This window comes from Gavia stellata, chromosome 5 (assembly GCF_030936135.1).
Source record: "Gavia stellata isolate bGavSte3 chromosome 5, bGavSte3.hap2, whole genome shotgun sequence".
Taxonomy (NCBI): Eukaryota; Metazoa; Chordata; class Aves; order Gaviiformes; family Gaviidae; genus Gavia; species Gavia stellata.
In genome coordinates, this window is record NC_082598.1 from 27,400,857 (window position 1) to 27,643,679 (window position 242,823).

General features: G+C 38.7%; 2 protein-coding genes across 2 annotated transcripts; one reads left to right on the forward strand and one right to left on the reverse strand.

The window, feature by feature from the left end:
• The first annotated feature begins 52,994 nt into the window (after nt 1–52,994).
• On the forward strand, nt 52,995–54,694 carry SHISA3 (shisa family member 3). Its single transcript, XM_059818198.1, has 2 exons — nt 52,995–53,280; nt 54,243–54,694. The coding sequence occupies exons 1-2, from the start codon at nt 52,995–52,997 to the stop codon at nt 54,692–54,694; spliced, it is 738 nt and encodes a 245-aa protein (XP_059674181.1).
• A 9,393-nt stretch (nt 54,695–64,087) lies between these two features.
• Nucleotides 64,088–173,573, reverse strand: ATP8A1 (ATPase phospholipid transporting 8A1). The gene is made up of 36 exons (XM_059817919.1): nt 173,480–173,573; nt 171,428–171,542; nt 169,446–169,545; nt 166,763–166,861; nt 162,431–162,476; nt 158,158–158,198; nt 157,177–157,250; nt 152,553–152,622; nt 151,806–151,933; nt 147,534–147,645; nt 146,479–146,644; nt 143,839–143,966; nt 142,072–142,149; nt 139,465–139,553; nt 134,751–134,823; nt 132,266–132,371; nt 130,819–130,901; nt 130,590–130,639; nt 124,499–124,568; nt 123,357–123,441; nt 120,610–120,749; nt 118,612–118,750; nt 117,273–117,337; nt 112,005–112,177; nt 104,305–104,488; nt 104,098–104,208; nt 97,043–97,117; nt 96,792–96,914; nt 94,231–94,309; nt 90,177–90,238; nt 85,085–85,141; nt 84,490–84,597; nt 71,369–71,457; nt 70,872–70,964; nt 64,641–64,732; nt 64,088–64,293 (listed from the first exon to the last, which is right to left on the reverse strand). Exons 1-36 carry the CDS (start codon nt 173,571–173,573, stop codon nt 64,196–64,198), a joined length of 3,495 nt encoding a protein of 1,164 aa, XP_059673902.1. The 3' UTR covers nt 64,088–64,195.
• Between the last annotated feature and the right edge of the window lie 69,250 nt (nt 173,574–242,823).

Genomic DNA, 242,823 nt, shown 5'->3' on the forward strand with positions numbered 1-242,823 from the left:
GGGAGGTCTGCAGAGATCAGGAAGTAAAGCCATGGTATCATTATGCTTGGAAAATTATTTTATGTTTTTATAGTATGCCTTTACATTTTCATAATTTTTAAAGCTTCTGAGGACATACTTTTTCTCTTAAGTTACTGAAGCCTAAATACTTGAATAAGGCTAGCTTTGTAAGAAGGAGGTTGTAAAAAGCAGCATCAATTCAACTTAAAAAAAATGTTCTCAAGCTAATTCTCTGTAACACTGCTCTATAAGACTTACAGTATATAGAGAATAAACAACAGGGCAGTGACACCCAAGAGCATTGAGAGCACCACTCTGAAATGACCTGTGTAACTTTGTGCCAGTGCCAGTCAAGACTAGTGCCGACATCTAGTACTCAGATGTGTGTGCCACAATCTGTGCGCTACAGACTAATGTATTCCATATTTCAATATGCATGCATATGTAATAGGCTATATAATATTCCATACAAAAATTGCATTAAGAAAATGTTAAAGTTGCCTAATTCGGCATTTAAAAGTCAGGAAATAAAATTAAGGTTGTACATGCAACATTAACTCTGTTCCCTAGTGCATTTGCCTATGATACAGTCTAATTACATGATCAAATATTATTTCTCAGATTATACAGTATAATACCTACATTTTTTTCATCTTGCAAAGTGTGAGGTGAATTAGGCAGGACCTGGCTAGATTTCTATAAACCTCCATATGAAAAGACTCCAAATAAACGTGGACTTGTCAGTTTGGAGAAGGGATAACTGAAAGGGGTTATAACAAGGGGTTATAAAACCATGAGTGGTGTGGAAAAGGTGAATAAAGAATGATGATTCACTATTCCTTCCACTGTAAAAGCTGGGGGACATTCACTCAAGCAAGTTTAAAACAAGCTTATTTTACATGCCACACACATGAACTCACCACCATAGACTGTTGAGGAAGTCCAAAGTATAATGCATCCAAAAGACATGAGAGAAATGTGTAGAGGATAGAGCCATTGCTGACTATTACATCTGAGTTCCAGGTACAATGCCCACGCCAAGAAGTCACTAAATTTTTGGTGGCTAGGAGTTGGGAGGATCTACCTGGGAAGGGCTTATTTAATTTTTCTTTTATTCTTTCCCCAAACAACCGCTGCTAACCATGGTTTCAAAAGAGTAGCAGTTACCAGTGTTTCCATGCAAAGTAATGGTGATGATGATGACTACGACGATGACAGTTATACCCTGTATTTGGGATCCCTGCCACAAGGAAAGGAGAGGTGAGTGTGACCCCTTGGTCTTGGGACATCACATCACATCACATCACATCACATCACATCACATCACATCACATCACATCACATCACATCACCACAGATGTGGCCCCTGTTTACCAGCTGAGAACCCCATCCTCTGAACCACTCCTTACTGGAGACGTTTCTATGCACATAAATGACCCAGTGATACCAACCTAAAAACTTTGCAGGACTGTCCATGTAAGACTTCATTCCCGCTCACTGCTCCACGCTCAAGCAGGATCTTACCTTAGATCTGTAGACCTGAGTGTTTTAAGCACTAAGTGGAGGACAACTGGATCCTTCTTCAAATTTCCTTGCAGTTTGAGGCACATGTACCCGTGGCTTCTCTCCCTGACTCAGGTGCCAGAGGTGCTGGCTATGAGATTGTTGCAATCCACTGCTGGCTGGCACGGGATGCCCTCGGTGGGCCAGCTGGTGATGGTGAGCATCTCTGGGAGCTCTGGACCAAAGGTGCCCAAAGGGACATAGGAGGTGACACACTCTCCAGGTACAGGGTCTGTTCCCACATAGAGTGGGAAACTTAAGTGGGGCTGTTTTCCTATGACATGGGAGTGTATGTCAGAAAAAAAGCAGGTGGAGATGACAGCCATGTGATAGACCATATTCACAATAAATTCCATTTACCTTGTGTACATTATCTGCCTGCTTCACCTGCACTGTGACTGCTAATTCATTTCTATCAAGAGCCTTTTTCTTATGCTAATGAAGTTCTTTAAACAATTGTTGCTAAAAACTCACTGAGTTGCTAAAGAAATGGTCCTTTCTTTTCCCAAAATGCAGAACAGTCCTTCCTTCACTCCCTGACAGGCCTGAAATGACAGTGTTGTTCCACTGGCAGTTTTAAGGTCTGTTTTTTCACTCTTCATTTGGTTTAGAAGTCAGTATTTTACGTAGTTAAAGATCAAGAAATATCAGTTTGGGGAATTGCATTTTGAGGAAGTCTTGACAGATAGCAATGTATTATGCATAATTAACAACAAATAATCTTCAATTAGAAGATTATGCATATACAAAGGTTATTTTGGGGAAATTAATGATATTTTAGAAAATATGTAAGTGATGATTTTTACTCCCTCTAAAGTCTGAGTTTCTTCATGCCTTTGCAGACAGAGCAATATAAAAACAGTGTCCATTTTCATTTTAAAAGACTGAATTCTTAATTTTGTATTCTGTAAAATGTCTGTAGCCATCTGTAATGCTGATCTGTCTGCACCATCTGAAGATTACATCTGGGTGAGGTACCAAATAAAAAAGCCAATCTATCTTTATCGAGGGAGGAGTTAATTTCTGTATGTGGGGAAAAACAATGATGCTTACATCTGCCATGCTACGGTGGCTCATACAATAGGGTTTTCAAGCAGGGAGGGGAAAAGTAAATGTGAGAGGAATTACAATCTTGTGGTAAGGACACAAACTTAAAGTACTGACTATATGCAGCTGTCCCATTACTTACCTGTATGGTAAAAAAGGGGTTGTTAGTAATTTGGGCGTTTTCATTCCCTTTTGTTCTGCCATTTAGGTGGGGTATAAAATACAAGTGTTGTAGAAACACTTTGCACTGGAGCAAATCACTGCACAACACCCCCAGCACTGGGGAATGTAATTTTGCATGCACATCTTTAATGTGGAGATAATAAACAACCCTTTTGTCTCTCTGTTTTATTTTTCAACAATATTTCTTTTCTTTCCCAAATTGGAGACTAACTATTCCAGTAGTGGACAGACAAGAGGCTACCAATCTTTTTATCTCTGTGAGAGACCAAGCTACCAGCAGCTACTGTTCCTGGAGAGATTGGCAGCTTTGGTCTGCTCACAGTCCAGCCACAGGGACCTGTATGAGTTCTCTATGGACAGTTCCCATCTTGTACGGCAGAATTTCCTTTCAAAATAAGGACCCTGGAGTTGTTCAACACTCATCTCTGACCCATCTCAGACCTGTGGAGGACAGCTGCCCTGGCAGGTGGACATGGTTGGAAGCAGCTCTGTCTCTGAAGACATGCCTCCAGCGCCTGTCCCCTGCTCTGTGCCATTACAGTTGTACCTGGCCATGTGCAGGACTTGGCACCTGCCGTGCAGGTGACAACATCGCTGGAACACAGCACAAAGACATTTGGGCTAGAATAGTTATTGCAATGGTGATGTCCATGGGTGGAGCCGGTATAAAGGCAGCTTCAGAAGGAACCCTTCATAGCTGTGTGACTTCCCAGCACACTTTGAAAAGTCTACAAGCCTGAACCAGCAGTATGATGGGACAAAGCAGTTTCTTTTGGAGTTGCTGGTGAAAGACAGGGTACAGCCAATATGATCAAACCTTGGCCATGCCCAGACACAGATAGAGGAGCACTGGACCTGTGTTTTGAACCTTCTTCTTATTGAACTTGCAGCTTTTTGGGATGGCAAATGCACTTTTAGGTCAGCTAGACCTAAGAAAATAAAAAGTTTCACGTCCAGCATGGACAGGTTTCACATACGGCTGTCTGCATTTGAGGCAGCTGGTGCTCTTTGCAGGTGGAATCGTGCTTTGCACTGGCCCTGCATGAGCACCATTTGTACAATTTATGTTGCTGTGCTATAAATTCAGTCCTAACTTGGTACTAGTTAAATTCCCTACTTAGACCAAGCCAATCCTCATTCCAGAACATAAAGCAAAAAGTTGAACCTACACATATTTACATTCCTCTTCTTCCACCTCTTCCTTTTCTTCTTACATTTACTCTCCTGTTTGTTTTTCTTTTGTTTTGTGATACTTCATTTACTGGTTCACCCCTCCAAGCAAACAGTCTACGGTAGCAAAATTCATGGGGGAAGTCAGCATCCAAGATTTTGGACTCTGACTACCATCCTGTAACAAATCACACTGGCCACTTTAAGATTGATCTCAGCTCTCTGTCTGGTCCCACCACCAGAGGTTTTTGTGCTTGTAGCCTGTTACAGGCAGAATAAGGAAAGAACATAGTCCTGCGATGTAGCTGTGCTGTTTACAGTCTGAACCTGCAAGTTGGTTTGGCCACAAAACCCTAGAAAAAGAAGCAATGTTCAAATGCCTGAGACCTCATAGTCTTGCACCTGCAGCAGAAAGCAACCAGAGGCTGCTTCTTTTGAGTATCAGGGAAAAAAAAAGACTTTTAAAGAGGCAGGAACTTATGGATTCATTTGTTCAGACTGATAGAAGCCATTAAATGTTTGCAAAGCAGTTTGTAACATTACACTTAATGGGAACAAATTAGCTGAAAGATACGATTGCAGGAGTGGTAACAGCAGGATTCTGTATGAGCTTCGAGTTTACAGAGTGTTTTTTCTGCTCCTCCATAAAGGAAAGAGCGCTTAATATGCAACTTCTGTGGTATTGTAGGCGAATAAAAGATGACATAATTCTTTGCCCTTAAAATTTACTTAAGTTAGATGGTGCACAGACACAGATGAGATGTAACTCTAAACTATTGCATTCTTCAGAGCTGGCACAGTTCTTGCAGACTAGGACTTTTTTAATCAACGGGATGAACGTGGTTATAATAAATTAGCAGAAGTTACATGGCCCAAATTTTGTGTTAAATGGGTCAAATGTTAGTACTGGCTATGAGAAAATAAAAAGAAGCTATGGAAAGAGTATTAATAAGACATTCACAGAAAGAAACAGATGAAGCTCTATCCAGACTTCGATGGCAGCAGTAGGGTTGTGGGACAGCTGTCAAAACTGATACTCAGTAAAGCATAAAGATTTCACGTGAGAGAACAAACATCTCAAACCCTAAGTGTTCTGATGGGGATACCATCAGAACATGCACTGATATCCAGCCACACATTGTAATGCAAATGAAATGGCTCTGATGCCTAGTCCTTCAATGTTGCATTTCTAAATTTGCTGTATTGAATAGACTCCTGCTATTCCTAGTGCCGGACCTCAACCCTATTACAACAAAGAAACTGCAGAGGATGTATCATTTCAAAACCACTATGCAATCTTGTGTAGTCAATGTACGTTGTGGGCTTATATAGCGCTCAGCTCTTCCAAAAAGTAAGGTTTAGAGGTTTGCCCAAGACCGCATAACAAAGCTGGCAGAGCAGAATATGATTTAGGATCAGCCACCTACCATATGGCACTTACTTCTCCATCCTATGTTGCTTCTTGATCATGCTAAGTTAGTCACAGCTCTAGCAACAGAAATAGGAGGAGTTGTTTATTATCCTCAGCATAGTAATGATACCTCAGGCCACAGTGACAAGTAATTGAAACAACAGGGGTCTTAGAGATACTTAAAAGCAGAGATCTTAAAATATACAGAAACCAGTGTAGACAAATGGAATGTGTAACTAATAAATTGCCAGCTATCTGCAGTATAATATTACAGCCCAAATTCAGTCATTCCAGAGACTTCCACAGTGTCGCTTGCTACTCTTCAGAGTGTAAATCTCCATCAAGCAGAGGCTAAAATAACAGCAATAATAATAATAATTAGTTATTCACACATACATTTGCCTAAAGGGATTTCCACTTGTAAATGCCAGGCAGGTGAAGAGCAAATTTAACACCAAGGTGTGACAACAATCACATCCAATCAAGGACCTAGTGCTATGCAGTACTGAATATCTATGGCCTAAAGCTGATGAGGAGTTAATCAAGTAAATAGCTATCTTTATAAATATTTTTGACTTGTTGTATTGTGTTGTGCTGGCCTCAAAATATGTTATGTCATACTGGCTACAGATTTAGAGATTAAAAACAAAACAAAGCGATTTCTCCACAGTTGAATTTGCCCTAAACAGATGTCATGGAGCCCTTTATTATAAGCTCTCAGGAAGGAAGGATACAATCTTCAAAGTAAGTCTTATGCCATCAGACCTACTGATGTGTATTTCTCTGTGTTCTTTATTAAATGAGATTGCATTTGATATTTTTCATTTGCCTTTATGATCTATTATAACACTTTACCTACCCATCAGTCGGTATTTTCTGCATCATTTTATCCAGTGCTTTCGCTTTTAAGATGGTCCTAGAATTTATAGTACTATTCCATGTACTGTATGCATTTTGGGCATATATTTTATGCAGCGGAGATATATTATACTTAACAGAAAGTTTTGCAAAACCATAGTCTCACATTGTAATGAGATACAGAGAGATTAAGGCTATTTTAGTACTTTGGCTACTGGATGGCAGATGAAGGGCAATATGATTAAATGCAAGATAAAACTGTGAGCTGAGTGATAAAATCAGACAAGTACATGAAAGATTCTCTGTCAGAGGTTTTTCTTATTTGTCATGTAAATATTGCCTGAATGCACTATTACTGAAACTAAAGTTTGTAATTTTGCAGCTAGTAATTCTCCATTAGAGGTACTGTTTCATTTATCACTATGGGATTGTCTTTGGAAGACTAGGAGATAAGATGAAGTCGTATAACAGTAGTGTCCCTTAACCCGTGCTAACCTGACTGTACTGTTTATTTCTAGTGGTGTGCGCCATTTGCCAGGGGTGCGATCTAGCAAGGAACCACAACTGCTACCAGTGTGGCTCTGCAATGTACAAAATCAGTAGCTGGCTCCAACAAAGTGCTCAAAGGAAAAAAACGAAAATCAGATTGCCAGGCTCTCTGGATCTTCAGTGTGGAGAGATATGTACATCTGGTGGGTGGTTAATGTGCAGAGCAGAGAAGCACCAAGAGTTAGCCAGTAGGGTTATGCTGAGCAGCAGGATCTACTCAAACATTCCTGTGGATTGTTTCTGCCATTAAAGTGTGGAAAAGTGGAGAAGAAATGGGTGTGACACTCCAGCTGACCTCTTTCAGGACCCAAGGTGGTATCTGCTTTGGAGAGGTCCCAGCTCGCTCAGCCCTGGCTTGGGAATCCCGGTACTGCACTGGGGCGTCTGGTAGGCTTGGGTTCCCCCAGCTTCACCCCACTGCCCCCGAGTTGCTGGGGAAATTACCATGATTTTGAGGGTGTCAGTATGTAAAGAATGGTGATGTTAACAGTAGGTGTTCTCTCTCTCGTAACACAGCATTTGCACCAGGAAAAATAGGAGTCCCATTGCCAGCAATATTCCAGCTCCATTTTTGCATCATGCTACAGAAATCCCGTCTGATCAGGTTTTTGGGATGTGCTTGGAGCACCTGAGCCTCAGACCACCAGTGCACACTAGTTCTAGCAAGGGATGAGGTTTGCAGAGGTTTGCAGAGGTTGCCAGTGCCTCTCGCTGAAAGGCTGTGGCGGCTGCCTGCCACCAGCGCGGCATTGGAGGAGGACAGTGCTCACCACAAACTGCTTAAGCAAATTGTAGGCTCTGTGTAAGCTGCAAAAATTACTGGCCGAAGGTTTCAAACAATGAATACATTTGTTCTCAAGCTGTTTATGAATAGGGAAAAAAACCCCACAAAAACCAGTGATGGGTTGAATATGCTTTGTTTGCCTGGCATTAATGGATAGCTGAAGGAGCTGGGTTGCATGACTCATTCAACTGAGCTGCAGAGATAATCAAAGGGGGTGAGAAATAATTCCAAAGGATCCATTCTGCATTCTTCAAACATCCCAAACTCCCAGTGAATTCAGTACAGAAGAATTAAGATGAGGTTTCCATGCTTGCAGGTCTCCCGTCTCCCTGGTACAGCAGAACTGAGACTAAACCATCTCCCAGAGCTCATATGGGAGATGCGCAATTGCCCCTTTCTGTATGACATTTGTGACATGCATTTCTAGCCCCTGGGTTGGATCTAAGCAGTCTGCATGTGACCTGCTGCCTGTCCCCTGCCACACTGTCCACAAGGCCCTCCCTGTCACCTGGGGATGGAGACCAGCTACACAGCCCCGGGTGTCTTGGTAACAAGCTATCTGGCTGCTCTTGCTGAAGTTCTGGGGTCCCTCATGGATATGTGACACCCAGGAGTAAAATGGAATTATCACCATTAAAAATCTGATCTTTTCATGTCTGTAATTTGTTCCTGTGTTTGTGTGTTATTGCACTGCATTAAGCTCCCTCTAAAAATAAAAAGCTACAATTCATAATCAGAGAGAGAGAGAGAATAATGCTGGGAATCCCAGATTACTGAAAAGAACAGGAAAAAAAACAACACAAAATCGCTTTCTGAGATGATTAAAGGCACTTCAAAATTTTATAGGGAACAGCCTGCAAAATTGCTACAGAAAATGGAGATAAGGCAGAAAAGGAGTTGGTTATCAGAGGGAGAAGTTTGGGATCTTTTTTGAAAAAAGTTGCCATGTGAAAATATCCTCTCTGGTCCCCCCAAAAAAGGTGCCAAGAGCAGATATAACCAAGGAACATATAGATGATCAGTGTCCCATGCTTCATTCAATCAGGCAATCAAGATAATTAGAAAGTATGGGAAAGATTGATTAATGGCCAAGACAGACATTGAGTTGACCTTTTCTTTATTACTACAGCAGTACATTTAAATAGTCTCCACTTAGTAGGGTTTAAAATAGAAAAGCGAGCTGTTATAGATATAGTAAATGTGTAACTAAGAATGCATGATCTAACACCCCTATTCTGTAACTTGCTTCCCACCTTTCATCTCCACACCATCTCATCTGAATATGAATTAGTTTAATTTCTTGAATCCATGCTCCAGCACCAGTACTAGTTACTGTCTTAGGGACATGAATTTATTTAACAATAGTAAAATAAATATAGTTTTAAATGTTTTAAAATCGAAAATACGAAGACCTAGGGGTCAGCGTTACTTTGTGAATTAGCATCAGTCGTGTTATTCAGGGGAGTAGGGCCAGGGGAATTGAAACAGACTCCTCACACTGGGAGCCCCAGGCTTAGTGATGAATGAGGGAACTTTTCCAGGGCTTCTTGGTGGTACCTGCTGATAGGAGAGGCTGGCATGACGGCAGTTGGGTTACCTGGGCTGCTCCTTTTTCATGTCAGAGATTTTGGCTCAGTGAAGCACAGCTGGGGCCAATGGAGCTGCCACAGCACCAGTGCCAGCAGCGACAGTGGCAGAGCAGAGAGAGCAGACAGAAATCTCAGGGGGGAAGAAATTTTGCTGAGGCATCTTTAGCGGCATTAGCCAGTCTCCTGGGTGTGAAGGGATAGCTACCAAGCAGACTAGAGGGCAGGAACCGTCTGCGGTGGGGACTGGATGAGTGCATGGCAGGAAGGAGACACCATGCAGGAAAGGCTTGCAAGGACTTGTGGTACTTGTATAAAGAGATCCTGAGTTAAAACGCATGGCTGGCAATGCTCACCTGAGAGGGGCTGGAAATATAACACAGTTCACAAGTTGTAGAGGCCAGCTGGCTTCTATTCCTGGGCGGATGGTGTGGAGCTGGCTACCTAAGCAGCAGACTTCGGGGCATAGCAGCACTGCCCTGATCACACAGGGAAGCTGGGACTCAGGTGTGTCCAGGGAATATCCCCCTTCGGAGAAGAGTTTAATCTACCTTTTAATACAAAACATCCCTCACTCCAGTGAGAAATGCAGTGAGCTGAGCTCCATAAGGTGACCCCAATAGCAAATTTAAATGGGAAGCATAGGTAAGTACAGACACCTCTCAGCAGCAAAGACTGGGAATGAATGATGCTGGATTTTGCCCGGAGGCAACCTAGGGCAGCAGTTTTGTCAGATCTCACACAAAGATAGTACACTGTGTACCCTACCATCAACAAGGGCTGGATGGCAAGCAGCGCAGGTCTGAGCACGCTGCAGAGGGCTCAGTTTCCCACTGAGGTCCAGTGATACCTGCTAAAGAGTCACAGCATTTTCTCAGCCGTTGAACTGAAGAACGGTGTGTAATGCTCAAGGCTGTTTGCTGAACAGTGCTCTTCCTCACAGGCAGGTCTGCAGGGAAAGGAGAAGGAAGTTAATTAGTAAAACTGGAAGGCATTTGGAAAAAAAAGTATGTGTTTGGAAAAAAATCCACACCAGCCTCTGTGGTATAATGCAGGTGAAATCAATGGATTTCTGCAGAGAGTGTTTTTGCAGAAGTTTACAAAATCTGCAGGCAAATTATGACATTAAGCAATGTTTATAACTACAGAATGATGCTTGAAGCAAAAAATGTTACGTGTTGTTCATTTGCAATAGTCCATTGCCCCCACACCCAACTGGGGTGCTAACCTTTTAATTTTGTAGAGTTGAGAGCCATCGACATAGGGTATGAAAAGTTTTCTTCTGTGAGGTATCTCTATTAAGCAGAAACAATCTTGATCACCAGCATTGGATCAGACATTCAGCTCATATAAATCACAGAACTCCTTTGGTGTCAATAAAACCACCTTGATTTACAGTAGCAGGAGATCTGAGCGGCGTATCACTTTGAAAAATTGAGGTGTACGTTTATTCATTGTTTCAAAGGTAGAGGCTTGATCTGCTCTGCTGGGACACAGCCTTGCTGTGTCAGGCAGCTCTGCTGAGGTCTCTGCAGGCTCAGGAGGACCAGGGCTTGCTTACAGCATGTGCTTTGCAGGATCAGCTCCTCATTGAATAGGAGCGAGTCCAGCACTTGCGGAGGAATGCCTCTTTACCCTAGCCCATCAAAAACGCACTTGCAATGGCAATTAATTGGTTCTGGGATACCCTCCAATGCAAATGTCCAGATCCAAAGCCCTCTATTTTTCTGGCTTCAAAGGGCACCAGCTTAGTCTCAAGGGTGTCAGTTTTGAGACTGGTGCTGGTACTTTATATGCATCTAGGTCACATTTCATCTGTGACCAAACACGCGAGCTGTGATCCTGTGCTGATCTCAAAACAGGTGTAGGGCCACGTGGAGCCTTTTTTAGCCCCACTGTTCCACTTGCTGCAGCGTGGGTATGAGAGTGGAGTGGGGCTACGGGAGTGCATGGAGGTACTGATGCATTTGCTGGACTGGACCCAGGCTTCATAGTCTTTTTCCTATAGCACTGGTAGGTAGGTGAGACTGCAGAGCTGGTCTTATTGAGAATGTTGCTCTAATTCAAATAAATATGTTAAAAAAAGACTAATAAGGAAACATGTACCTCATAATATGGAAATGTAGCTGCTTTTTAAACAAGAGGGCAAAACCCAAGTATTTTGGAGACTGCAGAAGGTGTCATTGGGTTAGAGCAGGGTTTGGTTTGGTGTTTATGCTGCATTAAATGCCATAGAACTTGTGGTTCAATGTGGTGAGATGCAGAGTACTTCTGTCTAGTGCTGAGCATTTTCCACTCTCATTGACTTCGCTGGAGGAAACTGAGGAAGCTCCATACCTTGGAAGATGACTGCAAGCTCTGATATTTGACTCATATTAATAAAATACTTTCCCTTGTTGGGATATGCATTTCCCCTCCCCCTAAGTTTCAAATAATACTACTCCTTAAAGTAGGAACAAACATTTTACTTATGGCTAGAATGCATTTATTGGTAATTTTCACATAAATCAACTTATATGAAAATGTATTCATAATCCAAGCCTTCTCTATAGTGATAAAATGTTTCTGCTTCTGTGGTAGAAAATAGCTTATTATGCAAACAGCATTGCTAGTGTTACATTATGCATGGGAGTCACCTGGAGAACATCACACAAGCTTCAACCAAAAGGAAAAAAAAGAGGGGAGAAAATCGGGTGTTCCATTTACTGCACCACTTGCCTATTATAATTAGCTGTAAAGGAGCTGATATCTGTACTTTGAAATGTATTTCATATATGCCTTGGTAACACTATACAAGTAAGAAAAGCAGAACAGAATGGAAGAATATGAAACTCACCAAGGAATGGCCTTGCAAAATGTCACCCCAATTAAAAAGCGAAAGCCTGTTGCCATTTTAAAACTGGTTAGTTGTATTTACTTTGAGAATACCTTGGTTATATTTATATACTACTTGATTTAATTCAGGATGCTGCAAGTTCCCACTGGACTGTCATTATTATGAATGACATTGCTGAGAAGTTTGATTAAATAAGATCTGTTCAGGCTAAAAAGCGTATTGCCTCAGATTTTTTTAAAATATTAATGAAAAAAAAGAATTAGTCCCAGCCCAACCATCCAAGGCCCAATGTCTCATGTGGCCTTTTTTGTTGAGGGATAAGAGGGTGGTTTTAAAGAAAAGTGGAAGGATCACTGCAATAAGGGTAAGTCCTCTGGAGACAGTGAATTCTTATAGTTGTTCTTGTGGCACATCATCTGGGCAGTTCTGGAGAGACATCACATATCAGAGCAGCTCTTGCCCAGAGTGGGTTTACAGTCGGGGTTGTTCAAGACGAGATCTCTGTGATTTTGTAGTCTGAGGACTGGTATTCAAGTAATTCTGAGTCCTTCACAAACGACTCATTTTCAGGAATGTATATAACTCCCTGCACCAGCCCTATTTTGGCCACTGTCTTTATGCCTACAATATTGTTACATCTCTTAAACCTTCACTGGAGGAATTCTTTTGGCTGCAGTCTTCTTGCAGGGGCCAGATGTTTCCATCGTCTTCTCTATATCAGCTTGTAAACAGTGAGCTCTTGACTTCTCTGATATTCTTGGCTGCGTCTGTAACCTAACTAACTGAATAACTAGCATTTCCCTGAATCACTTGGTTCTGAAAACATTTGGCTAAACTGGCGCAACCTCTTTCATGATTTATTCATTCAATCAGTGTTTGTGGCAAAGGCAGGACAAACATAAGCAGGGCTTCACCACCCTTCACAATCTTTTAGTCTTGCCAGTCAGCCAAAAGACCAAGTTAGCCCAGAGAAAAACAAGATGACACCGAAGTGAGGAAGGGAGGTGCTGTGAACCAAAACCGGTGCCTGGTGTTGCTGCTCTATGGCTTACTGTCAGCCGACGTGCATCGCTCAGCGAGGGCATGGGGCTTCGCAGCGCCCTGCCGCCTGCAGCAGGTCTGCTGTTAGCATCTACCAGATCGCCCAGTCTTAGGCAGCCTGAAACCTTGTGCAAACCTCTTCATCAATCAGCAGTTTGCAATGGTGGTGTTCCCCAGACAGTCCCTGGGGCTTGGACTGGGTCTGGCCAGGATGGACTATAACTACAACTTCCTGTTTTTTCTAGCCCAGCCCAAATTTGCTCTGTCTTTTCATGTCCCTGCCAGATATACCTGTAAGCTCACCTGATCTGAGGGAGCCGAAAGAGTTATATGGTGCACGATATTGTGATCTCCCAAAACCCTGAGCAGTGAGGGGGCTGGTCTGAGCTCACCGATCACTAGGTGTTTGCTGGCGCAGGAAAGCACGCTCTGACCTTGTAGGAGGAGGGCTGGTAATGCCTCACTGCGACCGGCTCTGCTGGGCTCCGCGGTTTAGAAAGTCAATTGTGCCTCAGGAGGTCTCACATCAGCATCACAGCTGTCTTGCTTAAGCAAGAAGCTCCGTGGGGTTCAAGCTGCAGGGAACTCTACCTTTCGGCACGAGCCAGCTCAAACCAGCTGTTATGCAGCTGTGGTATCTGCTGCTGCTGAGGTAAACTTGGGTACTGAATGAAGCAGGTGTCTTATGCTTTTTGGCTCTGTATGGCTACTGAATGACACAAGACAGCAGGAGGAGAAGCAGCTAAGCAAGTATCCTGAGAAAAAGGCTGGAAGTTGAACATTACAAGTTCAAACTCTCTGAAAATGTGCCAGACAATTGGAGATGGTTTAAATCTCACTTCACCACCCACAAGATAGGGATGCTGGCAAACAAGACGATAATCAGAAGGCAATTTTGTTTCTGGCAACACTTTGATCTGAGGCATCTCATGTGCTTAATGGTTTTAATGTAACTCTCTTTTGGAGACATCACTGGGAAGTGATGAAAAACATCACAGAAGAAAAACATGTTGCTAGCATTGTGTGCATATACTATATATAAAAAATACATAGTATATGTACACAAGCATATGTGTATATATACCTATCTATATCTACATCTAGAAATCCAAGACTCAAAAAAGAGAAAATAGTCTGTGACTCATTTAAGGCCAACAAGCCAATCCTGGGGTCCAAAGTCTTAGTAAGAGGCAAGATCATGACGAGAGTCTGGGGCAAAATACTCACAGGAGAGACTGAGAAGTCAAAATTAATCTGTGGCAAAGAAAATAACATTTCTGAAAGGTGGCAACTGAAGCTGCGTTTTTTCTTATGGAGGCTGCATGAGGTGACACTGTGGCTGGTAAGGGCAATCCAGAATATTAGATGAAAAGAGTGTCAGAAAGTCATGGCCAACAAAAATAGCATATACAGATGCACTGAAAACCAATGTAAGCAAAGATAATGCCTGATATTAGGGAAGATATGCAAAATTGAAATGGATTATGTTACTTTGCAAGAGTGCATATGCCAGCCGAGTGTGCACAGCATGGACAAAGAAGATGACAACAGCATCACTAGCTCAGAGCAATCCCTTCTTTGAACAATGGACACTGCTGCAGAAGACAAGTGGAATATTAGCTTGAAATCAAATGGAACATTTATGACTTTTAAGTTGGACACAGGTAGACAAGCCGGTGTGGGGCCAGAAACACAGATATCATGGAGATAATGGCCACAGACAGTAGGAAATGAGTTGGAAATGTGTTGGAGATGTTGGGGCTTACAGTGGGAAGCTTATCTCTACCAAGGGAGTGTGTGAACTAAATGTATAAGCAAATAATAAATTAAGAAAAAAAGATTTGCAGATGTGCCAAAGGTGGGGGGATCTATTTTTGACTTAAAAACACGTAATAAAAAAGTACAGTTATTAAAGTGAAAAAAATCTAAAGACTAAATCTATTTGATAAGAATTTGAGGGTATCTTCCAGAGGGTAGGCAAGGAGGCAAAAAATCACAGACTAAATCTGAATAAACCTATTTATCCCCCATCTAATGTCTCCAAGACAGGGTTTTCTCTCATCCTAAACCAGAAGGCAAAAGCGCAGCTAATGAAGTCATTGCTATTGAATCACAGAGTAAGTGAAGCATCCCTCCAAGAGTGGATACAATGTCTGGGCATTGCAGGGGAAAAGAGAACCTGTGGTTACTTATTGATATATTAGATAAGGATGTGAAAGCTAAAGTCTGCTTCTCAGAGAGTGACATCTTTGGAAACACAGATATTGCTGAAGATACTCTGTGTGTGATGTGCCACTGCTGTCCGGGAAACTCCCTTAGTGAAAAAGTGTTTGCTCACCCCGCACCGTGTGTTCTTGAGGAGCAGCTGAGGAGCTGCTGACTCCACTAGACCATTATATGTGCCCATAGAGCCAAGTTATGTTCCTGGGGAGAGTTCAGCAACACCGTCCCCATCCTGCACCCAGTTTTTCCCTTGTCTTGGTTGAGAAATTTGTCTCCACTTTCACAGTTGTTTTGTCCTATCTCTACCTTGTTTATGATCCTACCTATGTTACAGTACTGATGAGGTGATTTGTTTTTCCCCTTTCTGGCGATTATTTAATGAATTACTTAATGAAAAGATACTTAATGAGAGCATACTTTGAAGATCTCCTACTGTTCAAGCCTTGGGAGACTGTGAGTGCTCCTGGTTCATTCTGGGGTCTGGGTTACAGACCTCCCCCAACTCCATAGTGCACTTTGCTTCTTTGTCTCAGGACAGAGGGCTGTGTGGCTCTCCAAATGTTATAGAGAAGTCTTATCTCAGCAGGTAATTCCTCTTTTGCTTTCATGAGTTCACCCCTGTAGATGGCTGGTGGGCTGGACTAGCTCACAGTGATAAACCTGCAGAAAAGTGATTGAGGAATATTAATTGAACACTCATTCTGTCCCCAAATCAGCACCACAAGTGCCCTGCCTGCACAGACCTGTGTGAAAATAGGAGCAAGTCTTAGCACATGTGCAGATCACAGTAATGAACACACAGTTACAGGATGCTGAAGATCCTGCTGCTCCCGGAGTGCAGCATAAGAGAGATGAGTCTTTTCTGGTACACAAATGGCGATGACCATCCTGCCTGTGTGCTGCCTAACTGGTTTTGCTTCTGCATGGAAATGTGTCATGTGTTCATATTGCAACAACCCCTCAAACTTTGTCTTCACCTTCTCAGAAAGTTTTATCTCATACCCTAAAAAATTATGTCTTTTAACATTCATTGTAGTCAGCTGAGTTTAACTAGAAATAAACAAAAATAGGTTTGAGGCATACCAGAGATGCAGACAGAGTTTAGTGGAATGACCTTTCTTCTTCCCAAAGTTGGGACATCATCAGTAATTTCTTGTTCCTTGAGAGAGGCAGTAGCTGGGCTGGAAAAGGTAGAGTGGCTGCATCCCTGCACCCTTCGATGAGATGCTACAGGTTGTGGCTGCCCCACTGCAGGCCTTCAGGTCTGGCATGAAGACCAGTGGGATCACGTTTCTCTCGATACAAGCTAATTTTCCTGCTCTTTATTAGCATGCAAATGCCAAGAGAGAATGTGTTTAAAGACTTGTGTAATTTTCCCATTTTGCTAGGAAAAAGGATGGGTGTGAAAAGGAAGGGTCCAGCACTGATGTGACATATGGTGAGGAAAAAATCCAATTGCCAGGCAGCAAGAGGTGGCCTCAAGGACTGGAAGCTTCCTATGAGAGCCTCCCAGGGGAGCTAACTGAGATTTTAGGATGGTGGCCAGGAGTCAGAGAAGAGCAGGAATTACTGTGCAGGGGTGGAGGAAGGTGAAAAAAAGCCTGTGGGACCATGAGACGAGGTGTTCTTTCAGGCTGCTAGACAAGAGAGAACAGTGCTGCTTCAGACACAAGGCTGGGCTGATAGGGTAATAGCTTGCTATAGTCAAACTGCAGAGTGGGATTATTGTGGCTTTGGATAAGAGCCATTAACTATTGTTAAGGTGATTGATCACTTTTATCATTTTGTTATGGAAGGAGTTTCACAATCAGAGCTAATCATGGGGCATTACCGTGTCCCTGTCTGCTTAAATGCTGAAATCCAGAGATAGATTGTGAGATGATTACAAAAATTGCAAGACTGTCATTTCCATATTGAACATGGACTGGGCAAAAATCATAACAACGCATGTATTGCTGAGACACCCCATGTCAGGGAAAACACTTGTGAAGTTTGCTTTCAGCCTCTGGAGAAGGAAACAAACAAGTTTGTGCGCTGTTCTGTTTAGCTTTTCCAGCACACAAAGTTTCTACAGTTTTAAGACTGTGCTGCTGTGCATCTCCTATGGTATATGTATGTCTGGGTTCTCTGGTACTGACTCCTGCCACTGCTCACAAGATTTGCTGAGGTTTCATCAGGGAAAGCTCAGAGAGAGGTTTCCCTGCAATTGTGTTTAAAGCAAGGAGTAATGAAAGCGCACCTCACATGCAGAGGAATGGAGAGGCAGATCTCAACTCAGTGTTGCATGGCCAAAGAGATGTATTCAGGTCTCTCCAGAGCAGTGAGATGCTTTCCAAGAACACAGACTTCCACCTTACTCTCTCGCATAGTGTTGGTAAGGCCTTTTATGAAGCTTCCATCTGAGAAGCAGAAGACTCAAGCTCATGGCCTTATTCTATTTGATGGGAAAAGAAAAATTCATATTAATTAAAAATTATGCAGGTTCTGAGAAAACCAGCTGGATCAAATCACTTAACTTCTATGTGATCTGGTCAGAGATCTGGTCGGAAATGGAAGAACTAGTCCATGAGACACACTCTCCAGTAGCACATGAGTGATCCTATATTAAGATTTGAGATGATGAGAACATATCACATAAATTCACATCTATGCCTTGATGTTCTCACTAGTGATGAATGAGAGCAAAGAGAACATCCGTTAGCCATACACTCAGCATCAGGAAAGTGGCTTCAAGGAAGCAGCTCTTTTGTGCTTTTTCAAGGCTCATTTTCTCTCCTTGGGCACACCATGAAGAACAACCTACAAAAATAATGAATATCCACCATAAACAATGTAATGTTCAGCTCCTGTTGGAAGGTGCATGTTCAGCTTGACCTTGCAGAAAATGTGCATATAACAGTATACACAGTAGAAATAAGAGGCAAGAGACTGCATCAGGACTGGACAGAATGGAAAAATACCAACGATGCTGGCCCGGCAAGTCAAACTTGGATTGAATTGTGCAAATAATAAATGGTACAATAAGAATTCTGCAATTATTTAGCACATTATTGTGCACAATATTAATAACGTGCCAGACCAGCAGTACATGTGTTCACTAGTGCAATCTCTTGAAATGTTGTTTCTCTGCAATGACTGATTATTACAGGCAAAAAGAGGTATCTCCTACTACAGCTAGCCTGCGTCAGAGATGTCATGCAAAGAAACCTTTCCTTGTCCCTATCTTGCTCGTTTAAAGTCTTTTACCTCAGGCATCCTCACATCTTTCCTGGTATTTTTACACTTTTGACTAGGAATATGAACTCTTCTGGCCCTAAAGCTCAATATTGGCAGAATCTGATTTTGTGTATAACAGGCCCAGTTCTGCTTTGAAATTATCACCTTCATAATCTATGAATGGGAACATCAGTAAAGACATTAAGCTTTGTGCGGTGTTCCTGGATCAGTGGGTTTCAGCACAAGTCCATGTACATGAAGTGCCTGAATGGCATTTATGTGGGTGTTCTTTGTTCTCCTTTGACATGGATGACCACTGACCATAATTTAACCCATCAATTCATCAGTCATAACCGATTCAGCTGTCACCAATGCAAAAAATGTCCTGTTCATAGGTATTATACCAATTGGTAGAATGATACATAAATAAGATGAATTTGGAGATGTTTTCTATGACTAAAGATACCTGCCTTGGGAGGAGATGATTTTGCAGGAAATGGAGGAGAGTCAGTGTCCAGATGTGTGCCCAGATTTCATACTGCTTTCTGAACAGAGGGGAGGACCAACTCTAAAGTCTTTGAAGGGGCATGCTAGCTAGATTAGATTTGTACTGATAGCTTTTGTTTCCGTTCCTTTCTCTCTTGCTTAGTTTAATATGCATGGCTATATATGGAGAAAATGTGCCTGTGCTGGCATAGCAAAGATAACCTTGAAGAGTATAAATGAATGTATGTATTGATGGAGCAATTTGTGTTTTTATTGATTTCTTGCTGTGTCTCGCTGAATTCCTAGTATGTAGAATAGGCTGTAACTATTTTGTTATGAAGAATGCTACAGAATATATTTTCCCACACCAATTCTTAAGGGACATGGACAATTTATACATATGAAAGAAAGCATACGGTATATATTGATTATTATTATTTGTTACTGTAAGTAGGATTTAGGGCTCCAGCTAGAGATACAAGACTTGAGATCAAAAAAGGGGGACATATTTTCTGTATAGGAAGGCAGAGCTGCCAAGATGAAATACCAAGATTTTAAGCCTAGAATATGTAACTTTTGCCAACGTGGAGAAAGTTGAAGGTGAAAGGGTGACACGGTGACGTGTTCCTGAGTTCCTGACATGTGGGAGATGTTGTTGTAGAGCAATGATTAATGCTGTCAAAATGCAAATGGGTGGCTAGAAAAGGAAAGGCTGCGCTGGCTCTCCTCTGTGCTGGGGGACTGGCTTGTGCTGTAGGTGTTTTTCCAAGCAGGTGAAGTGGGGCAAGGTGTCACGGCATGCAGGGCACTGGGCTGAGATGAAGATGTCAGCCAGGTCCAGAGGCAGGTACCACCCCAGGCCCTGATCCTGCACGTGCTTCTGGACCTGAGATCCTTTGGTTTCTTTGAGACCAGTTATCTTCTACATGCACACAGGGGTCTATAAATTAGGAATCTAGATTGAATTGGTGATACAGTGATTAGTAGCATTAAACTGAAGACCATGGATGTCTGTATGGGTAGATCGGTTGGATTTTCTTCTGTTCATCTGTGTTTTGCAATCCCTCCTCCTATCACACCCTCCACCTGCTCTGAGTAGAGAAATAAAGCAGAGAAATGCATTGAGTACTCGTTCCTGTGCAGCCTTGCTGGGCTTTGAGAGCGGGCACTGCAGACCCCCCAAGTGCTGTTTGAGGCAGCTCTATCCCAAATTTGAACCAAGCCTCCATTCAGCTCAAGGAGTGAAAACTGCACCTTTCTTGTCTGGTTGCTCGTGAACAAGGAGATGAGCAGTGTGCCCATCCTGGTGCACAGAAATTAGTGACATCAGAGACACCACGCTGGGAAGAAGGCACCTTCATTTGGCCCAGTGTTTGCTTTCTGAAAGTGCCCAGAAGCGGATGCCTAGGAAAGCACATAAATAACAGCGCACACATAGCATGACACTTCCCTTCAGATACTGAAGGAGTTTCTAAGCTAGAGGCTGCCTCTGAGCCCATGTTTAATAGGTGCCGATGGCACCATCCTCCATGAATTTGTCTAATCTCTTCTGAGCTCATTTAGGCTTTTGGCCTTTATAGCATCCTCCGGTATTAAACATCACAATTTAATTATACTGTGTGAGAAGAAGCAGTTCCTTTGATTCCTGTGTAGATCTGGGCCTCTTAATTGTAAATGAGCATACATGGAAATTAATAAGGCTTTTAAAATGGAGAAGGGAAGTCATGAAGCTGGTCACATAGATCTGGTGTGTGAGGCTGAACACCGAAATGTGGGAGTGGGCAATGCCAAAGGCCTGAGCAACTCAATGTTGGGACTGACAAAATGGAATAGTAGTACTTTACCAGACCTTGCAAGATTTACAGGCTTCCAAGAAACAGAGAGAATAATTATGTGAAAACATGAAAATGTCAGAACAATGATTAATTGCGTGATGTACCTTATCAATGGTGGGTCATCATGCAGGTAGCTGTGCATGATGAATGCCTGTAAATGAAGATTGTTTTAGCATATTTCCTTTCCATTCATCTCCTTATCAAAACTTGAACTGCACAGTCTTGAAAATTTGTGTATACCATGGATTTTTACCATTGTATGTTGGTAGAATATGTTCCTCTTTATTCTCAGCCCTTTGTTATCATTTCTTTCTATATACTACATTCTCAAGAGAAATACAGGGCCTTATTTTTGAAAAGTGGCAATCTAAACCTAGGCCAGCTTTTAATTCATGCATTAATAGAGAACTATGCAGATTTAACAACAATGACTTTAAACTGTGCAGTTTCTATGCACAGGCGAGCTGTGGGGCTTCAGATATATCAAGGCACCCTGAAGGCTGTGGGCAAACCCGGTGATCCTTATTGCAACCTGGTGAGCAAAGTGTGTCGGCACATCCTCGCAGGAGAGCAGCGACTCTGACGGCCTCCCCTGAGCAAGCGCCCTGGGGACTCCGAGCTGGCACTTCTCTTGCCAGCTTGCTTGATCTTTAACATCTTTTTGTTGTCTAAGCAACCTGTTAGTGTCTAAAGACTGCTGATTTCCTTCTCCCCCTTCCTCCTGGCTTTGTGGCATGCAGGGGTGACGTCAGTCTCGCAGAATGAGGGTTTCCACTTGGTGATGGGTGCTGGGGAGGACCCCGGGGCTGGCTACCCGCACTCTGCCTCTGACCACGCCATGGAGCCCACCTCTACTTTGAGCACTTCAGAAAGACAGATTTTTCTTCACAGCAGTCCTGTGGAAACAAACTGGAGAGCGGCGAATGGGCCCACAGCTTATTTGATTTCACAGAAGAGCCTCATTTTTGGTATTCTGTTTTGGGAAAGAGCTTGTGGCTCTCGACCCAAGGGACAGGCAGGGCACCTGCCTGGTATACCACCAAAATGGGCTTCCTGAGGGCTGGTCTAAATGCTTCCTTGTCTCCATCCACATTGCCTCAGCTGGAACAGAGTCTTTGGAGCCCTGCTGCATCCATTCACGTCTTGGACTTGGCTGGGCTGCTGACCTCAGCTGAGCTGGGGTCCAAAGACGTCTTCCTTAAGGTATCTCTATGTGGAGTGCAGGAGCCAACCTACCTTGGGGCCAGCTCCATCCTGAAGCTCTGAAACCTGGTATCCCATGGTCAAGCCATCTTTTGACAAAATGTTGCCTTAAGTCCCAATCTGCTGACCTTCAAGACACCATTTCTTCATTAACACTGCTACTGAAGGGAGAAGAGAGGCGATACTAGGGAGCTAGGGACAACAAATTCCCACAGAGCTGACTATAGGGCTCTTGTCTTTAGTGAGAGCTGTGCACAGGTTCCTGTTTCTGTGGGAAGTTCCAGTGGAATTTTGTTTCTGTGGAAGACACAGAACCTCAAAATTTCCTGGGGAGCAAGATAGCCAAATGTTTTGTTTGGCATTAATTAGATTTACAATTTTATTTTTAATTGAAAATTTCTCTACTAAATAACTTGAGGATAGAATCAAATTATTCTAGACCAAATATGCTGCAACAGATGTTATAACTTTTTGAAAATGTTTTATTAACTGAAACGAAATGTTATTGAAAATCTTCCTGTGAGACATTTTAGTATTGAGTTACGGAATTTTTCTAATTGAAACATTTTCTGACAGAAGATTTTAAACACACTGTATATTTGTTTTGCATGTACTTTTAGTGGTTTTAATGCATTTTTATAATTTCAAAGCAAATGAAAAAAGAATAATAAAGGCAAAAGAAACTTTCTCTGGAATTGAGAACGTTTAGTAACAATGGACAGTGCAAACCCATGAAGTATTTTTAAAATGGCCTGTACGCTCCTACTGTTTCACACTGAAGAGTGATTGCTTTTGTAAACTACCAGCCTTATTTTACACAACGCTCAGATGTTACAGTGCTCTCATTAATTTATGCTGACAATATTGTAAAAAAACCCTCCCGAAGTGCACGGGAGGGGGAAACTTCCTGGGGAAGTTTCATATCTCATGGATCATTTGTACCATTTGCTTCTAACCATAGAAGAGAGTTTCCTGTTTTCATACATCTCTCTTTGGAAAGAGGAGAGTGGTTTGGTGACAAAGGAGCACTCAAAATACATCAATGTTGCCAAGGCAGAAATATAAAGCAGTAATTTGAGGATCTTGAGGGCACTGTGCAGACTATTAAACTAATGGAACAGCTGTTGCTGACGGAGGGGCAAGGTTTTCAGGGCTTTGGGAAACTCTTGCAATTATTTGCTAGGTTTAGTAGTACTGTTGCAGATGTTGGCAATTCAGACACTAACTGTTCAGCAACTAAATGTAGTGAATATTTTTTGCAAAAACAACTGAATATTAGGGGAGGATGTATTATCCAACAGGATGATGCCAAAAGCCATTTAAAGATCACTCAAAAAATGATGCCATATCCTTTCAGGCTGCCAGGTCCTCCATTCCGAGCTATTGGCTGGTACTTCCATCTCAAAGTCTTTCCTGCTGCTAAAAACATGCACCCATTTCTCAAAAAGGTGGAGCAGAGATCATTGTTTCTCTTTGGGTGTTTCATAGCCCCTAGAGCATGAAAAGCAGTCAGAGTATCTACTTGATCTTCAGCAATGGTCCGTGGTTGGAGTGACAACACGAGAAGTAGGAGGTCTGGGACAAAAGCCCCGTTCAGCTTAAATCCTCAGCTCCAGTATAGCAAGATTGACCTAACTGTGAGGCTGTCAGGTACAAACTTCTCTGCCTCTGACCGCGATTATAAAAAAACCACTATCAATTGCTCTGAGGGCCTGATTCTGATTGTTTAGGTATTCTCAGAGCCTAGTGGACAGGAGATCTTTGGGATGTAGGGAGAAAAGTGACTAGTTTCTGGTTGTTGGTTGTTCTTACAGAGGAGGTCGATGTGTGCTGAACTGGAGGGTTCATCAGAGCTTCCCCAGGAGTTGCATTTCACTAGGGTCGCTGGATACTGAGTGGGGTTTCTTTGGATTTTAGCAGACTTCTGGTATTTAAGACCATGTTTGGTCATAATAGCAAATTTGGAGTGGCTTGGGAAAAACAAGACCTCGAAGTATTCTCTTTTTGATCATCAGCTTTTCAAGGCAAGTGTTAAATTGAATAAAGAAACGTGAAGGATTTGTGGCTGTTGAGTTTCTAATGCTTGCCATAATCTCTCAGAGAGATTGGTCAATCTTTTCTCTATCCTGAACAGAACCTAGATCCTGTGCTTCTACCTGACAGTGAAAACACGGTACCTGCTACTGCGACTTGTTTTAAAGGTTTTGTGATTTGGGCACAGACAACCACAACAACAGAAAATGCACAAAATTTTCACTTATTTCTACATAGGTCTCTAAAGAAACTTCCTTCTGTTATGAAATACAATTTTTTCAGTACCTCCTGGATAACTGCTGGGTCAGAATCCCATCAGTCTGGATCTTGTACAACTCCACAGAATAAACAGCAGTTTTTGATTCCAGACTGAGAATGAAGCTCCTGAAGCAAAAGTCTGATTTTCACTGTAAATACCTAGTATCTCCCCTATTGAATTTACCAGAAATTTCTGGAATCATAGGGTTGGACTTTCTTTTTTTTTTTTTTCCCATTTTTTTTAATGATAACAGAGAACTTTTGTAACAAAAATGCATACATCCAAAGCCAGTGCACAAATGGGTGTAGATAACACAGAAACTTAAGAACTGAAGGGCTGTATTTATATTGATTCTGGTTTTTTTTGCTAATAATTATATGGTAACAAAATGCTAAACTAATAGTACCAAATCCAAAAGAAAGAGAAAAAAGTCAATACTTATTATATTCAGACTCAGAATGGTCATATAGATATGACCACTTTTTGACACATTTGCCAATATTTCCTTACCCCCTCCTGTTAGCAGCTGTCTGGCAAAACCCGATCAGTGGACACAAAGGGACAAATCTATCCAGAGTATAACTTCAGAGGAAAGGCTCGAGGGACATGTTCAGTCCAGTATGGAGATCAGGGAATGCAGGCTGATTGACATCTCTCCAATGCTACAAGATTGTATTTAAAGATGGAGAAATTACATTTAGCACATATTGTTTCCCCCAGAAACGTATACACAACAGCACGCACTGTATTTTCTGGAATCTTATTGCCTTTAAAAGATAAGCTGCTTGGGTATGTTTTTTATTCTTCTGATTTATTTGTGGAGTTATAGGTTGAGAGGGCATTCCTCTTGGTGGGGGAAACATTTAGTTTTGTTTGGGTCTGTTCTAAGAAGTAGCCTTTCTTATTTATAATGATAAGGATGGAGTCTGTAACTGTTCAATTAACCTAAAGTAAAATGTGAAAGCTGGTGTCATTACAAAGACCAGAAAGATCTCTTCAGGCTGCACCTTGCCTTGAGAAACTCTTTAGAAATGCCAGTAGATCTGTTGGTGACACTGTTAACATCAAAGCTAGAAGAAATCCTCCTACTTGGTATCAGATATGCTTGTTTATAAGTGAACTTCCCAAGGCTTTCGAACTTAATTAATACGTATAAAATTGGCTCCCTGGAAAGCCAATGAGCCAGAGCAGGAGCCACCTTGTTGCTCTGTGCTTGCCCAGTGGCTTGTCCAGAGAGGTCCAGGTTATGACCAAGGCACTGAAGAGCTATGGCAATGAAGAACATTGCCCTGTTCCTTGCTCAAACCTGTGCTTTGCTCTCCTTTTTAAAAATTAGCTCCTCCAAATAACAGCTATGGGCTTGAAGGGACTGACATGCTGAAGCTTGCCAAATGTAAGATAGAATTGCTAAGACAGGAAAGGTTGCGAAGGGTGAGAGTATGTGTCTTCATGCCTTTTAAAAGCAAACTCTGAGTGAACTGAATCTAGGATGTGAAGCCAGATGGTTGCTCTTCTGAGGTGTGGTGATGTTTTGAGACCCTGCTTTACCCAGGATACTGTCATGTGTCCTACACTTCAGAGTGACAAAGAAATGGGAAGGTCACAGGAGGCCAGAGTACCACAGCCTTCCTTTTCATGCACAGTTTTTCTGAAGAGGTATGTGGTAGATAGCGCTACTGATAATGTAACCGGATGTCCAAAATTTATCTGCACCAAGGCAATCTGTGTTGTATTATGTCTCTGAGAACTGAGAATGTCACAGGAAAATGCCCTTGGCAAGCAGAATGCAGGTTTCTTTTAATCTTACTTCTAAGTTAAATGCTGCTGGATTATGTCTGGATTATATTAGCACTCACCTTTGGAGATGATGCTTGAACTCTAAATATTTATCAGATCCATACTAGGTTACTGTCACTGTCTTTCTTGCAGTCATGATTCAAACGTGGACATTTATTGCAGCAAGAAGAGTTACAAACATTGACTTTCTTCTTCTCGCAAAATTACCTGGAGGTCACACGCTGCTATCTGGAAATAGTTCACACTCTTCCTAAAGGCTTTAGGGCCTTCCTTGGGTGGCTTTATGACCCTTGGGGCGGCTCTAGGTCGTTCTGCTCTATCCCTCTGTGCCCAGCTGCTGGCTCTTGTCAGGTCTTACCAGTGTGATGAGCGATCCAGTTACGTGGCGGGTAAGTCTTAAGTACTGAATTGGCTGCTCAGGCTCCGGGTGAGTGAATAAATGAGCATCTGCCAGGGGATGCTCATCCAGGGGGTGTGGTGGAACACCCCCAAAGTGCGATGACGAGCGTGCTTAGACCGGATTTAGAACACTAGATTTCCCACAGCGTCACCTCGCTACAGTTGCCTGTGTGGCGGGAGAGCCGCTGTACGGAACGGGTACCGTTTTTGGCAGCACCCCTAGAGGGCACTCTCAGACTCCCTTCGGAAGCGGCCCGGCTCGGCCGCGCTGCCGGGCCCGCGCCCCTGCGCGGGGGGCGCACCCCTGCGCGGGGGGCGCCCCTCTCCTCTCCGCCTCCCCCGGCAACACATCTGCTGCACCTGTCTTTAGACACTGATTTTAACAGCTCGTGCACGTGCAAGTTACCTGAGGACAGCCCATGCTTGCTGATGAAAGCTACTAACGCAAGCATCAGACTTCCCAGAAAAAAGCAGTAAGGTGTATAGGAAAGGGGTTTTTTTCCATTAAGGGCCATTGTTTTGACTAGTACACAAAGCTCTTGAAACAGCTGGAGGATTACTACTGCAATGACCGTACACAGGGAAACGCGGCTCACGTCTATGTCCATAAGGTCTTCATTTCAAGGAGTAATCAACACCAAAGGAAGAAGAAGAGGTGGTCAGCGTCTCAGGTGGGATGCCCATGGTGGGACTCAGGACGGATTTGATGTGCTTCCTCCCGCTCTCCTCTGCGCTTAAACTACAACTAGTTAAAAAGACTCTCACGTGCTTTGAATAGTTTTGAGCATTGCTGAGAATGCAGACGCTGAGTGCTCTCACCTTTACTTCAAATCAAAGGAGCTGGGGGTGAAATAAAGTCTCAAAGAAGGCAGTACTTCCTGAAATCTTATGAAAAGCACAATTTCCTGAATTAATATGTCGAATGAGATAACTTAGATTTCAGACAGGATTTTTTTTTTTAATGGTTCCCTACAGCAGCTAATTTTGGACGATGGAGATACTGGTAGGGTATGCTATACTTTCCAATGCCAGTACTTTTTCATTGCATCAGTACCGTCGGGGCAGATCGCACTGAAAAGTTGTCCTGTCTTTCAGCCAACAGTGTATGGCATTTGCCTCAATTAAATATGGATGCTCCTGTCCTAATGGTGAATTCAATGTCTGCCGAAGTACTACTCTGACTGTCTGAAAATAAAAGAATATCAAGAAAAAGTCAGTGGCTTTAATTTATTCAGACTAAAAACAATGCGGTAAACACCTGTAAATGTATGGGATGCGTCAATGTTTTCCTGAATCTGCCAGTTACGTTTTTTCAGGACACAACTCGTATTTGTTTGCAGGCACTGGCAGGGGGGACAGCATGCTCTGATGAGCTGCAGGCACAGGCTGCTTCAGCAGATTCCAGGGATTTGCTCTCCCTGTTTATTCCAAAAATAAGTGCATCTCCTCCTAATAAATGTTGTATGCAAATATGGCTCAGTCATTTCTACATGAGATTCTAATTCATTCATTTAAAGATGTTCATTCTGTAGTGTATGCACATTTGCATATGTAATTCAGCAAAGGCAGGAGCAATCTTTTATTCTCATCACTTCTGACATTTTAATCAATGATTTATGTCTTATTCTTACATTTATTAGCCCTCCCTCAGAATGCTAAGGCAGATTATTATGCATTGATATTTCTATACATATATAAAGCTCATTAAGACTCTTTGACAGAAGGATGGTCAAAGTGCAGGAACAGGGGGCAGGCATTTGAGGGCTTATGCTTTACCTTCTCTACAGGCTGGTTGTGCTCATTTGATAAACAACTTCCCCGTGTCACCGTCCTTCCATCTGTACAATAGAGATAGCATTGCCCGAACTCAGAGGTGCAACTAATTGGAGTTTTTAAAGCTTTTTGAGCTCCCTGGCTGGAAGCTGCTATATAAATATTCTTCTGGTCACAAAGAAAATTAATGAGGTACAGTCCTATGTGACAGAGATATCCGTTATTTCTAGTTTTTGTCTGCGTTTAAAGGTGGCTGCAGAAATGGCATCCTCTTCTTCTAGAGACTGCCCCTTGTAGGTATTCACAGTCACATACTCACTGACTTTTTGACAAAACGCAGCTTTTGCTGCTATTTCCCTCTTCTGACTTTGTTGGCTTTCCAGATCTGAGAGACTAAACTGGATTTTATTACCTCCTAGGCACCATCAACAGAATAATTTATCTAGTCTCAATGCCGGTCAGTCACTCCTCTGTGAATCCTTGGAGGGCAGCTGAGTTACAAGGATGATTGGGAAAGGCCGATTGTAAGACAGAGAATTACAGAGGAGTAATTTTAAAGCCTGATTTAACCTACAAGACCTTTATGGCTGGGATGAATGTGTGAATAGAAAGAAATCAGCTGGGATCTCGGATCCCATTCTGAGTCTGAACCAGGTCTCCGTATTTAGAAGAGTTATTTGTGATGAGAGAATCAATAAGGGATTTTTCAAACGTATGATTTCAACTTAAAGAGTGGAAATATGGCCCTGCAAGTCTCTCAGAGTTAGAGCTTTGCCCACGTGATTTTTGGACATATATTTGTGTTCTTATATGCAATAAAGGCAGCCCTGCACCCTGCAGGAATCCGGTTCCAATTTCCAGAAGTATAAATCCATTGATGGTACCTGTCAAAAGAAAAATCCCAAGCATGTTTACTCTTAGAAAAGGGAACTATAAACTTACACTTTGTGCATGGGTAAATGCCATACCATATTCTTGGAGAACACAGGCATATGTGAGAAACCTGTTCTTTATTCACTACAGCCACTGCATGCAGCTGAAGTTCACGGTGTGCCTGTAAAAATAAAATTTCTGGAGGACATCTGAAGTCTCAGTTCAAACTGTTTTCAACAGAGTAGTTTATGAATTGGCGTGCTGCACACTCCAGTCTGCATCCTATGTTCGAGTAAATCCACATGACTGCAGCTAATGACAAGTTGGCCCAAAATAAGGATGACAGCCACAAGAGAGCTAGGATTACAACTAGATATTTTCATTATAAGAAAGTCCCATCTGACATCTAATTCTACTCAGGTGTTGTCATGAGTCCTACAACTGTCAAATATAGCCAGATAATTTTGATGCCATGCTGTCAAGCCCAGGATAATGGGGATAAACAGGATAAACAACTTGCATCATGGGTTTCTTTTTAAGAACAACAAGTAACTATAGTAATACTTAGAAAAATAATAGTTTTTTACATTCATCTAATGCTAAAGATCCTAAAGAGAGATGTGTGCACATCCCTCTGTTCTTGGATGTGTAGCTTAAAAACGTTCCAGTCACTACTAGTGAGGAAATGTATTAATTCTAGGGAGGTGCTCAGGAGTCAAAGAAAAGTGGGGAAAAGAGGCACTGTAGGATTTTACCAATCTTGCTTCTTCTAAAATCATGAGTCAGACTCTCCTCTTCTGTCCTTAGCAAACTATTGTAAGAGTAGCCTAGTTCCACAACTCCAAGGATAGTCAATTACCTTAAAAAAAAAAAAAGAAAGATTTTTCTAAAAACCACATGATTCCAGGGGCTGGAGCTCTAAGAAAGTCACTGTCCATCCTCCTCCTCCTTCTCCTCCTCCTCCTCCTCTTTCTCCTGACAGGTGGGAAAAAAAGCTCCAGTGTTTCATACTCTGAGGAAACAGTTTGTTCTCAGCATTGCTAAAACATTTCCTATTCCATGTTATAAGGGCATTCCAAACTTATTTTATTTTATTTTATTTTATTTTATTTTATTTTATTTTATTTTATTTTATTTTATTTTATTTTATTTTATTTTATTTTTTATGTTGTTATTTTATTTTATTTTATTTTATTTTATTTTATTTTATTTTATATACCAAATGTGAAAAAAGACAACAGGGATTGAAGTTCTTCTTTCTTCTGGTTTACGTTGTTACTTCCCCCCCCCCCCCCCCCCCCGCCCCCCCCCCGACTAGATCTCAGCACCACACAGAGCTGGCAGAATTAAGTGAAGGTAAGAGACTCAATTTTAACTGGAATGGTTTATTATTTATTGATCCTTACCGCACACCATCCTCCCACCTTCCACTTTCTGAGGAGCAGTAGCAAACTGACTCACTGAGGAATTATCCAAAGAAAAGAAACTGTCCAACATGACCCTCTTCAAAGGAAAGCTGGAAAGCAGCTACTGCCTGTCAGGTAACACACACTGTCTGAGACAAACCCTGAATTTAACCCTCCTTGTCTCAAGGGCTGCCAGGACAAGGCACCCAGAGCCCTCTCTGTGTCTTCTGCTGCCTCACCAGGTCCTGCGGGAGGGTCTCTGTGGCACAGACAGTGTCCCCTCCTGGCAACTTCACCTTCTGCACCATCCACTGGTCCTGGATACTCTCTGGATACGGGCTGCCTCCAGACACAGGGTCTCTGCTACATCTCTGATTTCAGGTCTGGAAGGTCTGGGCAGGGGAGCATGGAGCTGACCCAGGCAGTCCCACGGCCGGGGCAGCCACGTCCCTCCTCACCCTCCACTCCTCAGCCAGCAAATACATCACTGCCTCTTTCTAACTAGCAAATGCTCTAGGAACCTAGACAGCAAATGCTGTCAGGGGAACCTTCCCCAGCACTTCTCAGGGTTTCCTCAATCTGTAATTAAACAAACAGCACTGCAAATCTGCATTAATAGTTAACATGGCAAATATATACCTAAAGGAAAAAGGTGCTGGAGGGATGGATATAGTCTGAAGAGAATATACCAAAGGATTTATAGGACTGTTAAACACAGAAAACAGAATAAAAGAGAAACACAACAGTACACAAGGATCACCACTGAATGGGTTTCTTGGGAAGCCCAAATATTCTTTTTACTTGCTCTAGAAATAGCACTTTTTTCATGTGCTATAAAGAGACATTTGCGCTCTCTCTGCTACAGGGAGACAGTCCCAGAGCTGGATCCCCACAGAGGAGAAGGCATAGGCAGTGTAGTGCTGTCACGAGCAGTTAACATTGCTGTTATCTTTCTTTCATAGTGCCTGCCACCATGTGGACACCTTCAAAGAGGTGCTCCAGGACAGAGGCAAGACTGCACCAAGATGAGCAATGTTAGTGCAGTGAGAACAGTGTGGGATGTGAACCCCCCTGTGGGGTGGTCCCACTCACCTCCACCATCCCATGGGAGGCTGAAGACCCCATCACAGAGCCTCTTGGTTTGGGGAGGGCCTTCTGAGAAAAAGACCTAATTAGTGCTGGAGAACCTAGGAGTCTAAGGGATGAATGGGGCCAGACCTGAGCGTGGACAGTGAGGTAGTGTGTGGACCATCACTGAATGCTCGGTTCTTACACTGCAGGTCCTTCTCTCAGCTGGGAATTTGGCTACAAATATAATGTCATTCATAGCACACTTTGGGGTCTGTCCTCTGGTGCCAGAAAGGTCCTGCAGGGCAAACGCTGAACTTCCCTTCAGTGGGAAAACAGCAAAAGGAAAGAGATTTGGACTATGAAAAGTGCAAAGCGATTTCTGCTTCTGTATCAGATGCCAACAAAATGGACACATTTTCAGTGAGGTACCCATGTTTTGAGTTTTTAATTGCATGATATATGGTGTCACTGAAAAGTCAACTCGGAGCAGCAGGTTCTGTGATGCTGCTCCCTCGGCTGTTCTTACTGCGCAGAGCAGGTCGCCTGGCACACGAACCTCTCCAGCCATTTGAACATTTCATGAAAAGCTGCACTTCTGGAAGGTTTGATACATTTGCCAGTATCCGCACAGGCCCTAGCGATTTATTTTTTGGTAGTAAGTACTACTCACTCATTGAACTTCAGAGTTTTCCAGTGTGGTTTTAAAAGCAATTTGGCCAGAGGTAAGAGCTGTAGGTCCCACGGGCTGTAGCCAGCATTTGTTTCACATAAATCATAGATTGCTTTAGGTTACATTTTCTTTGGAATGGAAAGCTAATTTGTTTAGCTGTGTTGGTCTGAGGGCATCAGATTGGACTATATTGTCACTGGTAACAAAAACAAGCTCACAGACTGCTCAGGACATCAGTAAAGGTAATTGGTCAAATGGCTTCATCCAGCCATAACTCTAAAGGTAGACGTCTGATAAGTTAGTCAAAGCTTCACCTTTCATGAGCTATCAGTTCATACATCACCCTTGACATGAAAAGGGCCTCATTCCCACAGCTTTAGCAGCAGAAGGGTTTTTCTAATCCTTAAAAATAGCATCTGTGCACAAGATAGTCTTGGAAATTTTATACCAGCAATTAATATCTTACTAAATCAGACCTTAAGGATCTCCTGGGATATTTGAGTTTATTTTGTAATTGTACTACTCATTCACTGAAGTAACACCTTTCAAATCAAACCTTAATATTAAATCAAGCAAAAGAAGCAATTATGCTTCCAGCTTCTAACAGCAAGATGAAGTAAGTTTAATTATTCAGTAAAATTATTTGTGGACAAGTGACTTCTTGGTAGAAGAAGTCATCATTATGTCTCATACTAACAGAACAATTTTTTAAAATTAAAAGTTTCTTTGCTAATTTATTAACTATATGGCCTCTCTTCTTAAAATTTTACTGCTGCACTTCACAGCACTGTAAAATAATTATGAGGAGCAAGACAGTGGTCTCATTCATGAATGACGTGAGGATGTTCCCTCTGTTCCTAGAGCAGGCATTACCAAAACCCCGCTGGTGACCACTGCTGGTGGTCTCCCAATCCTGGAGTCCCAAAGCTTTCCTCCTTTGCTTTAACATGGAAGTAACCCTGTCAAAAGAGCTATCTCTAACAGGTAATACTGGATATGGATCCAGATATCTTGTTTCTCTCCTTACACTGACTTTGTTGAAGAATTAAAATTCCTCAGGAAGAGTAAAGACATCTCTGCCCCCAAACTTTAGTTATCTTCATGAATGAAAAGGTTGTGCCGCCATGTTACAACACATTTACCTCGTGACATGGTCATTTTTTTGCTATTGTCAGGCTTTAATAGGTCTGGCTGGATTGATTTTGATGGAATTAATGAGTGCAGAGAATCAAAGATGTTAACACAACCCTGGCTTTGTACAGCATTAAATAGTAAAACAATGTACAAGGTTTCAGATGCGGGAACTTCAGCCTCCTTATTCTGATGATCTTTTAATGTTATAAGGAAGGAAACATTAAGTAAAGCATTTGAGATGCGACTCATTAAACTTTTTATTCTAATGCCATTCCTTATAAATGTTTTCTCCAAATTAAAAGAAATAAGTAAATTCTACTGTTTCACATTTTCTTTGCATCCCGTCTTCAACAGGAAGGAGGAGAAAAGAGAGTAGAGAAGAGAGAGAAAAAAACCTCAAGCATTAAGAAGCTGTTTTGTGTGCTGCCACTGGGATATCTTATTTTTCTCTTGATGGACAAACAAGTAAGCTATGCACTGGGAAGGAGAGACAGTAGGGAAAAGCATGACTAGTACTGGCTCCAACGTGCAAGCTGGGGAAAAGCAGGTGCAGTAACTGCTCCTGGCAGCTACTCCAACTCTATCATCGTTGCAGGGCCATATGCCTGCACCACATCTTTACCACATTTTTCCCTGCAAGACTGGCTAGTGGTTGCTGGGTTTGGGGTTTTTTGCACATGTATACTTTTAGCATTTGAAATGTCCCATCCCAAAGCTTGATTAGCATTTTGCTAATTTTGTAGCTACTACCTGCTATTACTAGAAGATATAAAGAACAACTGTTCCCTATCCGCTTTTTCTGTGCTATTCACAAATTGACTATATCCTCCCTATGCTGTTTCTGTCCCATGCTAGATAGCCTTAGTCTGTTCTTACTCCTTGTAACAGATATACTCCGTTTGCCCCCTCTTGGCATCATGCTCTTTTCTTTTCCAGTTGTCCTGTTGTCTTTCTGAGCCTCTCATCACCACTTCTAGCACGTAACGTTCTCTAGCTATTTAGATGTGTGTACTACATAGTTTACAATGAAACTAATTTGTTTGTATCATTTATTAGAAATTCTGTCTCCTTATACATATTCCAGTATACAAAGGATGCTACTTCTGCAGTATCTAATACCCAAATCTCCTGACGATAATCAGAAACGGACAAATCACCAATCACATCCCAAATAGATCTCAGCATGCAAGCCTTGATTATATAGAGCTTAATAGAGATGGATTCATAGGAAATCAGGCTGTTTCTTCTTGAAAGTCTAGAATGTAAAGTTTAATTCCAGCCACTACACAAGAATATGTGCAGACAGGAGACGTAAGGCTTTGCTGTGCTCTTCATTCAAACTTGGGTACAAGCCACTGAAAAACTGAACAAAATATTATGCTGTTAGCCCTTCCCATTAATGGCTTGTCTCACTTTTCTACCTGTTTTCACATTACAACAACTCATTCCAATACATGATCAGAAAAAGAAAATGGAGGCATTATGATATCGGGGAATTGCTCATCTGAGTTTAATAGCTCTATTTTTATAATTATTGATTGAAAATGACTCTCTCTGGGGGCTGTTGAAATACGTTTTCATGATACATTTTGCACCTAAAATGCCAATACTTACTGCTCAATAATCCTGCCTTTAGTTTGCCTAGTCCTTCATCTGCTAAAAAAAGGGTCCTTTGTGTAATACTCCTTTGTGCAGCGCACAAATACACCTCGGTGTAGCAAACATTTGTAGTAGGGCTGTCTCATAGTGTCGCTGAGATGAGGCAGGTTAGAGGAAACACTAACTTTAAGTGAATGACAAATGATCCAAGGGGACGCACGATTACCAACCACCTGATAATCGCCGCATGATAAAATCATTGTGGTTTGATTGCATGTCAAGGCTGTATGATGCTGCTTGTGCTGTGGCACATCCTGAAAGGTGCCAAGAATGATCGGATATGGAGATCTGTGAGAAAAATATTTGTTGAATTAACGGATAGTTTCTATCTCTTGGACCCAAGCTGTAGTGTTGCGTACAAAATGCAATGGTAATCCTTTGCTTGAGCCAGGTGAGCTGGGAACTGCCATCTCCTCATCATATGGTGTTTCTTGGAAGCCAGGTTCTGCCTAGCTTTAGTGTGAGAATGGGGGACCAAGCGTCCCTTCGCCCACCCAAGGCCGTGAGCCACTCCCCACTGCCTTCCTCCACATCAGCAGCCTCCAAGTGGGGAATAAACATTCCAGCTGAAGTATTAAGTGGGACTACAGATCTGACAGAGAGAGGGATTGTCCTGCAGATGCAGGTGCTGGTGCGACTGCAGGAGAGCGAAGAGCAGGGAACCGGGAGGAAGCGCCATTCCCAGGATCAGGCTGCAGCCAGGCTGGCAAGGAAGAAGCAGCCTCTGGCAGGGACGGCGATTTGCACTGCCTCCTAGGTAGGGAGCAGAGGGAACAAGGCTGTCCAACTGCTAGCGTGCAAATATAGGTCCATCAAGATGATGTTTCCTGGGACTGCTGTTTTTTCCTTTTTGCTTCACAGAATATTGACAGGTGTCTTTCCCAGGACTTTTACGTGCACCAGGAAGTGCTGAAGCCTGTCATGGTTTCAGAGCTGAATCCTATGGAGGTGCAGAACTGGTGAGTCTTGAAAGGCATGTTGCTTTTTAAGATTGTCAGGTGTATTTTAATTGTGCAGTCAGCAGAAGTTTCAGTACATAGCTGTGGGTTTTTTTCACATGTGCCCCAAAAAGTTTTGCTCCAAAAGCATATTGATTAAAAATTTTAATAGGGATTGTAACAGCCAAGCTACATGAAAATGCTCAGCCTTTAAGTACTGTCCCCAGCATTAATAAAATTAGTAGGAATACACTCTGCATTTGTGTAACGATTATCCCCCGGTTTCTGTTTCGTTCCTCTAGATCATCTTGCTTGCTTCAAGTACCCTGTCTCCATGATTTATTGCTAGATCTGCTTTGTCACCATCTGCTCTGCTGTTGCTCAAGAAAGAACAAATCCCCAGAAAACATTACTGTCCAGACTAAGCACCATATAAGCATCCTTTGCACATTCATCCAAACATTGACTAATGGCAAGCTAAGCTATAATCACAAATTCCCTCCTTTCCTGTTCGCTACAGTTCAAATTCATATCAAAAACTTGGTGGAATTCAGCTAGCCTCCTTGGGGATATAGGTTACCATCTGTCTGGTTTCCAGTGGTACATTTAAAAAACATTTGTCCCATTTTCATAAAACATCCTGCTGCACAGCAACCACTTTAATATCTAATTACACAGCATTATGTATCACATATGTCACAACCAGAATAATTTGACCTAAGTTTCTCTTATCTAGTCTAGTCTGTTTTGCTATTTTAAATTAAGTTATCCAAACACCTACAAATCCAAAAGTATGCCTCTAGCTAATGTAATTAAAAAAATAAAGTAAGTAAATATTGAACTGCCTGAGGAATATTTTGGATTTAATTTGGTAGCTTATATAAGATTTTCATTTCAAAAGCAAGCTAGATTTTAAACTAAAGGTTAATGTACATAACATTGCATAAAAAAAAAAATAATCCAAGTTAGTAAAAGCAGGCAAGAGAATAGCAAGAGATACCAGTTTTTACGCTGCCACATAAAAACATACAAATGCCAAAACCAGAACAAAATAAATTAGTCTTCCCTACTCCTCAAATCTTCCCGGCTGTCCCCAGAGGCCTGTGCAGAGGACAGGCAGTCATTCTGTGGTCAGTCAGGGGAGAGCATCTTCCCAAGCCACATCTGCTGGGGGGGCTTGACTAGGAGCCTGCTCAAGGCTGCAGGAAGCTTCCCGTTGACTCCACCAAGCCGTGGTGTCCCTCCTCCCTGGCCAACCCACATGTCGTCACTAACCGCACCTCTGAGCACCTTTACAATGCAGTTAACAATGACCAGGGCACAGATGCTCTGGAGGCACTGTGATTTCAAGCGCACATGAAACCGCTTGGTACCAAAATCCCTCGGGGCGGTGGCATTCCCATCCTAGACCAGTAGCTCGCCTTGCACTACTTTGCCCAGCTGTGCTGTATTTCTGCTCTGCTCATGCAAGGATGATGCTCCAGCAGTGGAGGGGTAATCCCTAAAGCCACGTTGCATTTCATCCCTGCTTCCCCTTCCCCTGGCCAAGATCTTTCTTCTTCCCCCCAGCAAAGTGTTGAAGCAGCGCAGGGTTGCCATGAATGTGGGCTTAAGGGGGTAATGGTCTGTAGGTCCTTGGTGGCTTGTTGAGGGTGGGAAATAGGGAAAGGAGTCCGCCTTGTCTTGGAGACTCCCCGTTCCTCTGGGAGAGCTCCCAACCCAAGAATGGGATGAGAGTGCCTCAGGAGCTGGGGCTCAATGAGAGGAGAAAGAGCACCAGATGTAGGAAAACAAAAAAGTCCTTCCCTCTTCTACCCAGAAACTCAAGTAGACCCCTTGGCTAAAAGTGTTGTTATCCAGCACTAAGTTGTGTCATGATACTTTTTTCTGCTCTCAGGTCCTGGAAGATTGAAATAGTATTTCCCATTGCTACCCCAAGGAGAACAGTTGCAGCAGACCACTCTTGAGACAACAAACAGATGATGGATAGTAGCAATTATTTTTTGAGCACACATTTTTTTCTGTCTGTATCTAGCCAGAAAGCAGCTATCTTGTTCACAGCTATTTGTCTAAGAGAAGCTATAAATTTAACTAAAGTTCATGGGGAACATACACTTTTGAGGGTCGTAGGATACTTCCCCATAATCACATTAGTTCTGTCTGCACTGAATCTGAGGCAAATTACTCAGAAGTCTCCCTCAATTTCTGAGTCTTGCAGACAGGTATGAGATGGTTAGTCCAAAGAACAATGTTAATGGTGGAGTCTGTAGTGTAGGATTCTTCCCCAAAACTCAGAACCACCTTAGAAGAACATGCACCATCAAGAAGCTCATCCTGAAAGCAGCCAAGCTTGATCATCCAACGTGTCTCCGCTGAATTGCCTCCGTGTTCTTCCACGTGAGGAAGACTCGGCTGCTTTGCAAAGAAAAGGTCCGTTCCGAGGAAGCCATATTGTTGGAGTGAGGGACAGATGGGGTGGCTGAATATATAGGGGTACCTTGAGAGACTAACTCTGTCATTTCTAGAGCACAAATGACCTTTACATAAGGTGTATGACTGAGCAAAGGAGGCTCGCGTCCCCTGGTCACACGCTCACAGTTTGGTTGCACATTAGCAAGCATCACTTGTCCGGTAGCAATGTCCTGAGCGCACTGCGGACACTCGGCCAGGCTCCCTGGAGCTCAGAGGGAGAGGCAGGAGTGTCAGCAGCCCAGGGCTGGAGGCGCATCTGTGGCTGGAGCTGCCCATCTTTTGCAAATGATTATTATTTTCATTATGTTATTAGTATTACACTGAATTCACAGTAGTAAATGCCAGATTTTATCAGACAGAGAATGATGTCATTTAAGAAATGGACATTGAATTCTCAGGAAGAATTGCAGCAAAAAAAGTCAAGTTTGTAAATCACTTAGATTTTAGAGAACTTGTTCTAGGCTACAGATATCCCAGTAGGACAGAAAAAGCTCTTTGTAGGAAAAACTGCACAGACACCATATAACATTTCATTATACTGCTAAGCTAGTCAATGAGATTTAGAAAATATTCAGGCATTGATATCAAAGCCTATTTGCTAACTACTCCCAATGGTAATATTACAGTAGTGGATGCAGCTAGCTGGGAGAAAAATAATCTGATACCCATTAAAATTTATCTGCTGTTTCAGGACAGCTTATCTGACCAAGTTTAGTATGACTCTGAAGTTATCTCAGAGGAGACCTCCTGAGCTTTATGATATTCAAACCAACATCTGAATGAGTAAAAAAGAACGCAAGCAAGTATCATAACTTATGAGACATTTCATTATAAGTCTATCAGTGGACATCTTACCTCTTCAACTAGCCAACAAACAAAAAAATAAATACAGAAGGAAAGCGATCTGTACATTTCCCTTGGTGTAACTTTGCACTTTTTGCTGAGTGACAGAATTTATAACTTTATGCCCAGAACTTCATTTACGCATCCACTTTTTGGGCACATTTGCTCACGCAACAACTGTGCTTGCCAGAGCAATCATGCTTGCAGCCAAGGTACAAAATAATCCTCCATTCATGATTTGTTTATGCACAGAGGTCTAAGCACTCCAATAAAGGTGGGATTTAACAGTTCATCCCACTTCTCATCATGGAATTAATCAGGACAACTGATGGTAAGGCAGGCTTCCCATTTAATAAGCAGATAATAGTCATGGGTTTTGCATACATAAAGAGACAGTATATGACGTCCCTGACCTGTACAGCAGGGCAGAAGTCAAAGGTTTGTATAAACTTATTAGAGATGAGAGTGGAACAAAACAAATATATTATTTGTACGATTAAGTTGCCTCGTGAATGACAGTGGTCACAAGAGGCCATTGGAACAAAGAAGTCTTGACTCTAGCACTGTAAGGAAGCCGCTACTCTGGGCACCTACACATTTTCCATAGGGATTCCTGTGTCACCAGTTCACCGCTGCTCATGTGCCATTAACTCACCAGTGGGATGCGCAAGTTTGATCACATGAATGCTATTCTATTTAACTGAATTAGGGTGCAAATAAGTCTCAGGATGTCTGCGAATCCTTTTTGTGTCTGTGCTGAGTCTCCACATGGCTGTACAAGGAGCTGAGCAGACGTGTTCACTCCTCGCACTTCCAATGGTTTTAAGTGCAGTGCTTTTTTGGGCCAGCTGATAACCAGATTACCTGTTATGCTATTTCTTTAGAGACAGATACGAAGAAATCTTCACAAAAAACCTGAACATATCTAATCTTTCATCCCAAAGTGATGGGAATACTCTACAGTATTCTTTGCATAAACCTGAAGTATGCACTATGACAGGATGTTAATTCCATTTTATGACTGCTAGTAAGTGGAAGACAGAGAATACACATATATGCATCTCAGAACATAAATTAATAAAATTCATGAGTGTTTTAAGAATCTCAGATGACTGAAATAAAAAAAATACAAAGTGTTTTTTATGATTTTCAAGACTGATAATTGTTTTAGGGTCTCAGTCTCAATGCAACTTCTCCAAATGAATAAAAAGCCCTGGCTGGTGCAATGAACTTGAGACTATGAAAAGTGTCTTCAATTTCAAACACGGCTTCTGTTAACCAGAAGTTACCCAAATTCTGTTTTAGGAAACAACTGATAAAATCTGCTGTTTGGTTAGTTAGTAACAGGGTATTAGAGTGAGCCTGCAAAAAAAAAAAAAAGCATCTTTGATTACAAGTTGGTACGACAAAATGAGCTGTATTAGTAAAAATAAACCTGAGCATTTCTATTTTTACTGTGCTAAAGACTGTGATTTCCCAAAGCACGTTTGCAATTCCTAAAGAATATTTGATGGGGGGTGTGGGAACAAGCCATCATGAAATCTGCAGCTGAGAATGCCTGATGACTGGGTAATGATGGGAGAACTACCAGGGTTTCATGTAAAGATCCTGTCTGAACTCTTAGGGATAAAGACCTTGCAATTTGCTAGCAGAGAGTTTTGCAGAATACTTTCCTTGTACTTAAATTGAACTCTTAAGTGCTTGTATAATAGAGTAATAATGATTAACCATACAGCATGTGAGCTGCAGAACAAAAGTTTAGGCTAAGAAAAAGACAAATAGGTGACTGCAGAGAAGTACAATAATTCATAATTTGAAAATTGTACTAAAGAGTGAAGCAGCTTCTGAGCAAATAAAAAGCTTCTCACAGAAATGTAAGATTCACTCTTAACTAGGTTAATCTACGTGGTGTTCAGCTGTTTCACTCCTTGGTACTCTAAAGAGTAGGATTTGTAATAGGTCTATTAATCAAAGTGATGGAAGAATAAAATCTTCACACTCAGCCAGGAAGGCATCAAGTCAATATCAAAATCATAACATTTTAAGTTAAAGTCGTCTATCTGGGCTTTGGAAATGTTTAGACTACGCAACCAAAAGTTAGAAACCAAACATTTGAACTAAGCTGATAACAAGTGATCATTAATTAAGACTGAAGTCAACAATCTGGCACTGAAGAAATTTCTAGGACACTGAGCCAAAAGTCTAAAATAAGATGTCCAAAGTAAGTTCATAATAATTAATCATAAATTTGAGATGAGATAAGCTCGTTGGAGGAAGCCAAACATGGATATTACAGGGGACTACAGCCAGTCTGTACGATAAATATTAACTTCTTTTCTGAGAGAGAGGCTACTGGGGACTCAGGATTCAGCTAATTTAGGACTGTTTCTTATAATTGGATAAACAGTTATTTAGGGCTGAGGCTACTAACTATTATTGATGTTCTCAAAGATTTATATTGAGATGCCAGCTAACTACCAAACCCAGCTGTTGAACGCAGCTGTGCTAGGCTGTGTCCCAGCACATATTGGTGCCAGCCGTTGCTCCACCTACCTCTTAGTCTAAAACCCAACAGTTTATTAGTACAGGACCTGAACAAACAGCCTCAGTAATAAAGTAATAACTACAGTGGGATGTGCTCAGTTCATAGCCATCCAGCAGCAAAGACCTCAGCAGCCAGGTTATGAGCAGAGTATGCTCTGCTGAGCACTGGGGATTTTCAAGGGACAGCCCACGGGCTGCTGGTGGTCTGCAAGGCACACAGAAGCGGACGGTAAAAGCAGAAACTGCACGTATCACTAGTTCTTCCTCTGTGCCTGCTTTTGCCCTATGCAATGGTTCCCAGTTTCTTTTAACCATCTAGTGTCCCTCAAAAGCTTGTTGAAGAGGATGGTTGTGCCTAGGTTAGAGGACATAGGTGGGGAGCTGAAGGAGAAGCTCTGCAGTGATGGATTTTCTCTTGAGTTTTTTCACTTGCAAGAAGCAACCCTGGTGAGAAGGTAAAAGGTTGCCCATGTGCTATACGTTATGTGTGTGGTACGCTGGGCACCCTCCTGCTTCTCTTCCCCAGGACCATGTGATGTGTCCTTATGGAGCTGCTGGCTGTGCCTGAAGTGGATGCTCGCAGCCTGTCATGGTTTAACCCCGGCTGGCAGCTAAGCACTGCACAGCCGCTCGCTCACTCACCCCCGGTGGGATGGGGCAGAGACTCGGAAGGGCGAAAGTGAGAAAAATCGTGGGTTGAGATAAAGACAGTTTAATAGGTAAAGCAAAAGCCATGCACACAAACAAAGCAAAACAAGGAATTCATTCACTACTTCCCATGGGCAGGCAGGTGTTCAGCCATCTCCAGGAAAGCAGGGCTCTGTCACGCGTAACAGTTACTTGGGAAGACAAATGCCCTAACTCCAAACGTTCCCCCTTCCTTCTTCCCCCAGCTTTTATCGCTGATCATGACATCATGTGGTATGGAATATCCCTTTGGTCAGCAGCAGTCAGCTGTGTCCCCTCCAACTTCTTGTGCACCCCCAGCCCACTCGCTGGTGGGACGGTGTGAGAAGAGAAGTCCTTGACTCTGTGTAAGTACTGCTCAGCAGTAACTAAGACGTCCCTGTGTGATCAACACTGCTTTCAGCACAAATCCAAAACATAGCCCCGTACTAGCTACCATAAAGAAAACTAACTGTATCCCAACCAAAACCAGCACACGTCCTCGTTGTATGGACGATTTGGACTTGAGGGTGGTCCAAGACTGCCCTCCTGCAGCCAGCGCAGACCATCCGAACTTGGCTCCTGGAAAACGCAAGCAGTGGGCAGTAGCAGCTGCTGGCAGGGAGGCGAGGTGAGGCGAGAGACACCTGATGAGAGCCAGAGACACGGCAGGAGCAGGGACGGAGAGACCACTGGTGTCTGAAATAACCACTTCCACCCGCAGTTGGGACGCGACGCGGTACTCTCGTGACACACCGCGCAAACTGGGCTGCTGTGATGCCTGCAGCCTGCTGTCCCTGCGGAAGCTCTCCCACCAGAAATGGGATGCGCGCTCCTGCCGCCCTCCTGGCATGGTTTCACTTGGCCATTCTCAAATATGTCCTTAATACTCTAAACATTGTTCAGAGAAATAATTACTCTCCAAACTCTGCGTTCGCTCTCACTCCGCACACAACAGTCATGCACGTTCTGTATCACAATGGCCCTTCTGCAACGCATGCCCTGCACCAACAGAAACTGCTGCCAGAAAAGGAGAATCTGTGACATTTTTTGGTAATGAATACCCCCTCTCACGTCTCCCAGCGATAAACAGCTCCTGCAATATCCCTGGCCTGCACCGTAGATGGCGGTGTGCAGTTACTTTCCTTGGCATATTTACCTATTAGCTGGTTCCTTGACATTTGCTAGAAAACTACTTCACTCAGTAAACAGCAAAAATGATAACATCTGAGACTATATTTAAACACTATTAATTTCATATCTGAAATAGGAGTATTTGTTAAGTAAGTGTTTGCTGTAAACTTTAGTGTATCATAAAGCCAGTTGTTTTTATAGGTCAGATCCCAGAAGAAATCTAAGCAAAGAGACTAAAATGTAGATAAGCAAAAGAAAATTTCCTCGGGCTGTTGTATATAAGAATAGTAAGTAATACTTAGAAGTAAAGTTATTAATGCCCCAAACACATCACTACATTCAGTCTATGCGAACGCTACATCAAATTCAAATGCTAAATATTTTAAGTCAACATTACTGCTCTCCAAAATAATGTGTTCACCAAAACATTTTATGAATCTACATACAGTTCTTTAAAAATAGTTTCTTTAAAAAAGTCCTCTTTAGATTTCCTGTGCTGCAGAACGTAGCCTGTACTGGTTCTGCATTCAAAGACATCTTCCTACTCAATTTTTTCCTTGAGTAACAATCAGAGTTCATAACTGCATTGTACCTACATGGTGATAATGCTCTAAACTGCAAAGGGTGCAATGGGCTTGTGTTTTATTTGGTTTCTTGAAGGAGAGGCAGTAGTATAAGATAGGGGACTTCTATCCCTCCCGAGTCCTCTCAGTCCTGCGCTTATGAGCATTGCCATGAAAGCTTTGGGGGCTGAGGCTGGTTTGCAGGAGGTCAGCTAACCATGCGGAGATTAGCGGACAGCAGCAGCCCAGGTTTCGCTTGGGGTTGGGCGTCAGAACCTACAGTCTGTTGGTGTCACTGAAGTATAGTTGATGCCAGCCAGGAGGGTTTGAGCTGGCTTTTGTTCCTTAAAGCTGGGCTTCAGGACAGCCATCCAATGACTAGCAACTAAGCATATAGGAAGAGATACAGTTCTTTTTCCTTCTCTCAAGGGTTTTATCTCCCAAGCAGGAAAATTGGCGTGGAGACTAAGATGGAAAAGGACAGAGTGTGCATGGGACTGTCTGGCTCGAGCAGAAGTGAGCTCCTGAAGCTGACTCAGGAGCCCCTAACAAGCCCCTAGGTCCAATGCTGCTGTGCAAGGCTTTTGCTCTCCACTCCAGCAGAGCCATAAGTGGAAGGGATATTGGGTGAGAGGGCTATAAATCACACTAGTGGCTGCCTGCTAAAAGTTCTCCAGTGAAAATCTTCCCTCGGATGATTAACCACTGCAAACCAACCCAATCCCTCTCGAGCTGAGGTGCTGAATGCCAGCAGCTTGTTTTAGCGACACTGAGTTACCACTGAACGCACGGTTATTGCACTTGCACACAAAGATGGAGGTGCAAGTGGTCCAGAGCCCTCAAGGAGCAGACACAACATTTGAAAGCCACCACCTGCTGAGCAGCAGTGAGAGAAGAGCTGCTCACAGACATTGTGCCAGGGGACACTGCAAGGCAGCCCACCTCGCAGGCACCCTCCAGCTGGGAAAAGGCAGCCGTTCACATGAAGGAAGGTGCTGTGGGGGGCGAACACTGGAGTATGTCATGCCATCTCTCTGACTAAGGCAAGGGAGATGTACCAGCTAATGGAAGAGGTTGCTCCAGGGAGAACTGTGACAAAGACCATGCCAGGCACTATTGAATTGGGTTTGTGATGATGGCAAGGCCCAGTTTATAACTTACTAGCTTGTTTGAGGATGACAGATCTCATGAGAGAGCCAAACACAGAGCAGCCAAGTTTGGAAGAACTGTGACGAGACCTGAGTGAATCAGGTGAGTGGGCAACACAAAGGCAAATGAAATGCTGTGCCTGCAAATACAGGGTAACACCATTTAGAGAGGCACATTCAGACTTCAATTTAGACACTTTACAGGACTTTCAGATCACTGTATTATTTCAGAAAAAGGACAGCTCAGTGAAGACATCTGCTCAATGTTCAGCTGCCATCAAAAAAATTACCAGCAAAATATTTTGGAAAGAGTATTAGTGTGCCTGCTCTATGACTTGAGTTAAAGCCAGTCCCCAATTATTACTGATCCAAAGTTTAAAACTATTATATATTGGGCCACCAGATAAGACCTATTTCCTGCACATAAATCTTGTTTGGGTAAATTTCAGGACTGCGCACTTCAGACCAGAATCCCCAAATATTTACTCTGTGCGCAGAGATCAGCCATACGGCTTGTGCCTAACAGCTTGCTCACTGCATGGGAAAGGTGGAGGTGGTGCTGCTGCAGGGCTTTTTACCTCCCCTGAAGCAGTTATTGATGGCCAGAGAGATGAGTTTGGACTAGGTGAACGGCAGGACTCATCTGGTTTGGGATCTAGAGATGCAGCATATCAGGAGCAACAAGCAGTTGGGCACAACTTGCAGCAATTCTGCAGCTACTCCAAGTGGCACCAGGCTGACGCAGCCCCTGACTTGCCCTAGGCTGGGGGGAGCTGAGGTAAAGCTCTTCCTTCGATCCTACCCATTTGCAGCCAGAACAAAGAATGTGGGTCTCAGCCTTTAAGCTCACCTAATCTTTCATTCACCAACTGGGTTATCATCAATATAATGTCAATTTATGTCACCAAATGCTAATTTTTTCAGACCTGCAATGTTTTATGTACTTTGGGAAATCTGCTCTACATAGGAGATGTTAAAAGGCTGTGCCAGACAGGACAAATACAATGAATGAACAAAACATAACTACCTTTTATGAACATGCAATGATATAAATGCAAAACTGAATGGGTGGTCCTCAGCTGGGTGAAATGTAGCCTGAGGAAGCAGGTGTGGAGGACCTGAGCCAGAGGAACTGAGGGAATGCTCCCACATTTGAAGATGCAGGATTTGACCCTGTTTTTTAGCATTGGCCAGCAGCTATTTAATGCTCAGAATAAATTGGTAACAGCAGAAATATAGGCATTTTAAAAATTACTGTTTGTACTATTAAAATATTTAATAAAATTATCTAATTGGTTGCTGACTAAAGTGTCAGGGAACAGTTTAGTTTACCAGGTTTAATGCTACAAAGGAATTATTCTTATAGATCCAGAGGATCCATTGCTGATGAGTTATTTGTGTAGAACTTCAATGTGTTAAAAACAATACACTAGTGCTAGACATTAATACATCCTACAGAACTAGTTCTCCCATAGTTCTGTAAAGGACAGATGTTACTTAAGGCTTATGGCACTCTATAAGCAGTCCATCTGGAGACTTTTTTAAACATTAATTGCCAGCTATTCGCATGCTTTATTTTCATAATAATAAAAAAAAGAAACTGCATACTTTTAAACTTAGGCACATGTTTATTAGGCAGTCTGTTAATTAAGGATTGAAACAGTGCCCTCATATTCAGCTCTATTTATTCTGAAAAATAAAATTGCATTGGTATGTATTCACTTTTTCTTTTTGAATGTTCAAATGTTCTTTTTCTCGGTGTGAGTGAAAAAAACCAGTTGTCTTCATTCCCTGGTAAGCACATGTTCTTTCTACATTCAAATGTCATGTTCTCTCACATCCTTTCACTTTTTTTTTGTCATTAATTCGGTTGCAAGGAAAAAGAAGTGCACACTCCGTTGCAGAGCAAAGCAGGTCTGACTGATGCTATCTCTCTCCTTTGACCTTTCTGTAGCACTATTCATTAATATGACTATACCACTAAGTCTCCTGTTCGGGCGATTGGGGAATTGCATGGCAATAGCATACTGAGCTTTCCACCTCCAGCTGGTAAGCTTGGTACTGCTTTAGAATGGTTACAGTTATGAAGATTGTTAGAAAATGTAGTTATTTACTAGCAATAACTTATTCTTTCTCTGCAAGTTGCAGAGAAGGAGCTATGTGCCAAATTACAACTGAGTAACATTTTTCAGGTGAAACAGTGGTCAAAATATGGCCATTTTCCAATATTTTTTTGGTTGTCAAGACATTTCCCCATGTTCAGTGCTTTGAAAATAGCTGTTAGAAATACAACAAAACAGCCACTTTTATACTTTATTTTTGACTTTTTCTTTAAGGCTTTTATTGGCCTTCGCTGTACTAGTGGTTGGTGTAATTACGTACTGGGTTTTCTTCAGAATTGAGAATTGTTGCTTGGAGAATTTGTTTCTGAATTCAACAGCACAGGAACTTCTGGTTTAAAAGCAAATTAAAGACCTCTTCACAAAACCTTGCTTGGTAGCCATAAGACAGGCTATTTTTAGCTGCAGCTGGAGTGAAGGAAGGGTAATTGCACATCCCGTAAGATCACCAATTCCTATCTCTTGTAGACATCTGTCCTTGTTCTTCTACTCCTGTATGCACGCTTGGATGCTGAAACAAAGAGCAGAGAGTTGTGGTTGTATAGAAGAGATAACATTCAGTGCACATAAGTTGCTATACGTAAGCAAATCTCTTCCTCTTCCATTACACGGTCTCTATAGAGCTCAAGTGTAAGACAAAAGTGATCTCCTACAGGATAGATGGGGCGTGGCTGGGATGATAAATCCCTTGGACAGGATGGATGTATTGCTGGCTTGAAAATAGCTTCTGCTCTTGATGCCTTAGAAAAAGAATAATGATTTCTGAAGTCTGAACCTAACTCCTCCACCTACCAGTGCTACAGATTTCAGATAAGGGAACATTACTGTGATACGCCTGTATACGTATCAAGACACCACTAACCTAACATCCTACGTCTTGATTGAGCCATGAGGCATTTATAGCGTGACCAATCACCTCACTTACTTTGACAGTCATTAGGCTGAGATAGCCTGACTTCTACATTTTCCTCCAAAAGCTGTAACTGGCTTTCTTAACGGGTTAGTTGTGGGCAAGTGTAAGGGGTGCTGCTTTTAATAGCTGGCCCGCATAAGCGTACCCCTCAAGAATTGCTGAGAGACTTCAGAAAACATGGTGGTATTCCTGACTGGGGTGAAAAACAATGCAGTGCTGGTCAAATCCCAGAAATATTTATTCAGAAATAAATCTTAAAATGTTGACCATCAGAGCCTGCAGCTCCCAACCCAAAGCGGTTCAGAATGATCCCCTCTCCCAGATACGAAAGGATGCTGAAGAAGAAGCAAAGCAAAAGGAAGAAGAAGAAAAGCAGCACATTCCCCCCTGATTCAACCAACAAAAACACACTTTGTGGGTTTCACAGGTCTCTCTTAATTTGCTGATGTCGGCAACGGGACGGGGCTCTGCAGCGGCAGGAGGAGCGGAGACACGGCGGGAGCCTCCCCGAGGCACGGGGCTGAGGCTGAGGCACACCCCGGCGCTCCTGCCAGCCGTCCTGGGCTGGGAAACGCGTGTGGCCTGGCAGGTGACAGGGATGCGTGTGGCTTGGCAGGTGACAGGGATGCGTGTGGCTTGGCAGGTGGCTCTCCCAGCAAGGCAGTTGCAGGAAGGGCTTTCTCAACAACCAGCCAAGAGTAAGGATATCGTTTTAGGGAGCAGCATACAGGGTTTTATTCCACACAGTCCTTCGTGCTTAATGATGCAACTCACACAGCTAAAGGGTTTGCAATGTAGATGGCAATTTTTAAAAAATTTTTATTTTTAAAGGGAAATCTGCTTGCACCAGGCTGTTGTAGAAGCTGGTAACTCAAATCAGCCTTTATGTTCTTTGAAATTCAAGACAACATTTAATGAAGAGCCAGGGTGAAATGACCAATCCTGATGGTTACATTAAGCAAGACATGAGCTGAACCTATCTATCATTACCCTAGTCAAGATAGAAGTGTGACTTATTTAGGAGTGTTTGGGAGATCCAGAGTCTGCTCGGACTCTAGTAGCCAAGCCAAAGTCCCAGGGCTTTACTAACATCAGTAGTGCCCGCCTGAAATGGTAATACTATGAGCTCTCAGGCTAGAGCTTCATGGGTTACTGACTTGTTTTATACTCTAAAGGAACCCCAAAAGTATCACAGTGAAAACAGGAAAAAAAAAAAAAAAGCCCAAACCCAGAAGAGTGAGTGTAGTAAAATTATTAGTAGGAACTAGGAATTTGTTTAATGAGATTTTAATATCTGTTTTTACAATCAATCAATTTGGCAGAACTGAGGTAATCACTGCATGCATGGATGCAATGATTTCAGAAGTCATTTAAGACAAATTGTTTGATCTTGCACTGAAGCAGATGAGGAATACTATAATGTGCTCTCCCCATAGGTTTGCTGTGGGGACAGTAAGAAAAGCCTAGAAAATAACAATACCTTAAACCAAAATAAAGTTATCTTCTCTGACTGTTATATGACTGATCTCACCTTCATTAGTTTTAATACCAAGCTTTATAAACAACAGCAATCAATCAGAGCAATAGCTGTATGAGCTTTTAAAAACAGTGTTTTTCATTCAAAATTAATGATGACACATCACTGGGAAGCTGGAAGGCTTCAGCTAAGAATAAATAATAAGCAAAGTCAGCATGGGTGCTTTGCAGGAACGTTACCCAAGAAAAAAACAGTCTAAAAGTGAGGTACTCAGAGCCATCTGATGTCCTCAAACTGCGGATGAAGGATGCTCACCGACAGTCTACATAACATTTTTTCCTGTATTCTTAATTGTTTGTGGGTTTAGTTTAAAGTAAATGGCATAAATAGATGCAAATGAATCTGCTAGCATCTCAAATTCTTTAAGGATGTGGTCGAACAGATGCAACCTTTACAAAAGGGGAGCAGGGCAAAGGTTTTTGTCGCTCTGGGTCAGAACAACCCAGTTCATCTCCACTAGAGTCACATCACATTCTGTAAACCGCATCAGAATTTCAGAGAAAGCAAAAAACAAGCCCAAAGAAGTCAGCTGAGACCTCAGCTGTTCATAGGAAAACTGCCCATATATCTTCAAACTTTCAAGGTTAGCTGTGTCTGCAAGAGCAGTACTGAAATCTGCCTCCGATTTTTATTTGGCACAAGTGAGATAAATCCACTTGAGTGAGTGAAATGCCATTTATCCACACAAAAATAAACCAACCACATACGCACTTTCAAGCAAATACTTAAGCCCTTACAGGATTTTTCTTGCAGGATGGGCCAATTTGGGCATCACATAAAGAGAAGGGTAATTGTGCCCGTTTGACGGAGACCCTGCAGAGCTGCCGTCAGATTGCCCAAGAGGGGAGCAGAGAGTAGCCTCTGCCTAAATGGGGACACAAAGATAAACTTTTTATTAACAATCCAAGCACTAGAGATGCAACACAGGAGCAGTAAACCCAGGTCAAAATAAACCCAGGTCAAAATCTTGCTGATGCCTGTGGATTGGCAGCCCCCCGTCCCAGTTTCACCCCAGAAGAATATCTCTGCAGTTCTTGCAGTAGCTTAATATCTAAAATATATGTACCAGAATGATTTTTTTCAGACCTCCTTTTTTTTTGGAAGCTGGTGATTTAATTAGAAAAATCAACATTCTTATGAACTGTGACACATTTACGTAGCAGTTACTACCAAATGTGGCTTTCCTGCAAATCTGACAGGACAGACCTGTTGTCTCTCTGTCCTCTGCACCTGAGGACAGCTAAACATACCATGCAAACCTTACCGAGCTCCTGCTCCAAGCCTCATCCTGGTCAACAAATAGATTCCTTTTGACCTTCCTGGAAGCTGGATTAGGCCTTTAAAAGCCATACATTTTAAAACATTCCATGGAGGCTATGTTTGCTCTAAACCCACAGTGAAGTAAATGCAAAACTGTATTAATATTTAACATTGGCCTATAAAAACTAGGAACTCAGTCAGGACAGCTGGTACAAGTTTAATTCACATCATCATTTCAAAATGAAAATGCAGAAGAGGACAGAGTATCACATCTTCACGTTTGAAATTGATTTTCTTTTCTTTAATACCCAATTTTGTTATTTCTATACCTACGCCTGTTAAATAGCCATGCAAAATATTTTGCATTTATACAATTTTTTGATTTGCTTTTCCTATCTGGTAGTACTGGTTATACTTAAAGAAATCAAAACAGAAAAAGAAAAGGGTCAGAGGGGAAAACAAAAGAGAATAGACTAGTTAAAAGAAAAACAAACACAAATACTGTGCTTGTGGACTGTATTTAGGGGTTGGCCAGAAGTCTAAGGTCTTGATAGATGGTTCTCGGTGCAGTTTTATTGCTGGTACACAGCACACTTTGTTCCTTTTGTTTCACTAAACCTGCCAGCTTTGGAAATTAGTGACACAGGCATTCAAAATCTTTGACAAGTGGTCAGACTCCGATATACATATTCATACCCCAGCGGTAAATGATGGCAGGAAGTTTCAGACGCAGCAAAACCGAATTCTTCAGTTCAGCCCAACTTTAATATAACGCTAGTTTCGTAAGCACTTTTGCTGTTAAAGCAGGAGTGCCTCTTAGACAGCACACAGGGGAGATATCATTTAGAGAAACGTTTTTTTGCTTGAACCAGAACTCCAAATCTGCTCAGTTCATTTAAAGTATTTTTTTTCCTCTAGAATAAATGAATAAGCAGTTCCTTTTGTGGTTTTCCTCATGCTTGGTGACTTGCTATTATTCTTCCAGCAGAAAAAGGATCAGACGCTCATATGAACAGATGTGTCCCTCCTCCTCAGCCCCACACTCGCCCTCTCCCCTTGGAAAATAAAGGTGACGGGCCTGGTGTTTGACTAAGAGAGGCTATAAATCTTCTGGGGATATACTGCGATGTCTTTGCACGTAAAAAGTACCGAGGAAAGGAAACAGGCTAAAGAGCAAAGAGTCCTCGTAATAAATCATACGCCGTGCTTGTTTTTTTAACCCTTAGAGGCGCAGGGCTGCTTTAATAAACTGCCAACGCAATAAACCCTCCTGCTTTGGGCGCCAGGCTAGCGGGAAGGCAAGGGGCGTATCGAGGCGTGCCGGGCTGGACGATGGCCGCGTTTCAGCGCCGCCGGTCTTGCACAGAGGCTGAACACCCGGGCTGCCGGAGGCAGGAGGCCCCGGGAGGCTGAAGCCCCCGGACAGCAAGCGCTGGTCTGCCCGCAGAGCCCGCTCCCTCCAGGCTCGGCCCCGTCCGACCGACAGGGACGGAGCGGGCCCGGCCCAGCCGCGGGGGACGGGGGCGGCAGCGACGTGCGGGACGGAGGGAGGGTGAAGCTCCGGAGGCAGCGGAGCGCGGGCAGCGGCGGGGGACGGGGGGCGGCAGGTGAGCGCGGGCGCGGCGGGGGCGGCCCCGCGGGGGCGCGGCTGCGGGGGGCCGGGGGGAGCTGCCCCCCACCCCCGGACGCGGCGCAGGAGGCCCCGCACCGCACGCGGGGCCGCCCCCTGCCTGCCCCGGCGGGGCGGGCGGGCAGCGGGGCGGCGGCGGCGGCGGCGGCGCGGCGGGGCGATGGCGGGGCGGCGGCGGGCGCTGCTGCTGCGCTGCCTCCTGCTGGGGCTGCTGGGCGGCGGCGGCGGGGGCCAGCCCGGCGGCGGCGAGTACTGCCACGGCTGGGTGGACGGGCAGGGCGGCTACCACGAGGGCTTCCAGTGCCCCGAGGGCTTCGACACGGCGGCCGCCACCATCTGCTGCGGCTCCTGCGCGCTGCGCTACTGCTGCGCCGCCGCCGAGGCCCGCCTGGAGCAGGGCGGCTGCACCAACGACCGGGAGCCCCCGGACCCGGGAGTCACCGCCCGTGAGTGCCCGGCCCGCGGGTCCCGGGGCGGGCGGGAGCCGGCCCCCGCGGAGCATCCCCCGGCCGGAGCCCGGCGGCCGCCCCCGCGGCGGCTGCGGGGCTCCCCGGCCCGGCCCGGCGCGGCTCGGCCCGGCCCGGCCCGGCCCAGCGGGTGGGCAGGAGGCGGGCGCGGCTCCAGGTGCGCACAGGGAGGCGGCGCCGGGTGTGCGGGGCCGCGGGCGGCGGGTTACGGCTGCGGGAGCGGCCCCCGCGCCGGGAGGCAGAGCGGGCGCCCGGGGATGCGCTTGGTGTCGTGACTTCACGGCTGGAAGGGGCCCCAGCAGCCGGATTCCTCCAGGTTGGAAGGCGCATTCGTGTCTTAAGTTTGCATCGGCAAACTTAACTGTGTCTGTTTAACTTACTTTGTTTTTCCCGGAGGTGAAACTGGGCTCCGGTGCTCTGCAGACACAACCCCACCGTCCAAGGGGCCGTCAGGTTTTCAAACAAAAGAAATCCGGCCGCGCGCACGGAGACTAGTTTCCCGTCACACATTTTGCGCCTATTTTCCACCTTATGAGTGAAAGCGACTTAACAGCATCTGCAGCGTTGGAGCCGCACCTGCAGATTCAAGCGGTTACATTGGACAGCCCTGACAGTTTTGGGGGGTGAGGGAGGGGGAGAGGAGTGTGATTCTTGAGCAAAACCTAGCGAGAACCAGCAAACGGGACACGGTGTAGACAGCTTTTACCATTGGTAACTATTAAAACAGTCAACAGAAATTTTGACTGGTACGCAACAGCGTTTAACTTGAATTTTGTTCTAATGATAATAGTCAGAAGCTCTGTCGTCTGAGCAGCTCAGTGTATTAGTGGGACTGAAACGCTGTGGGGCTTCATAAACTCTAGGGAGTTTATTGCTGCGCAGCAGACCTGTTACTTCAGTAGGCTAACGTGCACGGCTTTTCCTGTTCTTTCTTCTCCCAGAACCAATCTACGTTCCATTCCTCATTGTTGGATCAATATTTATTGCCTTCATTATCGTGGGCTCTCTGGTAGCCGTTTATTGTTGCACATGTTTAAGACCTAAACAACCGTCGCAGCCAATACGATTTTCTCTGCGGAGCTATCAGACCGAGACTCTTCCCATGATCCTGGCCTCGACAAGCTTCAGGACGCCATCGAGGCAGTCCAGTACCGCGACAAGTTCCAGTTCGACCGGCGGCTCAGTTCGCAGGTTCTCCTTTCCCTGGGCAGAACCAGGGTGCCTTGTGGCATCGTCACCTCCACCGTACCCATCTGGCTGCTTCCAGACGGCCCATGCAGTCCACCTGACCCAGCCGTCGGGATTTCTGGTGTCACCGCCATACTTTGGGTATCCTCTCCAGCCAGAGCCTGCCCTGGCTGGGAAGAGCTGCTCGGATTTTAGTCAGAGCTGAAAGGAGTTGTCAAGAAATAACGCAGCCTTCGGAAGCGCAGGCACTGCTGCCGCGGGGTGTCACACTGACATGCTCTGGGGCTGCGGAAGTCAGAGCCGTTCCCGTGGGTGAGTTGCCCTTGAAAAGTGCAAGGTCTCGTTTGGTATCTCATTTCCCAAACTTGGATTGCGCTATAAATGCATCGTAAAATATTCCAAACTTACCTGCCTTTAAAAACTGACTGCTCTGATTGTTCAGTCTAATCTGTGCAGAACGTGTTCAGAGACAAGTAGAAAAACCGTTTTGGGATAAAGTTACTCATTTCATGGCATTATAAATGACATTTTAATCCTAAATGCTATTAACTTACTTAACAAAAGGTGGCTGTGTTCCACTTGTCATAATCAGACTAGTTCTATAAAGCAGCAATAAGCCTGAGAAGTAAGAGAGGAACTAAACTAAAGAGAAGCATTTGCAGATCCTGAAAACAGCTGACTGCTTCCCACTTCCATGAGCAATGAAAATAAGAGGAAGTATTTTACTATAGATATAAAAATGCGTGGGTTTTTTAAAATACCCATCATATACATGAACTTACATTGCATATTTGTATTAGTAAACTTTAACTATGATAGATAAAACTAGTACTAATTAGGCTAGTTGAAAACGTGCCAATCCCAAGCAGCCAAATAATTATCTATGAGAAAAGCAGAATGTATTCAGCAGTATCCCTAACAACTTCTCCGCATAAAATTCTAAAAATGGCGTTATATTAAAGCATTTTTCAGAAGGAAGTATTTATTGTTGCCTTTTTGCTCAGCAACATGTGTAAGTTGAAAAAACTGATCATAAAGTTCTATTTGTAAAATTAGCCATGTATAAAATGTAAAGACAAGCTTGTAATTTAAAATGTATTTACAGCATTGACGACACTAATTATTTAGTAGTCACATAAAAAAAATTATCAATAAACTGTGTGGTTGAAATGTTGTGTCATCTCTGTGTCTCAGTACAGATAGTGTTTGATGAGCAAGTTTTCATCCTGACGGTGTACTATACTGTATTTTTTCCTGTTAAAGATAGTTAATTTTGCTTTTATAAATGATTTACATCTTTAACTGCACCTGTTGTGCAGATTTGATACAATATAAAATTCTGACTATACAGCAAACTCGTAGATTAATTAATGTCTTTTATATATAACTGTGGTAAAAGTGTGGTAAAAACTACACTGATTAGTTGGGTATTTTAATTTAAAACATCCTGCCCTAGGAATAAATTTTGTTTGCCCTTCTACATTCCTTCACCCAAGTAAACCAACAAACCAAATGGAAGAAGAAAAAAAAGCATCGAAACCAAACACATACAGCAAGCAAATGGAAAAGCCACAAGAAAGAAATGCAGTTATTAAAGGGCTTCTCTGCGTTCTTATTTTTGTGAACAAAGTCATTCTGTGTGTCAGAATCTACAACATCAGAGTCTGAATTGTCCTATTTTATCAGCCCCAAACTCCCTGTGTATAGGATCTCTTGAAGTACGTTATAGCTGATCTATTTTACAACTACTAGCGTATCGGTGCGTGTTAAAATTACAGCACTTCTATTCTGAATTAGAGTATACTTCTCTGTATTTTAGGAAAGCTTCATTGGTTCTTCCTCAAGAGTTGAATACATTTTTTTTCTTAGCAAATATATAGCAATCAGTATCTTAGCATTTATGGAAAAAAAATTTTGAAATAGCCCTTTTAATATGTTTTTTATTGCATAATTAACATTACAATCCAACAGATACTACTGCTGGAAATGCAGTTTCTAAGCAGAAAAACAACTGAAGTTGTATACAATGATGTTTTAAGTAATAGGCTTTTGTTTGAATGCTGTAATTGTTAATTACAAACTAAAATCACAATACACAGTAGTGTATATGTTTTATAAAAATCTAAAAAGTAGATTTCAAGTACTTGGGGAATTAATTGAAAGGCAAGTGTTTTGGCTTGCAATTTTTTTTAGAAAAAAATTTCAAGGAAGGGGGCGGATAAATTTTTGCCCACCTGTGTTGGTGTTTCATAGGACTCTCTTCACTGCACATTTTGAATGGGTAAGAAATACGGGACTGTTCACCAAGTAACTTTTTGGAAAAATCATTTAATATTGTAACAGCTATCAGCTCTGTTGTTTGGAACCATCCTGCAAGATCTGCTGATCATCCCTGTGTACAGCAGAAACAGATAGTAAAACAATTAAACTATTTTTTACAAATGTATCATAAGTCTTCAATTGGTGGAAATCTTTTTTCTCTAGTAAACTAAGGCAACACAGATCTTTCTGGAAGCAGAAACTCGATCAAGTCTAGTTAAGAAGGTGCAACTTCATGTTCATTTAAAGAGTGATTAGTCATCAGAGCCACTGACACAGGTGTTGGGTGGCTGAAATTCAATGTTTTCCTCAAAGATAGGCTGTACACCGAGAAGCCATGAGTTGGACTCAGTTATTGCCTATTAACATTTGGCGGTGTACACTGAACATGCCAGGCTGCTTCACCATAATGGTCTCAGTGGGCCCTACAATCAGATTTATTCATGTTTCAACACAGGGACGGATTATTGCTACGCTTGCGTACAGGCTTACAGACTTTAACGATTACTCAGCCTAAGTAGAGGCTGCGCAGCCTGCCACGTAGCATGAAACTCAGCCTAGCAGGGAAGACCCCCTGAGCGACTTCCTTTCCTCCCCTGATGCTGCATAATGGGCTTGACCTCATAAAATGCTTGAAGAACTTGACACACAGGAATAATTTCATTGAATCAGGCTTATAGAAGTCTGTAAGTTTATAGAGTGCAAACACTTCACAGATTGGTGGCCAGAGTGCAACAAACCCTGCAGACGGGGGTCTAAGGCTGGGAAAGACCACGTGCAGGTAAAATAGCTGTACTGGGTTACCTGTGAAGCAGGTGCGGTGGAGATTACGCACCATCTGCAAATAGACAAAGATGAATGTGTAAGTTAAGAAGAAGCTCCAAATTATTGTTCATGTAGCTACAGTGGCAGTGACCTGTAGAGCTGAAGGGAGAGGAAGGGAGGTGGGCAGAATACAAGCCCACGGACCGAAATGCTTGTTGCCTGTGCCAGTAGTTTCCAACTCAGATGGATTCAGGGTGCAGGTGAGAATACTGAATTTCCTTCCTGACGAAAAGGACCTACTGGCGCTAGATGCTCCTATGGTTTATAGAAAATAGTGATTTTTCTAAAATGTTTAGACAGAACACAAATGGCATTCTGATACACAGTTTTTGATGACTACTGAAAGTTTGAAGGGCTAGATGTACACTTGAACTAAAAGAAATGGCTTGCTATCAGAAGTAACGTTTACACAGTACTTGCTTTACTGCCATGCTTATTTTTTAACACAGCAGGTTTAACTGTTTCTTTTGTAATACTGGAGTTCATTCATACTCATTTTACTAGAGTGACACCAATCTAAAATAAATAAAAATGAAACAAAAATCATGGTAAATTGATTATTGTGATTCACACACATTATGCACAAAATGCTTTGATTGCTATTAACTGGCAATGGCATGTCTGAAACCCAAGTCTTCTGTGGGCAAAGAATAATAGTGCCATGAATCAGATCAGCCATTTGCTTTGTATTTCTACATTTTGGGTTTCTTAAGGGTGTATCTCCAAAATGCATCAAAACTCTTCAGTGCTAAGAAAAACATTACATGTTCTTGCAAGAATGTCTGAAGGATTTTATTTGAAACTAGGTAAGCGGTACGGTATACGGCTCTGTAAACTCATGGATTATTTGTAATGCAAATCCCACTGGACTTGAAAAAAAAAGTGACAATTTCAAAATTAGTTTGTCACTACTGTTTGGTTACAGCTTGATAGTAACATTAAGGATATAGAGTCAATTTTGGGCGCTCTTTCTCTGTGTATTGCGATGTGCTCTGTGGACTTGAGAATCTGAACACAGCTTCTGCTTTTGAGGGGGCTGCTGCTCCACGATACTCATGTAAACAGTTTTTCATTCACAATTACACTGAGGCTGTAATACCGTGCTATGCTGTCTTCATCAGCAAAGGCAGAAGAAGAAATGCCTTTCTGTTCTTTTTATTCTCTCCCATCGACAACGTGTGCAAACTCAGGGGGCTGTGGTGTAAATCAGGTTAGTGAAATGATTTAGTTTAAAAATAACATTTGCCACAAGAAAGGAAGGAAAGGATTTGAAAGGAAGCCTGGATCATTATAAACTGGATTATAACCTGAATAATTTCAATGGCCTCATGACTGCCAGCGTAATAGAGGCGGTGACATACCATGAGGTGGAATCTCCTTAAACCAGCTCTACCATTAAAGACTGGGTATCATGAAACTAACAGCGTGAAAGACGCATCTATTATCGAACCTGCCTTGACGGAATACAGAATCTACAAAATAAATTCATTGTGTAGTGTGTATATAAAGAATCAGTCACCTATCTACAACCAAACTCAGTTTAGGTTTGGATATATTGATTTTTATTCAGTGGGTAGACCCTGTTAGGGGAAAGAAATAGCCGTTACTGTCATAGCCAAAGGATAAAGTATTTATCACTGCTGTCTGAAAAAGGAGGTGATGTTTCCTTATTCCCACTCTTATTCTTGTACTGCATACTTCTCTTTCAAAATACAGTATCTCCACTAGAGTATGTTAGGGCTCTGCTGCAAATCACTAAATTGCAGACTCCTGCCCTCCCTTTTTTCCCTTTGTTTTGAGTTTTGTTGGTTTTTTTTATTAAATATTTTTCTGGACTTCACATGAGAACTGAAAAACACATCTTGAAATAGGTCTTTAAAAAAAACTTAAAACCATTGTCTTCTTTTTCAGTTTACCTTAATAACGTAAGAATTCTTTGGTATTTGTGAAATGCTATTTCTGATATGTCACATTTTAAAGAATTAAAAAAAAGAGTGATGAGATATATGTTTTCCTTTGAAAGTAATCCCAAGCACTTGCAACCAATCAATTCAACAAACCTTCTTCATTTAATGGCAAAGTTTATTCATTTTTTAACAATTAAAAGACAAAACATTTAAAATTTGCAGTTCAAAACATGCACATTCACCAAATGCCAAATGACATGTAACACTGCATGGAACTGAATGTGTTACCAGAAGAGAAGAACTATTTAAAAAACACAGTGCATTTAACATCCAGTTAAAACTAAACCTGAGAAACTACCATAAACACTGAGTCAAAAAGTCTTCATTCATGCAGCTTCATAACTTCCACGACAGTTTCAGCAGTAATGGCTTAGTGGAGCTGTAAAACCTCACTTTACCTTGAATGCAAATTTTGCTATTACAGACTGACCGCTTTCTGCAGCGGTTCATACATATCAAACATTGAAAATCTTAATGAAAAATTACGTTGAAGTAGAAAACCAATATTAATGCATTTATGGCTTCTATTCTACAATAAAGAAACACCATAAAATATGATTTTTAAAAAAAACTTGTTCTGGTCACAGCTTTGCAAATACAAATCACTCTCTATACGGAAATGCTTTCATTTAAGTTAAAGTATCAGCCCGCCAAAGTGCCGAACTTTGTACATCATTGCTCAGATAAGTATTCCTTATACTCACAAACAGTCCAGTTGAAGCCTATGTGAGTAACGGTTTGCACAAGCAGGAACCAGGTTTGGAATGCTAAAATATTCCTTTGTTTAATAAAGATCTGTTGGTTAATAGCGAGGAAACTGGGGGAGCGAGGGCAGAGGGGGGGAAGGAGAAACTCATTTGTTGAGTTTTGTTACCAGTGAAAACATCCAGTACCAAGAAAGTTGAACTGACAAACTCAGTTGCTTACATAGTGCTAGCTTCTCAATATATTATGAGCAGACTTTTAACGAAGGCATTAAAGAACAGGGAGCAGCAACCACCATGCATTGCCTCAGAACACTTAGAAATATTGCCTCATGCAGACAGAATGATAAATTCATCAGACCTACAAGTGCTTTTACACAATACATAAGAAAAAAGGGAAACAACTTCTCTCCTTAAATTTAACACGTATTCCAAATTATTCATCATTCAAGATGGGTTTAAATGTAACGTAAGAAGTCTTAAAGACACTTAATGCGCATCTTTATAACACAGTGAATTTTACAGATGCATGTGGACATATAGGAATTTTCAGTTATCTCTTAGTGTTTCAAAATATTTTATTTATCATTTTATACAAATAGAATGATGACTAAGTATAAATCTGTTGAAACTGCTTTGCAAAAATAAGCCTAAAATTAGGAAATGGCAAGAAAAAATTCCAAATACAAATTATCAATAGATTTGTTAAAATTTGTATCCTGTTACTTACTCTTTTGAATCTTTTTTTATATATATATGTATATATTTAAAAATAATCAAGCAACAGTATTTATATAAGATATCCGATTTTCTAAGTTCAACTTTTTGATGGAAATTTTTAATACTAACTTGTAATTGTTGTGCAGTGCGCATGAATCAGATGTCAAAGTCCATGTGAATTCTGTATTTAATACAAATTTGAATTTTCAAACAATAAGAACTGAGGCATTGTTACGAGCATTTTTTCCTAAACTGTTTTTTTCTTTAAATAAACATCTGCACAATCCCCTTATTTTAACAAAGACATGATGTACTAGCAGGATAGTAATAGATTATATTACTGTGTACTCAACATGAAAATAAAGTGCATATTGTATACTTGAACTGATTTAAAAATGGGCACGCATAGCTAAAATGAACTTATATTTTAAAATGGAATTGTATGAGCAATCAAAAAACATAGTTAGAATTGCCACATTGTCTTTTTTACTATTTCCAAGAAGCGGTATCTTCCAACCACTAAATACCAGACAATAAATAACATATAGTGTGTAGAAAAAGTATAGAGAGGAGAAAAACCCATCAGAAGTAATAAAAATGAAAAATGCACTTTGTGAAATACTACTTCAAATTCTGTAAAGATGTAAGGATGAAACGCTGTGATAAGACTATCTTAAAAACCTTAAATTACAGTCTAAATTTAGGATGTTAGATCTGTTTCAGTGGCATTCTTCCTTAAGCTAGTTAAACTGGGAATATACTGTCTGTTAATTTCCACAAACTGTATTACAATGGTGAGACAGAATTTTATTTCATAGGAAGCATAAGAGATCATGTAATTTTGCATTCTAAATACTTTACAATGCATTCTAGTCCTCACATCCTGTTTGCAAAATCAGCAATTAAACCATTTTGAACAGAAAAATCCCAGTAATAATAATAATAATAAATTTACCCATAAAGAGAATATGTATGGATTGAGTTGTTTGTATCAGTTAAGTACACTGAAAGATAATAAAGGAGCAACAGTGCCATGGTTAATTTCAGAAATGTTTTGAAGTTGGTCATTGTCCCTTGGATGACAGAAAATAGGGATCCCCATTTCAGGAAAGGGGCATGCCCCCAAATTTTTTCTTGCCTTAGGTCAAGTGATTTGGCCCTCCCATATTGATCCATCTATTTATCTATGCTTGAAATGTCTTTTCTGAAGGCAGTTCGTGTCTGCATGACTGACTGGCAGTACTGTTTCTAGTGGGATACGTTCCCTTTGTCCCTGCATCTTCTGTTTTCTGTTTAAAGATCACTCCGGGAAAGTGAGAGGAAGACATTGCATAACATGCATGTGAAATGCAGACTGCCTTCCCATTGATACTCTTTCCTAAATATGTACTTTCATATAGTGCCTTTTGTTGGGCTTTCCATGTGTAAGTTTCTCTTAGAATGGAGCATAAGAAACTTGGATAGTGCGATGAAGTTTTATGTTAAGTGTTTAGTTAGGCGAAAGGCAGGGAGGTAAAGTCACCTTTCCTAAGTATGTGACTAATGAAGGAGGGCAGAGAAAAGATGGGATTGGATGACTTGTTATTTTTAAGTTGGAAGTGGATGATTTGGAGAGCAAAGAGGAAACACTTAATTTAACAGATTGTTGGGGATGTCATTGTTCTGCTTTTTCATCTAGCTGACCTCCATTCAAAACAAAAAAAAGATCATTTCTACGCAATGCACAGAAATGTAATTAAAAATAAACCTAACTACCACTACAGAAAAATGTATTTTAAATGTAATTATAGAGGCTTTTAAACTCAGAATTAAACATGGACTAAAAAAGATTTAACTAAATTCTGAAGTTAAAGTAGCTTTTCTTAGTTTGAAACGTGATGGTTGTTGGGTGGTAAGCTGAGAAATCCCAAGTATATCTACTTAAAAAAGTTATCACAATGTTCTCATTTAACACCTCCCTCTTTTTTTTTTTTTTAAACTTTGAACCAGGTGTGTATCTTTAACTGCAGTCACTTCCTCTCCATTTTTAATTAAAGGTGAGAGTATATAGGTATTCTGCATGGCCAGTAAGTTGTAAAGAGGCTGCTACAATGTATTTCACACCTTTATAGGAAGTGGCTTTAGTGCAAATAAAACAGTACATACCACAGACTAGCAAAGGGCATGCTTTGCTCTCTATTTCAATGTATGCCTTTCAAATAATTTTAGTATAAAAATGTTGAAAATTTAATTAATTTTAAAAAATAAGTTAAAACAAACTTTCTTTTGAACCTACAGTATAAGCAGATACAACTAAGCATCGCAAAAAATAATGAAAGTTTGATAAAAGGAAGTAAGGCAGGGCAATTCTTAAAAAATTGAACAAAATAACATATGTACTCTATTTTACAAGGTGGCAGCCATTTTCAACATATGCAATACTAAATGAAAATAAGGGAAAAGCTTGTATAAGGCCAAAGGTGCAAAGACTTGCAATTTTGAAAGCAAATGCCGTAAAGGCCACTCAAATTAGACCTGCTGTACTGTAAATCTTTCTCCTCAAGTGCGGAGACTTAAGCATGCAGTTCTGAGATTAGGACTGGAGTTAAATTCCTTTCAAATTATTTCTAACAACAGAAAACGTTTATGGAACTTCTTTGGCAAACCTTTTTAGGTTAGTTTGACACAAACATCTATAAACATCTTGACTCAAAATCTTTCGCAAAGAAGGTGAATTAACACCATTAAGATGCTATTTTTTTCAGCACTTGTTGAAATCAAAGGCTTGTTATCAACTGTATTTAAATATATTAACACTTAAAAACCTTCACAGATGCTAATGGTCTGTCAATGTAAAATACGTTTAGTGATCTGACCATTGCCTTCCAAGTATACGACCAGTATTGATTCAACTTCATTGTAAAATAAGCAAGCTGGCAAGATACAAGGTAAATTCCAATCTGTTTACAAAGGCTAAGCAAATACTTGTCAAAAAATTTAGAGATGGTGTGTTACAGTATAGTTGCACAGTGCTTATGTCTACTGAATACACAAATCCAAACTTCGTGGAACAAGACCATCATAGATCTTTCAATCTCTGATGACTGGGCCATGGTCGCAGCTCCCAGCAAAGATCTAGTAGTCTGTATCACAAAAATAACTACTAAGGCCTAAATATTGAGCAGTGTTCCTTCACCATTCCTCAGGCCTTTGTTTTGTGGTATCGTAAGCTCTTATTACTTCAGACTGGGAAACTATTCCATTTTCATCTTGAGAGAAGGCATAGCCATCTGCAGATATAAACCAAAACAGAACCAATTAAGTTTTGATCAGATTTTTTTGTTAAAACTTTAATAAAAACAACTTAACAAAGGTCAATAGAGGGGAATAAACCTCCTTTCAGCAACTAGTAGGTAGAAAACCCATGCCATTCCTTACCTAATTTTGCAATTATAAAATAGCAGAAAGAACTTTGTGCAGTATCTTAGGAGTGAAGAGAAACCTACCAACAGGCAAAAACCATGGGCTACTGGGTTTAAGATACTTCATCTTTACTACAAAGAAATGCACGGAAAGGCAGAATTTTACTTCTATATTATTAATGGATATTCATTTTTATTTGTCGGTGAACACTTACGAAGCAAGTTTTGCTGCAGAGAGTCAGAGCGATACAAGTTCACATGGTTCTTCTTAAAAACGTTCTTCAGTAGTTGGGCTCTTTCAGTCAAGCTGGAAAGAAAGTGGACACATGTGAAAAATACTCACAGTATCCCTTTATCTTTGAGTCTGTTAAATGGGAATTAATTATTAAATGAAAAGTCTCCATTCTCCTTTTTCTTTTTTAATTGTGCCTGAACTAATTATTAAGAAGATGATTAAAAGCGTGTGCATGGACAGATTACAAAGTCCAGATCCCTGGTAATGTTTTCACTCGTCACACAGTACAGGCAAAACATCTGTTTGAAGCACTGTTGTGCACTGACAATACAAATAAATGAATAATACTGTGAACATTTGAGCGTGATTTCTTTAGAAACATGTGGTGTAAAGAGAAGGCACTGGCTTCCTTGACATAGTGTGGCCTGATTAGTGCCAGGCTGAATTACAGTCTTTCTTTTGCTTACATAAGAAAGTGCTCTTAGCCTCCACTGACACAGTACCCCAAAGGCATGGAAAAACAAGATGGAGGGAAAGTCACATTCGTGGCCATCAGCTGTGTGTACAGCAACATATGGCTTCCATGAAAAGTGTTCTAGCAAGGTGTGTTCCCCATGAAACGCTAGAAGGTGTTTTTCTGGAGATCATACCCAAATAATAGATTACTATTACTACTAGAGGCTGGTCACTTCAGACCATCTCCTTCCTTCTCAGCAGTACTGAGTCTGTTGGGCTATAAGTTTATTGTGCTTTAATGCGATCCAAGCGCCTCTCCATTTCAGCCCAACTAGAAAACAGGAGGAGTATTAAACACTTTTTAAACTGAGACTCAAGCATCAACTGAATGCTGCAAACTGTAGTGAATGGAGTAGTGAAGGTATCAGGTTTCCTTACCATGCATCTTTCTTACAGTTAAAGTTCTCTCAAACAGGATCCTTCATTACTAAGTAAGTAACAGACAGACTAGCCATAGCACAGAAAGCTTTTGAATCTGAAAATTTTGATAATATATTAAAGATGCGCAAGGGACTATATTAAAAAAGCTCACACAAAACCTTCAATTTCTTCCTCTAAATTTGATACTCACTGTGAATTAGAGCTTGTGTTTCAGAGAAATACCAACTTATCATTTCAACATTTGCAATGCTGAAAAATCCAGCCCCTCTCCATGGGAACTGGTGTAAAAATTAGTTCACTTAAAACCAAAAAAGTATCTTATGTTTATTCTGAGTATATAGTGATTTGATTTTGTTACAGTTTTGCTAGATTATCAAAGTTTTCTCTTGTGTAAGGATGTAGTAAGTGTAACAGATTTCACATACCTACATTACTGAGTTTTGATCAGTCAAATTCCTTTTTAATATTATTGTCAATTAGCTTGACAGACTTACCTTCCCAGGCTACCTACCAGACTAAGTGATGCAAGGAATGGAACTAGATTAGAATTTAAACCATTAACTTAGAAATGCTCATTCTTTCTTCAGTGAAATACTTATACTTTTTATATAAGAAGTTGAACCATTTTCTTAAACTGGAGAGACTAATGGTCTATCTCCCCTTTCTGCTTCCCTCCAGTCTGGTGGTTAAAGCATATACCAGCAGGTGAGAGCTTGGCTCTTCTAAGCTGGAAGAGGGAAATATACCCATTATTCCCACACCCATAGAGGAATGCTAAGTGCAAAATCTACAGGATAAGAGGATAGGCAGGGGAAACTGCTTCTGTGGCCATGTTTTGAATGGGAAGATGGAATGAGACTTCCTTGTAGAAAAGGAATTGGGTACCAATTCCAGGAAAGCAGCTGGCATCTGCTGACTGAACCAAGAATGGAGAGGTTGGAGTACTGAGGCACACCTTACTCTCAGTGTTTTCATAAGCTAGTTCTTTGTGGATTTTTTTTGTTCGTTTGTTTGGAGTTTGTTTTTTTTTTTTTAAATAGTTTTTTTTTGTTCTAATTGCTCCTCTAGGCTATGTAGGAGCCTTGTTTTTTAGTTCAGAGCTACAAACTGTTAACGTGACAAGATTAATTAAAAATTAGGGACTGAGGTTTAAACCACAAGGATATGCAGAGTGAATAAATAAATATTTTCATGTAAGATGGAAGATCAAAGAGGTAAAAGACCATGTGAATACTTAGATACAGTTATCAGCTGTATCTCCTTTGCAGTACATCTGAGAAACCGTTCTTAATGTGAGTTGAAGTCAGCAAATTTCTATGAAATTTTTGTTTTTGACAGGTGTGATTTTCTAATAAAAAACTACTTTATTAAAAACATAGCTGGCCTATTCTAGCATTTTTGGTACCATCATTCTTAGCTTGCGTTCCAGAATGAAATGTTCAGATTGCTTAAATGTTAAGCACTGAAAATACTGCCTTAAGTTTTACAAAAACATGAAGTATGCACATTTCTTAGTTCATGTATAATTAAGTTTCCACCGCACAGATCTGATTGCTGATACAGACAACACAAATAAAGTAGGAAATACATTTGGAAAATGAAAAGTGCTTCCAGCTATTCAGGTATTAAATTCTGTTCTATTTCTATACTTGAAGAAATACTGCAGGCTCTTTATTATGAATCACCCCGTTGCCATTCAAAAGCATATTTAAAAATGTACCTTCAGATACATTCAGAAATGTAAACATTCAGATACTGTCTGATTCCAGCATTTAGCCAATAGTAGAATCCTGACCTGTTATCTGTGGAAATTGAGCTTCTTATTTTGAGTTGTAGTATTTTTAAGATGGAAATGGACAGAGTGGAAACGTTCCTGAGTTATCTATTTCCCAGTTACTTCTTAATCAAACAGTGATTTATATCTTCTTAGATTATTTTGGCATTTCATGAGAACAAATCCCTCCTTCTGCTACAACATAAAAAGGTACTTCCAGAGGTATGCACACTAGAAAAATATTATTTGATGCTGAAGAATACACAGTAAGTTTGTGAAAAACAGCTATTTGTTCTAGCGTGAAAAGCACTACAACTCAAGAATAAAAAAGTCTCATGTACATATTTAAAACAGATGTAGAGGACATTCCTTACCAATTTAACTACTTACTCTGCACTGGTAACTAGTTAATCCAGGCTTCTGCAACTTAGGAGATGACACCAAGCTGTATGGTGAGGTCAACACACTGGAGGGAAGGGATGCCATCTAGAGGGACCTTGACAGGCTTGAGACGTGGGCCCGTGCGAACCTTATGAAGTTCAACAAGGCCAAGTGCAAGGTCCTGCACGTGGATCGGGGCAATCGCAAGCACAAATACAGGCTGGGCAGAGAATGGACTGAGAGCAGCCCTGAGGAGAAGGACTTAGGGGTGTTGGTTGATGAGAAGCTCAACAGGAGCCAGCAGTGCACGCTTGCAACCCAGAAAGCCAACCGTATCCTGGGCTGCATCAAAAGAAGTGCGACCAGCAGGTCGAGGGAGGTGATTCTCCCCCTCTACTTCGCTCTCGTGAGACCCCACCTGGACTACTGTGTTCAGCTCTGGGGCCCCCAACATAAGAAGGACATGGACCTGTTGGAGTGAGTGCAGAGGAGAGCCATGAAGATGATCAGAGGGCTGGAGCACCTTTCCTACGAAGACAGGCTGAGAGAGTTGGGCTTGTTCAGCCTGGAGAAGAGAAGGCTCCGGGGAGACCTTCTAGCAGCCTTCCAGTACCTGGAGGGGGCCTACAAGAAAGCTGGAGAGGGACTTTTTACAAGGGCATGTAGTGATAGGACAAGGGGTAATGGCTTTAAGCTGAGAGAGGGTAAATTTAGATTAGGTATAAGGAAGAAATCCTTCACCATGAGGGTGGTGAGGCTCTGGAACAGGTTGCCCAGAGAAGCTGTGGATGCCCCATCCCTGGAAGTGTTCAAGGCCAGGTTGGACGGGGCTTTGAGCAACCTGGTCTACTGGAAGGTGTCCCTGCTCATGGCAGGGGGGGGTTGGAACTAGATGGTCTTTAGGTCCCTTCCAACCCAAACCATTCTATGATTCTATGATAAAATGGTCACAATAGTTCAGTCAAATTTCTGAAGATGCAAGTAAGTCAGTTCATCAGACTGTTCCTTTAACAAAGAATACTTTCTCCATAAAGGGTGACATTTTGGCTCTATTGCCTGAATTAAGATATAATTTTAAAAAATCACGGAGGGAATAAATCCTTAAGAGATATTAAGATGTCTAACATCAATTTGCATGTTAAATGGATGCTTGTATACTTCAAAGAATGCAGGTCTAAAAATAACTTTGTGGACAAGGAATGGATCTAAGACAGACATTCTGGCAGGTAACTAAACAACCTTCATGAAGCCCTCCTAACTACTTAACTGTGAGATAAAATGATCATTATAAAACTAGTGGTGAAAACACCAAGTTCCTCTTACCTAAGAAGGGATTTGGAAGACATTCAAGATGAAGGAAGAACATACTGTCTAGACAACTGAAGTAAAAGTAGCTGAATTTGGGAACACAAGAGAAGTCTTGGGAATGCAAGTATGGAACACTAAAAAGGTACATTAACTTACGTTCTTCTACATCCACAAGATGTTCCCCTTTTAGCACTGTCTAGTACTAATGTCTGCTTTCTTTTCTGTAATTCATTCTTTCACAACTTCTGCTCTTTGCAAAAGAGCATACAGCATAGATTGCTTCTGGCCCAAAGCTCAGCACATTGATATACGGTTGGTTAATTTGGAGGAAGATCTTGCCCTGAAGCTGCCTAAATGAGCACTGCCACTGGAGAGAGGCATCCGTAACAATCAATTTGTACTTCCAGTATGAAGCTGCTGCCACAAAGACAGCATATAGAGCCTGATGGGAGACACTATACAGGTATGTGCTCCTAAACAGGTATGTGCTCCTATGTAGCCCACCACACTAGACTACATGTTCCACAGGCGGTGGGATGAGCTTCCAGGCCTCACAGTACCTCCCCTGGTATTTACCTATGGTACCAGGGAAGATGAACTCCGCTAGAGACAAAACGTTCTTGTGAAAACAATTTCTAGGAAAAGAAAGGAAAAGTAGGAGCAAACACTCCCGTAAGCTGGATATTCCACCCATTAGAAATGGTGGTCATCACCTTGGTATCCAATGTAATTTGGTCTCAACCTGGCAAATACTAGTAAGCTGCTTCCCACAGAACTGGAGGAGGGATACAGTAAAATTGAAGGAAAAAGGGAACTTAAGCACCTTTATGAACAAAAGGTGCTTCCTGAAAATTGAACCTACAATAAAAGAAGTGGCTGTTTGTGTTTTCTCTTGTCTCTTTCTATGCATACCTTGGTATGAAAAAAACCTTCTTGGCTATGCCCTTTGCCATGAAGATACTAAAAAACCAGCAGTCCAAAGGAAAGAAAGAACAGGAAAAATCAAGTATCAACAGTTTAGGCTTTTTTTAGACTTCACAAAAGTTATGAAAATGAAGACAAGGAAAGAAAGCTCTAGCTCAGCCAAATGGCACTGATGAATTGGAAGGGGGCGGGGGGAGAGGGGAGGCTTTGTAAGCCTCAGCAAGCACTTGCTACAAGTTCAGCTAGGGTTAAAAAATTCTTAAGTATTTTAGTGAGTGCACACCTTTATGCTGAATTTACACATAGAAATTGTTCAGTTGTTCAGTTTTACCTTCTCCCTTTTCAAATTACCTGCCTGACCCATGAAGGAGCATGTAACAAGGGAATTCTTGTGGAGTCTTAAGTTTAACCCATATGAGGTAAGAAATAATTTTGTCAAATCTGTTTGCTCTGTACTGGCATTAGATACAAAGCCAGCTTGCTCTATTCGATTTCAGCAAATCCTGGACAGATTTTGCTGTTTTCCCCTATGCTACCAAGCAGGCTTTAAAATTTTTTTTAATTTTTTTTATGGTGCTTAGGCCCAATTTATAACTATACTAGTGAATGATGCAGGTTTAAACTCACTTTGTATTAATTATTAACACAGTCAGAAGTGACAGAATTAACATTGTACCTCAAGTTTGTTCTATACATGATAACTAGAAACCTAACAGTCAGCTATGAAGAAACACATCAGTTAAGGCCTTTGGTAAAACCTACACCTAAGCATATGAAAAAACATAGGGGCTCAGTAGACCTGAAACCTCTTTACAGGTGCCTTTTGTTTCTATGGATTTTGAAAAATAACCTTTTGTCTTTGATACATGAATAAGGCTGAAAATAGTTAGCTTTTAAAAGACAACGATCTACAGATTTTTATAGTACCTCTTGCCATGCACAACTGCCCCAGGATCCTCAGACTTTGCTTCCAACTCCTGAACTTCATCTACCAGTGTCTTAAAAGTAGCTCTCTTTACTCTGTAAGTAATACAAAATACTGCCAGATTTACTCTTCTTGAAAGTAAAAGAACAGGTTGTTTTAACACTTAAATAAATATTCAATTTACAAATCCATTTTCCCAGATGACTTAAAATTAAGCTTTACAAGAAGAAATATTATAAAGCAAGTCTAAATAATACATTTTATCAGCTGTTCTTGCAAATTAGAAAAACAAATATTTATAAAAAAGACATTAAAATTATTGAAAGATTTAAAATACTAATAACACTTATAATCAAGTTTGTCAAAACCAAACAAGATGAAAAATAATTTTATATAATCACCAGAGCTGATCTTCATTTGCTTTTCTTATATTAGTAATTAGGACATACATTTAAAAGTCAGTCCTTTCTCCTGTAAACCTTGGCATTTCTGTACTCACACTTTGTATACTACATCAAAAAGTAAAGCTGTCATAGGAATACATAGAAGTCCCATCCAAAACACTCCAGAGCTGAACATCATAGCTGCCTGGAGGGGAAAAAAGCACAAAATGTGATGATATTATGACAAGAACTAGGGAAAAAACCTTAGAAATATCAATTACTTGGTTAAGGGTATCAAAAGCAAATTTAAATGAACTATTCTAGACTCTCTAATGTGAAATAAAACTTTAACTCCTTTCTAAAATCCTGGATCACTATAGAAATCCAGTAGATAGTAAGTACTAATTCATGTTAAGAAGCTGGTAGAAAGATTGCACTGCTTAGCTCTTTGAGAGCGGGGGAATCTACCCCTCCACAACCCTGCTCTACACCACTGTGCCGATTGTAGACATTTCCATAAAATCAGATTTATCGAAAATCCACCCCAGCCCGGCCCCTGCACAATCTTTGTCAATATCTTATGAGCACAATTTCTTATTTGCAATCAACCCTAACAGGATATAAAGCTTCCTGACCCTTGATATGGATATTGGACACTGTTATAATCATTTTGCAATGTAACTCGGGTCAAAGTTATGTCCAACAGAACACACTGTACCACAGTTCCCACACTGCCACAGACTCCTGTTCAACAAACTGCTTAAAAATGAGAACTAAGAAAACAACTAATTACATAATTATGGAAGCATGCAACATATTGTTAAATGAAGATCTAACACATTAACACACGGTGAAATATTTGCAAACAAGATCATTGCTTTTAGCTGTGTGTTTGCTTTTTTGTACACTGCTTTGTACTAATACATAGGAATTTCTTCTGTTCATAACTTAACCCTGTCTGTAAACATACTAAAACTAAAACATACTAAAAACCCAAAACAAACACCATAATGTATGGACATTAAAGGAAAAAAACCACCTTCAATCTATCCTTGTAATTCATGCCCAAATATCTACATCAATAATATTATGGATGCAAGGAGTATGATGAATACTTAATGAAGCATATTACAGAAAGATTGTTTTGCAGTCAGTATTAAAAATACCTTTGTAATGTAATTAGATTGCACAGAGATTGAAAGTAACATTGCTACACCATACCCTTTCAAATCCTTTCCTTCATTACTTGGAGACTAATTCCTTTCAAAGGTTAAACCTCAGTACATAACTAAAATAAACAAGCTGAAATTTTACTAATATTAATTAGCAGACAAATGCAGGTAGCTTGCAGTAGCTAAAGTCTAATTTCTGAATGCGTATACATGAACATTTTAGAATTACACTTAATACATTCATGTTTAAAAACAAAAGTGAATTATTTTCAGAAAAGAAATTTCATTCTCACGTAGGTAAAAAGTTCTGTTTACCTTGGTTTTGTATCAAAATTCCTACTGACACTGATTCTTTGGAAACCATTGGAATGCATTTGAACTGAAAATTTGGTAGTCTTTCCACAGCTATCTTAAAAGGACATAGATACTGCCCTGAGATTTCAGTAATTATTTCTGCCAACAGCTGTCAGCAAAGGTGTAAACACTGAGCAGTGACACGTTCAAAATAAAGCAATTCACATTTTCAGTGGAGGAAAAAAAAAGGAAAATTTTGTATCAGGAAGTGGAGAAAATGTATTATTAGCACAGTCACTTTATAAGCAAAACGTGACTTTTGACATACTTGGTGGAATACTCATTTCCTAAAACAGCAGCTAATAGGAAATGTCTATCACAACTACATTTTGCAAGACTTTTTACAATTAAGTAGCAATCAGAGACACAAAGTTTCCTAAAAAACAAGAAAAAGCATAAAAAATACAACCTGAAGTAATTACAACTCTTAACTTCCTATTGTTAACAACATTTTTTAATTTATAAGAACATAGCAAAGAGCTGTCCTTGCGTGAGCTGCCCTGTATTAAATGTTTGCTGGTGAAACAGCAAAAGTGATAATGTAGGTCTTAGGATGTTAATTCTGACCATTGTAATGCTAACTATGAATGAAGGAACAACTGGCGCCTACTATTCAGCCCATCCAGCCTTTGGCTTTACAAATGAACAACATGAATTGAGGAAAAAAAAGTTTTTCTGCGTCATATTTGAAAGCCTGTCAGATTTTTTTTCTTTTACAGAGTTAATCCAAACCTAAAAGATTTAAAGCCGACATTCGCATTAAAGACAGAGGGCCTCTTTGTATTTTTTGGACGAAGAGGGGAAAAAATAAAATCCCACAGAGGTATTTCCTTCCTTTCTGTACAAGAAAGCTCCCCTCTCACTCTGTAGAAAACATTTTTGTCTCTAACTTTTCACATCTCTCTACACATAGGCAGGTCATCTGGGAAATGGCAAACCAATCCTTTTCAGACAATGGCACTAACAGGAGCAGCCTGTTCTGGGGACGGACTCTGGCTGCCTCTGTTCGTGGTTTACAAATTGTTCCTAATGTGAGAGATTTGTGGTCTATGCCAAGTTTTCCCCCTTTAGGCCTTGTGAAACCAAATGGAATCTGCCACAAAAGTGGCTCCCAGGGGAATTCAGAAGTAATCCAAAATGAGAGCTGGGAAGCCTAGTTTATTGTAGGACTTACAAATCCTGCAGGGAGGATAAATAATTTGTCGTCTGTGAAGCTCATGCTCAATATTTGGACTTTCTAAAGTGAATTAACATTGCTTACTAAGTGCATTGTACAGACTTGTTATATAAGTGCTTATTTTTTAAAAAAGAAAAAAATGCTGAGAATTGCTCCCTTTCATGGCTTAGTGGCAGATTAGAAATCCTGGCTGCAAAGTATTTTTAATGCACCGATGAAGATGTACTGTTAGGAAATGACATGCCAAAATGAACAGAGAATATTCCCTTTTTCTTCACTATGAAGATGTTCTATGTTCTGCCGAAACAGCTAGCTCAGGTTTTAAAAAGCCTTCTAGAAGTGAAGAAAGAAAGATGAAAATAACAGTGAAATTCTTGCTGCAGGAAAGCTTGTGAAAACCATTTTCAGCTTATCTATTTCAGGCATCATCTAGGTATGTGTCCTCTCCTTATAAACTACAGAACTACTAAAGTAATACCTCCTCAACACTATCAAACCAGTTTCTCCTCTCAAAAACCTACAGAGACAACTTCATTGGTTTTAGTTATCTGCATGTGTTTGCCTTCATACATGCCAAAGCACTTACTGTTGTAATATTAAAACAGATCTGCATTTACTCCCAGTGCAGTGAAGTTCCAAGAAGTGAGTTCTTGTAATGCCTCTCATTTTTCTTTGCTATTTAGAGTTTAAAAAACATCTCATAGTTCCTGTTAATTAAGAACTAAATAGGAACTCTGCTTATTAGGTATATTAAAAAGGGAGTCCCTCCATTTTCTCCAAATAAAAAACAACGCCTTACTGGTATATAACAAATAATAAGAGGTACTGAAACAGAGGGAGTACCAGGCAGTCAGGAAGCAGATAAACTGTGGATATCTGCAGGCAGAATCTATAAATTCTTACTGGAGCAAATCTCCTATGAGACGAGAAAAATGAGTAGGGTTAGACGAAGGAACATCCTTTTACTTTTTCCGTAGCTCCTCTCATTTTCTTCAGCTAAGGATACTACTAGTCCATTGAAAGATCACCGATTTCCTTGCTGCAGGCGGGTATGAAAGATGGACTGTATCCCAGAGGGATGATTAAGATTATGGTCTTAATTATATAAACACAGATAATATAATGTTATAAATAACAAATACATACATACAAAAGCTCAAACACAGACATGCACTATAAATCCTAAAGCTTCAAGAAGTACCTCTGTGGTGACACAGAGCAATACAGAGAGTTAGGAGACTTAGGTTTCTCTTCTACGGATGTGTCCTTAGTACAGTCCCTTGTTTCAGTGAATATTTAAAGTATCCATTGGAACACACATCTTGCCTTTTCCTAGAGAGTACCTTAATCACTCAGGCTGAGCAAAAGCCAGCACGTTGTCTCTTCTGATCCAGTAAATATTTGACTATTCCATACAAAGTTGGAAGTTCAATCACCCCTTCAACAGAAAACATTACCCTGGAAGTTGCAAAGCACAGAGAAACTTAAATCTGGCTTTTGGGTAACGTTCATCTGGGGTGAATGTTCTAGTATTTAACTGTTGGATAAACGGCTATTTTAAAAAATATAGGTGATAAAGGCTTAACTGTGCGAGGTAGTTCAGGTTTGTGAATCATCAGATTAGCACTCATCTCTAACCACAGTAAGGCATTCGAGCCCAGAAAGGGATGAAATGCAAGACTACACCTTATTACATGTTCTTGTGACTAGCTTAGAGCGGTTGCTCATTTTTACATTATGAATTAAGTTCACAGGCATTTAATTCCTTCCTTGCACTTTATGAAAACCTAGGTTGCCTCAATACGTATTTCACATTTGGAAAAAAAAACAACAAACAAACCAGCAGTAAATCCTGGTGCCAGGAATAGCTCTTATGAAGAGAAATTATCAGTTGCTATCTCTGTTGACTTTAGACAGAAACAGTGATGGAAGTGTTTTCAAAGATAAAAAGCAGGAAAAGAAAAAAGGCTTCACAATCAGTATTAATACCTGGAGATTTCCTCAAAAAGCTGGAGAGCAGAATGACACACAAACAAAAAAGCTTCCCCAAGAATTAGGAAAAGAAGGTTCTGTTAGCAAAGGTTTGGCTAACAAGGTTGCACTACAGTTTGAACTAACAGACCTGAAAACTAACCTCTAGAAAATTAAAGAGAATTAGCCACCTGGATGTGAAATTAGACATGCTAGAAAATGCTGGTAAGGCGAGATTTATCACACTACTTTTAATCGTGCTTGTAATCAGAGAACATTAGTTACTCTGCAAGAAAAAGCTAGACTGTCCTCTTGCCTCGGAGTAAAAGATTCACAGGGAAACCTATCTGAGTTGATTCAAAGATGACATAAGAAATAGTATCTGGCAAAGGAGATGTAAAAGCACGATAAGCAGATGAGTTCTGGTGGTTCTAGAGAGTTTGTTACCAGGATAGGGGCTGCCTGCACTGCAATAGGTGTAACAGGAAGGAGTACAGGAAACACTGAGTTTTACTAGGATTTGTAAGAAACTGAAGTCATTCCTCACTACTGTGCGTCAGGAGAGAAAGCTACTATGGAGAAAAATGGCAGCTGAGTATCATTAATCTTTTAAGTGTTGTATGCATAACTGCAACAGCAACGTATACTGAATTTGATTCATAACATGTTAAACAGAAAAAACCTATAACTTTTGTTTATAAAGGAGATTGGCAATAATATGCCGAGGGAAAGAATTCAGCTAAATGCTGATAGTGGGAAAAGACTAACCAATAAACAGGAAGAATGTAAGAAGGGTAAAACTACCAAGACAGACCATCATAAGCAGAAAAGGTAAATTTGGTAGTTCAAATATCAGCTCTGCTGTTCCTGTTTGTACCTGTGCGAAGAACAAGAACGGGAATGTAACTAGTGAATATGGAATAGGATCTTTGAAGTCTCTCTGGGAATAGCAGACTCTGGCTAACAAGTATTAGTACTAGACTAAGTACAATTAAACCGTGAAGGTCTGAGGACTCAAAATGGAAACTACCTAATGGGAATTAAATGGGAAAAGAAAAACCCTTATGAAAATATTTTTGATTCCTGAAGATGAAAAGCAAACTTTATATTTGAAGAACTGAATAAGCTAATAAGCTAAAATATGTTAGTATCAGAATGGTAATTAATTTTTGGCTCTCAGGTGAGGGTAGATAACTGAAATGGATGTGTGTTATGTGGATGTGGATGAATTCTGATTCACTTTAAAAAAATCTTCAATAAATCACCGAGTTCCTTTATGAAGTAATAATATTCTCCACAAATGTACACTGAAACATTTCTCTAAACAAGAGGTTCCCATAGGTATAGAGGGGAAGACAGATACAGATCACTGATTATTGTTTTGTAAAGACTTACAGGTCCCAGCCAAGCTGGAAAAAAACTTAGAGGGGGATGAAAATGTCCTAAAAATGTGGGAAAATGCCCATAGGGGCCTTTTGCTGAGAACAGGCTTGAAAAAGTTTTGGATTATGAAGGAAGACCCTAGCTTTTATTGTTTAATTATTTCCATGTTCTTGAAAACTCTATTTCAAACATGCTCTGTAAATAAGCAATAGTCCCTCACTGAAAATTTACTACACCAATTACTCCCCCCAAAACGAAGACCCAGAATTTTGGCTAATATTTCAATCTAGATTGGTAATAAGGAGTGAGGCAGAAAAAAAAAACCGTACTGGTTAACACAACATAACTACCCCAGATATTAGCCACTGAAGAATGGCCATTTTCCACAAGTATTGTGACAACGAAGTGAGAACCAAGCAACTTCAGTATTTGTTTACTACATAGGGCTCAAGGCAATTTTTAGAAATACAGATTGTCAACTGAGTTATCTGACAGGTTCCCTTAAAAGCATGGCACAGTACTTCTCTTGTTTCATTGAAGAACTTAAAGACAATCATTACTTTTCAAATTTTAGGGCCATTATTTATAAATCCCCCTGCTAATATTGAGGAAAAGTACCATAGCAATTTTCTTAAATATACAACCATTTAGGTTTATTTATTATGCTGTATTCTGCAAAAGTTATTTTAATAACACTCATCTGTTTTTAAAAATGCAAAAGACAAGTATCCATTAATAGCATCTTTTACAGCTGGCGGGACAACACAGCAGGGCATAAGGGGAGGAACAACCCCATGCACTGATATATGCTGGGGGCCACCCAGCTGGGAAGCAGCTTTGCAGAAAAGGACTTGGGGGTCCTGGTGAACAACAGATTGAACATGAGCCAGCAATGTGCCCTTGCAGTAAAGAAGGTGAATGGTATCTTCAGGTTCATTAGACAAAGTATTGCCAGCAGAGGTCAAGGGAAGTCCCCTCTGCTCAACACTGATGAGGTCAGACCACCTAGAGAGTTGTCCAGTTCTGGGCTCCCCAGTACAAGAGACATGGACATACTGGAGAGAGTCCAGATGATGAAGGGACTGGAGCATCTCTCATACAAGAGGAAAGGCTGAGAGAGTTGGGACCATCTAGCCTAGAGAAGAGAAGGCTCAGGGGGGATCTTATCCATGGAGATAGGTTCCTGAAGGGAGGGTGTAAAGACGACAAAGCTAGGCTATTTCCAGTGGTGCTCTGAGACAGGACAAGAGGCAAGGAGCACAAACTGAGACACAGGAGGCTCCATCTGAACATCAGGACATTATTGTAAGGGTGATGGAACACTGGCACAGGTTGTCCATAGAGGTTGTGGAGTCTCCATCCCCGGTGATATTCAAAAGCCAACTGGACATGGTCCTGGGCAAATTGCTCTAGATGTCGGGGGGGTTGGACCAGATGACCTGCAGACGTCCATTCCAACCTCAACCATTCTATGATTGTATACTAGCCCGAATACTGGCTTTGCTCTCTATTAGACTAAAATTCCCCCTTTCAGACCAGATATTAGACAAACATCTCCCCAGAGAAGACCTGTTCATTAGAGATTTAATTATTTTTTAAAATGTAGCTGTCCAGATAAGTGGTTGTTTTTTTTTTTTTTTTTTTTTGTTTTGTGTTTTTTGTTTTGTTTTTAAATAAAAATCAGTAAGGGGATTAAAGGATGTCTACCTAACATTTTAACAAGCACAATTCCACACAAGCATGTTATGTGGAATAATACAAAGGCAAGCAATATTTAAGAAACTAATACTGTTAATATAGTATATTCTAACACATCTTTCCTACATGGTGCAGCTAAATCATCCAACAGGAATATTATTGTTTTTCACAAAGATTCTGCAAACCTCAATCAAATGATCTAAAATTCTGTAAAATACATGCTTGTTCCTTAACTTCAATTTCCATCAGAAGTTTTATAGATCCCCTGGGTCAGACAGAGCAGAAACAGATGGTGCTCTAGAGAACTTTACAGTGCATTATCTACAGTACCGCAATAAATTAAGAAGTTCTGCAGATACTGAACTTTTGCTTTTAATCTCAATGTCACACCTCTTATTTCAGTAAGTGTTATAATTTTAAGCTAACTTATTAATGAGGTAGGTGCATAAAAAAGGCCTAATAACTCAGAGCACACAACAGTAACAAACCCAAAAGTCAGGAGTTGTACTCGTATGAAATATACACATAAAAGTATCAACTTCAGTTATATCAATGTAATAGAGAAAGAGATCCATGCAGTTGATTTACTCAGGTCCGCAATGAAAACGTTCTTCCAGTTGGTAGTGGCACCTTTTCGAAATTAAATGGAGCTTGTTTCATGTGATGGGTCAAAACAGCTGTCCTGTGGTATGACCCACTTCTCCATAACAGTGCTAAATCTAACCACAAAATGTATACAAAGAAGTTTTGTGGTTTTTTTTTCTTTTTCCCTTTCTTGTGCATCTATGCTTAAAAGCACAATCTTTACAGGTAAATTATTAAGAAAATTACCTGTAAAGCTGGTTGTTCAGATGCTTCCACACAAGCCAGTACTGACAGACAACAAATGCGTAAAACATTACTGCAGATAAACACTGTACTGTAATAAAGGCTATGTTGAGACTGCAAAGTTGTTATAAAATCACTGAAAACTTTTGAAATGTTTTTGATATTTCTCTCTCATATACTGTGCATCAAGTTCCCTCCAACAGAAATCATGTTTTGCTACTACTACTAAAATCCTCCTGGTAGAAAAGTTATTTTATCACTTTGCTATAAGCAGATAAAACTTGAATTCCTAGTATTTTAGAATCTGTGTCTAAGACTAGAAGAATATAGTCCCTAATCCTTAGAACAAACCCAAGAAGAGAGATTTTTGAATGAATGAGTCTAAAGTACAAACAAAAATAATATGAAGGTAAAGAATATCTTCAGCTTAATTAATGATAAAACATGTAAGTCTTGTTTCAAACTAAAGACTCATAACTTAAAGCCGATCTGCTACAGTACCTGAACTAGCCATGGATACTATATAATTAACTACTTAGGCTATCACCCCTTTTTTATCACATATCCTTCTTCAATTGTACAGCCTGTTTTTCCATTCTCTTCTGCTTCATAAATCCCATTGCTTCTGTCACGTTTTTTCTTCATTTTTCCTTCTAGGCTGTGTCTGCAGAAAGACCATGGTGAACTGACAGTTTTTATCTGAACATCATCAATCAGGGAAAATAAATGAAGTTTTCTTCAGTAGGGACTTTTTTTCTTTTTTTTTAAACTGGAATAGAAACTTTTAATGTTGACAAAACGTAACTGGTTTCCTCTTTGAATGTTGATTCTAAGGTTTTGCCAGAATTTTACTAAAGAAACATGTTTCAGCTACTATCACCCAGACACCTGTTATCAATCCCTAACAGATAGCAGCTATATAACTACCAGTTATTGATATTAGGAGAACACTTATGCCAGGATATCTCTGCTCATGTGAGCCAGAAGCCACCTTTTAACCATTCTGGTGCACTACATATTTGGCAACCTAGTTACCACTATTTATAGGACTTAAGAGTCCTGTAACATGGAGAGCCATCTAGTTCCCACACTGTGAGGAACAGTACTGTCCAGTTGGGATGAGCTGGTCCACTGTGGGAATAGCGATCTTGAAAGACCAGAAAACAAAGGTCTTGATGTCAGAACTGCTTCAGTGTTCTAGATCAACAGGGCATTTTGGAGCAAAGGGGTCCTTGTTTGGCTTTTTTGGGAGAACTTAGAGCAAAAGAGAGAAAGAAAAATACACTTGATTATAGTATTAGGAACATGTCAACGAAGCGGGGTTAGTGGCCTAGACAATGAACGAAACTGCTGGTACTCTGTCACAAAAATCATCATTTTTCATTTCAATATATTTTCTTTTAGAGCACAGCATTCTACAATCTTTCCTTCTGTATTACTAACACACAGCAACACATATGTAAAAACCAATTTTAATTATCTTCTCTACAATTGGAATGACACACAAAATAATCTAAACAAAATCAGTGCAAAAAGTAGGAATAACTTGCAAAAATATGTGACATACTTGTTTCTTTGTTCAGTAAGTTCTTGAGTGATGCTTTGATACTAAAAGATGAACAGAAAATGACAATTCTTATGATTTAACTTTGGGCTGCTAGCTTCAGTGCTCCAACATAAGAGTGTTTTTGCAGCATAAACAGACTCTTTTCTTCTATTACAACCCTATTTTTTTCTTGAGGCATTATTGCCTTGTAGTATTCTCCATTTAAACACATTTATGAGAGCTGTATAGGTATTTTATAGAAATAGATGAAAAATCTGAGTTTCAAAATATTTAGATGAAACCCTTCCTCTGCATCCAATGAATGAGTTTTCCATCAGATCCATATACTACTTCTCTCCTCTTCAAGAGCATTAGTATTTTATTTTGTTGGAATAGAAGCAGCAATAAGCAGCAAAAATCTTACTATTTTCATGACATTAATATGAAGAAGTTAGACTGAACCCTTATTATAGTGTTTCAGTAGGTTCTCTTCTTTCTAAAAGAAGCCATGAAAAAGATGTTTGTAGAAGACGGATAACATCATCTAGTTGGGACTGAATGGTTGGATGAATATTGTATCACGAATACTGACTGGGAAGACTATAAACCTACTAAGGTAGAACTCTTGTTACCAGCTATAAGGAGCTGAAAGAGAATACATTTAAACTTTATAACAATTATAGTTGGTAAAATCCTCTTATAAGTCTACAGTTGAGCAAAAAAGGGACATTTTTAATGAACATGTTTGGAAAAAAAAAAACCACCCTGAAAATCCCCTTCAGCATAATTTATCAGATCAGGCCAAGGCAAAAGAGACAAAAAGCTACAGAAGTAGAGGTCAGCTTTTGACTTGTTCATTTAATTTCTGCCAAATGTACTTGGATGAAGTCTTCAAGTCTGACTTGCACATTTGAAGAAATTAGACAAGCAGTATTTGCACAGGCAAGCAGAGATGTCCATAGGGATTTTTTTCTATCATACCACAATCTTTTCCACAGTTAAATTTGTGAATCTTTAGTTATGGAAGTCCTGGACTTCCTTCAGAGAAACCCAGTGAATTCTGCCCTCCCAGAGGAGGGCAGTAGATGGTCAGTAAGGGGGCTTCCAGCCGCAATATTCATCAGCAGGACTTTTAGGCACGCAGGGTACAGCTCAAAAAGCCAGACTAGAGCTTTTAAAATCAGCTATTATGGTCTACAAGATGTCTAGGAGACTTTATTCTGATGTTACAGACTTCTAACTACATTCTTAGAAAGAAAACAAATCTAAAACCAACCTCACCCAACAACACCCCCCAAAACAACTGCATGCATGTACACACATCTAAAGCTACTATATACATGCATAAGCAAACACAGTCACAAAGTAAGACTATCCATTTCAAGTACAGATACAGTTTTATCACAACCAATGAGTTTGGGTTCATAAGTCAGACTGCTTAGGGTTTGAATTCAACATGACACCAAAGAGTATTTCTGTTGACAGCTACGTCTCTTTACGAACAACTGTTTTTACAAGTTTGTAGGAATTACATTCCCTTCAAAAACACCTTCTGCTCACAATAACTTCAGAGACTGAACATGTACCAAGTAAAATATTCAGTTATTTCATCAGTGAAGTAGCCACCTTCATGGCATAACAGTATTACATACCCTGCTGCTCCCACTGTGCTTATCACTATAAAAGTTCTTCTGTCTTAAAGAACTATGCAGAGTTTAAAAAAAAAAAAAACAAACTCTAAACCCAACAAATTCCAAAAACATTTTATTTCTTCTATAAAATAGAGTGTATATGAAGAAAAATGCTGAAGTGTGATAGCTTCAATTATTTTAATCTAGAATAATGTATATAATTAGTTTTGAGTAATGGAGGCAACATGGTAATGTACAAAATCTACATATATACATGGGTAAGAGGTTATAATAGAGAGGAAAAACAGCAAGAAATTGTGTAATTTCAAATTATTTTTTTTTTTAGGTGTCCAAGTACTTAACTTAATTCCTTGTGCTTTCCATTGAAATTTAGTAGTTACATAAATGCCTATACACTATTTTTCCCATAACTGCTTATGTAGGAGGTGAGATTTGTGGGTCTGAATTACCTCCAAGTGAGGGAGAGATATGCACCTAAATTTCCCACATCCTGCATGAATTTTTAAATTGCTGAATTTTATCACAGTGGTGGAGTTAAAGGCACTCACTCTTTTACTGGTGTAAGGCTTGATATAGCTGATATGCTTTGAGAACCATTAGAAGAATCTCTTTCTGAAACAAGCAGATAGTCTCAGTTTCTGATTCCCACTGAGACTGCAGACTGAACTTCTCAGCTCAGGAGGTACTGGCCATGCCCAGAAGCAGATGTTAGTGTCTGGTAAATTAATACTGAACTTCAGATGTTTCTGCAACTGAATGGTTTTGAGAATTTGGGACTGAAGTCCCAATTAGATCAGCACAGGCAGCAATTGAGCATCTTCTATGGATTCAGTCCTATTTGCAATATTCAGATCAGGTTTCCACAAACGGGATAATAAATGAAAGAAACAGAAACCATAATTACTGTCAAAAGGTTAAAGATACAGTACAATAATGCATTCCAAGCAGCACATTAATAGAAATGGAAATGTGTGCATGACAAGCAGCTGCTCATGCAATGTTATGGCACCTCAATTTTTTTTGAGGCATTTCAGTTTCAAATACTTTGCAAATTTGTAAAATTGAAGATGAAAAACCAGCCTTAACCAATGCACTATTTGTGCTACCTCATTTTAAAAAACCTCCATCCAAATAAGCACTGTAATTCTGAGTTCTGAATTTGGTAAGACTTCTCTTCAGAAAATTAAAACTTACTAAAGGACTACAAAGCAGCTTACCTGTCTATTCTTCCTCACTAGACCATATAATCACAGCCTGTTAGTTGAGCTCCATTTTCTCAAGAGTAAAAATGAATTCTATTTTAAATAAATATGGCTACTGTATTGAAGGTATAAAAGAAGCAACCCTCTTACGCACCTCTAGTTAGCAGAAGGATCCAATAGAGATTAGGCCTGTACTAAAGACTGAAACAACATTCTTTGCACACATTTAGATATTAGTTAAAATATACTTTTACCTCTCCTGACATATCAGGTGCCATAGGAATGACTGGCCACAAAGAAGAGTAGATTCCAAAAAACACTACCCAAAGTGCTATGCTGCCCCAGATAGCTATATGGCTGAACTGTTAAAACAAACAAAAAAGAAAACACAACAATCATCACAGATGTATTATGACATAAAAAAGATCTTTGCTACTTAGTATTTACAATGCAATTCTGATATATTGGATGACATTTCCATGCCTTGTATTAATTTAACTCTGCTACTTCAGCTAGCTATTTCTTAAAGCAAAATGATACTTTCAGCAGCAATATTATTACATTTTAAGCCAATTTAAGTTCAACAACAATCAGTTCAGAGTAATTTGATTTTTCTCATTTAAGGATTACTTTAAGCCTTATTCCAATGTTCTCCTTTTCAATATTAAGCATTATTTTTTGTATGTGGATATTCTGTCTTTCCACATAGTAACCACAGTTTAGTTTGATACTGTGAGGAGGGCTGACAAACCGTAGGGGCGTAATATAACAAAGAAAAGAAAATAACACAATTATTCATCCATCATATTTTATAGAACATTTGAGAATATGGTAAAGACATTTGCTTACCAAAGTCCAATATGAGGTCTCTAATCCAGCCTTCAAACACACAGTTAGAACCACAAACTTAAAAAAGAGAGAGAAAGAGAAAGAGAGAGAAAGGATTCTTATTTAGTATGGGAATCTTACTTAACATACAGAATTGATCAGTTTGGTTAAATTCTCAGGAGAACACAGAAAAGTTTAATGATTTTCATACTTCATGTTTACTTGCACAAATGAAATAAGGAAAAGGATAATAAATATTTTAATTTTTTCTTAATAATATTATTCTTAATAATATTATTTCCTTAATAATATTCAACAAAAAGTACTGTGTGTGTCAATGCAACTAGGTGTGTAATAGGATCCAAACCAAAGTTTGTAAAGCAAAAGGCAATCATTTCTATGGACCTGCAGAAGCTATGGAAGAGCCCTTCTGCTTTAATAGAACCTACTCCAAAAAATGTAGGGCTCTCAGCAGCACCAAAGTGAAATTCTTTTACACCACAGCTAGCTGTATTTTTCCTCTTTTTTGTAAGTGTATGCGTTTAGATCTGAAGTTTAAGTGCCCATTTGAAATGACCACAGTAAAAAGCCACGAGAAGATTTAAAGACACACCCCAATAATGAGCTAATAATAGAGTACTAAGAATTATTAGCTTCCATTAATAATATCCACTCATTTGATTTGGAAAACTCTTCTTTTGTATTAGAAATCTTAAACATTTCCCTTGCCTCCTAGAACTCTGCAAGTTTGGCTCTTCCTGAGTTGTTAGCTTCTTCATCGATGGTATTTTGGTTACACAGAAAGGTTTGTGAAAAGTGTAGCCCACTTCAGTAGAGATGGCAGACCCCCTAGTTATGGAAAGGATGACTACCACTTTCTACACAAAGACAGATTTAGAAGATCTAGATGCTGGGCTGAAAACTTGCAATTGTTCAAACTTACATTAGTCTAAATCTAAAAAAAATTAAAAAAAATTGTTCACTTCATTCGTACTTCGTTAGTAGAAAAGTCACGTTCGCCAAATGCTGAAAAGCCAAAGATTTAAATGTTGGCAGCCTAAGACCTATGTTCTGCATACAAGTAACATGTTGAATGAGTCTGTTACGCTATTTTCAGTCTTCTCTCTCATCTTTACTCTTTTCTTATCTTTACTCTTTTTATGGAGCAGTCTCCGAAAACATCGTGTTATTGTCCTGTACGGCATGCTCCATTTTAGTTTAGAGATGAGCAGCAGAAAGATTATAATCCCACAGCAAGGACTAGTTGATTCAGGAAAATTGTTTATCTCCTTCCTTTGAAATTCACACAAACAAGTTTTCTGTTTAGCAAAGAAATACTTATTACATTTTGTAACTCACGTGTGAACATGTATCACAAGTTTTGCTTTATGTGCAATCTGAAGAACATGAGGCTGAAAAACTGAGTCACAAAGACTAAGCTCCAACTGTAACAGCTATAGTTTAAACTCTAGTCTGTTGGCCAGGTTGGCAGCAATGATGTAAGTGAGTTTGTCTGTGGCTGAACTTCATGGAGCCTCAGAAACTCAGAAGAAAATTTACTTCAATCAGAAGCTGAAAATAACTGGTTAAATTTATCTGACAAGTCTTTCACTATGTCTGGTGCACAGAAGGATACAAACCCTGCCAGAAAGCTTTCACCCCTAGCTATAAGTTTATGCTTTTAATTCTGGAATCTCGTATTTCAACTACTGCTGCATTATTAAGGAAAAAAAAAAATATCACAGCACCACAATTCCATTATCTAAAACATGTGTGAAATCTAATTAGAAGAAAAATAAGGACCATTATGAGTGTTATAATTTACTTAGTCTATCCAGTTCTGGTGCTATATTAGGATGAGTGAAAAAAATTAATTATGGGAAAAAAACCCCCTTCTTATCTGGCACACTTGCTTGCTACTTTTGAGTCAGCTGTAAGAAAAGAAAACATCCTTCTTTAGGATCAGATCAAGAATTCTCATTGCATAGACAAAATGTATACAGAAAACAAACACTTCAGGGCTCTAAAAGGAGATATAGACTGTGTGAATATATACCCTCCTTGCATCTTAACCGATTCCCCTAATAAAGTTACCAACTTCGCACAGCAGCTTACTGAAGAATTTGGGTTTTATTGCTCCCTCCTCCCCTTGATCCAAACTGACAACAGCTCACTGAATTCTACACGGGAAACAAGAAATCAAACTGGTATTCTGTATAAAGTACTGAGCTTCTTTAAAAAGACCTCTTGAGAATGGTCATACAAATATTGTCATGGCACTCTCCTCCTACTTGAAATTTATGTTTGAAGAAATAATTCCAGGACATTATATGAATCAGTGCATATTCCTGACTTTCTTGGTGGACCCAAAAAAATATATTAATTTCTGAATCCCTTTGCTACTGATTTTTGCATGTGATGAATGTAGACTTCCTAAAAACAGATTAAAAGCAGTGGGAAGAATGAGAAGTACCTTAGCCTTATGATTTTGATATTTCAAGACAATGACTGACAACAGTCAGTGCACACACACTTTGCACGCACAGGTTTTTTTTTTAAATCTTCAAAAAACCCTATCTGTCCCCCCAGTTTTGAATGTCTCTCAAAACTTCATGTGTGCTCCAGACCTCCTTGAATTCCTGTGCAAGAGCAGGAACACATCAATTGCAACCCCCATCCCTCCCCAGATTTTCAATCTGAAGTGAAGGGAAGTAGAGAATCTGGAAAACAAATGAAAAAGCAGGTTGTCTGGACTTAAAATGGTGAAATAATGTTTTCTTGGGAAACTCTTGGCCATTCTGCAGGTTAGCAGCAAGCAATTAGCCTCTCAAGATGATGAAGCTTCAGCTCTCCTAGTTGAAAACCAGTTGCAGAGGGTGACAGAACAATTGCCCTGTGACCTCTGTTTTATCATTTGTGGATACAACTTCACAAACAGTAATAAGTAGCTCCAGGTTACTGTACTGAAAGTATCAGAAATCAACTAGTTTCTCAAGGTGGTGGAAAATGTTTCTGCAAATCTGAACAAGCAGGCTGTGATGTTTATGAGTCAGCTGATGTCACAGATGATACTCAAATGTTCTGCAGTACCAGAAGATTTCAAGACCTGTACATCAGCTGATGAGTGACAATCTAAACGACAGCACTTTTTGAACACTCAGTCCCACAGGACCTAGTGTAATCCAGTAAACTCTTAGTACAGCATTTGTAAGTTGTTTTCTCCTGGTGCCAAGCTTGGCTTTTGGAAGGAAACGCAGAGCAGAACAACTGGGTAGGATGAAGTTCTGAGATCGCTTCAGGAAAGAACTTCAGCTGTGATTGCAGCAGTATGTTGAATAATTGGGTTTAACAAGTTTACAGTGCTAACTCACTCTGCAAAATGATAGCCAGTATGAAGGATACTTTTAGAGCAGTCAAGGAAAAGGAAATGCTATCAGAAAACTTGGCTTAGGTGCTAGGATAGGTGGAGTTATGTAACTCATGTATACATACATACAATTCACAAACTTCAGCTGAACAGAGCAAGGTTGCAACTTCTAAGTACAGTAAACAATGAAACATTTGTAGATGAGGAGAGGTTCTCTGCACCGAGTTTTCACCCTAAGAAGAACCTGTTTCACTTAGAACAACAGGTGGTTCTGGTAGATACTCTTACGAAGTATTTATCGATATTGGGGAAAGCAGTGACATTCAGATAAATGACTGACTACTAAACACTGCTTGGTGTTATGAGATCGTAATACAAATAGACCTGCATCAGTTGAACTACGTCTGTCAGGATTGAGCTATGACAATGACTGTGACCTTACATCTTAATTTTATTAAGACTTGCGCAGAAAACACTTACCCAGGATATTCCATCCATCCCTAATGGAGATCAGTTCATCATATGATAGATTGCATGATCATATGCGACTACTGCAGACAAAACATGCTGTGCTTGCCTTTTAGAACAGGGAAAGGGAAGTGTAGAGCAAATAAACTTTTAACAGAATGTGTGAACAAACAATTTTTCAATGAGCCTGGAAGAACCGTTTTAAAAGTTCGTGTACGGACTGGCAGAAAAACATTTTATTTTAACTGCCACAGCAGTAGGAAATACACAGAATAGGCTGTGGTTACTTGGCCTTTTAATCTTTCTGGTTAGCTGACCAGAAAACACTATTCAGAATGTTCTCTCATACATAGGAGATGTTGACAGTAGCTACATTTTCAAAGGACTACAATGTATTCTAGAATACTTTCCTTTTATTTCAGTTATTTCCCTAAGGAAATCGATTTTTATGTGAATTTGTATTTGTATTACAGCCCTCTTATTTTGATGAAAGAATTAATTTCTTTTTTGTATCTGCCAACAACAGGAAGTTGAAAAATTAAACTCTTAACATAGAATAACAGAGGACAGTAAGCACAAGTTTAATTTTGCTTGTAAGAGAGATCTTGGAAAACCCTCATCTACTGGGTAACATTGATACCTAGCAAGTGAAAACCAGGTATTTAGCTTCATTAATTTATTCTAGGAGATAAAAGATTAAAAGAAAAAAAAACCAATAATGACTAATATCTATGAGAGTAACAGAAGGTTACTGTTAGGTGTGGGTCAGGTGTAATTCTGGCAGTTTGGTTGTCTCCAAAGAGGCATCCCACAAACCTTGGTTCCATGTGGCTCCATGCCTCTTTCAGGGCCCCATGATAAATTAAGAGAGGGAGAACCCAATTGTATCTTCACAAGTCCACAAACCAGTTCCATATCCAATAACCTGGGATTTCTCCAATGCAGAAACTTACCTTAAATTAATAAGCATGCTAATTAGGGAATTACAATTCACATTATTTAAAAAATAGACAGTTTCCAGTAAAGGACAGATTGTCTTCTGCATCTTTATTAAACTACTTTGTTTTAAAAACTGGGATTAGAATGCAAAATGCACTTCAAAGCTTCTCAAAGAGTCATTCAAGTGCCATTTCTTATTCTTAAGGCACTACAATGAATCAAGTCTTCTATGTAGAGAATTATAAATAATAACAAAACCACATCTCTAAGAGTTAAAGATAGAGCCAATACACATAGCCAGCTGACGACAGAACACCAGATAGTTATAGCAAGACTTACAGTGTATACAGTGTTCCCCAGGAGCAGGTAATCTGAAGTTTTACCATTACCAAATACAGTACCTGGAGAAGGAAACAGTGATAAAAATAAAAACATTTAAACATTTAAATATCCATAATAGCACTATATATATATAATATTAAAAATCTTATTTTTAGTACAAAAGAGATGTTAGCACAAAAGAGACGTTAGCACTTCCTACAGGGTACTAACAGCAGATTTCACCTTGAACTGTATTGAACATTAGAGATCTATGAACTTTACAATTTTTACTCCTTTAATACTTTCAGTGACTTCAAGAATTATGCTAGAAACAGGAGCTTTCTGTAACATCATATACCAATATGACTAATATGTATTCAATAATAATTCAATTAGAGTGACTTTTAAGAGATACAGTATCTTACCTTCAGAAAAGTATGAAATATAATAGCTATAGTGTACATTGATTGTAACATATAAGTAAACAGAAAACTTGACAGAGTCAGATTTTCACTGATTCTGATTCTGGATATTTCTGGTAAAAAACTTATCTTTGCTCTTATCCATATTTCTGAGATTCAGTTTAAGTAAAAATACAAAATATACTGCATTTTAATTCTTGAGATGCTTGTTATTCATAACATTTTCAAAATTTACCCAACTCAAATCAGTGGATTCATATAAATACATATCCCTTTTGCATATATGGATACACACACAGCATTTATGCAAGGAGTCAGTGCCCTGAAGAGATGTGTTTGCATAAAAATCACATCTACTGTGGTTCTTAAGTTCAGAATTCTGAAGCAGTGCATTTATGCTTATTTGATAGAACTTATTTTACGACTATTGCTAGAGCACGGGCTTTTCTGATCCCAGTTCTGTGAAAGTTCTTGGCAGACATGGGACAACACATAACTGAACTATCAAAAAGGAATTCCTCATTCTCAATCAGAAGTGTTGAGCTTGCTAAATTTTTACGTGTTCAGTTTAGAAATGCTTTTAGCAGTCGAGATTGTTCATATACTGCAACTAAACCAGAACACTTACTCTGCTGTAGAGGTTCTAATCACTGGGATATTGCTTTTTATTGCCATCATATAGATACCAAAATATTGTGCATGTAATAAGGAAGGATAAAAGTACAAGACAAAAAAAAACAAACCAAAAAAACCCCCACTAATGTTGAGAGAGCATAAGGAAGGATGTTTTTAAAAAGCTGTGTTGGGGGAAAGAGAAAAATAAAGGTGTTTGGTTGTGGGGGTTTTTTTGGGGTGGGAGTGGGGGTGGGTTTACAACTCCTCTGATTGGGCTGGTCAGAGGAAGGCAACAAGCTGATAAAAATGGTCTGTAGTTGAAAAGACTTATTTTTCCACTATCCTCAGCTAGCATACAGTATATTAAATGCTGCTAATTAAGTATGTTTTCATGTTTGTGTTGGGTGTTTTTCCAGCCTTCATATCTATCACCTTTACACATGCTTGAAATGAAATTCATTTTGGTCGTGGATGAAGAGTGCTCCTTTCTAAAAGCTTTTCAGGATCTGTGAGGCCAGTTTATCACAGAAAAAAAAAAATCTATTTATTGATATTCTGGAAGAGAAACCAGGTGAAAGTTCACACAAAAAATTAGAATAAAAAAGCTTGCAAATAGTCCTCCTTAACCTAGCCCTCTCCCATTCCAAGATGAGGAGCTCACAATGGCTGCCTACTTAGCTCTAGGTTGCATTCCTGGCACCTCCCCGATTTAACTTTCTCCCTGGACAGACTAGCACACCACAAAGGACTACAAGAGCTCTGGAAGCCTGAAAACAAAGCTGAGACCATGGCTCATTTTAAAGGTTATACAAAAGAGGGAGCAGCTGGGGGATTTACTTGTACATATAAGTTTGGCTTCTGTCATTTATTGTTATGTTGACGAAGTTGCATCAGAAGAAGCTTCTCTGAAGATTTATGTCCTTGTCACTTTTCATATCGACATGACAGTACATGGAGTGCAAAGACTCTAGTTTTGTGTACTGGACAATGGTTAGATGCCATGGAGCAAATTCTGACAAACAATTCTTATGAATCCGTACCTATTCTCTGATCACATATTCCTCGGTAGACTCTACTATAATGCCCGCAGTTTGAAATTTTCCACTTACAGACAAGAAAGAGGTGGACAAGTGAGACTAAGGAGTAACAGGAGAAAATGCTCAAAGGAAAGGATGACTGTGAGCTCTGAGAGATTTTCGTGATCTTCAAGATTTGATTTTCAGCATTCTAATAAATACCTGCTCAAACATACACTCCATTGTTTAACAATATATACCTAGCAGTAAAGAGCATGAGGATAAAACAGAGGAACAGGCAGGCAGCTAAGTCTGTTCCCATCAGTCAGAGTGTTGGGACTCAGCACTCTAACGCACAAAGTTGAGCTATCCCCTATTCTTCCCATTCCTCTCCTTTCATGTCTCAGGATCCTCCTGTGCCTCTTTGCTAAGAGCAGGTAGAAGCTGAGACCTTTTCTCAGAAATTCCTCTCTCTGGTGGATCTCCCTGGCATACATCAGCTCCTCCCTAGAAAACTAATAGCATTATTTCCCTTTCCTCTTTGCACACACAGCCATCAGAGATTTAATTAACAGCAGCTCCCGTCCTCTGCTCATTTCCCCTTCACATAGAACTCTGTGTACCAGCCGGACCCACGGCAGGTACTGATTACACCACCCACCACCATGTACACAATCCCCAGGTCCCATTTCTGCTCCCCTTGCTCACCTGGCCTTTCTCTAAGAATGAAAGAGGAAGACAAAGGCAATTTGTTCAGACTTACAGAGGCCACTTGCCAGCAGGTCAGTTCTAGCCCAGGGGCTGTGAGCCGAAAAGGCCTGCACCCCAGTGCTCTCACAAGTGCTCATGCAAGTATCTCAGCTTTGCCATTCACACATGAACTCTATTCTGCTTCACCACATATACTCATTAAACATTTCTCCATCATGTAATGTATAAATCTCTCACACGGACTGGCTATAGCTTTGAACGGGGATTTTGGTTTGGATACGAGGTTGTCGTTTTAAAGTATGCATTGACATTTTGGGACCTCTTTCCTCCTGGGCTGTCTAAACCTCTCCAATGCAAACCGCTGCCACTAAACTCGCATCCAGTGGCCTTTCAGAGGAAACAGGCTCTGCTACCTACTTCCCTTTACCCATCAGAAGTCATTGAGTATAAGATACTCTGCAAGAAGTTCTCCCCTTGACCTTTTCGGGCACAAGCAGCTGTGACTGTCTCACTATCTAGACTCCACAGTTCCAAAGTGACCAGAGAGAATATTTCTGTCCCTTGTGCCAGGGCAGACTGGCTGGCTACATCAGGGACACCGAGAAGACTACTAATTTTACAGAAAAGCTACAGGGTACACACCTTCTCTCCCCGCCCCCCCCCCCAATGTGGAAGCCAAACAAAACCCCACCCCTATGAGAGCTCCCATACACACAAGCATTCCCACAAACTGGAAGCAGTGCTTTCAAGTTTCCTCTGATTAATACAACTTTACTCCTAACTGTCCTGCTTCCTTCTGCAACTCGGGTGCATATACAACACTTGAACTAGAACAGTGACATGGCTGAGCTGTCCAAGATGTCCCAGTTTCCTCTGGCACAAGCCTATTCATATAGATGTAAACTAATGGGTTAGTATCCCCTTGAAGCAACAGGACAGAAAGTATACACATCAGCAATAAAAGCTTATAAAACATAACACACAATGCAAGGGACAGTAGTGATTTAGGATCTTGTAGGTATTTACCATGGTAGCATATTATATGAAAGAACAGCATAATTAAATGACAATCTCTTTTCTCCATCTTGTTTCAGTTTACTTAAAATCTATTTATATAGTTTTATGTATATGTACATAATAGTACTCCTACTTTTAAACAGATTTTAAATGAAACATTTTAAATGCACTGCATCTGCTCTAGTTCTAGAAATGGTATCTTGAAATTTAATCACACAAAACTGTTAGTATTTATAAAGCTTTCCTTTCACACCTTTCAACGTTTATATTTTTATTTTTCATAATACTTACCATGCTGGAGGGCTTTTAGTGGAAACCAAAACAGAATGAATGAGTGGAAGAGGCCATTTAAACAATGAACCCAGAAAACCTAAGGGAAAACAGAAAATCCATGAGAACCATTTGCAATAAACTAGCTCTGTGAACCCTGACCTTTCTTTTTATCTGTGTGTTAGATTCACAAAATGTGTTTCTGTCAGGCCACCACTGTGAAGTAATATAAATGACAGGCACTTTCTGCCTCTTAGCTCTTCATGGGTCATTTGTTTATTTTTATGTTTTGAAAAAAGTGTGTATTATCTCCTCCTTTTAATTTCAAATCAGAAGGGAAATTAAAATGTATACATATGGGAATTTCATCAGCAAAGTTAAACCAAACCAGACAACTGGAACAAGTGCTACATTCTAAGTAAGGAATTAAAAAGGATGCTAGCTTTTATAATTTACATTTTGTAAATTTGGATAGTAGAATAATCAAAACCTGAGTTTTACATATACCTACCTACATATTGCTGCATGCAAAGGAATTAAAAAAGCACAAATAAAAATATCTTCCTTAGATTTCGCCCCACGTGCTCCATTCTTGAAGTGCATAGCTTCATCATATTAAACTTCCTTTAATGTATTTGCTAAGTAATTCTAATTTTAGTTTCAAACTTATTTTCATTTGTAAAATATGCCTTCTGAAAAGAACTGTATTAAGTTTAAGGATAAACAACCTATTGATGCTTTCCATAATATATTGTATACAAACACAGAAAGACACAATCAAAAATATGTAACCCATTTCCTGCAGGATAGGAATCATGTTTTTTCATTAACAACGCTTTTGACAATCATAGCCTTTATTGTAACTAACTGATGTGTATTATGAGTGTTAAGGTGTTCAAACAATTGAAATTAAGTTGCCTGCCTCACAACATTTTCCACAATGTCTCAAAGTCTTTTGTTAGATTATACAACTACTCTAGGTTGTATGATCCAATTTACACTCCAATACTTTGCACATTTGAACTTGTGCTACTCATTAACCTCTGTCTCTCCTTCTTGCTATGTCATTACCAGAAGTTTTTATTTGACAGAAAGCACAGGTGGGTGCAAGAAAAATTAGTTCTACTTTTCCATTTTCCTGACCAATTCCTATTGTCACATGCTAATCCTTTAACCTCTGTAATGACCTTATAACCTTTGATCCCTTTTACCATAACAAACATCTGCATCAACATTCAAGGCAGTAACGTTTCCAAATCTTTAACACCAACTATTCAACTTATATAGATGGGAATTTTGTAGCTGGGAAGTATGTAGACGTTTACTCGTAGCAAGTCTTGTATAAGAACAGCCTCAGCATTTCCAATGAAGGCAACAATACATCTGTGCAATAATGAAAATATTATAGACTTATTTAAAAACAGAAAAGTCCAACAATTTTAACTCATGAGTTACATTATTTATTAGAACTATCACAACACAAAACTGTCTGTATTAATGGACCATGAAAAGTCTGATATTTGTAAAGCATTCACAGTGACACAAGAAACTATTTTCCCTAATTTCCTTACAACTTTCAGGTTTGTTTTTGTGGCTGAAGGGATAAAGTGAGGAAGAAGGAGAAAAATCTCATGCTTCAGTGAACAAATAATTCTATATAGATAGGGGTACTCCATTTTTACAACACAAGGGGCACAGATATGAGAGCTAAGTATGCTCTATCAGATCCGCACATCTACTACAGACCATCACATGTAGGCATTGTTAATTCAATGACAGATTGAAAATGTCCCCAAGTTCAACATACAATGACATTACTTGAAATATCCTAATTATATTTAGAAAAATAAAATTTAAAAAAAAAAATCAGAAGGAACTTTTACAAACATCAAGGCATTCACGAAATTGCAGATTCAGGAAAAAGTTTCATTTAGTTTTTTTTGAAAGATTACTTATGGACAAGTCTGTAAAAATTGTGTATATTTTACGTATTAGAGAATCCTACATTCTTTTACTACTTCTTGTGCTAGTCTCTCCAAGATGAATTTCCCACCAAAAGCAGCCTCAGATTCCTTTTGATCAACTCTGACACATTCTTAACTGTCTCCAAGTATTTTTTCCCAAAACTTAAAATTAAACTATAGAAATCACAACTCCAAATTGACAAAAAATAGTACCAAGTCCCTCCCTCTACAAATCTAATGACAGTTCTTATTGTCCTCTGCAACACTTCTCCACAGGCTTCAGTAATCCTTTTCCATATGACAGTACAAATACATACAGCCCAGCAGAGAGGTCTAATCACTTCTGCCTCTAGAAGACAGCTTTATTACCAGCAGAGAGAAAAAAAAATTAAAAAAAAAAAAAATCAGGGCTGAAAAAATGAAATGCTTGCTGTCCGTTTCTGTACTTGCTAAAAATGGATGAATATGATTTGCACCATTCACAGACAAGTAGACAACTGGAAATAGTAATAAAAATCCCCTCCATTTTTAATTATGAGTAGCACAGAACAAAAAGGATAACTATACTGAATTCCTATTAATTTTTGCTTTAATTATATTTGATTTTTTTTAATCTACCTTAGTATTGAAGTCCAGTGCATTTTGGGAAGTCTTGTATAACTCGGGATATTTCAGCATGTTTTCTTTTCGGCAGGATCTCTCAAATATTCCAAGAGTTAGTGGAGGCATCGCTGTAAACATCTAGTAGATGGATTAAAAAAACCATATTGCAAAACTTTATAGAGGTGAGAGCTTGCTTAATGATTGCTTACTAAAGAAACTTTCATGATTATGGTTGAAAATAACTGAAAACACACAAATCATCTTACCACATTGTAAAGACCTATACACCATCTTTCAAACAGAATTTGTCCAGAAAAGCCATTGACAAATGCAAACCAGATCTGAAAAAGAGGACAACCGTATATTACTCAAATGTCTTGCAAGGTATGATAAATAAATTTTTCATCAGCTTCACAAAAAGGGGCATCCCTAGAACACATTTATAACATACTTGAAAATGTTCTCTTTTAAACCTATATGAAAAATAGTAATAAAACCAACTTGTGTTTAAGAACAGATAATGGGCAATCTAGTCAAATATGTGAGCAATTCCGTCTAAATATGAAACACTTCAAGAAGGTAGCTATTTTCAGAAGAAATGTCATGTTCTTTAAGTATTTAAGAGTGATTCAAGCTCATTGCATTTATATTGTACTTAATTCTTAATGAAATAAAAATTCTGAGAAATACGGGGGGGCGCAAACATACAGATGAGAAGCAGTCATTTTCTTATCATCATTACCAAATCTCCTAATAGAATTCATACAGTAAGCTGCAGTTTGAAACTGAAAACTGTACCAATATTCCTTACTCATGCATGAAACTCATGAGAGGATGTAGCTTTACCAGAGCACTAAATTAAGTACAACTACTTAGTTAACAAGCACTAACTCAGCTACAGAGTACTTTAGAGAGGCAATGGGATATCTCTTTCATTGCATAAGTTTTATCATGTTTTGCTAAAAGGCTAAAAAAAAAATTAAATTTGATTTGAAAGGCATAACACATTTTCTTATGTTTTTCAGTATAGCATGCAGCATGACTGCTTTCTTCTATTTCTTCATGCTTGTATTAGTTCAATGACGAAGTGGAGAAGCAGCATGTCTGATGAATCTTTATTAATAAAGTTACACTGAAACTATATTGCCTACAACAAACATAAGCTGTAAAGTGACAGAAGTTAGGATCATCTAAACAACATTCTACTCAATTTAAGACTCATGTTTTTCAAATGAATTTTTAGATGCTGCTTTGCGGACACTTTCCTGAAGTTCACATTTCATTTGACTTCATTATGGAAGCATGAATTGCTACAATCAATATGTAAGTTTATCAGTATGTACCGAGGCTGGTCTCCAGGTGACCAGATTCTATGACCAAACTCAGACTTTTTTATCATATGGTGGAATGTTTGAACATGTTTGTGAATACTTTGAAACGGAAAAAACCCTGAAATTAGCACTATTAACACTAAAAATGGGAGGTAAAATCCAGCCAAAACTGCTATTTGTTCAACCAATAAATGAAAAGTAAATAGATTTTTTTGGTGGCCAATTATTGGAACAAGATCACATACCAAGTCTTGAATGTTAGAGGCTGCAATATAGAGATACAGAATAGACTGAATTTTCTGAAGTCTTATAAAGCTATTTTTCTTTACTTTGGTTGATTTAACAGTAACAAACACTATTTTCTAACCTTTCACTCTATTAACTGAAAAAACAATGGAATAACTTTATGTCAGTTGAATCAGATTTTTATAAGCTCTTGTGTATTTTGATTTTTGACTTTTGAAATAGGAGTTATGATTTAACTGTGATGAATTTAGCAGACATTTGTTAGCAACAGTTTCTCATTAGTTGAGTATGAGGGAGAGAGATGAATGCATAATCAGGTGTTCATTACTGAACAATTAATTATGCACTCAATATCAGCACAGTTTTTTGGATGCTTTACAACTAAGCTAAACCTCATCACCACTGTTGGATACAAGTTGTGCTCCTCAAATGCCTTCTCTCTTTTCAACCTTCTCATTATACATGGTTTCTACATTATTTTACTCCCAATCTAGGAAGATGGCTAGGAAGACAGCTCTTGAGAGAGGAGAGTGAAGGACAGATATTATTATGTGATTTACCCCTCATTTTTTTTCTTGTTTGTATCAAATACTGGAATAAATTTTAGAATTCTCAATTTCAAAAGGTTAGGATGGTGGAAAAGGACAGTTTTAGTAGAGATTATCTGACTTGGTAGCTGGGCATAAATATGTGTACATCTCATTGCTGGTCATTTCAGACAGTTTAACAGAAGTACTGCTCTCTAGGGATAAAATAAAACAGACCACAAGTAGACATATACTTGACCCTTCATAACCAAGGAGTATATGGAAAGAACACTAACTTTCTGTTGTGATTTAACTAGCAGTCGAAATGTTATAAAACTCTGATTTAAAAAGAACGGCCTAGATACACATACTGGATCTATTCCACATATTGACTACTCTTAAAGGTAAGTGATGTTAAGCAACACTTGAAAATGTTTTGGAGTGACTGTTTTAAAGAAATGCAAGTATTTAAGACAAAATTTTAATTTACAATGAAACAGCACATATGAAGTCGCTATCAACCCTCTCAGAAATGTTATGCATCATTTTATTCCTTAAAGACCCTGTTGCTTTCAGTTTTATTTTGTACAGAATTTAAGTTAAAATTTTCAAGCTATTTAAACTGAAAACAGTTTTACTGTAGAATTATAAAGAAAACTTTTATGGCATAGTATTAACTTCCTGAAATCTTAGCATTTACTTTCTTCCAAAGAAAGCATACAAGTTATAGGCATTTTAGTTCAGTTTAGTGTAATAAGGAACTGGAACATATTTTGGTCAGAGCTCTAGACACAAGCCAAGAAGAAATGAAACCTGTTAGCACCCCTGGGTTCTAAAGTTCTTCCTGTATCTATCAAAAATATGGCTGGGAAGAGAAACCTTTTAATGTGGCTAAAAACAATGCCCTCTGTAGTAGAAGCACTACTATTTAGTGGAATACCAGGTATCCTACTTTAAGAGACAGAGCATCTTTATTATTTAAGTAGAAACATGGATTTTCTACTGTTTACAAGATAGTATTTGAATGTTCAAATTAAAGAACACCTATGGCTCAAAAATAATTAGCAGATCTAGAGGGGAAAAAAAAAAAGCAGGAAGGATAAATACAGCTCTCATCTCAAACTGTAAGAGGGGAAGAAAACAAGCCACCTACTTACCCTAACTTGGACCCTAGAAAATGACACTCGTCATACATGAAAAAACTACTATGGAGTTATTAATTATTATGGAGTTATTAATACACATTATTAATAGTGACAGTGACAAACACTTGCTTCACAGTGGGGAATTTATTCATGGACAAGTGTTTTACATCCTAATTATGATGGACAATGAAGGCAGCTGTATGTGCAAAGTAAGTTTTTAAGGCATGTTGTACATGATGATAATTTAGGAGCGGACTCAGCCACTTTTTGGGGGTAGGTCCTACTCTAACAGCTCAAATTACTAATTCAGCACCCCTATACAGAAGGACAGGTGTATAGTAGTTTAGACTACGTAAGTGAGGGGGGAAGTGAAAATTCAGACCATTTTATAGTTTAACTGCTACATAATTTCCATTGAAAATGAAAGACTTAGGTTCACAGCTCACCTAAAATGAGATGGGCTTCAATGCAGATCCTTGTATTTCTAAGTTTTCAAACCATATAATGCAAAAAAGCGGGCATGAGCACAATCACTTTCTGCTGTCTGTGTTTTAAACTGAACTCGGTGCAGTTTGCATACATTAAGTAAGCCATGGCATATTGAACAACAGCACCCAAACTCTACAACTAGTGTGAGTATACTCTGAAAACATGCTCATGTTTGGGGTTAAGGATGATATGGGTCTCACATCAGATCATCTGATGTGTCAGGCAAAGGAAATCAGGAACAAAATCGTAAACTTCAGTTATGGGTACAAGCAGCAAAAAGCGTATAACTCAGCAGTGGGACGAAAAAGGCTTGGGGAGAAAAAAATTACAAAAAAATTATGAAATAGATAACCATCATCCAAGAACCAACCATCCATCAACAAGAAAGAGGCCATTACAGCTCTAATTACTTAGTATAATTGAATTGTTTATGTGGTATCACTTAAATTGTTACAAATGGCCATGTTTAAGGATCTGTGCCTGAACTTTCAATGTGAACTCCACGTGTCTGTTTCTTCCGTTCATATCCTGGTCTTTGACTCTTTGGTTTGAATTTTCCCCTACATGAAACATGAATGAAACATATGCATATTTTTTTTAAATTGTAAACAATTTTTATTTAACATAAACCAGTTATTTTACGTTATTACTAGCTAGCAGAACAAAAAGTAGGAATAGGAAAATTTTGTTACTCCGATGTTGAAGGGAGATTTGCGTAACTTCACAAAATGAGTAGTTCAACAAAAGAGTATACACAGTAATGGTAATTATAAAAATAAAACCAATCCACAAAGGAGTTCTCAATCGCTGGATCAATCTCAATCCCAACCATCATGACAAGGTAACGACAGCCCCCTCAAAATAAGTATGAGACTGCATAGGGTTATCCTATGTGAATGTGAGGCTTGTTACAGGCTTAATAATGCTCATTAGCAGTCTATTAGAAATTCAAAGTTTTCACTTGCAATTTAGAATGATACATCAGAATATGACCTCTAAAGTTACTGGGACTAGTCCCATAAAAAATATGAGGTCCATGTTTAAATATCTATTGCATCAAGACAGAGTACAAAAAGTTATTACAAACCACTTCTAGTTTCTTATGAATAGATTTTTAAATGTCGATAAACACTAATCAGTGTGCAGGAGTATTACTATAAACCTTTACCATTTTCTGAACCGAGAAACCAATGGCACTTATTTTGTATCACCCCACAAATGCCTACAAAAAAGGCTGTATTTTAGATTAAACGTAATCTATTACATTACTTGATTAGTACTGAGCAAACATTTAAAAATGTAATATGCATCTATTAAGTAAAGGCAGGTATTTTTAGTTATTGTCAGCTAATAAAAGGAAACTTGTTTAAAGCAACTTCCAGACACGCCTTTCATAGTATTATTTTCTAAACTCCAAGACAGAGGAGGTGTGGCCACAAAAGCTTCACAGACATTTTCCTGAAATATATTCTGCATATTAAGCAGCAGCTTACAAATACTCATTGAGCTCTCTGCTCCCACGCCTGATCCGTACAAAAAACTGAAAAGAGAGATTCAAGACTGGCAGTTGTCCTTTCTAGAGACATTCAATGATTAATTTCTGCCCATTCACTCACAGTATTGACATGAGCTATTAACATCTGTGAAAGTTTTCTGAGCTGACAAACGTTGGGTATACAGGAATTCAAGAAGTCATCTTGTCTTCCTGAGAAGGTGTATATGGTAAAATGCTTGTATGCATATATATAAAGGGTCGGTCATAACCCATACAAAAATGATCTCTTTGCCCTTCTATCTGCACAAGAGGCAGAGACTACCTCTTCTAGTCTTTTGTATTTTTAGACTGTGATCTCTGTATCTTGCATTTAACTTTCTTTCACAAAGAATACAAATGGTGGGATATTTATATCTGATTTAAGTTAAAAATTTACAGTGTGTTTGCAGGTGACTGCCAGAAAATTAAGAAAAATAAGGTAGTATATTCTAAAGCCCAACTTTGTATGCTTTCTATAAACACAAACAGTACAAATATAACATATTTATATTTCTATGAATACATTAATACTGTTTTTCAAATACTTTAAGAGCTACTGCTAATCAGTACTTCTGGAAGTGTGATCATTTAATCAGATATTCACCTTTTGAAATGCAAGATCTAAAGTCTGCCATCACTTCTAAAGCAAAAAAGGATCTTTAATGGATTTGCTTTTTCTACGGCTTCCTACTTTATGTTTTTCTAAACAGGTTACAAACTTCCTACTACTTAGTTTGAAATCTATTTACATTAATAACACAATAAAAAGGAAAAAAGGAAAACTTAGAAAATGTAAAAAATACGCTAAGAAAAATGCACACTTTCTGGCTACAACACTTGCACATAAAAAGATGTTTAAAGTATTTTCAAATATTGCAACAGTGTAAGATCACATACATAAATATCAAAATCAGAAATATTAACCTGATGTTTACATCAGGTCTCACAGAAATAAGGCATTTTCTTTCAGTAAAAACCAGACACATACTGCACAATTTTAAGATATTAATTTCAAAATACATTAAAAAAAACTAAGAAAGTTTTAAGAATAACTGTTAACCTCATTAATGTAAAAATATAGAAGACTGACCTATAAAACTTATTTTGTGATCAAGCTTTGTGAAAAATTAAATTTTTTCCCCCACATTTTTAACCCAAAGTATCAGTGTGAATATAAAGTTTGAATCAGTTATAAACATAATTACTTGATACATATTTGCTTATAAGAAAGCAAGCAGCTGTTGAAAGAAAAAGAGGACCAGTAAATGAAGGGGGGGGAGGGGGGGGGCGGGGAGAAAAAGAATTAAAAATCCATTCAAAATTTTAAGGTTGCCACGTGGTCATGAAGGTCATGAAAACTATAGCTATACATGCTGTATTAGCCATACCTACCAATAAACATACATTTATTACAACACAGTCCTCTCATAATACTGTATTTTTCCCAAGACTCCAGTCTCCTTAAAATCCCAGGTGTGAAAACTAGGTCAGTTACTTTCAGGAAAGTATTCCTGTTCATGAACTAGAGCCTAAGGAGGCATGGTTACGCCATCAACAAGGGAAAGGTATGCAATAGTGTAACTAAATGTGTATGTAAAAACCTGTACTGTTCTGAACAGCAACAGCCCTGCAGTTCAACAGTGACCTGAAAATGGGCTTCAGATTGCGAACTGGACAGTTACTGACACCAGCTCAAAGAACTTAAGCATGTACATAACTTGGTAAATTTAAGGCTACTTGTAACTGCATTCCTTAAATGCTGTAATGATGTTATAGATACAGAATTTTAATAAGATAACAGTATTATGCAACACAAACATTCAGCACTAATATTTAGTACGTATTTCTAAGACAAGCGGGTCTTTTAAAGTAAAAAAAAAAAAAAAAATCACTCTAATATTAACCAGTTTATTAAAAAGCAAGACTCAGTACTAGTAAGTGCTTATTGACAGTTTAAAAGCTTCTTTAAAATCATATATAATAATCAAAAGCTCAAAATAATATAGGTTTTACTTTCAAGATGTAACATTTACTGTACTGTAAAATTACCTCGATAATATAAAGGACTATATTCTTGTAGAAACAATACAAGATGCATTTAGCTACTCTGTTATAATTCCAGGCTCCATGAACCAACAACAAGTTCTTCAAATACTTGAACTGCAAAAAATGAACACACAATCAGAACATGCATACACCAATATTAATCTGATATTAAATGACTTTATTGTAGTATTTTACACTGTAACAACTTACCTGAGCAATTGAGTAGTCTGAAGAATTAGCAGCCTGCAGACCTTCATTCCCACTAATACCAACACCAACATGTGCTGTTTGTATCATACTAACATCATTTGCTCCATCACCAATTGCTAGAGTTACTACCTTAACTTGTTTTTTAACCATTTCTACAACTTCAGATTTTTGAAGTGGTGATACCCTAAGGGGTAACAGAAAGAAAAAGGTTTAATACAGGACTTTCAAATTAATGTACTTCTAAAACATACTTTATATTCTGTGAAAAGGTAATAAAACCAGGCCAGCTAACATCCTGGTCAGCGACATGGTCTTGTTGTTGCCCTTTAGGCTATAAGCTAAAGGCACATTCCCAGCAAAATTCATAGAAACCTTGGATTTGTTGAAGCAAGATGTTAATAGAACTGGAGACACATAGGTCAAACAGCAATGGGCCCCTAAAAGAGAGTAATGGAAGAAACCCCAAACACTGTCAGTGCCAGTATTAGCTTACAACAATTGTGGATTTTGGCATATCTTGTTGTTATGCTTTTTATTTTCCTCTCTGTTTAAATATGTATTTTATAAACAAACAACAAGATATTTAAGACACAGATGTCAAAGCAAACAGGAACAAACAAACAAAGTGGACTGCCACTATGTTAACATAGACCCTACTGCTAAATCAGAGGAAGCGACTTTGAACATTGACGCTTGATCCTCCACTTTATTTAACTGCTGGTAACTTCTCCCTTGTTCTTTTCAGGACTGCTCCAATTATGTCATTAAGAAAATGCCTGTCCACAATTGAAGGGACAAATTATTGCAGGGATGACTCAAAAGCTCTATTGATGAAACAATATCAGTTTTGGCTCCATCTACCATTGTGTGTGTCACACAATGGAGCTTCCATTTCATGTTGTATAAGTTCTACTCTGTATGCTGAAATTCAATCCTTGTAGTATTTGAGACTTCATAACTGAAAATAATATACAGAAATTATGTGCTAGGACTGGTGTGTTTCACAGGGTGGGGAAGGGAAGGAGCAAACCCTAAGCAGTGTGGCAATCCACTCTTGTGCTTCCTGGCACTGGAGTCAAGGATCAAATCTTGCCCCTCATTGTTTCATGGTACAAACAGAAACAAGAAGAAATGCAAAAAGCTCTGTGCGTCTGTCTCCTCCCCCCCTCCGCCCCCGTTCACGTTCACTGCTTCCTACAAAGAGAGCAATTCTGGTACCAAATCATGACTCCTGCTGGGGAGCTGAGGATGTGCAGCTGGTGAAGAACTGTCCTTTCCTCATCTATCTTCCCAGCTTTCCAGACGAACTCATTCTAGATGCCTCCATGCAAAAACTAGACATGGGTAAGAAGCAGAACTTGCCGCTGGATATATACTGAAAACTGGGGAAAAGCGTGTATTTATAATAATTTTCTACAAGTCTTCTATATACACGCTCATGGCAGTAACCCCTCTGGTACCATAAGCTTCTGGAACTTTGTGATTTGGGCTGTGAAAGATTCCCCCTGCAGTGACAAAATTTCAGGCTAAGGATTATATAGGGATGTTCATAACCTGACTTAACTCTTCCAGGTCAAAAAATAAAATAAACCCACAGAAATATACAAGAAATTAAGACTACAATTTTTGGGGAACAAATTTGCAAAGGAAAAGCACAAAAGAACAATTACTTCTAAATAATGTTCCTTCCTGAACATGCTTTGTATATAGCTGCTCACTGGGATACTGCCAAGTAACATGCCCTGTGTAGTTCATGAGTACAGTTCTCACCTGAACCAAGACAGCTGTCCGGCACTCACAAGCTCAGTAACAAGAAACATTACCACCAGACACCAAAAATTCATCTGTATTATGGCATCTGTGCAGTCCTACAGTTCCTCACAAAAGATCCTGCAAGCCGAAGGTCCCAAAGGCACCATTCTCATAAGTATGAGAATACTGGAAGGCCTCATGATACTTGAGAAAATTATACTGTTATGTTATTAATGAGATTCCCAATGGGCAAGTCCTTTTTAGTTTGAAGAATTATATAGCTCAAAGAATTTTATCAAGTCTGGTAAGTGAATGTGGCAAAAAAAAATACTGTTCCATTTATATTGATTGATTTTTAAGGATCACAAAACCAGTGCTACAGAGGGCAATAATAAAAACGAGCCACCTAAAAGAAACAAAATCTTTCCAGCTATATACATTAGTCAAATTATTTTTCAGTACATGGCATAATAAAATGTTCCTGTCTGTCCTCTGATCTCTGGCATTACAGCCAAGGCTGAATGATTTGCCTGTTTGACACTGGACAGACTAACATTACAGTTAAAATGCATTGCTCTCTATATGGTCCAAACTTTGGATCTGTAATACAATTTGAGAGGAAAAGTTTTCTTTTCCAACTGGTTGTATAATTTTCCTCACCACACTTCTTCCTGTCCCCCTCCAAAAAAACAGAAAGAGAACAAATCCCCCATCTCTTTCCAAATAAAGAAGAAAGAGGTATTAAGTTGTCTACATCCAACACTAAGTTTTTACAGTTAAAGAACACTGAAGTACCAATTACATTCTTTCTATCAAGCACACAGACACTAATGGCAATGCTTGGCCATCACTTTTTCTAGCTATCTGTAAACTCTACCATAGCTACCAAAACCACAACCAACAAGCAATTACATGATTGCTGAAGCTAACGGCTATGCCAGCTACCTTCCATTCTGCCTGAATAAGAATGCAATTAGAAAACAACTTTTAAAAAAAAACAACCCAAGACCAAACAAACAGAGAGATAGCATAACAAAATCCAATGTTAACATGACAGACAAGCTATAAACTTAAAAAAAGGAAACCAAAGTTCTTCTTAGAATTGACAGCTGAGGCTAGTGAGTGATTTCAAGGTGTTCATTGAAAAAGTAAATACAGCAGGGTAGTGAAAAAGTTCAGAAAACCCCCAAATCTCTGACATTACACTGCTGATATTATCCATTATCCATTTCCTTTATTAAAAAATCCAAGTTACAAAGATTTGAGAAAACCTAACTGATCAGGGCAAAAGTAGAAACAGTCTTTGAGAAATTTTGATGAATGTGTCCTTTAGAAATGTAAATTTCACCAAACCAACATTAATTTCCTATGACAGGGAAGCCCTTTCCCACTAAAATAAAGGCTATTTAAGTTTTTAGCCATCTAAGGTTGATCATGATCTGAAACATAGCTTAAAACTGTAGGAGAAAACCAAGGTTTTCTAGACATGCTTTTTATGTCCCGAAACACACATTTATTCATATAATATCCATGAAGAATTAAGTTTTGTCTAAACCAGTAAATTACAGTAACAATCACAATTCTTACTAGTTAAAACTTTTACAACATTTCTGAAACTCAGACTACTTAAAAGCTGAAACAGGATCCCAAACTATTCCTGGTGGAGGTAGTCAACTTACCAAGCATATTAGAGAGAACTGTTTTAAAACATAAAATTTTAAACACAAATGATTTTAAAAAAAATAATAATTGAGAGATCATGATCTGTCTTCCTGCGTATATTTTATACCCAGATACGCAACTTCTATAAATTCATTAATATTACATTTGAAGCATATTTGTTATATTATTTGTTTCAACTACAATCCCCCCTGTCTTCTGTAGAATGAGATCTTATGTATGCATCATAATCACACAACTTCACTGTACACCATACTTTCAGTGGTATCAGTTTATGACTTCAGACCGTATCACCAAGGTACTCTTTTTACTATGGAACAGACTGATACTCGATTAAATTTCAGTGTCACAGAAAAATATGAAGGAATAGTATAAGGTCCACAGGTCCATCGCTCATTTGGAAAAGAAAAAAGAAAGTATTTTCCATTTTTCTCTAGCAAGTGTAAGTATTTTTCATTCCTACCCTATAAAGTTATAGGAAGAAAAAAAAAGTTTCAACAACTAGATTAAACTTCAACATTAGATAGATCAGAGTTCCCAGCATAATGGTACACTAATGGTAGTTGTCTCTCTTTCCTAGACCATCGTGCTTAACACGAAGACAGTGTGGTGAAGGGAAACTGGGTACGTGTTATCTATGCTTGTCTTTGCTCGTGTACTCTAACTACCACTGGGTTCCAGTAACATCCTTGTAGCTCTTCTGGTTCTCCTCTGTCCAGAGGATACCTTCTCATGGTTCACCTTTGGGTGATGCTCCATCAGGTGAAAAAAAAAACCCACCCAATCCTCCTCCGTGCCAATTAAGTAAAATTTCTTAAGCTTTAAGTGCAATAAATCAGAAAAAAAGGTTGCATAAAATTTAATTGTGTGATATTTCAAAAGCAAAAAATAAAGGAGTGAAAAATAGCTACCTTCAAGCCAAAGGCTGTATTATCAAATTACTTAATTCAGCAGCCTGTGCAACACATGCTATCAGACTTCTGAAAAAAGGTACTTGGGATGAGTACAGCCTTGTGGTGAACTTGGGATGAAAGCTGGGCAAGAGCCCTTGAGAAAAATTCTATGGTCCAAGTATATCAAAAAGCATTTCTATGATCTTTTGTTACATGTTTTATTTGAACTCTGCTAATGAGTATTGTATCAAGACTTGCTACAGCCAGCTTCTATAGAAGATTCCTGACCTGAGAACTTCTTTTTTGTCTTTTTAACTTTCCAGAAACAGTGGCTTATTTCCCTTTCAGACAATGTTATAGGGGCAATTGGAAGATGGCACTTACTCTCATTGCCTGGTGCATCAAGTTCACGGTGAAACCAATAAAAAAATAATCTTTTGTTCATTTCGTTCACTCTTAGCTCTATGTTTTTACTCAGAATAATCCATTTAACATTCTTCTTGCACACATTACTCTGAAGCCAATATAGAGTTGGAATTCAGTTTGTCAAAGTCTTTAAGCCAAACATCTGCTTGGAATTAATAACATACACAGATTTTTTGAAATGAAATGTCTACTGAATATTTGTCAGCTTCATCTGTGTTATGGCTAGTCTTAGGAAGAATCCACTGGTAACAAACGCTTCTGAACAAGTGAATACAGTCTGAAAACTTCAAAGAAAGAGATGCAATTTGTACTTTTAAAACGAAGGAGTGCTTAAAATGTTTACTGCCTTTATATGGATGAAGAAAAAGCCTACATTTCATTTAGTCAGGACTATACATATTTAAGTGATTTACCTTAATTAAAAATCACCATTTTTGAACTTTATTTTCAAGCTCACAAACAAGGAAATGAAGTTTGTGTTACTAAAGATGGAGCACTAACAGAAATAAATATTTTGACAGAATTTTGACTTTTGAGAAACATGTGATATTAAAAAAACATACTAAACCAGTGAGTGTTACAAGCAAATATTTTAGTTTTAAACCTGTAGCCAATTTTTAAACAACCACAAAATATGTCAGAGCATGTACCTAGACATGTATTGAAACCAGCTGACCTAAGTATATTATGGAAATGTAGAAATGTTAGAGAGAATGCTACTAGAACAGAAACTTTCATTTTGCACTTCTGTTTCATCACAAAAATGCTACCACTAAAAGACAGCTATACATACAGAATGTCCTTCAATGGTTCTACAGTTGAACAGAAACTGCAATACTGTCTCTTCAAATGGCATGAAATGTATTTTCAAATCAATGAAAGAGAAGAAAAAGAAACATAATTTTGAAAGAGCAGTTCTACATGCATCTCCTGCTTGTTACTATACTGAGCAAAACTGGAACTAGTAGAACAAGCACAAAGCTCCAACTTGCCTGTCAGAAAGACTACTGCCATTACAAAATGTTTATACACAATGTAAGCTGTGTATCAGTGCAAGATCTCGGTTTAAAAGACAGTAGACCTTAGTCTGAAATTCAGAGTTTCATGCTGGAGCATGGCTACAAAGCTAAACTATTAAAAAAAAAAAACCAACTCACTTGGTGGCATTAACATATCACTTGACAGAAAGGATGGAAAGACTACAAACCAGGTGTTTATTTGGATAATATAACCTCATTTACTTTTCCCTATCCTTTTGCAAGGCAGAAAAATAGCTCCGTTTTGAACACTGATTTTTCAGATGAATCTGCTTTATCTTAATGGACCATAATTAAACTCTCTACCTGAACACAAAAACCTTCCATTTATTTATCTTATTAATCTCAAACAGATAATCTATTAAGGTGTATTTACAACAGTTTTCATATTTGTACACACCATGTTTCTACCTTCAGGTAGACAACAGGATAGGCAATAATGAGGTAGTAGGCAGTAAGCTTATACAATTTATTGAAAGAAGATTTTGATTTGGTAAGAAGTGACGCTGAACTCTAAGAATTATTTTGTTCCTGTACAAAATCCAGGCTGACCTCCTTTTTCATAGAATCTTTTTCTAAAGCAATTATTTTCAGACATAGCATCCTACCTAAATGTGGAATTAGACGTAACTTGAATACACAGACAATCCTAGAAATTTCAGTACTACATTAATTGTGAGAACTTGAATTTGGGACAGCATTGTATATTAAGAAACCGCAAGCTATAGGGACTCTAGAAGAGCTTCAATACCTTGTTTCTGAGTTAGCTTTTCCTGTTTTAATATAGGAAACAGCTTTTTCCACGCTACTACAAATGTCAGAACAGCGACAAATACTCTGAGAACATTAACTGGCTATCCTTGTAATAGCTGCCTCCCACACTGATGAAAGTAACAGTGATTTCCACAGTTCTGGAATGTTTGACTGCATTTCTAATACAGATATCCTACCTGTGTTGCCAATGGTCTTGTAAAGAAAAGTCCTTGCTTCTGCTTTTTGACAGATTAAAGGACTTGGTTTAGGCCAAGTGATTAAACATTGACAGGAGCAGTTCTTGTTTATCTAGCTACCAAGCACCCAAATTCCCTTTTTCTTCCATCATTCAAATGCAGAAAAGGTGATGTACTGCTTAGGAGATGTTTGTAGTTTTAATGCCATAAAAATGGAATAAGGCCCCAAAACACATAACCTATCACTTATACAGTCCTATGTATTCCTTCCTTAACATAAATCTGGAAATATTAAAAGGTAAGCCAAACCACTTTCATATTGTGTATATTTAAAGAAAGCAGCTATTTAATTTTCTTTGATCTGAAAAAAAAGTTCACTTGTTATGGTAAGCTTACAGCTCTAATAACTGACATTTACAGGACAGGATGAAAGGTCTGATTGTAAAAGAACCCCAAAACAATCAGAAATAATAATAATTAAAAAAGGTGTTTCCATCAGCTTCAGGAAATAACAATCACCCAGAGCAGTACCCTTAACATTTTTGTGCACTCCTTACGCATTGTAGTCCACGGCTTACAGAAAAAAAAAAATCTTGCCTTCAGAGAAGCTCTACAGAAGAATCCAGATGGGCTAAAACCCGCAGTTAACTGTAGTATCAATTTAAGGTTAAGGTCTGTGTCTCAATCTTGCTGAGACTACCATTTTCGGATTACAAATTATTTTTATGGGTATATGCAATCTGAATGAGTTTGACAGGTACACTCTGTTGCAGACTGCTCTACAGAAATACTTTGCTTGAATGACTGTATTTTATAACTTCAGCTACTGAAGTTTTGGGGTTTTTTTGTGTATTTCATGGTTGGACAACATGGATATGAGTATTTTCTCTGAAATAAAAGAAGTTTCTTGATTTTTACATGTCAGTAAAAACACTGTAGAGAAAGAATAATGTAAATCTTACCTGCAACAAATAACAGCTTTACATGACAAAGCCAAATCCAGGAAATATTGTCTCACTCCAAATGTCAAAGCATACTTCAGAGATTTACCATCAATGATGAGAGCAAAATCATTTTCCTTTCTTAAAGCATCACCAAGAGTACTGCAATGATGGCTAAGTGTCTCTCTTGTTCCCTGTTGCACAAAAATATTGTGTCCATTATTTTTAATTCTTACTATTCTTGAGTCCAAATCTTTTTTTCAGTGTGATCAGAAACACTGGCATTTCCTTTTTTGAATAAGTTATCTTTTGATTATGCTATCAAATAGACAGTATAAAATGAAAATAGTATTTGCAACAGCTGTACTGTGAGAAACCACAGTAGAAATGGTGTGTAGGATTGCTCTTGCACTCTGACAAAAAAAAGTGTGTAAGTTATGGTGGAACTTTTAATGCTCTTTGAATGAAAAGAATAGTTGCATAAAAGTTTACTAAAAGATATTATTAAATAAGTTTTCTGTATACCTATACAAAAGAAAATTCACATTTACATAGATACCAGAAGAAACAATTTCTGTTCACTATTATATAAAATGGTCCTAAATGTTTAGGAAAAAAGTAAAAGAAACATCAGAGATAACTCATAAGTACATGCATTATAACTGATAATTTTAACTATCATATTAAATTTATATTTGAAGGTAAGACTGCATCAACTACATGTTATATAAGGGATCATATTTTGTATTTTTCAGTTGCTAAGGTCAGTTTGAATCACATCTACACAAGTCACTATTCCGTGATCCAGTACTGAGAACTTCATCTGTATTTATGCAGCAGGACTTCATAGCCTGCTTTGGGGAGGTCACTAATATCTAGTTAATTACAGTACAGCTCTACCAAGAGAGCCATGAAGAAGAAAATTGCTTGTTGCATTTCTTTCTGTTTGAATGGCCTTCATAGAGCTGCAACATACTCTTCTTCTATTGTTTCCTTCTTCACAGCTCAGAAGTAAGAAGCATTTTAGAGAAGAAAGGAACATGAAACAAAATTTCTGCTTATAAAGTATTGAATTTGGAAACCAGTAACATCCTATGACAACAATGTTCCTATATTTTTCTACAAGTTTAACAACCAAATAATTGTGCTACTTCAGTGATGTCAGGCATACATAAATAAAATTCGGTGTAAGCACCTAAAAATAAAATACCGAGAAGTAATTACAAATCTCAAACCCTCTGAAATTAAATTAAAGATATTGCTTTGCCTTTACCACCCAACTTACTCCCCCTCAGTTCCACACACTGTTGTCCATGGTTTTTGCCTACTTTGCTTCCACGGGCCTTCTAAAGATTATTGGTTTATCTAAAAGGAGATTAGTCTGTTAGGGAATTCTGCACTTCAGGTTTCCTGGCTCTCCCTGCAAAGAAACTGCAAGGGAAATGAGGTGCCACTGTTTAAAATCACACATTAGAAAGTCTTTAAAATGACAGTAACTATTATAACTATTTTCCAGAGTGTCTTCTCCAATTAAGAAATATTGCAACATAAAGAAAGTATAAATTTTTCTCATCTCCATGGACTATTTAGCTTCTGACTAAATTTAAGCAATACAAGAGCCTGAAACTTCATATTCTTCTCATCTGTTGTTTCTTCTCATACATGCAGTATAAACTCTTCTGTTTAAATTGACCTTAATTTTTTATCACAGACAGACATGCCACCAGGTAGCTCCAGGCACGCTACATATTAAAACAAAAACCCCTAAGACAATACAAAACATCCCAACTGTAAAACTGTCATATTTAAAATTCCTTTGTGGTCTTACATGTAGTTCTATGCTGAAATACAATGCCTTAAATTAAAAGCAGTATCGGAACATCCCTTATTCACTTCTACACCATTTTGATTAAGTATTTCTCAGTGAAATTGAATGGTAATCAAACTATTTTCTATTATTATTAATTAAGCTATTATTAATTAAAAGAATAAATCTATGTTCTTTATGATTTCTGTCTATGATTAACAGTACTACACTGAAATTTAGCAGTCCATTAAGTTAGCATGAAGGCAAAATAAAATCCAGTATTCTTTTATACAACTGTAAGAACTTACTAAGAAAAACACATTTCGTTTGTGAAGCTAAGCAGATGTTCATAGGAATGGAGCCTCAAAACAAATAATGTTGCAAAGAATAGAGATACATAAATGCTTCCTGGAAGTCTTTCCAGTTCTATCCCAGTCAATGCTAATTGGGGAGTTGGAGTGGGGTTTGGGGTATTTTTCTTTTAATTCCATAAATAAGGGTATTGGTTTATACAAAAGAGGATCTCTTATTTCAGCATATTTTTTGTAAACTCAGTTTACAGAGCTGGGATACAGTCTAAACAAGTATTTTTTTTTACTCTAACTTCCTCTGTCTTCCATGCTAAGGTCATAATAGTGACCAAATTGAGGTGGTATTTGTTTTGTTAAATCTGTTTTACATGTCTTAGGGACAGGGGACTCTGTCTGTTCGAAAAGGATTAGAGTTGAGCTAGCTCCTTTTTAGAAGCAGCCACTGGTATGCAACAGATATTGTATTATTATTGCAACAGCAAGGGCAAGAAGCATCCACTTACTGCCACTCTTTCCAGTACTGCGAAGAGCATGCAGACCAAGAAAAGCCAACCTTCCTAACTCCTATGAACATACCAACAGCTTTATATAGCCAAGAAGCTATACCCATAACCTTGCAGAGCCAAAGAGGAGAGGACTGCCACAGAGCAGCTCTTCCCCAAGATCCCAAATACACAGCTCCCACTATACTGGGATTTTTTTCTTCAAGGTTTCATGGCTGCTCAGTTCCTCCTGTGCTGAGGGAACTGGGTTGTCCAGCAGCCCTCATGGGACCTCAGTTCCCCTGCAAGCTAAGGGACAGAGTCCTAGTACAAGAGGTGGAGCTATGCTGCTCAAAAGCCAAAGTTTCAGCCATATTCCTTAGCAGACAATATTCCAACCAAGTATTACAGCCTCTTGCCAGCTGTTGTTGGTATGCAGAAAAGAAAGGAATTGCATCCACCCTTGCAGCTGCACTGACTCAATGTTCTGCAATCACAGCAGTCCAACCCTCCCTCCATTTCCTGAGACCCGTTCTGCTCCTCCATCAGAATTTTCAAGGCCAATTTTGACTCAACCAGTTGCACTAGAAATGGACACTGACATCTGATTCCAAGCACATCAGCCAAGCAAAAGTTAGGACACAAGGTATACATCAATCAATCAATCAGTGAAACGTGCACCATCAAACGAGGCAGAAAAATTCTAGTGGAGTTTCTTGTTAAAATATTGGCACTAAGCTAGTTTATTACTATTTTTTGAACTGCATCTTGCCCTCAAACTATGCAATCACTACATTTATCTGCTCCCTAAAAAACATGATTATGTTATCACCACAGACAGATTTACAAGCGACCAGTTTGCATATGGAATTTCAGCTGCCATATGATTTATCTGCATCCCCACATACTCTGAACGTACTTTGTGCATGTAGGGAAAGGATATCTCAATCTCTACACAATCTAGACACTTCAGTTTGAAATAGGGAGTACAGTACAGCTATCATATCAGATACTTTTTATTCTTAAACTATATTTACATACATTTATTTTTAAAATATATGGCTTAATATATATTTATTCAACTTTTTAATCATCACAGTAGAAGTGGTTAATGTGCAATGCTTGTTTACTGATTTTTTAATTGGACTCCTTTTAGTAGTTAAATAAAACTACCTCACTTTATTTCATTACATATAAAGAAGTATACAAAGCAGTCAATCTTTTGCACTTCAAATCTATTAAGTATTGCAGTAGTTCTGAAATCCGGCAGTCTGTGTGAATAACCTAAATATAGGACAGAAGTTCTCACTTGTGTTCATTAATTTTCACTCAGAGTTTGGTCGAGGAGTGAAAAATTCAAAAGCAAAGTTAAGTGCTTGAACCAAAAACCTTCCCTGTTTTTTCAACAAAAAACTAATCGCAGTCTTTCTAAAGCTATCCAATGAACTAAACTAAGAAAAGAAAATTGCCTCTCTTCATTAATATCATAGGCTACTTGTGTCAAAAGTTGCTTACTATATCAACAGACTCTGGTTCCAGACATTAAATCAACAGCTTCTGCCTGTTCTGTGTTTGGGATTTTATTTTCAATTTTATCAGCAAAAATATGTTGCTTAAAACAATGTATAACTGAAATACATTCATCATGATTAAATTCATACTAATGTTGAAAACGTGTTACTCTAAATGGGTCAAAACATTTTTAAAAGTACCTATTTTAAAAAAAGTAGTAAGTATTTTAATTCATTTATAGCCTACTCTTACATGCTACCACTGAATCCTTCAGTTAAGGCACTCCTCCCCCCCTGCCCCTTGCTGATTCTCATACTTTCTTTTCATTTTCCTCTCCTTTAGTCCTATCTTGAGCAACCTGATCACAATACAGAGTAAGGTAAACTTCATTTCAGGGTTTTCTCCCAAAGCCTTCTGGACGGTGAGTTTTCCTACTGAGAAAATTCTTCCACTTCTAAGTTCATTTAAGGCTCCCTTAGAGGGTGGTAACAGGATTTTTTCCTCCCCCCTCATGAGATATAGTTCACTTAGTATTGCATTCCTACCTTATCTAAAGAATCTCTTCTCTACAAAGCACTGTATACTTGCAAGTTCATAGTTTTAACCCTTACTTGTACTTCCACATCGGATTAAAAATTTCAGCTGTTTAACCACACAATAACAATTACTTTTTGGCAGATACTAAGTATTCTGTAAGAAACAGCATTAGAAAGGAATTTAGGATTAGTTTGTTTGGGCAATGCTAGGTGCTACTAGAAGCATGTGAAGCCCCTGGCTTTGAGCCTGCATGGACAGAGTAATTTCACTACATGGAATTTGTTTGCTCATCATTCTGAAGTCCATTTGTGTAGTAGCTACACTGTAGTTTTGGGAGCTGTAGACTAGGTTTCTAGTTATTCAGTAATACTTTGTCACAAAGATCCTACAGTCTTCCAAGCATGCAATACTAAAATTAACTGAGAAGATTACAAAAACAAATGAAAAAGCAATGCCCCCAAGACAAACAAACAGAAACAAAAAACCCCCACCAAACAGTGCTTTTAGCAGAGTTTTCTGTGTCTGTCCAGATAAATGGATGTTCCAAATTATTTTTCAGGCCATCTCCACCATGACGTCTGGATATTTTAAGCACTAAAATAACGTTTCATTAACTGGAAATTTTGCAGGTTTTACTTACATCAAGAGAGCCTTCGTTTATAACAATTAGTCCCATGTTCTTTCTCAAAAGTTTACAGGAGTGACCTGTTAAAAACATTTTTGTTTTCAAAAATTTGTTCCACAAAATCCATTGTAATATAACAAAGCATTTTTTTCCTGAAAAATAACTACAGACAGAATTAAAAATAAGACTCCCCCAGCTGCAATCAATGGTAAAAAAAATTATATTGCATTCTACAAAAATTAGACATACAGGTACAAAGACAGAACAGTCAGAATTTTCCTTGCTGCAACTTGTGACTGTTGTGCCTTATTTACAGAGGTGCTCAGCAGAAGGACAAGAAATATCTTTACAGGGAGTTACAGAAAACAGCAAACAGATCTCCCCTAGCCTTGCAAATTTTTGGAATGCAACTTGTATATATGCAAGTTTTGTATGAAATGCATGTTCCCATTCTTTTCTTTTATTCTTTGATGCTTTAAACAGAATGTATGGTGTGTACTAATGATGCAGGCTGCCTAGACAAATATATATCACCATTCTCAAAGAAGTGAAAATACTGGTATTACATGTATTGCCTCAAACCTGAAGGTACTAATGAAAATAACCTTAGATCAACTGTATCATGTGCAAACAAAAAGTTCTTTAAGATTAAAAATAATAATAGTATTAAAAAGGATTCATGTGACCAAAATAATGCTTTACTTGGGGCACATATCTGGGCTACTCCAGAAGTGCTGATATGCTCACATGCAAAGAATACTGAATCTTAAATGCAGGTTTCATGTATTACTATTTAAAAATACAGATTTCTTGCTGTTGAAATTAGTTAATTCATGATTCTTTTTTTTCCTCCTTCATAATAAAAGGAAAGAATAAAAGGAAACCTCTGATTGATGGTAAAGTTTATAGTACTTTAATGCACAATCTATGTTGCTTTGCTTTAGTTAATATTATGGTCCCTACCAGCTTTCTTCGAAAGAAGGGAAAATACAGAAGGGAAACTAAGAATACTAACATTTTCTTAGTATTATTCCCTCTCACTATCAAAACCCAAACAATGTATTCTTTTTAATTGATTTTAGATGCTACAAAAAAGCACAAATGCCTATTTTTTCCCTCCCCTCTATGATAACAGGAATTTTTCTTGCTGTTACTGTTTTAACAGGGGAAGAATCCACCATTCCTCATTCTCCCCCTATCAGTGACTGAAAAATGAGTTAACATTTAAATTCTGAAATGTCATATAATAGTATTATTTTTTATAGTATTTCCGTTCTGAAAGCAATTTTAGTCTAGCAACTTCTATCATTTCAAAATCTGTAACAAAGCCATCAAATGAATGCAAATATATTACCTATGTTAATGGCAGTCTCTTGTTTGTCCCCAGTAAGTATCCAGATTTTTATGTCTGCTTTCATGAGTGTCTCTATGGTTTCAGGCACTTTGTCTTGTAGTTTATCTTCAATTGCTGTTGCTCCAAGCAGCTGAAGATTCTGTGAACATAAAATATTCAGTACATGCAGTTTTTTCAGTTTAAATTCAGTTTTAATCTTTCTGTTTCCTTTGTTTAACTTTCCACATTTACGACAAAATTAATGCTCTCTAAATTCATTAATCAGATTTAGTATCAACTAATAAAGATCTTCCAGTTCATTCCTATGAGCTTTAAGTTAGATATCTATGTGGCTTGACAAACAATGCAGTGTGACCACTAAAACCAATTATTTACAAGCTCAGTAGCTTCTTCAGCAACAGCTACCTTTTCCTGAGGGGCACCTCTCTGATTTGAAGACTTAAGGAGTGCTATTATTATATCTTCTCTCACTTTTAATGATTTCTCTTCACCTTGTAAGGAAACCCAACTGTCAGTTCATCTTAATCTTAAAACCATAATCTTGAACATATTTGGTTTTAACTTCCCATGCAGCAAATCAATACTTTTTTGTGAATACAGCCATTTTTATACTTCATATTTCTGTACCTTTAAAACTAGCTAAAACCCTGTTAACACCACCATTATAAACCTAATAGTGTGCAATCCTGGTTGCAGCATGGCCTGCATACCACATGCTGAGAAAGTAATTGTGCAGCTAATACAAAAATTGTAATGGTAGCAGGGTTGCCATGGTGTTAACAAAGTTACATAGTTTTAAGACTGTCTTGTGCATGTCTGGATGATCATCTATGTAAACTGAAGTCTCACAAGTAACTGAAGCTATCTACCCTCACTCTTCTTTTTCATGAATTAAACACTGCAGGTTTTTGAGGCTCTGAATTTTAAGCAGTTTCATCAATGTCATCTCTCTTATCCTTTCCAAGGAAAAAAAACAAAACCAAAAACTCCCCAAAAGTCAAAAATCAGCACTTCAAGCAATATTGGTCTCATGAACTCCTTTTGCTTATACATTTAAGAGCCACGGGAGCCTTTTTTATTGAGGCAGTGAAGTCTAACCACATGCTTGGCTACTCCAGCATCACCATTGCTAGAAACTCAAGGGAAGTGATTACAGCTCTGCTCTTTGTGAAGCTGCATCTGGGTATTACCTCCCTTTCTGGTCTTCAGTACAAGAGAAGTTGACAGAGTGGAGCAAGTCCAGCGGAGGGACACAAAAATAGCCTGGGGCTTGGAGCACACTGTATTAAGAGTAGCTGAGGAAGCAAGATGAGTTTAACATGGGAAAAAAATAAGGCTAAAGGAAGGATTCCACGGCTGCCTTCTGCTAACTGAAGAGGGCTTGCAGAGAAGCCATCTTCCGCTAAGAGGTGCACAGTGGAAGGGCAAGAGGCAACGGTCACATTCTGCAGCAATAGAAATTTTCATTCAGAAAGAGGGGTGAAAAAAAGTAATAGTTTGAGTACTAAAAAAAAATTGCCTACTGCAGCTGGGAAAACTCCCTCCTTGCAGATACTCAAAACTTCAAAGTGCTGGGCAAGCAAAATTAGCCCTGCTTTGAGCAGGGATTTGTGTCTAGATGACCTCCAGAAGTCCCTTCCGACCTTATGTACTCTATGGTTCTAAGATCATTATACAATGAAGCAGATCTTGTTTTCCTGTTATTACGCTTTTTTACAGAATAGAGCAACCCTGAAAAAAGCTTTCCAGTAGTTCAACTCGAAAATCAGTGCTTTCTGGCAAGGCAGATACTTGCTGCAAAAACTTTGTCAAATTAATTTTTTTATTAAACTGCAAGGACTACATGACACAGCTGTCAGTATATTGCTAGATTTTTTTTCTGTCTAAGCATTATTCCTCAATAATGATTCAGTTGGTATAGAAAGCAAGGACATTAATTAGAAAACCACTCTCTTTGCCTCCCCGCCCCCCCCCCCCCCACCAGAAAGCTACACATACTTTTTCAATTAGTTCATAGCTCTCCTCAAGTTTGAGTGCTCTGTTCTGTATAGCTGTAGAAGCACGGTGGTAGACATCTAACCACTCTTGATAATCACTTTCTGAAATCTCAGCCACAGCAAAACACAGGGTTCTTAAGCCTAAAGAGAAAGCAGATAGTAACTATGATTCAGTATTTGTTAGTCCCCTCCTTGATATGCCTGCAATGAGTAACTACTAAACACTGAATTTATTCTGTATTTTATGTATGCTTATGCCGATTTTCAACCTACTGCTGCATGTCTTGAAGAACATTTTTTAATATATATAAAGTAAAAATGATAGCAATTTAATCAACGGAGTAACTCTTTCAAGGTAGCTGAATGTAATACAGGTGATGTACTTCAGGGGAAGAAAAAAAGGAATTTTACACAAGATTTGACTTATCTTAAACTGTAAACAAAACATGAGGCAATCCCAAAATTACACTTGCTGAACAAGTATATACATTAGATTTTTAGGAACATTAAAACTATAAGATTGAATGATATTTCTGAACAAAAATTTTATGAACTTATATGTTGGTATGCTGGAAACCCATAAAGTTAAAGTGTATCAGCATGTTACAACTACCCTCTTCTTCACCCCTCCTCAATATCCTTAGGAAATTCTCAGCTGAAGTTTGAAATTTACCGCTCAGATTTAATTTTCTCCTCTCACAGATTCTTTCAGCTTTCCAAATTCTTAAAATACAACTTTTGTGTACAGGCAACATTTGGAGATTTTACTTAACAATCTTTGAGCTTAAAAATCTTAACAGATTTTTTTCTTCAGTAGAAACCTGAATTGAGCACTGCAGTGAGAATTTGAGACTGCAAGATTACAAGAAACATCTACTTTTTGACAACACACATTTATATTCCATTTAAGTAGTGAGGTGTGAATGTTCTAACAGTTCATTTTCATATATTAAGAGATTCTTAGATTTCTAGAGCATGAAATTGGCATAACTCTTCACATACTGAGAAGAGCATTGCTCTAGCCAAATGATGCCTTATGAAGCCACAATTTGCAAACAGGTAGATTTAGGAGGGGGACAGGCAGGACCAATGTAGTTAGTGCCTTTGGCCTCTCCTCTAGGAGCACCATAACGAGGGACAGCTAAATGCCATCTTTATTTGTTCACAGGTTTCTGTTGTTTACAGCTCATCACCAGCAGCAATTTTGAAATGATCAAGAGGCTGGGCATGAAATAATACATGTGTGTCTTACATCTAAGACAGTAATTTAATACCTTCAGGATGAAAAGCAAGCGTAATCCTAGTATCTTAGTAATCAGCATTAGGAACACAGCCTCTCACCATCTAGACCTAAGGAACTAACTTAAGGCTAACAAATCAACTGGTTTGTTCCCCCCCCCCCCCCCCCCCACCCCTTGTAATAAGGATCTGCTAGCATGGTCCAAAGACATAAATATGAGGTGAGGGGGAAGAAAGCAATTTATGACTGACTAATAGTAATACTATTTCCACAACTATTTCCACAACTCTTTCAGCGTATTTTATGCAGATGACAGAATGAATAAATCAGGAATATCGGCAAATAAGTTGTTCAAGGCATTTGCTTTTTCTTTTTAAAATCAGAGCCTAATTATTTCTTCTATTTTAATTTAAAAAAAAAAAGATAGATTTGTGGAAAACAAAATATCATTAAGTCTGCTTCTTAACAGACTGGAACAACACCACAGGAAAGTTATACACTTTCTCTATTTATCCAAGCAGGCATTAACACTCAAGCTTAATAAATGCTTAAATATAAATGCCAGCCATGCTAACCACTTCATTTTTGAACAACACACCAAGAGCATGCAGCAAATGCCAAGGACATACTGTACTGCCACATGAAAGGATACACATGAGAAACTTTGCAACGTCATCAGCTGCAATTTAAATCTGATGCAAAAATAAATAAAAGTTTCTTTAATCGATTCCAGAGAGAGACGTACTTAATTTTTTTTTTAAAAGATTGACTTTTATGCTTTTGAAAGGTTAGCAATTCACTCTTCTGAACAGTAAATCTTTTCATCTGTTAAAAAAAGGGTACAAAAAGTACTTGAACAAACTTCTTAACTCTAATACGTATGTACAGTGGTTTTAAAGACGGGTGGAATTTTTCACTTTTCATGTTGATTAATTCGGTCCAACCTGACCGCTAAGGAAAAAAGTTACGTCAGTTGTACCACTGATACAGTGAGATCAGTAATTAAGAATTGGATTGAAATTTTTGTATCAGTTCACACAGGATAGCAGATATTGATCTACTTTAACCTTTTCTGTAACCAAATATACAGCCTTATATAATATAAGCCTCTATAATCCTTTACTATCTTCACTTTGACTACTTATTGCTATGTGCCATCCCTACAGCATTCATTGTGTGTGGGACATGGAAGTGATCATGGGAAATGAGATCTTCACAGAAACAAACAATGTGCAATGTGTTTGCTCTCTGGAAAAATATACTTTGTTTAAAAGACTCCACTGTGTACTGCGTGGGGTTTTTGGGCTGTTTTGTTTTGTTTTGGTTAAGTGTGAACTTATTACTGAAACTTCTCAGAAAGAGGAAGATCTTTTTTGGGAAGCATTACTAAAACATAATTTTCAAACTTAACGCGAGTAAAACATTACAGCAACATAAAATTGCAAAACTAAAAAGTTGAGCAGTAATTGAATTTTATATCTAGTTTCATATTGAATAGTATCACTCACCTTCTGTAGCAAACTGCTCTAGATGTTTTAAGGTGATTTCTTTGTATTTTGAACTTTCAGCAAGACGGTCATAAATTACCGTATCCTACAAAAAAATAAAATGAACTCAGAACAATTTAATAGAAAAATAAGTTTTTGTGTAGACAATACAAATCATGTAGGAAAATGGCAGAAAAATATGCAGCACTGTATTAATGTATTTCAGCATCAAAATGGATAGAAGTAATTTCATTTCAGAGGAAGGAAAAAAGGACATTCCAAATCCTCAGATTCTCTTAATATACAAGTTCTGCTATGATGCAGTTTTTCTCTCCTACATTTTTTGCTGTTATTTCCCTTCGTTTTGAGAAGCGCTGTATGGTCCTTTGGCTTGCCACTTGAATTCTTTTGATCTCCTAAAATTCTGTCTTCCTCTTTAATATTAAGCCCAGAAGGTAAAAATAGTGTCTCGTAACTGCCATTCTCAGGTTTTTGTAGCCAGCTTGATATACAGAATATTAACAACAGCTTCTTCCCTCCACTTGAGAAGATACAGAATGGACATTTATATTCAATCAACTTTGTTTTTTTTTAAACCATTCAGGACCTGGATTTGCATCCCCCTCCCCCCTCAAACTTGATTTAAGATACAGAACAAGATCTCATGAGCAACTCTGCCATTCTCAGATACATTATGAATAAGATATCTTCCCATAGATCCTGTTTTCAGGAAAATTTACTTCTGGCATAACATCAATGGTACGTTAAAATTCCCATTTAGTTACTTATGCTAGATTACTATTTCTACCTAGTGGTTCATGCTCAGCTACTCCAGCAAGTAACTAATAGATTAAACCATACATTCATCCATTTTCTTGGAGTACAGAAGGAAGCAATTAATAGGAAGCATAAAGGTATTAGTCCAGTACAAAGAATAGGATGAACAGGTCTGTCATACCTTCATAGGCAGTTAGTAAAAAAAGACGTTAACTAGTTCATCATAATAAACAACTTTATAGTAAAATGATGTGAATTTAAAAAGGCATCAACACTCCTTTCTGCACATTTTCAATGTTTTGACTGCAGTTATAACAACCTTTTGCTTTCATATGTGTATTGGTAGCACGTGTTCTTTGATACAGTGAAAACAGAATAAAACTCACAGCTCCTTTGCAGTAGAGTCTTAACTTTCCCGATGGCGTGCGAACTATCACTGACATTCTCTTCCTAGTGCTGAAACAGAAATAAATGCCCTATATAAGGTAGTTCGTAAATATAAATATTTACCAACATTTTAACTAAGAGTATCAATATATATCTTACATAAGACAAAGGAAAAGAAGTAAGGGTTACCTATTCTGAATTATCTTCTGGATGGAAAAAACAGTTTTACTGTCTAATAATTAGAGTGAATGCTGTTTTTCTGTGCATACTTCTGTAGGCCTTTTTCCCATAGAAGAAATTTGAGAATCTTCACCTTCATCTGAATACTGTCTACTGATCACAAAAAAGCATCTTAAAGCACAAAGCACTTGTGACCAACGGACCTTTTCAGCTTTTTCTTTCCTCCCAGCCAAACAGAGTGTCTCACACAGTGTACTGTGCTGCAATCCTATTACTGTCATCCCAGAGTATCATTAATCACACAAAGTTTTAAGTATGCTAAGAATTAGAAAGGGGCTCACCTCATTTTAACTGCTCTCTGGTTCTCAGTCATTAATGAGATCTAAGTACTTTTTTTTTTTGTCCTCATGACTGAGGTAGGAATTGGAGGAAAGCACGGAGAAGACTGTCACCCCCTGCTTTCTGTCTTCCCTTTGTGGTCCTCCAACAAGCATACTTTAGATTCAAGATCATGGCCAGTCAAACATGTATTTATACCATAAGTCTTTCAAACTTCAACTTTTAAAATAAACCCACAGAAAGTATTCAGGGAACAAAACACATTTCTCATACAACAGTTCACAGCAAAATACACAAAACAGATGGAAGTAAATGGCCCTTTTACAATTCCGGTTCCTGTTGGAACTGGATCCCATTTCTATATCAAATAGCATTATTAGATGAATGGTTCCTGAAGTTCAGACTGCTCCTATAAGTGGAATGTATGGAGATAGGTGGAGGAAAGAACTTTAATAATTACTGGTGGAGTAACTGATTGAATAGTATCTTCAAGAAAATATTTTCGTATTCCACCTGTGCATGCACTTTGCTTGAAGCACAGACATCTGAACAGCAATATTAAATTACATTTCTACCGTGAATATTGCACAAGAGAGCAAAAAAAGGCATTAACTACTGCAACTCTTTCTCCATTTCACCTCTAATCCAAAAAACCTCAGATAACAGAACTCCAAAAATGCTCAGACAGTGTCCAGTTGGGGATCTGCTTAGACAATAGTGGAGAAATTCAGATCATCCAAAACGCACTTAAGCTGCCTAAAATAAAAGTAAGTCTCAGATCCACTTGGATCCCTGGAAAGATTATCTAGCCTACTGCTACTTAAATTCATTACACTTGCCTGAAAGTTCAGTTAAGGAATGGTGGAGGAATTACAGTAATTTAGGGTTTGTATAAACAATAATTTTGTTTATACAAAAGTATAGTAGTAAAGTAAAAACTCAGTAGTTTTGTACTTGTCTTGCAATACCAGAAGATTGCAATCCTCAAGTTCTGCATACAGCTGCCTATCAATCTACTGAAAACCGTATCAGAGAATAACCAATGTTTTCCTGTGGCATTCTGAAACTTCAGCTATGAAGACAGATAATGAATCTTGACTGACACGCATTTTCTTAGTAAAACTGCAATAAAGCTAATGAGCAGGACTTACTGTCAAGGACTAACTTTTTATGAGCCTTTTCATTGCAATGACAGTTCTATTTCCTTTTCCTGGTGAAATACGGAAAACCACAGAATTGCACTACTACAAATAACTGTCAGTGTAAGACCATTTTTTTTGTTTTGTTTTCTTCACCATAGAAGTCCTGTGAGCAGCAAAAAAGGTGACCCGGTTATAAGGGGAAAAATACCAAATAGAAGATGTCTGCTCAAATACTGACAGAGAAAATGCCTGCCAGCCTGGGAACTGTTAGCCTAGGAACCAGAAACATCCTTGAGAAGTGTAGCTGGCATCTCTGAAGTATAGCTGGGTACCTAGGAACCATTAATAAGTGCAAAACAAGGAACTGTAACTGCAACTTATTGTCTGGAAAGATGAAAAAGTCTGAGAAAGTAGGAATCAACAACTGCTGTTAGTTGTTCTAGCTGAAAGAACAGGAAAAAGAGTCTGGACAAATAAAAGATGTTCTGAGAGAAAAGACAACACCATCATCTACTGGCTGTCCCAGGTGAAAAACAGCATCTATTGACTGCTCCAGGTGGTGGTATCCTACCTCCCTTATGTCTCTGCCGTATAAAAATGGAGCCTCTCTCTCTGTGAACTCCCCCTGCATGAATTTTTTCTGAGATCTCCTAGACAAGTTATTGGACCATCACCAGGAACACCTGGCTGACTCCAGACTCTCTTCGAAGTGAGACTTTGTCCGTTCTCCACTTTGAGGCCCCACTCCTGGGAGCGGTTTGGTGAGCACTGTACCCGTATTAGTTTGAATTACATATATATGTGTGTGTGTGTGTGTGCACGCACATATAGGTAACCGATTCTACATGTATTTCTTCACTAGTGATAATTTAGTAGCAACTTGTAATATATGGAAAGATATACTTGTTGCTACTATCAATAGGTGCTACTATTAAAATATAAATGTACTTTCTTTATTACACATGAGTATACTTGCTTTACTAATAGTAATTTGTAGTAATCTGTAATAAATAAATTTAGAAAATAAAGCCCCTGTGTCCTTGTGTGTTATGGAATCCTGCAACCGCACTGTTGTGATCTGTATACACCTGCAGGCTGGGTAACCCTTTGGGTCATGACAAGGAGGCAGAATAGCTAGTAATTCCCATGGAGTCGCCATGGGATTACAGATGGACAGAACCATCTTAAGGGGACAGAAACACCTCCCTCAGTCACAAGATTTGCCAATTCCAGAATCTGGGAATGCAGAAGGAGCTCTTGATGGGCCCCCTGTTACTTTAAAATCCACCTCAGGTTTAAGATGAAAATTTCTTCAGAGTGTAAGCACACTACCATACAAAACAAACACCACTACAGAGGTTTTGGTACCTCCTCTGTCAGCCACTCATTCTTTTTTTACATTTATAAGTATCAGTCTTTAGTCACAAAACAGTATCAGTATATTCTGGACCTCTTTGAATGAGGGAGAGGAGATAAAGTCTCAAATGCTCTAGAAGGAGGCCTTCTGTCTGCCTAGTAAAACAGTCAAGGCAACGTGGATTATTCATAAAACTGGTCTGACAGGGGACTAGCCAAGCTATTGCTGTATTTCAGGTAAATACATCAGCAATCAACAATGTTTAGTTTTTAGACAAGAAACTTTAGTCTGTAACTAGCGCAGATTGTTTCTGCTAGTCTGGAGATATGCCCCAGGGATGCAGATGAAAATCAGTCATTAGATCAATAGATGGTACATACTCCAGATACTGAGATATTACTACTACAGCTATACTCAATACTTGCCAGTGAAATTAATTCTGGTGCTAAAAATTCAATTCATTCCTCTTACAAAACAAGCAGATACAAGTCAAAACCTCATTCAGTAGCACTGCTGGTATATGACATGTTGATGCAAAGACTGATGTGCCATTTGTGCACTGATAGTGGACACTGCTTATGCTTACTGAAACAAGGAATCACATGCTCAAAATCATGCACATCTTTGCAACTGGCCCAGGTGAAAAGACAGTGCACGTACTCAGCACAGGGGTGACAGTAAGCGTAAGACATTCTTTGCTTCTGGATCCTTAACTGACATAGTGCTGTGCTTGCCCCTGCACCCTAGATACATACCCTGGGAGTTGGTTTTGGGTCCTAAGAGACAGCTGTGGTTTTCCTATTTGTTACAGTTCCAGGTGACAGAATACAAGAATGAGGACAACACCGCACAATTCCTTCCCTGACAGTACGGGGAGCCCTGAACAGCAGGTGTCTGAACAACTCTTCACTTCCTTGAGCTTAAGGTACCACAGCAGTTGCAGCATCTGGGCAGAGTATCTACTGGAGGCAACCTAAACTCAGCACAAGTTATCAAGACACTATTTGCTCCACAGATATTAGCACTACATTTTAGGAATAATTGTCAGCTGGTTAAGGGTTTCAGTATGCTCACCTGCAAGTTAGACTGAGAGCTACTTCCTTGCTATGAACAAAGTATAATTAGCATATTGTACAAGTCTACTACTTGTCTTTTCACAGGCACAGCTATGATCATTGTAAAAAGAGAATACCATAAAAGACAACTCTACCAAGCATTCCTACAGGTTTTACTTCTGTAACATACTTCTCCGAAAGACTATCCTATCAAATGTTGACACTTGCACTCTACTTGCAGAAGAGTCTTACCTGGCTTGTATTGGAAGGTGGCAAGGAATTAGTTTACATATTTTCCTGGGAAAAATTTAGAACACCTGGAAACTCTTAACTCAATAGTTTAATCGTTACAGATTACTGCTCTGAAGGTTCATGCTCCTACCCATAACAGATGGTGTTATGTTTTGGAGCCAAAATTTCTCTTGCTGTGGAACAAGGGTGACCTCTAGTGCTTCCAACAAGTCAGTTCCAAGCAAAGCTATGTATTACAGAATAACAAGAACAGCTATGAAAACTGAATGCTTAATAAAGTTGGGTGATTGGTATCCACCAAAAAACCCCTTAATCCTCCAAAGGTTAAGATTTAAAAGCAATTCTTCTTTCTCCATAGACTATCACTGTTCAAATTACAATTTTAGACTGACATAGAAGTTTAAAAATATCTATGTAATCAAGACAAAAATCAAAACCACGAACAAAGTAGAAATCCTTCACTGCTACTCCATGAATGCAGTATAAACTTTCACAGATGTCAAACTAACAACAATGCACTTTGTGCTACATACTTGCTAACTTTCCAGAACAGAAAGTGGAAGAAGTGCCTACAGAAAAATGAAACCATGGCATAAACATGAAAAGATCCAAGTATGTCCTCTACAATACATTAAAAACAACATTAATTGCAAGCAGCCATTAAAAGACATTCAAAACTAAAAATAATGTCACAAAGTAATTTTTATTTTTCACTGTGGTGATCTTTGTGCTTCACATGAATATTGCTATTATTATAACTACAGGCAACTATTTCTCTCATTTCACCCAACCTATACATCTTCAGCCCATCTTTCCAGTATTGCCTTGGATTCTTGTTTTTTGAACTTTTTGCTTCTTTAGCTAAGCTCAAGGGAAACATAATAGGACAGGAAGGAAAACAATGATCACTTTCTGCAGGCACAATTACAAGTAACCATCCTAACAAAAAAAGAGCTTCCTCTACATACGAATCTCTTCCCCATCCTGTGCCAAAGTAAGCAATCGGCCTACACCAATACTTAGAACACAGAGTTATAACACAGACTGCATACATGGATACAATTTAAGCAGATATGCATAACAAGTGAAACTGCATCCAGATTTCTTACGGGTACCTTTATAATTTCAACAGCTTTGACAGAAAATTTTTACTGAAAGCAAAGTATGCTATAAACTCAGTTTCCAACTAACTGGCCCATGCTCTAGTGATGCTGCTCAGAAGGGAACAGGTTTCGGTCTAAACTGTTTAAACAAGTCATAAGCAAGTATAGTTAAGGTCAAACGCAAAATTTCATTCTATCAGTCAAGGCAAAGACAAGTTACCTATAACACTTATTTGAAATTTCCTCGTGCCCCCAAATATAATTTTTTTAATAAAGCACATGGTGCTAGGGCTTTCAGAAACATATTTAAAAGTTCAAATACTTTCCTATGCTGTCTTTTCACATAATTTTTTAAAGTTTTGAGATCAAGGTTTTTTTTGAATCTTTGTGCAAAAGCAAAAGTGAAAAATATTAGTCCAAAAGGAGACAATGGAAAAAATATGTCTCAGAAAATGTTTTACGATAAAACTAGGAGTGTGATCTTAATCATGTGCGCTGCTTTGCCTATAGTATGATGAGAGATAAAAGCAGTAGAGATAAAAGCCACACAATCTGCACACTTTGCCTGTACAAACATAAAAAATGCAAACATTTTTATCCATAAGAAAAATTAATAAAAGTATTTTCACAAAAAGACGCTAAGAGCACAATATGCTGTTTACCTTGTAAATTCCAGGACATTTAGCAGTTCATATCTCTCTTCCTGTCCCAGCTGAAGAATTAAAAAAAAAAAAAAAAAGCTGAAAATTAATGCAAAAAACCTCAAGGAAAAGAGACAAAAGGAAACAAACAACATCTCATTAGATACCTACCACAATGCAGTTATTCAGAAATTATTTACTATGGCAATAGTAAACACAGCAAATTATAATGTTACCCCAATGTACTTACCGACTCTATGATTACTGAGTCAGGTGTCCTTCCAGTGAATACAAAACGAAGATGCCTGGCTGCTCTGACCAACGCTCCTTCATCTGCCACAAGTCAATTAGTTAGTTTACAGCTGTACCAGAAAACTGTTAGTATACCCCATGATTTACTGGACACAGTCCAAGCTTTTCTACTTTTGACTTCCTTTTTCCTTTATAGATTTTTAAGATCAGATGTGCTGCTGGAAAGAACTCTTTGTTTCTCCTGTTAAAACTGTGATGACATGAGTTTACAATTCAGAGAAAATAAGCCCCCAAAGAAACACGCCTCTCAGCTCAGTAGCAAGAGCATCCTCTTCAAAGTTTTAAGCTGTAAACTAATGAATTATATGTTCCAGTGGACACAACGACACCACTTCATCAAGAGACAAGATTTCCTGACTTCCTTCTCTTCGTAAGCCTACTTTCAGGTGGTTAGAAGTTTGAATGTTGACTACACATTGCTTAGAGAACAAACCTCCTAATAAGTAGCCAAGTGCCTTAACTCAGTAGAGTACTGGACAAGGCACTTCGTTTTTTGTGCGAGTTCTGTTTTAGAAGAGAGTGATAAGTCATTCCTGTAAATAATCGATAACTTCAATGCCTACATTCCGGAAACATTTCAAGCAGCGACCCAGACTCCCACAGGCATCAGTTCTCTCCAAACCGCTCAAGATGTCAAGAGCTGAATTTGCTCACCATGCCCAATAAAACACTGCCATGGCTCAGTTAGCGTTATTTATGGCCCTACATCTGCCCTTGTTTTCCAACTGATGAAGGACAGAATTTCCAGAGAGAGGACCACCTAGAAGCTGGGGCAGACAGGGAAGAGGAAGGCTGGAGACTCTCTGCGCTTCATGTAATTTCTCCCATCAAAGCTTGTCATAATACATTAGCTCAGCAGAGCTGAATGTATTTTCAAAATTTTGCCTTGCTTCATCATTTTGCATTATAGTCTTTTCTCACTCTGTAGTAAAGCTTACCACAACGTTTATCCTGGTAGAAACATTTCTTGTTCATTTTTGATTACAAACAGAGTCTTGTTCTAAATCAGTACCATGGTTACCAAGTACAGAATAGGTTCACAAACAAGCACATCAATTTCTCTCCTGATATCTATTTGCATTTGAGCAGTTCCTTCACACTTCCACAGCAATCTGACAAAACCTAAAGAATGCTGTATGGTTAATCACCCTTTGCCCTTACATAACCCACAGGACATCCATATGCATTTTCTAAAGCAAATCAGAAAATCTAAATTCTTTTTTGACAAGACTGATTTTAGCTAACACCAATTCTTTTTCTGAGGGATATGTTTTCTTTTTTAATTTCAGAAGATATCTCAAAAAACCAATAAACTTAGAATAAGATTTGCTTGTTGAGTTGATAGAATACTTTACCATACGTTCACTCAATTATTTGATTCTCACCTGGAGATGCTGCTTGATATATAATTTTATCACCTTCTCTTTCTGGAACTGCTGTATGACACACTGCCATCATTGTCAAAAATTCACATATTATAGGTGCAGTTGGCTAAAAAAAAAAATGTCAAGAAAGTGATTAATCATTTAAGCAGTAACTAACTGAAATATAATAATAGCCATGTACAAATAATAGTAAAGAAAAAGTTAATGAAAGATTTTTCCTCTCTTTAAATTATCAACAACTAAACAAAACAGACATTATCTGTACACTAATTTCAGCATGTGGAATAACTTCTTGCTGCTGTACTTCAGTACAGACTATATAGATAGAATTTAGTGGCATTTGCTTTCATAACAATCAAAAGTAGATAACCAGAAACATAGAATAATTCAAATTAGTATTTTATAGGAAGGTAACTCTGAATAGGATGAGAGGAAACAGCCTCAAGTTGTGCCAGGGGAGGTTTAGATTGGATATTAGGAAAAAATTCTTCACCGAAAGGGTTGTCAGGCATTGGAACAGGCTGCCCAGGGAAGTGGTTGAGTGACCATACCTGGAGGTGTTTAAAAGACGTGTGGATGAGGCGCTAAGGGACATGGTTTAGTGGGACTTGGCAGTGTTAGGTTAATGGCTGGACTCAGTGATCTTAAAGGTCTTTTCCAACCTAAATGATTCTATGATTCTATGAATGCTGTATTGAAAGAATTTTAAAGTAAAATTATTTTATTTTTATTATTCACTGAAGTCTCTTTGGATGTTGTCTTTTTTACTAAAAATATTCCTTTTTACATTACTTTTGTCTAATACTATATTTGACAACACGTTTTAAGAACCTTCAGAAACCCAAAAATCATGTGGAAAATGCTGCAAGGTCAGGAAGACAGCTTTTAAAGGAAGCTACTTAGATGAATGTGTCAAGCACTTCAGGGTCTACAAAGCTTTTCAGCTTTTTCTTTCGCATTTAGAATGATTTAGCCAAGAGAGGGGAAAAGAGTATATATAAGCAAAATAGTTGATTGTTTTTGACTAATACAGCTAAAATTTGCAAAATGAATGAACTGACTCCTGAATGGTTGATCAAAAGAAACCCCAGCATTCCCCCTAAATAAGGTCAAAGGAGCTGCCACCTCAACTGAGGTTTTTTTGTAGCATATTTACAGTATTTCAGACAAAGAATGTCAACAATCGAGACAACATTACAATTATTCTATAAAACACAATAATCTCTGAAAACCTAACTTAATTCCATAGTGCAGAAACTCTAATGGGAGCAGGTTCCTGTCCTCTTCCACTGAGGGCCCTGAGGTCCTCTAAGATGTATTCAAAAGGCTGGATTACGGATTCTTTTCCAAAGCACTTCAGAACACATTTAACTTACAGTGGTGAAACCTCTCTTTGAATTTGTGCCTGAATTTTTACTTTAAAATGTATACAAGTGCATTTTTGTAGCTTTTATAGATATACACACATATATATACACACATGCACACACAAACACTTAATACTCTAGATCTACCAGAAAACTTCCAAGATTCAAATCACCTGCGCACCAAGGATTCTCTAGACAACAGCAGAAACAGGATGATGGCCCCTCCAAGTCTACATTACTAGCACTGACTCTGGCCTGTGTGGGTAAGTACAGGAGTCCCCTCTGCTTTAAATATGTTTGAGAGTTGCACTTGGGTGTTTAGCATTTAAGACTGCTCCATTTGTATGGACAAAATGCTTCACTGTCTGCCAGTTATCCTGAAATTATCCTCCCAGGAAGACAAAATTTAAGGAAATAAGAGTAATTTATTTACACTCTTCAAACATAGAAAAAATCATTACACTATGTAAGGTAGGTGTTCTTGGTTATGACTAGGCAAAAACATCTCTTGTACAAATGACAAACAGAAAACGGTAATGATGGTACTGTTTCTTAGTCAAATCATGAACTTAGCTATTAACTTTCTGTGAAATACATTGTCTCTTTGGGGCAAATACCAGCCTCTAGAATGCCTGTTTCATTTCATCACCTGAACTGATGATCTAACCTCATGGAAGCATGTACACAAAACCAACATATATGGTTAATTCCTGACTCTTATCTAAGCCTGGGCACAGAAATACTAAGTCATGTCAGGATAGGAAGTTAACTTGACTGATACTGAAAGCTTTCATGGATGTCATGACTTCATATGGACAGCATGCCTAACATTAAAACAGACATAGAATGAAGAAGGTAAGACTTATATTTCAGGGTCATAACATCTGAATCACACCATCAAAAAAAAAAGCCTCTCCAGAAGTTAACACTAGATGTTATTTCCAGGTGGATTTAATTAACAGGTATCAACAACAAACAATTAGAAAAGTATCCATGAGGGCATGCTGATTTTGTGCAAATACGTAATTTATTTTCCTTCAAAGGACATAACCTTTTGACTTACTGAAAGCAATGGTTTGATTTCACAAAACAATGGTAATTGTTTCTATATAACTTACATGATTGCTTTGAAGATTCTCCAGTAATGATGAGTCACTAAATGCTTTTTCTTCTCCATTTTGTAAACCCTGCCTAGAAATAATTACGTACAAAAGAGAGCATCATTAGCATAGTCTTAACAATTCATATACAAATCATCCACAGTTTCAGTCTGTAGCTGTTACAATAAAGTCTGCAATCATATATTTTGAGAAAAAGAAGTGAAAAGGTACTTGTTTTGCATCTCCAAATTTTATCTAACTTTAATAAACCCTGATTCATGTAACTACATTCAAATCCAGGGAAGTTTTTCTGCTGACTTCAGGTAACGCAGAATGAAATAAAAATAAATCTACAATGTAAGACTGTGGCTTCTTGTCTTCTGATCTCCATAGAATGAGATGACTAGAGGGACTCAGAACAAGATATGCCTGAAGAGATCACATTTCTTTGGGAAATTAGCAGCTTTGCAATAGGTTTGCAAATGTTTGCAGAAAAGAAAGCCCAGTATCTGAAAGGGGTAGGCAAACTGAGTTCAGACATCAGGGAAGTCTGCATGGAGAGGGTTTATTTTCTATTACTCATGACCAAAAAGAAACCTAGTAAACTGATGTATAAAGATGACACAGCAACAATGGTGAAGTAGGAAGGGACTGAAGAGATGCAAGGTGGAGATGGTTCTGGAGAAATAAAGTCATACACTAACATGTCTCAAATTGCGTAAGTCTTCTGGCTGAAGCTGAGAGTTCAAAAAAGTAGATACTTCTAGGAAGACTTGTTACTGCAGCTGACTGTTGAGTATTAAGACAACGTAATTGAGTTTGAATCTCAGTAAAACAAATCAGTGCTGAAAAGCAAACTCCATTGGAGAAAAGTATTTTTTCTTTTACTTTGGATTTTGCCTTAGATCACATAATCTTAGAAGAGAGTGAACACATTTGGTGATTTAAGTTGAAGGATAAGCCACATACTTCACAATGGCAGTATAAAGATACTTTATGAAAACCAAAAGCAAGCTGTTCTAGTCCTGCACTGTCATGAAGGAACATAAAATGGCAGTACCTCCTCTATAAAACCACCCAAGGACTACTTTTTCTAAAACCCTGTTATGAAAGTGAGAAATTCAAAGCAGCCTCATTCACCAAGACTTTTTTTTTAAAAAAAATGCAAAGCACATGTATCTTGAAGTGCCAAATGTTAACAACTTCAGATACATTAAATTTATTTAAAGTCTAATGCTTAAGCCTTGTTTGCTTAAAGCTTCCTGACAGAAAGACTTCAAGATATTTTCCAGATTCTCAATGCTAAAAAAAGAGAAAATATTTGCAGGTATATGTTGTGTCAAACTGGAAAACAATTCTTTCTAATAAAAAAATAAAATAAATAAATAAATAAAATTAAAAGATTTGGAATTCAGTACATTAGTCATTTTAGGACTTGAAATGTTACTGTCATAAACAGATTCTATTGATTACAATAGGCTTACAAACAAAAAAATTCTTAAGTATCTTATTTCATAATTATTTACAAGATGTTAATCACTTATAAAAGGAAAGTACTGCTTTGTTTTTTTTTTTTTAAACTACTGTTCAGGCATCAGTTTATCCATTTCAGGTGTGCTTATAAAGATTTTGATGTGTATTAATCAAAACCAGTCTTATTTCATAAATATCTTATAAGGAAGCATGCTTAATTTCAGGTAAGCATTGCATTATTTTAATGAAACCACTCACTTGTGCACAGTTAGGCACACTTGCACATCTTTGTAAGAAACATCTTGCTGCTACATGAAATTATGATACTCAGTTCAGGTAAGATTTTGGGGTGTGCACGTGTGCCACTTTTTATGTGTATGTGGGGGGAATTTTTCTTTTTTAATCTAAAGAAATAATTATTAATTCTAATCTAGCAAAGCAAGTTTTTTTCCTTCAAACTTTTTTAACATAAGGAGACAAGATATTACAGTTTTGTGTGACATACCTTGCTGTGATTTTCAATAAATATAATAGTGGTAACTTAAAGACTGTAAATGAAATTTTCCCCCTATCTATCTGAGCTTATTGTGAACACTATTACAAATATTTAGTTTAAGAAAGAATGATGAAGAAGTACAAGGCATCACGCAGACGGCAGCAGAAAAGAAGCCAGGACTTAGACTTTCCTGAGGTCCCTCTTAAGGGATGAATGTTGGCCCCAAGTGTATTTGGTTGCTTTAATCTCAGTTTCAGTTAATAATTAGATAGTACTAATATTCTAAAACTGTCTGTAGGAAGTAAAATATTAATAACAAGGTATTACATATTTTTCACTCTCAAATATGGACTTTTTTCCAAATGTATTAGAGATTATTACTAACCTATTACTAAGTAACAGTAGAAAACTGTTATCAAAGTTGTGATAAGACCAACTACCTCAATGAGTGACAAAACTTTCCCTCCAATAAGGAATTCTGAATTGTACAGGACTGTTAGTAGAATAACTGTACTATACCTCAGTGACTCTACTAGCAATTCTACCCAGAGTACACAACCTAATGCCATAGAATTCTGATGGCATAAATTTGTGTAAGACACTGTCAGTCTGCATCAATTTGAAGCTAAAATAACTTTTGAGTAAAATACCTCACATTTAGCTGTTTCTAAAAATCTCGCTCACTGGTTTTCAACTTGAATCTTCAAACACCACATGCTACATGATTTTTAAAGCTTACCAATCATCTGATGGAACACTATAATCCTCAGGCTCAGGGCAATGGCTGCACAAGAAGTAAGGGAAGAACAGAAACAGGGAGAGGAAAAACAATCACAAAGGCTAAAAAATTTGATCGTGTATAAAAAAAGAAGTTAGTCAATGAAATGAAATTACAAAAAAATGTTTTAAAGGTATTTCAATAGAGTATTTTGCTAGTCCCTAGATAACAATAAAATATTGCAAAAAGACAATGTTTCTCTTCAGACTTCATAACCTATAAATTAACCTTTTCTGTTTTCAATTGAAAGCTTGTCTACTTACTAACTTATACCAGCAGATAAAAAGGCATGTGTCCTCTTTACAAATCTTGCTTTATATTTCAGTATATATACCTTGTTACAGTCTCTCATTAAACGAATAGTAGTTTTTAAATTATCTGAAGCCATGCTAATGCAGCTTGTCTGGCTGAGTTCACAAAATGCTGATGAACAAAGCTAGCCATAGCACATGAAGGACTCTGCCCTGCGATGACACAAGCTTAAATATGTCACAATTTATAACACACTTAGAAAGAAGAGGCATGGGAGATGGAACAGTCACTTTTACCCTTTTCTATATTCCCAACTTCTTACTTGTGTCAATACAGAAAGACAGTGTGACTCTGTTCTCCGAGTAGCTATGAGAGATGCTGTAATGGCTATTCACTGTAAAGAGAAGCTCTGCTTCCTAAACAATGATGCTAATCAGAAAACTGGTCTATGTCTTTCCAAAATGGGGTGGGTGGGAGCTAGAAAGTATAGCAACAAAAAACAGATAATTTTTTCTAAAAAAAAAAATAGATTCTCACCTAGGTTTCATAAAGGAAAAATTTTAGAATTTGTGCTATACCAACTTCAGATGAAGATATATAATGAACCGAATATCAAATATGGATTTTAAGTGCCATTACGATTAATGTAGTTTTTATCTTAATAACCTGCTATACAAAGAATTTGAAAATAGCTCGGAGCAGTTTCTCTGAAGGCATAAAATTAGCTCATGTGGTTGAAACTGGGCCCAATATATATACATACACACACACATTTATATACGTATTTGAAATATCAGGGTTAGAACTGTATTTTATTACAACTTATTAAAAAAAAAAAATCATCAGTATGGTTAATGCATTAAGGATCTAAGTTTTTTCAGAACAGAAAGCCTAGATCAGATGCCTGAAAATTAGGATTTTCAAAGGGATGCAAATGATAAAGCCACAAAAGCCAAATCATCACCTTTAGGACAAGCCCAACACTTAATTTCATAACCTCTGACTGGTCTCTGCCCAGTTCTAGAGGTGTCTAATTATCTGCTACTGAGTGCTCTGAGACCAGCCCAGGTCCAGCACCTCACATACTGGTAAGCCGCACTGGTATTTACAATGTAGGTGCTTCTGCTCTATTTATTGCTCAAATGAATTTTTTTTTCAAACAGTCTTAGAAGTTTGAGGCTTTTACAAATTCTGTTGAAGAAGTTGGCTGCAACTGCTGACAAAGAAATAGTAAAATGCTTTGTTTGCATTTATTGGAGAGATTTCTTAATATCAACATTGGTATTTGGAGTTATACCACTATAACGGTATTCATAAAAGCCACTTGGATGGTGGCTACAGTACTGTAGTACATGCTACAGTACTGTAATTCAAATTCTTGTTCATCCTGCATATTAGTGCAAGATCACGTGCCTACGTAAAATATGAAGCATCGACAACGATACAAGTTTTTGCAAGTATGAGGGAAGACTTTTTTTTAGTAACAACATTAAACCGACTGAGAGAGAAAAAAACATGCATATTGAAGTTGTGTTACAGCAGTAAGCCTTTGATATCTAAACTTTATTTTTGTTCCTCTTTGCAAAAAGAGATGTCATGACTGAAGTGATGCTAGTTGTATATATTGTCAAGCATAAGTTTATTTTAACTGTAGTATTAATGCATGGATACATATGCACAGGCAGGGGAAAAGAAAGGCACATAGATCAAGAGAAGTATATAAAAATGCCTACCCATAAGCAACTCCTGCTACAGTACACTTCTTAAATTGCATGACATTGCATGTCAAGGTACCCGTTTTGTCAGAAAATATGTATTTGACCTAAATGAATGATAAAATTCATTATACATTAACAATCAGCAGTTATTTACATATCTAGTACAAGTCATGACTATCAACACACTAAATATTCTTACCAGTTCCGCAATCTTCATAGTTTATAGAAAAAAACCCCACAACAAAACCCAGTACATAAACATTGCCGATGCACAGTCTTGATACCCATTTCTAAACATGGCAATCAACTGAGATGTCAGGAAGCTTAAGCTTGCTTCAGTGCATGGTGGTATACAGAACTATTCCTCACTCTACACATTGTTGAAATGCAAGAAACTGGTGAAGACCAATGGCTTTGCTAGTAAAGTATTTCATTTCTGACAGAAAGCAATATGGTAAAAGAAAAGTATCTATATGCATTTCTAAAGCTCTCTTTTTGACACAGAAGTATCTTCTTAAAGCCAAAACATTAGTAACAACCCAACGGTTCACAAAAGCCAATTTGCAGGAATAGAAGAAATACGTTCCTTTTTACTTACTCCAGGTCTCCTATTTCCCTAACATCATAAACCCGCCCTCTCCGGAAACTACTAGTTAAAGTATTTTAAAAATTGAAGCTGAAATACATGTATCTGTGATATTTTTAAATTTAGTTCAAACCTAATCTTAAGAAAAAAGTTAATATATGAAGAAATGGTCTGTGATGAAACAAAGGCTCTATCAGTCAAAGGTAAACTTAAATTTTAATTCATTAAAATTTATTTCTCATTTAAAAAAAAAGTCACAGTACTCTTAATTAGGAATTAACTGCATTACAGATGGAGCTAATAAAGCTATATATTAGTAAAATTTACTCAGCATCTCCTATTTAAAGATTCTGTTTCTGAGGGATTATGACTTAGTCAAATCAGTAGTTAGAAGAAATTTTCCATGCCAGGCTTATTCCTCAAACTGTATTTTTTTTGTGGGCAGAATGGGAAAGCAGGAATTGCAGCTAAGAAATCGCAACCTTTTTTTCCAACACCAAAGTTTTGTCTTTCTTAAAACTTGAAGATCTCTTGGGGGAAATCTTCTCTTCATTATGTGCAGCCCTCACACTTCAGAGAAGACACTTGCTCTTTTTGTTAGCAGAGAGTCCTTTAGTCTCCCTACAAAAATCTTCCCAAATTCAGAATCTGTCAAAAAAGTGAAAGTGGAGATCCCAACGACTCTGGCTAGATCTTGGTGGTGAAGGAGACTTTGATGAGAAACATAAGAAATGAAGACAAGAACTGTCAAAGTCAAAAAGAGGGAATGCATCTGGGAATGTGAATAGCAAGCTAACTGCAGAGAGAGAAAAAACACAGATAGATTGTGAAAAATGAGACAGAAGTAAAGCTAAGATTCAACAGAGTCTCTTCCCCACTAGAGGATACTGTACTCGCCTTTAAGGCCAGGAAGAGAACCCAATCTTCTTCTATCTGCACATACTTCTTAAACCCAGTAGGCAAAGGCCCTGTCCTCCTCTATGTAGACCAATGTTAGAACAAGTTAACCTGCAACTACTCTTTTCCCAAAAGGCAGATCTCTTAAGTATTAGTGACTAAGACTTGTTTGGTACGTGGCTAAAATTATGGTATTATCTATTGTTCTTGGAAAGCTAAACCCACCTTTTACATTCCCATGCAATAAACTAAAGAATTGGTTATGAAAACTTCTAGGTTACGAAACGTAAGGATATGTGTACTTGTGCATATAATATAGTTCAATTAAATGAGCACATAATATTTCTTCCACAGAATCAGTTTACCATCACCAGTCAGTGTAACAGAAAGCATAATGTTTACCATGTTTTTAAAGCAAGACTGCGAATACTGCCTGAATAGTGCTTCTGGAAGCATGCCCTGTGACCCAGGCACACTTTGTAGAAAGTCATGCTTCCATAAAATAAAGAACATACAATGAGCGATCTCTTGTGAAAAGCCTAACTGATTTTGTAGTATTAAAAGAGAACTCTAAAGCAAAATGAAGAATTAAGCCCAAATTTCCAGGGCTAAATTCAGCTGTGAGCCCCCATTCCATTCAGTGCTTCCAATCTTCAGTGTCAAAAAGAGACGGAATGTATACAACTATGATTCAGTCCTAGAGCATACCCACCATGTCTTCTGAGCAAGTCAGAGCATGCGGGGTGGTGGGGGGGGGGAAGACAGACATACTAAAGATGCACAGTCATAGTGTATATACAGATACTAAATTTTTATGCTGCAGACAGCCTTAATGCTCAGAATTCCTCTGATTTTGTAACTTTAATGATACCCTTCAACCTTCTGTGATTACCACATACACATTGATACCTAAAGCAGTGTTCATTTAATACTGGCTTCAAAAATGTAACTCCCACATACTGCACAGTGTTTTTAAAAATATCTGACAAAATGAAGAAAACAGAAATAAGCAAAAAAATACTAAGGCAAGACTATAAGTTTTTTGAAGTAAATCCTCCATTATTTTAATAATTTAGATTGTAAAAGCACATGAATAATTTCACACACAGAGTTAGAAACAGAAATTTTTTTTTTGCTACCTGTCCAAGTTCTTCATTGAGATTGGAAGTACGAGCCATTGCAGCAGTGTCTGTAGGTTCATAGTGCATGTCTATGTCCTACAGATAAAAAAAAAAAGTATTGAAAATTAGTCTTCCATAAATTATTACAAAAAATCTAGTACATAAATAGAAAAAGGTAAGTGTAGAAGAGCAGACTGAACATGAATACAAGTTATCTGCTCATGATTATTTCAACATGGGAAGCCATAGACACAATCAGATCACTTCCAGGAGTCCCCAGAAGAAATTAGATTTCCTCTTTAAAACAAAAATCTATATGATTCTTTGAGATTGTACTCTGACTATTTCCAGTGATCTGTATTATTGAAAAACTGTTGTACCCATGCATCTAAAATAGATTTAGCAACAAGCAGAAATACTACATTGTAACACTTAGAGAGAAGTCAGTCTTACTGATTTATATTGTATGCATAACCAGTCATTTCTAAATAGCAAGATAAATATACCTTGAGATAAAAACATGAAGATAAATTTAAGAGTACACCATAAATGCAGGGTACATTATAAGTGGTGGGCTGCTTTTTTTTTTACTTGTTAAAAAAAATAAAAATCAGAGGGTTTTTTTGAATATAGTAAAAGATTAAAACATTTGTGAAGTATGATAATGTAGCGCAACAGATTGCAGATGACAAACTTCTCTATACCAAGATGATATGCACACACACAAAGATAATGTTTAAGATAATAAATGTCTAGAGTCCCAGATTAAAATAAATTAAAAGACAACTTATCCCTCATGACGCGAAATGGGGGGGGAACAGAAGCTAAAACAGTCTTTCAGATCTGTTGCATAAACAATTGCCAAGCTACACATTCAAAATGGGTGAGCCTTTCTTGGATATTTATTTTAGAATACAGAACATAAGGGAAGAATTTGATTGCATTCTCTTACTTGTCAACAATTTGTTCTATAGCACAAAAGAAATGAAGAAATCATAACCAGCTGACTGCTCACAAAAAGATTCAACTTTTAAAATAAAGCATATACTTCACCGGCTACTCCACATACACTTTTATCTGTACCTGCACGACATCATATCTCGCACACACAAATCTATTTCACACATTGATCAAGGAATCAGATTAAAGAGTAATGGTATGATTAATTTACATTTGGAAGAAATGGAAAAATTGAAGGCATCCTATTAAAAGCACTTACATGGCTTTAAGAATACCTCACCCCCAACCCCAAACAGAGTAAACCCTTCTTTTCCCCCATTAATTCATTAAGAAAAAAAATTAAAGGATGCCAAAATGATCTTTATATATTTTGTAAGAGATAACACTAACAGACACTAGCTTTGTAAAAAAAACCAAAACCCCATTAATCTATGGTGGTGGTGGTAAAACCAGCAAAATACCAAAAAACCCCAAACATTGTCTATGCTTAGGAAGAAGAAATGAAACTGAACAAAACTCCACTGGACTGCAAAACACTTTCTTCTGATCATTCTGGATGAAACTGATACCTGAATATTAATAATGAGAAAGTACAAAGCACATAAAAACATGTTCCAAAAAGCAATTTGGTGCAGATATGAAAGCACTAAATAAAACGTTTATTATTACCTTCTCAGAGTCCAGTAATAATAAATAAACAGCAAACTTAAGTATATACATTAAGAAAAAGTCTGAAAAAATGTATACATAGACAATTAATCAATCATTTCACTTGTAAACCACTTGATTTTAGAAGTTAATGGATATTGTAAAAATAATATTTACCCAATTTATGAAATATGCCTGGATAAATTTAACAACTTCAAGCGTAACCAACAAACTGATTGGAATAAGATTATTGAAGAGAATGATAAAAGTCAAGAAATTCAATCCAAAGTTGCTTGCTCCACCATCTGCCAAAAAACCAAAGCAAATAAAAAACCATTTAAGACCATACATAAAAGTAGGTATACACAGTGTATTCAGAGTATTGCATTAACTGCTGATTTTTAAAATGTTCTGTGTCTAAGAAGAAACTTGAGAATTAATTACAATATAACTTGCTTATAAATACAACCTTCATAAGAGTTAAGGATCTTTATTATAAAGTGGAGTTAAAACTTAGAGATCTTTGCCATCTTCTCCAATTTCTGAAAAGAAAACTTACCAGCCATTCCCACATTTGCTACATTTTAAGATCATAATCTGGGAATATCTATGTATAGCAACCGAATTCTAAACTCTAAATTTTAAAGGTTTATATTTTTCAAGGGGGAAATGTGTAGTGGAATGAATTTTTTCTCTATCCACCCTCACACCTTCCTATTCCCCCACTCCACCCCAGCAAAATACTATAAAAAAAGGTAAATTCACACCAAGTGAAAAGAACAGATGAAATCAGAGAGTTTAATGAAAGTTCTAAAAGAACTGGAAATGTGAATGTTAACATATATAACAAGCAGTTTTATACTACTTTTTCGATTTCAAGTTTTAGATAACTCTTGTAGTAGCACCTCAGAGAGGATGCGAATGGGAAATAGCAGTCTGCTCTCCAGTACAGCAAAAGAGTAAAAAATGTAGCCTGCCTATCTTTATTCAAAGATTTCTCAAAGAAAACCAGCCTCAGACAGGTTTCCACCACCTACAGAATGTGGATCTGGTTGTTACTCTAAGATTCAAGACAGCAGGTTTTGGATACTTTCTTTAATACCAGTTCCAGCATCAAACAAAGTACAAGTCTAAAAGACCAGAGAGCTAACTTTCACTGTAACATTGATGTTCTCAATAATGACTACTGAGATTAAATGCAGTTTGATACCTATTGCTACCTGTAAATAAAATAATATTCAGATATTTATTGTTAACATTACCACTTTTTTTATCATCCACAGGCAACATATTGTTCTAACTAAATACTAACAGCTTTCAGAAAGATGGGGCACTGCTGGGAATCTGTTTCACTACCACATAGAAATTAAATAACTATGGGGAAAGGGGACTAAATTGCTTCTTACATATTAAAAGTACCTGGTACAAGAACAACTACGAGCTGAATGCAGCCTTAAAGGGCATACCTTACAAAAACCAACACAATTTCATTTAATCATGGGGCATATATCAGAAAATAAACTGACAAGGATAATCACTTGAAGAACACACGAAATATCAGTGGCCGCTATTTCATGTTTCTTTTCTCAGGAACAAACCCAAAAGCTTCTGACCTGCTTCACTACTGTGCTAACCACCATGTTCTGAAAACTTTAACATTTCCCAGAAAAGAAAAAAAAAATGCACTGAAAAGAAGAATCAGATTAAAAACAACAAATGATGAAGCACAGCCAATGCCATCCTTTTATATTACTAGAAATTGTCAATATTCCATTAATGATTTCACTTTTTTCCACCTCATGATAGAAATACAAAAGTTAAAGTTTCTTCCTTTTTTTTAAAAAAAAAAAGTTTCTTCCTCAGCATCAAAAAGAAGCGAAGCAAGGTTCTCAATAAACAAAAGTTCATCATAAATGCAGACAACCGTTTTGTTCAACAGAAACTTTAGGAGAGTGCCTTCAAATCAGAATAGTAAGATTTCTCTTCTAAAACTCACCAAACCACCCCATAATCCCTACTTTGATGACTACACTCAGCAGCTTTGTGTTTCAGAAGCAGAAACCCTTGTTCTGGTTCTACTGTCTAAGTAAAGAAGGCTCTAGGGCCACCATAAGAAATTCTGAAAACATGAATAATTGACCACAAAGTATATTTACGAAAACTTCCTTTAAATCTAGTTCCCTCATTGAGGGTCAAATTATGTCAATATGTTGCATGCTGCCGTGAAGGCCCGCATAACATCACGTTGCCTTGCATCCACCATGAGTACAGCTACCCAGTATAATGTTTTATTATACTTTTGTGATGATTTGTGCCTGTTTTATCTTCTTTAGGAACAGTCTGCGAAGATCTGATGTTGGCAGCCAATAATTAGTTAGATCACTATATAGTAAAACTTATAAAGACACAGCATCATTTCCTGGGATGAGGGAGTTTAAAAATTCAGAAAAGACACTGCAGCTTTAAATGTAATCCATCGGTAATAGCTGAAAATGGCTTTAATCTGATGTCTAGGAAGCTGACTGTTTATGCCAGTGGAATGCTGATACAGACCTTGCTGAGCTGCAGAGATGTAGAGGCTGAAAGGTGTAGTGGCAAACAACAAAGTTCCCCTTCCTGAATTTAGCAAGAGCCCAGATGGCACAGTAAGGTAAATTTTATACTTGCTGTGATATACGTACCCTAACGACTTTAGGCAACAACCAGTAAAGACAGACTGATAAAAACGTCACTGTGTAAAGGATGGTAATCATCCTCCTTTCCAAACATGAAAGACAACTGAACACTAAAATATTAATACATTATTTTACATCTTACAATTTAGATCAAGATACCAGTCTCTTCCAGTATGCCTTCGATTCCATATAGCTGAACCAACAGAGCAGATCAAAGACATGGCAATAAGGATGCAGAACAGAATCAAGATCTGAATATTTGTAATTCGTTCCACATTAGACATTTTAAGAGGTGGACTTGTTGAATTCTGCAAAAGACAAAAAGCAACAGTGGCTATTAAATATTAGAAGAGGTACACACAGTTCTTGCTTTTCAAATTACATGTTACTGCATCCTTTTCCAAATATTCTCCCAAATACATGATCATCATAAATGGCATAACTGTTTCACTCAAAAGAAAAAAAAAGCAGCAGCTTATAAATCCATGAATTAGAGCTTTAGATTTGTGTCACAAGCAGTTTAAACAATCACACAGAACACTCGTAACAGCAACAGCTACCAGTAAACATTAAAAACGAATGTGCATACACCTTTATCAGTGCTATAGAAGACAATTGCTAATGCAAACTCTTTCAAATAACTGTTTTGTAAATCAGAAAAGCAATAAATAGAGACACATGCATGACCAATCTGAAAGCATTCTTTTTTCTCAACAAATGCATCTCAATTTGATACTTCAAACAGCACTCAGAAAAGTAATTTCATAGTCTGAAAATGGTTATCTTCCCTCCTCATTATACAAATAAAGTTTCACTTTGTTTTCTGACAAGAATGCTTACCTTTGTACTTGAAAGAAAGCTCCACAAGAGGACAGTTTTAGGAGCAGTCAAAAATAAAAAAAGATGAACAGGCAAACTATAATGATCCAACTTGCTAATAAAATAGTTTTCAAAACACAAGTTACAAAATAGAATCAACGAATATGCTTACTAGTGGAAAAACTACTCTGCGGCTAAGTGACTAACAAGCAATTGCTTTATTTTTATTGGTTTTACTTCATAAGAAAGATGCTCTATTATTGATATTTTAACTACTATATTGAATCTAGACATGTTTTCTGAAAGGATTTTCTGTGCTGAGTAATGGCATAATAAGGTAACAAAACATATCATTTAGAGAAAATCCAAGTGACAAACCTGCATAAGTTTTGTGTCATGTCCCGTATAGACAACTATCCCATGAACCCACTGAGTATTTCTCAACTGAGCTCCTCGTAGAAGAATCTGATCAGATCCCAGTGGAACAGTACTAGAAGGAAGGAGTTTTATATTTCAGCATTAAAACAATCAATATCAATGAATAAACATAACCAGCAGTTGTTAAAACTGATTTCTCAAAATTTAGATTATTATTGCAAATACACTAGAAACATAATTTTCGTAGTTAAGTTTTTGGGAGCCTTAACAGAGAGAAAACTTGACAGTTAAAAGCAAGTCCAAAAATTTACATTTGCAAAAATATTATTTACCACTTGATTTCGACTATGGACTCTAAAAGACATGGTACTATTAAGAAAGCATACTGAAACTAACAAGAGCTAATTTTCCTGTGTTTTATGATTACAAAGCTTTTTTCTAAGCGTATGTGGAAACTCAACTGCTCTTACAAAACTGATTTTCCAAAGCAATTTTCAAATGAAATAATTTTCTGAACTTTCAACTTAATCCACTCTTCCAATGATATAAATACCCTTTACGAACGTGATTAACTACTTAAAATTCACAACAATATTTCCTGCACCTTCTTTAAATTGCAAAACCAGGTAAATTTACTTGTGTTATTCTTTTAGAACTGCACTGAGTAAATGAGCAACGAAACCTCAAAAGACATTGGAAACATTTAACTGTCTTAAATATCACCCCACTACAACTTAGTCCACTTACTTTCTAGGAAACCAGCACAGAGCATACCAACTGTTTAAGGAATCATTCTCCCCACCAACTAAGTATGTTTCAGCAACTGAAATGTTGAATGATACTGCCATAGAAAATAATTTCCAGGTGCAGGCACTTCATCAAAAGAAGGAATCGGAAAATAAAACTGAAATATAAAACATACTGATATTTACTTGCTTTCTAAATATGAACTGTGCTGCTCTTGTATTTGAGATGTGTTCATAGCATGGCAAAATTAAGAGAATGTTCTTTCAAGTATGAAAGGAACTGCTGGGGTTTAAATTACACAAGAATGATTAAGAGAGACTCCTGTTGCCATCAAAAATTGCTTCTGCACTTATATTTATGTTTTTGCTTTCCTTGATAAGAATCATTCTAAGACTTTTTGGACCATTCATCAGCACAATATGTAGACATTTCAATTAAGGAATGGATTACATGTAATTCCAAGAATTATTACATATTTTTAGTCTATTAACAATAACATGAACGTCACAGAAGATGAAAGAAAAATAACTTTCTCTGGTTATATGCAAGTCCCCCAGAGATAAATTGGAAACCTTTTCAACTATGGACCTTCTCTGGAATGCCAAAAGACTTTCTGTCACTTCTACTAATACAAGAGAGTCTAGGAAGGCAGAAGTCAAAACCTTCCACTCTTAATTCTTGTACTCCTTGAAGAGTTGGGTGAGTTCTAAGACTCTTCCTGCCACCTCCTGATCTTCCTCTTTATTTTCCCTTCTTAAAAACTGTGAAGAATATGCAGTAAAGTCCCTTCTATTGCAGGATCCATTGATTCTTTTTTCCATCAGGACACTGGGTCTCAAATGGATACCCTCCTCCAATTTGGGACAGGAATTTATCCTCAAGGGTCTGTTATTGCAAAGACAATCAGAAGAGAATTGGGATTGTAGACAGTGGGAGTTGTCTCCAGCAGAACTGGTGCACAGATCAAGGAGATGAAAACAGACAACAAAACAACCAGGGGCACAGAAAACCCAGATCTGCCAGGTGTCATGCTACTGATCCACACCATTGTGATTTTACCCCACTCTCTAACGAGGTGATGGTGTGATGACTTGACAAAGCTCTCAAGTCTCTATTTCCCAGCCTCAGCCTTCTCAAAACTGCTCCAACTCATCTGATTCTTCTTGTGTGCTACATAACTAATGACTCCTCAGCAACATATTTGGGTTGTATTCAGTAATGGATGTTCTCAATGGGGAAATACCCTTTCAGCGTACTTTCCTGTCAGGGCTGTCAAGGGTGTATTAAGAGCTAGTAACTTCTAAGACATATTCAAAAGCTTACATACCAAAATGTTTTTCTTAACATGCATACTTCACTTTTACCCAAAATTTTGTTACGAATGTCTTCAGGAAAACATTTACTTTAGGTCTGGGTAACCAATATCTGCCTTTGTTTTTAACTTGCTCACCTTTTTTCTCTGAGCCATTGTCTAGTCATAATTTCAAATTTATCCAGCCTAAAGAACTTTTCTCCTTTCTAGCTAATTGTCTTCATTGACTAAAACCAACTGACATGCTTCTGTATATCCATGAGCATAACAAAGAGCTGCACACTTTGGAGATAAGAGTTAACTCACTCAAAAGCTGAGGATACCACGAAAACTTTTTTTGCCTCTTTTAGTCCACAGATTCAGCTAAAAGGCAAAGTAACTGTAGTGGAGTGCTTCCTCCTTGAATACTGAGTATCCAAAAGAAAAAAAGAAAAAGAGAACCTTTGTATTTTTTAGTTGCTCTCCCATGAAGGGAAAAAAAAGAGAAGACTGAAAAGGTCAACCAGATACAACATGTATGGCACTCCAATGAGTTGTCTAAAGGGAAGAAGAAAGAGGAGGGAGATACATTTTCAGTATCCTTTATTGCTTTTGCAAAAATGTTAAGATGGTAGTGGATAAAGTGGAAATCACAACTGCTGGATCTACACAATCTGGTAGGAAGGTCTTAAAGATCTGGATAAATAAATACCAGTTAGATGAATCTGTGCTACCTCTAATATGGGCAGAAAGAATCACAGAATCACAGAATCACTAAGGTTGGAAAAGACCTGTAAGATCATCAAGTCCAACCTTAAAAAAAAACCAAAAACCCACAAAAAACAAACCACAACACACCAAAAACCAACCCACCCAACACCACACAGCACCATGCCCATCAAGCCACAGAAGAAAACTCATCCCTGATTTTTCAGGTTGGAAATAACGTCAAGATCCAAAAATAGTTACTTACCTGCAATTCTTTTTCACTGAAGGTAAAGATTATATTAGAACCACACTTTTGGAACTATCCTACTGCACAGGAACTACATTCAAAATATTCTAAAACTGAATTTCTCAAATGACAAATTGCTTGACCAGCAGATGGCATGCTTCTACACATTCTTGAGGCAATAGCCATCAACATATTCAATGTTTCTTTTTCAAACCAAATTTTAAAATTAAATAATTAGATTAAGAAGAAAAGTATGTTTTTCCCTCTAGCCAGGGAGGAAGGATGAATGTGTGGATCTATTATAACTATTACCTTCAGAGAAGAATTACAGGTAAATGTTTTTATCTTCTTAATGACAAGTACAGTGGAATTATAATAGATCCACACTCTTGCCACTGAAAACTCCCGGAATACATCTGTAAGAAATCAGTAAATAAAAAAATGGAATATTAAAAAAAAAAGGTATTTAGTAATTAGTTAGTACTATATGTATCACTCTAAAACCGCAAACATGAATAATATTGTATATGGAGAAATAAATGCCTACCAAATAAAAAAGAAATCCTGTAAATCTTTGGGAATGAAGGACTCAACAATTCTGGATCTAGTAATGAATTTTATACTCCTAATGCATCACATTTGGTTCGAACCCACAGAAAACTCAAAATATCAGTATTTGGTAAGCACTTAAAATGCTTAAGAATTTTTGATGCAGTTTTACAAGCATGTATATTGTAATTGCACTGAGGCTGTCTATTTTTACAGAAACATACTTTCAGTAAGCTAAGGTATTAAATGTCTTTCAGTTACCAAATTAGAAGAATTTGAAGTATATAGTGATGGACTGAGTTGCACTCCAGACTTAAACAAAAGAAAACAACAATAAAAAACAGACAAGAAACTACTTCTATCCAGCTTCTATAATAGAAACTTAACAGGCAAGGAATGAGATACCGAAGCAGTGAGTTACTAGGTACATATTCCAGAACTACTAGAATTTGATTAGCACTCCCTTTATTATTACCACTATTATTAATAGCTATTGCGTTATGAAAGTCAACTAGTATAAAAACTCAGGTTGTAAACATAAGAAGTATGATTCTACCCCTCAAGTTTTTTTAAAGTCTAATAAAGAATACATCAGAAAAGATTTTTACCTCTCTAGTCTTAACAGAATAAAGACTTTACTATTCATATTTCAACTTGAGTAGTTCAACAACACATAGCTATCTACTGTTAGATTGAATCTACTGAGATGATCTTCCTCAGATTTACATACCCATGCCCATCCAGTCTGATGTTTCCAACAAAGTCATAGAGATGTCGGTTTGGGCTCTCACATTCAATTCTGCCTGAAAGTCTCATCAAGCTTTCTATGTCCTTTATGTCTGATGTTAGTGGCAAACCCTGTAAACAAAATTAGTTTGTCATGACATTAAAAATCACTTTCCAATATATAAATCTATGTATTATAAATCTGATAGGGATACTGGTTTTCTGGTTTTGCACTATGGGAACAAAATGGGACTGCTACAATTTGCTGTCACACTGCTGGATGCTATAGACAGTGAAAAAGTCACCTTGGTATCTTAAAACATCATGATGAAGACAGGGTCAAAGCCAATCACTGAGTGTGCTGTCTCTATGCAGGGACATTCAAAACCTGCTATTCCCTACCTGCCCCTCAAGGACAATAATGGCACTATCAGCTTCTTTCTGCAGGGCTTCTCCCTTATCTATCCTCTAAACCCGAAACCAATACCCAAACGACAAAATCTTTCCACGTATTTTCCCAAAAAAACCCCCTAAAACAAAGTGCAAGGCATGGCTTAGGAGTAACCATTAATTCCTTCCGCTTAATTAATTGAACAAAACCTTTTAAGATGTCAATAACCTGCAGCTTTTTCTTCAAACCATTAAAATTTCACAGTCTTCTAAAATGGTCATTAATGTCACAAAATACGTTTTTATAAGCAGGAATAGATTAAAAGAATACTAGCAATATTCTCAAAAACGAAATTCCTACCTGTCGAATTTTTAAGTTTGTCTCACCATCTAAGTTAGATGTTTCGATGTAGCACATAGCTTGCGGTTCGCTATTAAGAAAAAAAAAAATCCTTAATTTTAAATTATAATGTCAAAATCCATGAACTGTCTGTAACCTTTTAATAGCAGTTTATGCAATCTGTTTTTTTCTTATCAAATCTTCAGAACTAGAAAAATTTACAGCCAAATCTGTAAAACCAACAGTACTTTACATTTTCAGAAAAGTTTGCCATAACCTACCTTCTGAGATGAAACACTGCTACAAATGCTGTACATAGTAAGTTTTCTATGTTTTCACATGAGATTAAGATCAGACACAAATGTAGTGCATTTGTAGTGCCTACTACCATAAGCAGCAGTAGTTTAGACATGAAAGTTTTCTTGTAAAGGGTTCTCATAAAAAAAGTCTACATTATGGATAACATAATACAGTTTTTGAAATATATCTGTCCTCTATGCAATTTAAAAAGCTTTTTTATAAATAAAGTTTTAAGTTTACGCAGAACACTACTACTTGAATAGTGCATTTATTTGACATATATTGATAAAAGGCTTATTGCATTTAATTTTTTCAATACAATATTTTGATGTGTAACACAGCAGTATTTTGTAAAATACTTTTTAAGTTTTAAAACATATTACAAACATTATAGAAGTGCTAACTAGGAAAACAGAGATACAGAAGGACAAAATTATTCTTCTGCAAGTAGACAGTAAACAAGAAGAGGTCTAACAGGTCAGGATTTCTGAATTACTCCAGTCAGCTCCCATTTTCTGGACATGAGGACAGAACACCTAATACTTATATCTGCAATAGAGAGAAGTTTTGATCCTGTAAAGGACCAGAGCAGTCACAAAAATCCCTTACAACTTCAAAGAATAAATGTTTACTCTCCATGCCACCTTAAACCTTCTTTTACTTCCTTCTAGCATGAAATTAAAGCATCAAGTGGTTTTTAAAATTTGCTTTGTTAATACAACAGTGGCAACTGATAAGTAACTTAGTTTTCAAATGCTTGCAGGATAAAGTTCTGCAGGTTATTCTAACATTTTTGTTAAGCAAAAGCACTAAAATGTGATAAATAATTATCATTAATTCCTTTCAGGCTAGCATTTTCTTCTTGGCAAACTTTTCTAGAAATGTAAATGACTTCTGTTTAGTTTGTTTGGATGGAATCACCTGTATAAAACATTATTACAATTCTAGCATTTTTATTAGTTAATAGTAAAAACCAAATAATATTTTTGTGAAGCACTTCTAAAACAGACTAAGGCAGCGAAGATGTTTCAAGTGAGACGCATGCTTAATTGTAATTACTGTAGCAGATAGCAGTGACCTCCAAAGTAAATAAGTTACAGTTAGATCAAGGCAGGCCCATTGATTTGTTAGGGAAAAACAAAGTGCGATAACAGTGCAAACTATAGACTAAAGCTGGCGTGTCTAAGAAACATGCATTTTGTCACAATACACAAGAACAGCGCTGCTTTTGCCGTTGCATGCAGCAGAGATTGTGCAACATCCAAATTTGTGCAGAGGGTCCTCTACCAGTCCTACCAACATTACACTATATTCTTTGCTGAAAATAGTGGGTTGGTATAAACATGTGTATTCTTCTTAATCTGCTCTAAGGAATTAAACATATATTTATCCTGGTGTTTTACTGTGTGTTTATTCAATGACAACTTGTCTGATAAAATTTCATGGGGATAATGTAAAAACAAAGAGGACTGAAACAAATTTTAATTTCTTGGAGTGTTATTGAGTATTTACACTTTATGTACTTTTATCAACCAAACCCTTTGTAATTTTATACATGTGTGGGTTTTGTCAAAGAAAGGTGAACAGCAAAGCAAAGATTATCAACACGGCAGTTTTCTTCATATTTGGTATATGAGGACCCACGTACACATATCCTGTGCAACTAGTTTATTCTAACCTTGATGACAGACTGATGAGATCAGCTGGGAGATGTTCCCCATTGGTCACTTTCACTACTTCCCCTACTGCCACCTATACATCCCAGTTTGAAAATGATTAGAACAGAAAAATAAGTGACAGGGGGAAAAAAAAAAACCAAACCCAAACAAATGGACAAAGACAAAAAGACAGAGTTTGAAATTATTATCCAAACAATACATGTTAATTAGAATGTCTGATGACAATTTTTTCAAAATCTATTTTAATCAGGTCAGAAAGAAAAGAGGTAAAACATTTTCATTTTTATGCAAGTGGATTGTTTTACTGTAAGGCACCAATTTTAAGCTGCAGAACACATTGATATTGTACAGTAAAAATAAAAAGCTGTTATCCTTATTTCTCAGCTAACAAAGTTTCTAGCTACTCCATACATTAAAAAAAAACCACAACAAAAGATTTTCCACCAACTATTCTGTAAATTCAGGTGACAAGAACCTTTCTATGTAGACATGATGAAAAAGATTTTGTGTTTTGTTTCAGCTTTGCAAATTTCAACTTACACTGAACTAGCAAGAACCAAATGGAATTAAATTTCAGAGATTTGTGTCCTTCCACTGTAAGAGATTATAGTTTCCTAAAATAATTAAGATCACCTTATTCTCCAGGAACTGCTATTGCTGGTAAAAAGAACCAAATATTATTAGTTTGAATTAAAACCAGGCCCACAGGCTCACATTGCTATTGAAACCTAAAATGTAATTGGGCATCAATAAACATCTGGAAAGCAAACTGATGAGACTGTCTTCCTGGAGAATTCATGGTCACATGGAGATGAGAGGTGGAGAAGGAGAGCACATGCGGTATGCAGGCAGAATTAGAGGTAATATAGTAGCACAGGGTTCTCTCCTGAAAGGAGGGCTGCAACAGGACCCTAGTAATATAACTAAGAAGGAAGTTTTAGCTGGAAGAAATGCCTGAACTGGGCCCAGAAAAGCAATCACGATTCAAGGAGTCCCCTTTGCAAACTGGATCCTAGAAGAAAATGTGACAGGAAAATTCAAGGTGAGTAATGGTCGTAGTTGGGACAGTGTGTTCTAACAAGGGCAGTAAAGTGAGGTTAAACAAAGAAGTAACAGTCCTGACGAGTCCAGTAGCAGCTGGCATTATTTCAATTTATCAGCATGTGATGTAGGATTCCTTTAGGGGGGATAAGGCTCAGAAAGAAGGCTTTGCAGGCAGTTGGTATTTTTCTGTGTGTAAATTACAACTGGAGAACACTGCGACACAAGTGTCCTCCAAATCCAAAAGGGCAAAACAATGAAGGCAAAGACTCAAATTTAGGACCTTACTCAGGAAAATTATAAAGAAGCTGCTCTGAGAAGATGTAATCTGTTTTGCCTGCAAACCACTAGGTTTAGCATGACAGAAGCTATTACCAGGCCAATAGAACAAATGTTTTTGCTGCATGGTGTATCGCCTATAAAGATCTTGGTGGAGAAGCACCAATAAATTTTATAAATGCTTCTCCAAGTGCAGAAGTAAAAGGTTTATAGAGGATACTCAATACAAAAACATCTGCAGTTATGACAAATGTACTAAAGACAGACTGTGGGGAAAATTCACGGTATTATCTGGCAACCACTTTATACCTGATAATAATTTAATAGAAGTGTTTTAGAAACAGCCACGCTTGATTGTGAGATATAATTGAAGATGGAATAAACAATGTACTAGTCTACATCACAGTCTGTCACAGAAATGCGTAAGTTCCTAACCTTATTAATTGTATGTATGAGTGGATTCATGAACTTCAGTGCAATCATAGAGGGTTTATACCTAATCCATAATGATACACATTACAATAATGCTTCTGCTTGTGCCAGAAAAAAATATGGAAATTACATTGTAAATGTACAGTAATAAATCAAAATACAGCTGATCATATTTAAACAATCTTAAAGAAGTTCTTAGAATATGTTGTCCATTGACCTGATCAAATAGATGTTGAAAAATGTGCATCTTCCACATAAGATGTGGATTTCTTAAATAAAACTGTCCAAGGAAATTATGATAAACAACCTCTGATTGTCCAGGTAAAAAGAGTCACCGCATTACATGCTATAAATTAGTTCTTGCTTTCAGTGCTGAAATTATTTATAATATATATATTAGAGAATAAAGTGAATGTTCAGCTCAAAGACAGTGCTACTTTGATGGTTCACATCTCATGTCCATTTTTTTTTTTCCCCGATTCAATTATCAAACTGGTGACTATGTCCATTAAAAAACATTTATGTTCCCTGTAATATATCAATTTGAATTTATTTGTAGGATGCAATTTGTTAGGTACATAGCTAAAAGCCAACCTGGTTAAATATGGCATTTGAGGTCAAATTTTTAGACAGAGAATCAGCGGTTTTTGTATTATATCCAACAACAAAATAACACACCGAGTTTTTCTTAGGGGTAAATTGAACGCCAGTGAAATTTTAAAACTGTAATTGTCACAGTTTAAAGAAACACTGCCTGGAATGATAGAAGCCCGAATGAACAAAAGACTACACTTCAGAACAGGAGCATTTTTGTTTATTCCTTATTTCCTTGGACCAATCACAAATAAATAAATAAATAAATGCAGGGTAGAGAAACCAGCCTCTACACTATAAGCATCAGTGGGCATCTCTACCTTGATGAGAGCAGTACAGTGTCAGCAGGTATATACTCTTTGCCTTTTATTATAACTATATCTCCAACATCTACCTGAAAGAAAACTGGGAATTGGTTAATGGTCTCAAACAAAGTATGTTATCCCTTTGTTTTAAGCACAGTAAATATCTACCTGCTGAATTTGCTAGAAAGACTGTTAGAAACTCACACACTTAGAGAAGCCTGGTATTAGGTACTCAAAGGTCACTGGAATTCTTTGGAAATATATTCTTTAATAGGCCTAACTCTGACCTCCTCTATGCAGTTCTTTACTTGCATTGTTACTGTAAAATATTTTATTGGAAGACTGAATTTAAGTTAAAGAAGAAATTAATCTCCCCTAAGATCACGGTTCTGTTGTATCATGCTATATACCTTATCCTTGCCTCTCCAAAGGTATAAACCAATTTCATCTGAACCTTGTCTCCAAATTACTGTGGGTCAAATTTTGTTCATGCTTTCAGGTATGGAAACCAATAAAACTAAGGGACTAGATAGACAGCATAACATTTAGTCCTTGAAAATTACCTCTAACAGTCCCTTCCTAACTACTGAGTAACAGTCTTTAAAGTTCTCATGGTTAAGCCAAAGAAGTTCAGCAAATACACAAATTAACTAGTTTCCAGAAAGAAGTTTCTGCCTTAACACACCAAATAATACTAAGAAACTGTATAATTTTGCCATATGCAAATACTCCCAAGTCAATCATATTATTCAAGGTTTTTTTTACTGAACTTAAAGCCCACCTTTTAATGGCAGTTTTGGTGACTCTTGCCATCGAAACTAACTTGACGTAAAAGTACATTTTAAGGGACAAGTATTAACAAACAAAAAATAAAATACAAAAAATTATACATTTCCCACCATATCAGTTAATTCTTATCAATGACAATTATTTGGAGAAAAAAAGCAAATACTAAAACTGCATTATGGTATAAAAGTCACCAACACAAACACAGACCTTTTCCCAGTGGACAATCTCCCATGCACCATTTCGTAGTACTGAAAAAAAAGAAAAAACAAACAGAATTTTCCAGTAGTACAATCTAACTGCAGTATACAGGTATGTGTTAGATTACTTATGAAAAGCCGTACAGACACAGCTCATTTACACAATATTTTACAGCATGCCTTGTTTCTATAAATTCAGGTCAAGCATTTCAATTATACAGCACATATGCTGTATAACAGTTTTTGTATGATAGAATCTTATCACAAAGGTTCAGTCAATCAGAATGTTTTACAGGGTTTGAGAATCAATTAAATCTGATATATATTGTACGATAATGTGGTGTTTTCTAAAATAAATTAGAAATTTAAATAAAAAGTTTCAAAGTAAAAAAGCTATGAAATTATTGGGGGGATGATATCAATTCAAGAATTTTTTTCTCATTGCAAATATTGATGAGGTTCATACAAAAATATCATAAAAAGTCACCAGCAGGCTTCTTAGGCTTCAGCTGTTCTTACTTTTATTGGAATGTCAGAGAACTTTAGGATCACTGCAGTCATTTCCTCCATAAATATATTGGAAATCCCCACAATCAACCCATGCCATTTAGCATAAGATTTAGTATAGATTTTCCCTGGCAATAGCAATTAATATTGCAAGCACGCTCCGCTACTCTAGTTTTAAGTATTGCTACTGTGACACAAAAAACATGCCTTGTTTGCCAGTTAATTGCCAAGATTGTGTTTTCAGAGAATAATAAAGGTGACTTTTTTTTATTAGCACCAGTTACAAAGCCATTGAAGTTTGCTGTGCAAAAAGAAAATGAAATGACAAGAAAACATATTGCGATGTATATGGCACTCAGATAGCTCCATGAGATTGTTCTCTTTCACTGTGCCTCCCAGCTTTCAAACTGTCAGGATGTTTATCTAAGTACCTGATCAGGACCCAATTCTTATGCAAGCATATGTTGATTTCAAAAAAAGTGGATCAAAATCTGGGAATACATATGGCCTTTACATCTAAGTCTTCCTTGAGGTTCTGTCCAGACTGACCCCTCTTCTTGTATATCTCAATGATTTCTGCGAGTCATTATCTAACCTGCTTAATAATTCTTTAGGAAGAGATAAATTCTCTTACCCTTCCTTCCCCCAGTTTTACTAGTGCTGATGTGCTCAGGGAAATGATAAATGGAGCAGTCTCCCTTTCAGACAGTAAGCAAGGTATTTTAACGACTGTCTCACCAATCAGTTGATCATTCTGACAATCTATTTTGACAAACCATTTCCCTTCACAGGGAAAACTACAGATCCAGAATGAGGACTGGTTGTAATACTGTCCTAAGGAACTCAAGGCATCTGATAATTGTGCCACCAACTACCTACTTCCATCCCCTTGAGTCAGCAATACCGTTTGCAGGGGCATGGTATCAACCAGATGAAGGAACTGATGAGGATTAAAAATAATACCTTGCAGCAATCCAGATGACTGAATTTCACAAATAGCTATAGTAGAATAACTGCCAGTGGAGTTCTGCAGGTCTGAAGTGTAAATAAGTTGCCAGAGGTGGTTGGGGGCTTCTTAAGAAGTGCTGGCTGCAGAAGCACTTGCACTGCTGAAATACATCCTAAGGCTGTTTCATATGTAGCCAAGCTGATCTAACATAGCATTACCACTGCAAAGGGAAGGTCCTGTTCTGCTCTCACCCCATGCAAAGGTGTGTGCCCTCACCACTTAATGCATGCTGCCTCTCGTGTTTGGTGGACCCTTTGATTAACCAGTTTAACACACTAAATGGAAGGAACCTGTCAGCTTTTCTTTCTGGATTTGTTTCTTGCTGGTTTAGCTGGTTAAAATCAGCTCACAAATGGCTGAGTCAGACTCGTGAAAACATGCTGAGACGCCTGAAATCTCGAGTACTCTAGCCCTAGCTTAATCCAATAAGCTTTTAAGCACAAATAACATACACTGACATTCAATTAAATCCATTTTCTTAAGAGAACAAAAAAAGAAGTGGTGTTGCTATGCACCTTTTACACAATGGTTACAGAACTTGGGCCATAAAGTCTTCTGCAGCCTGGCTTTCACATTTGTATCTCCTGTTTTTCAGCTGTCTCTAACAACTAACTTCCAAGAGCATGCTCCATCTGCCCTACAGAAGACTACTTCACCACACTGCAGAAATGCACATTTCATCATGTCAGAGTGTCTGATGGTGTCCTGCTGTATAAGTATGCAGCCTGAGGCATATCCCTAATGCAGCCTAATAAATCAAAATCCTGTGGAAAAGGTTTTTTATAGTAATGGGAATTTAGAAAGTTAATTACTTAAGGTTAACTGAGATACAGATGGTCTTTAAGGAACAGACAGATGAAGGGAAACCCATATACAGAATCTACACATGCCCATGTCATTTCATTAACAATTTTGTATGTTTAAAAGACAACCAAAGGTGGAGCTGGATTTATAATGTACTATGCACATCACTACTTTTCAGGGTTACAGACTGCTGAATTACAAGAAAACAAAGTAAGAGAGTACCATACTGATTAACTTTTTAATTATTGCTTTGACAATAGACTATATTTGACAATACATTGAAATATTGCTTTGACAGTACACTAGGGTCGATGTTGTACTTATGAGAATCCTGCATTAGCTTAAGAACCTTGTTTCTCAGTGCTAGCAATATTTTATATATCCTCATTACATTTTCAACTTCCAAGATGCTCTTTTGCATGCATAGAACATTCAGGAATTTTAGGAACAGTCATCAAAGAGCCTAATGAGAAGTAACCAAGGACGAGAGGCAGGAAAGACAGTAAAACAAGTCTTTTACTCATTTAAAACTTTGTACATGCTGGACAAAAAGGCACTTCAAGATTCACGGCCACCTAAAACTGTTGGTTGCAATCTCAAAAGCTATGGATGCTTGATGAAAGAATTTTGGATGTCTACATTTAAGCTTTCCTTTGGTTTTTGGTGGTTGTTTTTTTTTTTGGGGTGGTTTTTTTTTTTTTTTTTTTTTGTTTTTTTTTTTTTTTTTTTTTTAACAGATAAGAGGTTATCTGTTTCTCCAGGCCTGTTCTCTGGAGATTTCTATTCACAGTGCTTTCAGTCAATAGATTTGTCTCCCTGTCCTAATCTCTCCATACCTCCTATTGAGCTACATGATCAGTAGTTTCATAAATTATCTTCCCCTGTCCATTCCCCGTAAATATTACAGTAAAATTTAAGATTTATGTACAATTTAGGTAGGCTTTAAAATCTACATTTTTAAATTAGAGAGATTTCCAGTGGTTAGCAGTGCTAAAAAATTCTGATTACCTTTAGTCAATGACTATATCCCTCCCTAAAAAACTTAAGGTTATATTTGTTATTTATTTAAAAAAGATTCCATATAAAATTCTCCTCTTTGTGGTATTTTTCATACCTTCTGCAATCAAATTCACATGACACTCATTCCTCCTCCTGTTTATAAAACCAGGACCAGCCCTATCAAGAGAGGCCTACCTCAGAACAGGTAACATGAAAAGTTAAAGAGCAGCAAAGCAGGATCTTAAACTTGGACTTCCTACCCGACAAGTGTGTTTAGGACACATAAGCTAACATCTCCCTCACTTTCTGAGCTAAAAGAATCCTCTGATTTAATACTTCTTCTTTTCTTTATTAAGATCTTAGACAAAGAAAAAAAAAAGAAAATCACATTCCAAAGTTTTGGTTTGGGTACACTGGCTAAATACCTCATTATCTCTAAATAAACCATTACATTGATTTCCTATTAAAAAAAACCAAAACAAAATCAAAGGACTCCATTCATCTTTATCCACAGTTTTGAAGCAGCATAGAAAGATAGTTCCATTTTATGACTTTTCCTCCCAATTACAAATTTGCAATTCCAAAATTGAATTATTCAAGATTTGCTGGTTAAAAAAAATTATGATTTGTATACTTAGAAATGCATAGAATTTTCATCAAAATCTAGGCTCACTAAATATAGTGGTGATTATGATCTTTTAACAGCTACAGCATCACCTGTGTTAAATGAGTAAATGTTAAAGTTTCTTAGGAACCTCATAAACTAAGTCTAGAACATATTCCATTTTGTGGGGCTAACGTGACTGCAAATTGTCATTTCAGCTGGTTAGATTTCAAATATTGAAGTAACCTGCATAAGCAATTTCCCACCTGTCAGCAGTTCAGATTACATTACTACCATCTGCAAAAAATTCAAGAAATCATCTCCCAAACCACAATTAATATGCTTTAAAAGTCTTCCTACCTTGAGTTTGTTTCTTGTTCACCGCATTATCAGCTTTATGCCTTTTCTAAATTAAAAATGCATAGTGGTTAAAGACTTCTGTTGACATGATAAAGCTTTCAAACTTAAGATTAAAAACCCACATGTATTACCCCCTCCCACTCATCAATTCAATAAACCGATTTTAAAAACCTTTTAAGCAGGACTACGGATTACTTGCATAGTTATGTTCATCAGGAAAGTCACACCCAGTTCCAGGCTAATTGTCCTGTACTAAAATTTCCTCTCGTGTGGGCAATCGCTATCTAAACAAGTTCCTTATATAAGGAAGTGGTGTATTTGTGTACCATAACTTTGTCCTTTCCTGGAACTGGGAGATGATTCTACCAGAGCAAAAAACATGGAACCATTCTTCATACAAGTGTCTCATACAGATCTGAAGTCAAGCAACGACTGTGTAAACATATGACTTCACTTCCACATAAGTCCCTGCAGACTTCAGCAACAGTAACAAAGACAAACAGATAAACAAAAAAATCAACAAACCCCCCCCACAAGCCATGACGTCCCTCAGTTTTAATACAGCTGTGAGAAACCTTTTGACAGAAATCTTTTGATGCAGCTACTAACCACCAGCATTTTCAAGGCATAATCAAACTCATCTTAGCTACGAAAAGCTTAGGAGACTACTAGTTTAAACACAGTATTTAAGAGTAATGAACTCAGTTCTTCCTGAGCAGGAACGTGATTTGGAAAATTAATTTAAATAGAATTAACTGTTTTAGGTAAGCTTTTTGAATAGACCTACAGAATTCATGCCTTTGAAATACAAAGAAAATCAGAAGCAATCCTATATATTGAAAGAAAAGTAAGTCAAGCTACTGAAGAGACTTATTTCTAATAAAATGCTGGTATGACTCTGAGCTAGCAGCTCTTAAAAGGCCACCTTATCACTTTGCAAAGACTAAGTTGTTATTTTTTACAAGATTTTCACAGATTATCGGCAGATTCTCCTTTCAAAAAGATGGCTGATTTTACAGATAAATAACCTTTGATCAATGGAAAGGCATAACGTGACCAAAGCAGGTGTTTATTTGCCCACAGGGAGAGTCGCCTCCAGCTTGAAAAGTAACAGTTTAATGTCAGTTGCTTTCTGAGCTATGATGGGTGAAAATCATTGGGAACAGCTGATAATCTAGCACTGTATGTCACAAATTTTGCTAGCACTTCTGAAGCATATATGGAAAACACATGCTGTTCAGCTGTTCACGAATAACGTCTTCTGCTAACATCTCCTTCTTAGGATTTCACTCCAGAAAAGGAAGCATTTGGTTCTTGAGCTAAAAGTATTATTTTGATAAGTATATTTATTGATATCCATATATAAGGTTCTTGTCCAAAAGCTAATTAATCTTGCTCTAATATTAGATGAAGAAAACCATTCCTGGAGATCTTAGCTATCTTACTGTGTAAAGAAACTAAGACATAATGAAAATTAAAGGTTAAAGGAAAACACACTGAGTATTTTACTATGCAGCAAGTGGTCAGCTTTCCCAGGAAAAAAGTACAGATGTCAGAGTCAGCCAAATATTCCTGCACAATGTAACCAGCAGGCAACATTAAATATCATACCTGTTTGACTACAAAAAAAAAGCAAATTGTTTTATTTGGACTACTGTCTGTGAAACTCAGCTATGTAAATGGAAAATTCAGGACACTACCATCATATATATATACACACACACACACAGAGCCTTTAAATTAGCACCTAAATTCTCCCAATCAGCTCCTTCATCATCAGTTTCAACTAAGTACAGCGGGAATTAACTATATGCTGAGACAACGTAAACTTAACAGAAAGAAAAACAGTATTTGAATTGCCTTTAGGTATCTCTGTAGAATTTGGTAATGAGAACCTTATTGTTTTAGCTGATATATGCAAAAAACACTAAACCTGTTCCCTGTCTTCCCCACCCATGCCAAATTGTACACATCAAGTTGCAAAGAGCAAATGGTAGAAACAAATGCCATAAAAGTGAGTGGATGAGATAATTTTAAAAAGGACACTTTGTACAGTAGCAGCAGCCTCAGTTTTATATTTGCCTAGACACTGACAGATGGTGTAAGTCTGTAAGCATTAACAGCAGAATGGTTAAAAATATCTGAAAGAACATGAACTGATTTTATGGCTTTTTTAAAAGGGATTTTGTTTATGTAAAGAGAAGGCAACAAAGACATTTAAGAAGAAGCTGACTATTGGGCAGCAAATACTAGAAACGCTAAATATAACAAAAATGTTTAATGGAAACATCATTGTGTCTCGTAGGACCACTCAACTCTGTGGCCCAGGAGCTTCACAGAACGCAGGGGTACAATATATCTTGCCTACCATCCATTCACAGAGGTAACTGAGGAGAAGATTGAGTTGACTGTATCAGCAGGAAAGGCAGCATGTGACCAGCCACCCTCCATTTCTCAGCTTCTTTGCAGCTCACCACTCTTCCTCTTGATCATGTTTCTGTAATTCTGCTCAAACACAATAAAGCTGATGCTCCCAGGAAGCCTACTATTTGTGTGCAGGGAAAGACTATACTACCTGCAGCCCTTTGCAAAAAATCAAGAGAACAGCCCACAATATAAAAGAACCGAAACACTACTCCTCTAGTGAACAAGGCACTCTGCCATGTTATGATGTATCTAACTTCTTGTCCTCCACGTAACATATCTGCAGAACTAAAACAGAACAAGAGCAGATGAAGAAATTCTTAGCATCTAGAGTCATTTGGCACATCATCTAGACTAATTCCTCTAGATACAAAAGACACCAACTAAAAGACTCAACCATGTTGCGTGAATTAGAGAGACAGGTTCTGCCATACGCTTTCAACGAAGAACAGGCAGGAAGGTAGTCAGAAAACCCCAACATCTTTTGTATGAAGTGAAACAGAGCCTGAAATTTCTTTCCCTAGCCACAAAACAGAAGAAGTCAGAATGGACACTTCCAAGTCATAACAATATCCCAGCTCTTTTAAAGTTTTCATTCAATGCAAGAAGAAAGCAAAACAACCACTATCACAAACACCGACTGGAGACAGCCCAGGAAAGCTTGGCATAGGTGGGGGCACCTGCCTAACAAGGACAAGCATTCCATGTGTGCTCCTGGCCACCTGGTGTCAGGAGATCACACTTAGCACCAAGACATGAAAGACTAACAGTAAATTGCACTGGGCTGGAGCAAAGGGAAAAAACTGAAAAAGGCCTATTCCCCTTGCTGTCTACAAAACTGCGCGAAGTCCCAACAGTGAAACCAAGGACTCTATGCACGTGACTTTAGAAATAAAGAGATACATCAGATGCATGGACCTGGATTTGACAACTGGGGAAAATCCATTTTAAAACTTCAGAAATGGCACATTAGTGACCTGTAGTCATTCATCTAAAATGTATTAAACCAAAGAGATTACTATTCTAAACATACTAAAATAGTCACATTATAATTCCAGTAGCAAGTTAAAAGACACTTTTTAGAAAGGTCCAGGAATTATTTGGTCGTGAAACAAAAATGAATTCAGTTTCAGGTATGGAGGACAAGTGAAGATGCTTGAGACTGTGCAGCCTCCTAGATCCTCAACTCTGTGTTCCTGAGGGCTTATCTATTTTTTTTAAAGGCACCTCAAATAAAGATGTAAAAATACAGAGGATCCTGGGAAGATTTTTTTTAAACCCACCTTCTTCATTGTGACTAAAGCCAGATGTTCTCGCAATTTTGCTAGAAAATGTTAGTCCAGTATCTCATTCACAGATTAAACTTAAATCCATCTCACAAGTATAATTAGCGAGAGTAAAGGACTCTGCTCCTGCTCATGCAGGAAGAAAAAAAGAATGTTTTTCTAACCAAATAAATATTTAAAGGTTACTTGTTTTTAAAATATATTCCACCTGAGATGAATTCAGTAGCTTCCAATCTTCTTTTAGCAGAGCCCTTTTTTGAGAAAATTGGCAATATTCTGGACTTGACCGGGTTCTGTGGAGTCTTTGGTTCCAGTTCATACTTTAAAATATGCTTGTACTTCATTAATGAGAACTGTTTGACTAGAAACAATCTGACTGTTGTATTTATTACATAGATTGTTTTACCATGTTATTTTCACTTGGATATATAGTAAACACACTTTCAAAATCATAATACCATATTCTAAAGATTTAATCTTCCGAAGTAAGTAGCTTTAGAAGATTTCAAAAGCATCCAGAAGGCAAGAATGAGTCAATGCAGAATTATATTACAAAAATTTTGTTGAATAATCTATGAAAAATTTGAAAGCTATTTACAAAATACTGCTATTAAATACTTACAATATCCTCTATTATCTCCTTCACTGCAGCTACAGCCAAAATAAATAAGAGAGGGACCAGTGTTGTGTAACGGCCTGTTGGTGATACATCTGGTATTTGCTATTAAAAAGAGAGAAAAAAAATTATTTGCATTGCTGTTTGAAAACATATTTTTAATACAAGAAGCAGTACTTTCTGTGCAAATACAGACAAGGCAACTGGATTCACTTTTTAGACGTGGTGTTGATTATTTCCAAGAGAGGGTTATTGTCTTCAATTCAAAAGAAGCTGATGCAATACAACAACATTTGCATTTTAAATAGCATAGAATTCAGTGGAGTTACTTTCAGAGGTTTTAGTGTCTGCAGAATATTCACCTTTCTTTTCTGTGTTTCAAATTAAATTAAAATACATATTTATAAAATACAATTAATTTTTTTCAGTTTAGTTTTTTGTTAGAGTGGACACATGTCCAAAGTATTTTTACTTCCTTACAGTTTTAATCTCTAAGAGATATTTTGTATCATACCAGTTATTAATGGACAAATTTCAAATAGCTGCTTTCCGCCAGACTATTGTGAGAAACCCATTTTTACTAAGAAGGTATGGGCACAGATGGTGCAAGAGAATGTGTATGTAAAGTAAATGCTGAGAGGATGCAGCTACTTATTGACATACTTGGATGGTTATCCGTAATTATCTTTATATTGACTACAGTTCTTAATGGCAACATTGATAGGTGAGAGGATTGCTGCCTTAATAGACTTACAATAGGCAATGCAGCCCATATGACTACAATGAGATCTTTGCAAGAAAAGAGTATGCAGCAAGTGGTGCCTCAATGTGGTTAGAAGACATCCTCAATTTATCATAAAACGTTTTGAAAAACAGCCATGTGATTTATGAATTATACACATTTCTCTTTGCTACCACCACATTGCACTTCTGAAAGAAAACAGGATGTTGTATGTATGTATGCTATGTTTCTTGGAGTAAGACCAATATAGATCTATTTTCCAGGTTACTCTAGACCACATTTTCCAAGCAATTAAAAGAAAACCAGGCAGAAAAAGTTACTATTGGGTAACGTGCCTATGTGTTGGCTACAATGGAAAGGGATCTATCACTTCTTCAGCTATTCCTGCTCTACCATTCCTCCCTACATGCATGTGCAAACTTTCCCATTCCAATTACACTTTATTTTCCAGGCAAAACATAAAAGCAAAAGGGGCACCAGCCCACACCCTGGTTCCATTACCCCATATTTCTTACTCCTGGCACTCTGGTCTCACTGACAGCCTCATAGGAAATGGTGGGCTTGTAAATCCTAACATTCCACTTCCTAACATTCCACTTCCTTCCTAGCATTCCACACACCTACCTGCCAGCTTCTCTCCCAGTCATGCCAAGCCTCAAACAGCTGCTGAAAACCCATGTGCTGCATCTGCTAGCTTGAGGCACACAGTGGTACCCAAGAAACGCTGCTGGACCACTGGATTAGCCCGACATGCCAGATGGGATCAAAAGGCTGTTTATTTAGAAGCCACATGTTTGCAGGCAGACAACCTAATGAAACCCTGAACTTGAGATTTTTTTTCCCCTAGAAAACAGTGTAAGCTACCTGTGCAGATGTATGCTAAGAAACTGCTCCAAGCCCTTACAGTAGAAGCAAAGAACCCTGAGTAAGTACAGGGGAATCAACTTTCACTTGCTGAAACATCTGAAGTGAGGGAGGAAAAAGTACACATGGTGGTATATGTGCTATTATTTTAGTAATTTTTGTTTGGTATGTCAATTCCTAACGCTATCTCCACAACAAACAAATCAACACATTCTAAAACATTCTAGAACACTAGAAATTATGCAGAAAATGTGTTTTTATCAAATATGATTAAGAATCCAGAACTAGACAATGGCAATTATCACTGCACCTGCCCACAGTTCAATTTTCATTCATAGTCAGCTACTGCATAGTACACAAAACCCCACAATCTGTTCTATCAACTTGAATTACTGAAAAATTAAAATATTCTGATATATCTGCAAAATGTTATGTACTTCTCAGTAAACTGGGTCAGGGATAGCCCTTTACAAACATACTAAATGAAGTTACAGTGGTGGTATAGAAAAGACTATGTGCTTTCTTCCTAATGAGCATGCAGTTAACCAGCTGGGATATGGGAAATAGCTGCTATAGTACTGGACTCCACTGCTCTTTTTCTTCATTAAGGCTCAACTTCAATCCTTATAAGCTTCACTTTAAGAATAAATAATCACTTCTCTTCAGCTGCAATACCTGCCCCTCAAAACAGACTACAGGATTAAAGCTCCTAAAGTTCAGGTTTTCAAGCAGTACCCTCCATTACGAGAAATGCCAACCACAGGTAACATATTTCTGTGTATGCCAGATATTTTTAAATGGGATTTTCCTGTCACAACAGTCTTTTTCACCTGACAGTATTTCAGTGATACTTAACCTGTTTTACAGAAAAATCTTTGTGAGCATTGTGTTATCTCCAAGGAGTAAAAAACCCACAAACCCAAACATTTATTAAAGGTACATCTACACAATACAGCTATTCTGAGAGGCTAACTAGCTCAGAAAGAACAGTACGCCAACCTCAGTATCTCGGCAAAACACTGTCTACAGTGTAAATGCTCTCTCAACAAGTTCCAAACATTTGCATCTTATTGTTGATCTTACCTGAAGTAATGCAATAAAAAGAAAAAATGCATTAGCAGCTCTTCTGAACTGGGAATAAAGGAACCTTGGCAGGAATGTGATTATGTTGTACTTTGCAGTGCTGAAAGAGAGAGACAAAAACATGCCCTATTATTACAGTACAAAAAATTCTTCAAATGAATTCCTTCCTTCTCAGTTACGCAAGCTTTCAAATAAAACAGAACCTTTTGTGATTCCTGTGCTAGCAAACAGATTTGTTTGGGCTAAAAGAGAAACTGAAACACTTCTACAGAGGTAGTCCTGCAGATGTCCATCAACTGTCTAACCCAGAGAAATGCCCGCTGCCGACAGAACTTCCATGTTGAGGCAAGAAGTTCCCTTGTCACCTCTGCCTGCTCTGTGGGAAGCAGTCCAGCCCTGCTGCCACTCAGTTACCGGCAACGAGGAGAGGGGAAGAAAAAAAAGAAAAAAAAAAAGAAAGAGAGAAGGTAGCAGGCAGTCAGGAGGCTGCGCCACCACTGAGGGAGCAGGTAGGGCAGGCACCAGGGCTGCAGCTCCTGGACCCAGAGGATTACCCTACCCCACAACCCCAAGTTACACTGGGCAGGTAACGCTGCCCAATGGCTCCAGTTCAGACAAAATTCTTGGGGAAAGAGGTATAACAAGCATAACGAGGAGGGTACTAAATCATGACTGAGGAGCTGCGGAGCTTCTGCGCTGGGTGTGAGTTTGCTCAGTTCAACGGAACAAACCTAACAACAGGATCAAATGAATTGAAATGGTGCATTTAAGAAATAATTAAAATAATAAAAATCTATTAAAAGATAAACCCCTATACTCTTCATTGAACGGAAAGTTCACTTTTTTTATTTTGAACTGATAAACCTTGGATATTAAGTGTAGTTTTTCTAGGCTGGAAGAACAGAATACATCTCATCCCAGTGCAATAACCTCTGCTAAGCCATCATCACAACATGTTTGAGCTCCCAGCTCTCTGTCAGCCTTACATTTGTTTAGGAACAGACTGCTATCATCTAAGGTCCTGAAACAGTAACAGTGAGAATAATCATGCCAAAAACTTACAAGCAAAAGACTTGTAAAAGTATTTCAACCCCTTTTTAAGTTAGTAAAGTAAGTTAGTAAGTTTAGTTGACTTTGCGTAAAAGTCAATTTAAAGGGAGAATGAATGTATCCTGCAAAACAGCTCAACGCTGTCAAGAACAAAGCACAAGACAGAAAAGACAATTTGCTTATACAAACAAAAAGCATTATGAAGTTTCTCAAGTCCATGCAAAAACCTCACCACAATCTCTATAACCTCAATCTCTATAAAATTTCTGCATATCATCAAAGGTACCTTCAGAAAACACACCAACTTGGGACAGGGATATCTTTGCCATTCATTTCCTTTGAAATTTAACAACAGAACTGAGGATGTTATCAGATCTAAACATACTTTACTTACAAGTATTACGTGTATTATTTAAAATTCAACAAAACCAAACAAAAACCCACAACATAAACCATCAGCAGAGTCCTAAAGCCTGAACTTGAAATTCAAAACTAGTTTCGTAAGCAACCACAGCATCTTTGTAGCTGGCTGACTGAAAAAGACAAGAGTTTCCAAAGCACAAACAATGCCACGCTCAAGTGAAGTACATCTGCATTGGCATCCAGCCACCAGAAATACATTCAAAGATGAACTGAACTGAAAGCTCAAGAGCAAATCCATACACTAGGGACATGCTGATAGTGCAGCTGTAAAGCATCCGTATCTTCCCCACCCTGTTCTTAAAAATTCCAAAGGTCAGGTTTGTAATTGAAACACCTCTGCTGCCCTCCTTCCTCATTTCACTTCATTCCCCTCTCCAGAGTCTGAGACTGTAACTAGCAGTCAGAGGAAATGGCAGAAGTGGAACAAGCAGCATCTTTTCTTCATTTTTGCTATGCAACATGCAATGTCCTGAAATTAAATTTGTATTAACAAAAACACTAGTTAATACCTGACATGATTATTGCAGAATTTGGTTAGCTGGGGCTGATTGATGAATATAGTTCTCAGCTCCTCTTGATCAGCTAGAGAAGTTTTCTCTGAAACATCATCTGTCTTCTCATAGCCTGTAAAAACACAGCATGATTTTCCATATAAATCGATTTATATATATACATACACAAGATTCAAGGCACTTCATGACAAAAAAAAGACATCTATTGTGAATGTGAACTCAATGCATTTGCATTTCTCACAAGTAATGATCATTTAAAAAACAAAAAAGTATATAGTCAAGATGCTTTGTAAAGCTATGCTAATTAGTAACTGTAAGATCTACTGAATTAATGAGTACACTTAAACAACTGTGCTGCTTCATGGCAATATGAAATGAACTATTGTCTGTTTGAACTCAGAAGTGAGCATATTAAAAAAAAGGAAAAAAAAAGAAAAAACCCAAACCCCCCAAAAGGTCAATCTCATCCATCTCTCCCAGCTGAGTGATCTTGAGTTAAAAATCTGCAAAATTGCAGAAATTACTTCCAGTAGTGAGGTAAATAAATATTTAAAAAGGAAGACACCAAGAGAAATATATTAATGCTAACATAGGAAAATGGCAAGAAGTTCAAGAATATACCTGTAATACCAGTAATTCTAGGCAACGTGTAATGAAAAATATAGTTATCTGATAGATAAGCATTAAAACCTCAGAAGATCTCTATATTGTATACAGATCATTCAACAGTTTCGAGTTTTGCATGTAAAATCTAACATCCGTCATTGCTGAATTTAAAGGAAAATCAAATATTTAAAGGGACATTTACTATAAACTGTATACAATTCATTACATACTACTTAATCTATTTTCCTGCACCACATCTGCCCAATATACGCATAAAACACTTTCCCCTTTGTGCTTCTTGTAAACTAGTGTTACACACACACACCCTGTAGGAGTGTAACAATTTAGAGTTTGCAAAAGAAAACATAAACAGGTAAATTTCTTATAAAAACTTTGTAAAAAATTTAACGATTAACCTCAATGGTAGAAAAACAGTTCACCAAGAGGATGTCTGAACAATGACGTTAAATACAAAAAGCATGTGTCTAGTATAGCTATCTTAAATCAAAATTACTAATTCTATTTATTTGCACAAATCACATGTTCTGAGAAATATTCATAGGAAATTAATTGTCACAATTAAAACTAAGCAAACACAGAAAACTACTTTAAGCTACCCTACAGTGAGATCAATGATATTCTTCCAGTCCTCAGGAACAAGAAGCACCCTCCCCAGACCATCAAGACCTTGCAAAGATAACGGAGAGTGGCTAACAGTGAGACCGGCCAGCTCCTTCTGCACTCATGAATGCATCTGATCAGATCCCATGGACTTGTGTATTCCCAGTTTGTTTAAGTGTTCCTTAACCTGGTCCTCCTCCAATGAGGTAAGTCTCTCTTGCTTCAGACTTTCCAATTGGTATCAGGAACCTGTTGTTCCTGAAGGCTGATCTTATCAGTAGAGACCAAAGTGGAGAAGGCACTATGTACTGCATCCTTTTCTGTGTCCTTTGCCTCCAGGTTCCCTGCCCCATTCAGCAGGCAGGCCCACATTTCTCATAGTCATCTTCTTCCTGCTGTTACATCTGAAGGAGAACAAGAAGGGCTTCTACAAGTCCCTCACCAGATTAAACCCCAGGTGGGCTTTGGCTTTGCTAGCTAACCCCATCCCTCTGCACTCCCCTCCAGCAACCTCCCCCTGCTTTCACCTCTTGCATCTTCCCTTTTTACACTTGAGTTTTCTCAAGGGCTCCTTGCTAATTCATGCAGTCCTACTGCCACCTTTGCTTGGTTTCTTGCTCATTGTGATGGACCAGTCTTGAGCTGGAAGGACGTGATTCTTGGAAGCCAAGGCCAGTAAGCATTTGTTGGTTAATGGTATACCATTCCTTCACCTGCTACAAGTTTTCTGCATGACACTAGCCAGATTATTTCCAGAGAAGTGACATCAGTATACTCTTCATTTTGTGAGTGCTTAACTTGAAATGCCATCATTAGACTTACTGACATTCCCAGCACCTGCCTCCACTAGTCCGTGAAAGCTGAGCTTTGTGTATATTCTTCTATGAACTATGAGGAATCTTGTACCAACCTGCATCATGACTTTCATCTGTAAAAGGGGATACCAATGTATTCTTCTCTCTCAAGACTTTTTGCTAATGTTTTGTCAACTACTCAGCCATTACACTGATGACCAACAAGCCTAAGCAATCTATTCAGGCTGGAGCTTGTAAAGTAAACACGCGTATGGCATAAATCAATCACCAAAAAGATTTAAAATTATAACAATAATCTCTGTGTGTATAGCTGCTTGTTAAATAAGCACTGTTCATTCTGTATTCCAAATGAGAAAGATACGTAGAAAAAAACTATGTTAGAATGCAACTTAATACATCAGGAAGTCCAGGGTAATTAAGGCTGTACACGAAAGCTTATTTCTAGCATGTTCTGTAAATCCTTACAAACAGGTTATGCAAAATCCAAGTCATCCTCCAGCCCACTGGCCCACTACTTAGCCTCTTACCTATTATATCCAGAACATATATTTCGGACACTACCTTGCAAGGTCAAGTCTCTACACATTGTGCAAAGACCCAGCAGAAACTTGTAATTTCATGCCATTTGCCATTCAGAATTTACAGATTCCATTACTACACAGTAAATCCCCACTACTACATTCACCCACTGCAATGTCTCCATTTCTTTCATTCCAACTCCCCCAATGAAAGGCACACCTCCAACACCCTTCTATTCAAACTTCAGTATGTATCTCAAGAAGACCCTTCCGAGGAGGGGCAGCCAGCCTAACAGACTAGGCCCACCTGAACAAGCGTCCACACAATACTCCTCAACTTAAGGAACCACACGGGTGCACGTGGCAGACTAAGCATGCCATTTCCTACTCTTGTCATTACCTCTCCTTGGAGTGACAACCATCATACAACTGGCTACGCATGACTTCCAGCACACAACTCCGTAAACATATATCCCTATAACACAACTGGATATAGGTACATCTTTAAGAAGACTAGGTTTTCAGTCAAGCTGCAGGTGCACATCCAATCACATGTTTATACCTGACTGAGCTCAAATCCATCACATGGCGAGCACACCTTCATTCCAGGTATAGGATGTTTACTTTCCAGTTGCTCGATGAAGGAGCAAACATGAAATACGGCTCCTGTGAGAGCACTTGGGTGGAAAAGTTGGAAACTATTGTACCAGAAGTACCACTCTGGCCTAACTAAGTTAAGGAAATAAGGAAGGAGTTTGCGCATTTGTGGAATGTACTACTTTAATTTTAAAGCATGCATAGCCTTGAATAGTGACAGTGATGGAGTTAAAGCAAATGTTAGCATGCATTAAACACTATATATTACCTGTTTGTTAAAAAGACTGCCAAACTATAGACATTTATTTTCATATATCAGTATTATGGCATTTATTTGTTCTCCTTTAATCAAAATGACAGCAAAAAGGTGCTGAGGAGCTTCATAAACATTCACCGCCCCACTTCCTACTACCTTGAATTCACTTTTTTCAATTTTCACTTAAAAAGCAATCTTAGGAGTTAAGTTCTGACCCTCACACATAGCCCTCTATAGTCTGCAGTTTCAGTAAAACCAGCTCTCCTGCCCTAGGTGCATTATACTACCCTGAAAGCTTTAAAGGTTACACGTCCCATCACCTCCCTGCCTAAACTTTAGAATACATTCACTAGAGTACACAGACTAGACTGATACACAAAGCTCAGTATCAAGGAGATACAATTTTTCTTCCCTGTTTGTGTGTTTGCCTAGATGCATATACACGTAGACAAAAATATCTAAAAGCTTATGCATTACTGAAGTTATTAGATTGTCTAAAGTGGTAGATATGCTTAATTTCAATGACTAAAATGTTTTCCAAGCAACAAGAGACACAAAATGCTCTTTGAAATGCTCTGCTTTCATATAAGATTATCAGAAAGAGTGTAAAAAAACCCAACCAGACATGAAATTTTAATTCAGCATTTGATACAGAGCTTCTACATCCTACGCTTCACACGATATCATTTCTTTAAATGTCCATATACCACCCTTTGCAACACTACTACATCTTGCTTGCATTACCTACCCAAGAACTTCAGTCAAGAGTCAGCACACCTGAGTTTCAGCTCCTCTGCAGCTATGCATCTATCCTGGTTAGCTAACAGATGCCTAATGCCTGGTCAGAAATCGGACACATTCTTCTTGCCAGGTAGCTGCCGATTTTCAGAACTGCACGAGGTCAAAGAGAACTCTCTGCTGCACAACTGCAAGGCAAGCCAAAGCTCAGGCACCGTTTCTGGGCTCTCAGCATGCCTAATGTCTCCAGGGACACTATACCACCCTGGCCTCAATGCGGCACAGGCCTGCCCTGCAACAGTTTTATTTTGTTTTTAAAGTCAATATATTATCCTTTGTAAGTGAAATTTTCCACTAATCTGTCAGATACAGGACTGTATGTTCATAGGTACCATGTTGAGTGTGACTGGGAGTTTTCCCACATGATGCATTCACTAGAATTGCAATTAAAAATTGTCTATTGCATTCCCAGGGTTTGTTTGTATTCTGCATCTTCAGAAAACTACGATAAAGCATTTCCAATTTCTGCCATATCTCGCCCACACTCATCTAGCATAAACAGATTAAATCATCAAAAGCTTTATTTAATTACAGTCATTTTTTCAAATATGACCTGCACAGAAATCTTCACTAAATTTTATTTACATAAGGAGAGTGAAGAATTTTACAACAACTGGTTGGTACTCAAATGGCCCAAAATAATGCCAGGAACTAAAATTAAACTTCCTTGCAACTTCCTTGCTTTTCAACAAGGAAGGATGTTAAAATCATGGTAGTTCATACATTCATTTGAAATGCCTACCAATCCAGAGTTATGAGGACAGAAAAAAAAAGGCTGCAGATTTGTCCCATCATTACAATCCCAGATGCAATCTGGTACCTTACAGGAAATCACGTCTAAGACATGTATCATTTCAATTATTCACTTTCAAATATGAAGTAGGACATCTACCAAACTACAATTACAAACCCGAGCCTAACCACATTACGTCACCCCCCAATTTTTAAGAGCTACCTTTCTATGAAATTTTAAAAAAACAAACTATAAGCTAGAGCTTAACTGCTGACTAACCTCAAATTTCAGTGCAGCGGGTCTACATAAAAGCTCACCACTTTGCAAAAAAACTACTAAGTGCTGTATTTCTTCCTCCAGAAGTAAGGATCCATTGGCATCAAAACAATTTGTAGGAACTCAGCCTATTAATCAAATAAGCAGAGGCTGGCCTGTCATGAAAATATTGTCTATAAGTAACTGCAAGAACAAAAACCCATACTTAAGAATGGAAAAGAAATTTCACCAGATCATCTCTTGGTGCAAATAGCTACATTTGAAAAGGATGCATTTAACACACAGCAGGAATTAAAGAGAGTTCGTTGCTCTTCTGTAATCCATTAGAAGGTTCTGAGACAACAGAAGAGCACTGACCCAAACATTCAGAAAGTTGGCAAGAAAAAAAAAAATATAAACCTGAAGTACAGAATCCAGACAGGAAGAATAAAAAAACCACAACATATGCACAGACAATAGCAAAGCATCAGCTGTCACAAAATTCTGATTATGAAAAATCAGTGTGAAGAATAAAAGTAAGAACTTAAGATGAAGCAATCATTCTAACCTCTTTTTTTTAAAAAAAGTGTAGTTATTGCTGTGTTATAGGTATTAAACTGATACTCATCTAACTCGCTTCTTGTTTGTTCATCGCACTAAGCTATCAGAAAAGCGTTGTTCCAGGGCTTAAAATTAAAAGTAGCATCGCTCTTTTTGGCCTAAAGGGCACAACAATTTAAGGTCACAGCAAATTCTGAGTACCTCTTAGTAATGATTTTGAAGTCTTGTATTTAGCAAGAGTAAAACATCAATTACACATTTCAGACAGGAACTGTGATGCTGTACTAGTAAGACCTGCCACTGAGAAAGAAGAAAGAATATATTCCAAGACTTTTCTTCCTCTGCTGTGGCTTGCAAAAACTACTGATATTTAACCAGAGTTGAGCTGATATTTAACCACAGTTGAATTATGAAACAGATTGTATGACCTACGTTCTTACATGCCCCCACTGACAGAAAAGCATCTGACTTGAAAAAAGTTTTAAGTCAGCACTTTAAAAAGAATAATAGGAAATGCCAACAGGTCATACTACTCTGACAATTTATTATGCAGAAATAGCAAGTTTCAAAACTAATTTCCTCTTAATATTCAGAATCACACTTTCTGATAATATATTTTATTATTTTATGTCACTACAGGGCCAATACGTGCTTCAGTGTCAAAGGAATGTAACTATTACCCTAATCAAAAAGTTCATTAGCAAAGCTATTGTATAAACTAGAATGACTGTACATAATATTTTGTTCTGCCCTCTGAAAGTTATTTGCTAGTGGAACACAGAATCTGGAAATTATTGACGGATAAGCACAAAACACCACACATTTCATTCAAAGTCACTCAATAAATAATTGAGGTTTTGGTTCAGGATTTGCTTCACTCTGTTCAAAATTAAGAATGGAGGTAAATTATATGCAAGAGCGGGAAAAGGCAAGAAGAAATTAGAAAGAGAATTGCTGTGAATTCTGAAAATATGGAGACCGGGTAGTTACGTCCTAGGTTACAAGCTGTACCTGAAAAAAAAATTCATAGCAAAATGTGTATTTCGCATAGAATACATGTTTTCAGTTTTGCCAGCAAAAATAACATGTTCAACAACCAGAAAGCCCAAATAAATAAATAACCAATGAAACAAACGAACAATAAAGCTCCCAAACAACTAATTTGAGCTTTCTCCAACAAGAGAACCCACTGAAGACCATATTTTGCTTCCAAGAATAAATTTGGAAGAAGCAACTCTGTTCCAACACACAATATTTGAAGGGACTCTTCCTAAACCAGTTTTGATAATAAAAGTTTCTAAATTAGTAAAACAACAATAAATTCTAAAGAGTAAACATTGTCCAAATATTTTCCATATATCCAAATTTTCCTTTAGGTAGGGTAGTTTAACAGTTTCAGCTTTCACTCCTTAAACCAGTCTCATTTTCATCACAAGAAACGGACAAAGGTAATTACAGATAGATTGTAAACACGGAAAGAAAGGGAAACCCTCACTGAAATCACCAGAAGGATTTTAATTCACTTCCCTTAATCATCAAAAGTTTATTTTTTATTCTCAAAGTACAGCATTCAAAAGCTTTGAGAGCTGGTGCTGTAGCCAAGAAACTCTGACATGATTAAGTCTGCTAGCTCATATTCCCAAAGAACGCAGCACAGTTCGAAGAGGGTATCATTATGAAAAAGAAGGTGCCTTCAGAGTTATTTGTCGTAATGTTGTGATAGACCTTTGATGACAGAACAGGCACTGGGAACCTGACCCATCAGTCTGCCCTTCTGAGGGGGAAGAGCACAGAAGGGAATGGCAATGACCTGCTTGAACCTGCTGGTACAGCTGAGATGGCCAAGCCTGCACTAGAACTAGACCAAGTTTCTTCCCCGTTTCGAAGCACTGGGATCTCAACATAGCCTGCAAAACAGACTTGGCAGAATAAAAACCAGGCACAAGTGACTATAATGAGCACTACATCTGGTACAATGCTATATAGTCCTGTCGTCCATGAATAGAAACACCTAAGGATATATCAGGCATTACAAAAACAGATGGTCTGCTGAAGACAATCTGATGACTACTTCAGAATTCCAAAACACTTTCCCTCTTCATATGAAAGTCATCTCATCTTGCACAAGTTCAGCTTCACCTAGTTTTCATACAGGCATTTACCTCCACTAATATGAAGAGCTAGTTACTACCTACTGTTGTTGGTAGACAGCACCATGGCACCTCAAATTTCTACCCTTTCTCGACAACCTAATATAGTTCATGGAACTCCACCAACACACAGAGGAAAAGCATTAATGCTTCAGTCTTCAGAGAACCCTAATAAGAACTGCCAACCACAATTCCACTCTCCCAGTCTCTCAAAAGAAATAAAATGCTTTGAGTGATTCAATTTCATATTATTTAATAGATGCATATATTAACTGTGGAGCTATATATAGCTAAAATAACTATAGTTAATTACTGTATCTAATAAAGCACTACTTGAAGATTCCCCGTGTGTTTTGCAACTGCAGAATATGTGACATCGATGCTATTTCCACAGCAGCAAATGTCTGAAGCCCAGGTACAATTCTGAATTAAGGTTACTGGTGGTGAAAACGCATGTAGTGATTTCCTAAATTCATTTAGGAGGGCCAGATCTTCCATGCCTTGAGTGATACTTTATTAATACACATACCACTTTAGAACTGCAGCATTTCCTAGGCTTATGGTGAGCTGCAGGTGTTCTTTGCAACAGAGATAACAGGCACAAAAATCTATTAAAAAAAAAAAGGTTATCTTTCATCAGCCATGAAGACCACAAGAACATGCAGAGGTTTGGAAGAATGCGACAAAAATAGTAGTTCCTTTATAACCAAACTCTTTTCTCTATGCAGGTAACATTGTCTTACAGACGTTAAAGCACCTACAATTTTTATTTTGTAATGATTTATAGACTGTAGTGTCAATTCTTCCATGCAACTGTCAACCAATTCTTAGGAATGATACATGTGTGCATCGTTCTGACAGTTCTGACTTAGTTTATTTCATCTAAGCACAACAGTTGATTTTCTCTAATAACAGTATTACTATCTCTTCATGTCAGAGAGAGCTTAGTTCTGAGATGATGTCAAGACGGTCCAGCCTGATAAGGTAGCTCATGATCCATGGAAAAGGTCTCTGAAGCAGAAATTAGTTGCTGCAGTGACAGGAGAGAAAAATGAGGTTTCAACCCCAAAGACACAATACAAAGATTCTAGAATAAGGGAAGTAATATTAAGCTTGTCTATCAGATCCCCACAAGTCTTAGGCTACTTTAAGGAACCATCAATGCCATAACAGCACTTGTGGAAACTGCTGTTTGTTATTACAGTATTACCAGAGACTTCCAAAGAACACACAGGGACCCTGCCAATAACAAGAATTTCCTACTCTGCACTGTAGGTGAGACTTTGGTGGAGGTCTCTGAAGGCAGCCTTATCATCACTCTGCACAGTGCTTATCTAAGAGCCTCCTGTGATGGCCAGAACTAGGGTTTTACAGTTTCTTTATGTCACTGTCAAATGCTAGAACTCTGGAGTTCTCTTTTTTAGCAAATAGTAACGTTTACTTACAAAGAACTGTTTAGAAATGCCAGCCACAGAGTCCAAACATATGGACTAACTAGACTTGGAAGCCATTTATCTCAAAAAGAAAAAAGGAAGTAAGAGACTCATTGACATGGGTTTCATTGTGAATGAACCAAGTATAAATAAACTGAACTGAATATAATGAACTATTAATCTAAGAGTAAGAAAACAGTAACAGTTTTAAAATTATTTTCTTTGACTAATACTACACATAGTATAGTATGAGTCAATAACTCCACTGCTATGATGAAAAACTTAAGTAAGTTTCTTAAAAGAAGTTTCATACCTACTTTCAGTCCTAAAGAAAGTATTTTTGAGAAGCGTCTTAAACCCTGTATTCAACTGTTTTACAGTCATCCAACCTTGAACACCAGTCGAATAAGCTAGACTTTTTTTTTTTCCTTTTACTGCATCTGCACATCTTAGATAGACATTTACCTTTAGGGAACACTACACTTGTTCATTTAATAACCGTTAAGATTCCTGTAATTAGATCATTCTAAAGACACCATCAATTTTCCCAATTTATTTGTGCTAAGCTTGCAGTGAAAACCAGCTGTCTGGAAAAGAGTGACTGGAAAAGAACTGAAATTAAGCACCGAAAATTTGGACATTTAACTAGTACCATTATATGCACCTACTAATCACTGTGGTTATAGCAGCATGGCTGCTCTGGTTGTAAACGCATTTCAAAAGTGCGTTGGAAGGATGTACCGTCTTCCTTTCTTCTCAGAAAGATGCATTCTTCTATTTCTTGGCCAGCTAACGTTTCCTAGGTAGAGGCAGAGCCAGACCTCCTATAAACCTCCTTTTGGGGGAGGAAGGCATGTAACATGGGAGAAACAGAAAAGAACATCAAGAGAGCAGCCTACTTCCAATCTATCTTTTTCCATGCTCTTCCTAGCACAAAAAAAAAAAAAAAAAGAAAGAAAATCCTTTGTTCGAAAGAAGGAAGAAAGATAGAGGGAGAAAGTTTCTATTTCCCTATATAGCCAAACAAAGCCAAAAAATAATCAACCTAATGTAATGGTTTAAGTGTGAAAACTTTCGGACAAAGGGCTAAAACCTGCATACCTGTCTCAGGAAGTATGCGTCATTACCGTGACATTGCTATCATTACCTACAGCAACTGACAATTGTAAGCTGTCCCAATACACTGATGCTTTGCTATCAGTGATTTCAAATCTTACTTTTGCGTGCAATGAATATTATATTAAGATAACTTCACCGCAGAGATTCTTTCTACAAGGCAGTTCTTGCCACATTGTTCTCTGAAGGCTAAGCAATCCTAAACCTTAGTTAGGCACAAAACATCAGCACGGTCTGCAGTTTTTAGGCACGTTCTCTGTATCGGAAACGTTTATTTCTGATGATCAGTGTACACTCGCGTACTACGTATGAAAGGTGTGCCGACTTATTCCTAGGACGAATATCCCAGGACAAATACCCTAGGCCATGAGCCACCGCTGCCTCCCCCCCCGCCGCTCGGGGCCGGCGGGCCGTGCAGCCAGGCACACCGGGGAAAAGAAAACAACCGCTCGCCCTGAAACGCGCAAACCGCTGCCGGGGGCTCACCGCCGCCCGCAGACAATGGGTACCCGTAAATACGAGACCGCCCGGAGAACGCCGCCACCACCAGCAACGCTCACGCCCCAGCGCTGGGGTCGACGCCCGGCCGCGGCAAGCGCCCGCCGCCGCAGCCGGGGCGATGCGGGGGGCCCCGACCCGCGCTCAGGTGCGGGGCGCGGGGAGAAGGGGCGATGCGAAGACCTCCTCCGGGGTCGGGAGGCGGGCGGCGGGCACGGCGCACCGGAGGCCGCGGTGAGGGGCGGCGCGGCGGGCGGCGTTGGAGCAGCCGGCGCGACACCGGCTCCCGCCGACTCGCCTACCCGCCGCCCCCTCCCGGCCAGGCGGCGCAGACCCCGCCGCGGCTCTGCGCCGGGAGGGTCGCGGAGCGCCGGCCGGGCTGCCCCGTCCCTGCCTGCGGCCGGGGAGAGGCGGGTGCCGGGCGGCACTTACCCTCTGCGCGGGAGCGGATCTCGGACACCGTTTTCTGCACCGCCGGCATCGCCGCTGGGCGGGGGGCGGTGGCGCGGCCGCCTCTGCCCGCGCGCCCTGCACCTGCCGCACGCCGGAGCGCGCCCCGCGCCGCAGCGAGGCCGAGGGCGGCGGGTCACGGCGGCAGCGGCGGCGGGTCCTCTGGCAGCCCGAGGCGGCAGGCTCGCGCCCCGGCTGCGCCTCCCTCCGCTCGCGCCGCCGCTCCTAACTGACAGCCGGGGCGCCAGCGCTCCGCGCTCGCCTGCCCCCTCCGGAACCTACCAACTCCGCCTCCCCCCCCCTCCGCCTCCTCGTCCCGCGGCGCCCCGCCGCCATCTCCTGCTTCAGCGGGCTCAGGCTTGCTGGGTCGCTGCGCCTAACCGGGTACCGGCACTACGGGCGGTTTCGGTCCCGCTTCTGGAGGGAGCGAACGGTTTCCGATGTGCACCCCCCCCCCCCCGTGACGCGAGGGGAATGGAACGCGCCGAGCCCTGGGTCGCTGCCCGGCACTAGGGGCGAGTGGGGGAGGCCCGGGGAAGGCCGGCCGGTGTCTTCGTTCCTGGCAGCCGCAGCGGTCGGGGGCCCGTGTCCGGGGCGGCGGAGCTCAGCCTCGGTGGGGCGGGAAGCGGTGAGGGGCCGGGCGGGGCGAGGTGGGCTGTTGAGGGCGGCGACCCTCGGGCGGCGCACGCTTGTCGGGGCGGCGCGGCCGGTGCAGCCCGGCGGCCTGGGTAGAGGAGGTCAGGGGGGCGGAGGGCAGCGGGCAGCAGGCCGGGCGGGGGAGGCTGCGGAGGGGACTCCTTCCGTCCCGTGGTCGCTTAGGCGGCTTAGCGAGGTGTAAGTGAAGCGAAGGGCGCGGTGGGGGGCGGGGGGCGTTCATCTGGAGAGGGAATTTGAAACGTTGCTCTAAAGCCCCCGTTCAGGCAGAGGGAGTCTCGGTGCCGCTGTGTTTGGCTGGCAGCTTTCAGACTCTAGTCAAGCTTTTTATTTTTAATCTCTCGTAAGTGAGAGTGCCGCAGTTTGACAGCCCTGAGTCAATGTGAATCCAAGTTCTCCTGTGTGGGCTGGTGGAAAGGAGGTCCCAGCTGCAGATGCCTCAGCCTGAAGCAGCAGCGGCAATTTCACTTCTAGACTGTTAACGTGATGCTCTGGTGACTGCAACAGGCTGAGAAATGTGTCTCTGGCCTGTTGTCCCTATGTCTCAGTAAAAACAGGATGGAAAAGAAAACAGGAAAGGTGATAGGATTTGAAGCTGTAGGTCGTCTTGGCATAATTATGTTTTGCATCCATTTCAGTCAGGCATAAAGCATACTGACTGCCTAGAGGATGATGGAAGTTATGAAATAGAATAAAGCTATTATTGTCCCACAAACCTTGAGAGGATTTGAGGCTGGTATGTCCGCTAAAGGCCAGCATTGTGTCCTCCAGAAAGTACATAAAGCAATCAGATTACAGATGCGGGATTGCTGCTGATTTCTTTACAGAACATACATACATGCTAGGAGAATATAAGATATATATAGTCTTTCTTAACAGCAACAGAGTCAGTCTTCTGTTTGATAAAATTGTATAAATTCAATCTGTGTAAATTGGTCAAGCAGCACTTCATGGAGAAAAGTGAATCAAGAATTTTTCTTAAATGCCGAGCTCAGATACCAGGAAAGAGGAATACTTTGCTTCACAGAAGGCTGCATTGGGAGATAAATGCAGCTTTTTTTTCCAAGCCATGGGCCAGAAAACCTGCTGGAGACTCCTCTTCAAAAGAGAAAGCTGTTCTGCATCATCCTATGCAGCAATGTGTGGGGGTTGTTTGCGGTTTTGTTTTTGTTGTTGGGGGTTTTTTTCCTGAACCAGAAACAAAGATTGTAGAAAGATCTCTATTCATGCTTTTTTACTGGAGAAACAAAATGCCTGGAGAGAACATGTACCATTCATCCAGTTTTAAGAAATGCTCAGTGTAGGTCATAGTCAGCCATGGGCAGAGGCTTGGCTGATGCAAGGTACTTTCTGTAACAAACAGCTTTAAGTTTTCTCTTGAGATTCCATTGAAGCCTGACTGAAGCAATCATTTAGGACACTCAAGATATATATAACCCTCCCAGCATAAATAGGGCCCTTTCGTGAAAAAGGATCTTTCGTGTGGGTTTTTTTGCAATTCACAGCAGCTACATTATTGTTAAAAGGCTGCAACCAGACTGTGAAATTCACTGTAAATTTATATACATGCCAGTCAACATGCATTTTCTCCCAAATCACTGCAATGCTGGTGACAAATAGGATTGTCACTTAAATCCACTATTAAATCCCATTTTATGTCTAAACTTCTGGCTGTGAGATCCCTGGCAAGTGTCACTTATTACTGATAGCTTTGGGCAACTGGAAATTTACCCACTTGAGTACAGAAGATACTAAAACAATGCTGCCAAATGCTCAGTCACATTTGTGAATAGCTATTTTACAAACAAGGCCACTATCCACATCGCAAAATAGCACAGCAACAAAATCAGTCACATCACAAAATAGCACAGCAACAGAATTAGTAGCTTTATTCTTGGTATACTTTTGGGTACTCTGAGTTATTGTCAATGGTTAATATCCCCTTTTTTTTTAAAAAAAAGCCTTTTTAAAATTTATAGTATGAATAATATTTGAAAAAAAGAAATAAAGTTCTATTAAATCTTACCATCACTTAAGAAATTTTCCAGTTTTTATTCTACAAAGCCTCAATGCTCAGCTAAACACATTTAACCATTTAGTTACACATTTAACCATTTAGTTACACAACAGACAGTTCATCCAGATGTCGACCAAGTGTAGGAAGCTCAACCACTGTATTTCGTAACAGTCCCCATCCACTTGCAATATTACTGCTGGAGAAGGCCAGTAGCCTCTATCCTTTCTCCTTTTCCCCACAAGATCTGTTGGCAGAACCAACTGGCCCTTGTATTTCTTTCTTTCCTTTGGAAAACAAGTATGTGAGCTCCATCCCTTCACCTCTTCGATGGTAAATATAGCCTGTGTCACTCAAGCAGTTTCCATCTCCACACACCACCATTCTTGTTTGGATAGAAACAGGTCAGAAGAGGCTTCTGCAGCTTTTTAAGCTGAGAGTATGCTCAGTTTACACACTTGAGAGCATGCTCTATATTTAAGGAATCCAATATTTGTTTCTGGATCATTACTTGTTTGGAATGTGCATGACAAAGATACAAAATGGAAGCAAGCCAGTCAGCTTTCCACTGAAGGTGTAAATTAAACAGTATGCCAATATTATACTTCAAAGATTAGATGACACGCTAGATTGAGCTTCCTCTTTGACTTCAATGTGTATTTTGAAATACGTTGAAGCTCTGGTGGAACCAATAGCAGTTTATTAGCATTAATTTATTAGCAGACACTACCTTTTGGCACAAAAGAGGACAGAAACCTCATTTTTTAAATATATGCAGAAAAATTGCATATCCACAGAGATGAACAAGTTATTTCAGATGGAGAAAAAGCCTCGCAATGACAGCTGAAATGCTGAGCTACTAAAAGAAAATTGTGAAAAGCCTTGATTACAAGTCTATTTGTATGTCAAAAATATCACATATACTACTTCATAGTTTTATGGATTAGCCTGAGCTATGATGAGGCAGTCTTATCTCACTAGTTCATCTCTAATGGCCTTCGGTGGTATAGACTACCAAACCCAACTGAAATCTGTTCTTGCAAATGATATAAACACTTACTTTATGAGAACTTTAAAGACAGAAGTTTCCATTATTTATGCTATACCAATCCTCCACTGTAGCAGCCCCCCCAGAGTAAGAAATATTCTCTTTAAAATGAATGCATGTATAAACAGGGAAAATGAGGTCTGCAGGCTTGAAGTTTTCACAAAGTTGACGTATATAAAAATTTAATCTAGTTTTTTTCTGTAATGCTGTTAATGTGTATGAAGTGGTGCAATTTTCGTTTGTGATATACTGTCAGAAGACAGGTGGCCAGGTTTCATACAATAGTGGAAGGGAAAACTAATACTGTAACTGCTGCGTCTTTTCCAGAGTTGTCTGGAAAGGATTTCTGGCATATGTCTTTTTCTGCTTCGTAAGATATTGCGGCAACTGGAGGCTGTGCAATTAATCTCAAGCTCTTATAATATTTTAACCAATACCTTCTTAGTTAAATATATAAAATACTCCCATAGCATGGGAAGTTTCTAATGAAATCTTATAAATAGCTACATCTGAAATTTAAAAAGGTACAGGGAAGCAACCATTTTAACTCAGATGAGCCTATAATTTGCCTATCAGCTAGGAGACAGTGTATGGTATTGCTGAAGACTAAACCAGTGCTGTCCTCAAAGGAGAAAAAGCACATTCTTGCTTTCTTTACCTTCTTTGATCCTCTGAAAGGATAACACTTGGAAGCTTTGTGTACTGATTTTCAAATCCATTGTGCATATGTCTAAGCATGAGCTTCTGCTATCTATTCTATAAGCAGATTGGATAAAGTGATTTGAAATTCTACCTGAAGCCACTAAAATGGTGACAAGATGTTTTATTTATGAAATTATATGTTAACTCATTGTTATTTTCTAACCTTCAGAATCTCTCATGTTAGGTTTGTTTAATCTTCTCAGATAAATATATCTCCAAAGCAAGTTTATTTAACTTATTTGACTTTTCTTTGCTGATATTTCAAGTACTCCCAGTGAAATTCCTGACAGTTCTCTATGTGGTTTAATAGAAACCAACAAATCTTTTGTTTGCCCAAACGTGACATCAAATACATCAACTAGCCTACACTCTGTAAGCCAGCAAAGTCTATCCAATGTTAACATGTACTTAGCAATATCTCGCTGCAAGATATGAAGAATTATTTGTCTTCTACTTGGTGTTGTTTTGTTTATGTAATGATGCTTTGTCCTTAACTGTTCTGTACCCCATCCAACTGAATTAAAAATAGATCACCTGTGGAAACAGGCTGTGAAGTTTTCATTATAGAATGTGTTTGATCTGTACAAGCCAGTGTAAATTTATGTTATATGTATCCTTTATGATTATGAAAGACAAAACTTCTCTTTCCCTGAGGAAAGACATGTTAATAAAAGAAAACTCAAACCCCTGAAGTGGATATTTAGACATATAGAACATACCACAAAACACATCAGATAATTCAACCTCTGGGCTGATTTATAGAAAGCCGTGAAGGCATTCCTGTTAGTTTCCCACTCAGCTGCTGTAGCAATGCCTGCAGTTCTGAGTGCATAAACAAAGCAGAGGAAAGCAAAAAAACCCAGACAAACAGAAGCAAAGCAGATCCAGACTGTAACAAATAGAAGCCACATCTGTATATCCTTCTGTTTGTAGACTCAGCTCTATACCTGTGCCTAAATGTCCTTTATGCAAATTTCCTGTATATGCTATTAGATTCACATTCAGAGCATTGGAGGAAAAAGAATTAGGGATACATCATTCCATAGCATATACCCAAATTCACATTTGCTTGCAATGGAAATCTGCAAGGACAAGTTCTCTGGTGTGCATCCTGTAACACCCTGTGGCAGCATCAAATGGCCCACATCAGACATGCTAGTTCCTGAAATGACATGATCTCACATGCCAAAAGGAGCTGTGGTAGCTGGAAGCAGCCAACCTACAGATGACCACAGTGGTGCAATGCAGTTATGGTCAGTTCTTAGCCTGTTCTGTAGCTTGGCCTTGGAAAGACAGTACAGATACTAAGTGTGCCATCAGGAACATTCCTTCTGGTCAACAAAAATGAATGTATCAGTACTTCCAGTACTTCTTCAAATCCACCTTATTATCCTTTTCTGAGAAGAGGCTGGGCATTATGGGCATCGTATCTTTTTTTTTTTTTTTTTAATGTGGAGGGAGGGGAAGATATTCTTTATCCTTTCCAAAGTAGGCTTTTCCATAACTCGATTCGCACGTAATAATGATGGAATGGTTATAGACAGAGAGAGCCTATGTGAGAAGAGATCCTTGGGGACCTCTGCTGTCTTGATTGTGCTATACACTTCTATAGGAGTTGTCACACATGACTTCCAGATTCTCAACTTTGGAAGCTTTCTTTTATCTTTTGAACTGATTTTAGGATAACTTTATGACTTAGCAAGAGATGCATGTTTGGGCATTGCATATTTATTTGTACTATTACCTTTACAGGACTGTGAAAAAGTGAGATACCTATATTCTCCTCCTGAGCCTGCCCAAGAGACCTGTTGTATGGCCTTGGAAAAGCACTTGCTGGCTGCTTTAATTCAATTTCTCTGCAATTTGAGCTGTTTGCAGGAAAGTTTCTTACTTCATATTCATTTGAGTTGTGCCAGCACCACTACGGTGGGGTCCTGGCCTCAGTAATAGCGCTAACAACAGTGCTCAGCCTTTGACAGGAGGTGTTCAATACCACGCAAGGCTGGGCTGAAATTACCATCATCTTGGGCTTCCATGGTCTTAAGTAGTGGATATAGGTCCACAGTACAGACAGTTTCTTATAGGATTGCCAGTACCTAGCTGCTATACCCACAGGACCTTGTATGCTACAACAGGGTAAACAGGAAGAGCAGTCACACAAAAGCGGACAGCTAAAGGAGAACATGAAAGTTCAGGTCTGCATGTGGCTCTCTTGATAGTCACTCACAGCTGTAGAAAACAGGAGGAGGAAGAACATCATGCCTGAAATAAAAACTGCCAGAAAACAAGGCAAAGATTTGAACTCTTGCCAGACTACTTGGCATTCATAGTGGGTTCAAGGCTATCGTAGCGTTCTGCAGGCATCCCTTGATGTTTGTAAAGCTGCGGCAAACACTCAAGCACCCATTGCTTAGCAGGCAGAAACCGAAACAGTCGTGCTGGTCGTTTCAGTATAGTATTGTGGCAAGCAGATTTATCACACAAGGAACGTGGCACAGGAGCAAGCGTTGTTGGCACATAAAGAAAATAAACCAGGAAGAGCGTGGCCAGCCAGATGGCCTCTTTGTGGCTAATCACATGCTTATGCAAATACTAGATTAAAACCAGAGAAGAGAAAAAAAATGCAGATGTTTGTATTAGATTGGTTTCTTCCACAAGGGCAAACCATGTGAAAAAATGCTAAAAGGGTAATGACAAGTGGCATACACAGGTCTTAACTATACAGCATGACCATTTAATCCTGCTGTTCAGTGACTACTTTCACTTTAAGAAACTGGTGCAAATTTAAGTTATATGGCTTTACATTGATAGCAATAGTATAATTCACTGATGCTTTCCTCTGTTCTATGCTGGCTTTAACACTTTCAATTCTAAAGATGTTATGACATGTTAAACATGGAATAACTGGATGGTGAACGAAGCCCATGAAGTTTAAATTTAAAACAGTTGCAGATACTTTTCCGATAACATTGTTAAAATACTCATATCCAATTAGATACATGTTTGTGGGAGAACAGGGAGGGAGGGTAGGGAGAATCTCTGTCAAAATAAATGCTTTCAGTTTTCCAGGCAGGCAGTTACAAAAGCCACTTACAAGAGATTTGAATATCTATCAATATAGATACCACCACGGGCTATGGTAGCAGCAATAGTCAAATGTTGGTAAAGAGAAAGAAATCATAAACCAAAAATGAATCATCTGTCTGAAACCTACCCAAAGCAGAATAGATTCTGTTAAACAAAGCGATATAGCACATGAGTCCACTCCGTGTTTTGAAGAGAGCGAGCAACGAGCAAGTGCCACTCTCTGTGTAGAGGTAGGGCGGTACAGCGGGCACTGCCTGCTGTCCTGCAGCTAGCAGATTTGAGCTTGGAAACAGAGTTCCCTGCCTTCTTGTCTCTCCCTGATTTCACTGCACTGCACCCAAATATCGGAAGGCCTTATAAGAGAGAGAAAATAGTATGTGGTGGGGGACTCCAATGCTAAATATTAACTAATCATTTAGTTGAGAAACTGCAGAGCCTTTACAGAGAAGTAGGTGATCTACCTGATTGTCAGAGGAATGCTTTATGACATTGCTCAGAAGAAATTGAAAATCAAGTCAACTGAAACTGTGTGAGTCTTGACTCTGATCATCTGAGCTTGCAGATTCTCAGCATGGTCAGCATTTGACAGCCAAATCTCTGCAGGTTACACAGTTTGCCAGGACTACAGGAAGAGAGCAGGATTCCCTTCTGTAATAGCTCTTCCCAGTGTCTTCCCCAGGAGAGGCCATTACTAGATTAACATTCAACCAATTAAAAAAAGTAAACTTCCTGTGCTTTTCAATGTCACTTCTGGAGACAACTGTGTGCCAAGGAGGATGGAGTGTGATTGCAGCATTGAGGACTGGAGTCAGGAAATAGTTGTGGGTAGGGAAGATAGGAGTAAGGGAACGTTGTGCAAATCAAAGGAAGAGAGGTCTGGCCTGGGAGCTAAAACAGTGGAAAAGGTGTCTTTAGCTATCAAAGTACACCTCTTTTAGGACATCAAGAAGCTCATGCTTTCTGCAGACTGATGGACAAATGTCTGGTGTTTGACACAGTGGTGGGCGCTTGTCCAAGTCCTTGGTTGAAAGTCTCAGCTCTTAGGCTGTTTGGGTAATAAACAAATGTCTGAGAACTCTGGCAACAGGTAAGATTTGAAACTCGTGAATATCGGGATACTCATGGAGTTTATTGCACACTTCAGCAAGTGATTCCAGGAGGATGCCAGTCCATCTGTAAAAGGATAACTTTGACGATAAAGACATCAGATGGTTTAGGTTTAAATCTGAGAGTTTTAATGAAAAATGTAAATAACCTGCATGATGGATTTTTTTATCTTTGGTTCTAGAATGCCTTGAAAAATGCAGGAAGTTTCACTCTAAAGGTTACAGAGCCAGTTTGTCACAAGTTAGAAGTCACAGCATTCGGACTGCCTGTTGAACCTTACAGGCTTTAATGCATGCATCAAGCACTGCCCAGTTTAGACTTTGATCACAAACCACTTTTCCTGAGTTCCCAAAGAAGTTTTCTTTTCATACTGCTTTTGTGAAAACTTTCTTTTGACATCTTCCACATCCTTCAGTGAATGAAAAGCTCAGAAAGAAATCCTGGACATGCTGAACATGACAGTCCTTTTTGCTATAGACCTTAGGAGTGCAAGGATCCTGCCCAGATTTTTTTCAGTAGTTTTAAACCCATCATGTTACTATCTAGTCAGTAAAACAAACCATAAACATGCTTCTGACTAAAAACCACAGTGCCAAATACTGTTATGCTATAAATCAGTATAATTCCGCAATGATCTGACCTATTGCATTATCCATTTTCTTTCTGTTCTCTCTAGAGCAAGGTAGCATGGGACAATTAAAGAAAGGTGAAGGGCAGAAGGGCATTCTCACATAATCTTTAAAAGAATGTTATTACTAAATGAAGAATTATGTATGGCCTATGTTGGATGTACATGACATGGTATTTTACTTTCTAATACAGTAAAGTCTGTCTTCAGCATTCATTTAGCTCTGCAGTATCACAGTGAAGAGCTATAAGACTACCTAGATAGAAAGGCAGCCATAACACATTTAGAAAAGAAGATTCTGATGTATTTTGTTTTAAGAGCTTTTGAACAGCCAATATAAGGAACTAAACCATCCGACTTTCAGTTTAACAGTACCCATTTGTTCACACACACTGGATCTAGCATGTACCTAGTTGCCCAGAGGTAATATTTACTTATTTATTTATTTTTATAGAACAACATTATTTTCACCTGTCTATCTCTTTGATAGACTGATCTGTTGTGTTGATGTGCTTCTAAGCATTTACAATGCGTATTCTCTTTTACGTAGGTGATAAATACAGACAAATCTGTGGAATGAGGTCATTATTGCTCATGTACTCAAAACCTTGCAACACTGGGCCCTTATGAAATAGTCTAACCATGTGCATTTGTGAAATAGTTTTCTTAAAGAGTGTACTCAGCTAATGCTTTGCATGACCTTTAAACAAAATAATGTCCTTGTGGTGGGTTCATTGCAAAATGAAAACATGCAGTGTGGTAGGAGTCTCTGAAAAGCTTTGAGAGGTTCTAATATAGATCGAGTGAGTGTAACATGACAGATGCCTATTCCTCTGTGTTAGGGAGGTGAGAATTCATGTTTTATTTTTTTGAGGTGTTTGACACGCCAAAAAAGTATCTGTCAGTCTGGGTAATCAACAGTATAACAAATGATTTAGCTCATTCTCCTCTCCTCCCTTTTTATTTATGTATCTTCACACTATAACAATTATGTACTGTTCTATTTCTGTTTTTCAGAAACATAACTTTTTACATGATTAGTCTGTTAAATCTCTGTATGCATGTCCTCTACTACTTTGTTTATACCTTAGTAGGCCAGATTCATTCCAGATATAGTCAGATAAAGGCAATGGAATGAAATCAAATGAAATGAGCATTACTGGCAAGTGGAGTGTTAGAAAGGTGTGCAAGGAGCCAGGTATGTAACTTCCATTAGTCCAAAGTAATGCCAGCTATCTGACTGGATGACTTGACAGAAACAAGATAATCACAGCTTTTACTTACTGAGCACTTAGGACAAGTGGCTGTACTGCATATACCTATCCCCAGCTGTAGCAGGTTATCTGCTCTAAATCTGTATTTAGCTGAGTGTGTCAGTTTAACATATGAGGGTAAAGATGGGCTTAATGTTTCTGTACAGATGGCATCACTCAAGGGTGGAAGCTTAGCAGAGTTCTTGGCATTGAAGCTGAAAATGCCAAGCATTATCTGTGTCTATGCTTATGATAATTCTTTCCCAGAACTCAGAAATTGTAGCTTTTGTAATAGTGTTGGGAATAAGTAAGATGCTTTCTGATCCCCTGCAGACATCCAGCTAAACTCCTGACCAAATTTCTGGTATCACATGGGACCTATTTTCTTCTGTAGTATGAATGTGTAGTTTTTCAGCAGGACCTCTAAAAGTTCTCATGGACATTAATGGTCCTCAGTGGGTCTGCACAGGCTTTTTACCATGAGCAGGGAAGTGGTTTCTTTTTAATCATTAGCAAGGAAATGTTTCTTTTTCTTTTTGTTTTGTTTTGTTTTTTACTATGAGCAAGGAAGTGGTTTTTTTTTTTTTACCATGAGCTAGCATATGTTGGGTTTTTACCATGAGGTAGGAAGCGAATCTTTTTTGACAGAAGCAGTTACAAACTTCTGCAAGTAGAATTTCCTCATCTTCTGCAGTGTTTTTCCATATAAGTTCTGAAAAGGTCACAAAGCTTGTGAAGTGCATATTGTGTGTGTTATGCCTTCAGGATATGCTCTGCATCAAAATTTCATTGATATTTCCCCATCATCTGTATTGAGTGGCTTCTGTGTTGTAGAGATCACTATGACTATAGCCACAATATGCCAGTGCAACATCTCTGAGTCAGAGCCTAATGGCATTACAAGGTCTGCAACAGCTGCTGCAGAGATATATCTGTGACTCATGTGAAATCCTACTATGAATAAAGCACTAATCCAGCATCATAGCCTATTCTGCTGGCCAAAGAAAAATGCTAAATATAAATAAATCTGTAACAGAATGCAAATATAGTGGAAGGTTGGTAAGATTTCAGAGAAGTCAAGAAGCTCTATTATGTCAGAAAAGGAAAACTGAAGGGGAAATGACAAAAGCATTTTCTCTAAGTGTTCCATTTCCATTTCTCTTTTAGGTCTCTAGAGATACCAGCATCTATTTAGACACCCTGAGACTAATCTAATGTTTATTTGAAAGAAAAGGATCATAAAATGTATAGTACCAAGTGAAATCACTTGCTATTACATCAGATGTTTGGAAATCAAAGCAGAGGATTATTCAGATTTTGAAATACAGAGCAGTATTCACCGTGAGTGAAGTTTAACTAGTTCATCTAATGTCAGCTGTAAAAGCTCCATCGGCTTCGGCAAGGCCAGTTTTCATTTTGTATCTCTTACCAAGCTGATTTGATGCATGCTAGGATATAAAATTCAGCTTCCTCTAAGCCAAAAAGTATTGCTTTATACATTCTTTTAATTCTCAAACATTGGCCTGCTGAAAAGGAGGCTATTCTTACTCAGTACAAGTACAAGAAGTACTTGGTGTGAACTTAGGTCCGGAGAGATCACTTTGACTGTCACTTTTCCCTGCAGTGCTCTGGGACAAACTGAATTCAGTGTTACTGAATGTAGAGATCAGAATTAGTAGAACTGAATGCGGTTTGTGCAGTGTCTCAACTTTAATAAACTTAGTTGTGGCTGTAAAACCCACTGAGATAGTAATCTATTTATATTTCAGCACTACCAGGCGCAGCTGCAGTGTGCTTAGGACCCAGAGAACTGAGTGCTCTTAAACCGAATGGAACTCTATACAGAGCTGACTTAAGGGTAAAGTATAGTTTACCAAAGATAAATATGAGAAAAACAGGGAAAAGAAAAGATTTTTTGCTAAACTGGATGCTTTTCTGGGAAAGAGGAGGGAGAAAAGTAAAGGCGCTTCACCCTCCGTTACAGAAGAGCAGCATGCGTCCCACTAACAGCGTCCCCTTTTATTTACTTGTTTTCTTCACTAAGCTAGAAAGCAGACATGAATTTAGCTCCAGATAATGCCTCTCATTTCCTGCAGTGATTTCCACAATTGTCTCTTTACCAGTAAAATGTAGCTGATAATAGCTTTTGGTAACATTTATAAAATTCTTAGTTTAGAAGAAATTAATAGTGTTGCTCACTTTTCATTCTTCTCTAGTAAACGGGCAAATATAGAAAACTATCTAAAACAAGTTTTAAAAATAACAACCTATAAAATTATGTATTACTTTACAGTCATACTAAGCATTTCCTGTATATTTATGGAGAACCGTTTTAGTTGTGGAGATGAGTTTACATTGAATCCTTACTGAACGTAGTGATCAAACACGAATGGCAACAGGCTCGTAAATCAAAGCAGTGACTCAGCATTCAGAGCATGATCTTTGCCTTACTTTCATTTCCCAAAGAAAATATGGCGATGAAAAGAAACCAATTCCTTTCTCCCATAGAGGAAGAGCAGAGAGGAACAGAAACCTGCTCAGGTTCTGGTGGGCTCCCTCCCCGCTCTCAGTTCTCTCCGTGAGTGTGGCCAGGAGCTTTGCTCCCAGCACTTCTGCTGTTACTGCCTTCCTCTTCCTAATGGGAAGGGCACGTTGGCACCTGGAAAGAAAACTGTAGCCTCTGCTGCAATTGCCATGTTCGAGTGTCCAATGTATTCAGGCAGTATGATCACAGGCCACCCATGGAAAGCAAAGATAGATGCAGGCCCAGTCTAAAGGGGAAGCTGAAGAGTTGTGCAAATGCACGGTGTGGTACAAGTGTATCAACTGTATCGGTCAGGGCAAAGCTCCACTGCTTCAAGATATGTTTGCTTGCACAAGGCTGAGACAGAAGCTGTGAAAGCTGGATCCCTTTTTTTGATGCATGAAGAGTCAAAGCAAACACATACACTAATTGGATTCTTGTCGGTTGCACAGGAACATTATCTTTACTTGGCTTTGTGATTAAATCATGCTGGGGATGGGGATGTTGTCATTGAAAAAGGACCTGCTATAAATTGCATTTGGCAGGTAATAAAATTCATATTACCAGTTTAGGTCCCTGCCTTTACACACAGAGTTGAGAGTAAAAGAAGTGGCTGTGAGCCTATCCTTAACAATCTCTGACCCAAACAACAACTTTAGCATGCTTTTTTCTGTAAAATGAGAGTTTGATTTTAGTTCTGTGCATGAAAAACCTCTGCTTCTGTGGAAGACAAATGGCCAGTTCTAATGCTGCACCATTTTTGAAAATAATATAAACTGAAACAGAAAAAGAAAAAAAATCTTAGCTAGCAACAATCATCTTATTATATATGTTCCATACATAATGATGGAACAGAAGGAAAAAAAAGCAATCATGAGTGATCATTTATGAAACAAAAGTAGGACATTCATTCATAGCGTAAAGGGGAGTACTGGGAACCCCATGAGATGCTGGAAATCACTTTTACAAGAGTTAGTATAGGAAGCTCATTCATTCCCCATTCTGCAACACTTATGAATTATTCAGTTAATCCTGTCTGGGGAGATAAATGTTGCACCCTATAGGAGCTCATGCTATGGTATTTATTAATTTAGTTCAGTGTTTGACAGGCTTCAAGTTTGCTTTTCCAGAATGCCGAATATTATTGTTTTAGTTCCTGTATTTTGCTTCTTATCACTGAGTTTACAAGAACCACCCCCATCTGTGTTTCTACTTGACAAGTTTTCTGAAATGAAGCAATTAAAAAATTGTTTGATGTTTTAAAAGCTATTGTAGATATCCTGTCTCAGATATTAACAGTATCTATCAGCCACCAAATAAACACAGCTTATCTGGACTCTTTTCATGTCTTGCAACACTTTCATTGGGTTTTAAATTTTATTTTTGACCCAGGTCTTATGTCGACAGTGATGTAAAGTTCAAATTGGTAAGTGTTTATGAACTGATAAAAATCAATACATTTGATGAACAGTCTGGCAAAGTACTGAACGAATCCTCATTATCCATTTGGGTGAAAAAAGTTTGTTTGATTTTAAAGTGCTTGCTGGAGTACCATGCAGTGCCTTATGGCACAGGCTACTGCTAGTTTGTGCTTTGTCTCAGGGCTGCAGTCCTGAAGGCTCTGTAGGCTTCACATGCATTTGGTGGTCTTTTTAAAACAGTCCATGTATTTTATAGAGGACCTATTTCTGTTCTTATTTTACCATGAAATACTTAGTATATTGGTCCAAACCCACTGTTTATATGGTTAAAGTGAAGACGTCACTGCTCTGGTGAGTGCCTTTCTTACTAAAATTGTGCAGTAGGAGCAAAAGGGGTGCATATTACACCGTGAAATGGGACATGCCCTTTACCTGATTCAGTTTTTACTTTCGCAGTCCTTTAACCCCGCAGCAGACAGCTGAGTGGCCAATGAGCAACTTGACCATGTTGGGAGCTCCTCTGTTTCACCGCAGCATTGCAATCCCGCTGCCCGTGTGCAGTCAGAGCAGGCTGAGCAAACACATTTGTCAGCTGCATGCTAGGATCAAGAGCTAGCACACTGACAAAAAGCCCGGTGGTTCTCCTAAGCACTTGCTTTCCAGGAAAAAAGCTGGCCTTTTCTCCCTGCTAGAAACAGCTCTCATTCTCAGTGTGTGCTTAATCTGTCAACGTCCTCTTGTAAAAAGATGTGAGGATTGCTTGACCTGACACAAACCCTGTCTCTGCGACAGCAAGGTGAGTTGGATGAAAGAGTCCCTGTCAAAAATATTTATCTGATGGCATCGCAATGTGAATTCACCTGCTTATTCTGAAAATATATGGAAGAGCATGTATATCAGGACAGTGCTTGATAATTCTGCCACAGATTTAATGATATAAGAGTATTCAGTATCTAACTGACAATCCACCTGAAAATAAATTAAAATAAGTGCTAAAATAGGATATATGCAAGAATCAGTTGTAGTGATCAAAGATGACTATTGTATTAACAGAAGATTAACACTGTTTCTCCACAGTCCTTTTGCTTGGGGTACCTGCACGGGCACTTTAGCTGCCATCCCCAATGCAGGCTTCGCATACACCAAACCGGTCCCTGCCCTGCCAGGACTCCCCAGCCCTATTTCCAGATTCATATCTTCCTGAAAGCTTTTTCTGTCTCCGTATGAGAAAAAGGGCAAAGTCTGAATCCTCAAAATAGGGTACACAATGGCTTTTGTGTTTATGCGTGTGTGCATGCCAGTGTGGGGACACACACCAGATATATGCCCAGATTTCTTTCTGAAAACAAAGAAGGAAATAATTTCAGGTGATTTTGGGTGCCCAGGTCCCACGTATGTTAATCATTAGAGGCAAAAGACAAAAAGAAATGTAGCTTCAAATAAAGTACTCTTTATCAGAGATATATTTTGTAAGAATTATAAAGTAACCATTCTTGGAACTGTATATACAGCTGTGATGCTATAATTATATGTTATTCTCTGGAAATTCTTATTTCTGCGGAGCAGAGGAAGGGAATGATGGATGCTTTAATACAGCGATAGTTTTTCCTCTCGTGTTTACGAGTAGGCCTTGAGTTCTCCTCCTGGGCTTTACATCATTATAATTCCACTTGACCTGAATCTTCCTTGCATACTTTGATTTTATGACAGCTTTAAGTTTATTTCGCAGTGGAGTTATTTTCATCCTAATTACTTATTTTGTCTGTGTTTGTTATTTTCACAAAGTGAGACAGAGACTAGAAAGAAAAAAATAAAGTAACCTTAAAAGTCCTAATATTTGCCTAATGTTTTATATTGTTTAGCCTAGCAACTCCTCACTGTAAAATATGCTGGTCATCAGTGTTGGACCTGGCTGGAAAACGTCTGAGTTACCAGTTAGGTGACACATTAACAAAACTACTTTGAGAATGCAAGAGTGAAGACTACATAGGATTGGGTTTCACTAACCTTATAATTTAGGAAATTTGGGTCAAACTTTATTTTCCATAGCGGGACTGAAATATTCAGAGGTTTTCCCCGCTTGATTATTTTTTCCCCACCAAAGCGCTAGCATTGTGCTGAATATATGTTTTTTACAGAAATGCATTGATTCAATTACCTTTCTTTCTCTTTCCCTCTCATCCCCTGTATTAAACATTTTTAACAAGATGCTAATCATGTATTTTCTAACCTTGCCACATTTTCATTTATCTGCGTTTTCTCTTTTTATCTGCTGTTGTTTGGTGGTTAAGTTTAATTAAGTCACCTTATGCAATACTTCTCAAATTATTTCTGCTAGCAGGGATAATAATTCATCCAGATAAGCTTTCTTTTGTAAATTAGAAGATAGTAAAGACATTTACTTCTCACTTAATGATAAAAGATACATTGGTTTCCTCCTTTGTCACTCCAGGCCATGTGTTCCAACACAATGAGAGCTCCTATCTTCTTTTTTTAAGAAAATTTCACCCCTTCACGTCTGAATGTCCTAGAATGCAGGAGAAAAGCTGGTCAAATGAGTCAGTTGTTTTGCTTGGGCTATTGATTCTCCTTCCTTTTTGGAAGACACATTTAAAGTTTATATACTGCTGTATTTTTTTTTTTCTCATTTCCTGGAGCCATTTTGTATAGGAACTTTTCTTTCCCTCTGAAAAATTATTTTGCTTTTCATCAGCTTCTTCTTCCTTGAAAAATAGTTACACACTATACCAAATGAGAAAGAAAACAAAATTAAGAGACAACGGTAAGTGAAAAATGAAAGCCTCAGTCTAGAAATTCAGCATCCCCCTGAACTTCAAGAGTAGTGATTTTGCCTTATGTCCTGGCTTTGCCTACATTGCTCTTTTACGACCTGAGAAGCTAAGATAGTAGGATAACATTAGTCTGTCTCTCAAACATAACGGTAGTAGCCATAACACTGAAATTCAGTTGTACTTTAAGCCTTTTTTTAAAGCTAGCTGCTAAATGACCTTAGAAAAGTGGTGTTCAGAAAGGACTGGGAATCTGATTGTGTCAAGATTATCTGCCAAACTCTGCTCTCAGCAGTTCCAGTTCGAAACATTTGCTGCTTCCCCTCACCCCCTCCACTCCCCTGCTCCTGATTTCTCCCTCTTCCTCTTACCTTAGCATTTCAAAACCTTTGAGCATCTAACATAAACAATTATGGATAGAGATGGCAAAAAGTAAATCTGAGATTTTCTCCTCCCCTCCCTTTCTTAAAAAGAAATTATTTTGCACTCCTGTTCTTTAAATGTCTAGCAGGTGATTACTTCACTGCCTTGAATTTTGAAAGGGAATAGGATATAATTTAAATTCTAGTCTACATTGTTCTATCAAGAGATATTCCAGTTTATAGTTTAGTTGAGCTATTGGTGGTGTAAAATAAGAAAAGAAAAAATGTTTTTAGATAAGTTTTAAAAATCTGATTAAACTGATTTGGTAATTGCTTATATGTCATGAGAGGAGAGTAGTATTAGACCTACTCTTCTATTTTTGTCTGCCTAGTTTCTAAAAATACGGCAAACTCTCCTGATAATATGACAAAGAATTGCAGTTACATTTTAATGCCACCCTTGAAAATATGTGGGTTGATTTTTTGGTAATTTTTTTTTTTTTTTTTGCATTAGGAAAGGTCTTGCTACAAAGCACTGCTTTCACAGATAAATGGTAAGCATGCATGATAGCAGGTGTTCTGTCGCTATTGCTGATGCCCAGCAGAACGGGAAGAAAGCAGAAGCAGACATTGTGCATTGCGCAGGCTCCTCCGGGATTAGAAGAGAAACATTTATCTCAACTGCCAACAATATCACAGCAGCAGATTACTAGTGCTTGATTACAGAAGTGTTGAGCTGCCTTTATTCTTTAGGGCTGATTTTGTTTTCTGGGGGAATGGTGGAATTTGGCTGTGGTATTCAAACTTCCCCCAGGCTCTGTGTATTGCATGCAACACCAGATATGTCGCCATTGTGGAGATAATTTGAACGAGTTTGTTCGCTTCAGTTAAACTAGCACAGGCGTGACTGTCCGCATAGAAAATGACAATTGAGCCTTTGTATCCACCTTCCCGATGGAGTGACTACTACTAATGTTACAAGCTCTGGGGACCAACCCATGACTCTCCTCACTGCAGTCTGTTTCTCTGATGGGTCCTGCATAGGGAACAGGGGGGAAACTTGTTTAAACTTTTTTGGCTGTATTCTCATTCTCTCACTTCTCTTGAGCCCTTTTTGTTCAGTGTCCCACATTCAGCAGCATGTTTAGGGTTTTGGTTTTTTTTTTTCCAGAACAATTTTAGTAGTTCTGGTTAATTTGAGTAGTTCCTTACATCTGAAAGATGTCAAATCTGCTTCAGTTGATTCTTGAGGGGATAATAAATCCCTGTAACAATGATAACTAGAAAAACTGGAAGAGTTTTTGGTTTTGTGCCCCTGACTTTTTTTTGGAAGAGTCTTTTCCCTTGCTGTTTGCCTTCTGTTTTTGCTATAGGCTCTAATGAGAACAGAGACCATGATGTGCTCGTTCTCAGTCACTAAGAAATTGAGGATCATACAGGTTGGGTTCGTAGTGATGCCACCCTATCTTCTGAGCCAGCAATAAGGTCTGCCATGTTCAATTCAACAGTTAACTTTCAAGACAGTAGAGTCATCTGTGTAATTTTTCCACTTTAGTCAATAAGCACAGCTGCTAGAAACTCGGTCTTCTATATTGTGTTAACTTTCTAGATTAGCTGTTTCATTCTAACGACCCAGTCATTCTTCCTTGGCATCACACTCACACTTCTTCCATCTCCCCTTCCCCAAAGAGACTTCTATTTAAATATTAAATTAGTTTTAAGTGAGGAACAATTTGAAATGTCTAGGAAATTAAATTTTAAACACTGATCTAAGCTATTCCCTATATGTCAGATATTACTCACATTACTTGAAGCAATTCTGTGCCATTTTGCATCATGCACCACCACAAATTACTGGGTTGAATGCATGGTCATTAAAGACAGGATGATGGGAGAGAGAATAATGCCCCTTAGTGTTTTTTTCATCTGCCAGCTCCCTGGCCAACATAACGTAGGAACTGTACCCCACTCTGCAGAAAGATGCAGACTAATATGGGTCTGTGGTCAACCTTGTGTTACTGTCTATAGTATTCTAGCTACCTCCTTTCTCACTATCCACAATCGGCATGCAACTTTAGGCCTACTATTGTTCGTTTTCATGTACTTATTTTCCTTGTCGTTACTATGAAATCCCACACCTGTAGACATGATTTCTGGAGAAAAGATCAAATATTAAACAAAGCTTCCCAGAATGGGTAGTGTCAGAGGCTGACAAGAGGGACAGAATCTAGCAGGCCTTGTATAACTGTGAGGACTAGAAAAACTTGTGTTATAGAAATGTCATAGGCATACTACACTGCATTTCATTACTCAGATAAAATTTTTTCCTTCTTAGGGTATTGCTGATTGTCCTGCACCATTTCATATAAATATAGGAGTACTTTTCTAGAGCACCTGCTGTTAAAACCTCAACTTGTTTTACCCTGCTCGCTATGTATCAACAAGGTGACAGTAGAGTTAAGATCTAGGGTACCCTTACGTTTCTCCTCCTGTTATTTCCTTGGGAGGAGAATTTATGATTGCAGCTTTATGGCTGTGGGTGTGTTGTAGGGAGAGGGTTTGATCCAGCCAAAGGGCAGGGAAAAGCGCTACCATTAACCTGAGATGTAAAGTGCAGCCCTTCATGCAACTTGGCAGGAACAGCTGAGCAAAAGAGGTGGCATGCTTTCCTTAACTTTAGACTACTTACCTATTTTAGCTATTTAAGATAGCTATTTTTCATTTGTGTTTGGCAGCACAAAGCTACAGCTAGGTTTTACCAGCGGAAAACGGAGCGCTCTGAGTAGCAAGTGCAAAGAAATTGTAATGGTCAATAAGTGTCACTGCGAAGGAACATGGCACCTTGCTAAGGTAACGTGCAACAATATCCAACACTCCAGCTTGGTAAGATCTTTATTTCCAGGTTAGTTCTCTGATTTCAGACTAAAGGTTGTCCCAGGCTGTCAGACAAAGATTTTAGATCTTTAGACATAGCTATATCCTGGGTGTGCTCTGCTGTTTAGTTTATAAGTTAGAATTCAGCTTTCGCATCGCGTTGTTTCCATACCTCTAATCACACTGAGGCGACCTGTGCTTGTAGGGGTCCACAATAAGACCAGGATCTGGGAAATTTTGTAGCTGCAGAGTATAAACTCCTTTAGATGTTTAAAGAATTTAATCAATGACAGAAGTCTATCACTTTAAATCATCATGCTTTTTCTTTTTTCCTATATTTACTAGGTCAACAGAAGGAATCAAGAACTACTATGAGATGTAAACATTTCCAAGACTTTCCAAAGAGTCGGCACAGGTCCACATTTGCCATATACTCTGGAAATCTCATCTTGGTCAAACATTCTGTTAGTTTGCGGCAGATTAAACAACTGCATTACTGTGAACTGATTTTGCTTCTCAACAATTCAGGTTTTGCAATTTCTAGCTGTACTTGCTTAAAGTAGAGGCTGTCCAGGGCAGGCTCCTTTTTCTCTGTAGGTGGTCAAAAACACGCACTGGAAGATAGCTTAGAGAAAGCTTTACCTCTTCATTTTCAGTTACACCTGTCTTTTAAGAAGTTAGCCATAAACTTTGTTTTTTTCTGATTCAGACTTTCAATCAAACTCTACATGTGATTGGGAGCAGTTTACTTTCAAAATGTTGTGAGGAGCAGAACTTCTCCTCGGATTGCATCCTAAAGAAGAGGGCTTCAGCTTGAGGCACAAGCATCCTGGCACAGCTCGGAAGCAAAAAGTCACACTGGGAATTCTGCAGAACCAGCATCCCTAAGCACTAGGGGTTGTGAACTTCCTGATGGACCAAATATAAGAGTACTGTGATGTATTCAGTAAAAGCGTTATACCAAACAGTGGCAAGGATGAGGGCATTAAATTGCAACGTTACACAAACGTTAGCAAAAGTGGCAAACAGAGCCTTTACGTTGTGTGCACTGCTTTGGAGGTGGGGTAAATGTTGAAGGAGCTTTTATTTCCTCTCTAAACTTTTTTTATATATATATACCAAAGAAGAAGGGGAAGAAGAAAAACAAAATGCTGTGATTCATTATGTTATTCATTTTCAGCAGCTGCACATAAAAAATCTGGTCACTGACTTTCAAAGAAAATCTATGGTGTAGGCCACATATTAATATGGATATCACTAATTCAGTACTGGCAAAGATTATTTATCGCATTATATAGAACGAAGTTTTGAATTTTCAGAGTGTGGACCACACTCAAAGAGACTGCACAGCCTCTTCCATTTCCAGTCTCGAGTGAATGGTTTTTCTCCTATTTGCACTTGAGAACATCCCCTTCATAACCACAAGATATAATTAGAAATTCGATAGAATTAGAAAAGAATGCATGTGTTTTTTTAAAACTTAAAAAAAAGTTAAAAAATTAGTCTGTGTACTTCCGCACACACATACTTATTTAGTTTCCTTCTCTCTTTTGCTCTGCTGTATCCCCTTATTCTTAAGAGCTAAAATTAAAAGGAATGAATACCTGACTAACCAGCTCTCTGCAGTTTGGAAATCTCTGTTGTAAGGAACTTCACATAGAAAACGATCTTTTAACTTTGCCTGTTAATCAATGTACTGACTATGCTTAGGAAAAATTTAATGACTGTTTTTGAAAGAGTAACATAAGTAGTTTCATTGTCGACTTAAGTCATTAGTTACGTTCCTCTTACTTAAATTTCAGCAGGTTCATTTGGGCCACTAACCATATTTGTCATTTACATGGCATTTAATTCAAACAAGAGCTTTATGTGTTGCATTACATGGCAAACCACTTCTCCGCTTCTGTTGAGCACACAGTATCGCACTTCAGAGCAGCACCTTGCTCCTGCTGTGTATCGCTTCAGAGCAGACCATCTTTCCCTGTGGGTTTTTAGCATCTGGAAAACACTCGTGCACATCATGCAAAGAAAGGAACATCACACTGCTTTCTACAAAAAAATACCTTTCCCAATTCACTTCTCCATTCCTTTCCAAGAGGTTTTGAGGTCAGATACTGCTATTCAAAAGCGAAACCTCTCTCTCACTCAGCTCAAGCAAATGAGCTGTTTGCAGGGAATCTGCTGGAAATTGCAGTGGAGGAAATCTTCCTATAAAACTACAAAACAACTGCAGTTTCAGAATAGCAATGAGTGCTGGGAAGTGCTTTCTTAGTTACCAGAATTGCTTGAATTCCTACACTAGTTTATGGCAAGACCTGTGTATACCATGTGCCATCTTGCACCCCAGAGATGCTATCTGTGTAGTTAAAAAGAGTCCTTCCTTGACCGGAGACAGGGATGGCTAAGCTTCACCCCCAGATAATAAAGTAAGGCAGAAGTTTTTAAAATAGCAATATTCCATTCATTAACTATCCATCATACGGCAAGATCTGCAGAATCCTAACAGCAGCTTATCCTGGCTCTGTGGTTTCTGATGGGAAAACGAATACATCACGTGAAGGGAATAAAGTGCTTTTCTCTGGTTATCATTCCACTCCAGGCTTTTGTGTCACAGATTGTCTGGCAGACTCTCGCAATTGTTTCATCCTGCAGCTTCTGGAAATGATCTTCTCTTCTCTTCACTAAAGAGAAATATGCCCACAGCAGAGATGGGTTTTATTTGTGGTATTCCTTTGTATTTTTCCATTTCGCCATTAACTGATTTTTAGCTCTCAATCTGTTTCATGTGTATGAACATCATTTCTGTCAGGACTTGTATGGTGCTCCAGTAATTGTTGTTATGCCCTGAAATCTGTGTCCTATTAATGTATTCACATTGTTGATAAATCTTTGATAAGCACACTAGATCTGAGTCACCCCACGGACTGCCTTGAGCAAACGACAGTGCATTTCAATAGTGCAAACCTAGCTGCACACAAGGAGCCGAAGGAGTGCACAGAGCAGGTCTGATGCAAAGGTACATCCACAACTGATACTGATACTGTCTAAATGGACTTTCCTGTTTGATTTGTTAGAATTCGTCTATTCAGGCTATCATGAAATCTACTATTTGGGGTGGGTTATGGAAGAAAAACATCCGAGACGACTGCTTTTGACTTTGAGTCTGAACATTTATCTAATGAAAGGGAACAGCAGGCATTTGGATATGAGCTAGCTGGCTAGTCCATGCTCAGAGAGTGCTTTTCCCCCGCCCCCAGTCCTCCTCCTTGGTAGCTAAAGCAGTGGCAGCTCCTTCTCCTGAGGCTGCTCTCCTAGCGCTGCGCTGCAGGGGGGCCAGATGGCTCCTTCCTCTTGCCCGGCTAATGTGTCACCTCAGAGACACCCAGGCAAGGCCTGAGGGTTGGACGCTGGCCTGTGAATTGCAGGAAATTTGACTAGGATTCAAACGGATACCACTAAAAATAAGCATATTTTTTTTTCCTAGACAATATGACTGCAAAGCACATTTCCTTGAGAGCTGGGGAAGAGCACATTGAGCCTGGTGCCTGATGAAGCAGTTAGTCTCTGCCTGGTATCCTTTATGTGATGAAAGACATCACATGTGGAAGGTAACGTTGCTGGCTGTTTTCCTCATGACACCTGAAATACCTCAGAATGAACGGGTTCAGAAATGAGCATTTCCTGCTTCTCCATCGCTTCCAGCCCTACCACAGAACATGTTTATTTTTTCAGTTACTTTCTTCAGTGGTTTCTGTTGCTTCTTGTGTGTGCAGCATTATGTCTGTGCTTGTGATTCATTAGATTGCTTATGGGTGTTTAGAGTCTGGAAGCCTCCTGTAAAACGTGATTTGTAAATACATCCTCCATGTGAGATGGGGAGGAAGAGAGGACTCTGGCACTTCACTGCCTGCTGCACTGATCAAGTGTGAAGGTAGGAAATAAAAAAAATCTGTCCAAAGAAATCTGTTCTCTATTGAAAAAGCTTAAAAGTGAGGTTTAAAATTAAGAGGAATGGTAAATTATATATACATGTATGTTTAACAGTAAGGTTACCAACTCTTTGGTTTTAAATCATAGATGCAAAACCAATTCCCTCCTTACTTTTGAGAGAGATTGAGAGCCGGAGGGACTGGGGATGCCTTACATTAGGAGGAATGCCTAGGCTGTTCGCCTCAGCCCTTCTGCCCATTCTAGACCATCGATCAATGTTTCTCTCTGCTTGAAGCATGCAAGCAGAATTTGGCAGCTCAATGCTGCGAGAAATGAAATGGAGCAGTCCCATGTGAGATGCGGTGGGAAACACAGAGTCAGTTTTTAATCTGTTTTTCTATAGCTTTGATGTCACTGACTTTGCAACTTATCTGTATGTTTTTTCCTGCACATTTCCCAGATTTAACCACTCCAAGAACTGAGGAAACCAGTGCTGCCATAGAAAAATCACATTGACTATAACATGGCAGGGTCAATCAATGGTATTGAACATTATAGACCCAATACACAAATCTCTTGACTCTATCACTGGGTGAGATAATGGCTTGTCACTCTGTTCACAGAGCAGCCATATGAGAAGAACAAGGTGAGCTTCTGCTAACAGCTGAAGGGTGGGGAATCTGGTGATCTCTGGCTCCATCAGGGTCTGAAACGGAGAGTGCTGTCTGGTGCAAGCCCAAAGCTGTGCTCCTCTCTCCTCCTTTGCCCTCTCCCTCCCTCAAGTACAGATTCTTTTTGTTTCATCTCAATACTTCTCTGCTTTGAAACACCAATTTCTCTCAAAATGGTTAGAACCAGCCTCTTTTTCTAGCTACGAATAGTCTCCCTGAAATCAAAAGAGAGATCTGAACCTTGCTTTACTCAAGCACTGCTACTTTGCTGCAATTTTCAGTGTCCAGGTGTTTTTTTCCGATGTCACACAGATCCAGCCACTTGATCAGCTGCAGCACCTCGCAAGGACTGGGAAAAACAATGGCAAGCAGATTCCTGCTTAGTTAATTGAACTGTTTCAGTAATGTGGAAAAAGCAGTGCATTCCGCTCCTCCATCAGCTCTGCTCTCTGACACAGCAGAATATTTTTTTCCCTGCAATGCTTCCAAAAAATCTCAGCCCAAGGCGGAGAAGCTGGCGTAGCAAATTTTAGTCCAAATAGTTAGGCAGAGATATAAACAACCAAAATAGGATCTTTCAATGGAAACCATCAGGCAACTGACAAGAGGTGGTGTTACCAGCTCTGTCTACCGTCATGTATCCAGCCTTCCTGTGCACACTGTGTTCACTGGGGCAAGCTCAGAGGAAAGGAAGACTTGAACAAGGGGGTTCGAGTCTTTCTCCATAAGTTGCCTACAGCTGTTCAGAGGTGTTCGATTTTATCAGCATCTGTGGCAGGATGTAGCATAATGAATACGTGAGTGTTATTGAACAATTAGCCAGGTGACATTTTTGGATTTTATATTACCCTCTAGTAAATGTGTAACACTCATACGTTAGTAAGTGATTAAGTATTCTGCTGGGTCTCAGACCATTAGTAATTATGTGCCATTTTAAAGACAGCCAAAGGAGCAATGAAAATGCTTAAATGAAAAAGGGAGAAAGCAGAGAAAGACAGACAATTCTCAAGAAGACAAGAAAAAACTCATACTCATGGTCTGCACTGGCTTATACTTAGAAGGTACTGATGTAGCCTAATGCACTTAAAATTACAGTTGCATCAATACCTGATAGGAAAAAAAAAAATTATCCTTTTAGCTCAAACCAAGAAGAAAACTCTAATGTTTTTAGTGAAATAAAAATTCTTCTGAATGTCTTATACAAGTCTTTCAGAGGTTAATCACGTAAATAGCTCCTTGTCATGGCCAAGCCTTAAGTAAAAGCGTCCTTCTCTACAGACCAAGTGGCAAATAGCCTCTCCCACCTTCTAGTAAAAAAAATAGAATTTGTAATCTACTCCATCCTACCAGCTCAGCCTTTCTGCCTTGTTAGAGGGGAGCTTTATCCCAGAACACCCTTTTCCCTTCCCCAAAGTCTTCACAGTTAGGAGAATGATACTTGTTTGCTGACTTGAGACTGATGCAGAACTGCCATCTTGCCCCTCACTAGCCATTTGAGTCCTTGTCATGTTGGGTTGAGTAGACTAAGTGTATTACCACTAGTAGTAATAGTAGATGACTAAAAGTAGTGCATTGCTCCAAGAGCGAGTGCTTTTTGCCCTTCTCCGTTTGACAGTGGTGGAGAGAGGTGGAAGCCAGTTCCATGCAATTAAAAACAATAACAACAACAATAAGAAATACAGCTGGGCTTGTTTTCTACCACCTCCTCCACACACTCATCTCTGATCATCCAGTGGGTTGCATGTTCATAAGAACATCCTGCAAAATGATTGGGACTATCTAGAGATGATCTGGGAGTCTGGCCTCCTTTTCCAGTGACATAAGGCTGACTGTCCCAAAAACAGCTCTCGGAGAGGCCAGGTGGCAACAGAAGCCTCAGGAACTTACCAATGTTATGCAACAGCTGGACTGCTGCTGGATTCCTAATGGGAGAATAAGGGCGAGGCTTCACTGCCTGGTGGAGACTGTAGGAGATGCTCCTTTGCAGCTGTGTCTCCTCACCTTTTTGTGGGGTGCCTGGCCTCTGATGACTTTCCCTTGCACACCTGTACAAAGGGGCCCAAACCACTTTCAGCTAACACAGAACAGGCTTAGATGAAAGAGTCTCAGTTAAATTTCAAGACAGAGTTTTTTTAACCTTGACTGTAGGAGTCTCTGTGTAACTGATCTATACAATAGAATAAGTCCTGAGAACATTTCAGTAGGGAGACAATATTTAGCTGGAAATCTAATGTTATTGTTTCAGTACTGCTGGTTGGAGAAAGATTGGCATTCGCCTTGCTGTTCTTGCTATATCTGTCCCTTCCCACCCATGAACTGCTTAAAGTAGTTTTTCAAGCCACACCAACCCAGACTCCTGGAAACTAACCCTTGCTGGATGATGTCATTTTGAATGATGGATTCGGGTATCTCCTTCTAGAGTAGAGGCACCTTAGCTGTTCCTCCTTCAGATATTTTACAACCAGCAGTAACAATAAAAGAAAGAAAGCAAAGACCTTGAAAACTATTCACATTTTTCCTATTGCTATGGAAACTAAATTTTTTTTTTCACACATTAGTACATGCTGTTATGCTTTATTATGAAACTCTGGTAAGACTTATCTTCTCATAATGAAGAGCTTTATGTAACTTATGTAACCTCCCTTGAATTGTTGCAGAAGTGGTAAGTCTAGACAATGAAGTAATGCTTTACAGTATGCTTTTAACTTGAGATACTTTGCATACCAGCTTCTGTGGTCACAATGACAAGGGCTTCTCTGCCTGCCTGAGAGATACTTGAGTGGGTTATTTGAAGGCACCAGAAAAACAGCTACAAGTAACGTCTCCAGGCAGACACTGAAGGTACAAGGAAGAGATCTGAAAGAGATCTCACTATATTCAGTGAAGACAATGCTACAGGTATGTCCTTAGATGCAGACATCCCTCTGGAGATCCCATTACATGCTGTTAATCTCACTTCTGCCATCTACCATGTAGACTTCTTTTATGCTGTGCTAGGGGGATCTCTTAATTTGTTTCCTAAGACTCTCTGCCTCTGTTGTTCTCAATATCCACACCTAGACCAGCTGTGGAAGCAAAGCACCTTTTTCCTTAGAGTATTAAGGAGGCATTATGTCCTGTCACATACCCAGTGAACAGTCAGATATTTTGGAAAAGCTGAAAATTAATTAATTTGGTCATTTTCCATGCTGTAAGCATTGAGTTTGTTGAAGTCCTACAGAGAACATTGTTTTGACAAATACTCACCATGTGAGGCAGCTCTGACTGCCATCCCATAAGCTGGTCAAGCCCAGGTGTACTGGGTGTTGGTGGAAGGGTGTTGATAGTGGGTGGGCTGCAGGGTGGACTGAGGAGAGACTGGGGGCTGCCCCATGCTGGACACAGACGCTTCCAGCCGACGGCCCCGCTGCAGGACACAGCTGAGCCCACCATCCAAGCTGGTGGTGCCTTGATGAAAACTTATTTAAGAAACAGCTTATTTTCTGTCAGGGCAGAAAAATACAAACCGAACAATAAGGCCTTGTTTTAACCTGTACAATAATCAGGAGAAGAGACATGTGACAATCTCTATTAAACCCAGCCCCTCCCAGGAGAGTTTAGGAATATGCCTTGAGGACCTTCCTTGGGTGCCCAAGCCTGACTGCTGGCTGGATGCTCAGCTGAATCCTGCTCACTCACCTGCCCAGGAGGAGTTTCCAACCTCATGCTCAGCCCTTCCTGGGACCCTGAGAGCCGAGGGACCAGCTGGAGAGGTCACTCACACCCTACCTCCCCCGAGTCAGCTAGGTTCTCACAGGACTTCTGTCATTTAGCTTTCACTGTAAATGGCAAAGCGTAAGGGAAGGTTCAGGATCAGACCAAATGGTCCTGACAAATACCTCTTGCAGCTGCTGTCAATCCAGCTCTGTCTCGGGGCTCATAAACTAGAAACTGCTGTTGCAGGCTGGCTGCTGAGAAAGAACTGTTTCCCACTTTTGGCTCTAGATTCACCTAATCTCTTTGCTACTAGTGCCAGTCCTGCTGAGTCAGTTCCCTTTTCTGCTGGACCAGCATCTGTATCTCCTGCACTTCCTGCAGTATCAGTTTATCAATTTTCAAGCACCTTTGAGCAAACAGTAGAGAGTGGGGTCAAAACCAGAGACAACACCTTTCTATTTCATTACTGGAGGTCTTTGGCAAAGTTGTATTATTAGATGAGAAAAAATAACCAGCACACCATTGCTTCCTGCACTTCATGCAGAAACTGCCATACAATCCATCCATCTACTGTCAACTGATGCAGGTGCAAGCTAATGGCTGTTTAGATTTTTTAAAATTTTTTTTTTTTGCTTAAACACTGAATATATTGGAGTGGTGTTTACTGATCACATCAGCTATCACTGAAATCTTTTTTCATAGACACTGTGGCCTCTTGGGATCCATACAGGAGCATGCATGCAGCAAGGAGGTTGCATTCCTCTTTCTGCCATAGAAAACTCGAGGTCTCCAACACCTTGTCTTCCACAAGGCTCAGCCTGCTCACAGAAGAGATGCTTTGCTGACCTGACTCTGTCACCCCCATTTCTGTCTATCCTGGAAATAAACCATCTTGGAAACTAGCTACCTGCAATCCTACTTGGGAGTGGACTGTCTCTGGGTTTTTAGATACTGGGAAGAAGCCGTGACTATGTGTGTCTATTATCTGGATTTATGTGGGTGCTGGGGCCATGATTCTGGCTTGGAGACAGCATTAGAAGATAGAAACAATAGGGTAGATTTGCCTATTTGCAGATAATCATAGGAATAAACACCTAAGATAGTTCATATTTGGGGTGGAATTGCTGGCCAGTTCTGAGGTAGGGTGGGAAAGAGAGGGATATAGTGCTATGGAGGTGTAAGCCAGGAGATCTACTGGGGAGGGCTCAATCCAGGCCAGTATTCATCATCAGGCTGCAATTTTAGAGGAGAAGTTTAATGGAAATTAAACATACAGTAAGGGTTTTAAAGAGTTGCCTATTTGATGTAAATTTCTGTTTAAATTTCTCTCTTTTTGTTTAATGGGGACAAGACCAGGCCATTAAAACCAATGAATAATTTCAAATAATACTTGGTGGCTAATTTTAACATATTAAAAATCTGTGGTGCTTTTGAAGTAGAAAACTTTGAACACTAACCATTTTGCTTTGTCAAAATATTGTAATTTCACTGTCTTTGATTTAAGTGTAGTTCCTTAAATCTCAGCTACACATAAGAAGTGAGTCATGAATTTAAATGGCACAGATTAAAGTTTAACCAAAAATATTCATCATTTTCACAAGAGATATTGATCTTGTCTGTCCTTTATATTGTAGCTATATGTAATACAACATGGCTGTTACTGTCAATAGGTTATGTTCACATGAAAGCAAAGAGATACCAGTAAAAATACTGCATTTCTCGTTGAATGCCCATGTACCTGCAGAACATGTATTCTTTTAAAAATATCTGTGATTGCAGCTCCCATGTTTTCTGTTCTCTTTATTAGAAGGGAGACAGTTTGCATTCTTTGCCCGGTACACATAGCTTGGCCATTTCTGGAAGATGCATTAAAGTAGAATGTATTAGGTACATGTTAGGTAGGAGCACAGAAACAAACAAAAGGTTTTCTTTCTAAGTAGGAAAATGTTAAAGTTGCAAACTCTAACTCTAAACCTAAATACCTGAAATGACACACTCATCTGGACACACACAGTTCCTACAAATCTTCCTCTTCCATCTCTGTAGTGTAAGGAGCTCTTTGCACAGACCTTCCGTTGACTTCAAATTCATGAAGATCTCTGCTACCTGGCTAGCTATGTGCTCCACGGTTTTGTTCAGTAATGGCAATAGTTTACAATATATGTAAATATATGTATGTTCCTGGTGTATATATGTAAATGTGTGTGTGTATATATATGCTCCAGAATCCTGCCTTGTGAAGATTTCAGGAATACGCTGCCAGGATACTGGCTACAGAGAAGAAAGATTGGGGAGTGTTGTAGGGATCCTTCCCAGCAGTCTCATACTTGCATTTTCTCTTACATGGTGCAGCATGTCTCCTCCTAAGAGCTAGTCTCCAGGCCCTGCATGTGCCCTGGGGACACCGAGGTGCAATAGGTAGGGTTTCAGTTACACCAGGCTATTAAACAGACCTTCCAACACAGAAGGAAGTTACTTGCATATTCATTCCTATTTTTTAAATGCTTGTAATGTTGCAGAAATGCTTATGTATAATTCATTCTCTGTCTTCTTTCCTCAGGTCTGCTTTTGTATTTGTTGGCATAGTGCTCCTAGATATAAGATTTAATGTCGAGCTCCGACCCATCGCTTCCACATTTCATATAGTGAATCACAAGCTTTGTTTCTCTAAATAAACAGGGATTATCTCACTTGCTTTTCTGGGACTTGTTGTTACCTCATGTGCAAATTATCATCAAGGTTTTGTCACTGACCTGCTGCCATCTTAAGATCTTTATGCTGTAAAATATTTTTCTCACACAACTTCTGTGCCTTTCCCAGAAGAGTCATGTTAGCATATGTGTGTGAGCTTTTGGGAATTTGAGTCTCATAATCTGTTTTAACTTCAGTGTTGGAGTTGGTTTTTTTTTCAGTTGTTTTTTTTTTTATCTTTTTCTTCTTTTCCTTCATCTGGGCTTTTTTCTCCTTAATTTATCTTATTTCCACTCACAATTTTTGTAGTCGTAGTTGAATCTTCACACGCCGATCCTCTTCTCTTTCCCGGACCCATTTCACCCTTGACCAGTCTTTTCTATTGGGCAGTTCCTCTCTCATTGGCCTGAGATGCTATCTCCTAAGATGGGAGTCTAAGAAAATAAAATGGCATAGTTAAAGCTAGTTGGAAAAAGCCACAGTGGTGAGGAAAGAGGAGATAAGGATCTGAATATGTGGCAAGACAGAGAAGACTCACTGCTTCTGAAACAACCAAAACAATGTTGTAACAGGAGATGAAATCATCTGGAAAACAGCTATAATTCTCACTCTAAAGCAATGTCCTACTAGGTAAAGATATCAAAATGAGCAACTAAAAAACATGAGAGAAACCTGCTGCGTTTTTCACTTCAAGACACAAACCACATTCTTGTAGAATATCCAACTGTTTGTTTTTTGGTTTTTTAAATTATAATTTCCTTTCCTGCTGCTCTTTTATGGCTCGTATCTCCCATGCAATAGATACATTTGTACAGTTTTCTCCCACCGCTTTTGTAGACAGTGAAGAAAGGCAAGTGATAATATCAAAGCCAGCCCTGAGATCCAATAGAAGGTGACATTAGATGACCCCCTGCTAAGCTGCAAGGAGATGGTCAGGAAGCCAATGAAGCAAGATAGTTAGCAAAGTGCTCTAAGAAGGGGGAAATACTGAAAATAGGGCTACAGACATGCGTAACGCTTATTTGGCCTGAAGCAAGGTTGATATTTTATGGTGGTGACATTTTTTTTTTTAAATAAAAGGAAAGGAAGAGCAGTAGCTTTCAGTGTGGTAGGTAATTCGGTGAAGGAAAAGTAGCTGACTGTAATGCTGAGAGATGATGCCCTATGGAATGAATGTAAGGTGAAAGCTGGAACTGGAAAGAGATCTATTGGAGTGGGTCTTTTAGTTAAAACATTAGCTTAACATTTGTTTCACAGAGAACAGAAGAACTGATGAAGTGGTGACAGGGGCAACGGCAGGTCTAAGTTTAAGGCTGTATTTAACAGGCATCTGTCCCGTGGTACATTTAGTAAGTTATTCTCTTATTCTCCAGAAAACATTAAGGTCCAAATCACTGTCCAAAATAAGAAAGAAGACCACCTACATGAAATGGTACATGAAAAGATCTACTGTGGCTTTTAAGCTTGAGGGAGGAATGAGCTTACTCAATTAGGGCTGATGGACCTTTGGTCCTTGCATACTCTTTAGAAGAATAGCACCAAACTGGTGCCATTTTCATGTTTCATATGAGAGATATTAAAACACCTTTACTAGTATTGCAAGTGTTGGATGATGTGACCTTACAAAGCCTGCCTTCTCCTAAGGCATGTCCCCATCCATCTCTATGTTGCTCATGCTGCATGCTTTAAAGTACTCTCTCTTTTCTTGTGTATGTGCATTCTTACGAGAAATAGGATGCCTTCATGGAAGACATGTCCTGGCACACCTATGAGCAGAATGGCCATGGTTTAAAAGCAAAGCTATGAGCAGTATTGCTGATGTTTTTCACTGCTCCAGGGCACTTAGTGAACAAAATTTGGCTGAGATGCTTTCCAGGGTAACCACATATTCATGTGGTCTCATTTTCATGTGTTGCATGACACCCATGCTTCTGGTTTGGCTTTGATAGCCTGAAAGCCAGGATCTTGAGAGCCAGGAGGCAACTGAAGACCCAAGGACAGACTTTCCTCTTGTTCAGGTAGAACCTCAGCCCTGATTTAGCAGGTGTCTGTCATGTCAGAAAGGCAGGAAAGGCAAGGTGAACAAGCGTAGGCAAACCTTGTGTGCCTCCTTGCCAAAGCGTGGCATGGACACAGCTGAGGCCTCTCCAGTGAAGATGCGACTGCGGTGGGTGGAAGAGCCTGGGAAACTGGCAGAAAGTTGCATGATCCTGCAAAGGGCAACATATACATAGCCTATGGCCAGTTCTGGTGCCTTAATAGGTCATTGTCTCTGAGTGAGTGGATCTTTAACATGGCACTATCCCTTGAGCTTCTAATAGGAGGCTAAACACACTGCTCAAGTGAAAAATAAGTAATAAAGCTGTTGGCAAAGAAACCAAAGCCAGCCTAAAAGCACTATTAATCTTTCATGGACTACCTGATACAAAAAAAGATGAAATCTATATATTAGCTGCAAGAGGATATTGATATTGCAGTGTTGTAATCTGTCCCACTCTAAACTTAAGAACTTATATTAACCTTTAGAAAAAAAGTTCTTGTAGGTCAAAGCCTAGAGGAAGAGCAGCAGCAAAGTCAGTAAGTCGGATAACTAGGAGATTGTTTTCTTGGAAGGAAATCTTGTAGATCCCTCTTCAAAGTGCTCACTGGGGGAAGCAGTGGTTAGAGAACTGATGGGTTATTGTTATGACAAGTCATCTTTTATCTAAATTTGCGATTTTGAATCATCCTTGCCTTCTTTGATTATTATCATAAAAGACTGTCATTCATTTGGTGGCAGGCAGAAGCTTTGTATATCCACCTTTACATCACGGGCTTGAAAGAAAGATCATTGCTACAATTATTTTTGAACTCAATATTAATCTCCAGAACATCCTCCAAACAGTAACAGCAGAAAAAGATCAAATAATTTTGCTCTTGATCATATAAGTATTCCAGATGGAGAACTGTCTTTCACTTTGAGGTTCTATGTGGAATATCCACTTTCTCTGTGAATAGCTGCTTTCAAATTTCTTGTAGCTGAACAGGCACACATCACTTACTTCTTCACCTTATTTATAACACTGTTTTCCCCTAAGTAGGAGAGACATATGCAGTGATTTCTGTCTCCCAGGTCTCCCTACAAGAACGAAAGCAGATGAGACACTCCAGAGATCACAACATTGAAATCAAACCAGAGTTCAGATTCTGTTCACGGTTGCAGTGCAGGTATTTTATGTAACTACATTTCTGTTTACAAACTTTGCAAATCTAGAATTGTATACCAAGAAATGGTATAGCAATCAGTGGTTCCATGTGGCCATGACCAAGTGACCTTGGTACAAAACTTCAGTTTGTTCAAACCACTGCTATTGTGCTTTAGTTTTTATAGTGGCTAATCCAACAACCTTAGGAAAAACACTCAGCTGGGAGATGTGCAGAATGTCTTAATGCTATCGTTACCAGGTGCTCCAGGCTGCTATTGTTTCTTATGTCCTCGTCTTATTTTCCATAGAAGCCAAATTTATCAGTTTTGAAGAACTCAAACGATTTTACTTAGAACTCTACTTTGATTTTGGAAAAAAAAAAAAAAAATCTGCTTTTGTCACTTTTCTGAAAACAGACTAAGATTGCCTGCTGCCCTGTTAGGCGACTTAGGGTATTACCTTATTGCCAAGTGTCAGTTTTGTAACGAAATTTTAGCTGGAGGTATGCAAGAAACAGTTTTAAGTTAGACATATACAGAAATCCTATTATATATATCAGAAGCATGCATCTGCATTGTGTTAAAAGTGTCATAAATAGACATCTGCAATTTCTGTGAACTGTTTTAATGGAGATGAAATATCACAGGGCACTTTTTACCGCCAGGCAGAAGTATTCCATATACACCTCTTATATTTGGTCTTTTATAATGTTTTTTTTTTTTCTTTCATAAATGAGAAAAAAGGTAATGTAGTAAGAAAATAACTCAGATTGCTTTACACTAATGGTATTCCAAAACATTTTGCATTATTAGATAACATAACTGATGGGGAGTATTTAGCATAATTTCTTCATATCATATAAAACTTTCATGTTTTATAATGTTTTAACTCTTCAGAAAGAAGACCTGAAATCTGCATCAAAGATATGCAAAGTTGTGACCGTATTTGTACCAGAGTTTCAGGTTTCATGCGCAATTTTACACTTGGGTGTAATTTTCTGCTCAGGTGATTTATTATCTGCCTGTTCAGTTAGACACTTTTACTTGCCATTATGCTAACTTGCACAAAATCTCAGTAAAGGAATGGATGATTTGCACAAACTTTTGTATAACTACAGGTTAAAACTCTACGTTTATCTCTGTCTAAGGCAATTATGTAGTTAGTCATAACAGTAAGGAAATACAGTGAAAGACATTCTTAATCCCTAAATAATTTTCTTCTATTTCTTTTTAGATTTTCTGGGAATTGCAAAACTGAAAAAGAACATCTCTAGGCCTCTGTTACTGGTTATTGCTTGAGCCTGAATGTCAGGTTAGAAGGACTTTTGGTCCTCTGACTTGATACAGCCCTTTTTATGTTTTTAAAAAAGCAGTTGCCAAAAAAAGGAATTTTTCTCTTTTAGAAAATACTAAATCAATTTCACTTTGCAAGGAAGTAGCCACTCTTTCAATATAGAAATACTTGGGAGGTATAATAGTGCTCCAGTATAATGAAGCGTGAGTTACAAACTTCTGTTGTAAAATACCTGGATTCATTTTATAGGGTGTCTTTTGCTCTTATACAATAAAGATAATGGAGCCTGTATTCTCAGTGCATCTGAAATACATTCATTTTCAAACTACTGTGTTGAAGAGCTACTGTATTATTACGCTGTAAAATTGATTGCAAAAGGAATGAACCATTTTCTCATGTGTGTTACTACTGACTTACTTTCCCCTGATTGCAACAATCCTGAAACATCCTTCTGCACTCTGGAGGAGTTAAAAGATTAAAGTAAAGCAATCAAGCATCATGTGCTTGAAAACTTGGTTAAGTAAAAGTAACATTGATTAATTTATTTTTTACAATGTTGTTGATGTATTGGCTGTACTAGGTTTTACAACAAATAGACTACTTCTGCAGTTTTAATTAAATGTGACTGGCTTAAAATTGAAAGTGGTAAACAGGAATTACAAATTGTTGTTTGCCTGAGGATGGGGTTTAGCATTTGTCACTTAGAAACACATTTTTAACTTGGAAGTAACATTTAGATTGGCTGTTTCAATATATAGAATATGAATTAAACCCAGGAGAGATACTCAGTCATTCGTGGACTCACAGAGCTGAATAAATATTGAAGGACACATAGTAAAAAAATTCTGGTAAACATTATAACCCTATAGTCTACAAAGGTATTGCTCATAAAACCAGAGGTGGCCTCTGTACACTCGTTTCTGTCCTGCAGTCTGCTAGCCCTGACAGTGGAACATCAACTATCGTACTAACATTCTGGAACAGGAAGATCTACATTAGAAATGATTACATACTTCACAAACAAAGGGGGTTTACTTGCAAGAAGCGGGGGTCCATCTTATTGTTAAAACAAGAGGGAGACTTTGTGCCTTGGCTGGCTTGCTGCTTAGCATTATGGCAGATCCCATCTTCATTAGCTCATTCGTTAAGCACCTTATTTTTGTAACTGCAGATACGTGGAATTTTTAATTCCTTTGTCTGCTAGACCTTCCTCCGTGCCTCTTTCAGCACTAAGAGCTGTACTCTTTTGTGGGTCTACTCAGCAAATCCTCAGGAAGCCCTAGTGTACTTTGGAACATGCATGGGATTTTTGTGTTCCTTTTATGTATGTCATTTATAAAACACCTGCTGATGAGAGAAAGGCTCTTTAGTCTACTGCCAGGTAGACTGCAGCTCACTTGGCTTTCATCAGTAGGGGACTCTTCATGGCCAGGTGACAAGAGTATGATCTGACTGAAATGCCATGGGGCACAACCAGCCTCTTCAGCTCTGTCACAACGACATTATTCTGCCTTCTCTTAATGCAGATATTTAAAAAAAAACAACGGTGTAATCTCTCAAGGGAAAAATGATACATTTCAGCCAGCAAACTGATGTCAGGAGAACTAAACTAGGATTAATCTGGCTTGTATTGAAGATGATGGAATTCAATATTAATTGCGTATTGGATGTAATATTCAATACACTGTAACATTCATTGAATCAGTGAGATGCTTTCCATTGAGTGCTGTGGATTTGGCTCAGAGCTTTGTTATCTCTTTTTGCTGGATCATTCCACTTGGCCTCAAAAAAGGCAAAACTGTTTTTATCGAGTAAATCAGAGAAAGGAATTAAAACACTGCATTATCCATTTTCCTAGGATTCACTTTCAGCTTCTTGGGAAATAGATTGTATTTCAGTTTCAGAAAATCTTATTGACGAATACATAGATATGAATATTTTTATTCATATTACTAAAAACATGTCACTATTGCTATTGTTTTTTGTCGAGATGACAGAAAATAAGAGAGTTCCACCTTGAGCTATGCCCAGGTATTGCAGATAACCGATAGCCTTAATGTCCTGTGAGCACATCTGAAAATTAGAAAAACTATCTCCAAGTTTGTGATGATGTATAACTTGAAATGGCAAAGTATATACTCACTGAAAGGGAAAGAAAGAAAGAAAGGTACAATATTTATTGCAACTTCATGCCAGAGAAGTGTGCTGTATGATTTATCATTTCTTCCAGCTGCCACATAAATCTGTTTTCTTCCACATCAATGGCAACTTTCAGCCTTGATTCTACAAAGACAGATGCAAATGTCATTTGCTTTCTTGCAGTCAGTGGGACTCCCCATAATGACCAATATTATGCTTGTACTTCCATGTCTGAGCAAATAGGCACTTGCATTCTGTTGAGGTTTTTATTTGCTGCTCCAGATAAAAAGATGTGTTTCTGACAATACATACAATTCACAGTAGTGAAAAAAAAGAACTATGGGGTGTTCAGTGTCTCCTATGGCAGTGGCTACTGCAGTGCTCTGAAAGTACAAAATAGGCAAATATCCTGTTGGAGGAACTTTGTCATAAAATCTGAGACTTCTGTTTACAGGTTTGCTTTTTTTTTATTTTACTTGTGTTCCCATTTTTTAAGTTCCGGTTTCTTGCTAGGCTCTATTCAAATCCCTGTATTTTTAATTATTGCTATCATCAAAGTTTAAAAATTATAAAAAATAGGAAAATCGTTGAGGAAATACTTCTCCTATAGTTGCATTACCATCTTCATATATTTTTTTGTCTTTATGGGCACTGATTTTACAAGTTTTTTTCTTCACAAACTTGGCAATTTAAATTCTTTTGAATAATCCTTAATATTCTTGATGCATTTTTTAAAATTACTTCTTACATTTGCTGCTATTGCCTTTTGTAATTATGGTTTTTCTCTAAAAAGTATATTATATAGTCTGACTTATACTTTCTCCATTTTATTCATATTGGCTGTAACAGTGAAAGCCTGCTTTTATTGTCTCATATCCCAAGCACAGTAAGACCTGGATCTGTAACTGAATTCTAAACATCTAAGCTACTGCAAAAGTTGCTGTCTCTCATGGCTTTATATGGAGTCTCAGGATACTTGGAGAATCTCAATAAAGCTTCCCTTCTTGGAGTTAGATTATCGTTTTCTTTCTGCAAAAATGTAAAATTGGGACTATGAAAACACCAGAATTCACAAGTCAAAGACAAAAACTTCACCAGCATTTTAACTCACAAATTTTAAGCCAGTCTGTCTAAAGGCTCAGCATTTATCAAATAGATAGTGGCACTGCCACTGCTTCTCTGTGAGTTATCTCCTTGCCTGTGACATTGCCAGAATTCTTTGTGTGCTCTGGTTCCCTCTGTTGTGCAAGGTGTGAGTACTTGGGTCTAAGGAGAACTATGTCCAGTTGACACAGATAGTGGGGAGAGATATATATCCAGGCTTTGAGTTAACAGGAATTCTATGTTAATATTTATAGTTTCTTGTATTATGGTTCTATATGTAATTCACAACCATATTCATTACACTGATTTTGCCATTAGTTTTCAAATACGCATAATATTTTGCAGAATTTACAAACAGAACCTGAACAACTCAGGGGTATCTGATCCCGGAATTAGGCATAATGTGCCACCTTATAAATCCAAAAGTTTGAATTATATGCAGTAGGTGTGATGACAGTCCACAGAACGTAAGTCTCCAAAATAAGCTTTCTGTGTCAATTATCTCAGCACTTTCTAGAATAATTTTCCTCATCACTTTTCTTAATAGAGAAAGCCGACGACATTCTGTCTATAGCCCATCTCTTGTCTTCTTTTCCTTTTTCTTCCTACCGTTGTACTTACTGCTTCACTCCTATTTTTCAAATAATGCTGCATTAAGAATGTGTCACTGGCCAAGGACAACTACCGCCTAATATTGCAAGAGAAAATAAGGAAAAAAAAGGCAGAGAAGAAATTTTCCAATTTGCTTCCTAGCAGTGTCACAAATCTTTAATAATGTTTTCATTGATTACACTCTCTTGCTCAGCATTTAGGCTAACAGAAAAATTATTACAGTCTGTAATGTGCAAGACTCAAGCACTGATGAATGATTTACTGTGCCTATCAGCTACTTAATTAGAATTAATTATTCATAGACTTCCCTGATGAAAGACCTCATTATTACAATAATCATATAATGTAGGTTGTCAGTGTTTTCTGAAATACCTTGCCTAATGGGGTTATGGAAATTGCTTGTGATTTTAGTCTAGCGAAAACAAAGATTAGAAAGAAGCCCTGAAATGTGGTCTGACAGAATTTTCTCATTGCTCTCCATCAAGGCAATTCAGCAGATTGCACAGCCCGGTGCCTGGCCCAGACCAACCCCTCTGTAGGCACAAGGGGTGAGGAGATGCTGCTGTCCAAGCAGGCTGTGAGAGACGCAGTCTGTTCCTAGGGAGGCTGTGGCAGGACCTCAGCAAGCACGATGCAGGACTGAAATCTGAGGAGGACAGGAGCAGGTGAGTGGCAGTTCTGCCTGCTGGCAGACCTCTGCAGACTGCTGAGGTGCTGGGCTGAAACCTTTCAAGAAGCTAATGCTTCTCTAGAGAATGTCAGCTATTGCTAATGGGCATTAACTAATGCTAGCAAGTGTTAACTTAGGGTAGCCGCTTCTCTGAGGAGCTGGAGAGCCAAGACTGTCTCGTGGAGTTGTCGGGGTGAAAGCCAGGAAAATTCCCAGCACTTTCCTTGCAGATCCAGATGGGATATTGCCTTTGTTAGGACACCTCTGCCTTAACCATCCCTGAACATTTTCCCTTTTTGGGGTGTTCCTTAGAGTTTCCAGTTAACTTTAAAGAGCACCCACTTATTTGAGGGTTGAGTTCCTTCTATTTCAGATGAGAAGAAATGGCAGAAACATGGTAGGACAAAGTTAAGCTCACTTCGAAGAAATATTTTCTCTGCCATGTGCTGCCTTTGTCTTCATCAACTACATTGTAGCATGGCAGCAGCCCCTGAGGAGAGGTCAGTGATTAGCAAATGAAACACATGGCACAGAGAAAACCAAGTTGTACCAGCTACATGGCTGCATATATTGTAAAAATTCCAGGGCCATTAGTTTTAATTATGTAATTTATGAAAATGATATTGTTCACATAACATATTCAAGCCTTTACTCTCCGATTACTGGGAGGACATTGAATTAGCAAAGGCTGTATAAATCAGACTTGAGAGCTCTCACTTTGGCAGTGTGCTTAAACCCAAACTGGAGAGAAAATAACCTCTTTACAACTAGAAATGAAACTATTGCTATGTCATTGCTTTCTCGCCTACGGTGTAAACTGCAGTTCCTTATATTCATTTTGTGACCAACAAAAAGCTTTCAGAATTCTTTTGTATTTTTTAGATAGCATTTCCCAGTGGCGCTAGCTACGGTATCTGATGTGTCAAAGGACAAAGAAGCAAACAGGATTAGTTTGTTAGTCAGTGTTTTATCTAGACCAGAAAGAGAGAGAGAATGAAAGCAGGCAGGGGATGTGGCATCTTTTTACAAAAGTGAGTTTCTGCCATGAAATGTAAGGTTTCCTTATTTTATCTTTATAGTCTTGGGGCAACAGTGGCTTTGGTGGGAGATTTCCCAGCAAAATTGGATCTGAACTTTTAGATATTCTAGATCTATTTTTAAGCTGCCTGGAAAGGTATCTGAGCCAGGGCAACCAGCATATATCCATCGATTCTTGGAAATGAGGCTAAGTTTACCTAACTGATGCTGTGGATCAACTAGAGTCATGGAGGAAGATTTCCACCTGTCTAAGCAGTAAATGATCTGAACTACTTTCTCTATTGTGATTGCTGATGGCTCTCAAGTCAAGCTGTTGAAGTATCTCATTTTGGCTTATTATTAGGGGTGAGATCCATTGAATTGTTCAGGCTGGGTTTCATCTGGAACAAACTTTTAGTGCTTGGCACATACCCATAAATGCTCTGGTGATCGCTAGGATTGCTGGCTATTAGCTTAGTGCTATTGAGGTTGTGAAGGTAAGAGTTACCTCTCACACAAAAAGGCAAGTGGCAGAAATGTGGGGAATGAGGAAGAAAAGGAAAGGGTTGGGAAGGAAGGGAAATGGAGCAATCCCCTTCCCTCCTTCTGCAAAGAACATGAAATAGTTTATGCAGTTAATATTGCTCATCTGACAAAAGGCATTTAAACAATTTTGAACTTTCTTTGAAGTTAGTATAAAATAGCAGTGCTTAGAATAGCACACCGTTATTAATTCTGAAATTGTTTCAGTCTCCCTTTTCCTCCCACTCCACACATTACATAGGTACAGTCACTGTTATTTTTATGCTTAACTTCCAGTATATCTGAACATGAACAATGATGTCTGCTCAAACAGGAAAAATTACATACATTATTGAATTCTGGTTCAGTTAAACAGGTCTATAGCATGTATGGGCAAGCCTGTTCCTCAGCTCTGGGCTGGAACTGGTTCAACTGAAGGTGATAGTAGCCCTTTAGCTTTTTCAGTATTTGAAAATAAAGAAACCAATTTAACAAATTTCTGTTGACTTGCTTGTGTGAAATTATTGCACTATCATCTGCTTTTCGCAGAAGCAGATGTAAAGCTATAGATTTTTGTCCGAGCCTGTCAAATAATCGTGGTCATCTTGTAAATGACGAAAAGTTGTTTTCCACCCAAGAGTTCGTGCTGTGATGTTGCTGTCTGTCCTGCTGACACAGAGCTGGTGGTATTGCTGCCCTCGGAAAAGACCCCAAGCTTGTAGTGCCATCCAGTTCATCCTGGTCAGGGGAAGGTGTCAATGACGGAGTAGCCCCTTCGGTGTGTTTATTTACTGGGATGCATACCCTCGTGTGGCAGACTGCGTGTATTGCATCGGCACGGAAAAGGAGAGGTTTGGAAAGCTTCGAAAGACCTTTGCTACTACTGTGGCAAAATTCAGCGTAAGTAGATGTTATGGCATATATCTAAGGGAAGGGTCGGCTGCCAGAGAAAGGGAAGAAACTGCTCGATCACTTTCCTCTTTCTTTCTGTGAGCTTGCATGGGGGTGAGTTCAGCAGAATTAGGCCTCGAGGGTTTTTGTTTTTCCCCAGATATTTGGGAATGATCATCTGGGATGGTACTAATAACGAGTCAAAACAACGCTTAGCTTCCTACAGGAAAAAGTATTCACAGTTATGCCTGTGACTCAAATCAGTTTAACTTACCGTATGAGTCAAATATGAATCATGATGGACAGAAGCGTAATTCCTGATCCTCTTGTGGTTATTTGCTCTTTCTGAAAGCCCTGTGTATATGTTTGGCTAAAATTTTTTTGTAGTGTATCAATATATTTTAACCTGTCATTACATTTTTGAACCACAAATATTTTTCTTTACTGTATGTGATAGTATCTTCAATATCTTTATTCTACAACTGTCCATAACTCACGATTATACTGCCTTAAAAGCATGCCAGGTCTATTGTGAGGGATTGAGGCACAGTTTAGGCCTAAGCTAGCATGGGACTGGGCATTGTAGTAATTAGGTTATAAAATATTTCAGTCACCACTTTGAATACAAGTGTATTTACTCGCACTGGATTTCACAACGTGTATTCCTTCCTAAGGAGCTCAGAAAACAACGCAGTCATATCTGCGTTAGGAAAAAAAGGTGGGTCGAAACTAACATGTCCAACAGGCCTGAGGAAAAGATAAGAGAAGTATAAACACAATGTTTTGTGCCAGTGTCTTGCAAAATGAATATGATTGTCACTAAGGAGAGATTTGTCTTGGCATTCTTAATGCATGGCAATGGCACTCTTATTTAACTCTCCCTAAACAATGTTCTGTTGGATAAATTTCACTTTTTTCCCCTACAAATTTCAGAACTCAGTTTGCCATTATTAAGGAATCCGGGTTTTACTGGAGCTATTCTACTGACAAATATCTGATTTTAAAATATGTCTGACTAATTAAATTCAGGCTTAACAAAACCACAATATTTTCAAATTTTGTACTGTTCCAGGACTGGATGATCACACTGCTGTTTTTCCACAGTGTGACAGTGTAATGGTGGTAATCACAGACTGGAAATGGGGTGACCGTATATTTTTATGAAATCATAGGTCCATCTTAACTGATTGGGGCCATGTGATCAATTCTTATAACATCCTCTATGTATCACAGGCCATTATATTTCTTCCATCTACTCCTGGACTGAGCGCAGTCCCTTGGGTGTCCCTGCAAGGTATCCAACTTGATTTTAGGACATTAATGTGCATTTGACTTCAGTTTCTCATATTCCATGGTGTCTGAATGAGGTGGCACACAAACTCAGCAGAGTATTGTCACATCTAAATAACACGATGCCGTGCCCGGTTAGAGATCCCTGAGCTAGTTTTGAGCAAGCTGGCACGTGTTCCCGATGTAGGGCAGCCTTATGCTGAACTACTAGCACAAATGCTGGAAGCAATCGAGGAGGAGATGACACAGGGAGCAAATAACCCTTGTCTCTCATCTGGGCTTGTTTGCAATGCACTGCTGCAGCTGTACGACTTTCCACTGCTAGCTTGACAGATACTGGCCGGTATCTTGGCCAGTGCTGCAGCATGTCCACATTTTTCTGCTCTAGAGTATTTTCTTCAGTCTTGAATAATTTCTTTCGCTCTTGCCTGCACTGCATGCAAACATGCACCCAAACTTTAATACCATACTCTAACACTGGGCTTATCAATACCGGATCCATTAGCTTGTATTCTTTTTCCAACAATCTAAATGAATTTCTGAATCTAGTATTACTTAGAGATATTTTCCAGATTCACTGCTTTTCTGATTAATTTGTTTTGGCTGGGTAGTTTGTATTCATTGTTTCTAGATTAAAAAACCTACATTTTGCTGAGTTGAACTGTGATTTTGAGGTTTGGCTTCCCCCCCCCCCCCCCCCCCCCCGATTTGTTAGCTGTTTCTTAATCTTTTTAACATGCACTTTATTGACGCTGTGTAATTCTGATTTGTAGTCATATTTTGTCATGTTGAAGTACATCAAATACCTTACAGAACTGTGTGGATTACATCTGCTTAGTTATTTTAAATCAACAAAACTTATGCTCTTAAAGAATGCAATTAGATTTGTTTGGCAAAAGTAATCTATTTGCCATAAAACCATGTTGACTGACATTAATTAGATTCCTGCAATCCTTAATCAATTAAATCATGTACTGGCTTCTCCTTGATTTTATCCAGGACTGATGTCATGCAATATTACACTCTTTTTGAATCCTTTTCTTTATCTGTTTTGCAAACACTTCTTACCAAGAAACCCATAACAGACAGTGCATTTGTATACAGCAGCTGGGCAGCTGACAATGCATTAATTAGTATATTACAGCAGTGGCACTTATTATTTATTATGCCATCATCAGAGAACACAATGAAGTTATTGTAGAGTTGCTATGGTTTCCAAAGGAGGTACAGTGCAGACTAATTACCTCAAGATGCCAGATGGTGCTGAATAATTCCTGATCAAATGCCCCATCACCTCTGCCTCTCCTACGTTTGTATAGTAAACAAAGCATTGATAAAATGGAGGCTGAGAATGTAGTGATTGCCCTTTATAGGTCTCCACAGGTTTCTGTTTGCCCTGAGCATATTTACATTCTTCAGACTTTATTGTTTAATTTTCTCCCATCTGTGCAAAGATCCTAATGAATGAACTGCAAACAAACATGTAAGAAAACTCTGCTGCTGGGCATCTTGACTGCAAATGCTTCATCTGCACTGTACCAGCAATTTTTGTATTGTCTATCATGGATATCCTGAGGATATGTTGGATAGAAAGATGCCTGATAGTGTCCACAGGACAAGTAAGCTAAAAGAGACAATGTAAACACTGTCAACACCCAAGATTTCCCTTTAGCCTAAAAACTCACTACTTTGTGGATCATGGGAACATCCTGCAGTGTGGCAATGTAGATAGATAGACATCTATTTGGACTTTAAGCCTGGCCTATAGGATGCTCCACGTAGCAGTGTACATGCAATCATTGGGATTTAAAAAAATTGCAAAGCTTAAAGATAGTGAAGTTTGAGGCCACTCAGTCTTAGAGAGAAGACTTTCTGTGCCTGATCTCATGGCTGCTTTCTCTTTCTTCTCTTTCAGTGGTCAATAGTTTAGTTGGGTGTCTGCAAAATCTTCCATTATACAGCCCAAGAGGTAAATATGAACTCCAAGTCTGTGCCTGTAGTAAATAGTGCCAAACTATAAACTTTACCACCAGGGGATACAAGAAAATATGAGGCCATAAAGTCTTTGGGATAGTGTGTCACAGAGACACATGCCTTAGTCCAAAAATTCTGGCTGTCTTGAGTGTCAGTCCACAGCCAGCTAACCTGCAGCACCAAGTCAATACAACAAGTGGGTCAGACTTTGGGCACGGGCTTTTGTGTCCTACTTCTGCTACCAGTATCATAGGCTTGCCAACACACTGCCCTAAGAAACAGCCTTTTAATTTAGTATATCCCCCATTTAGAGTTTAAATTCAGGTTTGCAGTGTGGTTGGTCTAGGAAAACAGCCACGAAAAATCAGAATAACAAATGTTTCCCCTCCAAATTCAGAGCTTGCCTATACAGAGCTTGCTTAGGCTTTTCCAGGTTTTTGGGGATGATATCTACACAACTTCATGGGGCTTGCTTGTCTCTGAGCTGGTCCAAGCTGGTGGGGCTCCAGGTTTTTTAGTTTCTGTGTGGGGTTTCCGGAATTCCTGTTATGGAGACTCTCATGAGCACAGCTAACAGAGGCAGCCACAGACGCAGTAGTTTTTGTGTCAGTCTCTGGGTTCTGCTTCAGGAGCTTCTGGACCTTCTGAGGACAAGGTCCAGGATCTCGTGAATGCCTGGGAAACCTCTGAGAAACTTAAGATTGCCTGCTACTGCAGGGTAAGGACAAGGTAAGGGGAGAGACAAGGGTGTGATCCCAAAGAAGCTCTAGCAGTTCCTAACAAGCATGATCAACTACCATTGACCCAGAGTGACTGAAGCCTTTGTTGCAGCTGCTGCCAGTTAGGGAGGATCAAGCAGCCTTTTTTCTGGTGCTTGGGACAGGCCTATATAAGACAGGCTTAGTTACGGTGGTGGCACATGATAGAGCAGTTTCCCCAGGAGGTGTTTGGGCAGCTGTCTCTGCTAGGGCAGAGGCTTTGACACAGACTGAGCTTCAGATGGCAGATGCAGTCACAAAATCATTAAGGTTGGAAAAGACCTGTAAGATCAAGTCCAACCATCAACCCAACACCACCATGCCCACTAAATCATGTCCCACAATGCCATGTCCACACAGTTTTTGAACACCTCACAACTCCCAGGCTGCAGGAGTATCTGGGGTCTCTCTCTGATGCCAGGAGAGATGGCTTTCTGTCCTGCAAGAGCTGTGCCACCGAGTGGAAGAGTTACAGAAGGAAGAGAGAAGGCTGTGCAGCATTGGAGAAGATGGGATCTTCTCTGAGATGCAGCATCTTGAATAGACCTGGACCCTAACTGCAGTAGAGAAGCAGTCAGTGTCCACACCTAGTCTTAAGGTAAGTGCAACCTCTGGAGAAGGGGAAGGAAGGAAGCTGGTGACTTCTAGCACCAAGAGGAAGGATCCTGCCCCATCTAAGGGCTTACAAGTACAAAATAGGTCTACTACACTCAAAGGTGAAGAGGAGACAGATGTGCCTTCAAGCAAAGGATCTAGTCCACCTCTGGTCCATAAGGAAGAGTTTGGTCAGAGGAAAGGACATTCATTTGCAAGAACGGCAAAAAGGTGGCTCTGGAAATAGAGAAAATCGGGAATAAGTTTTAAAATCAGGTAAAGAACACAGGAAGGGGTGAATCTTCTGATGCTAGGAGCATAGATGTCTACAAACACTAATGAAGCTTACCTGTGGACTGGGATGCTGGCCCATCTTCTGGGGTGCTGCAGGGAGCTCTCTTAGACAACCCACTGAACTTTCCATTACGTCTGAAAGACTTGGTGTGGGGTATGGTAAAGACAGATGGACTTGCAGCCAAGAAGTAAGTAGTGGGGCAAGGAAAGGGTGATAGAGCTATAATTCAATAGTAGTTGTGTGTGTGTGTGTCATAATACTTGATTGACAATAGCTTTATAATTGTATGCATAATTATGCAAAATGTTGTAACTAAATCAGTAGTATTGATAAGCTTATTATTTAATTATATTATTAGGTAATTACTGATTAAGCAATACACTACTAAGAAAGTAAATGCTTAATCATTGTAGTCTCTTTCATCAGTAATATTTTAAGCCTGCAGGTTAGAAGGTGTGAGTTTGACCCATGAAGTAACAATGTCCAAAGGAGAACATACTTAAACCAGCAAAGATGTAAATATCAACTCTTATTTTGCAGTGGTGGACCTTAGGTACGAAAAAGGCTGTCTGCCTTGTCAGATTGTTTAAATATTTAAGCAAAAAGTTAGTTTAATCAATGGGAATTGCAGTCATTGCCTCAGTTCAAGCTCCATGTGAAAAGATCTTTTAATTTCTTATACCTGCATAAATTTTGGTTCTTACTTGATTCCAGCAAAGGAAATAATTGAAATGCCCAGATCAAATGAAATACTACACTTCCGTTAAAGTACTTAGAAACACTGAAGACAGATTGGAAAAGAAAGCACTGTTAAAGCATCAGCCAGTTCACTTTAGGAATATGTATGTTTCCTGAGAAAACACATTCAGCTGTACGGTTAGTTTGAGGATAATACATATAATTCTGGTGTAATAAAATTATTTCATTACAGGAGCCAGAGAGGTATGAAATCACTTCTTGCATTACACCATCTATTGATCATGAAACAGCAGATTGCATAGTTTGATAATTTGTTGGGAAATGACTTGGCTGTAATCTGTCTTGTTCCAGTCAGAGGAACTATGTATTTCTTGTAAATAGCTAATAAACCGGGGCTTTACTGAACACAAATACTTATATTGTGGAAAGCTTACAAGCTAGACATTCTAAATAATAATTTTATTTTACTGTGAAAGGTAGCGTAGAGATTCAACTCCTCCAAGGAAGGATCCAAGAATGAGGTCAGACATAGAAGGCAGGCAAAGCAGCGAGGCTGAGGGGTGGGGGAAGCAGACCGAGCAGGGGATCAGAGCAATGGAGAAAATCAAAAGCAGGACTGCGGAAGCTTTGCTCATTATGCAAAGGTTTCTGCTTTGACTACTCTATTTGCCATGAATTTTGAATTTAATTCAAAGGCTTTTAGAAAATTGGTCATAGCAAAATATTTGCTCCTAATGAAATCATTACATATGAAACTAAAGGAAATTATTATTAAAATTAGTATCTTTCTCACTCTGCTTTATTTTCTAGTTAATGATGCCTGAAAGTTAGAGGAAAATGTTTCAAGTTGGGAGAAGTTTGGACAGAGAAAGGAAGGTGCAAGGACAGCAAATATGACACTGAAACAGGAGCACTAACACATATACAAATAGTTTGTCAAATTGAACAACATACGCTGAAGAAGTTGTGATATACACGTGAAATACATCAATACATGTTTTTTAAAAAAGAAAGATCACCAGCATTTTTAATTTACTCTGAGGTAAAGTGAGACTCTTCTGACTCCAGCTGATGACACCAAATTCAATTACTGTGCACCAAGGAAACCTACCAGCTCTTGAAATCTCTCATCTTGTGTATGCTGGCTAGTGCAGCCTTATGAAATAAGGGTTACAACTATGCACCAGCATGGAGGAAGCAATTTTCCTTTTCTTCCAAAAAGGAAAATAACAAGACACGTTCAGGCATTTCATTCCAGTGAGTGTGCATGTGTGTACACGTATGCCAGCTGTAGTCACAGACAACCAAAACTTGGACTGAAACTTCATGTTTGTTCCAATCAGGTATTTATCAGTATAAGGCAGTAATTTTTACAGTACGTACGTATTTTCAGTAATACAATCATGATATTCTTGTAAGCTATATCATGACACTATATGCCTACTTTTATACCACAATGAAAATTTTTTCAGACCTATGAACCATGTTACATGATAAGTAATGTCTTAAGTAACAGAAATAGATGTACTCAAAGGTGTACAAATTTCTAATTTTTTCAGCTACAGTGTTTGCTTAAAGTATTCTCTGTATAATTGTGGGCATCATTTAACATGAAAATTGACATCCTTAGGTGTCAGAAAAGTAATCAATCTGTATTACATGGACAAATAAAGGTAATACAGAGCTCATAAAAACTTGGGAAGGCATTCTGTGAGAATTTCTTCATTTTTGCTCCAAATTTGACAAAGTAATGTTTCTTAAAAAGCAGTATTTTAATGTTCTCTCTAAGTAAATGTAGTGTTAAAGCTGTAGCTGAGTTTCCAAAGCCAGAAAACCCTGCCTTTAGAGTTCCTGACATGAGCTTTATCCTATTTGCTCATGCAAATGATAACTCAGTTCCCTGCTGCACTCTGTGTTGCACTTCACTGTCAAGCTGCCGGAGAGAGCAGAAAAAGCCCTACTTTGCCACTTGACCCTCTCTTGTCTCAGTGTGGCTTTAACCTTGTGGCTTACTGTGTGCTTCTGACATTTTTAAAGGAAGGAAGGACTGAAACAACAAAAATAAAATTTGACAGGTGGTCTAGGGTTCAATTTTTTTCATCAAGAAAGACTGGGACAGCCATTTGAGCACTAACAGTGGGCCAGTTCAGGTCAATGCTGTACGTTATCACACTTGCTGTGTAGTCTGTCTTTGAGCTGCTCAGAAACTCCAGCTCCTATTATGAGACTTAGGTCTGTCCAGTAGGAGTGAAGCGCCTAAATATTATTGAGGGTCTGGGTAATGGCATAACGTATTTGGTTACTTTGGAGATCAGAGTGCTTCTGCCGTTAGCTGCTGGCATCCATGTTGTGTTTACACCAACCTTCACAAGTCTAATCTGCCCTTGCAGCAGGCAACATGGGCATCCCTCTGAGAAAGGTCTATATTGACCTGGTCTGTAATGAAATATCAAAATGCTATCACTAAAATGCCAGGTAGGACAATTAAGGCCATGTGAACCATATGTGGTGCTGTATCCAGGGTCTGTAAAGTTCAGCCCTGAGGTCGCTCCAAATAGCAAGTCCTCCCACAGCAAGGGGTGCTGACTTGCTTCCCAGCTGTTCCCAGGTTAAGCAATGCGGATGACTGATGAATGCTTTTGCACCTCCTTGTGAAGATATTCTACAAAAAGATTAGGTGCTTACACACTGGAGTAATAGGGACCGCAGGGGTGTAAGTAAGTAAGCAAGAACTGCCAGTAGAAATCCATGTAAGCAAGTGGCTGATGGATTAGCAGATGCCAGGTTTTGAGGTCTCTTCGTACTGAAGAGAGTAACTTTTGATGCGTGAGCTAGCAACTAAATCTTTTGCTAGCCTATACCTTACATGATAGACCATACTGAGGATGTTCAAGAGAGATGCGAGGTGCTGTATGCACCCTGTTGCGCCTCACCCTAAGAGATTAGATTCAGCAATCCTTATGATTTCACTGTGAGTATCACAATAACTGGTGATCTTTAGCAAAAGAGTGAAAAATGTGGAGATACTCAAAACCTGTCTGGACATGGTCCTGGGCAGATGCATAACTACTGAAATAAAAGAATTGCATGAAGATCTCAGCTTCCATGAAAATGTGATTGCTCTCTATGTTATTGCAGGGGAAGGTTCGAAAATATCAAAGGAGTGCAATAACAGGATCAAGATCAAAGACAAAAGAAATATGCACATTTTAAAATTGTACAATATTCACCCAGTCTGAAGATTGTAGGGGACCTGATGCCTGATTTTTGAACATTTAGGAAATATCATTGGTGACTAAGATTCATTTAGGTCACTTGCTGGGATGTCCTTAAATAACCTGATATCTGTGTTAGAGCTAAACCACCAAAATGCTTCACTTTTTTAAAAGGAAACTTCACCTGCCCAGCTGATTTAGCTTTCATCTGGGTTTTTGTTGCTGAAAATAAATGAAGCCTGCTGCAGAAAAATGAGAATCTGCCCCACAAAATGTAAGATGCAGAAAAATTTGTGAGGGAAATTTTGAGTCCAATAAATGCAAGTCTTTGGCAACCACAATAAAATAGGATTATAGTGACAGTGCATGTCTATGAAAATTCACTACAGTATCAGACAACCCAGGTGCCTATTTTATCAGAAATCGTTATGCTGCTCAGTGTTTCGGGAACAGTTCTGGACAGTGAAATAGCTTTTGCATTCAAAGAGGTGACATTTAGTCACTAGCCATTTAGCTGCTGGGCATAAAGGCCACTGCTTGTGGAAGGGGTTTGTTTGAAAGAAGAGAGTGCATGTGTGTGTTATTAACTGGAGACTAAGGGTAAACTTTTAAACTAAATATGCTGCAGCTCAGTCAATATCTTGGGCTCAACATCATTGATGGGGGGTGATGGGGAGGTCTGAGTTCCTGCTGAGCTTACTTAGAGTTAGGACTGCCACTGAACCTCGCCAAAGATTTGGTTTGAAATCTTGCCTTTGTGAATATGTATTTCAAATGTAAGAAACTAATAAAATGAGAGTGTGCATTTGAATTTGCCTCTGGTGAATACGCACCACAGAGGAAATAGTAATTTATATACGAGTGTTCAGCTGAAGGCTGCATCCTTTGGGAAGTGATGTAATTCAGCAGTCTCCTCAGCTGCGGGGAGCAAAGAAATAAGAAATAGTAAGCGAACAGTTACAGTAAAACTAATCAAACCAAAACAAATCAGTACAAAACAAAAAGACCCTCCAAAAGGTATTCTGACCAGAAAACCATTAATAAATTAAGACATCTCACATTCGTGGGAATAATCTTGTAACTAAAAGGTGGAACTAGCATGTGGTCACTAATAATGTTACAGGGCTGGATGCACTGCAAAGCTCTGACAGGCAGGCTCAGGGCACAGCCCTCAGATGTACCTGCTGGAAACAGTGTTGAATACTGTCACTGTCCCTCAGCTGTGACAAATAGAGGTAGAACTAGAAAGAGAGAGATACAGAGAGAGAAAGAAATATGTCTTTTGTTTTGAAACAGCTTTAAGAAGAATCAGAAAAAAAAATGTGATATAGCATAAAAGTCTGTTGGTAAGTCAGTCATTATTTGTAAAGATTTGACCAGGAAGCCTACAGAGAAATTCACACGCAATTTAATATTTACTGGAGGAAAAGGCATTACAATTTTCTTTTCCATTTCTTTGCCACTTTCTTTACCTGTTGGATCTTATTTTGGATCGCAGGTATGAGAAAGCAGACTGATGCTGCACCAGGAGCTCCTGAGGTTTTAAAACCCAGGGACCATTCTGACATTGAGGATTCCTGTGGAGACACGCTGTCTTCCCCTTTCATTTGCAGTCTGGTTAATGAGCCTGTAAATTGAATTAGCTCAGTCTAAGTGCTCAAAATCCAATCTGAAATGAAAAGAAAACAAGATTAGAATAGTGTATGGAGGCTATACTTGTTTTGGTGCCTTTGGTTTCCTGAGGAATGCAGTAAGACTGAAATAATAATAATAATAATAAAATAATATGTGACTGAAGACATATGATTCATTATAATGTGCAAACCAACCTGTTAAACAGTGTTCAAATATCAGTGTTGGGTACTCAGCTGGTGAGTCAGTGTTTCCTGGTTCTAAAGAGGTGAAGGGCAGCTAAAGGAGAAGACACCGTATTTTTCTTTTTTTCCCCAGTGGCATGGTATGTGCATATCCTTTTGGACAATGTTTGGCATCTCTTTTGTTAAATAGCAAATGAACGGCCCAGGGAAGTGACTGCAAATTAGAGTCGTGAATAACTGGATTTATGATAACAACAGAGCACTGAATTGTAGGGAATAAGCTGGACAGCACTGCATCATCTGTTCCCAATGATTTTGAAGCAATCAGTGCTAAAAGAAGAAAGCATAATCTGTCCTCCCACGCTTTTCCTTCCTCTATAGATCAAAAGGTAGCTGTTTTTCTATTAGCAAAAAGAAAAGGAAGGCCTCTCTCCTCTGCTGGTGGTGCCTCTCTAGTCCCCTCTACACCTGCCTGGGGCTGCTGTGTGCCAGCCTTACCAGAGACCGGCTCTGACAGTACCTGACATCCCTGCGCCAACGGGTGAATCACCCGTCCAGGATCCTCCATTTGCACTGACTAAGCTCTGAATTTCTGTTGGTATAAGGCAGCGATTTCATCCAGTGTCAGTGCGGTTTCGTCACTCCAGACAAGCATTTGCTGACATTTTCCCTGCTCATAGTAAGGGTTTGTCTGAATCAAACTGAGTGAGGTGATTCCGAATTCGGTGGCTGAGCTTCACGGAGCCTAAATGACTTAATGATTCATCCCTCTTGCAATTAGCTCAGCCATTAAGCAGACCAATACCCTAATCCCCTGCCCTCCGCCTGGTCTTTCGGTGTTCACCTCTAGACTTGGTTATGGGTTACCGTCATGTGGAGAAGTCAAACCGGTCTCATCTCTTCTGTGTCCATGGATGGCTTTTCTGTCTCCAGGTTGCGTAAAGATTTACCTTTGGGAAGTCATGGATATTAAACTCTCCTCAGGGGCACACAAGACAAAGCTGGTATGTTTCCATTATCCTGAAGGCTGTATGAAATGCTACCTTTTCCTTTCCATCTAGGATTTAATAAATTTGTATATACATAAATATTTCCTTCACCAAAACTGATATCCACCCTATCTTAAATTAAAAATAGCACAACAATCCAGGGATTGGATGACTTTTCTTAGCAGCCAGTGGATGTATGGGAAATCACAGTGTATGCAGATCATCTTCCTTATACAGGAGTCAGTCTGCTGTTACATACAGGAACAGCAGTTGGAAAAAACCCAACCTCACAAGATTTTGGAGTCTTTCTTTTCTCAGCAATGATCTGAAGACATGGAGAACAAATAACATAAAACGATTTATCAAGTTTTCAATAAAATAAACCCACAGAAAGAATAGTAGGGGTAACATTAGCTAGTAACAATGGAACTAAATGAAAGTCCTTTATCTTATTTTCATCACTTTTATTCCCACGTGTGAAATGAGAGCTAAACTGCATTATTATATGTTATTATCTCTAGAGTATCTACTGTCTACAATCACAATAATGATGTGGTTTTCTAAGGAAAAAAAAATAATAGGAAGAAAACACTGAATATGATTTTCTCCTGTGAAAGCCAGAGATGCAAAAAAAAAAAAAAAAATTCTAAATCACTAGTAGTCATATTTTTGGCTCAAAAATATATGTCAAAAATACTACATAGTGGAAAGATTGAGAGAGACATGCAAGATCTGTGCTTCAAATCAGATATAGGGTTTTGGTAGACATTTGCATGCTCAGCAGCAGAATTTCCATACAGTGTGCAAGCAGTAACTTGTACGTACTCCCACAGAAGAATAAATCTGACCAAAAAAGGGCTGCTTACATGTTGTTAGCATTGATACCCTAAGAATTTAAGTCCCAAAATAAATATTACCCATCCAAAAACCCAGGTTGGATATAAACTGACCTGAAAAACATTTTCATAATTTAAGAATAAAATTTAAAAAACATAAGCCTACTCACAGTACTTATAAATCCTTTTAATTTTTTTATAAGAGTCTCAGAGTAATTCCAGTAGAACTATATAATTAAATCTTTCTTGTCTCCAAGGAACAATTAAGAGATGTGTTTAAATAAGGTCACTCACTAATGAAGTGTTGACAGCTCAGCGGTAGGACTCGGCAGCTGTTTAACAGAACCTAGCAACGCGAGGGGAAGACGACCACATCCAAAATTTAACAATGCAGTATTCAATGATCTAGTTGGAATTTGTCCAGAATATTGAAAGCAGCATGTAGGCCTAACATACCTGCGTTATAAAAAGGGCTAGAAGGATTTTGTGTCTGACATGCATATGAATATATGCATTTATGAGTCAAAAGATGACGGAAGTTTGATAGAATTTGTTTTAAATTTTATTTAGCTGATATTACCCAGAGATGCTATCTGTGAATATGGAAAACCTGGAAAGCGTACTTGGGGTACTTAACAAATGGTAATGAATCACATGAGGAAGAGCAGTATTAATTTGAATTTCACTAGAGTGTTAACTCTTTCCACCCATTTTATTCCAATGTAACTGAATGCCAGATCCTTTTAATTCCTATACTTGTGTTATTTTCATTTTTCAACAACAGGCCCAACACAGAAAGATGGCCTGTGTCTCTACTGGGAGCAAAGAGAAATAGGTGTATGTGGAATCTCAGGATAGGGTTCAGGTCTCTGCTGCTGCTGAGGCTGTTTCATGTGGAGCTCTGAGAATGGAAATGACTCTCTGAAGCTTTCATGTTGATTTTTTCATCTTTGTATACAATGAACAGTGACTGTTTGCAATCCTTGAAAATTAGCCTTGAAAACTATCATGAGTCTGAGCATCATTTTTCTTTCCAAGCAAAGAAGAAATCTCTTTTAAAAGATCCTGGTTGTTCCTTTGTCGTTGAAACAATGACAAATGCAGTATGGGTACAGGAAAGGATATTCCTCCTAGTGAATCAGTGCTTCCTGTAGCAGGTTCTTCTTCCAAATCTTCAGTAATATTTGGATTGTGACATTTGATGGAGAAGGACTGTCAGATTTTAGGCCAGGTTTCAAGCAAAGGTGTTATAAACCACACACAAAAAAATGGGAGCATGTTTTCACATTTAGGAAATTTAAGCAGAACTTACAATAAACTTGTACAAATATTTTGCTCTACCATTAATGTCTTCTAATCTCCAACTTTTTCTTTTGCAACATAGCCTCACCTATAGTTTCCAGTATTAAAGACAGTAAACCCAATCTGAGATGGGCTCAAGCAGAGCCATTGTGGAATCAACGTTATAGTTGCTCCACAGCCTAGCAACACTTTAGTTGACAGTGACCCTCAGATGTGTTCTGTGCTAGGTTCTGGCACCCAGACCTCCTTCCCTGGGACTCGCTTCTTGTGCTCAGCTGTGAGGTGGCTTGGTGGAGAGGTGCACACTCTGTTCTTAACCCTACACTGAATAGGACGTGTCTGGACTGCATATGTGGCCCCACAAACTGGTAGGTTCACAATTCACTGTGGTGTTACTTGGGTAGACAGACCTTAATGTCTAGCTTAATATCTAGCCAGTCCATTATATGATGGAACAGGCTGGCTGAGCAATTACCTCTTGTGACATGCTTTTTTGTTCTCTGCTGAATTGGAGATTATTTTTTTTCCTGATGCATCGTATCTATAAAACTTTTTTTTCATAACACAGTTGTTCTTTCCTCTACAAACTGCTGCTATAATGGAAATATTTTTCTCTCACTATTTTTACTTGTTCAACTAGAACACAGGAGAAAATATACTGAAGATCTTAATGGAGATCAGTATATAAATTCAATCCTACTCTAGACTCTAAAATTTGTGGCCACAAAAAATTTTGGTGGTCAACTACCGGCTAAAGCTTCTCGAGAGAGAGCTAACACTTACACACATCCTATGATGATCACTTAACAAGACTAGAAAAAATGGAGCTACAAACAATTAATTTTGAGACTGGCTATGTAAGAGAAGAAATAAATGATTATGCCTGGTATCAGCCATCTGACGTGGATCAAAGTTTCCAGCCACTATTCATACTACTGTAGTCAGTAGGCTAGAAGTATTTGACAGGCTCTCCTGAAGAATGAAAACTGGTCTGCGCCTCTTGTAACTCAGATATTTAAGACATTTAAGTGCTGACCTTTTACTTTGTTCAGAGTAAATAAACAAAATAAGTTTTCAGCAGAAGCTGAACTACCGCATAAAGACGGAAGATCTTCATGAACCGCTGCTTCTGCGTTTAGCTCAGCAGCTTGGCTCCTGTGGAAACCTACTGTGGAAAAAGCAGAAATGAAAGAACTATGCTGAAACGGCTGGGAATTTCAAGTTAAAGATAGTCGTTGACTACCTTTCCAGATACAATGTAGAGCATTTCTCCCTAAAGAGTTTGGAAATGGAGACTTTCTGGTACCCCTGGCAAAAAAGGTAGCAGAAAGATCCCGTATGTTTTCTTACCTCCTTGTGCATAGCCTAGATACATGTGTTGATTTCCTCATTCATTTAACTCCTTCATTATATAAATTGAAGAAACAATGCACCCAACTCACTCATGTAAACGGAGACATAGGCACAGAAACCCTGCCATTCTGTCTAACAATTGTTTAACAGAAGTTAAATGAAATCTACAAATAAAATGAAATGGCCGTGCAAAGCACTTGTCATATGAATAATTAGACATTGTAGTAACAACAGTATGCTTGGTCTGTTCTCATCTGTAATATTCCTGTTTAGCAGCTGCTACACCTGACAAACAACTACCAGATGCAAGTGTTCCCTGATGGGTACCTGATCATGCTCTGTGTGTCCTCCTGAACTTTACTGCAGTTAAAATGTTATTCTGGACCTGCAGGAAAGCAGGCAGATGTTTTGCCAGCTTAGCAAATGGGAATATTCCTTCTCTGAGCAAGTGGGAAATGCACTAAATCTGTCTCAGCTAGAAATATGTTTAGCATTCATGTTCAAATCATCTACTTTTGTAATCTCTAAAGCATAGAGCATGTTGTTCACAAACTTTACTTACTTGTAAGAGAATAAACAAACTCAACTTTCCACATGTGCTTTTACAAAAAAAAGTACCTACTTCCCAACAACAGATGGGAAATCTAGGGCTCTTGATTATTTGGGTCCTGATGATTGCTCTGCTAATTGTGCATTAACAATTAGAGATTACAGGAATATGCTTCCGATTACTGTCAGTGTCATAAAGTTAGAGGCGGTTGCAGCGTGAAGAAAAATTAGTATCACAAGACATGTCACTGTGAATTCATGCCATCTGTCTGATGATGAATGACACCAGTGTGAATGGTATCAAATCAGCCTACAAATTTGTTATATATACTTAGTAATCTGCAAATACATAAGGCAAAATGGCTCCACTTACACTGTGCATCAAAACAGAGTGTAACGCTTTGCCATAGCGTAAACTGCTCTATTAAAATTATCACATGTTCAGAAATGAAGGCGGCATTTGTTGATTTCAACCTCGTTTATTTCTTTTTTGGACATCTGTTTTCTTCCACAAGTCTCATTTTCATGATTCAGGTTTCATTTTGCTGCTATTTTAATACTACCAATTCTAACAGTTCTTTATACCTTTTATTCTCTGATCAATGAGAATGTCATGAGGTTCATTTTTACAGTAGTTCCAAATAGTAGACTCTACTTCAGCAAAATGCAAACAATCTCTGCTGCTTGATACACATGGCTAGATACTCTTTCAAGCATTTTGCTACAGCTGAATGTTATTAATTTGTGGTCCTTTCCCAAGGTGAAGCTGGTAGTGCTCTAAACTTACAGAAATGGAGTGCCTAGGGCAGATTCTCTACTTGTATAAGCTGCTGAAATTGAAGTATATGTATCTGTATATATATGATGAACTCAGACAGTTAGATATCACCTCCGTATTAAAAAAATTGTGTCAGGGTCATAAATGAGACTAGAGTTTCCTTCTATTCTCTTCTGCTCTTTTTTCCTTCCTGACACAGTTATAAGGGTCTCACTTAGCATAATGTAATTGTTTCTTCAGCTTAGTTCAAAGCTTTAATCTTAAAAGTATTAAAGAGTTTGGCTCACCTGACCTAATTTCAGTCGTTTAAAAGGTAAATATTCAGACTAAGCTTATTAGACTTTCTCTACTTTCTCTGTCATGGAAGAAAGTTGTGATGAATTGCCCTCTGCAAGAATGTACCTTTCTTGCATGGAGTGTGGAAGATTTTGAGAGCAGATGTTTGTCTTTCAGGCTGCACTGTACGGCATGTCCCGTGGGCTTCATCCAGAACTGTTATCTTGACTGTATCAAGAAAAAGCATCAGAAGTCAACAACTAGCAGAAGCATCATCTTCTTTGTTCCTTTCAACGTAGTGATAAATTTGAATATGATAAAATGTGAGCATTTTACTGGAAACCATATTATTTAGCAGCAACATCAAGGTAACGGGT

Excerpts from the sequence above, each read along its gene's own strand:
- SHISA3 (XM_059818198.1), top strand. The coding sequence starts at position 52,995 with ATGGCGGGGCGGCGGCGGGCGCTGCTGCTGCGCTGCCTCCTGCTGGGG. Across the intron at positions 53,281-54,242 it reads GGACCCGGGAGTCACCGCCC|AACCAATCTACGTTCCATTC; the intron begins GTGAGTGCCCGG and ends TTCTTCTCCCAG.
- ATP8A1 (XM_059817919.1), bottom strand. The coding sequence starts at position 173,573 with ATGCAGGTTGGTACAAGATTCCTCATAGTTCATAGAAGAATATACACA. Across the intron at positions 132,372-134,750 it reads AGAATCTTCAAAGCAATCAT|CCAACTGCACCTATAATATG; the intron begins GTAAGTTATATA and ends TTTTTTTTTTAG. Across the intron at positions 64,733-70,871 it reads GCAGTTGTGCATGGCAAGAG|CTTGACTGAAAGAGCCCAAC; the intron begins GTACTATAAAAA and ends CTTTCTTTCCAG.